At 33.6% G+C, this 250000-nt stretch overlaps 1 protein-coding gene across 1 annotated transcript; it reads left to right on the forward strand.

Moving 5' to 3' along the window:
- The first annotated feature begins 33764 nt into the window (after nt 1-33764).
- Nucleotides 33765-169772, forward strand: LOC113519569 (5-hydroxytryptamine receptor). Its single transcript, XM_052901791.1, has 6 exons — nt 33765-34070; nt 114417-114487; nt 130878-131063; nt 160627-160760; nt 166969-167078; nt 168531-169772. The coding sequence occupies exons 2-6, from the start codon at nt 114442-114444 to the stop codon at nt 169450-169452; spliced, it is 1398 nt and encodes a 465-aa protein (XP_052757751.1). The 5' UTR covers nt 33765-34070; nt 114417-114441; the 3' UTR covers nt 169453-169772.
- Nucleotides 169773-250000: the final 80228 nt, after the last annotated feature.

Genomic DNA, 250000 nt, shown 5'->3' on the forward strand with positions numbered 1-250000 from the left:
TAAAGTACTAATGTACCACCATAATAATAAAAAAAAAAGCTACAATTTATTTACTAAGTGTAATTCAATAACTAAAAATACCGTTTCCACGTAACGTACATATGGGCGGATGTTTTCAAAGTATTTGTAGCGAAAGCTTTTCCACCTGGAAATAAATTTCACCAAGAGCTGCAGTACTGTAAACACGGAGAACTGAACTTTCATAACAGCGTATACTTTACTAACCACAAAGTACTGGGCGGTTAATGTAAATATTTTATATAAAAAAAAGTAGGTTCGAACTTCTACGGTTTTACTACAAAAAATATTAAAAAAATATTTTAAACACTGTTTATCTAAAGAGTTTTAACAAAACTCCATGTAAGTGTTTAAATATTCTTTAGTCAATGTATTAATGTTTTATTTTTTAACATAGATTTTCACTTCAAAAAACACATGTTACACACGATTTTGTACTAAAAGATGTTATATATATATATATATATATATATGCGATAATGGAATGGTAACCCCACCCGCGTTATTGGTATACACCGGCGAGGCACCAGTGAGGGATGATAGGTGAAGATGAAGCAGGTCAGTTAGCCCATCGTGACGAATTCAACAAGAATTGTTCACGATGGTTTCCAGGGACCACGTGGAGGTCGACCTGATAGGATGTATTGTTAACAATAGGTACATTAGACCCCATTACTAACAATCCCTTCCCCTCCCCCCTATATCTATTTTTTTTTGATGAGTGAAAATGGAATGGTTACCCCGCCTGCGCTAACGGGATACGCTGGCGGAGCACCAGTGAAGGGTGATAGATGAGAATGAAAACAGGCCAGTTAGCCCATCATGATGAATTCATCAGGAATTAACCATGATAGTTTCCAGGGGGAACCGCGATGTTATGACAACCACTTCAGACATATTAAGGAGGTCGACCTGGTTGGGTATATTGCTAGCAATAGGATTCTCAGTCTCCATTACTAACAATCCCTTTCCCCCTGCTGTCCTTCCCCCTATATCTATTTAGGATATGGAACAAGGACAGGAAGAAGCTCTTAAACTACAGTACCAATTTTGATAAAGTTTCTATAAAAAAAAATTGTAAGTATATTCTTTCAGATAAAAAAAAAATCCAAAACGGTTTGTAACTTACGGAGTTATAAGGTAAAACATAACAACCGAATTACGAACCTCCTTATCTTTGAAGTCAGTTGAACAGTACCTCAATGTAAAATAAATAAAAACAAATCCTTCAATAAATCAAGGATGACTTACATTAATGGAGTAAGTCCATTAAATACAGTTAATTATATACGTATAACAAAATGTGGTTCCACCATCCTAATGGACACTCGGCTTTAGAATAATTATAACCGGTTATTACCGGTTATTACTGGCTGTTACTGGTTCAGAGCGGACAATGGCGGCGGATGCTCTACTGGTGCCACATGTGCGCAGCATAAACTACAATCGGAAGCGATAGCGTATAGCGTTTCCTTTTTTTATTGTACAGAATAAAATTAATTAATTAATTTTGAGTAAGTACTTACTGTTTACTCGGGATTATTAAACGATTAAATTATTTAAATATAAAGATATAATAATTTCAATTCGTGTGTATATTTGTGTATGTATGTGTGCGTGTGTCTCTCTCTCTGTGTGTATCTGTCTGTGTTGTGTGTGTGTGTGTGTGTGTGTGTGTGTGTGTGTGTGTGTGTGTGTGTGTGTGTGTGTGTGTGTGTGTGTGTGTGTGTGTATATGTTTTACGCGATGTTCAAGAAAATTCAGAACCGATTTTAACAATTCTTTTTACAAAACATACGGTTTACTTTTTTGTCAATTCTATATACATTATGTCACGATTAAAGATGCTGTTTTTTCATATCAATATAATAGCTAATATACACTTAATTACGGTTTAGGAAATGCACAAATACATACACACAGATAAAAAAAAGAAATAGAGAGACATGCACGCAAGCACGCATGCACGCACGCACGCATGCTCGCGTACTATTAACGCACGACACGCACACGCACACGCACAAACACACGCATATGCACACCGATACACACATTCAATATTTTATTATTACTATCCGTGCGAAGCCGAGACAGGTCACTAATTATTTAACAAGAATAATATCAGAATTATATAATGTAAACAAATCTAGTACAACGTTTTAGTTAACTTACACCGCGGCAAAATTTTATTCTCGTACAGCAGCCGTCGTCGGTACGCTCGTGATAGTTATGAACCGAGATGGAAAATTGAAATTTTCAAATGAAAGAATTTATTCCTACATATCGAGTATTTTTTTTTTGTTCGTAGCATACGTTGTTGGGGTTGACAACCCTCTCTCCCCCAGTACGGGGAGGCCTGTGTTCAGCAGTGGACAGTTTTTTTTTATACAACTTAGAATGGCAAACAAGCTGACGGTCCACCTGATGGAAAGTAGTAACCGTCGCCTATAGTCATGAGCAGTATCATGGACATAACAGAGTATACTGTTTCGCCCATGATACCCCCCATGCGTTGCCATTCCTGAGGAGTCAGGTGTTATTCCTCTGTACCCTGTAAATTCACGCCATATCCCACCCTTCAAACCGAAACACAGCCATGCAACAGCTGATATGATAATGATGATACGTTGTTCGCATTTAACATTATACAGGAAAATATAACATACTTCGATCATAATGGATGCAGTATTTTAAGTGTCTATTTTTTGTTCCAGACCTAAATTGAGGTGCAAAGAGGTTATTTGTGATGGAGTCTAATAGCTCCTTTAACAATATAGGGTATATCAAGTTCCCCTGAAGTTGTAGGGCAACCTCCACACGGTTTCCGTGAAAGCCACCCTAAAATCATCACAATGAATCAGATGTCCCGTGTGGTTCCGATATAGAATAGGCCACCTCTTCCTTTCCCGTAGATGTCGTAAGAGACTACTAAGGGAGAGCAAGGGATGGGCAGCAGCGTCCCTCTTAAAACAACTCTAAAACCCTGACTGCGGTTGCCAATCCGCACTACCAAGCATGGCATCTACTTCCAAAACCCCTCTATGAGGAGGGTCAGCAGTGAACAGTTGTGATGATGATATGATGAGTTAGTTGACTTGGTTGCAGCTTCACTTATCCTAAGAAATCACCAACCTTACAATAAAGCAGGCGACGTTATCATTCCATTTTCATTTCATAAAAAACTCCTACAGTAAGCGAAAAAAGTGTACTTGTTGATAAAGCTAAAAAAGTGATTAAATGAATGGCTGGTATTTATCACTTGCACGAAAATGTATACAAATATTATTATCATATCAGCCATTAACTGTCCACTGCTGAACATAGGCCACCCCTATAATTTGCCATAAGGAACTGTCCCAAGCCACCTGCACCCACTGACTTCCTGCAATGCACTTAAGTTCGTTACCCCATCTTGTCCTCACTAGATGGAGCGACGCAAAATTATATGACGAGGATTTATGACGCAAGAACCCCCAAGCATAGCTCTCTCCATATCTCGCTAAGCAACATGAAGATTTTGCACACAGACAACCCTGTAGAAGTACGTTTCGGTTCCATAGATCATCACTGGCAACTCGCACTGGTTAAAGATCTTCGTCTTCAAGCTTTAAGATATTTTAGATGAGAAGATATGACCTAATTTTCCGAGCACAGTTGACCTCTTGGGCGAAGTTGGACTTACCGAGTCTGACAAGTTGTCCCAGATATACATACTTGTAGACAACTTCGAGTTTAGTGTTTTCAATCATAATCGATATAAATATGACCTGAACATTAGACATTATTTTACTCTTGCCCATTTTAGGTGAATATTAAAGAGGTACTAATTTAGCGCCATTATCGGGTTTCAATGCCAAGCATGACAACTACTGGTGAAACTTCACTTTTGGGAAAAGCCTATATTCAGTATTGAACTGTTAACGATTGTTGTAATAATAGTCAGAGGGCCTACCATGAAGTATTTTCCGAAATTTCGGGGACGAACGAAACAGAAATTTGATGTTAAAATTACATAATACATGCTGTTTAAAATTATTAAAAATGTTAAAATATCGTTCCTTTGGACTATTAGAATAGGATTTATGATGAACGAAATATTAAGCTGCATTTACTGGGTCGCTTTTGATACGAACAAAAACACGAAATTGAGCCAGAAATTTCGGAATTTCATTTCATGGTAGACCACCAGGTTTCAATTTCGGAGCGCTTGTAACGTTTTCTTTTGTATCTAATATCATTATTATAGAAGCCGCACGACGTCAAACTTCGTAGTTTCTATACCAGTCAATACTTTGACATTTCACAGCGTAATACATACAAAATTTTAATTAATCTAAGTTTAAATTCGGAACGCGAGTCAATATTATTTCGATTCAAACGCTCTATTCTAACTGAAATTTGCACAACAGATGTGCTGAATACTTCGTACTTGAAGTATAAAGTGTTCTTCTATTTGTGTTTGTATTATCTGCATGATAGAACTCAAAATGGAGTGAAAATTTTCTGAATGACTCGACTCCACTCGACCGGTCTGCATGGTCAATTCGCTGTGATTAAACACGTCTCGCTATTGTGTTTTGGACTTTATTCCGGACCGTTAAGGTCCTTGTCAACTGTTTACATCTCAGATATGTTTTGATCAACAAATCGTAATTTATCAGAGCCGGGTCGGTTTGTCAGAGGACCTTTGGGAGACGACGAATTTTCTCACCTCCATATTGGGTAATTAATGGGCCATTCGTTTTACCATTAACAAGTATATTGTGGTAGGTATATGTAATGGTATACGACTAGTTAATTTATATGGGTATTTAATTTATTACCCGACTACAAAAAGGAAGATAATGGTTTTCGCATGTACACTTTATATGGCTTTTAACTCAACATGCAGAGCAAATAATTTGTGGGACATTTATTTTTGTGAATGAGAAGCTACACAGTATAAAAAAATATAAATATACTACGTGGCCATAAACTGTCAAAAATTTACGATTTTTATAATAATTATAGTATGACCATCCTGAACAAACACAGGAACACCATGTTTCATGAATACAACCAACGGAAAAGAGACATTTCAAACTCGATAGTTGGCCCCACTATGCCGGCTCACCAACTGCTCCTTCACGCTACGTTTGAAGGATCCCAGTATAATTTATTTTAGAGAAATATTAGGGTTTTATGTGACTTTGTGCCCTATTAATTCTTTGTTCGTTTTTCTATACAACTATGTATAATAAGCTATGACGCTTTTATTCGCAACTTCAATTATGGTACAGGGAACCCTTTATTACTAAGATAAAAATTAAGCTATGTCCTTCATTACCAGAGAGTTTCAGAGATGTTTTCTCCCGCGAACACTCAGGTTATGGAATGAGCTTCCTGCCGAGGTTTTCCCGAGAGACTACAGCATGGGATTCTTCAAAAGGGGGTAAAGAGGTTTCTTCAGGGTCGGCAACGCGCGCGTAATATCTCTGGTATTGCAGGCGTTCATAGGCTACGGTAACCGCTTACCATCAGGTGGGCCGTATGCTTGTTTGCCACCTCAGTGGTATAAAAAAAAAGGGAGACTTTGTACAAAAGTCGATTGCTTGGGTACCTCTGTCCCATTCGTGTTTCAACCGTGAAGCAGTCGTGTTTGCATGGCTGTATTTCGGTTTGAAGGATGGGATATGGCGTGAATTTACTGGGTAGAGGAATAACACCTGAATCCTCAGGAATAGCAACGCATGGGGGTTATCATGGGCGAAACAGTATCTGTTATGTCCATGGTACTGCTCATGTCTATAGGCGACGGTTACCACTTTCCATCAGGTGGGTATATACATACGCATACATATACGCATACGCATACATATATACACAGTAAGGAATCGAATACAATTTGATACAATGAAACAATTTGTTACTTATGCAATCAAGTACAAGAATGAGACATATTAACTTTGATCGTTACAAAGCTAATTGTGTTGGAATTAATTCAACTAGTTATTTTTATTATGATTATATGTTATGCAGCATTGTATTTACATGTATTTGTTCTTTATTTATTTTTTTTAAATTATAACTGAAAACTACAAAATTCAGTCAAAAGGTAGACGTAATAGTTGAATGTAAGGGTACCATGGACATAAAAGAGTATACTGTTTCGCCCATGATACCCCCCATGCGTTGCCATTCCTGAGAACTCAGGTGTTATTCTTCTATACCTTGTAAATTCACACCATATCCCACCCTTCAAACCGAAACACAGCCATGCAAACACAAATGCTTTACGGTTGAAACACGAATAGGACAGAGGTACCCAAGCAAACGACTTTTGTACAAAGTCTCCCTCTGGTATAACATTCACTGTCCTATAACAATCTAAAGAACTTTTTCTGCTCTGCCAAAGAACAATTCCACATTAAACAGATTCAAACTCTGCCCATCGTGATTGTACAAGCAGAATCGACAATATGAATATTTTAAACGATAAGAGGTTACATTTTACAAGTTTCACCAGTAGGAATATTTCCTAAGTACGTACCAATAAAAATTGAAATGAAGGGGTCAGATATAAACCGGTTGGGAACTTTAACGCGATAAAACGTTATAAAGTGATTAAAACTTAAGAGATTTGTCTTCACAACTTTGAAATTTTAAAGGGCTGGCGATATATTTAAAGGACTTGAAATATGTTTTAAAGGAGACTTAACAGTTTGAAGTTGAGTCGTTCTGCAGTTGGATTTAATAAAGGCTTCTCTTATTTCAATTTTTACATTGTTTCAAAATGTTATTAAGAGTTACAGATATTACTTTTTTTCAATTCTTTAAGACTTCTATCTTCTTCAGGTATGTATATCAGCCCTATCAAGCCCTTAACTGATTTCTCTGATATGTTTTTTTAAAGATTTTTTAATATTAATAATTATTATTAATTATTCAGGCACCATAAGGTCCAGTTTGTTAATTATAACTTTGCTTAACCTATGTTAGTAAATAAGCGGCCATAATGCTCTTGCATTGATAACCTGTGTAACTGATTTACAATCTCTTACAGAGAAAAGAGAGAGAATAACAAGAAGTTAGAAGAGGCAAAATACTGGGCCATCTTATACGACACGACGATTTTTTTAAAAGCATTGTAGAAGAAAAAATAGAGGGCAAAAGAGAAAGAGCAATATCGAGGAATAACTACTTGGGACAGATAAAAGAAACACTAGGTGTCATATCGTATAGAAAGGTCAAGGATATGGCCTGGGATAGAGCTAGCTGGAAGAAGATGCATGAATTAGTTACACAGACAAGAGGAAACTCTTAAATGAAAAGAAGAAAAGAAGAACAGAAAAAAAAAAACAAATAGACAAATAAACTAACATGCTTTACGATATATTATTATTATTATATACTAATTTGAACCCGCGTCTTCGTCCACGCGACCGACATATGTTTACAGACCGGAATAAAAAATAGCCTATATTCTTCTTTATCTCATATAGTATGTGTATACTAAATTTCATAGTGATTGGTTAAACTGTTAAGACGCTGTAAGGTAACAAACAAACTTATTTTCACATTTATGATATTAGTAAGGATTGTTATAAAAGTACTGCGGTATATATATATATATATATATATATATATATATATATATATATATATATATATATATATATATATATATATATATATATATGTTATAAATATGAAAATGAATAATAATTTTATTAAATGATGATCTCTCATATATAAATAATCATATATGATATAATTAGCTATGTGGAAACTTAAATCTAGTTCCTTTTTTGTTTGAAAAAATTTTCATTACATTGTACACCGCTTTACGCGTTGGCATTTATGCTCCTTTCCACTTTGGGTGTTGCTGGAAGAGAACTCTTTTAGAGTTAAGCTCGCCTTTGTACATTTGCCTGTCATATTTTTATGTATTATCAGTGTGTAATAAAGAATAAATAAATAAATAAATTATAAAATATGAAAAAATTTCCAACTCATTTTAACCTCTGAGCTATATTCAATAACCCGCAACGTAGTGATATACCAATTCCTTCATTGTTTAGTTAAAAAATGAACACTATACTAAACCTGCCAATATATAACGTATTAAAATATTTTACCTTAGGAAAGAATGGAATAAAAAGAGAACGCAGCGTCTTGGCATCTCATAAAACCAGCTCACCACCAAACCAGTATTTATGTTACCTTTACAGAAATCGGGTTTTTTACATGAGGGACCCGTAAGCCGCCGTTCATTCGAAGCTCTGAGGTCTCGTAAAATCTAAGACTTCACGATTTATTAGAATTTGTAAGGAAATGGGTGCGAAAAACATAAAGACCGGTGTTATTAATGATAGAAAAAAGAATAATGAATCGATTTGATAATATATCTTCAAAAAGGAGAGAGATATATACATAATGGGGTCTAATATCCCCATTACTAGCAACTTGCCTAGTCTGTCAATCTTAACACGGTTTCCCTAGGAAGGATAGAATCCTCATTATCAGCATCTTCCTTTTTTTTATACAACTTAGAATGCCAAACAAGCTGACGGTCCACCTGAGGGAAAGTGGTAACCGTCGCCTATAGACATGAGCAGTACCATGGACATAACAGAGTATACTGTTTCGCCCATGATACCCCCCATGCGTTGCCATTCCTGAGAACTCAGGTGTTATTCCTCTGTACCCTGTAAATTCACGCCATATCCCACCCTTCAAATCGAAACACAGCCATGCAAACACAGCTGCTTCACGGTTGAAACACGAATGGGACAGAGGTACCCAAGCAATCGACTTTTGTACAAAGTCTCCCTATGGTCCTAAGTCCTACTCTTAATCCAGTATTTGAAATCGGCATAAAATACTCATAACTTTATTCATATTACCAAAAATTTTGGCTTTTGACTTTTAGATCGGCCACCTATCAGACATCAACCCTATTTAGAAAATCCTGGAAATCATCATGATTATATCATCATCATGATGATAAATTTGTCAAGATAAGAAAGACCAATCTGATACTTCATTCTAGAAAATAGTTTTTCAACTAAGTACCTAGAAGATTTTGCGTTCAAATACTAGGTAAACAGAAACACGAAGGAGGTTTTAATATTACAGTCACTTGCCTTTTTCTCTTTGGAAAAGAATCACAAGCCGTCACTTGTGTCTATCCCAATATTGTTCTCAAACTTATACATCTAACTCAACAGTTTCAGGTATCTAAATTACTGTAACTTTATGACTAATAAAGTTAATTAATTGACAGTGACCTTGACACTGTGGCGGTTGTGATGTTATGTGACATACCTAACAACTGTCGTGGATTCTATCTCCGGAGAATAGGATAATTTGTATCATTATTTGTCTGAACGTTTTTTATATATAATACAAATGTGTATTTACAAAAAAAAATAAGTTTTATTTCAGTGTTCTAGTACAAATTAAACAATTTCCGTTCGTAGGAAACTAGATGGCGTTGATATATATTATATATATATATATATATATATATATATATATATATATATATATATATATATATATATATATATATATATATATATATATATATATATATATACATACAGATTGAAATAAATTTTGATAGTCCAAATGGTTTTGTAAAAAATGTCTATAAATGTATAAAATGAGTTGATGTTGCTGGATCTGGTTATGGAGATGGTTGTTTTTAGTTGTTAAGCGTATACATATATATGTGCTTATAAAAAACTGTTAGGTATACTTAGTTTTAAACTCTATGATTGTATAAATAAATACTTACACTATCTTGTGGGAACAATTTTTGGTGAACCTCTAAATAAATAAATTAATTAAAAATATCCTACGAAAAATACTTCTGGTAGCGATTTTCTCTAAAGTACTAGGATAACAGAACTATGCAAGAGGTAATAATTATGTCTCCTTTGGGTTTAAAAAGGCCGAACTTTTTTCATGTTCATACATCTCTTTGTACAAATCGCCGGTTTTTAGTACTATATATTATATTTACTATATATTTTTAGTCGACGAAGTTAAAATAAATAATGATTGGAAATAAACGATAAAACGAATAGCCATTGTGCACCATGAAAGCAATACAATAAAAGCAAATAACAATACGATACAATACAATCGCCGACAGCTGCTCATCTGTCAAACTATGCATATAAATCTATCGGACTAATCTATTTGGCGTTCTCCAGTTACGTCTATTTCACTCACTCCGAAAAATACTTTTATTTATTTATTTATTTACACTTTATTGCACCAAGTAAAAAGAGAAATAACAAATACAGTGATACAAAAGGCGGCCTTATCGCTAAGCTATCTCTTTCAGGCAATCTTCGGGTAGAGGACATTGAGAAAGAGACAATTTCTTCCTTTTTCTAAGTTGTTTTTGATTGTGTTCCACAAACAAAAACAAAACTAGTTATTGTGATTTAGAAACTGAACTACAGAATTTATTTTGAAAAAAACTCTACAGCTATGTCCGCAAAAAAAAAATTGTAACTATGTCCTTTCAGATAACAAAAGAATGTTCTAAATCGGTTTACGACTGACGAAGTTGTGAGGTAACAAATATAAAAAAAAAATACAACCGAATTGAAAAAAATCTTTTTCAACTAAATTAATAAATATAATTACAGATTAAACCCATAGAACTTTCAAAGAATTAAATGTAGTTTATCCTTAATAGAAAGTTAATTATATTAGAAGACATATACATTAGTAAGATAAAAAAATAAACTATTACAATTAGTGGTATTTACCTTTACATTAACCTTATCATCAACAACAATAACCCTGTAAAAATTAGCTCGAAATAAAATATTCCACGTTTAAATACTGTTATTTATCTTGAATAAATCTTTAAAATCACATACGAAATACTTTATTATAGTAACACACAAAAAAACGAACAACAGGTTTCAAAGTACAAAATTTCTTAAGACCAAAAATGCACAGAGTAGTGCATAACAAAAACACAGATAAATAAGATAAAGCTATCTGCCACTGTACAGATACCATAGATTAAAAATGAATGCAACAATATTTAATAAACAATATACAACAAATACTTTATTCAAATATAATTTCAAATACATATAAAATTTAAATATGTTTTCGCTCCAGTAACAATAAAGAGAGAATTCAATTTTGATTATTGGCAATCATAGATCTAAAAGATATTTGTTTTATTATGCCTAATATAAATAATTATAGAATAAAATAGAAATGGTAAGGTAATAAAGAATATTAAAATTTAAATTCGCCCCCTTTTAGGGGCGAGTAGGCACCCTATTGTCTTTTTCGATTTATTACTATTAAAGAGAAGAAATATTTGATTTGATCGACGAAAATAATATTCTGTAAAATATCAATTATAATATATTTTAATTATAATATATTATTATCTATATTTTGAACTGTACTATATGCCAGAGGGAGACTTAGTGACTGTACTATTTACCAGACTTTGTACAAAAGTCGTTTGCTTGGATACCTCTGTCCCATTCGTATTTCAATCGTAAAACAGTTGTGTTTGCATGGCTGTGTTTCGGTTTGAAGGGTGGGATATGGCAGTTAATTTACAGGGTACAGAGGAATAACATCTGAGTCCTTAGAAATGACAACGCATGGGGGGTATCATGGGCGGAACAGTATACTCTGTTATATGTATATATATGTAATAGTACAATAACAACCATAGAAAAGACATAGCTATGAAGCTAAGTATATGTATAACTACTAAATGTGTCCATGAAATTGGAAATGCTTCCATACAAATTATCAAGGGTGCAATGGTTCCGAGCTGATTTTGCTCTCATCACACCATAATCATACCATAAAATCCACTACTGGGCGCATAAGCACCATCGTCATAGATAGATATTAGTCTAATATTACCATACGATATTGGCCAGATGTCATAATATAGGATACTGCTTTGTTCCAATCGCTTTGAATGGCCTCTTATGTTATCCTGGGACTGAAACAGTGATGTGCCGGAACGATCTAATATATTTTCTCGAATACGGATATGTATTATTAGTATATATCGGTATAGGTATCCGATACCGTATCCGTATCTGCATACGGATATGATATCGGATACCTTTATTTTTTAACGATTTAAGATATTTTTATTAATATTTTTGTATTACTGTTCTCATAACTTATTACAAAAAATAAACGGTATTGGAAAAAAAAACATACGAAAACCATGCATCCAAATAATTTTCAAGAAAAGAGCATATTCATTTTGAAAAGACTGGTAGCACTCATACCATTCCTCTGGTGTTGTAGATGCATAGGCGACTATAGTCGTTTACCATTAATTGAACTGTATGCTCCTTTGCTCAATGTTACAATAAAAAAAACTAAGTCAAATATGAAAGATATCATCATTATTATATCAGCCGTTAACTATCTACAGCTGATCATAGGCATCTGCTTTGGGGGGTTTTTTCAGTAGTTGCCACACTTGGCAAACGTGTTGGCAAAAGCAGTTAGGCTTTAGTGATGTTTTAAGAAGGACTTTGCTGCCCATTTCCCGATTATGAGGTTCCTTTAGTCGCCCCTTACGACATCCATGGGAAAGAAAGCGAAGACCCATTCTATACCGGGACTACACGACTATGTACTAAACATTTCAATTTAAGAAATCTAAATTAATTTAAATAGAATTTAATACTATTTCATAGCTATCTGTATTTAGAATTTCATATACATAATGAAATTTAATACATAATACAAAAGATCCGTTTCAGATCCGCTTAAAAATAATGGATATGAATACAGATCTTTCTTCTCACTAGAATATCTCACAGATACAAAAACAGATATCAGGTACATCACTATAAAGACAATCATGGCATATGTTTAGTCAAAATACACTGTGTGTTACATACAAGCAAAGGTCCGAAGATATACAATTTAATAGCCAATACAATTTCTCATACAAAAGGTACAACATCTTTCGTCTCAATGGTGTAGCAATTCACAATCGATGCTTTGTGAAAGACTGTATAGTCTGTTATGTCCATGGTATTGTTAATAACATGTCCATTCAGCGTACCACTTCAAGCTCTATAACATATCTCAGTAACACGAGTTATGTGAGAGTGTAAGAAAGTATTGCATACCTCTGCGGGGTGCTGCATGTTATTCGTATGTACCTACTTATATATATAACTTTTTATTGTACCATGTAGCAAGCGAATAAATATGATTTTATTTGATTTAATTTGATATGGTTATAGCCCATATTTACAAGGTGAAAAGGGATTGTTAGCATTAGAGTTTGACAACCACATTGCTAGCAATATGCCCTATTAGGTCGACCTCCACGTGGTTCCTCCTGGAAACCATCGTGAACAATTCTTGTTGAATTCGTCACGATGGGCAAACTGACCTGCTTCATCATCACCTATTATCCTTCACTGGTGTCCCGCCGGTGTATACCGGTGTATAGTGTGGGTGGATTACCATTCTGTTATCACCAATTAAAAAAAATAGGCCATATTTACAGACTTTAAAGAGAGGGAAACTTTGTACAAAAGTCGTTTGTTTCGGTACCTCTGTCCCATACGTGTTTCAACCGTAAAACAGTTGTGTTTGCATGGCTGTGTTTCGGCTTGAAGGGTGGGATATGGCATGAATTTACTGGGTACAGAGGAATAACATCTGAGTCCTCAGGAATGGCAACGCATGGGGGGTATCATGGGCGAAACAGTATGCTCTGTTATGTCCATGGTACTGCTCATGTCTATAGGCGACGGTTACCATTTTCCATCAAGTGGGCCGTCAGCTTGTTTGCCATTCTAAGTTGTATAAAAAAATTATATGATGACATCATATTTGATATCATCTTATCATATCTGTTATTAACTGTCCATTGCTAAACATAGGCTTTCGCAATAAAAGTAGATTTTTCGAGTAATTGCCAGATGAGTTGGCAAGCGCAGTTAGGCTTTAGTGATGTTTTAAATGGAATTCTGTTACCCATCATTCGACCATTAAGTTCTCTAAATACACAGCGAATTACACATATGATATATTTTATTATAATCTATATATTACATATTTATTTATTTATTCATTAGTACAAATATGTGTACATGGCGGACTTAATGCTAAAAGCACTCTCTCCCAGTCAACCATAGGGAAGTGTCAGAATACTCGAATGCGGTACTAGTAATTATTGATATACATACATACTAAAATTACATATATAAACGAATAAATATATATGAATAACAAATATACTTACACATATATGACATATACTATATTATACACGAAATTGAGAATAATATAAAGCACTTACTGCTAGGATAAAGAAAAAAGTGAACGTGAATGTTTTTTTTTTTTTTTGTAAAACGATTTAGTCGGTAGTCTCTTAATGGCATATATTACATATCTATCTGTGGTCCTCGCATAGATTAGTCCACCCCATCTTTTCTCCTAGGTGCCGTAAGAGGCAATCAAAAAGGGATGGACAGCGTCATTAGACATTTGGAATAGTTTGACATATTGTTGGCCTACATGTGTTACAATGGAAATAATAAAAAAAAAACTATATTTTCTTTATTAAAAAATTCCAAAATTGACCTTTTTTAACAAAGAACTTTGTCCAAAAAGTATCATATGAAAAGGCTTTCATTCCAGATTTTAAGACTGATTTTTATTTATTTTTATGCTGTTATTTTAGTTTTTCAGTTTAATCGAAAATGTAAGAGAAAAATCATCCCCCCTATATCGTATAGTGGAGGGTCGTACTACATTCCGTTTGCCTATATCAGATCACCATTCGAGGAACTTCCTTCCCTTAAATTTCATAATTATTCTGTATAGCATAAAACACGTCCACAATAACAGGAGCCGCCCAATCAACGGTCACGTCCGCTTATCCGTTTATCCGTGGACACTTAATTTATTGTGTTGTTTTCCTGACGTCGTTTGCTACTGGTTATTGGATCTGGTAAATAATAATTTACCTTAGACGCTACACTTCAAGGTACAATATAGTTCACTAATAAATTTATACATTACTCCATTTTGCAACATTAATGAAATTAATAGATTTAGTTCCGCAAAAAAATATCTTCAATCGTGACTAAAATAAAATTGATCTCGCTTATTTTCTTTGTTATTTTTTTTACTAGCTTTTACCGGCGACTTCGTCTGCATGACCGGTGTTGATAGATAGATACTCTTTATTGTTTCCTCCAAAAGATTTCAACAGTAAATGGTGTAATTTCGCGACAAAAAGTAGTCTATATCCTTCTTTATTCCATATAGTACTTGAATATAAAATTTCATAGTCATAGGATAAGCCATTATGGCGATATAACGTAACAAACAAACAAACTCACTTTTACATTCACAATATTAGTAAGGATTAGTAATTCTTATTTTAAAATGCGTAAAAAAAATATTAGATGACGTAAATATTTGAATTCAGAACGCAGAATTGTATCTCTAAATGTGAGGAAATGTAAATAGGACAAGAGAGACTTTGCTTCACGAAATGATCTCAGTTATTTTCATTGTTATTTTCTTATTTTTAAACACATAAAACGCACCGATGGACGTAAAATATTTGAATTTAGAACTGAGAATTTAGAAAATGTTTCTCAAAAAATGCGGAAATGTGAATGCGACTCTTTCAGCATTGGGAAGAAAGAATATGGCGCTATAGTCATAGAATTTGAAATGTCCACGGTCACATGGAAATTCCAAATTTTAATCATGAAAAACCGTTAAAAGCAATAATAAATAGATGTGAGTACGTTTACACTATTTAAACAATAATATTAATAAAACTCATAACCTATATTAACACAAAAATCTTATGTGCCCAATACAAACGAAAATATAATCTAACGCTGCAATAATAAAGTTGAACACATTATTCCGATAATATTTTTACCGTGTCTTGAATATTAAATTAGCCCGGGCATCAGTTGGGCCAGTGGCTTGTTACAATATTGTTCAGTTTCCAGTCGAGTGGCATACATGATTGTGTTAGTCACTAAGCACTGAAAATAATTTTATTTGTACTATATTTCTAATAATATTTTAATTGCCCAAGTTAATTTTTTTCACTTTAATGAGCACAATAATTAATCTAGTTGGAAGCTCGTATAATAATTCCGTAGGTATTTGATCTTAGTATTTAAAGAGTCTCAAAGTACAAGCCAGAGGGAGACTTTGTACAAAAGTCGATTGCTTAGGTACCTCTGTACCATTCGTGTTTCAACCGTGAAGCAGTTGTGTTTGCATAGCTATGTTTCAGTTTGAAGGGTGGGATATGGCAGTGAATTTACTGGGTACAGAGGAATAACACCTGAGTCCTCAAGAATGGCAACGCATGGGGGGTATCATGGGCGAGACAGTATACTCTGTTATGTCCGTGGTACTGCTCATGTCTATAGGCGACGGTTACCACTTTCCATCAGGTGGACCGTCAGCTTGTTTGCCATTCTAAGTTGTATAAAAAAAAGCCTTCAATAAAGACGAAAAAACCAGTAAATCAAACTCATTATATATTATTAATTGTGATAAATTCTGTCGATAGTCGATAACAAATTTTGAGTCCCTAGTAGTAATACTGCACATCCCTCAGTTCGTAAAGTTCTAAATTACTTATTATTCTTCGATGTCTGTCTATTTAAAAAAAAAATCACTCTCTAAGAGTCTCTCTTAGAAAAATACTAATATTGTGTAGATACTTTTATTTCAATTCAAATGTAGAAATCGGACTTAGTTTGTCCAGTCTTTTCCGCACTTGACCTCTCAAATGGGCCGTTGTGTCTTACGACTAATCTGATTAGCTGGACTCTGAGTAGGAAAGCAGTTTTTTTTTCTTACTTCGACAGAAAGCTTGCGTAACTTGCGTAATAGCAAAAATATATCTTAACAATTGTACAACGCCTAGATTACTCAATTCCGTTATATTCCTATAACTACTAGTAGAGTATTAATTATAAATATTTTATTATTATTACTATTTTATCTATTTACTAGCTTTTACCCACGACTTCATCCACGTGATCGAGAAATAGCGTATATCTATATATAATGTCATCAAAAGACACTTACACATACTTATACACTGAACGATTATTCAAATGTCGAATGGGGTAGCCTCTTCTCAACAGATAGACAGACTAAAAAAATGAAGATTTATAAATGCTTGTAAAAAAGTATATTTGAATAAAGATGATTTAAATAGTCTGTTTATTATTTATTACCAGAGGGAAACTTTGTACAAAAATCGATTGCTTGGGTACCTCTATCCCATTCGTGTTTCTACCGTGAAGCAGTTGTGTTTGCATGGGTGTGTTTCAATTTGAAGAGTGAGATAAGACAGTGAATTTACAGGGTACAGAGGAATAACACCTGAGTACTCAGGAATGGCAACGCAACGTATCATGGGCGAAACAGTAAACTCTGTGATGTCCATAGCACTGCTCATATCTATAGGCGACGGTTACCACTTTCCATCAGGTGGGCCGTCAGCTTGTTTGTCATTTTAAGTACCAAACCAAATTTCATAGTTAAGCCATTAAAGCACTACAAATAAACAAATAAACTCATTTACTAATATTATAATAATCCTAATATCTTAATTATAAAATGTTTACTAGTGTTAGTTTAGCATAGCGGAGAAAATTTACCATATATATGATACGTTTCTTTTTAATTTAATACAAATTACGACTTGCGCGAGTACTAAATCATTGTAAACACGCCATGATGATACATTCGCGTGCGTATTCTTATATCACACGGCACGGTTCGGTATAATGAAAGCTCCTTTGGCAAATTTGTAAGCGACCCGCCGTAATAACGCTTTTTACCGCCTCCGATGTTCCAAACACATTACTCTTATAAAATCTTGACTTGTGATTTACTGCTGTAAAAATGGGAAAGTAGATTGTGATTTAGTAGCTTGAGCGAGTATGAAAGTTATTATACAATATTGTAAATAATATAACAATTGTGACACTGTCACAGGTTTAACGTTCCATCGCTGTTGTTGTGAATGAGGAAGTAAATTCTGTATGTTTTTTTTTTTGACAATGCTCGAAGCCAGTGTTGCCAGATTGGGTATTTTGTTTTTTCGCAATTTTCACAAAATTTTGAAAACATGAAATTTTTGGAGATTGAATTGGAGAATAAAATGAGCTTTGATAACCACACATCAGTATTTAAATACATTAAACTATACCAAAAAAAACTTAGAGAAGAGCGCGTTTTTCTTGCATCGTTTCTTTCGTAGTAAAAACTGACTCGAACTTCAGATTGAGTAAAATTTCAGAAAATCGTATCGATCTGGAGAAAAAGATATATAATAAACATTATGGTAAAATTGAAACATCGCATCTGGCAACCCTGCTCGAAGTTTATTTATTGTTCTGCGTGATAAAATCACGCAACACTTATATCGATAGAAGAACTAAAGTGATCGATTGATTCGAAAAAGATTCGTAAGCTGAAGTAGCAATAAGACGGAGTATTGCTCGATATATATATATATATATATATATATATATATATATATATGACGTAGGAAAAAGTTTTCGAATGGCAACCCCACATACACAAATGTAGTGTAAGGCGAGCTACTTTATTATCTATTACTAATTATCGTCACCTATAGTCATAAATAATGCATTTTTTTATTATTTCAGCCGTTAACTCTCCGCTGCTGAACATACGCCTTCCTCATAAAGGGTGTTTTGCCAATAGTTGCCACGCTTGGCGAGCGGATCGACAACTGCAGTTAGGCTTAGGACGCTGCTGCCCATCCCTCCACCATAAGCTCTCTTAATCGCCTCTTACGACACCCACGGTAAAGGAAAGGGTGGTTTATTCTATGCCGGGATCTACATGGCGAGACAATGAACACTGTAAATGGTACCTGGTAATGGTCTTATGAATTGTTGAAGATTTTTCAATTCATTGGTTGGTAATGGAACGGTGCAACCGTCTATGCTAAAGATATACATATATACTGTGTTTCTGTTTGAACGGTGGGATACGGCGTGAATTTACTGGGTACAGAGGAATAACACCTGAGTCCTCAGGAATGGCAACGCATGGGGGGTATCATGGGCGAATCAGTATACTCTGTTATGTCCATGGTACTGCTCATGTCTATAGGCGACGGTTACCACTTTCCATCAGGTGGGCCGTCAGCTTGTTTGCCATTCTAAGTTGTATAAAAAAAAATGTATACAACAACAGGGCATCAGTGTAGGATGAAATCGTGATGATAAAATCAGATTCACCATCAACTTACAATTTTATTACATTAGTCTTCTTTTCATTTAAGAGTTTCCTCTTGTCGGTGCAACTAATTCATGCATCTTCCTCCAGCCAGTTCTATCCCAGGCCATATCCTTTATCTCCCTATACGACATGACACCTAGTGTTTCCTTTATCTGTCCCATGTAGTATTACATTAGTAAGTAATAGTAAAACTTCTATTCATATTGTTTAAGAAACTCGAATGCATTTTAAAATATTTCAAATATGGATGTTGCGTTCTTTATTTTCGTTTAAATTAGTTGCGTTCTTTTTGTTCGACATAATTCGAAATGACGTAAGTCGAAAACTGTCTGTATTTTATATTGTATTTCTAAATTATTATAGCCGACCTCTATTTTCAAATGCAATTTATCTACTTGCATACATAATTGAATAATATTATTTCACGCGAACACTGCACAAACGGCACCCATATAGAGTCCGTTAAATAAACACGATTATACTGCGGTTTAGAATCTAAATACAAATGTATTGTTTTAATGGAAAAAAAGAACTTAATTACTTTAAATGTAATTCGCTGCATTGATATTTTATTAATGAACTAGTCTTTAGCTATTCACAATTTGACGCAAATAATATCAGAAAGGATATTACAAACTAATAGATAACCTCTGTTATTTATTATTATATTATTATTTATATAGAATATTTGCCAATAAATATGTATTTATTTATTTATATATTTAATATAAAAATCCACATTTCTTAAAAAATAATTTACATACTAAGATTATTATTTATATAAAATATTTGCCAATAAATATGTATTTATTTATTTATATATTTAATATAAAAATCCACATTTCTTAAAAAATAATTTACATGCTAATATTATTATTTATATAAAATATTTGCCAATAAATATGTATTTATTTATTTATATATTTAATATAAAAATCCACATTTCTTAAAAAAATAATTTACATGCTACATCTCTTATAAACACAGCCAATAAAGGATTTTAATTATATAAACGAAAATTATAAGTCTAACTCATTCTATGCTGTGTGGTCCCTACATAGAATGGGCTACTTCTTCCTATCCCGTAGGTGTCGTAAGAAGCGACTAAGGGAACTTAATTCTCGAGGGATGGGGAGTAGTAACCCTTTCAAATCATCACCGTACCTAACTGCGGTTGCCAACCTGCCTGCCAAGTAACTACTACAAAATACAAAATAGAAAAATTAAAAATTCCTTTAATTTCAGTTTAACTATATTTCATTTAAATGTAAATTAATTAGATCAGAGGGAGACTTTGTACAAAAGTCGTTTTTTTCTCTGTAACTTCAATTTATATGTAGTTGTACAGTATAGCACATAGACTGAATAAATTATCATAGCAGGTTTCATGCAAACGTATGCAAAGGCATTAAAAAAGTGTCTAATTAATATATTTTTTTTATACAACTTAGAATGGCAAACAAGTTGACGGCCTACCTGATGGAAAGTGGTTACCGTCGCCTATAGACATGAGCAGTTCTATGAACATAACAGACTATACTATTTCGCCCATGATACCTTCCATGCGTTGCCATTCCTGTGGACTCAGGTGTTATTCCTCTGTACCTTGTAAATTCATACCATATCCCACCCTTCAAACCGAAACACAGCCATGCAAACACAACTGCTTTTCGGTTAAATCACGAATGGGACAGAGGTATCCAAGCAATCGACTTTTATACAAAGTCTTCCTCTGGTAAACGTAATGTAATTCTAAAAAAAGATATAAACGAATCTTTGGATTCATCTTTCCTTTGTAAGTTGGTTAAAAAAACAAATCTAAGTATAGCAATCCTTTGCAGCGAAACGTTATTTGAACAGTATTGTTATAAACCGTCAAAACAAAAGAAACCGGATGACGTCAATGAACATTTAGTCAGAATAAAAATATTCAAAAATAAACCTTATTTCATTGCTATAATAAGTTCTTTATTAAAAGGCAGGATATTGTAAGCTAACGAAGCGATATTAAAAAATCCGGATAAGTATTGGTTGGGAAAGCATTGTTTATAATCTTCTTTTAATACATATCTAAGACTAGCTGCATTCTGCGAGTTTTCTTAGTTGAATTAAAATAAAGGTATCCTATATATATATAGGATACCATAAATATATACACCTTTAAATATATATAAAGGTGTATATATTAGGTGTCGTAAGTAATGTAAGAAGTGACTAAGGAAACTTAATGGTTGAGAAATGAGAGAAAAGCCTAACTGCAGTTGCCAATCCGCCTGCCAAGCGTAGCAATTTCTGGCAAAACTCCCTTTATGGGGGAGACTTCTGTTCATCAGTAGACCATTACAACTGATATGATGATGATGACGATGATGTATTCTTAGGAATTTACTATTAATACTAAAAAAACTAACATATATTTATATCATTAAATTCTGAAGGTAAAAAACAATTACGGTATTATATTTTCATACACCTTCATTACCAGAGAGAGACTTTGTAAAAAAGTCGATTGCTTGGGTACTTCTGTCCCATTCGTGTTTCAACCGTGAAGCAGTTGTGTTTGCATGGCTGTGTTTCGATTTGAAGGGTGGGATATAACGTGAATTTTCAGGGTATAGAGGACACACCTGAGTCCTCAGGAATGGCAACGCATGGGAGGTATCATGGGCGAAACAGTATACTCTGTTATGTCTATAGTACTGCTCATGTCTATAGGCGATGGTTACTACTTTCCATCAGGTGGGCCGTTAGCTTGCTTGCCATTCTAAGTAGTATAAAAAAATACCTATATGAATATTAAAGAAGATTTACATTTAAATTCAACTAAATACAAAGCACATTGTAATGCAAGACAAATTTTGAATGTAATAATACAATGAAATTTATCTGTAACCATAATCGTAGCAATAAGTTCTACAGCATATTTTCGTAGCTGCCATGCTACGGAGATGCTACGAGATTCGTAGCACGTGCATACAAATAACTTGCGAATGAAAACTAAAAACAAAACTCATAAAACTTCTTATGTTTCTTTCAAAGAAAACTTTGTAGATATTATTATAGTTTCTTAAGATAAATAAATGTACTTAATATATATAAATATGCAGACTGAAGCTTATAATAGTTATTTAAAATTACAGGTTTAAAATTAACTCGTTTTTTTCCTAATAATTATGATATATTATATAAATTAGTCCATGTAAAAGTATTATTTGTGTAAAACAAGCTTTTGTTCATTGTATTGAATAAAATTAATAAATTTTATTATTAAAAAAAGTAAAAATCTTTTATATACGTCATAAAATCCACTTATTAAAGAGTTATTAAGTCAGAAACCCCACGACAATTTGTACATTATCAAAAACATAAATATAAAGATAAAATAAAGTTAATAATAAATAAATAATAAAAGAAATTAAAATTATAGAATAATTAAATTAAGAACAAATATATTATTAAATTAATAAATTATATTATTATTAATATATTAATAATATTATAAATATTATTGTGCAAAAAAACTATATAGATGAATAAACAGTTATCAGCAAACAAAAAGTAATAATAAAAGAATGAAGAAAAGTTGACAGATTAATTATACAAGAAACTCTTACTTTCAAAATTTTGATAATTCAAATTTTGTATTCTACAAAATTATACATATTTTGGTTTTTATTTCACAAGTCATAATAACTTTTTTAATAATAGACATAAATACAGGGAAAACTCACAACGATAGTTTAATTTTAAATCAATAAAATGTACAAGTTTACAGAACCCAGTCTCCTATCTACGCAGCTCGTAGCCCGCGGATACGACGTAGACTTGGTCTACGGGAATAACTTTTAATATTACAAAGAGCTACGGTCGTTGCTACGAGTTTAACATTTTCAAATAGAATTCATTATTATTCTTCTAATTGTGGTGTTATGACTCATCTTACAATATCAATACATATAATAAAAACATAACTGATCGCTGTCTGTACATGGAAGGTATATAAGAAAAACTATTATAAAGAGACTTCATGAACGCAATAGAACCCAAAATAATTAGTTTTAAAGTATTTGTCTGTACGTGCTCGCTAATTTCAGAAACGGCTTAACCAATTTGAATGCGGTTCGCACTAATGCGTTGCGGTTTGCTCCCATAAGGGCAAACACAGTATAGGACACACTGTATTGATCTTTCTTCCTTTTCAGCAGTGGATATTCAACAGTTAATACGATATTTTAAATAATTTTGTAAAAAAATATAAAATGAAATATCTAATGTCCTAAACTATCCTCTAACACATTCCTTTATATTTTTATGATAAAATATGAAATACATTCTCTCCGACTGTTAGGAATATGTTAACAATATTTGTACTATGATATTCATATGTTTATTTTATATAATAAGATTAATCCTTATATATATAATTTTATATGAAAGTATGTTTGTTTATTTTAAACATTTATCGTTTATATACTAAGTACTTAGTGTATTAAAGGCTCGACCAATTAATGTAAAATTTGGTACACATATATAGGAAAGAAAAAGACTATATGATGACTAGACCAGACTATAGACTCGAATATGTTAACAATATTTGTACTATGATATTCATATGTTTATTTTATATAAAAAGACTGATCCTTATATATATAATTTTATATGGAAGTATGTTTGTTTATTTTAAACGGTAAGACCATCTATACACTAAATAGTTAGTGTATTAAAGGCTCGACCAATTGATGTGAAATTTGGTACACATATATAGGAAAGAAAAGGACTATATTATAACTAGACTAGACTATAGCCTAGAATATGTTAACAATATTTGTACTATGATGTTCATATGTTTATTATATATAAAAAGATTGATCCTTATACATATAATTTTATATGAACATATGTTTGTTTATTTTAAACACATAACGTTTATACACTAAGTACTTAATGTATTAAAGGCTCGACTAATCGTCGTGAAATTTGGTACACATATTTTATATAGGAAAGAAAAGGGCATAAGCTACATTTTGACCGGAGTCGTGTGGGCAAAGATGCGAGAAAAGCCTAGTTATTATTATAATATAATATCTACTCGTACGTCTGTAGGCAACGGTTACCGGTTTCTATTAGATTATTAACTAACTAAAATTGATGGGGCCAATCAATATATTGGCTCTTCAAGTACTCAGTAGTGGCTTCCTCAAATTCATCATATATCTTCCTATATTTATTTATTTATTTAAACTTTAATGCACAGTAAAATTCTATGTACATTTGGCGGACTTAACACCGGACGGTGTTCTCTACCAATCAACCATTGGGCAAACCGAGAAATACGTAGACGGTGCATTTTTGAATATAGAAAAAAATAAAGCAGTACTAGATAAATTCATATAATATAAACATACACATATATATATATATATATATATATATATATATATATATAATAAAATATATATAATAAAAAAACATAAAATATTACTATATAAAACTATTAAATAAAACAACTGCAATAGAAGAGCCAATAGTAATCTATGACTCAAACAGAGTAACCAGCAGGAGAAGCTTAAGCTATATTGTATACGTATAATGATAATAATAAATGGCATTTCATCATCATCATCATCATCATATCAACCCTTAATTGGCCACTGCTGAACATAAGCCTTCCCTTGGAGGGTATTACCAATAATTGCCACGATTTTTAGACAGATTGGCAACCGCAGTTATGCTTTGAAGATGTTTTAAGAGAGACACTGCTGTTCATCCCTCTACCTTCCTTAGTCGCCTCTTATGACACCCACGGGAAAGGAAGAGATAGCCTATTCTATGCTGGGATCACACAGACTTCATCGAAAGTGTATTTTATAATATTTCCGCAAATTACAATAATTTTACAAATTATTAATGTTATATAAAAAAATAATAAATAATAATTTATTATTAATATTATATAATTATTAATTATTATTATTATTCTTTTAGGTAAAATAGAAAACAATTTCAGTAAATATAAATAAGATACCGTTGAGTTTCTTACAGGCTCTTCTCAACAGGCAACAGATAACGAAACTTGAAGTAGATAAAAAAAATACTATAATAAATGCTTGTGAACAAGTACGATTTGAATTTGTATTTCCCGTGGGTATCGTAAGAAGTGACTAAGAGAACTTAATGATCAACGAATGAGTAGCAGCGTTTCTCGTATTATTTCTTCGTCAATATAAATAAGATACTTTACATGTGCTGTTAAATAACAATTACTCTTTTCAACCGACTTCAAACAGAAGGAAGGACTTAATTAGATTACAATTTTTTTTATATTTATTACCTCAGAACTTTGTTATTTATAAACCAATTTAGAAAATTCTTCATTTATCTGAAAGTAAATGTTATCAGATTTATTTATTTATTTATTCTTTATTGCACAATAAAACTTTGTATAAAATGGCGAGCTTAATACCATATGGTATTTTTTACCAGCTAACTATTAGGTAAAAATAGAAAGCGTATGAGGAGCAGATGTGGTGAAAAATATGTGACATAATTAATCTCGTAGAAATTTTGTCAAAATTAGTCAAATAGTTTAGTTTTTAAACCGAAATAACTGTTTTACCACAATCGAGTCAGTGTTTTAAATCTACATGTAACATTAACTAGATTGCTAGTAAATATTAATTCTTTTTTTTTATACAACTTAGAATGGCAAACAACCTGACGGCCCACCTGATGGAAAGTGGTAATCGTCGCCTATAGACATGAGCAGTACCATGGACATAACAGAGTATACTGTCTCGCCCATGATACCCCCCATGCGTTGCCATTCCTGAGAACTCAGGTGTTATTCCTCTGTACCCTGTAAATTCACGCCATATCCCACCCTTAAAATCAAAACACAGCCATGCAAACACAACTGCTTCACGGTAGAAACACGAATGGGACAGAGGTAACCAAGCAATCGACTTTTGTACAAAGTCTCCTTCTGGTGGTATTTTTGTGGAAATTAATCTATAAATCAAAATGAATATTTTTTGATTAATTTTTTTTCTGTGGAGCATAATCACCTTGTTTAAACCATCGATTTATATAAACTTCAACATTTAATTTTCCCTTTTACTAATTACATTTGAAGTACACTTCCATAATTAATGAATACTTGATTAACGTGAAGAAAGTGTTTGCAAAATTTCAAGTCTCACGATCAAGCCGTTTGAGTTATAAGTTGATAAATCGACTAACTGGTTGATTAATCATACGGTCCCCCCTTCGACACATTGTGTACTTCGCCGGACAAATAGATTAAAGCTTTAAAATGTTTATAATACCGTGTTTCTATTTGAGGGAGACTGTACAAAAGGTTTGCTTGGGTACCTCTGTCCCATTCGTGTTTTAACCGTAAAGCAGTTGTGTTTGCATGGCTGTGTTTCAGTTTGAGGGGAAGGCAGTGAATTTACAGGGTACAGAGGAATAACATCTGAGTCTTCAGGAATGGCAACGCATGGGGGTATCATGGGCGAAACAGTATACTCTGTTATGTCTATGGTACTGCTCATGTCTATAGGTGATGGTTGCCACTTTCTATCAGGTTGACCGTCAGATTGATTGCCATTCTAAATTGAATAAAAAAAAAAAGAAATGTGACAATTAGACAAGATTATTTGTGGAAAACGAGGTTACATTATTTATGATCCAGTGAAATCGATATTTTTATGAAGTTTATTCATTTAATTATATACTTTTGTACATTCACTTATAGTATGGATATTAGGTTATAGCAAAAACGTACACAGACGAACTTATATCTTAAAAGGATTTCTTCCAATCAACGTTGAGAACTCGAAAGGAGAAAGTATTATGGTACAAAAATAATAGGATAAATAATAAATTATTAATAGCTAAACAGTTAGTAACAGTTTATGGATAAATAAAATTATATATATATATATATATATATATATATATATATATATATATATATATATATATATATATATATATATATATATATATATACCCGTTACCATCAGACGGGCCGTATGCTTGTTCACCTCCAAAATAGTATAAAAAAACCTTTCGATTTTAAAAATAATCTAAATTATTTATATTTATCAAAAGGGTTACCAATTTTTTCTACTTTATTTTTTTTTTCTTATTGTTTTAAGAGTCACAATTAGCAACGAATTATAGAATATTTCGATTTAAAAAAAAAATCGTTATATTTATCAAAAAGATTACCAATTTTTTTCTATTTTATTTCATTTTTTTATTATCGTTTTAACAGTCATAATTAGCAACGAATTTGAGATTTTTAAAAACCGAATACAGTAAAATGTTATTGTATTATAAATGGAAGCTGTTATTTATATCTTCATTGATTCTCTGCCTTTATTCCAATTATTTGAGGTCACCATAATACGTTTTCCTTTGCCATTCGCCTTTGAACTGTGTCTTTCAGTAATAAAAAACTTTCCATTCACTCATTCCTTTTTCAAACTACAAATCTCACATACAATATACAAATACAATTCTGTACAACGCACACTCTCGTATAAATGCGTATAATAAATTTTCAATAGCATTGCACGCTCGATGTGAACAGAGAATTCAATGTGTCATCCTCAGAACGTCGTAAGAGGCGATAAGGGAACAAAGCACTATACATCAGTACAAGTGAAGGAGAACACATAATAAAATCCCATACCGTATCCCCTGACCAGCGTGGTGAAAGTAGGCCAATAATTTTCAAATAAAATCATAATTATTTCTATCTATCCTATTTAAGAGCTGCGCTCTTGTCGGTGGAGCTCTTGCCACTCACTACGATTTTCAGTGAGTCTCTTCACCTCTTGATACGACACGACACCAACTCCTTCTTTGATCTGCCTGATGTAACTATGTCTCGGTCTCCCTCTCCCCCTTCTTCCTTCTATCTTACCTTCTATTATAATGTTCATAAGTTCGTCGTGTCGTATCAAGTGTCCCAACATTTTTCCCCTTCTGTCCTCAATAGTTCTAATAATTTGTCTTTTTTCCTTAACACTAAGCAGGACCTCCTGATTATTAATTCGATCCCTCCAGCTAATTTTCTCCATCCTTCTCCAACATCACATTTCATATTTATTTCATAATTATTTGTACACGAAAATTTTATAACATTTAAAATGGAATACGAACTGACAGTGGAATATATATGTTGCTGTAGTATATGGAAAAATATAATATATGGAAAATGGTAATCGTCCCATACATGAATAGCACCATAGATACCACAGAATCTACTCCTCACGCATAATCATTCCTTGAGACTATGGTGTTAAGCCTCCGTACAGTGTAATCTCATCCTTCAATTTGAAACACAACCATAAAACAATCAACATCATATCGGCCGTTAACTATCCACTAATGAACATAAGCCTCCCCCTTGAGGGGTTTTGGCATTAGTTGCCACGCTTGGCAGACGGATTAGCAACCGCAGTTAGGCTTTGGAGATGTTTTAAGAAAGACGCTACTGTCCACCCTTTGTCCTCTCTTAATCGCCACTTACAACAACCACGAAAAAGGAAGGAGTGGCCTATTCTATGCCGGGACCACAGGGCGTATTATGTAAACACTTATTACATAAACGAACGTGTAATTTTAATTTCAATATATTATGAGATTAAATAAAAATAAATATTAATCTTCGTTTATTATATAAATAAGAAAATAAATTTAATCTTATTTTTAATTTAATAAACTGCCACTTATTATGAAATTTAATAAAACATTTCCATTAAGTTCTTGTAAATGTGTAAACAACAACAACATCATTTCACTTAATAATATACATAAATACGTAGTAAATTTAAGTATTGTTAAAATTAATATATATTAAAATACTGGCCTTTGTCCGTGACTTCATGACGTGGATATGATACCGAGATAAAAAGTACCCTGATGATAATATTCTTATTCTTTACGTAGTACTGACAACCTCCAACTCATAATTCCTACTCATTCTTCCTCTTTCTACTCCAAATCCTTTTCCGTGCAAGCAGTTCGTTTGTGGAACTCACTCCCTACCTCTATACGGTGCGCTCAATCGTTGCCCATTTTTAAAAACTTAGTTAAATCCCACTACCTATCCTTATAATCACTTAGTCCTACGTATTTCCAGTTTTATGTGTGTTATATATATGTGCATTAGTATGGTATATTTGTATGTATTTATGCGTATATATGTATGTATATATATTTATGTATATATATATATATATATATATATATATATATATATATATATTTATTTGAATGTATGTATGTATTTATTTATGTATGTGTATATGACTATGCTGTCACAGATATTTTTTACAAATCTACTTTTTTTAACGCGCCACCTACCTATTTATGCTTTAATTCCTTCTACCCAAAGATCATCTGGAAGACATTGCTTAGCAATAAGACCGCTTTTTGTACTACACTATACGAATTGAAAATTGTTTAACAAATCATGTTATGTTGGTGCAATAAAGTGTTAAATAAATAAAAATAATATGATGGAGATATTATCATCATGGTATATGGATGGTTGGATAGATTGTTATATGTGATAGTTGGATGGATGGATATGGATGGAGATCCTACATACATCCTACATCTCAGCCATTATCTGTTCACTGCTGAGCATAGTCCTCCCTGTCAAATTGCTATAAAGAACGGTCCTTTTTTATATACTACTTAGAATAGCAAACAAGTTGACGGCTCACCTGATGGAAAGTGGCTATAGACATGAGCAGTACCATGGACATAACAGAGTATACTGTTTCGCCCATGATAATACCCCCCATGCTTTGCCATTCCTGAGGACTCAGATAATACTACCTACATCCACTAACAACCTGCAATACATTTAAAATGTCACTCTTTCTAGTGGGGGGGTCGTCCTACACTGCCTTACTTACATAGTACTCGTATGTGTTTACTAAAATACATTATTATTGATTTTTCCTTTAAAGTGACAGAAAGTGACAAACAAACAAACTCACTTTTTCATTTCTAATCACAATATATATTTTATAATAAATAATAAAAAATATATATTTGTCGATATACAATATTGAATTGATTACATTGTTTTTTTCAAATAAATAAATTTCAATGTATAATATAAATGTTATTTAATTAATTAATTGTATAAAATTATTATATCATTATTATTTTAAAAATGGAATGTTTTATTTTATTTTGTACAGACTAGACGGTCCGTATCATAGCTATAAGTATCAAGAGTTGTCCACGGTCAGTCGAGTGGTTCAATCCGATTTTATCACGTAACTACACAGTTGTTCGTTACGCTTTGAATATAATTTCGATGATTTAATTGTAAACTCAAACGAAAACTATTTATAATTTAATTAAATTATTTATTATATCAATTATTTATATTTGCAATATATATATATATATATATATATAAACTGAAATGAAAATATTTTTGTGTATGGATTATTTAATACATTAAAAATGTTAAAGATAGAATAGATTGTTATCAATATATAAACGGAAATATGTCTCTGTCTGTCTGTGTACGCATTACATAAAATAAAATATATTATCTTCTATTGTTCAATGATTAACAATGATTATTAATGACTGAAATCATGACATAAACATGCATATTTTTCTAATTTTAATATCAGAACAACCGTATTGACTTACGTGCATTTTAATTGAAAAAATTGAACTTGTTTCGGGATAGTTTTTAATTGCTGGAATTAATTTTTATATTTAATAAATATATCTCACTTAATCACGCTAAAATGGTTAAAACAATTTAAAATGACACAAGATACATTGCATGTGTCCTAATAACGTATTCTTAGGCATAAAGAAAGAGATACTTGTAGGAGATTTTTATTATTTTCGACTTCAAATTTTTACAAAAAAAAAGTAGTAATAGAACTATGGGTTATAACTAGTATTCGATAATGAAACTTATTATAGAAGAGTTTTCTAACAATGATAAAATAATATAAATGGAGATACCATTTTAGTTTGAATTAAAACTAATTATTTATTAATTAGACTAAACCGTCTTTTTAAAAAAAGCGTTCACGCTCACTTTTTATCATTATCCGAGCAATAAGTGCTTTATATTATTCCCAAATTCGTGTATAATATAGTATATATCATATATGTGTAAGTATATTTGTTATTCATATATATTTATTCGTTTATATATGTAATTTTAGTATGTATGTATATCAATAATTAGTAGTACCGCATTCGAGTATTCTGACACTTCTCTATGGTTGACTGGGTGAGAATGCTTTTAGCATTAAGTCCGCCATGTACACATATTTGTACTAATGAATAAATAAATAAATAAAATGAAACGTAAAAGCAAAAACATAAAGACAAATTTATGACTATAATTAATAAATTGTTTACACAAATATTTCCAGACTATTCTTATTTTTTTAATTAACACTTTATTATTGTGCCGTGTGGTCCAGGCATAGAATAGGCCATCCCCTCCTTTCCCGTGAATATCGTATGAGGCGACTAAGGGAGCTTAATGATCGAAGGACAAGCAGCAGCGAAAACATGATCAAAGCCTAATTGCGGTTGTCAACCCGCCTACCAAGTGCTGTAACTACTGCCAAATTCCCTAATAAGGGATGGCCTATGTTCAACAGTAGACAGCTAATGGCCGATATAATAAAAAAAAAACTTTATTATTAATAAATTGCTCTGTCTACTATTAAAAATGAACTCTCTCATTTAGATAAGAATGGTCTTATTTATAAAAATGTCAAACGTCTAGAAATCCTAATACAGCAATTAATAAGAACGTTTCCTTTCTTTCTCTCTATCAAGATAAATTCTTAATTTGAAATATTTAAATTAAAAATGGAACGTTACAATGTTAACCAACGTTTCCCTTTTTCCACCAAAATACATGTCGCAAAATATGTTGTGTTTGTGACATAATTTGCGGCCAGTATTTTGGTGGGAACACTTGTCATGACGTCTGTACAGACAATTGTCATATTTTATATATGTATCACAATATTTATGAAGTTGATATAAATATCCTACTAATATTATAAATGCGAAAGTTTGTAACGTTAGATGGACAAACGGATTTCTGCGACCATTTTTTATTCTTTCACGTAAAAATTTACTAAACGGATTTAATTGAAATTTGCTATACAGATAAGTTTATCCATCCTATATTAGGACATAGAATATTTCATGTATTGATTTACGTAAGCAAAGCCGCAGGATATAGCTAGTATTTAATATATACGAGACGGTACAAAAATTTTTCAGAATATAAATAAAATAGTAACCTCTCTTGCTCTGCTGATTTACACTGACAAAGTACCAGTGAATGATGATAAATGAAGATAAAGTTAGGTTGCTTGGTCCATCGTGAAATATTCATCAAAAACTAATGAATGAACGAAACTATTGTTTCCTTCAAAGAATGATACAAAAATATAAAGATTATCAATATATATTAGTTATTACCAGAGGGAGACTTTGTACAAAAGTCGTTTGCTTGGATACCACTGTCCCATCCATGTTTCAACTGTAAAGCAGTTGTGTTTGCATAACTGTGTTTCGGTTTGAAGGGTGAGATATGGTGTGAATTTACAGGATACAGAGGAATAAAACCTGATTCCTCAGAAATGGCAACGCATGGGGGGTCATGGGCGAAACAGTATACTCTATTATGTCCATGGTACTGCTCATGTTTATAGGTGACGGTTACCACTTTCCATCAGGTGGGCCGTCAGCTTGTTTGCCATTCTTATGCCATTGTAGTTTATACAACTTATGTATATATATATATATATATATATATATATATATATATATATATATATATATATATATATATATATATATATATATATATATAACAGTGATGGTAATAATCTGGGGTTAGTTTGCCATCTCCTCTCCTTAAGAGGAGAGATGTGAAAAACTTTTCACTCCCGAGTACTAAGTATTAGAGAAAATACTTCATTCTACTTTCACAACTGAAATGGCAACTGCAATTCCTTTTGATTCCAGTTTTACAACGTTACAGCTTTTCAAAATAAATAAAAAAAGTACTCCTATATTTGACCCGAAATAGAAACTTATCACTGAGTTAAATTCCCTTAAAACTCTTCAGTAATTGCCGCTGTCATATACACAGACGGACGTATAAAAATTCTTTATATATTTTTATTTATTTAATAGTGTCATTCGATTATACATATATATATATATATATATATATATATATATATGTATATATATATATATATATATATTTGTACAGCATTCTAAAGAACAACTTGAACTAAACGTCCTCTCAGATGGCAATTTTTCGCACAAACTCTCTCACAGAGAAACAGCATCAACAGTTTTGCGCGCGCCTCAACCCAACCCACCCCAGTTCACCCCTGGCAGCCGAGCCGCTCGCACGTCCCCCAATCCCCAAATGTATACACCGATGAGTACCCATTCGTAATACGAGAATTGAAATTTAAAACACATACATTTGAATTAAAAATTATTATTTCAGTTTAAAAAAAGATCACTTTCGAAATTTAATTTTTTTTTCTAAGTGGCCAGTGGTACAGTTTATGTTCTTGAAGACAAATGATGTGGTATATGACAGAAGTGGGGTAGTGATATATAGCTGATATTATTGTGATGATGATAAAATGATCATCAGACACACAAGACGACTTTGAACGTGATTCTGCCAGGTATGTGTTTATTTAAACATATTCTAATATATGTAAAGCGTTTTAAATATATTAAAATTTCTCATTTATATAAGTACAAAAATTGAAGAAAAAAAATACAAGTCTAATGTCTAAACATAATATATTTTTCTAGTTAAATAAATAGTTTTAAAATCAACTGAACCGAAATGACTTAATGATTTAATATAAATTATATATGACATTAAAAAAATATATTAACAGTCCAATAAAATAAATAATTAACTTTTGAAAAAGCAGACCAAATCCAAATGTTTAATATAAATCTATAAAACCATTTACATTATTCAGTTAATTTAATTTTAATTAAATTTTTACAGTCGAACGATGATTCGTTAAAAATGTTATTTTGCAACTCAAAGAGTTTTTGGTGCGTAATACATATTAACTAGCTTTTTTCTCGACTTTATGTGTGTGGCTGTGTTGATAACCTAATTCTTTCTCCATCCCAGAAAGGCGCTACGCATATACCAAATTTCATAATGATTGATCGAGCCATTAAGGCGATAAGGGGTAACAGACAAACTCACTTTCGTATTGACAATTTAAAGATTAGTCTACTTTTATATTTGCATAAACTTGATTGTGATTTATATAAAAAAAATATGGAAAATTTAATCAATTTAAAAATCGCATACGTACAAAGTATTGACTTTCTGCCTGAAATGTCGAAACTGTGCACGTATTATAGAAATAATTAATGAGACCGGGAAAAGGTAACGAAACGAGGGCCTGGCCCAATATGCTTCCGAAAAGAAACATTTAATAAGTACTCTGCAATTTAAGATATGGCTTCGCAAAAAAAGTCCGATTTTAATCATAACAAAATTGGGAGTTAGTTACGCGGACAACTTAACTATCATATCAACTGTTAACTATCCAATGCTGAACGTAGAATTCTCCATCTTTATGGGGTATTTTGCTAATAGTTCCCACGATTAGCTGGCGGGTTAGCGACCGCAGTTAAGTTTTATTATTTTAAGAGGGATGCTGCTGCCTTCGACCATTGAGTTCACTTAGTCGCCTCTTACGACATCCACGAAAAAGGAAGGGATAAGAAAGGGGTGGTCCGTTCTATGCTGGGACCATATAGTTAGAAAACTTAATGGGTAATAAAAAATCTGAAATAGAAAATCGAAAAAAGTTAATACGTTTATCGTGCGATAAAACAATAAAATAAATTAATAATAATATACTATAACCATTATAATTAATAATAATATTTATTGGATCCAAAAAGACATGTAACAATCATACATTTCGTTCGAAGACTTCACACACAGAAAATACAGATGACAACTTGCTCTTTTTGGAAATTATGTAAAAAATAATATTTACGAAGTCGATCTCACCGGAGAGTCTTGATAATGACGTCTGTCCCCTTTCAAAAATATAAAAAAAAATACTTGTGTTAAAAAAAAATTATTTTATCTAGCGCTCAATTAATAATTTAAATAATTCTTGTACTGTGTTACCACACACCGTCTGTATTGATAGAAATTTATTTGTTAAAATTAACTTTTTTTAAGAAAAAAAAAGCAGCAGTTGAGTTTCTCGAGCGTACTTCTCAGCTGAAATTACATTACGAACTGGACGGTGGAATCATAAATTAAAAATGCTTATAAGTAAGTTTATTTGAATAAAAATTATTCTTTTTCTTATGCAAATACTATAAGAATAAGGACTTTTATTCTTATGGTAATACTGTGTAGAGAGAGCTCGAGCGAGAAAAGCTATAGGAAACATTTAAAACTAAGTGTATTTTGAAAAATGAACAGTGACTTTAAACGTGAATATTTGCTTATACACCAATAAGGTGACAAGTCGAAGATACGCTACGTCATAAGATGCTGATGATAACATCATCATCATCATCATCATCATCATCATATTAGCCATTAACTGTCCACTGCTGAACATAAGCTTCCCCCATTAAGGAGGGTTTTGCCTGTAGTTGCCATGCTTTGCAGGCGGGTTTACAACCGTAGTTAGGCTTTGGTAACATTTTAAAAAGGACGTTGGTGCTTATCCCTTGACCATTAAGTTGTCTTAGTTGCCTCTTACGACATCTAAGAGAAAGGAAGGAGTGGCTTATTCTATGCCGGGACCACACGACTTACTAATATAATAAAATTGTAATAAGATGCTGCTGGTACGTGGGAGATATTAAAGAAAAAAAATATATAATAATTTACCAGAGGGACCTCTTTCCCCCAATAAAAGTCGTGTGATCCCGGTATAGAAAAGGCCACGTTATCCTTTCTTTAGGTAATAGAGAATATATAGAAGCGAATAAATAGGTATTCCAGGGGGACACTTTGTACAAAAGTCGATTGCTTGGGTACCTCTGTCCCATTCGTTTTTCAACCGTGAAGCAGTTGTGTTTGCATGGCTGTGTTTCGGTTTGAAAGGTGGGATATGGCGTGAATTTACTGTGTACAGAGGAATAACATCTGAGTCCTCAAGAATGGCAACACATGGGGGGTATCATGGGCGAAACAGTATACTCTGTTATGTCCATGGTACTGCTCATGTATATAGGCGACGGTTACCACTTTCCATCAGGCGGGCCGTCAGCTTGTTTGCCATTCTAAGTTGTATAAAAAAAAAGAATTAATATTTACTACTAGATTGCTAGTTAAATTTACATGTAGATTTAAAACACTGACTCGATTGTGGTAAAACAGTTATTTTGGTTTAAAAACTAAACTATTTGACTAATTTTGACAAAATTTCTATAAGGTCATCATAATGTCACAAACTTACACATAAAAAAAATTCCAAGGGTGAATTAATAATAATTCATTTTATTTTTTATTTTTCTTCTCTACACTCCAAATCGATTTATCAAACCGAAACAAAGTAACCGAATCTCTTCTTACAATGTAATCGTTATCTAAAAGTGGAAGAAGCTTCGAAGTCGTTAAAAATAATTCCACATCAAAGGGCCGTCAATTAAAATAATTAAAGATCAAGGAAAGTGTAAAACTTGAACGTGAAATTGTAAAAATAATTCTCGGCATTCCATTGAAACTACTGGAGTTTTATTAAAGTGCAAGCTTTAAGAAATTTTGCAGCTTCAAGAAGGAGTTATAAGGGAAAAAAATAAGCGAATTTTGTATAATTTTTGTCTGCTTTTCAAACACATAGTACTGTTCAAGTGTATAAATGACAGTTACTTTTCAAAATTAAACTGTCATTCCTAAGGACCATAGTCTGCTATATGCCTGTGTACTCTGAAATAATTTTTTTTTAATAAGTGAAAATAGTATGGTAGCCCCGCCTGCGCTAACGGGATACGCTGAGCTGATACTGGGAGCACCAGTGAAGGATGATAGACGAGAATGAAAACATGCCAGTTAGCCCATCATGATGAATTCATCAGGAATTAACCATACCAGTTTCCAGGGAAAACCGCGAGAAGATCGACCTGGTTGGGTATATTGCTAGCAATGGGATTCTCAGTCTCCATTACTAACAATCTCTTTCCCTCCGTGTACTCTGTAATTTCACTGCCATATCCCACCCTTCAAACCGAAACACAGCCATGCAAACAACTGCTTCACACACTACAAAAACATAGATGGAACAGAAATACTCATGCAGACGTCCTTTGTATAAAGTCTGGGAGACTGTGTTGAAATAAATTCCACTGTGTTCGATTGACCGCAAGAGATATCTTTTGGAGAAAAGTTCAGATTTGCTTACATTATTTTTATTAATTAATTTAGTTAGTATATTACTGAGTAAATTCCTATTTAAATAATAAATGCGAATGTTTGTAACGATAGTTGGATATTTGTTACTCTCGCAAAAACTACTGAATGAATTCGAATGAAATTTAGTACACAGGTAGGTTACATCTTAACTTAGCACATAGGATACTTGATAAAGTTATTCACGCGGGAGAAGCTATGGGACACAGGTAACAAAAAATATATGGAATATAAATAGAACTGTATCAAATTAAAATAATAATAATAATAATTTATTTATTTGTTAGAAATGTGGATATAATAATGGTCTTAAATATAATAGATCTACACATTTCGCCTTATCTAAAGGCATGCAAATTTAGTATTATAATTTAGTGGCTTACGTATATTAATAGCCTACAAGGATCAATCCATAAATATTGGCAGCCGCACACATACTAATGGTAGCAGACTAAATAAATACAAATACAAACTAAACAAAAACAAATACATAACAAGTCAATAATATAACAAATGTCATACAATACAAATGAATTACACATTTACATACATTCATTCTTGTCTATGATATTATGAAATAACAAATTTTAAAATTAGAACTATCGATCGAAACCAATCCTCAATATTTGATACAATCTAGGAGTAATAACATTATATAAATATAATATATAAATATAATATCACATATTATAGATTGTCCACAAATGCTTCAATTATTTTACTTTCGAATTCCCTCTAGAATACTTCAGAAACAGATAACTTTTTTACGTCCTCCGTTGAGAAGAATAGACTTAGAAGCCAACACGCCTGTACCCATACTATGTAGTATACTAAACGCCCACAACAATCTGATTAATAACAATTTCGAACCTATTAACAAAAATACAACCTATAGAGAAATGTAGGATAAGAACTTATTAAAGAACATTTTAGACATACGTTCTTAAACTGTTTATTTTTGGGATACTTTTTATTATTAATAATAGAACATGTGGTGTTCGCATGTAAAAGACTTTTACATTAAACAAAGTTACTTTCCTGTTACTGATTAAGTAGCATTTAAAATCTTAAAAGTTTATTTTTTTTATATTACTGTTCCATCAGGAGACGGATGATGTTGCCAATATAACCTTGACATTAGAAGAGACATTACAGTTTTATTGGTAATGCGATAAGATTTCCTTTTCCGTGTTCGTTGGAAAAGTTATTAGTGGGCCTTATTAAAAAAAACGATGGAAAATGTACAATATTTATTATAATATAATATTTATTATTAAGATTGCCTAGAAAAGATCGCTTTTAGCGATAAGATAGTCCATTGTTTTCTCAGTGTAATATTTTCTTGTAATTATTTGTATCTATAATAAGTTTACCATTGTAATGTTTTGGAGGAAACAATAAAGAATATCTATCTATTATAAAAGTATCATCATCTGCCTTTAACTGTCCACTGCTGAACATAAGCCTCCCCATGGGGGGTTTTGCCATTAGTTGCCACGCCTAGCAGTCGGCTTAGCAACCACAGTTAGGCTTTAGAGACGTTTTAAGAGGGGCACTGCAGCCCATCCCTCGGCCTCCCTCTGTCACCTCTTACTACGCCCACGGGAAAGAAAGTGGTGGCCTATTCTACGCCGGGACCACACAGGAAAAAGTGTAAGTTGAAATAAATAAATTATAACAGATTGTAACACATTATTCGAAATGACAATATGGAACTTAACACATACTAAATACGAGTCGAGTTACAAGACGATGACATTCTCTAACAAAGTTGAAACGAGATAAAATTTTATCGGTGGCGCCTATGAACATTGGAAACGTCGTTACCATACGATTGCCGCATATGTACGTAACTGGAATAAATGTAGCCATTTATTGATTCAAGCGTTCCTGATAGACACAATCGCGCTGTAATAAAACGGGACGAGTCTAATGTTACGGTTTCTTCATTCTATATGACTAGAGATTATTTAAATGCAAACAAATCACTAATGATTTCAATATCATCATCATCTTATCAGTAACTGTTCATTGTTGGACATATCCATTCTCCATAAGGGGCGTTTCGCCCTAATGCAAACACAACTCCTTCACGGAAGATACACGAATGGGACAGAGGTACCTAAACAGAATAAGTCTGTTATTCTTATTACATTATTTGAATATCGACTTTAAAATCCCACAGCATTACCTTGTACATTAAAAAATACTTGACTGAAAGAGACAGGATCTCCAGTTATGTTTACAGAATATTCCTTAGCCTCGGGGGAAATGAAAATAGACTGTTGGAAAGTGTTGGAATTTCTTATATAACTATAAGCAAAGAAAACGGGCCTGGGGCCCAACTTAGAGAGAGCGAAGGATTATCTTGATTTAAAACAAACTGCAAAAACAATAAACTCATTTTGTTCTAAAAAGAAAAACGTTAAAAATACAGGATGAATCAAGCCTTCATGCATGAGACGAGCGAATGGAAGAATAACTTGAGACAAATTTCCAAAATAACAGAAAAAAATAGTAAAAAAAAATGAAACGATTTTTCTAACTCGACTTTAAAAATAAAACAACATAAGGTAGAAATACAGTTATCAATCTGACTACCAAACGTAACATCTACGCACAAAACTCCCCTGTAGGGGGAGGTCTGTGGTCAGCAGTGGACCGTTAAGGGCTGATATGATGAGCTTTATTTGGGGAAGAAAGGTACGCGTGAGGCGACCTCATTCGAGCAAACGCAGTGTAGGACAACCCCCCCCCCCTCTCCCACTAGATAGAGTGACGAACTCAGATGCATTGCAGGGAGTCAGTGGAGGTAAGTGGCTCAGGACCGTTCCCTATCTGTCCACTGGTGGACATAGCTTTCCCCCATAGACTGCCATAAAGAACGGTCCTAAGCCTCCTGGATTCACTGACCCCTGCAATGTTCTCGATTCGTTTGTTCTTTTTTATATTTTAATATTTTATTATCTCGTAACTTCGCCATTTATAAACCGATTTGGAAAATTATTTTTTTATCTGTAAGAATATACTTTTATATAAATCCCGTAGAAACTTTATCAAAATCGCTTAAATAATTCCCGCTTTAGTTTCACATAAGACAGAATATGTTTTCACAATGATTGCCCACTAAATCAACATAGATATTTTCTCAATATTGATTCAGTAATTATTTTTTAAATACAATTCAATTATGTGCTTTCTTAAAACAAAATCTTAAATTAAATAATCACATATTTATTATTCTTTCGCCCAATTTGGAATGCAATTTTAGCTTTTAATCGTTTTCACCTTTGAAAGGGACCATTCCCTAACTTGAATACATGAAAGGTCTGTAAGTAAACGAGATTTTATTGGCTTCAGTGTTCCTACTTATTTTCAAGTCAAATATACGTGGAACGAATTGAGCCAAAGCAAATATTTAATATACAATGTTAGCGGTAAATTATATTTTTAACCGACTTTAGAAACATTGAAGTTCTTAATAAGGTTGTATTTTTTTTTTATAATTGTAACCTAAGAGGTTACAATTATAAAAGAGGAAGAGGAGGGGAACTTCGTTAGTTGTAAACCAGTTTGGAAAATTATTTTTTTTTATCTGAAAATATATACTTATAGATTAGTCCCACCCTTCAAACCGAAACGCACAACATTAGATACAAAAGTCGTTTGTTTGGGTACCTCCGTCCCATTCGTGTTTCTACCGTGAAGCAGTTGTGTTTGCATGGCTGTGATTCGGTTTGAAGGGTGGATGGGTGGGGTATGGCAGGAAATTTACAGGGTACAGAGAAATAACACCTGTGTCCTCAGGAATGGCAACGCATTGGCGATAGCATGGGTGAAACAGTATACTCTGTTATGTCTATGGTACTGCTCATGTCTATAAGCGACGGTTACCACTTTCCATCAGGTGGGCCGACAGCTTGTTTGCCATTCTAAGATGCATAAAAAAAAGTTAACGTACCAAAAATATTCACGTCGCCTGATATTCAAAGTAAAAATTGATCATAACTAAATTGTAGGTACAGATAGGTCGGGGAAACGATTATCATAAAAAAAATATCGGAGATACGTCAAATCGCAATGAAATCTTTCCATTTCGTTTATTACCGGTCCTTGGGATATCGTTTAATGCCAGATTAATACACTTTCACGTTAACATCAGATTCGTTAGACTGATTCGAAATCGAATCAAAAGTTAACGATGATTTTTTTGCACTTAACTATACATATAACAGTATACAGTTTATATGCATTAATAAGTTTATATTTTTATTTAAATAAATAAATACACAAATAAATAAATATACAGATTAATAAATAAATACGCGAAGTTATGTTTCAAAATTTTTAATTAAGTCACTGTAACTACTAATGAACTGTCAGTTTTCTCATATTGGGTTTGCTGGAAGAAATCTCTATTGGAGATAAGCTCGCCTTTGTGCACTGTTATGTTTGTTTTTACATTTTAATAACCTTTTGTGTACAATAAAGAATAAGTAGTCGTTACCTATTTTGTCATTATCATCACGTCATCTATTCACATTCATAACTCCACTGAGCTAAGGATCAACCTACAACACGTTCGTCATTACTAAGTCGTCTTTGAGAACCTTTCTTTCCCATCGATTGTTGATACTTCGAGCTATGTGGATAACCTATTGGCTCTTGAACAAACTAAAAATAAGTTGTTCCGTATTACTATGTATTTAAAACTTTTCTTAAAATAATAATAATTAAAAAATTATAACACCGTTAAAGATCTGTAAAGCACACCGTAACAAGAACGTTCATTCTCGTTCATTGTACGTTCCGTTACAGCAAATATTGGCCACATTACAAATATTTCTTACGTATTTATATATATAAATATATAAATTTGGGATGGAGAAGGCCATAAGCTACATTTGATCTCAGCCACTACGAAGCCGTAGAAAAAAAACGATTAAAAAATAAACATAACTTGTACATTTCAAATCGTACTGGCCAGTATCTGTTTTTTTTTTTATTAGTATTTTATATGATGGCCAGTATGTATTTTTTTATTGCTATTATTCTATTCTTTTTACAAACATTTAAATGAGATACAATTTTATTCCATTATCTCAGTGTAACAGAACAAACAACATACGCTATTTGCATGTTATAATGGTTCACGCTAAACGATTGGATAGCAATGAGTATGAAACATGTCCAAACCTTGTTATGACGTCAAGTTGTCATACACAAATAGGGTTGCTACTGTCTCGAAACATATAAATCAAACTGAACAACATAAATTATATTAATTGGTTTTGATTTTACCACGATTAATCCAAAATAAACATAATTGTAGATATTTTGTGTATTGTTTTTAATTAGTTTTTACCTGCGACGTCGCCTGTAAAAATGTGCTATATTGATTAACTGAGATAAATATTAATCTATGCATGGAGCCCGGTTATGCTTATCTAATTTTATGACGATTAGTTCAGCCATTAAAGCGCCCAGAGGTAACAAACAAATAAATTGACTTTCATATTTATAAATTTTATCCTTTGAAACGAAGAAGCATGGGTACTTCTGCTGTAAATACGAGTGAGACAGAGGTACCCTAGCAGACGACTTCTGTACAAAACCAAAAATAAAAATGTTTTTGTAAAATCAATTTAAGATCGTTCATATTTTTGCTTGCCGAAGTGTGGCAACATTGTAATTGTCTGTTAATTTTCAAAAAGCATTTTCCATCTTTCGAATTTTCTGACGGATTATTTAAAAAGTGCTCTGCTGGCGAACTAAAACGTTGATCATAGAATACTTTTCATATAAATCTATCAAGAAAAATTATGCATCTACCTTCATATTTAGCTTCAGAATTTTTTAAATACATTTTCCTATCAAAATCCAATTTTTCAATAACACCTTAATAAGAATCATCGTCATCATATCAGCTGTCAATTTTACACTGCTAAACATAGATCTTCCCCTATTGGGGAAGTTTGCCAGTAATTGCTACGCTTGGCAAGTGGGTTGGCAACCGCAATTAGGCTTTGATAAAGTTTAAAAACCAACACTACTGCAAAACCCCCAATCATTCAGTTCCTTTAGTCACTATTTACGATACCCACGGGGGAAAGGGGTAGCCCATTCTATACCGGGACCACACAGCGAATATATATTGATAAGAATATTAATACATCATTAATGTATTAGCACCCTGTGTGGTCCCGACATAGGCCACCCTTTCCTTTCCCGTGGGTGTCGTAAGAGGCGACTAAGGGAGGGCGAGGGATGGGCAGCAGCGTCCCTCTTTTCTGTTAAAACGTCTCCAAAGCCTAACAGCGATCGCCAATCCGCCTGCCAAGCATGGAAACTCCTGGCAACTAGGGAGGGTTATGAGGGAGGCTAATATTCAGCAGTGGACAGTTTTTTTTTTATTTGATGGGTGAAAATGGTATGGTAACCCCGACAACGCTTACGGGATACGCTTGCGGAGCACCAGTGAAGGGTGATCGATGAGAATGAAAACAGGCCAGTTAACCCATTATGGTGAATTTATCAAGAATTAACCATGATAATTTCCAATGGGAACCGCGAGGAGGTCGACCTGGTTAGGTGTATTGCTAGCAATAGGATTCTCAGTCTCCATTATTAACAATCCCTTACCCCCCAGCAGTGGACAGTTAAAGACTGATATGATGATGATGATGAATGTATTAAATGGCTAGCAGAGAACTATTAGAGAGAAAGAGTTTGTTAGTAGGGGTCTAGCTAACCCATTGCTAGCAATACACCCTATCAGGTCGACCTCCACGCGGTTCCTCTCAAAACCATCGTGGTTAATTCTAATGGGCTAACTGACCTGCTTTCATCGTCACCTATCATCCCTTACTGGTGCCCCGACAGCATATACCAATTGTGCGGGCAGAATTACCATTTGATTATCACCCATTAAAAAAAAAAGCAGAGAACTATTTATATAAATCAGTTGAAAACATTGACGTTTTCGTTATTTTTTAAAATTGACAGATAATCCCGACTATGTCACAAGTTCGGTGAGCTGAAGTTATGAACGCACTTAATGTCGAGAGAATGAAATATTTCAGCCAGCACCCTAGTGACTATTTCTCTCTTACACTGTCCTAATTTTAGAATACCGTCCCGTCCATTTCTCGTTATATCTTCAACAATTGCATTCTTGTTTCGTGCCGTAATCTTTGATTACGCTATTTCTTTATTTTCTCCACCTCCGAGGGGCAGTGTTAAGTCATTTTGTGTAAATGAAGTCCAGAGTTCGATTCCCGATAGGAACAATTTAGGAAACAAATTATTCTTTATATCAGCTCTTAGTTCTTAGTGGATAATAATGCAATGAAATCCCTGCCTACGCTATCGGTATACGCTGGTGCAACATCAGTGATTGGTGAATAAGTAAACATGAAACCAGATCAGTTAGCTCATTGTGACGGATTCAACAAGAATTAATCACTATAGTTACCAAAGGGAGGCATGGAGGTCAACCTGACAGGATATATTGCTAGCAATGGGGATAAACGTCATCATTACTGGCAATCCCTCTCTCCCTTCTCTAAATTGACTCAGGTCCGGGTATAGTAAGTTGAGCTTTTTAATTGTCGTAATTTATTTACTCATAACACAAAGAATCCTAGCTTGAGAACTAGGCAATAATACTTGATGTGATTATATGACACTTACTCAGTTATAATTATTTACTTGTGATCACGTGGGTTCAACCGCGTGATCACAAGTAAATAAATCGAGATATTGTAAAATCTCGATTATCCGAACATCGATTATCCAAATATTCGATTATCCGGACTTATTTCTCACACTTCTAATTACCGATTTAGAAATAGTATTATGTATTTATTGGATAAATACGCATTACGTAATACATTATATAGGCATTATCTTTATAGCTCGTATTTTTTTATTTATCGTGTTCTCTAAAAAGATATTAAAATTTAATTATTAATTATTGTTTGATATAACTTTGATATAAATTATCCGGATTTTCGATTGTACGGAATATTCCTGGTTTTATTTGATTCGAATAATCTAGATTATACTGTATGTCCATTGACCAAATAAAAAGTAGTCTATGTTCTCCATCTTATATAATCCATACAGATCAAATTTTATAGCGATGGGCTAAGCACTAAGAAGTCACATGACATTTATAATATTAGTAAGGTAGGAAAAAGGATTGTTAGTAATGAGGATTAATAGCCCCATTGCTAGTAAGCCCTGTCAGGTTGGCCTCCACGCGGTTCCCTCTGGAAACCATTGTGACTAATACTTGTTGCAATCGTCACAATAGGCTACTAGACCTGCTTTCATGCTCATCTATCATCCCTCACTGCTGCCCCGCCAGTGTATACCAATAGCGCGGGCCACCATTCTATTATCATCCATTAAAAAAATATTAGTAAGATTTTATTTGTGCAAAATGGTAACGCATGAGAGGTATTATTAGCGACACAGTATACTCTGTTATATCCATGGTACTGCTCACGTCTATTGGCGACGGTTACTTTCCATCAACTGGGCTGTCAGCTAGTTTGGCATTCTATGTTGCATAAAAAAAAAAACACAATTTAAGATAAATATAGGAACAAAAGCTGGCAGCTTCTGTTACAAACTCAATAAGCAAGCTACAGTATTTTTCTTTAGAAAGCGTTACGGTTATTCTCGCTTTAAAACGAACTTTACCGAAGAAGAGGCTTCGCTCCAAAGTGGATGTAGTCTACAAAAACAAAACGGTTAAAATAAGGTTTATATTAAACGAACAATACAAGAATAACTTATAAAAAATGTTCATGAGTAAAGTTCAGTACTAAAAGAATGAACTTAATAATTCCTAGACGTAATAGGCGAATAGAAGGAAATAAGATCCAAACGTGTAAAGCATTCAAAAACAACGAGTCCTTAATTAATATTATAAACTAGCTGTATTCTGCTGTTTTACTCGCGTGAATAAATATATAAATAAATCCTGTATGTTAAGTTAGAATATAACCTATCCATCTACCAAGATTAATTCAAATCCTTTTAGCTGTTAAAGTATTACCATATATAAGATTTAGTAACAAACATTCAAATATCTTCACAAACTGAGATTTTTTACATTTAAAATTTTTGATGGAAAGCGAAAGGATGTTGTCTAATTTATAATCTTACTTCTTTGTATTTCTTGAAATTTTAACGACTCTTTTAGAGTGAAAAACGATAGACAGTTTTTATCCCGGTCAATCGATATAATCCCGGTCAAGCGGGCAAAGTCGTGGAAAAACACTAGTAATCCGATAAAATCTAGCTTCAGTGTACCCCGTAATCTAAACATTTGACTTCTGAGTCACAATCACGGAGTCTTACATTGAAATAACCATTTACGATCGGATCTTAAGATAATCCCGGAGAAGTCCAAATAACGCGTAATGTGGGTCGATTTGTACTTTCTGCCGAACTTGCTGCGAAATTTAATTAAACCAACCTTTATAACACGAATCTTAGAAGATAACCTGTACTGTGGCGTGATTTTACTGGGTACAGAGGAATAACACCTGTGTCCTCAGGAATGGCAACGCATGGGGGGTATCATGGGCGAAACAGTATACTCTGTTATGTCCATCGTACTGCTCATATCTATAGACGACGGTTACCACTTTCCATCAGGTGGGCTGTCAGCTTGTTTGTCATTCTAAGTTGTATAAAAAAAAAAACTTTAACCTTTATTGAATAATACTAAATAAAAATTCATTTAGAAAAATAAAACTCAAATAAATCATTACTAAAGTACAAAATAGTAACACTAAAATAGTTTCCTCATTAGAACTTGTCGTGAATATAATGAAACTAAGGTTTTTTTGCCACTTAGAATGCCAAACAAGCTGACGGCCCACCTGATGGAAAGTGGTAACCGTCGCCTACAGACATTAGCAGTACCATGGACATAACAGAGTATACTGTTTCGCCCATGATACCCCCCATTCGAAGCTGGGGCGAAGAGTGAGTTTACAATAATTATACTTGTTCAAGAGAAGAACAATTTAAAATGAAGTCCTATGCCAAGCCATGCGGCCAGTGTATTAATAGTAGGCTTAAGCTTTATGCAAGAGATTCATCCCCAATATTGGAATTTTAATAAGAATTAAAGTTTAAACAATCAATTACATGCAACTTAGAATGTCAAACAAGAAATAGTAACCACTACCTATAGACATGAATAGTACCATGTGTATAACAGATTATACTGTGCCACCCATAATACCCTCCATGCGTTGCCATTCCTGAGGACTCAGGTGTTATTCCTCTGTACCCTGTAAATTCATTGCCATATCCCACCCTTCAAACCGAAACACAGCCATGCAAACACAACTGTTTCACACTAGAAACACGAATGGGCCAGAGGTGCCGAAGCAAACGACTTTTGTACAAAGTCTCCCTCTGGTAATATTTTTTGATTAACGGTTAGAAGTCAATATTGTCCTTTTTGTGGAATGAAATCGATACATGACGATTTTGCCCCATCACTAGTACTGTTGATTAGAGACAAGTATGCATATAAATAGGTACGAGTGGCTTGACCATAACCACAGCGCAGCGCTAAATTAGTGGTGGTTTGTACAGTAACAACTATATATCATATAACAGAATAGAATAGAAAATATTTATACCAGAGGGAGACTTCGTTCAAAAGTCGTTTGTTTGGATACCTCTGTCCTATTAATTAGTGTTTCTACCGTGAAGCAGTTTTGTTTGCATGGCTGTGTTTCGGTTTGAAGGTTAGGATATGGCAGTGAATTTATAGGGTACAGAGGCATATCACCTTAGTCCTCAGTAATGGCAACGTATGGGAGGTATTGTGGGTGGCACAGTATAATCTGCTATACACATGGTACTTTTCATGTCTAAAGGTAGTGGTTACCATTTTTTTTTTTGGCATTCTAAGTTGCATGTAATTGATTGTTTAAACTTTAATTCTTATTAAAATCCCAGTATTAGGATTGGATCTCTTGCTTAAAGTTTTAATCTTCTATTATAACACTGGCCGCTTGGCTTGGCATAGGACTTTATTTCGAAATGTTCTTCTCTTAAACAAGTTATAATTATATTATTGTATACTTGTATACTTACTCTTCGCCCCAGCTTCGTACCCGTACGAACTAATGACGAGAATGAGACCAAGTTTTCCCTCTCACTCACTTTTTCATAATTTGAACGATTAGTTTCAAGACCATCTGGAACCCTTAGTCTCAAGAACATAAAAGTGAAAACCATATTCATTTATTCATTTTGGTGCAGAAGTTTTTGCGTGATGCTGGTACAAACATATCTGCATAGACAGGCAGGCAGGTGGATAAAATTTTTAAAATATATCATTTGCTTCTACCGCTTCTATTAAAACTCTTTACACTATTTTACAATATTTTTTTTTTTTTATAATAGTAAAATTCAATCGGATCGCTAGTAAATTATAATTGAAATAAAAAAAAGCATCAGAAATAAAACAAACTCCTTTTTCAACCACTTTTATATAAATGGACAACGGGAATTTAAAACTTCCGGGTGAAGCCTAAACAATTGTCGGAAACGACCAACATAGTAGACGGGTTCATTAAATTTTCATTGTCCATTTATATGTAAAATATATAAAGATAACGAGACTAAATGTTTATTAATTAATTAATTTATTTATTTATTCATTTATTTGTTTATTTATATGTTTTTGTACATTAACTTTTAATAATAATTATTATAATTAAACAACTTAAAAAAGGAAGGAGTTTCTCAAATCGATTATAGTTTTTAAAGTGTTTTTTTTTTTACCTCTTAACTCCGTCATTTATAAATCGATTTGTAAATCTCTTTTCATATTAAAAGAATTCAGATTGGTCTCTTAGAGATTTTATCAGAAACGCTTCAGTTGTTTATAAGTATATAAAGCATATCATGTACTAGGTTTTACCAGAGGGAGTAATTATTCCCCAATATGTATATTAAGAATGAATGTACAAAAGCATAAATAAATTAATTAATGGAATTTAATTATTTTTTTTTATTTCACAGGTTTTGAAATCTTTTTTATGCAACTTAAAATGGCAAACAAGCAAATGGCCCACCTGATGGAAAGTGGTAACCGTCGCCTATAGACATGAGCAGTAGCATGGACATAACAGAGTATACTGTTTCGCCCACGATACATCCCATGCGTTGCCATTCCTGTGGACTTAGGTGTTATTCGTCTGTACCCTGTAAATTCACTGCCGTATGCCACCTTTCAAACTGAAACACAGCCATGCAAACACAACTACTTCACGTTAGAAACACGAATGGGACAGAGGTGCCCAAGCAAACGGCGTTTGTACAAAGTCTCCCACTGATGAATCGTTATCTTAATATACAACAAATATTAGATACGAATCCAGTCAAGTATACAAAGGTGACATGGTAGGTACAAGGTTAGAATTTTACGATCCTATATAAAATCCATTTGCTCCAGATTGTGTCGCTCATACTTATTATACTAGAAATATGCCGAGGGGTTGACGCCAGCCGCGACACAGTCATTATTTTTTATTCCACCGCCTGATTTTAATAAAGTATTCAGTACATTTCAGCTAATTTCATCTTGATATATAAAAGTCACGGTACATATTCATTCATACATTCCACCCGTTAATTGTACACTGCTGTAAGCCTTCCCCATAAGGGGAGTTTTGTTAATAGTTGCCACGCTTGGCAAGCAAGTTGGCAACCGCAATTAGGGGGAATGGGATTGTTAGCAATAGAGTTTGATAGCCTCTTTACTAGCAATATGCCCTATTAGGTCGACCTACACGTGGTTCTGGTTGGAAACCATCGTGAACAAGTCCTGTTGATTCGTCACGATGGGCTAACTGACCTACTTCATCCTCACCTATCATCCTTCACTGGTGCCTTGATGGTGTATACCGATAGCGTAGGTGGGGTTACCATTCCATTATCACCCATTAAAAAAAACCGCAGTTAGACATTTAGAAATGTTTTAAGAGGGACGTTGCTACGTATACTTCGATCATTAAGTTCCCTTAGTCGCCTTTTACAACACCCAAGAGAAAGAAAGGGGTAGCCTGTTCTATGGCACGATCATACGGCCACATGTCACATATAGATACATATAAATCAGGTCGCTCGATCATCGTAAGCGCTCGATTGATTTTCATGAAGTTTTACAAATGCATATTGTTTTCTTCAACTTGAAAAGTAGGACAGTTTTTTTTTCAATAACTTTTGTTTATATTTTTTACACCACTAAGGTGGTAAACAAGCACACAGCCCAACTGATGGTAGGCGGTTACTCTCACGCAAATAGCAGTATTTTAGAACAGACTCGGAAAACATCTTTGTTCAAATAAACAAATAGAAATAGAGATTTACAAGTTCTTTTTAATAGACAGCTTTTATGATCTACTGCTATATTCAGAATGTTGTCATTTGCTGAGAAATACCTCTTTATTTATTACTAGCTGTTGCCCGCGACGTCGTCCGCGTTTCCGTCGTTTTTCGTAAAACAAGTAACCTATGTCCTTCCTCACAGTTCATTGGTTTTGATGTAACAGACACATTTCCCTTCACTGCTCTGCTCCTATTGATCGTAGCGTGATGAAAAGTATACTATAACCTGCCCAGGAGTATGAAGAATAATTGTATCAAGTTTCGTTAAAATCCGTTTGTTTGTATTTGTTTCTATAACGAACATACAGACAGACAGACAAAAATTTTACTGAATACTTTTTTGGCATCAGTATCGATCACTAATCACCCCCTGATAGTTATTTTGGAAATATATTTCATGTACAGAATTGACCTCTCTACAGACTTATTATAAGCATAGAAGATGTATCAGATTATCATGGTAAATTATTAAATTATGATACTTGTAATACTAAAAGGTTTTCAATTTATAAATGTATTTTAAATGTAAAATTATATTGGCATGATCGTTTCTTTCTGGTAAACTATTTATTTAGTTATTTATTATTCACTTGAAACATAAAATACAAGGTTCTATATATAAAAAAGAAGGTTTTACATATATAAAAAACATAAGTACATGTTTCATGTACTCACATGTTTAAATATTGAAGCTTTAATACTAATTTTAATCCCATTCGTGTTTCCACCGTAAAGCAGTTGTGTTTGCATGGCTGTGTTTCGGTTTAAAGGGTGGGATATAGCGTGAATTAACAGGGAATTTACAGGGTACAGAGGAATAAAACCTAAGTCCTCAGGAATGGCAACGCATGGGGGGGTATCATGGGCGAAACAGTAAATACATACCATGGACATAACAGATTATGTCCATGTTACTGCTCATGTCTATAGGCGGCGGTTACCATTTTCCATCAGGTGGACCGTCAGCTTGTTTGCCATTCTATGTTGTATAAAAAAAAAACCTTAAATTTGTTACACTAATTTAAGGTTTTTTTTAGATCAAAATAAATAATTTTGTCAGAACTGAAGTAGATTTTTTTTGCAGGACACGATCATTAATTATATGTAGCAATTTATCCACCATTCTTATTCATATATTCATAATATAGTAAGTATGTAAACGAGTTGGTTTGTAAGGAAGTGTCGATGTAAAAATAAAGAAGAGCATGCAACGATGGTTCGAGCGTGTGGGCAGAATGTTAGATGAGGGAACGAGGAAACGGATAATGTAAAAATACATGTACGTATTCGAGCAACGATGCAGACCTTAACGGACCTTATTATAGTATATAGCTTGTGTACTATAAGGAAGAAGTTAAGTGTCAGAAATATAGTGTGCGGAAATAAACGAATTGTAAGGGTGTGACGAATTATTACAATTGTATATTGGTTACCAAAAAACACGCACACACAACTCACGCACACACGCACGCACGCGCACACACACACACACTATAGTATATATATTTATATATACAATACATAGGGAGACTATGTACAAAAGTCGATTGCTTGGGTACCTCTGTCCCATTCATGTTTCTACCGTGAAGCAGTTGTTTGCATGGCTGTGTTTCGGTTGAATTTCCACAAAAAAAAACTTACAAATTATATCAACGAGAGCAAATGACGTGACAAATATGAAAAAGAACATGACAATAAAAAGAGACAAAACAAGAATTTAAAAAAATTAGACAGAATTTGTGAAGTTTTTTTTAAGTATATTTTTTTATATATAAGTTTAAGCTTTTTTAATTTATTACAATTAACTCCAAATATTGAGTGATAGCTTAATAATAATATTATCTCGTAATTAACATTTTAGATTCCTAGCAGAGCACTTTTTGAATAATCAATCAGAAATAAAAAAAAATTATAATTGTTTTTGAAAAGTGACAAATAATTGCCAGGTTTTTTTATGGGTGAAAATGGTATGGTAACGATAACTCCGCCTGCGCTAATGGGTTACGCTGGTGGAGCGCCAGTGAAGGGTGATAGATGAGAATCAAAACAGGCCAATTGGGCTAATCATGATAAATTCATCAGGAATTAACAATGATAGTTTCCAGGGGGAACCGCGAGAAGGTCGACTTGGTTTGGTATATTGCTAGCAATGGGATTCTCAGTCTCCTTTACTAACGATCCCTTTCCCCCACTTATTAACTACTACACGAGGTGTAAATAAAGCATTCCCTTTTCCTAATACAGCGTGTTCCATTATGGCAATAACTATTAAATTTTAACTGAGCTTTAGCGTTAAATTGTCAAAACACCCGTTATCGGTATGTGAGAAACACTCACCAGCGTTTATGACGTCATAAAGTCGTTTCCAGGGGGAACCGCGAGGAGGTCGACCTGGTTGGGTATATTGCTAGCAATGGGATTCTCAGTCTCCATTACTAACAATCCCTTCCCCCCCTAATTGCCAGGATGAAACGCTTTATTATAGACTCTCTCAAATTGGAAACCAATCAGAGTAACTGTACTGTAACCTTATATAATTCAATATCTCTGTTATGAAAAATATATAAATTGTTCAGTACAAAACAATAATCCGTGGATATTTTTTTGTATAGCCGTTGAAAAGAGCTTGCGTCGCTTGTACATTTATTTGCTGATCCAGTGTGTATGGGAATATACCGGGGCTATTTATAAGGGTTGTATTACCCTTTGGGTCTCGCCGCTTCCTGAGTAACTCTCGGACTCATATTTGGGTCACAAACTTGTATTTATTTCGAATTTCTTCGTTGTTATTATTTTTGTGAGGATTTAGCGAATTTTGGTGAAGATATATATAACTTTATTTGGGATGATTTTGTTACTGCATATATTTTACAGGGAGGTTGTGTTAAGCTGACAGCTTTTCGTGTTCATTTTGTGATACTGTCACCTGTGTGGATTTTATATAGCATGTATAAGTATATGTATATATGTGTATAAGTATATGTATATATGTGTATAAGTATATGTATATATGTGTATAAGTATATGTATATATATATATATATATATATATATATATATATATATATATATATATATATATATATATCGCCATCACTAGAATTAACTAATAAATTGTATTTAGTTAATTCTAGTGTGTAGTGTAGTACAATTATTTGGTAACTAGCTTCTGTCCACAACTTGGTTCGTGTAAATTATGGAAGTAGAGAACTTTTGAACTTTTGAATGGTGTATCAAGATAAAACATATACCAGTTTTTAAGTTAGATCTCTTAGAATATAATTGTAAAAACCGCATCCAATTTCGTGCAGTAGTTTTTACGTGATCCCGAAACAAACATATAGATCGAACCCTGAAGTCTTAGGAGAGATTTTGCCTCACTCTGCGTGTTCTACCGCTTATACAACGGATTGTGCTCAGAGGAATTATTCAATATGATGCCTACGGCCACTTTCTATCATCGTACGGCTCGCCATCGACAGGGAGTTCACCGTCATACCTTACAGCCTAAATGGTCCCGTACAACGCGGTTTCAGAGATGCTTTCTCCCACGAACACTCAGGTTATGGAATGAGCTCCCTGCCGAGGTTTTCCCAAGAGACTACAGCATGGGTTTCTTCAAAAGGGGGGTAAAGAGGTTTCTTCAGGGTCGGCAACGCGCGCGTAATTCCTCTGGTATTGCAGGCGTTCATAGGCTACGGTAACCGCTTACCATCAAGTAGGCCGTATGCTAGTTTGCCACCTCAGTGGTATAAAAAAGAAGACAAATAGAAAATTTATAGTTTTGGCTTCCATTACTCTTCTTAAAACCCTTCCCCACATTTTCTTTTTTAAGTATCTTCCATGTTCAGACATCGTCTGCTTACAATTTTATTATATTAGTAAATATACTGATTAAAACGCTCGGTAAATAATATATCACAATTGAAATCAATAATTTATAAGTAGATAATTAAACCATTTATCCTCACTGATATATTATTCGTAAATATGAAATGTGTTTGTTTGTTACCTCAAAGTGCTTTAAAAGCTTAATCAATCACTGTAAAATTCGGTATACATGTCCTTTTTTTTTGATGGGTGATAATGGAATGGTAACCCCGCCTGCACTATCAGTATACACTAGCGGAGCGCCAGTGAGAGATGATAGGCGAGGATGAAAAGGCAGGTGAGTTAGCCCATCGTGACGATTTTAACGATAAATTAGTCACGGTGGTTTCCAGGGGGAATTGCGTGGAGGTGACCTGATAGGGTATATTGATAGCAATGAGGACTAACCTCCCTATTACTAACCCTCCCCCCCCCCCGTATATAAGTAATGTATGAGATGAAGAAGGATATTATGTAGGCTACTATTTATCCCGGTTAATATACATATTCCGGTCACGCAAACGAAGTCGAGGGTAAAAGCATAGTGCATAATAAACAGGAGGTCGGTGTCGTTGTTTTATACAACCCTCTAAGAAGGAAACCGCGACATAATTACAAAAATATGACTCACATAAATTTCGTCCAAAGAAACTCCACCCGAAGGTTTCCGCTCGTCATCTTACAAAAGATAAACGACGCTGGTGACATGTGTGGGATACCAGCTTTTGTTTGCTCTGTGGACGGATCGTTAATTGTAACTTTTAGGGTTCCGGACATCGCAAAGTATAGATTGAACCCTAACATGAAGTCTAGATATTAATAATAAATATAATAATATAATATAAATATAATAATACGAACTTTTCGAGAATAATAAGTAAAAAGTAAAAATAATAATAGATATATAATAGTATAAATTAATGAAAAATATATAATAAATAAGAATAAATCTTCATCATATCAGCCGTTAACTGTCCACTGCCAAACATAGGTCTCCCCATAAGAAGGGTTTAACCAGTAGTTGCCACATTTGGCAGGCGAGTTGGCATGACACCATCCATGACACCTAAGGGAAAAGAGGGTAGCCTATATATATATACTATTATATATATTATGTGTTTATTATATATATTAATTTATATATAATGTATATATTAATTGTATTTTATATATTTTATAACCGCAGTATGTTTGAATAACTCAATGTTTAAGCAGCCCATTTCTCTATCATTAAGTTCCCTTACATGACACCATCCATGACACCTAAGGGAAAAGAGGGTAGCCTATATAAATATATACTGAGAGGCTACCTTAAAAGACCCAATGGCTTACCTTAAAATGAAAGGCACCAAGAAAATTAGACAGATTCGCTTTCAAAGTCACTTTATTATGGCTTTTGCCCTACCATTAAACTTGGGTCTAGCTACGGCCCTGTCTAGGACATATTCTTTTATACGAACTACGTCCTGACAATTACAAATGCAACAAAAGAAATTACCCAAATAATTACAACCTGAAATTACGACTTTACCCTACAAATATTTATTTTAAAATAGGTGATAATGAAATGGTAACTCCGCCTGCGCTAACGGTATACGCTGGCGGGGCACCAATGATGGATGATAGGTGACAATGAAAGCAGGTCAGTTAGCCCATCGTGATGAATTTCACTAGAATTAACCACGATGGTTTGCAGGGGGTACCGCGTGGAGGTCGACGTGATTGGGTGTATTGCTAGCAATAGTTAGAACCCATTACTAACAATTCCTTTCCCCCTACCCTACTAATATTAGAAATGTGAAAGTGAATTTATTTGTGTCTTGGTGCTTTAACGGTTCAACATCACAGAATTTGACGTACTGTTTAGATCAAAAAAGGACATAGGCTACTTTTTATCCTCGTCAGTAAACGCACGTGAACGAAGTCGTAGGTAAAGTTTAATATAAACAAACTATGGTTAAATATACATAGCTAAAATGGATTTTATAATACTACATTAAGGTTTATAATCGTAATACTCAGATAAGAACATTAAGTTTGCAAGTCAATTGAATAGAAAATGATGACCTATTTTCATTGTAACTGGCACCTAATCAACGTCTTTAAGGCGCTTCCGGTTGTTCTAGAACATTTAAATTTGGCACGAACACATATCTAGCAAAAGAAAAGAAAAAAAGAAATCATCTGTTCCTTTTTTTATTTACGACCCGTTAAACACGTACCAGTATTTCCATAACTGGCGAGCGATCAAAACGTTTAATATGAATGAACATAAAGCGCAAGCAAAGGAAAATAATCTTAAAATTCAAGTCATTTTATTTTCATTTTGATTTTTATGATACTTAGAATGACAAATCCACTAATGGACCAGCTGGGAGAAAATCGTAATAGTCGCCTATAGACATGAACAGCACCTCACTTCACGTCATACATCTATTATTCTTGAGAACTTTAGTATAGCTAATTAGTCAACTAGAATTATTTTAATTCATTTCGCTAAATCAACTAGTCGAGTTATCTCGACTAAAATACACGTAGTTATTACATTAGAATTGTTTTATTTAATTTCATTATCATTAGTTGACAGTTGCATGCATATTTTAATTAAACAAAATGATTCTATTTTAATATCATAACTACCGATTTAACTCAGTTGTATTTTTAGTCGAGAAATGAACTAGACGAGCTTTCTCGACTAAAATCACATAAGTCAAACCAGTAGTTATTACATGAAAATAGAATTATTTTCTTTAATTCCGTTACTATTTTTTATAGTCGTACGCATATATTAATTCAACAAAATAATTCTAATTTAATGTCATCACTATTGGATTGACTCAATTGTATTTTAGTCAAGAAATAAAGTAGTCGAGATTTCTCGACTAAAATACATGCAAGTTAAACCGGTAGCTATCATATTAAAATATAATATGTACTTACATAACAGTTAATAATAAAATAATTCTAATAGATAAACCAATGACATGGACTTCCCCAAAATAACACCTAATTCAGTAAAACGCTTTAGTATTATGCCCATATATCCTGTAACTTGTGTGTGTGTGTGGCCATGTGGTCTCGGCATCGAATAAACCAACCCTTCGTTTCCCGTGGGAGAGAGTGCGAGGGATGGACAGCAGCGGCCCTCTTTAAACATCTCTAAAGCCTAACTGCGGTTACCAGTCCGCCTGCAAAGCGCGGCAATTATTAGCAAAACCCCCCAAAGGGAGGCTTATGTTCAGCAGTGGACAGTTAAAGGCTGATATGATGATGATGATCCTATAACTTCTCTGTCATACCCCACTTTCTAAAACAATACAAAGCTGCTTCTCGACAAAATCATTGGTGGGCCAGAAGTATCCATACAAGCAACAGAGAAATACAAAAGTGCAGTCGTCTGATTGGGTATATCAGTTTCATCAGGATTTTTGCTACTGAAAATCTACTCTTGCATAGTGGCGTTTATAGGAAAATATAGAAGTACAATTACAGAGTACAGGAAATTTTCCTCAGGAACAACAGTGCATGAGAGATGCAATGTACACTGTCTTGTACAGGGTGTTCAGTTCCTTGCTGGTCACTGGTTTTATTGTAGTTAAATTATGCAAGAACTTGTACCAGAAGAATAAAATTAAAATAAAAATACCATGTATATACGTGCATGTATATTGATGAAGTAATAGAGAAGAACAAAAGACATTCCATAAAACAGAAGAAAAACAAAAAAGTATTTTACAATTATAAAATAGTTTGCATTATTATATTTTTGTTCGTATTGAACACAGGACTTTGTTGACGTCCATAATCGATGACTACTACTTCCTATCAGATAAACTTATATTACAAACCTATTTCCCATTTTAAGTTGCTTAAAAATATTTATATCACCACGGAACCCTCAAACCACATATGTCTCTCGCACTTATCCAGTTTTTTTGTCCGACGCACTTAACATCAGCAGTTACAAACCGATTAATCTTTCTTGTCCTGGAGCAGTATCTTGCAATTCTTCAGATCAAGTATTAATGTAATGACGCGGCGAATGTCCATCGAAAAACCAGATAAACGTATTTTTTTTTTCACGCAACTTAGCATGTCAAACAAACTGACCCTGTTTTGCATGGCTGTGTTTCGGTTTTAAATATTGTGGTTTGTGGAATATGGCAGTGAATTTACAGTGTTCAGAGGAATAACACCTGAGTCCTCAGGAATAGCAACGCATGCCCTCATGGGCGAAACAGTATACTCTGTTATGTCCATGGTACTGCTTTTGTCTATAGGCGACGGTTACCCCTTTCCATCAGGTGGACCGTCAGCTTGTTTGCCATTCTAAATTGTATAAAGAAAAACTGCTTCACGGCAGAAACACGAATGGGACAGAGGTGCGAAAGCAAACGACTTCTGTACAAAGTCTCCCTCTGGCTTACTCCAAAAATCTTGTTCTCGATTGACATAGCGCCAAATCAGTCTTTAACTTTCCACTGCTGTACTTATGTATAGCCTCGCTATAAGAAGGTTTTTACCAAAAGTTGCCACGCTTGACAGGTGTGGTTGCCAACCACAAGGTTTTAGTGATGTTTAAAGAGGTACGCTGCTGCTCATCTCTCAATCATTAACTTCTCTTAATCGCCTCTTACAACACCTACTGAAAAAACTTTTCTTTGGTCCATGCTATGCCCGGACCACACGGCTATTATATACTGGATAACCACATGATTATTATATATTGGATGTTACATAATTCAACCTTTAACTGTCTACTGCTGAACATAGGGGGGAAAAGGATTGTCAGTAATGAAGATTGAGAACCTCATTGCTAGCAATATACCGAACTAGTTCGACCTCCTCGCGGTTCTCCCTGGAAACTATCATGGTTAATTCCTGATGAATTCATCACGATGGGCTAACTGGCCTGTTTTCATTTTCATCTATCACCCTTCACTGGTGCTCCGTCAGCGTATCCCGTTAGCGCAGGCGGGGTTACCATACCATTTTCACCGTAGTACCACAGTAGTCACCACAGTAGTTGCCACACTTGGCAGGCAGGTTGGCATCCGTAGTTAGGCTTTAGAGATGTTTTAAGAGGGACGCTGCTGTCCATCCCTCGCCTTCTCTTAGTCGATTCTTATGACGCCCACTGGAAAGAAAGGGGTAGCCTATTCTACACTGGGACCACACAGCGATATATTGGATAACTGATATTTAATGTATCCATTACTGTATTATACCAATATATAGATATTACAACTACAATATATAAATTTTGCATTACTCGCTTCTATTGAAAACCACAAAGTTTGGCAAGAGATCGCCATATTGAGATTCTTAGTAAAACCGACCCTTTAAATAGATTCATGGATATTTATGCGCCCCATTAGTAACATTCCACCTTAATTCACCCCGTACCTACCTACCCCGTACCGCCATTTTTCCTTATCAACCGCCACCTCTTTCCACACCTTTGCTACAAATATCATAATTTACAAAGTCCATCCATCTTTCCCTTTGTCTCTCTTTTTACTTTTTTGCGTTTTATCCACGTACATTTATTCGAACAACAATGACACCGTAAAATGTGTAATGACAGCTGTCACCTATTGGATACTGTATTATAATTGTAAAAAATTCAGCCTTATGTTTACTACAGTAAGATTTATATTGTAATATTATCTCAATCACGATTTGCTTGACTAGAATATTTTTACTGATAGGTATAAAAAATATACTTCTACACGCCCTACGTGTACATACGAGTATGTATATAAAATTTCACTGTGATTGGTTAAGGCGTTATTAGGTAACAAACAAACTCACTTTCGCATTTCTGATATCAGTAAGGATTGGCAGCTTTATCGTACGAATATTCAATTTATTTGTTTACATTTTGCTGATGATATTGAATATTATATTTTTAACCGATTTCATTAAAAGTAAGGAAATCTCAATTCGGTTGTATTTTTTTATCTATTACCTCAGAAATCTGTCATTTATAAACCGATTTTTTTTTATTTAAAAAAATTATATCAAAATCGGTTTGTTAGTTTTGCTACAGAATCGATTTTTTTCTTATAAAATAATTAATTTTGTTTTTCTTGAATATTGCAAAATGAATTAATAGGATGTGGTTAGTATTGTCGTATATTTCATTTAATTAACAAATGACATCCATCTGACAATATTAATAGATAAAAATAATCTTCACTACATAGTATATAATAAAAACAAAGTCGCTGTCGCTGTCTGTCCGTCTCTATGTATGCTTAAATCTTTAAAACTACACAATATACTTTGAAACGGTTTGTTTTTAATAGATAGAGTGATTCAAGAGGAAGATTTATATGTATAATACATGCATAATATTGTAGAGAAACACTGATAAATTTAGAGGTTTCTAATGTGATGTCGTAAATAAACACATTTTTTGCGCTTACATTGCAAACGCTGGCTGAACCCCACGTGATAAATCAAAATAATGTACTACAGTATTGTACACCTTAAAAAGGTCAACAAAAAAGTTCGCGATGGTATATGTCTATCTCTTAAGGATAACCCACAATAACCATTTTTTATCCTTTACATTTTACGGAAAAAAAATGGCTTATTTACGAAGCGATTTTAAGCAATACAGCATTAATTTTTATCAAATGTACTTAAATACATTGTCCATTTAATATAGATCAATATGGCCCTTTACAGCATATAATTTAAATGAATATTTCCGAAGATATTACAGATTCAGGGACATAGCGGTGCGGTATTGCACCCGTGCGAAGCCGGGGCGGGTCGCTAGTATATGTTATACTAAATAACAAACAGAGGAAATGAAAAAATAGTGGGGCGAAAAATTAACCCAGTATGTACAGTGCAATTATTAAACCTTTTAATAAATTAACTATTTTCTTATTAATATGAGTCAATACAGAACAAAATCTATATTTAGAATGACATATAACCTAATAAGAGATTAAATATTTGACCACTCAGTATATCGTCATATTCGTAGAATACTGACGGATCTTTATATGTAATATTTGTCAGATCCGTCAGTATTCTACGACTGTGACGATATATAAAGGAATAGTCCTAAAGTAGCCTTACAATTTTGATAGCTGTTTTCTAAAAAGCTTTTTACTAATTGATACTTTATTTTAATATATAAATTATTTATAATATTTGTGTATATTAATATAATTATATATTTTATTGATCATATATGTGATCTTAATGAATTCTCTAATAAACATTTAACCTTCTTCGTATAAGCGAAAACAAATAACAAAACAAACAAACCCCTAGAGACTCTTCGACGCTGGGTAAATAAATGATAGATACATTCACTAACACACGCTAAGGGGAAGTAGATGGATTTCAGGGTGAAGGCGAGAGGCGATGGCTTTGTGTTGTAACCTCATTAGGGTAAACTGAGTTTATATTAGTTTGGTTAATTTATGAACAATATAACTATTTTTGCCGATACCTAACTTCCCACTTTAGAGAAAACACATTCAGTAACTGAAGTTGGTATACGTATAGAAATTATATAATTCGAGCATCGAGTCTAAATAACGGATCAACTTTTTGTCAGCTAATTGTCAAATTAGCTGATTCGGTTTTTTATCAGTGTTCTATTACGTACATACATAATATATCTTAACGTATCTATATTTAATAAATAAAATTAGTTTTTACGTATTAAAAATATGCAAAAATTATAAAACAATAAATATATAATATACACTTTCCATCATCATACGGTTCCCCATCGACAAAGAGTCCACCCTCATACCCTACAGCCTAAATGGCCACGTACAACGCGGTTTCAGAGATATTTTCTCCCACGAACACTCAGGTGATGGAATGAGCTCCCTGCCGAGGTTTGCTCAAAAGACTACAGCATGGGATTCTTCAAAAGGGGGGTAAAGAGGTTTCTTCAGAGTCGGTAACGCGCGTAATACCTCTGGTATTGCAGGCGTTCATAGGCTACGGTAACCGCTTACCATCAGGTGGGCCGTATGCTTGTCCGCCACCTCAATGGTATAAAAAAAATATAAAAGTTAGAAAAGAAAAATTCGTAACTATTTATTACGCAAAATTATATGGCCCACTTTTCTCGAAGCATCTGTATGAAGACACTATGTATATAATCTAAGGTATAAACATGTCTGTTAAAATACAATTATATATTTTAAGTAATTTTAAATAAGATCTAACAATACCAAATAATTCAAATAACTTTTTAAATAAGATACAAAATAAATTAAATTAATTCAATTAAACTCTCCTACGAACGCTTAAAACATACGAGTATAATAAACTCCCTGTCAAGGTTCGTCCAAGAAACTACAGCATGGGGTTCTTCAAAAAAGAGATATAGAGATTTCTTCAGAGTCAACGACGCGTGTGTAATAGTTCTGGTATTGCAGGTCTTCATAGGCTGAGGTAACCACTTACCATCAGGTGGGCTATATCCTTATTTGCCATCTCAGTGGAATAAAAAAAGATAGTTTATTCTCGATGATTTACCACTCTCTCGTATTTGTTATTTCAATTGATATTTACGTAGTTCTCTTTATAATATACATTTTGACTCATTTATCATCCGCCGTATGAAAGCTGATAAATGATATTACTCTATATTTTGTTGTTAAAGACTTTTCTTCGCAGAAACTTTTCTCCCACCAAAAAAGTAAAATGTGATAACGTAATAATAACAAAGTACACGTTTGTGACACTTCTTTTTAAATAGCAATTTCAATTGTAGGTTCCTCGATTGATTTCTCGATTAATGATGTATCATCATCATCAAATCAGCCATTAACTGGTCATTACTGAATATAGACCTCCCCCTATTGGGAGAGGGGGATTTGTCAGTAGTTGCCACGCTTGACATACGGTGCTGTCTATCTCTCGATCATAAGTTCTTTTAGTCACCTTTTACAACACCCATGGGATAGAAGGGGACGATTATTAATTATTTTTGTATTATTTTTAAATGTCCAATTTTAGATAGATAGATAGATAGATACTTTTATTGTTTCCTTCAAAAGATTACAATAGTAAACTTATTATGAATATAAATAATTACAATAAATAATCACAATTAGAAAACAATGGGCGACATTATCGCTAAGAGCGATCTCTTCCAGGCAACCTTTGGATGGAGAGGAGTAATTATAAACAATTTGGTGGGAGGCACGATAAAAAATTAATTTTAATTACCAATTTTAAATTAATTAAAATTGCCATTTTTAATTAAACTACATGTTGAGATATTTTATTAAATATTTCAAGTAAAAAAAAACAGTAAAAACACTTATACCTCGCTGAAGATCTTTATAAAAACAACACTGTATGCATTACGATGCGAGCCGCACATTGTTGACTAAGGTTGCCCCTAAAATTTTTCCATTACAATTAATGTCAGTAATTGATAAAGCCGTTTTGTAACTTTTAGAAGTAATATGAATAAACTATACAGTTGATAACAATCTATACAGTTGATTTCGAATAGAATTATTTCCGTATCACTTCAACGGATTAATGTAAAAGGTCAAGGCAAGGTCTTAATTTAACGTTCTGGAGTTATATTAGAATATAAGGTGAAGGCTAAATTGTTAACATCCCTTTAAGTATTTCATTTTATACAACTTAGAATGGCAAACAAGCTGATAGCCCACCTGATAGAAAGTGGTAACCGTCGCCTCGCGTCGGACATACCAGAGTACACTGTTTCGCCCACGATAGCCCCCATGCGATACCATTCCTGAGGACGCAGGTGTTATTCCTCTGTACCCAGTAAATTCACGCCATATCCCACCCTTCAAACCGAAACACAGCCATGCAAACACAACTGCTTCACGGTTCAAACACGAATAGGACAGAGTTCCACAAGCAAACGAATTTTGTACAAAGTCTCCTTCTGGTAAAAAACATATATTCGAAAATGTCCAATAACACTATTGAACGTTTATAACCGAGCTTTGTTCATAAATATTCAATAAGCCTCAATAACTAAAATAGATTTATTGGTGGATTTACATTATTATGTTGCAAACTTGGCGAGTTCTACAGACCACAGACGGTCAGCTGTAGACAGCTGTCAAAAATATTACGTGATTTTTAAAAATCTTGATATATATTTATCTACTCCTAGTATTATATTTTTATAATAACAATTAGAAAAAATATAATAATTGCTATTTTAATTAAATTAATATGAAAATTTTCATTTTTTATGATCTAAAATATAAATCAGTAGAAAATTTACGATTAATTATGATATATTACTTTTTTATAATATGATATGCACACCCATCCTAAATGCGTGTTCAATCAACATTGTATTTGTTTGACATACATATACATGTTTATATATATATATATATATATATATAAAAGTAATATATCATAATTAATCGTAAATTTTCTACTGATTTATATTTTAGATCATAAAAAATGAAAATTTTCATTTATATGCGTAAAATAATATAATATTTTAATTTATTATTACTTATTTGGAGGGTAAAATGCTGTTATAGTAGGCATTAGTCTATTATAGCTTTATAGAACCACTATTTGACGTTTTCGCCTTATTTGCTTCCTTACTATAGTATGTTTATGAATAAAAGTTTTTACTATTACGAGTTTATGACAGATTTATAGTTCATCTATATGTGACGTCACTATGAAAGACTTGTTGCAAAGTTATCATGCATTTATGAATAAAGCTTTTAATAAATATTACATATTATGTTATAGATACATATATATTATATATATCTATAATATAATTTATAGAGGGCTTATAAAGGGTTGGCAATTTCTATGAAATGAAATGAAATGAGATTTATTGTGATGAATGTGGTAACTGGGAATAATATTATACAATTTGGCACGCCATATATGAATAAGACAGAAGAAGAAATATATATATATATATATATATATATATATATATATATATATATATATATATATATATATATATATATATATAATATTTAAAACTTTTTGTTTAGTATTCTGGAAACAATGACTAAAAACGTAAACAGCAATACTCTTTAAGAAATACTCTTTTCGCTTGTATTTATTCTATATGTTATAATTAAGGTCTAGACAAGTAAGTAAATATCTCTACCCAGTGGGTGCCTACTGATTAACAGAATTGCCAAGGTCAGCCCAGGTGGAGATAGCATGATATCCTAGATACATTTAAAAGGGACGTTTGAGGAAAGGAGGTTTGAGGAACAAAACAATAAGTTTTAGAAAAAGGTAGGAAGTCCTTTGCTCACCAGTGGGACATCTTTAGTTAATAATAAATAGATAGATAATAAACATATTATTGCTACTTCTCAACCGATTTCACAATACTGAAGGTATTACGTTTTTTTTCTTTTTCTAGTCTGCTAATTGGCAATCTGTTCCTTATAGAACAATAATCCAATCTGCTGTTTATATGTCAGGTTTAAATCTTGTTAACAAATGATAAGGCCAATCCATTAACCAGCTCTCAGTCTCTGTCTGTAAATCTTTCTTACTTTCTAATATTACTAAAAAAAATTAATAATTCTTTTTTCAATCGTCACGATTCGCTTCAGAATCCTTCTTACAATATTAATTTTACCATATTACATTCCACAGTGTTCAAATAACGTAAGAAGTAATTACCACTGTTGATTGATGATGGAAACTGTTACGCCATGCTCGGTGAAACCCGAAATAGATGCAGCGCTCTTCGATCTTACAATGCCCTTAACATCTTATTCATGAGCAATGGAGCTTGCATGAAATTACAAACTCGCGTATCCTTTTCCCCGCGCGCCGTTAATTTTCACCAAAAGGGCTCCTCTATTATTATCAGAACAAAGGGCGGTCGTTCCCTGTAATATAAATTCAGATGTCTTCAAATTGACGGCACATTACGGTTACGTTCACATACTGAGAACATTGACGTATGAAACGTTCGAGATGTACATAAGTAAGGGAAAACAAAAAAAAAGCGGTAACAAAAATATTGTTTATTCGACCTAATTATTAGAGATGAAACGGATAACGGATATCCGGAGACTATCCGGTATCCGGTTTATCCGGTCGTTAATATATATCATCCTGCCGGATACCGGATATTAAAAACTATTATAATTCCCTGAAATCAACTTTATATATGGATCTTTTCATGGCAATTAATAATGTAATCATTACTGTCCTTACTAATAGTAGTAGGAAATAAATAATAAATGTAAAAGTGAGTTTGTTTGTTTATTTGTTACATTATAGCACCTCAACAACTTAACTAATCAGTATTAGATTTTAGTATACACGTATTATATGGGATGGAGGATGGTCTATATTCTCTTTCAATCCTGATCACGCTGACGAAATCCCGGAAAAAAGCTATTGCTTTATAATTATAATTTCCTCTATTTAAAGATATATATATATATATATATATATATATATATATATATATATATATCTGCTGATCTGATTGAAAGTGGGCCGACATTTCTTGTTGGCCATTCTCAGTATTAATATGAACAGCACCATTCACATCACATAGTACTCTGCGACAACCCTCCACCACAATACCCCTCATATATCACCATTCCCAACGACTTTTGTGTTAAGCCTCCGTACCCTGTAATTTCACTGGCATACCCCACCATTCAAACTGAAACAGCCAATACGCAATATTATTATATAGCGTAGTGTTCGCAAACACAACTGCTTCAAAGTAGAAACAAGAATGGGATAAAGACACCCACGCAGACGGGTTTTGTGCAAGGTCTCCCTCTGATATTTATGAGATCTCAATATTTCGATAGTATATTCCTTTTTAAAAGGCCGGCAGCACACCTGCAATGCCGCTGGTGTTGTGGGTGATCATGGGCGGCGGTAATCACTTACCATCAGGTGAGCCGCATGCTCGTTTGTCCCCTGCGTTGTAAAAAAAAAAAAAGTTCGACGAGTTAACTTCGTATCAATCAACTCGTGATCACAAATACTTAAATGCATTATATATTAATATTATTTCAGCCGTTAACTGTCCACCGCTGAACATAAGCCTTCCCCATGAAGGGAGTTTTGGGCGAATAGTCAACCGCAGTTAGGCTTCTCTGGATATTTTAAGAGAGACGCTGCTGCCCATCCCTCCACCATAAGCTCTTTAGTCGCCTCTTACGACACTCACGGAAAAAGAACGGTCCATTCTATGTCGGCAACTACACGGTGATAATATACTCATTAATTATACTCATTTACTCATTAATTATATGCCATTAAATATACTCATTAAAAAAAATATGTAAATTTAAACAACCATGCGTTTTCAAGGCACTTCCTTCCACGCATAATAACAGTTTGAAATCAACTTAGCAGCAGTATTTCCGAACCGATACGACGTCATGACGAAAAGAGCATATTCCTTTTTAAAAGGATGGCAGCACACCTGTAATACCTCTGGGGTTGCCAGTGCTCATGGATGGTAGTCACTTACCATCAGTTAAGCCACATGCTCGTTTACTCCTGTGTTATACAAAAAAAAGTATGTTTAGAACAGTATTTCTCACCAATTTCTTGCAGTATCGTGGAAAAAATGCGATTTAAAAGCACCTGTAAATAAATGTATAAAAAATAAATATTATTTTTATAATAATCTCACCTTTCGAATCGTATAAAAAAGATGGACGTTGAGGAAAAAATTCCTTGAATATTAACAACAAACAAAAATGTTCTCCGAAAAAGAATCGAGTTCAAAAGAATCACGCCATAGCCATATAAACATAAGAGATATAACTTCAAATGAATCGCGGGACAAATTTTACTCTGAAAAAAGTGAGTACTTTAATCGTAATGAATTTCTTTTTTAATGCAACTCTGCCATTCTGGCAAACGAGATAACGGCGCAGCTGATGGAAAGTGGAAGCGGCACCTATAGACATGGACAGTACCATGGATATAACAGAGTATACTGTATTGCCCATGATATACTTCATGCGTGGTCATTCTATAGACTAAAGTATTATGCTTCTGTATTCTCTATGTAATTTCATTGCCATATCCCACCCATCAAACCGAAATACAGCCATGTAAATACAACTGCTTGATGGTAGAGAGACGAATGGGATAGAGATACCCAAGCAGACGACTTTTGTACAAAATTTCCTTCTGATAAAGTAAATTTTGAACAATAAAAAAATCCCACAATTTAAAGCTAATATAACATACCTGTATATGTACCAATGTTTTGTAGATACATTGTAGATACATGATACATACACCCATAGGTGTTTTAAAGGCGATTAAGAGAAGTCAATGACCGAGTGATGGCAGCAGCGTCCCTCTTTAAACATCACTAAAGCCTAACTTCGGTTGCTAGTCCGCCTGCCAAGCATGGTAACTACTGGCAAAACCCCCCTATAGGGGGAGGCCTATGTTCAGCAGTGGTTAACGGCTAATATGATTATGATAAACATGTGTCTACAAACAGATTTAGCTGAAACAAGAAGTGTTTTGCTCCGCAAAGAGAAAAGCCAGCATCAGCTAGTCTACCATGAAATGAAATTCCGAAATTTCGGACTCATTTTCGTGTTTTTGTTTATATCAATATCGGACCAATAAATAGAGTTTAACATTTCGTTCGTCATACATCCTATCGTAAAAGTCCAAAGAAACAATATTTTAACATTTTTAATATTTCCAAACGGCATGTATTATGTAATTTTAACATCAAATTTCTGTTTCGTTTGGCTCCAGAATTTCGGAAAATATTTAATTTCATTTCATTCAATTAAAATAAGACCTACGTTAAAGAGAACTCTATCAAGTACAAACAGAATAACTAAAATCGGTACATAATTCAGCACTTAATTGTGCATTAACCAAATTATTAAATAATTTAAGATTGCATTCCACTAAAGATACCAATTAATCGTGACACAATCAGTTTTTTTTTTTTATTTAAAAACTAAACTAGTCCAATGATCTTGATAAAATTCCTATGGGGTTAATCTTAAAATATATAAATTCAGATAAAAAAAATGTTCAAGATCGGTTTATGACGAAGTTATGAGGTAACAAACATTTAAAAAAAAAAACTCAATTTATAAAGTATAGCCAAACATTTTTTGGATTCAGTTGAGAAATAAGGTTGCCTAGAAGAGATCGCTTTTAGCGATAAGGTCGCTCATTGTTTTCTCATTGTGATTATTTCTTGTAATTGTTTATATTTATAATAAGTTTACTATTGTAATCTTTTGTAGGAAACAATAAAGAGTATCTATCTATAGATTAATTAAAGAACATTCTCATTTTTCACTCACATTTCTCAAGCGAATTTATCGCTTAAAAATAAACCATAATAAACTATATTAATATTCTTCAGAGAATATTCGCATCCTTATAAAATATGATTCTTGTTACTGACAGCTTTGTTCGTGCAAACCCATACGTCCCTTTTCCGTGGGAATTACCAAAAATCCTATCTTAACATAATGCATGGTCACCTCCAATATAATATAAGGAAGCCTTGAGCAAAATGTCCACGTGTGTCACGTGTCCCTTGCTGACCCTTAAGAAACCTTATTACGCCCTTTTTGAAGAACCCCATGATGCAATCTTTAGGGAAAACCTCGTTAGGGAACTCATTTGACAATTTAAGTGCACGCGGGAGGATATTTTCCTAAATAAATTCACAACTACGCATGACCATTTAGGTTGTAGGATGTGAGAATGAATACCTGTCGATAGTTGATAGTACATTAATAAAAGGTATAAGGATCATGAGAAATATTTGTTCATCATCATCATCATCATAGTTGCCAAGCTTAGCAGGCGGATTGGCAACAGCAGTTAGACTTTGGAGATATTTTAAGAGGGACGCTGCCGACTATCATTTGCCCTTCCTTAGTCGCCTCTTACGACACCCACGGAAAAGAAAGGTGATGATCTATGCCAGGACCACACGGCAAATATTCGTTATATTGGCAAGTTCAATTCATAGACCAGACAGGCCTTAAATAATATAAACATTTACTCTCTATTTCAACATTTTAGATAAGAGATTTTTTTATACAACTTAGAATGGCAAAGAATCTGACGGTCCACCTGATGAAAAGTGGTAACCGTTGCCTATAGACATGAGCAGTACCATGGACATAACAGAGTATACTGTTTCGCCCATGATACTCCCTATGCGTTGCCATTCCTGAGGACTCAGGTGTTATTCCTCCGTACCCAGTAAATTCACGCCATATCCCACCCTTCAAACCGAAACACAGCCATGCAAACATAACTGCTTTACGGTTGAAACATGAATGGGACAAAGGTACGCAAGCAATCGACTTTTATACAAAGTCTCCCTCTGGTGAATAAGAGATAATTACCCAAAAGACGTAAATCACGTTATTAGTTTTACATTAAAACCCTAAATACAATATTTCATTGGCATTGTTTAACAGAAATTTTCAATCCCTATTCCGTCATTTTAAGGGACGAATCTTCAGATATCCTTTCTTATACATCATCTTCTGTGCACAAAGTATGTACTGTGCAAATTTGATATTTATAACTTGAGCAGGTTTGTCTTAGCGATGACAAGACAATCAGTCAAAGCTTATCTTATATATAAAATTCTCGTGTCACGGTGTTTGTCACCAAACTCTTCCGAAACGGCTTTACCGATTTTTATGAAATTTTGTGTGCATATTCGGAAGATCTGAGAATTGGCCAACATCTATTTTTCATACCCCCCAATGATAAGGGTGACCCTCCCTAAATTTTTTTTTTATTTATTTGACAAATTTTTCCATTTTTTATTTTACTATGATTTAGCATTGAAAAATATATACAACCTCAAATTTTCACAGTTTTACGATCAACTCCTGTTTTTTAATCGCGATTTTTATATGCTGCAATAGGGTTGCAAGATGGCAATCCAATACAATAATTGTAGTAGGATAAATTTTTATGTATAGTTCTAAAAATAATGTATATGGTAAAACAACGTTTGCCGAGTCAGCTAGTCTCTTTATAATATTAATATAGATTTGCACTGGAAAGTAATGTCATGTTTTATATTCCGAAGGTAGAACTCAGTCATGCGGCCACCTGTTACAGATATTGGCAAGTGACCGTAAAACTGGAATGAAGTTATCGATCAATATCCGATAGTTTCAGCTCGAACGACTCGATTGAATGTCACCTTTATTGCAATAGTTTACAGTTAATTTATTAATTATTCAAGATATTAAATTCACGGATCCTTTGCGGTACGATGTTATTTAAATAAAAACTTTTAATAAAATACCTTTTTACTTAAAATTTCTTTTTTTTTTATCAAACGATTTCATATCAAAAAGATGGAGGACTCTATTCAGTGGTATTCTTCTAAGATTATTACCTCATAACTTCGTTAGTTATAAACTTATTTAGAAAATTCTTTTTTTTTATCTGAAAAGATATAGTTTTAGATTGGTTGGAAATCGGATCAGTAGTTGAGTTTTTAAATCAAAGTAACTGTATTTTTTAATCAAAATAATGGTATTGCCAGAATTGAAAACGGTTTTTTTATTGGATATATATATATATATATATATATATATATATATATATATATATATATATATATATATATATATATATATATATATATATATATATATATATATATAATGTTTAATTATTACTATCATATGTCATTCTGTATTTTAATTCTATACTTATTTCCTTAAATTTAACTTCGGGATTGTTCAATTACATTCGGGCTAAGTGTAGCTCGCGATATTGCCGGGAAATATGCTTTTGAATCCCGTTTTCATGAACACATTCCTACAGAGTCCGAAACTAGTCGAGCAACCCCGAAATTAAATACACGAGTAAAGCTGATAGGAATAAAATATAAAATATTTTTTTTTAATTTTTACATGACTTCGAATAACTTAAAATACAACTAAAATAGATCAGTCATGAAAATCCATCAATCGGTTACATTGCTAAGTAATAAAGATATTTCACCAAATAAGTGAAAATTTTGGCAATGAGTGATATTATTGTACTCGTAAATGATGGATGTGTGTATTCTGAGAAATAATTACATTCAAGTCTAGTTGAAGTATAACAATTCTACACTCCTTACAATATAGCATGCTGCAAGTGACAGGAGCTAAAACCATAAAAATAAAATTTGGGTCATCTATTCAATGCTAAAATGCACAATTTTAATGAAACATAACGTGAATTTGAATAATTTCCGCGCATTATTTGAGAAAAGTACTATACAAGCCTTGGCCGCAACTAGGCATTGATGGACTCACGTATGTGTGCCTCGGGTTCCCCTCGGCCCACATTCACACGTTCGTCCATCAATATCTCTCTTACCGGCCGCTGCAGTAATGTACTATATTTCGATAAATCAAGAATAGTGAAAAACCCTTATTCCTATCCACGTGTATAAGTACGTTTTAATCTAGGTTTCAATAAATAAATACACCCATTAAATGTACCAGATTACATTGTCTATTATTATTTTATTCAATATATATTCCTGAGCTTATATACATAGGTTATAAATCATAATATCGCGTTGTGACACACAAATAATAAAATAACAACTCCATCTAGTGGTCAATCTGAGGAGTACTTCTGTTGTTTCCATAGTTACGTACATGCGGATTATACAAATAGTAAACATAAATTGTCAAAATTTCAGCTGTCATACGGCCCCATGCCAACGTACAAGCTGTTATTTACTTTTTTTTTTTCAATGTAATGAATTAAATAGCATAATTCTATAAATCAAATATCGAACTGAATTCACGCATAGAAACGTGCCCACCACTACACCACAATCGTGACGGAGGAATGTTTATTATACCGAAGTCCAATGCTTGTTTGAAAGGGTCTCTCCCGCCAACAAAAACACATACCCTCCAAATTGCTTCCCTGCCTTGTTTATTTGTGGAAGCAATTTAATATAATACATAGCCATCACTCATGGAGGACAGTCGACTACAATATTATGTGTATATATTTCACACCCTTGTCACATTAACTATGCTTCACTGGAACTATAATTTAGTTTTTAAACGACTTCCGAAAGAATGATGTCTTCATCTAATTTTTAGAGTTCTGTACCAAAAAGGTACAAAGAAACCCTTACGGTGCAATTTTTTCTATCCTTCTCTCCATTCGTCCGATTGTCTGTCAAACCATTACATCTCAGCAATTACTAATGCTATTAACTTGGTATTTAAAATAATTTTACATTACATATTGTACATAATGTAATGATAATAATTTGAAAATAAAATCTTATTTCCTATACTAGCTATCAAAACGAATACTCAAAATTTCAAAATTGACCTACTAGTCCAAATAGGACTTCATTTGAACATTTAAAAACTGATTTTTATTTATTTTTAATTCTGCATAGCTTTTTTAGCTGTGATCGAAAATTTATAACAACCTTTCCGCTTTTATCTCCGAAGTTTGTGAAGCAAAAAATCTAAAATAATTGTAATTAATAAAGATACATACAAATATTACAAAATAAATAAAACGATGTGTCTAACTAGCACTAATATAAAAAAAAAAAAAAACCTCCAAAAATAAACTTAGTTGTGCAGTACAATTTTTAACCACAATAATTGTGTGACTACAATTATAACTTAAAATAAGAAATTAAAATTGTATTATAAATAAAAATAACTATTAAGTGTCTATTTCGTTTAAGAAATGCAATATAAATCATTTTATATTTTCTCACGGAACCATCGGCGCGTGAGTTGAACTCGCACTGGACCGGGTTTTTTTTTGTGAATATGTTGCGCGTTAAGTTTGCACGATTACACCGCCATCTCTGAACCGATCTTCACAATTATGTGTAAAATCAATAAAATTTATTCTCGTGTCCCATTTTAGCATTTGTAACGATGACGCTGCAGATTTTCAATACAAAAATTGGTTTGTTTAAAATAAAAATTTATTATTATGTATTATTTTCTTACCTATCCCAATAATGAAGTACCGAGGGGAAAGGGATTGTTAGTAATGAAGTCTAACAGCCCCAAGGCTAGCAATATACCCATTTAAGGTCGCGGTTCCCCTTGAAATCCATCATGGTTATTTCTTGTCGAATTCATTACGGTGGGCCAACTGACCTACATTCATTGTCACCTATCATCTTCCACTGGTACCCCGTCGGTGTTTACCGATAGCACGGGCAGAGTTGCCTTTCCATTTTCATCCATTAAAAAAAATTAAGTACCGTTCGTGATTCAGTGATCGCACCAAATTTGAGTTGTAGAGAATCTTACTTACATTAATACTGCCTTTTGTACCATATTTTATTTTGGTCAATAAAGTTATTTAAATAAATCATCATCATCATCATTAACCGCTATTGAACCCAAGCTTCCCCCTTAAGGGGGTTTTGTCAGCAGTTGCTACGTTTTGCAAACGTGTTGATAACCGCAGTAAGGCTTTAGAGATGTTTTAAGAGGGACGCTGCTGCCCATCCCTCGCACAACCTTTAGGGGTCTCTTACGACACCTATAGGAAAGGAAGGGGCGGCCTATTCTATGCCGGGATCACACGGCCAATTAATTTAAATAAATAAGTAAATAAAATGCATACATAAACACACAATATTGACAATGTGGAGTATCTAGTAATAAGGCATAGTATATTTATATCTACGAAGCATCTAATCCTTTATTGCTGCATTCACGAAAAATCACTTTTTTGCAAAAAAAAATACAATATACGAGTATACCTAAATATTAATAAATGCGAAAATTTATAACGATGAATAGAAATTTGTTACTCTTTCATGCAAAAGTTACTGAACGGGTTTGAAAGAGATTTATTACATAGATAGGTTATTGCCTAACTTATCACATTTGTGTAATATATTTTTCAAAACTTGTGTTTATTTTTAATTCTTTGTCTCTGTACATACATATATAACGGAAAATAACGATGTTATCGTGTTTGCCAGTTCCGACAAATATTTCGTCTTAGACGCTGTACCGCAAAGCGCCATATTCCCTCTGAAGAAGACTTCAGGATGAAGTCGAAACAATTGTCGGAAACAGTAAACACTGTGAGTTCATTAATTTCCCGTTATATGTATATGTAGATATCATATTTATGTAATAATTCACGCTAGCGAAGCCACAAGTTACAACTAGCTAGTAATAATACAAATAGAGTACACAGAATTTTCGGGTGATCACATGTTTGGGTATTTCAGGCATATTATCAGTACTTCTATAGTCTGGAATTTCTTTATAGCACGAAATATTATATAAACTGTTGCTCGCAACTTTGCACGCGTGGTGTCGTGTTTACCCTTTAAGTTGAATTTTTAAAAACATTTTATTTTCGAAAGCTCGCGTTATAAAAGAAAGTTGTTTCAAATTTCATATTTCTTGACTTTGTAGTTTTGGCTGCGTGTTGATCGTGTGTCAGAATAAACGATTTTATAAGTGTGAATAAATTTACTCATTATATCACTCATCATATTGCTGATTATAAACACGAACATGTCTAATATTATAAATACATTCTTAAGGTCCGGAGTTAAAAGAACAAATTTTGTATTATATATAGTACAAAGGAACTTGATACAACGGAACGAGAAATAACATGCTCCTAAATCCCCGAATTTCTCTGTTCATTAATGTTTTTTAAGAATTAGTGGGTTTTTGTAAGTCTTGTTGGTGAATCACTTACCAGTAATAATAATTTTAAACAAATCTCTTTATTGCTTGATATGACACTATATTAACTTTTTTATTGAATGATATCCAACATTTTCTCCTTTCTAATTTCAATTTTTTTTTTATATTGTCTCTTTTCCTTAACTTTAAGAAGGCTCTCTTCATGACATTTAACATTCTGGTTGATTTATTAATCCAACTGAATTAAATTAGAAATTGTCTAGCATAATCTAACATGTACAATGGCAATTTTATAAACTTACTGTTTGTTATTTCCGACAATTAAAAATCATTTAAAATTAAATTTAAATCTTTTTTATTGTAAAGAAAGTACGAATATATACGTGTCAAATATTTAACACACCTATTTCGTGGTGGCGATTAAAAAAAAACACATTCTGTATATAGTACAAAGGAACTCGAAACAACGGAAAGCGAAACAACATGCTCCGAAATCCTCGAACGTCAGTAACGATCCAAAAACCTTCAAGTATTTTAGTAATTATATTAATACAACTAAATTAAATTATGTTTATTATAAAAAAGATACATTTAGATATATACGTGTCAAACATTTAACACACCTCTTTTGTGCTGAGGGTTAAAAGAACACATTTTGTATATAGTACAAAGGAACTCGAAACAACGGAAAGCGAAACAACATGCTTCAAAACCCCCGAACGTCAGTAACGATCCAAAAACCTTCAAGTATTTTAGTAATTATATTAATACAACTAAATTAAATTATGTTTATTATAAAAAAGATACATTTAGATATATACCTGTCAAACATTTAACACACCTCTTTTGTGCTGAGGGTTAAAAGAACACATTTTGTATATAGTACAAAGGAACTCTAAACAACGGAAAGCGAAACAACATGCTCCAAAACCCCCGAACGTCAGTAACGATCCAAAAACCTTCAAGTATTTTAGTAATTATATTAATACAACTAAATTAAATTATGTTTATTATAAAAAAGATACATTTAGATATATACGTGTTAAACATTTAACACACCTCTTTTGTGCTGAGGGTTAAAAGAACACATTTTGTATATAGTACAAAGGAACTCGAAACAACGGAAAGCAAAACAACATGCTTCGAAATCCCTGAACGTCAGTAACGATTCAAAAACCTTCAAGTATTTAGTAATTATATTAATACAACTAAATTAAATTATGTTTATTACAAAAAAGATACATTTAGATATATACGTGTCAAACATTTGACACACCTCTTTTGTGCTGAGGGTTAAAAGAACACATTTTGTATATAGTACAAAGGAACTCGAGACAACGGAAAGACCAATAACATGCTCCGAAATCTCCGAATATCTGTGACGAGCCGAAAATCCCTGTGTATTCCACAGCTCTGAACAATACACGATTTAAATTGCAAAGCGCCCGTTTTCTTTCTATAGAGTTCCCGTCAAACGCCCAAGGATACGGCGTTATTGTAAATTGTTTGGTGTATATCTTAGTTGAGTAGAGTTTTGTCGAATTGATACAATGTGCTCATTTTGCACATGGATTGTTTGAGATCGACAGGCTTTGGAAACATGCCGTTTGTTTTTCAACTTCACATAAAGAAGATTGCATATTCCCTTTTTCGATTATCAAACGAGAAATTCTTTGGAAGAAAGTTCTTGGAACCAATTAACAACTGGGCTTCGGATCTTTAAAAGATGTATTATTAAAATACCATTACCTCGATAGCGAAACGGTTTTTTTAATAGATAATAATGGGATGATAATCCTGCCTGCGCTAATGGAATACGCTGACGGGGCACCAGTGATAGGTGGGAATGAAAAGACAGGTTAGTTAGCCCATCGTGATGAATTCACCTAGAATTCAACACGATGGTTTCCAGGGGGAAATCACGTGGAGGTCGACCTGGTTAGGCATATTGCTAGCAATGCGACTGGTAATAAGCAATACTAACAATCCCCTCCCCCCTAGCGAGACAATTTGGTATAGTATATTTTTTTAAGTGCTGCTTCTTTTGCTCCGGTGTATTTTTTTTTTACTTTATCGTACGACATTCTAATGATTAAAAAAGGAGATGAGTTGAATATTTACTTCGGCATCACATAGATGGAAAGAATTTTTAATAACGAGAACTAACAGCCCTATTGTTATCGGATCGGCACGTGGTCATCCCTGAAAACCATCGTGGTTTATTCTTGATGAATTCACCAAGTAACCTTCTTTCACCTTGACCACTTTTTTTTATGGGTGAACCTCGCCTGCGCTAACGGAATACGCTGGCGGAGCACCAGTGAAGGGTGATAGATGAGAATGAAAACAGGCCAGTTAGCCCATCATGATGAATTCATCAGGAATTAACCATGATATTTTCCAGGGAGAACCGCGTGGAGGTCGACCTGGTTGGGTATATTGCTAGCAATGGGATTTTCAGTCTCCATTACTAACAATCCCTTTCCCCCCACCTTGACCACTTACCCTTCACTAGAGCCAAGCCAGCAGCAGAAAATAAAGAAATAAGGATACCAGTCCCTTTTCATCAATTAAGAAAGATCACCACCACTGCATAAAAAAATTAAATTCGCCTGTAAATTGTATTTTTTTAATCATGTTTTTTTTTTATACAACTTAGAATGGCAAACAAGCTGACGGCCCAGCTGATGTAAAGCAACCGTCGCCTATAGACATGAACAGTACCATGGACATAACAGAGAATACTGTTTCGCCCATGATACCCCCCATGTGTTGCCTTTCCTGAGGACTCAGGTGTTATTCCTCCATACCCAGTAAATTCACGCTATATCCCACCCTTCAAACTGAAACACAGCCATGCAAACACAACTGTTTCACGGTTGAAACACGAATGGGACAGAGGTACCCAAGCAATCGACTTTTGTACAAAGTCTTCCTCTGGTATTATACTGCAATATGCTGTTGGTGTTCCTATAAATAAATATATAAATAAATAACTAAATAAATAAATGTCCATGGTACTACACATCTTGCCATTCCCTGAACACTGAACCGTTATTCCACCGTACCGTTTAATTCGAACAATACGCACGCGAAACCCAAAGATTATACAAGTCATTACTTTAAACAGTACCATATGCCGTATCATTAGTCGCAAGCGCGTGTAATGTCCCGCCTCGCTGCGAACAACACGCGATTTAAATTGCTAAACTCAATGTTGCCAGGTTTCATTTTTCATTTCTGCCATTAGCTGCCACTTCTGAGCATTGGCCTTTCCCATAAGGGGAGTTTAACCAGTAATTGTCACGCTTGGCAGACGAATTGGTAGCCGCAGTTAGACTTTTAGAGATGTTTTAAGAGGGACGCTACTGCTCATCCCTCTACAATTAGGTTCCTTTAGTCGCCGCTTACGACACCCACAAGAAAGGAAGAGATGGCTCAGCAATTTTGAGTAAAAAAAATCTGTTCGTTAAATTTAGGAAAAATTAAATTGTTTGTGAAATATTTGGAGAAAAATGAAACTTAAATAGTATTTTACTTTTTTGTTACTTGTAAACCGTACGGCAATATATATGTAAAGAGAATAAAATATACCAATAAAGGCAGTAATACGAATGGTAAGAGATGTCAAATAAAAAGGAATATTTATTTTTAGAATAGAATAATCTTTATTCAAATAGACTTATTTACGAATGAAGCACCTTATATCAACTTTTTTTTAATTCTACTAATATAGTACTTTTCGTCGCGTTATTTGTAATTATAAGGCAAAACGTAGTAAAAATCGACACTAGTATGTGATTAGGTAATAGTGAATTTAAAATACGGGCAATACTGAACGAAATCGTATCGATTTATAACAAATAATTCGTATTGAGGTTAAAATGAAAAATAGTATCTGGCAACCCTAGACCGCTCTTTCTCTCAATAAAATACGGATCAATCGCCTAAGGATATAGCGACGTTCGAATCTTTTTTTTTTTTTTCTTGCTATATATTAAGTATAATAAGTTTAGTCAATATTGACGACTAGTATATTTCTCATCTTTTGAGTCGACGACAAAGTCGTAATAACAATTATTTGACGATCTCAACTAGACATGAAAATTATTGGTATATTAAATTTATTACCGTTTAATGTATATAAAAACATATCACCGAAAGTGATATTTGCACATTCTGCCAGTAGTTTTTTTTTTAATGGATGATAATGGAATGGTAACCCCACCCGCGCTATCGGTATACACTGGCCGGGCACCAGTGAAGGATGATAGATGAGGATGAACTATGTTAGTTAGCTCATCGTGACGAATTCAACAAGAATTGTTCACGATGGTTTCCAGGGGGAACCACGTGGAGGTCGACCTAATAAGGCATATTGCTAGCAATGGAGTTTGACAACCCCTTTCCCCTCCCCTGCCAATAGTTGCCATGCTTGGCAAGCGAGTCGGCTTTTGGTAATACTTTAAAACGGGCACTACTACCATATTGCCACATTTTATTTATAGCGTAGACAAAGACCGATACGACAACATAACCTTCAAGAAAAGAGTATATTCCTTTTTAAAAGGCCGGCAGCACACCTGCAATGCCGCTGGTGTTGTGGGTGATCATGGGCGGCGGTAGTCACTTACCATCAGGTGAGCCGCATGCTCGTTTGCCCCCTGTGTTGTAAAAAAAAAAAAAAAAAAACAAAGTTGCCATTTAATTATCATTTAAAAAAAAAACTTCTTTTCACGTCAAACTGACCGTTGTTGACAAATATGTTCCTTAGATAAAGAACAAATCGTTATATCGGTGGCATCTAGAAAACAAGCATTCTTTACGAGACTCCATAAAGCCTTTTAATGACACATAAAATTTTGAAGGCTGGCAATTGTTAAGTGCCGCTGGAGGATTTCACTCTGAATTACCAAGCTCAGTTCGTCCCAGTTCGTTTCTGTCTGATATTCAATTGATTTTGATTGGGACTCAGCATTTAATAGAATATATGATTGCAAATTGTATTTTACCGCGTTATTTTTTTTATACAACTTAGAATGGCAAACAACCTGACGGCCCACCTGATGGAAAATGGTAACCGTCGCCTATAGACATGAGCAGTACTTCGGACATAACAGAGTATACTGTTTCGCCCATGATACCCCCCATGCATTGCCATTCCTGTGGACTCAAATGTTATTCCTCTGTACCCTGTAAATTCACGCCATATCCCACCCTTCAAACCGAAACACAGCCAAGCAAACACAACTGCTTCACGGTTGAAATACGAATGGAACAGAGGTACCCAAGCAAACGACTTTTGTACAAAGTCTCCCTGTGGTAAAAATTTATTATTAGTTATTAAGTTAGGTTATTATTAGTATACTGTAATGTAAACAACATTCATTTTAAAAAAATAAACAATGTTATGTTTTATGTCACTTGATTCCTGATAAGCCATTCCTGATGACCCTTCCTTTTCTATGTGAATCGTAAGAGGCGAGTAAGGAGTTTACCAGAGAGAGACTTTGTACAAAAGTCGATTGCTTGGATACCTCTGTCCCATTCGTATTTCTACCGTGAAGCAGTTGAGTTTGCATGGCTGTGTTTCGATTTGAAGGGTGGGATATGGCGTGAATTTACAGGGTACAGAGGAATAACATTTGAGTTCACAGGAATGGCAATGCATGGGGGGTATCATGGGCGAAACAGTATACTCTGTTATGTCCATAGTACTGCTCATATCTATAGGCGACGGTTACCATTTTCCATCAGGTGGGCCGTCAGCTTGTTTGCCATTCTAATTTGTATAAAAAAAAGAAAACATAATAATCCCTTTTAAAACATTACCAACTGTGGTTGCCAATACGCCTACCAAGCGTGGCAACTACTGTATTAAGACGCCCAAATAGAGGCCAATTTTCAGCAGTGGACAGTTAACTGATGTATTATGGTATATCACTTGAATACTCTTAGTGATGTTATAAACACAAAAGCTAGTTTATTTGTTGATCTTTTCAGCCATCTTCATGTTGATTGGCCGAAATAAAAAATAGCCTACGTCCTTCACTCTCTCATATAGAATCTATATACCAAATTTGACGAAACTAAGACGAAATAACGGTTTAAAAGTACTTGTAAATAAGTCTATTTGAATAAAGATGACTTGAATTTGAATAAGCTGTTAAGGTATTTATTGGGTGGAGATAGAATGGTAATTTCGCCTGCGCTATCGGTATATATACTGACGGGGCACCAGTGAGATATACTATGTAAAGATGAATACAGGTCAGTTGGCCCGCCATGACGTATTCGACAAGAATTACCAGAGGGAGACTTTGTACAAAAGTCGATTGCTTGGGTACCTCGGTCCCATTCATGTTTCAACCGTGATGCAGTTGTGTTTGCATGGCTGTGTTTCGGTTTGAAGAGTGGGATGTGGCGTGAATTTACAGGGTACAGAGTAATAATACCTAAGTCCTCAGGAATGGCAACGCATGTAGGGTATCATGGGCGAAACAGTATTTTCTGTTATGTCCATGGCTCATATCTATAGGCGACGGTTACCACTTTCCACCAGGTGGGCCGTTTGCTTGTTTGCCATTATAAGTTGTATAAAAAAAAAGAAAATTTAACTACGATAATTTCTAGGGAGAACTGTGTGAAGATCGACCTGATAAGGAACACTGCTAGCAATGAGGCTATTAAACATCATTATTAACATTTCCCCTAAACTGTTAAGGCATCAAGAGGTAACAAACAAACTCACTTTCATATTTATAACAGGGGGCAAACGAGCATGCGGCTCACCTGATGGCAAGTGACTACCGCCACCCATGGTCACCCACAACACCAGCGGCATTGCAGGTGTGCTGCCGGCTTTTTAAAAAGGAATATACTCTTTTCTTGAAGGTTATGTTGTCGTATCGGTTCGGAAATACTGCTGCTGAAAGTTGATTCCAAAGAATGGTTGTGCATGGAAGAAAGTGCCTTGAAAAACGCTCGGTGGTAGACCGCCACTCGTCCAGATGATTGGGATGAAACTTTAGTTTGTGGCGGGTTGTACGGTGGTGAAAATCAGCAGCAGGTATCAATCCGAACAATTCCTCAGAACACTCCCCATGATAAATTCGATAGAAGATGCACAGAGATGCAACATCTCTGCACAGTTTCAGAAGGTCAAGTTGGACAGTAAGGCGTTGACTATACTTATACTGTAATACAATTGGTAGAATATTACATATTATTCAAATAACAATGAACTGTGCAAAACTGATAGTGAATCATCTGTGGAGATGTATAAAGTATAAGTTGTTTTTATTGATTACAAGCCTGTTAGAGTACATTGCCTGGTTTTCATTTAATCTAATCTCCAAAGAATAAAACAGAATCAATAAAATTATTTAATAATAAAAAAAAACAATTAATAGTAAATGTTAGAGTTTTAATACTGGCTGTTGACACTGAAGTTTTTTAGAACAATGTATTATTGTTAAGTTGGTTCTATGTCAGATTTTTATAAGACATGTCTTGTATATTTTTCACTAAACTTATTATTTTATATCTCAAATACATATATGTTTTATAACTGCATTCTGCTATTTACAACAGTGAATCCCTCACAGGTACCCCGCTAGTGTATACCGTTAGCGCTGGCGGAATCACCACTCCATTGTCAACCATTAAAAAAAAAACTATTAATAGTAACGTTAAATCACAGCACATACTTAAATTTTATATATATATTTTTTTAACCTTGAAGGCAATACGAAGTTAGCACTCTGAAAAGAAAAATAAAAAATATATCTCCCGCCATTTTGTTTATATCAGTACTAGATTGTTTTTTATACAACTTAGAATGACAAACAAGTTGACTACCCACCTGATGGAAAGTGGTAACCGTCGCCTATAGACATAAGCAGTACCATGGACATAACAGAGTATACTGTTTCGTCCATGATTCGAATGAGTCGTTTATAAATCAACAAACAATATCAGCCATTTTATGATTTAAAAAAATATAGAATATTTAATTAAGTCTGATGAAATATTAAGTCACAATTGTATGATGATGAAGTAAGTATTTGTGGACCCTCACGATGGATCTCTGGTCCCTTTCATTTTCGGGTTGTCATAACAGGGGATTAGAGGAGACTGAAAACGTCAGTTATTATTAAAGTAGTCAAACAAATTTATTTTCAATCCTAATATGTCTTATAAATGTGAAAGGGAGTTGGTTCGTTTGTTTGTTACATTATAGCGCCTTAACGTATTAATTTGTCACTATATTTGATATAAATATACTGTATGTGATGAAGAAGGATATAAGTTACTTTTTATTATTACTTTTCTATAAGAGGCGACTAAGGGAATTTGGCAGCAGCGTCTCTCTTAAAATATCATCAAAGCCTAACCGCAGTTGCTAATCCTCCTGCCAAGTCTGGCAACTACTGGCAACCCCCCCCTCCTCTTTTTATAACCTATGGTTAACTTCAGCAGTAGACAGATAACGGTTGACATGATGATATACTATTTCTAAATATAAATAATAGGGGGAAAGGGATTGTTAGTAATGGAGACTGAGAATCCCATTGCTAGCAATATACCCAACCAGGTCGACCTCCTCGCGGTTCCCCCTGGAAACTATCATGGTTAATTCCTTATGAATTCATCATGATGGTCTAACTGGCCTGTTTTCATTCTCATCTGTCACCCTTCACTGGTACTCCGCCAGCGTATCCCATTAGCGCAGGCGGGGTTACCATACCATTTTCACCCATCAAAAAAAAATATAAATAATATATGTATTTATATATAAAAATAGTAGGTATATATGCATTTTGGTATACTATATTAAGTCTTTAGAAACATTCAAGCAACGTTCAATAGACCGCCTATATCTATAAATATAAACTGACAGTATAAAATAAATATGGCAACTAAACTGCCAAAATCTTACAAAAAAAAAAATATTTGAATTTAGAATACTATGATAGTAAACTTTAAAAATACAACAGACAAATATGCAGTGAATGTCAACCTTTTAATTAAATAATGTAGGATATATAGCTGAACTCTTCATTAGTAGAATGTACTAATACAGGTACATTTTATTGTTTTAATTAAAACTATTCGTAAACACAGTTTCTTTGTACAGCTTCAATCTGCTAACTGGTGCAGTGCATAAAACGAGCTATAACGTTTATTCAAAATAATAAACTAGATATAACAGAAATGAACAAGGTGAAATGAAGTCACTTGCATATTTTTAAAGGAGTATTCTAGCAGTATTGAATAATCTTCCCAAAGAATCACAGATCGAAATACGATAAAAATACGGAGCATCCAGCTGTTAAGCTAACAAGAAAGACTACAATTTTTGTCATCATTGAAACCATCATATTTTGGAATCAAGTCTATTTGAAAATACTTCCAAAAATACGCTTTTATATTGTAACTGTGTACCTTGTGACTGTGACCATTTTAAAATGATATTATTTATTTTATCGTTACCTACTCTTCAAGATCTTCCATTTGATATCTATTTTGACAAGGTTGACAAAATATACACCACCCGCCATTTTGTAATGGCAGCCGTTTTAAAAATATGACAGTATTAAATATTTTATATTATATTATCATTAGAATCAAAGGTAAATAATATGTCAACAAAATCGGTTAGAAGTTGAATAAAAGCTTATAAAAATTACTTTTACCACACTCTCATAAAATGGTGGCAATGATTTAGATCCAGTCCAATAAATAGCAGTTAAATACTTTCAAATTGATATTACAAAAATCTACATAAAATGTAAAACAGAATTGCCACATTGAATCTTAGAAACGAACAATCAAGGCGCATAATTTAAAAATCGAACGAAACGAAACTATTCATTTACGGTGAAAGAAGAAAAAAGATACGGCCGTGCGCCACCGCTCTTTATAGTCTGTGGAGGGAGTATGACCTAGAAACTTACTAGGGATGCACTTTTTGCATTCCGTGAGGCCGCTCGCTGACTTTTATTGCGCTCATTAGTCCCACTTTATATTCTCCGTCAGTTTTACTCTTAATATGCACTGCATAGATTCACATTTCAATCTACATTCGATTTATAATCTGACATTTAAATTAAATTTTTATTCTCTATCTATGAGATAAATGGCGGGAATTATTCCCATTTCATTATAATCGTATATCTTGTTATCTTTCTCTCTCATCTTCACTTCTCTCTCTATCTCTCATTTACATTGTTGTCTTTATTAATTACAGCAATTTTAATAAAGCTTTTATGTATAGTAATAATCTAAAATCCACTTCTTTATTTGAGAAACTTGATAATATGGCTGTTTAATACGTTGCCTTTGTGTCACCTTCAGACAGTTGCGAGCCCAATCCCCGCACAATACAAACATGTTTTCTATGCATAATCCTACTAAAATTATAAATGTGAAAATTTATATACATGTATGAATATTTGATATTCCATTTTGGTTTACAGATATTCTATCCTATTTACATACATTAATGGTAAAAGCAAATAAAATAATAGAATTGTGGTTGAAACTATTTTTATTATAGTATAATTGACTTTAAATATTTTTGAGTGGTAATTTTTTTTTATTGTTAGAGAGGTAAACAAGCTGAGAATCCACCTAATGGAAAAGGACCACCATCACTCATATTATATTGTGTCGACCTAACGCTGTATATTGGGGGGAAAGGGATTGTTAGGAATGGAGATTGATACCCCTATTGTTAGCAATATACCCTATTAGGTCGACCTCCACGTGGTTCCCCCTGGAAACCATCGTGAACAATTCTTATTGAATTCGTCACGATGGGCTAACTGACTTGCTTCATCCTCATCTATCATCCTTCACTGATACCTCGCCGGTGTATACCGATAGCGCGGGTAGGATTACCATTCCATTATCACTTATTAAAAAAAAACGGGGTATATTGCTAGCAATGGAACTGGTAGTCCACATTACTTACAAAAACTCCGAGCAGGATATATTGACTAGTCGAAATAGGTAGCCTGTCCATCTCAATCCTAAATACTATGTGTAAACCAAGTTTCATGAAGATTAGTTTAGCCAAATGTTAATTGTCCACAGCGAAACAGGCCTCCCCCTATTGGGAGGTTTTGCCAGAGGTTGCCATGCTTGGCAGGCGGGTTGGCAACTGCAGTTAGGTCTTGGTAATGTTTTAAGCGGGACACTACTGCCCATTCCTTAACAATTAAATTCTCATAGTCGCTTCTTATGACACCCACGAGAAAAGAAGGGGTGGCCTATTCTATGCCGGGACCACACGGCAACAGGTATATTAGAAAAGTCAAACGTCAAGGCGAGTCTGATTTTTTTAATGGGTGATTATGAAATGGTAACCCCGCTTGCGTTATCAGTATACGCTGGCAGGGCACCAGTGAGGGATGATAGATGACGATGAAAGCAGGTCAGCTAGCCCATCGTGACGAATTCCACTAGATATAACCACGATGGTTTCCAGGGGGAACAGCGTAGAGGTCGACCTGATAGGGTGTATTGCTAGCAATGGGTTCATTAGACCCCATTACTAACAATCTCTTTCCCCCTTAGATGAGTTTGTTTGTAACTCTCAACCTAACGACCAATCAAATGTTATAAAACATAACATATTATGTACATAAATACTCGAGATGGGGAAGTCACTTATATTTCAGAGATTCGGATGACATCGTAACCACACTTGGTCTATACTAAATATTAACTGCGCTGGTGAGGAAGGGAGGGCAGCACCAATAAATAAATATTATTGGAGACTTACTACTCCGTAGTTTATTTCCTTCACAATACGTATACAAGACTAGCCGTTTCCCGCGGCATTGCCCGCTTTTATATAGTTGCCGTTTATCATTCCCATTGGAACTATTCATGAATCCGGTCTTATATTGTATTATATGTTTAAATGATAATTACGTACCTAATACCTTTATAAAGTTTCAGCCAATTCAACTGATCGGTTATTTTATAGCATTTTATATATGATTCCATAGATTAATATAACTTTTTTATTTATGAACCGATTGAAATAAAACAAACACTAAATGTTAAGTGGAGCAACCCGCAACTTACTAGTGAAAACTGCATTCAAATCGATTAAGCCGTTTCTGGGATAAGCGTATAGATAAACGTACAGACAAAAGATACAAATTCAAAAAACAATTGTTTTGGGTTTTATTGCGATCGTAAAGTCCTTCTATAATAGTTTTTCTTATATGTCCTGCATGTACGGACAGCGACCAGTTACGATTTTATTATACGTTTTGATGACAAAAAAGTAAAAAATAAAAGATTTATAAAAAGACATATTCAAAATAAAAAAATAGAATAAATAAAAAGGTAAACTTATTTAAAAGGAGGTCTGGCACCAACATTTATATTACAAAGAGGGAAGATTAAATTGTTTGTAATGGATAAACTCAAAAATGAATTAAACGATATAAAAAAAAATATCTGTAGAAAGCTATATTATCAGCTAATAGCATAGGCTATATATATATATATATATATATATATATATATATATATATATATATATATATATATCTTATTGCATTCCATAATATACTTAGTAGATAACATCAATTATGGATCCTGTTGGGCACAGCAAGTAGGAGAGAGGATATAAGTATTAGTGTGTATCTATTCATATCGTAATTGTTATTAGTATTATATAGTTATTTAATATATTCTGTAGTTTATAATTATTCATATTCATATATACATATATTATTTTCGAAAATTCTATCTATCCATGCGAAGTCAGGCCGGGTCACTAGTCTAAAATAATATTTATCAAGTGCCCATAAATAATTTCAGAATTAATTTCTCAAATTACGAGAGGTTCCGACACGCGATGTCAGCAACAGCCATAGAGAGGACGCCACTGAACCAGTGAATATGTTTAATTAAAGTGATTATTTTTTTTAATTAACATGCTTAATTAAATATTATCATAGCAATTTAATAACATGACTGTAATTACATACAAAGCAGATGTGTTTTGACACAAAATTCAAAGTAACATTTTTTAATTATATGCATTTAAACGAGTGACAGCGGTAGGCTCGCCTCTAGCCACGTCAGTTTTTAATATGCTCGATGAAATGTGGGTATAACGTAATGTTACGTTCACCACAACGACTATAGTCGACAATATAGTCGACAACCAGAGGGAAACTTTGTACAAAAGTCGTTTGCTTGGGTACCTCTGTCCCATTCGTGTTTTAACCGTAAAACAGTTGTGTTTGCATGGCTGTGTTTCGGTTTGAAGCGTGAGATATGGCGTGAATTTACAGGGTACAGAGTAATAACACCTGAGTCCTCAGGAATGGTACCGCAAAAAAAATTATGCAACTTAGAATGGCAAACAAGCTGACGGCCCACCTGATGGACAGTAGTGATCGTCACCTATAGACATGATATTGCAATCTAATCTCAAACGGAGATTTTGCTAATAATTGCCATGCCCGGCTGGCTGGATGGGTATCGCAATTAGTCTTGTAAGGTAGTGTTTTAAGAGAGACGCTGCTGCCCATCCCTCGCCCGTTAAGTTCTCTTAGTGGCCTTTCTTTCGTGAGTTTCGCGAGTGCGCACGCGCACGCGCACACGCACGCGCACACGCACACGCACACACACACACACACAATCACAATGTAATCTATGACCTGCTTATAGGTAACGGTTACCGCTTTCCATCAAATGGGCTGTCAGCTTATTTGTCTATGTCAGTCGTATAAAATTAACTGAATATTCTAAATCACAATGCTTATAAATTTAGCCAACATATTTCACACTTCAATCTGGTATACAGTATCTAATCAAGCTGCTTTGATAGCGTGAGACACAAGTACCCTTGCAGACGGTCTCATACAAAGTCTGTAGTAATACTATTTGCTGTAAAGCTGCTGCAGCGCTCTATAAAGCTATAAGTTATCTTACGAGTTGGGTCAATTTATCGCACATCCATTCCGATGGCGTATTCACTGAATAGGAAAGATCTAACTGAGCTTTGCTGCAAATCTACTGAAGATGTTATCTCAGAGGTAACCTGTCGATATCAATCGTGTTTGGATTTCCAACTTGGCTTTGGCCAAGTGATAAAGTCTAAACTTTAATAAAATCATTTATATATAACACAGTGTGTACATACGTATTTGTTAAATTAAAGTAGTGAGTGGGCAATGGTAATGCTAAACAAGAAACTAAACAAAAGATACAATATGAATACATATATATTATACATATGTACATATTTATAAATATAAACCTACATAAATAATATATATAGTTACTTTACGTCATTGCCATGTACAAGAATAAATGCGAACAGATAAATAAATACATAACTTCTAAAATAAAAACATGTTATTGGGACATTTCTTTTGAATAAATTGCATTGCAAGTCATGAATATGAATTTCTGAACGAAATATAAACACAATCAAGAAATTCCATGCACTTGACAGTTGTTTAGCGAATCGCGAAACGTCAATCAAAAGTGACATTAACGTTCCACCATGTTTGATTTCGCATTACAAATGTTGAATTCTGTATTCATTTTATGGCAGAAAACAAAAAAAAAATTGTAAAAAAAAACAATGCATGAATCTCAAATTTATAATATTTTCGATCAGCTTTTTTTTTATAGTATACACTGACTGCATCCAACTGCATCGATTTTTGATAAAACTTTTTTTAGTGCACAAATAAATCAGTGTCATATTTTCCAGAAATATTTTTGAGCCTAATACATGCGAGCAGGGGGGAAAGGGATTGTTAGTAATGGAGACTGAGAATCCCATTGCGAGCAATATACCCAATCAGGTCGACCTCCTCGCGGTTCCCTCTGGAAACCATCATGGTTAATTCCTGATGAATTCATCATGATGGGCTAACTGGCCTGTTTTCATTCTCATCTATCGCCCTTCACTGGTGCTCCGCCAGCGTATCCCGTTAGCGCAGGCGGGGTTATCATACCATTTTCATCCACCAAAAAAAAAAATACCTACATGGGAGCAACACCGTGGCATACAGCTAGTTAGTATAACAGTAAGCATTGTCATAGAAGATAATGACCTTATTTCGTCACAAGGAAACATGAACACATTGTGAGGAAATATTCTTTAGATGAGATTTCTGATCAAAGGGAGCATATTAATTTCCTTTCCTAGACAAATATAATATACTAGAATCCTCTAGCAAGTTTAATATAAAGTTGAAATATGGCGCTCTCGTATAATTTTAATGCGAAAATTAGAGGGAAAATTAACATTGTTAAAATGTTATCGTCATTATGATCATATCAGTCATCCACTGCTGAACATAGCCCCCCCCCCCCCCCCATAGACTGCCATAAAAAACGGTCTTCAAAAAGAAAGACTAAATTAATACTTCGGTGGCTTCTTTGCTTACAAGGCACAGGTTACCCTAATTTGTAAGCTAGGTCAAAAAACATGTAACTGTGTTACCCTGTATTTGTTAATAAAGTTTATATAATAATATTATTAGTATAATTCTATACCGATTTTGGTGTTCCTTTTTGCAACAGATTTCGTTCACTATCGCATTATTCCCATACATTTTTTTTCACATTTCTAGTCCCTGTTTTTGTTTTTTGTGAAACAAAACTTTTATTTATTTAAATCAATTAAAAATACTCCATTATTAGATGGAATTAACAAACCAGAGACTGAGAAGAGAGGCTCGATATGAAACACTATACCAAACCGTCTGGCCGGCATCATAATAATATACTAATGTCCTCCTCTTATGAACCTGTTCCCATAGTCGGATATCAGTGTTATGTTATGAATGTTTGTTAGTATACATCAGATCCTCTTCCATCATAACTCCGAAATAAAAAATACTATATATCATATGAACTTCTTAAAAAACTAAGCGGGTAACATTGGAAATTATATTCAACGAGTAAGAGAATAAGGTTCATATCCCCAAAACGTAAGTACGTGGTTTGAACGTAAACAAATAACACAGCCCGCCAAAATTGGCAATAAACGTTCCTGTCATCGATACATCACGACACTTTCAGCTTTCAATATTTCAGTCACGCGTCAGAATGTATAAAAACCGTGTGCTGTTAATGTTCTAAAATAAATTTATTTATTTCACACCCTATTTACTGGTATCATATTTTCTTGGCCGTAAAATTTGTTATATTAAATCATTGGAACGATAAACATCCAAGATACACATAGCCATATAAAAGTGACACTTACATTTGCGTACTAATGTTACACTTAAAACTGTCACAAAATAGGAAAAATAACTATTTCTTAAACATGCTTGAAAATGTGAGAATTATTTTGACAATCTTCTTCGAGATAAATCAAAATTGCCGTACTGGCCAGATACATGCAGGCAGCGGCCGGCAAAAGTTGTATGAAAATCCATATCTGTCGTGTTTTGCGGCCAGATAAATTACTATGTAAACTTATATCTGTCCTGTAATCTAAAAATGGAATGACCTTTTACTTCGAAATATGGCTACCAAGGATGTAACTAATACAAGGTTTTATTTAAATTTCAAACTGTCTTGCAAATAGAAAGCTGTTTATTGAAAAAAAAAACAAAGGAAAATCATGGCGCGTGAAAAATTATTATTGTTCGTTATTCGTCATTGAATTTAAAATGTAAAATTGTGTTTTTTATTTCCGCGCATTGTTTGAGAAAAGTACTATACAAGCCTTGACCACAACTAGGCATTGATGAACTCACGTATGTGTGACTCGGCTACGCCTCAGCCCACATTTGCACGTTCGTCCATCAATGCCTCAGTTGCTGGCCGCTGAAGTTATGTACTATAACAACTGTATTTTCGTTTGAAGGATGAGATGTAGCAGTGAAATTTTAATAGAACCTTTATATTGCAACGACATAAATAAAAAAAATACAATGTAAGAAGATATTAAGAAGGAAATGAATGCAGTACTGCAAATATAGCAGTACTTTATGGTACAAAAGATGGACTTAAAACTAATACAGCATTCTCTTCCAGGCAATCTTCAGCAATACAGAAATGGAATTATGCGGTGAAAAAATTGTAAATTGTTGTAGATAAACAGTTACAGACATATTTATATTGATTTACAAATTATATAGCACAATGAAGATTTAATACACATTATGATCGTTTAAATATTCTTACATGAATAAAATATACACATATACTTTTTTTTTAATCTCTGCACCGCCATTTGCTCTCTCTGTTTGGCATGACAGTTGACTGGTAGAGAATGCCATCAGGCATTAAGTCCGCCCTGTAGACATTTTCCAATGTGTGCAAAAGTAAAAGTAAATACATAAATATTAATACGATAGTATACTATAATACCAAAAAAGCAACGATAGAGGTCAAAAGTAATGATGATAAAAAACGATGATGATGAACTGCTATCACAGCTTCTTCATAAAAGAATTGTAAACATTTGTTTAAAGCAAATGTATAACATTTTTTTTAAATGCAAACATTATATTTAAAAAAAAAACAAGTTAGTTATAAACATGATTAGAAAAAAGTGCAAAGTTTTATTAAACTGTGCGCTTATTAATGCCGTTTTTTAATAACTAATTGTGTATCTAGGGTTTTTCATATACCGATGTAAACAAGTATAAATTTACTTCCATCTGCTATATTAAAAGGTCACATTGTACCCCTTGTGTATATTGAAGCAGAATTATAATATAATGACATGCAAACAATCTACACAAATGTTTTAACTTAAACAATGCATTTGAACTAAAATGCGAGAAGGCAAAGTTGTTATTTTGTAGAGTAAATATCAATATGGAGCCACGAAGTCCGCGTATTGTACTGTTGATATTTACTCTTACTTTATTGCTTACGTAGCACTATATTAGATTATCGATACAAATATGAAAGTGGGAGTACATAATTATATATATAATGTAAGTGCAAATCTCAAATTGGCAAGAGATCTAGCAAGGATTAGATTATATATATTTAATAACTAACTTTTCCTCACAACTTCTTCTTAGTGGCTGGGATTGAATTGAACATCCTGCTTGACTAAAATAAAAAGTAGCCTGTGTTCTATTAAAAAAAAAAACGATGTACAATATTGTGACAATTTTTAAGCAAACTAGACAAAATTAAATTAATTACATTATATTTAATCGTATAAATACACATATACATAAATATATACCTACATTTGATAGTGTAATGAATTCTTATAGCAGGCAACACTTTATGTAATCTTACTTCTTTTATTTTTATATTTACTCGAGTTTCTTTCAATTACATTAAACGCAAAATACGTAACACACTTCTTATACAACACACTTCAGTGAGACTCTTTAAACAAAAAGTAACTTTCCGCAAACGTAATAAAGTTCATTCTAGATTGCCGATCTAATAAAATTCTCGTGATCGAACCGCTTGTTTCTTAGCTCCACATGTGACCCAAGATAACACAGTAAGCGTACGGCCACGGATTCTGTCCCATGAGGATCGAATATTCAAATAGATCTAAAAGAGCAAAGGCTTTACGAAATGGAATATTATTAAATATGTAACATGAAAGCTTTATTAATTATTATTGATACAGATTAATAAATCCCATTGGGACAGAATAGGTAAGTCTCTGCTGTTTATAGAGTTTATAGCTGAAATTTATAGAGACGCGCTATAGAGATACCATAGCTGTATCTTAGGCAAGGGAAAATACCCATGGGGTTATAGTAGCAGTCTGGCATAACCCACCTGTTCCTATGACAGGAATGGGTATTTATTATCAATGAGGTTTTCAAATGAAAGATAGGTAACTACATAAAAACGTTATAGAAAATATATTTAGAACTAGCACAATTTAGAGGTTTCAGAACCACTGTTACGAGAAATACAATTTACTATTCTTGAGAAGTATAACGTGTGTCATAATAAAATAATTTGTTTGCCCGATTGACTGATGTACACGAATACATCAATTAATCGATCGACCGATCAATCGTTTAATCAAACGAACGATAAATCAATCAGGCATATAGTATCCCGCTTCTGTCAATCGACCAACCAATTAAATTGATCGATCGGTCAATCAACTAATCAAACAATCGATCGATAATTAAATCAATCAATGAATTATTGCCTATATTCCGCTGCTAGGTTTTTTTGATGAGTGAAAATGGTATAGTAACCCCGCCTGCGCTAACGGGATACGCCGGCGGAGCACCAGTAAAGGGTGATAGATGAGAATGAAAACAGGCCAGTTAGGCCGTCACGATGAAGTCATCAGGAATTAACCATGATAGTTTCCAGGGAGAACCGCGAGGAGGTCGACCTGGTTGGGTATATTGCTAGCAATAGGATTCTCAGTCTCCATTACTAACAATCCCTTTCCCCCTCCGCTGCTAGGTAAAGACCTCTCGCAACTGCTTTCACCTCGCATGGTCACTGGTCAAGCCATACTTGTGATGAAGAGAAAATATTGACCAGTTCTATAAGACACGATTATAGAGACACAAAAAATACAAACGAATTTAAAGCCGTCGTCCTCTTAAATGTCTCTTAAAATTCTAAGATTTATTTATATTTATATTAAGGCATTCCAAAATTAAACAATGAATTGATCAACGTTTAACATAATAGAATAGACCCGACCACGCAACTTGGAGGCACTCAAAATAATTGTGTCCAAATTGGTAAAATCAAGAAAACAAACATCAAGCACTCCTGGGACGGGATTCAGGTTCCCGAATAGGTTTATCCATTTACTTGTAACGGGAACGGCACTCAAAATAATTGTCCACAATTCCGCAAATGAAGGGAATTGAGAGCTTGTAATGTCAATGGACACCGGTCCGTTGACATTACACACAGATCTCACACACTTACACTATCCAGAGTTACACATATAGTGCAAATGTGTAACTCTAGTGATAGTGTAAATATATTTTGATTGAAGCACAGCGTATCTGTTTTGAGTGCTTGAAACTGATAGAAATTAACTTCTGACTACCCTTCTTCTAAATAGCGAATACAACGAACGCACACAATGTATTTGATCTATATTTCTTCCTTTTTTTTATTCTTTTTTTTTAGTGGTATTTCGCGGCTCACTTTTGGCCACAACAGAATATCAGTGTTTTTCTTTTTTTAGGGCAAAGCAAAAAGCTGAGTTGTGGCCATTTTTTATTACTGTGACACACGCATGAAGAAAAAAAATTTTTACTAATTTTATGCATTCTGATTTTTAATTTTTTTTTTTTTAATTTTTTGTACATGTATCTTTTTTTATCTTTTTTCACTTTGCATTTGTGTCTTTTGCTGTTTGTGTGCTGTAAGTAATACAAATAAATTATCTATCTATCTATCTATCTATTTGTATAAGTATATACTGTGGTACTGACTACACTCTGTAGTAATGTCAATATCGTCAACCGTGCATGGAACTAAGAATGGTTTTTTGCTATAGAATATTTTTCATTTAAAATTCATAAAATATTTTTTTTTGTACAACTTAGAACGGCAAACAAGCTGATGGCCCACCTGATGGAAAGTGGTAACCGTCGCCTATATACATGAGCAGTACCATGGACATAACAGAGTATACTGTTTCGCAAAACAAACTTCAACGCATAACATCAAATATATATTACATCAACGCTTCAAATTATTATCTATTTTATTTACCCTAGTTAAATCGCTGCAAATACTAGGTGTATTTATTCATCATCATCATCATCATCATCATCATCATCTGTTCATCATTAAATGCAAGCGCACATCATTAACATAATACGTGGTACGTACAATGCGTTGCCATTCCTGAGGACTCAGGTGTTATTCCTCCGTACCCAGTAAATTCACGCCATATCCCATCCTTAAAAAAAAGACGAAATATCTTGAATCTCTCGTGCTAACTTAACAGGCGGACACGCCGCACCATGTTAGCAAAGAGGGTCAAATTATTTTTGTAATTTATTAACAAATTTATTATTGTAATCTATTGGAGAAAATAATAAAGAGTGTCTATCTATCTATCTATCTATAACTCTTATTCTTTTAAGGAAACTGCCTTGTTTTACAGATTATGTTAGATCTGTAATCTGTAACTATAATTATTCTTATTACAAAAACTTAAAAACATGCATAGATTTCGATTTTCCTCATATACTACATATAAATAATAGTAAGATTCTATCTCTCTCTAGATAGCCTCGACTGATTGAAATAAATTTGACAAAGAAATACTCAATTGTGACAAAATTAATATTGTTATTATTTATTAATATTCAACAAAATTACTTGTAATGTCGACTCTTAAATGAATTCTCAGACGAATATGAATTACCCACTATAATTGATGTCTTTCACCGACCAAATAATGCTTACGTTATTTAAGAGACGCCACTATCCTTTTATCGATGATATTAGAAAATGAATCTATGCATCCACTTAAGTATCAACACAACAAAATAAATCATTCATAGTGTTATAGAATTACTTATAATATGCCTCATATATTACCGTACTAGATTTTTTTATACAACTTAGAATGGCAAACAAGCTGACGGCCCACCTGATGGAAAGTGGTAACCGTCGCCTACAGACATAAGTAGTACCATGGACATAACAGAGTATACTGTTTCGCCCATGATACACCCCATGCGTTACCATTTCTGAGGACTCGGGTGTTATTCCTCTGTACCCAGTAAATTCACGCCATATCCCACCCTTCAAAACGACAATTCTAATAATACAATTACAATAAATATAAAAGAACGTCTAACGTTTATTTTATACCCATAGTATCGAATAAGCATGAGTTATATCGGTAATGCTTCGATATCTGTATATTGAGTCCCTCTAGATATTAATGACGGAATTAATGACGGAAAAAAGTAAAAAAAAAAGTTATCCATTTTCATATCGCCCATACTAGTCAGATATTATATATTTTTATTTCGATCGCGACTTCGTTTCGATATTATACATTGGATAATCAATATTTAATACTTATATCTGGTATTTTGCTAATATATAGATATGGCAATTATATATTACCCATCACTAGCACTAAAGATAATCTGTTTCAATTAATTAAAACTGCAGTCGTTTTGAATATTGTTAAAATTATTTTATGATATAACGTTAATAAGTTTTTAATTGCATCAATTTTATCTCTATATCCATCAGATATTGATGTAGCTTTTAAAATAATGAAAGCAATGATGTGCCGTGGCACAGATAATAAAATTCTGGCTATGGATTCCGTTGTTTTCGAAAATATCAATATTTGGGATGACAATCGTTAAATATTCTATTGAGTAGGGTCTCATAAACCCTATGGGATATCATACATTTTCAATAGCAACATCTCATGCAAAACAAATATAACACATACTAGCTTTTACCCGACGTTTCGCGTGGAATCCTTTTCTCCAATCGCGTGGGAATTTCGGAAAACCCTTTTCAATGCTCATTAACGGTATATAAGGAACCCTCGTCCAAAATGTCATGTCTCTAGACCCGGCAATGACTATACAATGATTAAATATTTTAAATATTTCCATAATGATTTATTTAATTGTAATCTTAGTCTTTATATTTTAACCGACTTCGAAAAGGAGATTCTCAATTCGGTTGTATTTTTTTATGGTTGTCACCTCATAACTCCCTCATCTTAAAACCGATTTGGATTTTTTTTTTTTATATGAAAGAGTATATTTATATTTTATTAAGAACTCTTGAAAAGGGTAAATAAGAAGAGAACATTAATAAAAACAATAGAGAATAGAAGAAGCAAAATGCTGAACCACCTTATACGACATGACGATTTATTAAAGAGTAAACTAGAAGAAAATATAGAGAGAAAAAGAGGAAGTACAAAAAACTACATTGGACAGATAAAGGAAATACTAGGTGTCATGTCGTATAGGGAGGTCAAAAATATGACCTGGAAGAAAATGCATGAATTAATTACACCGACTAGAGACTCTTAAATGAAAAGAGAAGAAAATTTCCGGATAAAAACTAAAATTTACGAATATACAGACTTTTACAATAACATATCTCGTATATATATATATATATATATATATATATATATATATATATATATATATTTTTATACTAAATTATTAAGTACCAGAGGGAGACTTTGTACAAAAGTCGATTGCTTGGGTACCTCTGTCCCATTCGTGTTTCTACTGTAAAGCAGTTGTTTGCATACCTGTGTTTCGGTTTGAAGGGTGGGATATGGCGTGAATTTACAGGGTACAGAGGAATAACATCTGAGTCCTCAGGAATGGTATCGTATGGGGGCTATCATGGGCGTAACAGTATACTCTGTTGAGTCCATGGTACTGCTCATGTCTATAGGCGACGGTTACCACTTTCCATCAGGTGGGCCGTCAGCTTGTTTGCCATTCTAAGCTGTATAAAAAAAAGTGCACTTTTAAAATAATATTCTATGAATGAAACTGAACATATTTCCTAAAGAAACATGTGTCGAAAAAAGGAACAATATTTTGATTCGCTCATACTAAAATAACACGTCCACTATCAAATTAATATCAGAGGCCCTGAGTATTATGGCGTGTCTGCATATAGGCGACAATTGCTACTTTCCATCAAGTGGTTTGGGCGTGAAATTATAGGTTACAGAAGCATAACATCATACACCGAGAGGGGGAAGGGATTGTTAATAATGCAGTCTACCAGTCCCATTGCTAGCAATATTTTATGTATTATATTTTTATTTTTTTTATTTTTTGTATATTTATGTCTGTTGTTGTTTATGTGCTGTAAGTAATGTAAATAAATTATCTATCTATCTATCAATATGCATTGTCAGATTTACCACCACACTACACTTACACCACACCCACCTACCTGGAAACCATCACGCTAAATTCCAGGTGTATTCATCACGATGGTCTAACTGGCCTGTCTTTTCATTCTCACCTACTGTCCCTCACTGGTGCCTCGATAGTATATACCGTTAACGCAGGTGGTATTACCATTCCATTATCATCTATTAAAAAAAAACATCATACACCTGGAATGTCAACACACACAATAATGGCGATGGTAATGAGCCATTTAAGATGCCTAAGAATAAACAAACAAACTCACAGATATCATCAGCATCATTGCCTTGCCTTCAACCTTAGAATGGAGAGAAATAATTAACATTGTGACTGGTCAAGGCGTAAAGGAAAAATAATAAGACTGAAAAAGGGGGGAAACAGAGGCTAAAGATCAATTTAAACGCAGTATAAATAATAATAAATTCTTATAATAAACTTATTCTATATCATTATCATATCAGCTTTTAGCTGTCCACTGCTGAACATAAGTCCTTAGGGGATTTCGCCATTAGTTGCCACGCTTGGCAGACGGATTGGCAACCGCAGTTAGGCTTTAGAGATGTTTTAAGAGGGACGCTGCTGCCCATCCTTCGCTCTGCCTAAGTCGCCTATTACAACACCCACGGAAAGGAAGGGATGGCCTATTCTATGCCGGGATCACACGGCGACACTTACTATATATATATATATATATATATATATATATATAATACTTATTAGATTTTGGTGCAACTTTTAAACTTTCCCGTATGATATTGTTAAGAAATCATAGGAATAATCATGGAAGTTAAAATATTAACAAAATTTTCAATCTCATTTTAATTTTATTAAGCAAAAATAACAATACTGTACAATAAATACTGTTTTTAGAAGATCCCCGAATCCAATATTTTAGACGAATATTGCTTAGAAAATTGTTTTCAACGAGTTTTTGACGGTCCAATCTCTCTTAGGAAATTGTTACGACAAATTTTATGGCATCATTTTTGAAATAGCTATACCCTACGACATAAAACGTGATTGGAATTTTTTTTTCTTTATGTAAATATGGCCTTTTTTATTAATTTACTAGCTATGTCCTGTGGCTTTGCCTGCATGTATCAGTAAGTACATAAAGTGTTATATGTACTAAGTTAGGACATTTTTACCCGTGTATTAAATTTCATTCAAATCCATTCAGTAGTTTTTGCGTGAAAGAGTAACAAATATCTATCCATTATTACAAACTTTCGCATTTATAATATTAATAGGATTCAATCTTAGATTATATAGATAGAGCGTCTCCATAGAAATGCTTCGAGAAAAGCGGGTCAAATTTTTCATATAATTTTGCGCAATAAATTATGATTCTTTTATTTAGTATTTTTTGTATCTTTTAAAATGAGTAATTACTCATTTTATGTATTAAATAATTAAATATAGATACATCCAGATACATTATGTGCGTAAGTACGTAATAGAACACTAATAAAAAACGAGTTAGCTAATTTGACAACTAGCTGACAAAAAGTTGAGCCGTTTTTTAGACTCAATGCTCTATCTAAGGATTCAATGTTACAAGAAATAATGTAAGATCAATTGTATCAAGACATAAAGAGAGATCGTATTTTGATTTAAAAACTAAACTACTCAACTAATTTTAATAAAATTTCTATACGATTAGTCTGTACGTAAATTCTTGCAGATAATTTTTTTTTTAAATCGATCTATCAATGACAGAGATCTGAGGTAAGAAACATAAAAAAATACCATAACCAAATTGAGAACATACTTCTTTTTTGAAATCGGTTGAAAATAATAGTCATACTGTTGTAACAAGATTTATATTTATTTACATCGAATAACAATACATGTCTTTATTTCAAAATCTTACAATTTTATTTGTTTTTTTTTTCATATATTATTATGTCTTTACCAGTTCTAAACCAATATTGATAATAATTTTCGCAATAAACAGTTTACTCCCGTGTTGAAACTATATTAATTTAAATCACTATTCTTTAAATGTTTTCTATGGAAACTTTATAAGTAACGGTAATTACCTTGAGTAACAATTTATTTATTAATTTATTTAGACATATCAACAATACAAGTACATTTACAGCATCTGTGCATCTTCTACTTCTTAATCTTCCTTTCCCGTAAATGTCGTAAAAGGCGACTAAAGGAAGACAAGGGATGGGCAGCGTTGCTCTTGAAATATCTCCAAAGCCTAACTGCAGTTGCCAATCCACCTACCTAGAATGGCAACTACTGGCAGAACCCCCCCAAGGGAGAGGCTTATATTCAGCAGTGGACAGTCAAAAGCTGATATGATGACGATTAATAAAACCCCAAAAAACAACAATAATCATTACTCTAATTTCCTTTCGAATTCCTTAAAAAATGTAACAAATTCTCGACGTAAGTAAACTCTAATATTAATATGAAATACGCTAACATTTCACACAACGGCGTCCTTGCATCGATAACTTTCAATGCATAAGTCAGCTTGTTAGCGCAGCTCAATGCTGACTGTGCGGGTGTCAAGTCAATTTTCCTTTAATATTTCATGGCCTTTACCACAAACATATTTTGTCTGTGATATTTATTTTACTCGGACGTCATAGAAAAGAGGCGCCATCTATATATAATTTTGAATATCTATCTATTTGAATATTTAAATATTTATTTGCAATAAACATGGTAAATATACATATAAAAATACATATTAATTTGTAAGACTCGTTGAAATGAAATTAAAGGGAAATAATATAAAGCAAATATGACAACATTACATGTTGTTGTCATATTTGAAGAAGAACCGACAACTGATGAGAAAGAAAGATTCTTTAGTGGCAACCCCGTACGGACAAATGTAGTGTAGGACGACCCCCTACTAGATGGAGTGACCACTACAAATGCTTTGCAGAAAGAGAGTGGATACAGGTGGCTCAAGACTGTTCCTTATGGCAGTCTATGGGAGAGGCGTCCAACAGTGGACAGATAATGGCTGAAATAATGATGATGATGACAACAATGACAGATTATTACCTATTAAAGGTAACTAAAAAAAATTTCAAAGCCATTTCTTGTAACTATGTCACATCCATTATTTAGTAACTATGTCAGATAATCTTGTTTGTGACATTGTCATGTCCACCATGTTTGTGTCTTTATCACATCCACTTATTAGAGAATTTGTCAGTAAAACCTGTTTATGGCATTGTCATAACCATATTAGGATGTGACATCCACATTTTTTTTTCTAACATTAGTGTTACTTTGTCACTTACATTTATTTTTGCTTTTTACGTTGTATGGTTTATAAGAGACGAGAACTAACGCGATCTTTTAAATTAACTATGATAATTTAGCTTTGTTATCTCGACATTCTACCCAGGTTACACTAGCCATGGTCACGAGTAGACTGATGCAGGTTATCTCTTATGAATCATAAACCTTCATTTATTTTGTAATCAATTATTGGATATAATACTCATGAGTCAATACGCATGTTTAAATAAATTCAAGTTCTCTTCACGGTATAGATATTCACTGAGATACGATCAATCTATGCGCTAAATCTGAATCAAATCTATTCATAATTAAGTAACAAACATACAAAGTTTTAATTGAAATTTCACCCCTTTGAAGGGTAATTTTCTAAACTTTCTATAGCTTTTGCATCCGTACCCAACTAACTAAATATATCTTTGTGTTTGGATCCTTTAGACAACTACTTTCAAATGAAAATAGTTTTCTTCCAGTTGGTGACCACATAGTCGTCTCTTCTGTAACATATGTATATATAGTTATGTTTGACTTACAAGTACATCTGCATTCTATTTAATGACCTGTTTATTAAATTAATTAGTACTGTTATAAAACTTGTGTTACCCATACATTGAAACTGATTCTAAAGGAATTGGAACTTCTCAAAATGTATCTCTTAATATTAACAAACTAACAAACATTATATTAACAACTTGAATTTTTTATTCTATACATAAATTTTGAGAAATAACGCTTCTGAATAAAGCGAATCTGTGGTCAAGTTATGAACAAAATTTGAGTCCAAATTTTGTTGTTATCCAGTTTAATTTTTTTAATATCTATGTTTATTTATTATTAGCTGACTTGATCATCAGTCATACTCGCAAAAGAATGCTTCTTGTAATGTACTAATCTGCCCATATTATTCACTGCTTACTCCTGATTGTAAAATTTTATTTTGAATAATATACTATATACGAGTATAAATAAAACTTAATGCCAATTATAGTCGATGTGCTCATACAAATATAAAGTCATCTAATAAATAAATAAATTGAAAAAAGTGACTACTGTTTTTCCGGATTTCACTCAGCAAATAACAATATTCCGAACTTAGTAAAGATTCATCGAAGATAACGATTAAAAAGAGCTTATAATTAAGTTTAAATAAAAATTATTATAATACTGTTATCATTGATTCAATATGGCGCCTTGAACTGTCAAAAACATTAAAAATTTAACAATTGTGTCTTTGCAACTGTCACGCCCACTCACTATTGGATAAGATTACTAATAATTGAAATTTGTTCTAGGCAGACTGGATCTAAACTGACTAAGCTAAAAATATACAGACTGGAATAAAAAAACGGGTCATTTTAAAACCGTTAATCTCTGTCTACGCTTTTAGATCACGAACTTAATAAGCCTACTAACTTTGTTGGCACAATGCCCGTGGTTCGTGTGGAATTTGCGTCTATTTTCATTTTGTAATATTGAATTATAGATAGTAATAATCGCCAATAGAGATTAATGAAAAAATTGAATGATTCTCATATTGTAACTATTATTACAAACCCATGACACTACCTTTAAAATATACCACTTTAATAGAAGTGTCATTGATCTTATAAATAGATGTATAGATACTCTTTATTGATCCCTACAAAAGATTACAGTAATGAACTTTGTAAAAATACTACAAGTAAATAATAATAATTACAAGAAAAAGCTACTAACCAATGACACTACCATTAAAATATGCCACTTTAATGAAGGTGTCATTGATCTTATAAATAGATATATAGATACACTTTATTGCTTCCTTAAAAGATAACAGAATTAAACTTTGTAAAAATACTAATAATTACAAGAAAAGGCTATTAACCAATGACACTACCATTAAAATATGTCAATTTAATAGTAGTGTCATTGATCTTATAAATAGATATATAGATACACTTTATTGTTCCCTCTAAAAAATTATTAAAAAATACAAACAATTACAAAAAAAAGGTCATACTGAGTAAAACAATGGGCGGCTTTATTGCTAAATGCGATCTTTTCCAAGCAACCTTTGGATGGAGAGGAGTAATTATAAACAGTTTGATCGAGGGCGCGATAAAATCCTATCCTTTTATTTATTACTATAGTTGCTTATTTATTTATTTATTTAACTTAGAAAACCATATAATGTTTCGCCTAAGGCTTTATAAAGCATCCCTGGGGTATACGAAATGTTGTTTTGTAATTTAACAAGGAGAATTTGAAAAGAGTGGTACTGAGTTTACCTCATACTGTGTTTATGTTTAGACCATTTCATTCAATTATCGACTATGAATCTAAGATAAATTTGTTTAGTTTCTGTTCTATTAGTGAAGACTTATACAGATAGGTCGATAGAACTTTGGAGTGGAGGGAAAGATGCAACTAGCTGCAATTGATATTTTTTTTAAATATAGAACAAACTTGGTTACATAAGTTTAGCTCAGAGCAATAGTTTAACGGCCTTTAGACGTGATGTAAATTTTCGTTATTAATTTCTAAAAATTGTTAACGTTATGTTTGCCTGAAAGAGCAAAAGAACTTGAACGAGCCCTGGCACGATGACTTTCACATTTATCCGTGAATACCAACACGAGAGAAGTATATTTCAGTCACGGAATCTATTAGATAGATAGGTACTTTCTGATTTCAATACATTTACATTTTCTTGTAGCTAATAGATATTGGGTCTTACGATTTAAACGAGCGCTTTTTAATCCCAAAGCCTGTGTGCTGCAAATACTAAATAGATAGTAAACATATCGAAATACTTATTTTAATACGTTATTAATTTAAATAAAATTTTAATCAGACGTTATTTACGTCAGCTTATAATATCGACATATATTAAATATGTAACGTATTGTTATTGATTGGTTTTTTTTAACATAATATTATAATTTTGTTATTATTACTTGAATAAATAGTTGGTGTAATGTTAAATCACTTATATGTATGTATTAAATGTAATGTATCTTGTACCCAATAATAATTTTGCATGCTTTAGACTCTAAGGCGAACATTTGTACTTCACAATGGATCAATATCTGTAAAAAAACAATGTTCTGGCAAATAAAGAAATCTAATCTAATAGACTAGTAATGCAGACTTTAATTTGCATGTTTTTTTTTTATACAACTTAGAATGTCAAACAAGCTGACGGCCCACCTGATGGAAAGTGGTAACCGTCGCCTATAGACATGAGCAGTACCATGGACATAACAGAGTATACTGTTTCGCCCATGATACCCCCCATGCGTTGCCATTCCTGAGGACTCAGGTGTTATTCCTCTGTACCCTGTAAATTCACGCCATATCCCACCCTTCAAACCGAAACACAGCCATGCAAACACAACTGCTTTACGGTTGAAACACGAATGGGACAGAGGTACCCAAGCAATCGACTTTTGTACAAAGTCTCCCTCTGGTACGCATGTATCACAAATAAATAATCTTGAATCGATAAAAAATTAATAAACACGTATAGAATACTTATAGGGCAGGGTAAATTCAGTAATTGCCCGAGGCGGCTAAAATTAGAGGTGACTATGAAGGGACAAATTAAAACTGAACATATTAAATACATATTTGTCTTACTAATTCAATATTTTTTTTAATGGATGATAATGGTATGGTAACCCCACCCGCGCTATCGGTATACACCGGCGGGGCACCAGTGAAGGATGATAGGTGAAGAAATGAAGTAGGTCAGTTAGCCCATCGTGACGAATTCAACAAGAATTGTTCACGATGGTTTCCAGGAGGTACCACGTGGAGGTAGACCTAATAAGGCATATTGCTAGCAATGGGGCTGTCAAACTCCATTACTAACAATCCCTTTCCCCCAATTCAATATATTTTTTTTACATTTTCTAGTAGCTAATAGATATTGAGTCTTAGACTTGAACCAGCGCTTTTTAATCCCAAAGTCTGTATGATACAAATACTAAACAGGTGGTAAACATATCTAAATGAGTATTTTAATATCTTACTAATATAATAAAACTGTAACTAGACTATGTTTGCACATGGGAGATATTTAAAATTGTGCCAAAAGGTGCTAAAATATTTTTTTTAGAAATGTTGTCCGTTTTTGTTTGTTACGGCATTACGCAAAAAGTACCTACTGGACTAAATTGGATGTGTTTTTCAAAATGTGTCTGTATATATAAACGTTCAACATCGCACAGAAGATACTGTACCTAACTGGATGCAGTTACCAACTACTGGCAAAACCCCTCAAGGAGGATGCTTATGTTCAGCAGTGGACAGTTAAAGGCCGACATGATGATGATGATGATAAGATGATTAAGAGTAATTTATAATTATATATATAATATATATTAATACATAAGAATATTGGACGCCTAAGAATCGCCTGAAATTTCGTTTTTCAGACACGTTTAGATACTAATTACCAGATTTTCAACTAAATTACAAAAGCAGTTCGAACTAAGCTTTATTGCTCAACTGTTTTACATAAAGAACCTTGTCTGTCTGCGAGCAAATGCAAATTAAAAAACGGTAATATATTAGATAGATACCCTTTATTGTTTCTTCCAAAAGATTACAACTGTAAACTTATTATAGATATAAGCAATTACAAGAAATAATCACAATGAGAAAACAATGGGCGACCTTATCGCTAAAAGCGATCACTTCCAGGCAACCTTTGGATGGAGAGGAGTAATAATAAACATATAATATATAATATATCATGTAATTTTCCAAAGATGTTCTCCTCTAGGTATAGGCAGCGTCCCACTTAAAACACCCCCCAGGCTTGCGGTTACCAATCCGCCTGCCAAGCGTGGCAACTACTAGAAAAACCCCTAAAGGGGAGGGCTTATGTTCAGCAGTAGACAGTTAAATGATATGGCTGATAGAATTCTCCTCTAGTGATCTGTCCATTACTAGAATCAGGCTAAAACGGGTAAGCGACTCCAACCTCCAAAGCCACTGCAGTTTCTGCCCGTAATTCCATCCTCTACAATTATGGTATTTTGGCCAATGTCCACAACGATTTATGGAGGAAAGAGAAAACTCCCTTTTCTTCATTCATTTGTTAATTTTTTTTATCCACTCTCAACGTCTCCCTCTTTTCCACCTAATCCTTTCCTCCATGCCATAGGTAGTGGATACCACCAACAAGTGCATTCCTAAGAAAGGTTGATGTCAAGCAGGCGGCTAGTCATGTAACTCAAAGCCAAAATCTAGTGTAATATAAATAAAGTTATATTATGCCGGTCTCAAATAATGAAGATAAAGACAGAGAGAAAATGAAGATTTTGTATAAAACTCTAAACTTCATATCATTATTGCTAAAACAATATATCTTATATATAAAAATCTTATATCTCTTTTTGTGGGTGAACTCCTCCGAAACGGTTTGACCGATTTTTATGATTTTTTGAATATATATTCAGTATGAGAATAGGTCGTAAAGTATATTTCAGACCGCTTGGTAATTAGGATGTTCCTATTCAGAAGAAATTATTTATATTACAGAACATCGTTTGCCAAGTCAACTAGTATGTGTATATGCCTTGATCAAGTGGTAAGATAAGAAAGGAAATAAAAAAATATAGTCACATATCGATAAATATATTTGACGTCACTATTAAAATAATTTTGAATTTAGAACATGTAAAACATCACATGTATCACCTGTGTGAGTGTGGGAGAAATATAAAATAAAATATAAAAAATGCAAAGAGATAATTTTAAATTTGGAACATGTACAACCACACAGTACATATCTGTGTGAGTGTGCGAGGTGTGAAATAGTGATGAGCCGCGGAAAACCCGATTCGATATACTGATTCGGCGTCTACTCGATAAAGCGCCTAAATATTTTACGCTACCGCTCGCTATTGGAATCCAACCGACGAATAATAGCGGTACATTAATCTCACACGAGTTATATATTGGCGAATTTCGTAAACCCTATTCTCTTCTATGATGTATTCGCATCGATTTTACGTGAGATTAAATGTAAATATATTTTATATGACAATTTTTGAATCCAATTTTGTTGTTTTTATACTACTATGTTATTAGTTATTATTGCAACTTTATTTATGTGACCGAAATAAGTTAATCATTTGAAATAAAAATTAATCTATACTTACAATAAATCTGTAGAGAGGTCAATTCTGTACATGAAATATATTTCCAAAATAACTATCAGCGGGTGATTAGTGATCGATTCTGATACCAAAAATGCATTCAGTAAAATTTTTGTCTGTCTGTCTGTATGTTCGTTATAGAAACAAAAACTACTCGACGGATTTTAACGAAACTCGGTACATTATTCTACATACTCCTGGGCACGTTATAGTATACTTTTCATCATGCTACGATCAACAGGAGCAGAGCAATGAAGGGAAATGTCCGTCGCATGTGCAGCTTTAATGGGCACTTTTTAAAATGTAAAAATGTCCACCCGTGCGAAGTCGGAACGGGCCACTAGTGTCAAATAAATAATAGTAACTTCCTTCAACGCCGTGTGGTCCAGGCATAGAATGAATCACTTCTTTCTTTCCCATAAATATCATAACAGGCGATAAGGGACAGAATTTTAACGGTCGAGGAATAGGCAGCAGCGTCCCTCTTAAAACTGCAGTTAGGTTTTGGTGATCAAAACCTAACTGCAGTTGCCAATCCACTTGCCAAGCGTGGCTGCTACTGGCAAAATCCTCCAAGAAGGAGGCCAGTATTATATAGTGGACGGTTAATGGCTGATATGATGATAATAATGATGAATGTCATTCATCCCAAATACAACCTGTATGCCAAATTTCATGACGATTGTTAAAGCCATTAAAACCCCATGGAGCAACACAATATTTATTATAAAGAAGGACATAGATTTCTTTTTACCTCAGTCAATCAATATATTTTTTTTTTTACCACAGGGAGATTTTGTACAAAATTCATTTGCTTGGGCACCTCTGTCCCATTCGTGTTTCTACCGTGAAGCAGTTGTTTGCATGGCTGTGTCTAAGTTTGAAGGGTGGGATATGGCAGTGAATTTACAGGGTACAGAGGAGTTAAACCTGAGTCCTCAGGAATAGCAACGCATAGGAGTTATCATTGGCGAAACATTATACTCTGTTATGTCCATGGTACTGCTCATGTCGACGGTTACCACTCTCCATCAGGTGGGCCGTCAGCTTATTTGCCATTCTATGTGGCTTAAAAAAAATGTATCTTGGTCACACGATCGAAATGATGGAGTGATTTAAGGCAAGTGTTTTAAAATACATATTTGAATACTTATGTTCATTCAAAAAAGCATTTTTCGTTGTATTTTTAAATTTCCATACAAAATAATATAATACGGTCCGTATCATAAATTTGAAGCTTTCCTGTATTCATCTGTGCCACGATAGCTCCCGAACAGGGTCGAAAACGGTTAATGAACCGATACGAATGCGGCTTTTTCGATAAGCGAATTGTTTTTCAATATTTTTGAACCGCACACGCATACTTGATCCCAAAAGATTCGCGATACGCAAATACATTTTCCTTATCTAAAAAACAACCCGTGCTTATCACAAAATTGGTAAAGTCGGGTAAAAAAAAAATATATTATAATAATCCTTATTACAATAGAATAGAATATTGTTTCGAAGAAAATTTATTTTGAAGCAATTTTGTAGTCATTTTTTATAATTTTACCCAATCCAATTAGGAATGAAATTTCAGTTGAGAAGAATAAACAAGAATCTCAGTTGTCGCTTTCTAGGGTTCTGTATCAAAAAAATACTAATGAACCCTTATACTGTGACTTCGTCCATATTTCTGTCTGTCCGTCACAGCGCTATATCTCAACAACTATTATTATTATCGATGTAAAATTTGGAATAGTATCACAAATCATCATATTGTAATAAAACTAAATAAAAAAATATTTTCTTTTTTAGAATATGAAAATTAAAATAAAAGTAATTTTATGTCGTATATACGAATATTGATGTACAGAACCCTTGGTGTGTGAACACAAACTGCCAAATGTTTCAAAATCATATAAATTTATATAATAAAAATGAAATTGAAACTAAGAAAAAAAGTCGTTTAAAGTAAACTGATTCCTACAATATTCGTTCACGAGTATGACGAACTACTCAGTCATCATTTTATTCAACTACAAGTATATTATAATAATTATTAACATATTTTAAAGTAATCATATTACTTAAAATTATATTTTATATAAATTGTAATGATTTAACTGATGTTTCTAAGCTAATCTTAATGGTCATCATCGCCATATCAGGCGTTAACTGTCCACTGCTGAACATAAACCTACCCCCTGGGGGGTTTTGCTAGTAGTTGCCATGCTTGGTAGGCGGATTGGCAACCGCAGTTAGGCTTTATAGATCTTTTAAGAGGGACGCTGCTGCTCATCCTTTGCCTTCCCTTAGTCGCCTCTTACGACACCCACGGGAAAGGAAGGGGTGGCCTATTCTATGCCTTGTATTCTCTATCTATGTTTATGCGTAATCCCAATAGTAACAGAAAAAAAAATTTAATGGTAAAAATACATATATAGACTAAATATAATGTAAGATAATGCAAAATAGACAAAAAATATTTTAGGGAATGGATACAATTTTTTTTTATGCAACTTAGAATGGCAAACAAACTGACGGCCCACCTGATGGAAAGTGGTAACCGTCGCCTATAGGATGAGCAGTACTATAAACATAACGAGTATACTGTTTCGCCCATGATACCGCCCATACGTTGCCATTCCTGAGGACTCGGGTATTATTACTCTGTACCCTACAAATTCACTGCCATATCCCACCCTTCGAACCGAAACACAGCCATGCAAACACAACTGCTTCACGGTAGAAACTCAAGAGGTGCCCAAGCAAACGACTTTTGTACAAAGTCTCCCATATTAATTGAATGATAAAATTCCTTGATAGTGATATGCCAAAAGGAACGTACATTGTATATTAATAAAAGCTAATCCTGAAGTCACACATTGTAAATACATATTCACACAGTAATCCCATTATAATATTATTATTCGACGTCGTTATTCTACTTTGTTATGGATATACTTACCCAACATTAAGTTATCCCATCAAAAACATTAAAATATGAAAAATGTATGCTTACTCGTACGTCGCAACTTTGCCAACATAATTTATGAGAACCTCACAGCCAAGTTTATAATTTTCATAACATTGACTAGTCTAGTATGTTATAAATATTTCACACACAATCAGTTGCCATTCAAAAGCAAGTTAACGTTTTATAAATTAAAAAAATTATACGATCAAAATTAAAGTTATAAAATATACGTATGTATATATAATTAATGAGGGATCTCGGCGGAGATTACAATGCTACAAAGAAAATAAAATAATTTTAACAGTAAATAAATGTTGATATTAGCATTTATTACATTATATTAAAGTGTCATTTTAATAAGTCAGTAAGCTACACGCGCATTCTATAGAAGGCAGTAGGCTATACACGCATTCCATAGAACGCGGTCGACTACACACGCATTTCACGAAATGCAGTCGACTACGTGCGCTTTCTGTAAAACGAACGAACGCTCGAATCACTGCACTACGCATCAATTCTTCAACGTTTACAATTGATTTAAATCTTATATTCCTAAGAAACAAAACTACTTTTTCCATATATCATACATATACAAAAAATTTTAACTTATTTACCGTAATCCTTTATAAATAAAAACTATAATATTTCTTGATATTTTTAAAATATATATTCCTTAATGTATTTATTTTTATTTATTTTTTGGAAAACGTACAGCTGAATTACAGTCAATACATAATCAAATTTATATCTATGTTAATCCATGAATCGTTTTCACATTCGCATAATAACACAATTGATCGGTTTTTATATATGCAAAATATATAAATACATACATACACACACATATACATACATACATATATACACACACACACATACATACACACATAACATGTATGTATGTATAGATTACATAAGTACCTACATTACATTGGCCATTTTTTCAGAGGTATCTTACAAATACGAACTAGTTCATTTATCATAGCGTGTGAAAAGGTTAATGTGTCGGATCACCTTCGCTTAGACCTTTTTAAACTCAAGGGAGCGTTCGATGCTCCCGTTAAAACTTTTCATTGATAATGTTTATTTAATATAGATACAAACTTTACAAACTCAATGACCTTTTTTATAAGATAAAATTGAATGGAAGACCTCCGCCTGCGTTATTGACATACATAAAATATCTTACCAACTATAAATGATATTATCATTATCATACCAGCCTTTAACTGTTCACTGCTGAACATAAGCCTCACCCTTGGGGAGTTTTGTCAGTAGTGATATATGATGATGACGACAATGATTGTACGTTCTAAGTTTTTAAAGAGTTACACATTTTTATATATGTATTTTTTTCAGGAGGGCGAGCGACAACGGTGCTAACATGAATGCTACCCAAATACTCACACGCGGGCTCAACCAAACTAACAGTGAGTACTGTTAATTATCAGATACCTAGACCGACCCGACCCGGATTTACACGGGTAAATAAATAGATCTCTATTTTTTTTAATAAAATACAACGCATTTTTCTTTTTTTTTATGCTACAAAGATAGCAAACAAGCATACAGCATGTCCTATAGTGAAAGGTCACTGTAGCCTATGGACGCCTGCAACACTAGAGGTGTCACTTGCGCGTTGCCGATCCTAAAGAAACCATAATTTATATAATACTTTTTGAAGAACCCCATACTGTAGTTTTTAGGGTAAACCTCGGCAGTTAATTTAACTTTCTATGGGTATAAGAATTTTGAAAATCAATTAAGTATTTTTTGAATTATTCCATTACAAATATTTATAAATATAAAATGTTAAAAGGTTTCATAAATATTTATATTTATAAACCTACCTAACTAACTTTATAACCTTTTTCCTCTAACAATAAATTAGATAAAAAGTATTGTTTTAAAAATATATTTTAAGTGACATTCAGAAAGAAGTTCTGATAATCTAATGTTGTTAATCGAAATCAATTTAAAAATATATCTCTCTTCAATTAATAAGGTTTACTTCTATGACCTTTTTTATTATTGTGACGATTAAAGCTACTCTTTATAAAAAAAAGAGAGAGCGAAAAAAGTTCTTTCGTGATTATAAAAAATGTGATTGATAAAATCGATTATGTCGCCAATTCTGAACCGATTTTAATAGACTTATATATTATATTTGGATAATTAATAAGGTTTACTATAATGTCCATTTAGTTTCGTGACGATTAAAGAATTTTTTTTACGAATGAGAGAGCAAATAAAGTTCTTTCGTGATTATGAAAATTGTAATTGACGAAATAGATTTTTTTGAGACCCATGATAGGTGACGATGAAAGCAGTTCAGTTAGCCCATTGTGATGAATTCAACTAGAATTAACCACGATGGTTGCTAGGAGGAACAGCGTGGAAGTCGACCTGATAGGGTGTATTGCTAGCAATGGGTCAGTTAGACCCCATTACTAACGATCCCTTTCCCCCTGACGAAAATGATTATATCGCCAATTTAATTAATAGATATTAATACTATGTTGGTCTCATACGAATTTTGTGACGATACAAGCTACGTTGCCGTTTTTTTATTGCGGAGTAGAAAACTGTGTATTTTTTTTTACCTTTATCATTTTTAGATAAATCAGTCCCTGTATTGGTTTCACAGTTAATATTTTATCTACTTTGCCTACCCACGAAAAGCGAGGAATGAATAAGCATCAATAATTTACCGAGATGTCAAAATCTAATTTTAGTTCAACTAATATAAAAAAAATAAGTTCGTTTGTTAAAAAAAAAAAAAACAAGTAGTAAACAAACTCACGTTCTAACGAGTGCCTTTAACTTAGCCCTTTTTCGGCACATCACCTATTTAGTCGACATACGTCCGTCTAAGGCGGCCCCTACCCACATCTCCGCTCATCCGTGCTCGATATATCACTTTGGTAATTCTTCTTTCATCCATCCATTCCAAATGAGCAACTCAACATTTCTTTCACACACGTCTTCCTAGTCACTCTATCTTACGATATTACTATTTAAAAGTTATTTGTCACAATTATGCCGAATTTGAATATAATATAGTGTAGACGAATGTATTAGATATTTATTTTAAATTATATTAATTTCTTAAACATTTTGTTTCAAAATGTGTACCTACATTTATTAATAACAGACTAAGTACTTTAAAAATAATAAAATTAAAATTGTTATTATACCAAATTTTTCGATAAATTATTCTTGTAGTATGTATAAAATATTAATGTATATAATGTAATTATGTATACTATGAAAACATATTGTCCTACAGTAACATATTATATATATATATTAAATATTATAAATAACTAGCGGCAAGGTACGTGCTTCGCTACGTATAAAGTGATATAATAAAAAACAATCATTTTAACATCAATATCGCTGACAATTTGCTTTAATCGAAGTACGTCTAAAATTAAATGACCGCATGAATGACACAACAACATGCTTGTACTGTTAACACTGAAAAAAGTTTCAATTTGACAGCACAATCTCCATCTTAAAAAAGTTTGAATTTAACACAAAAGTCCCCATTAACAAAATGATCCGCCATTTATTGAATTAATTTGTTACAAAAAATAACATATGATAAATAAAGAACCGCTCGACCGATTTTGTGCAAACTTCACATAAACCATCTACTAAATAGTCCGAACAATGTCTAAACATTCGGTTTGGATAGATGAGCCCGTTCTTGAGTTATAAAATTACAACGAAAAATGGCATTAATTTTTATATATACTCGTACAGATAATATAGTTTTTCTGCATTTGACAAATGCATAGTGCGTTTAATCAGCGTCATGTTTAAAAGTTCATAGCATTAATCTGAGTGACACCATTTTACTAGTTTTCTTTATGTTTATTTTTATTGATATTTTTTATTATCATCAATAGTATAGGTCCTCTACGTGCGTTTTTCAAAGCACTTTCTTCCACGCACAACCACTATTTGGAATCAACTTCCAGCAGCAGTATTCCCGAACCGATACGACATCATAACCTTCAAGTAAAGAGCATATTCCTTTTATAAAGGCCGGCAGCACACCTGCAATGCCGTTAGTGTTGTGGGTGATCGATCATAAGCGGCGGTAGTCACTTACCATCAGATGAGCGGCGTGCTCGTTTGCCTCCTGTGTTGTAAAAAATAATCAAGAATAGAGAGTTAAAATGTTAAAGTGTTTAAATGTTTAAGCACTAAATATTTATTTTACTGAACTTACGTTTTTAATAATTATTTTGCGACATGTGCGTGGACTGAATAACGGTCGGATAATAATGACTAATATGGAAGATCGTAGAACTTCTATTAATAATAATAGTAATCAATTTTCAAATGTTAGTAGCCAAGTGTATAGTAATGGAAGCGGAATTAAACAAAATAATTGCAATCGAGTCACCATAAATAAATACTTTGTTTGAAAAAAAAAAACATAGTATATAGAAGAAAAGTCCTCATGAATATATCCCGAATAGAATAATCATATCCTGACGCAACTTCGCATAAAAGATAGGCTCTCGACAGTCTGCTATCGGAGGATTCTTGGATACTTCGGTCATGTTGCTCGACGACAGTCCGACAATCTGGACAAACTAATGGTTGTAGGCAAGATAGAGGGGAAAAGACCACGCGGACGATCGCCAAATCGATGGTCGGACCAAGTAACCGCCGTTACGGGACTAACAATTGCAGATGCCCTGCGAGAAGCTGAAGGCCGTGCAAAATGGAATAACATCATAAGAGAGGCAACAGACACCTTTCAAAGACACGACCTTCAGTAATGAAGAGGACGAAGAGAGAGAGAGAATAGTCACAGGTATTTATTGATTATTTCCTCTGTGACAGTCGTAACTGCATTTCGCAAAGCACATTAAAATCCAACATGGCAGAGAGAAAATCACCGTCACTCAGTTTAATTTAGTTTATTATATCGATGTTTTCCAATACTGGAGAATTATTTTTTATACCTATTTTTTATACTAGCGGCCCGTCCCAGCGTCGTACGGGTGGACATTTTTACATTTTAAAAATTGGCCATTGACACGCGACGGAAAATTAAAACTGGAGTAACTTCTCCCGTTTTCCCAATATTTTCCTTCACTAGTCTGCTCCTATTGATCGTAGCGTGATGAAAAGTATACTATAACCTGTCCAGGAGTATGAAGAATAATTGTACCAAGTTTCGTTAAAATCCGTCGAGTAGTCTCTCTAATATAGGCTAAAGAATATTTAACTCATACTATACCTGCCCCTGTATAACGGTTGCCAAGTCGATGCTCTCAAAAAGACAATTGGAAAAAATGGCAACTTGCCAGCAACCGATTGAAAGAAGCATGTTAGCGGTCAAAAGAAAACAGCGGAAAAGAATTTTAGAACTGAGCAAACCTTTAACGTTGTGGTTTAAAATTTTTCTTTCGAAATATACTGTAACTAACTTCAACAAGTAGATGTTTTTTTGTTTCGCAAAAAAAGTTACTTCAATTGTGAATCGGCAATTGTGGACCGATTTTGATAATTTCTTTTGCAATCGGGCTTACATTTGTACATTCTTTTTTAATATAAATATCAGAAAAAGAAGAAAAATTTAGGGTTATAGCCCTTACAGGTAGAGAGAGAGGAAGAGATTTTTAATAATGTGGACTACCAGTCTCATTGCTAGCAATTTACCGTAACAAGTCGACCTCCACGGGGTCCCCCCTGAAAACCATCGTGCTGAATTCCAAGTGTATTCATCATGATGGGCTAACTGACCTGCCTTTTTCATTCTCACCTATCATCCCTCACTGGTGCCCCGCCAGCGCATAACATTAGCGCAAACGGAGTTACTTTTCCATTAACATCCATAAAAAAAATATTTATTCTTTATGTATATTTCTATATACATTATAAAAAGAAATTTGGTACAAAAATAATCACTTCAATATTTGGGTCATAATTTATGACGATTCATCTTGTCCGTTTTGTCAACGAAAAAAGGACCAAAAAGTGGACATTTTTTAATTACTAAATAACAAAAGGACAGAAAATAAGTGCAACAAATTTAGTAGCTTCTAATTAATAAACCCTATTATTCTATTACCGTGTGAACTCGGCCTAGAATGAGCCACCTCTTCCTTTCCCGTGGGTGTCGTAAAAGGCGACTAAGAGAACTAAATAGTCGAGAGATAGACAGCAGCAGCAGTCCCTATTAAAACATCACTAATGGCAGACCCTCCCCCCCCCCCCCCAAATACTTATTAATTCTTACTAATAATAAAAATGTGAAAGTGATTTTATTTGTTTATCTTATAGTGCGTTAAGGGCATAATCAATAACTATAGAATTTTGATATATACGTAACATATGGGATATAAAAGACTATTAGCGACTTTTTATCCATTATAGAAATGTAGAACCTACCCCATACTGTAATCTCAAGGGAAAACCCCGGCACGTTTCTTTTCACGAATACAAACAAAAACAGTTTACAAAATATCTCCGTCGGGTCTCTTGACGCAAATATATTTAAAAAAAAAAACTGTAAATTTAACAGAAACTTCTTCATGTTTTCCGCCCGGGGAAGTGTCCTTCATTATAACGTTCCGTTTCACTACACTTTTATTCATTTTCATTCGAACAATTTCCTGGCTCACTAGTGCTAATTAAATTTTCCTAACAAGAAAGACACTCGTAGCGACAATTCTTACCAATAGACGTTTAGGCTCTTTTCAACCGACTTCAAAAGGGGGAGAAGGGATTATTAATAATAGGGGTTAGTAGCTCCATTGCTAGCAATACACCCTGTCAGGTCGACATCTTCGCGGTTTACCTAGAAACTATCGTGTTCTATTCCAGGTGTATTCATCACGATGAGGTAACTGATCTGCCTTTTCACTCTCACCTATCATCCCTTACTGGTGCCGTTAACGCAGGCGAAGTTACCATTACATTAACATACATTAAAAAAACGATTTAAAAATATATATACTCTCAATTCCAATATATTTTTTTTATATTTATTGCCACATAATTCTGTCAATTGTAAATCGGTTTGTTAAAAAATTGTATATATATTATAATACCAGCTATACCCCGCGACCCATACGAATCAGTTTTAATTAGTACATACTAAGTTTGGATATAACCTAACCGTGTACCAAATTTGATTCAAATTCGTTGAGTTTTTGCGCGAAATAGTAACAAACATCCATTCTTATAAACTTATAATATTAATATAAATAAATAGATAAGATATTATGTTAATAAAACCAGTCCTTACTAATATTATGGTTTGTTTGTTTCCCTTTTGATACTTTTATAACTTAATCATTATTTTATTGAACTAGGTGTTATTTTGCGGAAATCCATATCAATAGTTATTTGATCAGAATTATTTTGTTTAATTCCATACACATAATAATGATAGTGGAATTAAACAAAATAATTTCGAACAAATAACTAGTCACTTAACCAATTACTATATAATTTCATGTATTATTATTTCGTTCATGTACTACATATTAATGGTAGGAGAATTAAACAAAATAATTCTAATCAAATAACCAATCACTTGAACAATTGCTATAAAATTTTATGTACATGTACCTACTATATGGGATAGACAAATATATAAACTACTTTGTATCCCGGTAAAAGAACTTACACCGCTCACGAGGACGAAGTTGGTGAAGTAATAAAAATAGACTCTGTATCTACTATTTCAAGTGGCTCTAAAATATTCAGGCAGAAAAGGTTTCACGGCGTATTTGGAAGGAACGATACTATACACATGTCTAGAATACAAACTGCCTATAAATCTGTATTGATATCCCTGAGGAGTACATTTCAATCAAGTTACTTATTTTTCCATTTATATTATACGAGTTGTCGACTAAGGTATTTTTATATAACAACAATATTTCACCCAAAATTTTATCCGCGTTACTAGGTCATGTTTTTTTTACTTAAAATGGCAAATAAGCTGACGGACCGACTAATGGAAAGTTAAACAGTAACATAGATATAACAGAGTATACTGTGATGCTTTTCATGTTTTGCCATTCCTGAGGACGAAAGTGTTATGCTTCCTGTAATCCATAACTGATTTACACCAGAAACACGATTGGTACAGGGATACCCAAGCAGATTACATATTCACTGACAGATAAAAATAGCTTTATCGTTCCTTCTCTATTTTATACAAACAAATTTACAAGTTATAAATTTCATTAGTAAAGATTTTAATCTAAGAAAAGTACCTACCTATATATTACCCTGCAAAATAAGACTGCGTAAACACATACACACTAATAAAAGACGAGACGTTTGAGGAATTTGCACTAGCTTTGCTCGTAAAGTGGAATGGAGCGTCAACGTCAGTGGGTAGAATGGTGTACAAAATTGTAAACAATTACAAACAAAAAAAAAACTAGATAAATTAAAGTTATTTTGTCATATAATAATATTATAATTGTAAATATTTGAAATTAAAAAGAACAAATTGAAATGTTCCTTATTTTGGGAGTGACTTAAAAATAATTAGCCCATCATCAACCAATCAGATCAATTTAATTTCATTTCAATGCTTGTTTTGACTAGCTAATCCTTTTCCTAAATATCCATACTGAAAATTCTAAAATTTAAATTTATTTTTCAAAATAACATTTAATTTCATGACATTATCAAAATAAAATACTACATAAACATTAAAAAAACAAACACCTAAGAGATAAATTTAATAATATAACACCTCAGAATCGACCCAAATGTCTTTAAGTTGGTCAGTTGTGGTCAATAAATGGTGGCTAGTAAATTGTCCCCTCCGCTTACATTTCATTAAAAATTAACGCATTTCCTCAATTAGGTTTGACCTTTCTGAGTTTAATGCATAAAGTTAAAGTAACAAGTTCAAAGTAAATACTATTATTTAGACAAACTCGATGATATAGCCACTTGGGTCAGGAGGGGGGAGGGGGGGAGAAGGAATTGTTAGTAATGACAACTAACAGCCTCATTATTATTAACACATAGACCCTGTCAGTTCGATCTCGACGGTGGTCATCATCATAATCATCATTTTACCCAACTAAACGAACTTAACTAACTAATCTTAACTATCCACTGCTGAACATAAAAAGCCTTCCCCATATGGGAAGTTTTACCAGTAGTTGCCACGCTTGGCAGGCAAGTTGGCAATCTTAGTCAAGCGTTTAGAGATTTTTTAAAAGAGACACTGCTGCCCATCCCTTTACCATTAAGTTCTCTTAGTTGCCTCTTATGACACCCATAGGAGAGGAAGAGGTGGTCTATGCTACGACCACAAAGCCACTCCTGGACAATTCCTACTGAATTTACTATCATCATTACCTGTTAGCCCACTAACGTATACTAATAGCGCAAATGGAATTAACATTTCCTCGTCACCCATTAAAAAAATAACCCTCAAATACCAATAGTTGCGATTGGTTAAACTGACTAAGAACTAATAACTAAACAAACTCACTTACATATGTGTATATAATATTCAGTCGCAGTATCATGCTTTTTAAAGCTAAGTTCATTCTCATTTATTCGTTCTCATTTTGCAATGCCTTCAGACACCAAAACCATAATATCAAGCGTCGAAAACATTTTCAAACTAAAAGAGGTTTACAGTAAATTTGCAAGCGACGAGCTTTGCACGTGATATGAATACAGAACAATACTAGTCCTTTTGATACGCTCGGTGGAAGATTCAATCCAGTGATTTGTTTGATAGCACCGTGTCCCGGCGTGACTTGATTGCGACGAGTGTTGCGGTGAATGTGAGGGTATTGTTATCTAAGATTGATAAAGGTATGTTGATATAGTTTGAATATTGATAGGGTAAGGTATTTATAAATATATGAATATATAAATAAAATAATAAAAATATCAGCACATCACATCATATCATATCATACTATATCACATCATTATCATATATCACATTACATTACAACATTTATAAAATAACACTAGTCCTTTCGATACGCTCGGTGGAAGATTCAATCCAATGATTTGTTTGATAGTCCCATGTCCCGGCGTGACTTGATTGCGACGAGTGTTGTGGTGAATGTGGGGGTGTTGTTATCTAAGATTGATAAAGGTATGTTGACATAGTATGAATATTGAGGTATTTATTTATTTATTTAAGGAACAGCAACAGCATATTGCATTATAACATATAGGTATAACAAACATTAAATATAATACAATATTAAAAAAAATATCACTTTAACATAATTAATTATACAGTGTAAGAAAATTAAGTAAATAATAAAAATAAACAGGAGCAATATCAGAAAATAAGATTAATGTTATTTATTATTTAAATATTTAGATAATAAGAATATAGAAAAAAAATTAAAAAATATCATCATATCACTTTATTATATGTCATATCACACCATATCACAGTATTATCATATATCACATTACATCACAACATTATCTGTATCTTGGGCAGGAATATAGAACGCGTGAAGGAAGCTAAAAATTTAGGTGTTATATTTGATGAACTTTTTCATATTTTTGTGGTTAAAATTGTTTCACATAAAAATTTTATCTTCGCCATTTGTTATCGGTTAAAGTTTGGCATTTTCCATTTGGATTTTTAATAATGGTGACCATTATTTTCGTTGATAAATAAAGTTAAAACCATTTTAGGTTTTCTTTCAACATTTCTCCTCGGATATCAAATTAGTTGAATAACTCTATGAATATATAATCCCGGCGACAATTACATTTTACTGTTTTATTTTTAATTTTTATCTTTATCTAACCCTTTGCCTTCTATCTTTTCTGTTTTATTCTAGATCAGTGCGACCACCACTGTTCAATGTCATAAAACTTCTTTATTTATGGACACGAAAAGAGTTTTATCAGGCCACGAAATGTTGAAATAATATCCCACCGCCTATCAATAACCATCTTTACATTTTAGGAAAAATATTTCTATAGTATAACAAAAAGATTCAGTGCAATATAAATTTACATTTTTATTCTTCTCCGTCATTTTTGTTAATACAACAATATATGCATACTCATATACACATATGTATTATTTATGACAGTTTATCTTTTTAGTATATTATAAGGATTTGAATTATTATTATGATTATATGATAAGATTTTTTTATATTGTTTATACTGTGTTTAAATTGATTCTTCTTCTTCCATTTTTTCTCTCAGATTTTTATTTAAACTTTTCTGTCACACCTTTAACAGACACAATTTTTGTTTTAGTTCTCTCCATCCGGAAGTTTGTCTGGGAGGGACTCGATTGGCACTCTGAAGTTCTCTTTAATATGCTTTTATGTAACTAGTTGTATTTGTATAATTTAGGTATTCATTTTGTTTTTCATTGAACTGATGAAATTCCATATCTTTTAAATAGCAAGTCGATGAACGCACACTATGTATTTGATCTATATTCTTTCTTTTTTATTATTTTTTTTAGTGGTATTTCGCGGCTCACTTTTGGCCACAACAGAATATCAGTGTTTTGCTCTTTTCGGCAGTTCGCACGAAAAAGCTGAGTTGTGGCCATTTTGCATTACTGTGGCACACGCATGAAGAAAAAAAAATTTATTATGCATTCTGTTTTGTTTTTGATTTTTTTTTTTTAATCTTTTGTACATGTATCTTTTTTATCTTTTTTCACATTGCTTTTGTGTCTTTTGTTTGTGTGCTGTAAGTTATGCAAATAAATTATCTATCTATCTATCTATCTAACATTTGTAAAATAACACTATCAATACGCCTAGAGGAAAATTCCAACAAGTGATTTGTTTGATAGTACCATGTCCTACTGTTACTTTATTTTCCATGTGTATCATCATTGAGAAAATGTTTTATTTTTAAATGTTCAAATACTGTAGCACATCACATCATATCAATTTTTAAAAAGTTGATAAAGCAACATTTATTAAATAAGCAAAAATTTGATTAGGCCTGGTAGCGACTGTTTTTAACCAATAATTACTGTTGAATTATTATTTATATATTAAATATTATGTTTAATTAATTAATGAAATATATTATTTATGCATCATCTATATAAGTATGTATCTATATAATATAATTTCACCTTTTGCTATTAAATTGGTTACACAGGTTATCATATATCACTTCATTACAGCTGAAAAATTTGTAAAAGTAACACTGTAGCCTTTTTCCATACGACACACTTGGTGAAAACATATCTCCAATATTCATTTTTTTGTTTTATATGTTGTTTTATATTTGAAAAAATGTAAATAATCAAATTGTATCATTTTATTCATTAATTTACGTGTGTTAAATGGCTCAAATAAAGTGTTTATCTATCTATCTATCTATCTATCTATCACACATATCACACACAATATAAAAATAAAAACACGCCATCACACTTAATATAAAAATAAATAATACATTACATAAGATGCGTCATTGCATGCGTCCTGTTAGTATAGAAGAAGAAGGCTTAAATTTTTTATTATCTTTCGACTCGTGTTTTTTTTAGTGAAAATATTTAGTTTCACTAGCAGAATACTTCTTTTAAGGGTAAAAGGATTCCAACGATTTTTATTTCAACCCACATAAAAATATACTTTGAACACATCGACCCTTCATTTTTAGCTTTCGCTACTGGAAAAAATGCGTGTCTGCGGTATGCGATCAGCGCCCACCTTCCAACAATATCATCCTTCGTTACTCTGCACAAGTAGATATAGTTTATTTTAATAGGTAGCGCGGTGAGCCGCATCGTTAGTTCTCTAATATGGTTCACAATGACGGCTAACTCATCCGTCATACTCGTGACTTGTAAAATATGCTGCAATTGATTATAGTTTTTATCTGTTTGAAGTTTGTTGTAGTCATTGTATCCATTCACATTTTATTTGTTTTAAACTAAATTTTTATTAAAAAAAAAAAAGCAACAGCTCAGTTTCTTGCTCGTTCTTTTGCGCTAAACTGCGAACTAGGCGGTAGATTTATAAAAAAAATAGCATTTCAATAATACAGTTAAGTTTACTGGAATAAAAATTAATTGTATTTGTTTATTTAATAGAAATTAATTAAAAGGTATGGTGTGTGGTCCCGGCATAGAATGGGTCACTCTTCTCTTCCCGTGGGTGTCGTAAGAGTCTACTAAGAGAGCTTAATAGTAGAGGGACAGGCAGGAGCGTCCGTCTTAAAACATCACTAAAAGTCTAACTGTGGTTGCTAATCCGCCTACCAAGCATGGCAACTACTGACAAAATTTTCCTTACGGAGAAGGCTTATGTTCGAATACACTTAGGTAGTGTAAATAACAGACTTAACACCATATGGCGTTATTCACCAGTCGACCGTAGACAAGAATAAAAGAAAATGTAATTAATTACGATTTAATGACTTATTTTAATTGATAATTGATTTTGACTATTGGACATCAGCAATTTTTTTTATGCCCCAAAAATGACAAATAATTATTTAGCCCATCTGATGGTAAACGGTTACTATAGTCCAAGAACGCCTGCAACACTAGGGGTGTCACGTACACGTAAGTCCTATTGAAAAAAAAAACGTAATTTCTTTACCATTTACTCGCATTGATTGTGAATCTGTGGTAAAGATGTGTAAATGTCTGTTTTTAGACATTCGAAATGGAATAAAATGCAATCGATTTTATATAAGCCCGTAAACGTAGTACGTTTGAAAAACAGAACGGAACATTGGCTGTGACATCATCGTAAATTCAATATGGCAGGTGCTAAAATATCTTTTCTTATATCGTCTTTTTTATACTACCCTAAAGTGGATATATAAAGTGGAAGAAATAAAGAAGGTAGCCTACGGGTAAAATGTAATGTGCTTTTCTCTGTTGACCTAAAGATTCTTACTGATTTATTGTTGTTAAACTTTTTGTCAGTAGACATTATGTTTTATTTATTTTTTTATTTATTTATTTACACATACACTAAACAAACCTTTCATTTAAATGATATTATTAGTTAAATACAATTGCTCTTAAGAAAAATAATATAAATTATACATATTACATCTGACAAAATAACATAATAACGAAGATTACACAATTATATAATAACATTACTATTTTATTTTTAATTTTTTAGATTTATTTTAATAGAATAACTACCGGTTTAACTTAAGTGTAATTGGATCGAGAAAATTCGACTAGTTATCGAGACCATCCTAGCCTTAGTATTTGACTCTGCGACGTGAGCACGTGTCTGAAAAATAAACACAATTTAAACATAAACCGAGAGTTATTACATTAAAATACATTTTTTTATTTATACAACTTAGAATGACAAACAAGCTGACGGCCCACCTGATGAAAAGTGGTAACCATCGCCTATAGACATAAGTACCAGAGAGTATACTGTTTCGCCCATGATACTCCCCATACGTTGCCATTCCTGAGAATCAGGTGTTATTCCTCTGTGCCCAGTAAATTCACGCCATATACCACCCTTCAAACCGAAACACAGCCATGCAAACACAAATGCTTCACGGTTGAAACATGTCATGTTGTACATATCTGTTAAAAACACAGTCGCGAATTTATAATTGTGATAACGAGCGCTTTCACTGCTCATTAAAAAATAAATTCTAATTTAATTGTCACAGAAGCAAGCCGGTTATGTACATTGCAAAATTCCAACTGCAGCCTCAAGCCTTGCAAATTGAGGAAAGTTTTTTAATTACATCTACGTTTGTGTAAGTTACAGCCAAGGATACTTGTACGGCTAGAACTGGGACCGCAGCGGCCATATTGTTTAATTTAGAAAACGTCTCTTTCTCCGGACAGAATTGAGTTTTTAATTTTTTTTATGCAATTTAAAAATGCACACAAGCTGACGACTCGTCTTATGGAAAGAGATAACCGTCGCGTATAGACAAAAACAGTAACAATAGATATTAATTCACTATGATTCATATTCTTAAATGCGACGTCACCTGTAGAATCTAGTTCAAGAGAACCTAATGAAAATATAAACAATAAATAATTGTTCCGACCATAAGATAGTCTGCTGATATCCATTACTTAGTATTAAATAAAAATCAATTCAACTCAATCATTTATTGCTATTTCATGTTTTTTTTTTTTGATGGGTGAAAATGGTATGGTAACCCCGCCTGCGCTAACGGGATACGCTTGCACCAGTGAAGGGTGATAGATGAGAATGAAAACAGGCCAGTTAGCCCATCATGATGAATTCATCAGGAATTAACCATGATAGTTTCCAGGGAGAACCGCGAGGAGGTCGTCCTGGTTGGGTATATTGCTAGCAATGGGATTCTCAGTCTCCATTACTAACAATCCCTTTCCCCCCGCTATTTCATGTTGTGACAATATAGGTGTTAAGTTAATAAAGGTAAGGAATCAACATGAACCCTGGAAGGACACAGCAATGTCATTAATAAATATTTCATAAAGCACGTAACTACATTTTTATATTATACTAGCTGACCCCGTAAACGTTGTTTTACCACTTATTGCGAAATATAAAAATCGCGATTAAAATACAGGGGTTGATCGTAAAACGATGAAAATTTAAAGTTGTGTGTATTTTTCAATGCTAAATTATAATAAAATAAAAATGGAAAAATTTGTTAATAAAATAAAAAAAAATTGTGGAAGGTCACCCTTATCATTGAGGGGTATGAAAAATAGATGTTGGCCGATTCTCAGACCTACCCAATATGCACACAAAATTTCATAAAAATCGGTAAAGCCGTTTCGGAGGAGTTTGGTAACAAACACCGTGACACGAGAATTTTATATATAAGATATATGTACAGTCGATTAACAAAATAAATAAAACATCATTACATTAAAACAAATAGGTACAAATACAATTAAATTTGCTCATTAAAAAATCAATTAATTGAGTATATTTTTTGTTCATCATTATCATACCAGCCATTAACTGTTCGCTGATGAACGTAGGTCACTACCATGAAGTAGGTTTTGCCAGTAGTTGCCACGCTTGGCAGGCGGGTTGGCAACCGCAGTAAGGCTTTAATGACGTTTTAAGAGGGACACTGCTGCCCATCCCTCGACCAATAAATTCTCTTAGTCGCCTCTTACGACTCCCGCGGGAAAGGAAGGGGTGGCCTATTCTATGCCGAAACCACACGGCTAAGAGGCGACTAAGGGAATTTAGGTTACGGAATGGGCAGCAACATCTCTCTTAAATCATAACTGCGGTTGCCAAACCGCCTGCCACGTATGGCAACTACTGACAAAACTATGGAAAAGGCCTATATTTAACAGTGAATAAATAACGGCTGAGATAAAAATAACGAATAAAATAATAGAGAACAAACCTGATATCGTGGTGATGGATCGGACACTCTCGAGGGTGTTTTTGGTGGACGTCACCATACCGCATGACGAGAACCTCGTGAAAGCCGAAATCGAGAAAAGAGAAAATAGCTCGACCTGACTCACGAGGTGACCGAAATGTGGGGGGTGACGTCCACCGAAATCATTAGTCTTATCCCAACCAGTCTGGAACAACATCTCAGACGGTTGGGATTCCGAGGCGGCTCACTCCCGGGAAAAATGCAGAAAGCGATGCTCTTAGATTCTGCCCGCATTGTACGCCGGTTTCTCTCCCTGGGGCCCTGAACCCCGGCCTACTGTGCTTCTGCCGGGGGTTAGTTGCCATCTCCTCTCCTTAAGAGGGGAGATGAGAATTTTTGTAAAGTTTAAAAAATAATAATAATAATGTCGATTTATTAAACAAAATTTAACAAAAAATCTTCCTCTAAAATAAACTTCACATATTTAGCTCTACATTTACACACATGTAAAGTTTAATTGTAACGTAGAACGGAGCTGTGAAAAATATAAAAATAGACAATTTTGGGCCTCAATCGTACCCCACTCACAGTGAGTCGTCGGTGCTGACAGTTCGTCCAACTTTCGACGCGAACTTCCTCCTGCTTGCGTCAAACTATTGACATTTCTGTGTCAAATATTTATCGAGTGACGCCAGACCCTCGTTGTCATATGGACGAAATGGAATTTTGGATGGTCCATACAATACTTGATGCTATTATTCGAAATATATTTGTTTACTATCTCAAGTTTGTTTCTTGAAGTAAATAAATATATTTTGTACTATATTTATCCGCGTGTGTTTTGCGAGTAATACATAGTAACCTATTTTTTCTCTACACACACACACACACACACACACACATATATATATATATATATATATATATATATATATATATATATATATATATATATATATATATACATGTACATACTTGTTTTGATTTAGAGAATTTAATAAGTAATATACATATATTATGTCGTAGAATTTCTACTACTAATATAATGTATAATATAAATGTTGGTAGTCGTAGGTATATATATAAGTTGCATACTAATGGTAGAGGAATTAAACAAAATAATTCTAATCAAATAACCAGTAATATTTATTACTATTATATCAGCCGTTAAATGTCCACTGCTGAACATTGGCCTTGTGGGCATTATGGGAGGCATAAGGGGGGTTTTGTCAGTGGTTGCCACGCTTGACAGACGGCTTGGCAACCACAGTTAAGTTTTGGTGATGTTTTAAAAGGGACGCTGCTCGGCCATCCCTCGGCCAGTTCCCTTAATTGATTCTTATGACACCCATATGAATATACCCATAAAGAAAGGGATGACGAGACCACACGGCAACCAGTGATATGAACTTTCACAAAAGCACAGCAAAATAACAGCTAGTTCAGTAAAAGATTTATTTAGAAAGGTTTGATTTATATTATTGTTTTTATCTTTACCAGATGAAGTCGCCTACCCACCGACGGAGTGGTTCGACGAGAACTGCTCATGGGTGGACGCGGTATCGTGGGGCTGCAACACCACCGTCAACGCAACCACTAACTCCACCTCCAGTGACGTCACGTCGCTCGTCCTCATGGCGGTCACGTCGGTCGTATTGGCGCTCATCATCTTAGCTACTATCGTCGGTGAGTTTTTTTTAATAGGTGAATATGGTAACCCCGCCTGCGTATCGGTATATGCTGGCGGGGCACCAGTGAGGGACGATAGGTGAAAATGAAAAGGTCAGTTGGCTTATCGTGATGAATACACCCGAAATTCAGCACAATGGTATCCACAAGAGCCATGTGGAGACTGACTTAATAAGATATATTACTAGCAATGGAACTGGCCATCATATCAGCCTTTAACTGTCCACTGCTCGCCATGCTTAGCAGGCGGATTGGCAACCTCAATTAAACTTTGAGGATGTAAGAAGAAAACAACTGTCCGTCCCTCGCCTTCCCTTTGTTGCCTCTTAAGACAACCATGCAAAAGGAAAGGGTGGCCTATTCCATACCGGGAGACTGGAACCAAGAATCTGGTAGTCCGCATTATTGCAAATCCCTGCCCTTCCTCCCTCCCCCTCGTCGGTGAGTTAGTCTCTGTACTCGCTTCGTAATCGATTTTCTTTTTATGGAACACAGTCCTAAATCATTAATCTACTACTAATCTTTTAGAGAAAACAATAAAGAATATCTATCTACTATAAAAACTACTTATATTATCCAATAAAATAGATTGAATCTGACTGTATGGGTATAACTTGACAAATATCACGATGTCATAAAATAACGATCACTATAAAGTCGAATATGTAACTGATCGATTTATTAATTCGATTATCCATAGCGATACTAATCTACTAATCTTCTGAAGGAAACAATGAAGAGTATCTATCTACTATAAAAACTGCTTATACTATCTTAATAAAATAGATTGAATCTGACAGTATCGGTATAGCTTGACAAATATCACGATGTCACAAGATAACGATCATTCTAAAGTCGAATATGTAACTGATCGATTACTTATTCATTCGATTATCAATAGCGATATTAATCTACTAATCTTTTAGAAGAAACAACAAAGAGTATCTATCTACTATAAAAACTATTTATACTGTCCAATAAAATAGATTGAATCCGACAGTATCGGTATAGCTTGACAAATATCACGATGTTACAAGATAACGATCACTATAAAGTCCAATACGTAACTGATCGAGTGCTTATCGTATTCGACTATCGATAGCGAATGGATTTTTGTCGTATGTTAAGTATAAAACTTGGGGTTCTATTTTTGTAGAATAAATGGCATTTGTTAAGGAATTAGAGAAATGGGCAGAGAGAATGTTTTATTTAAATCATTTATAATTAGTATATTTATATACACTTTAAACCAAAATAGACCCATTATTGAGATATTTTTAAATAATTCCAAATAAAAAAAAAAACAAACGATAATCTTTCAAAACAACTTAAAATTCTTAGTGACAGTATCATTAAAATTTTTAAACCTTAATGGTAAAAAAATAAATTTGAAATTTTTGAAAAAAAAAGCAAAGCACAAAATACGTCTTAATAACACAGTACAGTAATAGTACAGTATGACTCACGATAGTTATTATCCAATAAAACATTTAGCGCTAAATTTATGAGCGTTGCTCTATGATTAACATTTCAGTCTGTATTACTTTTTATGTTCTTATTTTTAATGTTATGTATTTGCTGTAGATATAAATATATGAATTATCTATTTTTGATAATAACAAACCGAATATAACAACTTCGGTATGAACGATATATATATATATATATATTGTTTCGTACAAATAATTAATAACAGTGACAGTAAGTAACAGAAGTTATTACGAGTATAAACAGTGTGATCAAAGGCATGACGAAAATTCTGTAATTTTTAAATACATATGGTGACATATAATACATCCAATATATATTGATAAATGATATTTCTTTCTGTATATATATATATATATATATATATATATATATATGTTGACCGTGTGGTTATAGAATAGGCCACCCTTTCCATGGGTATCTTCGACTAAGAGAAGACGAAGGATGGGCAACAGCGTCCCCTTTAAAACATCTCTAAAGTCTAACTGCGGTTGCTAATCCGCCCGCCAAGCGTGGCAACTACTAGCACTGGGGGAGGCTTATGAACATAAGCCTCCCCCTTGGGAGGTTTAAAGGCTGATGTGATATGATGATATGTGTATGTACTTGTTTTATACCTTTGATCGTATACACTGCATTGAAACATTGAAAAGTCAAATAAGTTTTGGCAAATAAAATTGATACGTTGTGTTTCATAGAAAACGTGTGTAGATTGGTTTTTCGGCTTATGTCGTGTAAAACAGACATACGGAAATTTCTATCCAGTATTCTGATGAAAGTAACAAAATGTCAATACGGGTTTAGCTTTACTAGAATTGCTCTCGCCTCGCGTTGTCATCATATTTCATCTTTTGTGCCGCAAATTCACTCTGACATCGTATTGTATTTTTTGTAATATTTTGTTTATTATTATTATTATATCAGCCGTTAACTGTACACTGCTGAACATAGCGAATAGGACAATTATTGGCAACTCCCCCCCCTCATGGGGAGAAGGTTGCCACGTTTAGCAAGCGGGTTGGCAACCGCAGTTAAGTTTTGAAGATGTTTTAAAACGGACGCTGCTGCCCATGCCTCGTCCTCCCTTAGTCGCCTCTTACGACACCCACACGAAAGGAATAGGTAGCCTATTCTATGCCGGGACCACACAGCCCCCGGGACTACACGGCCCTTATGTTAGTGACATAATTACGGATAAGATTAAGCCACTAACAATATGGGTCATTGTAGTCTCTAATAAAGATATAATAAATAACTAAAATATCGGGAAATAACAGAAAAGATGAAATATTAAGAAACATTTTTTTCTATGAGTTGCATTAATAAAAAGAGTTTTTTTCTATGCATCTTAGAATGGCAAACAAGCTGACGGCCCACTTGATGGAAAGTGGTAACCGTCGCCTATAGACATGAGCAGTACCATGGACAAAACCGAGGACAAAATCATGGGCGAAACAGTATACTGTTTCGCCCATGATACCCCCATGCGTTGCCATTCCTGAGAACTCGGATGTTATTCCTCTGTACCAGAGGAATTGTGACTACGCAGAAAAAAGGAACAAAAAATCCATTTACTTCTACAATTTTCTTTTATCTAAATTTTTTTTTATTGTTGATGTCCTATATATAATAGCGGTTAATAGCTTAATGGGATATAATTAAAAAAAAAAGTAATAAATCGTACACACATTTCCTATTCCATATTTCTGTGACACAACATCGTCTTTTTTGTAATCAAACAAATATGGACGCGTCTCCATCCTGGCCGCTATCCAAATTGGTACTTTCAAATGTAGGTTATCCATACCGTATGTATAAGTTCTAGACAGTCAGAAAAATGGACTGATGTTTTTTTCTTTCTGACTAAACAAATTGCTTTTATCTCCAAGTCAAGTTCAACAGACGTAGTCAGGTAATAAAATTAATGTACATGCACGTGGCACACTAAATACATATGTAAATACATATCTATATATAAATGAATATATATATATTTTTTTTTAAATATTAAATGAATGATAATGGAATGATAACCCCACCCCACCTGCGCTGACGGCATACGCAATGGTTTCCAACGGGAACCACGTGGAGTTCGACCTGCTTACAACCGGACTGGTAGTCCGCATTACTAACAATTCATTCCCCACTCCCTACCTATAAGAATTATGACCCTCCATTTTGCTTCTTTTTTTTCTGCTGTTTATTATTATAAAAGAATGTACAAAAGTACTTAAATAAATTTAAAAAAAATACATTGTATTGTTCAATCTCATTTAAACAGTTGAACCATAACATCAACACGTAAATAAAGCTGCAGGTTACAATTAGTATTATAATAATAAAAAAATAAAACAAAATCTTCAATACATATAAATCAAAATTACAAAAATCTTTTTGTATGCGAAGTATGAACGCTGGGCAGAAGTCGCTCACACTGAGAGCCGACTTTAATAGGAAAGTGTTTCACAATACATCAATGACAGCAATTGAGTGACAGTTAATTAAAAAAAAATTACAATCTAAATTAGAAGACGGATCCTTTTTTTCTGCTCGCGTCTCATGTTGGAGTTGTGTTTCCATAATGGTAGACGCAATCAATCTTAATTTTATTCTTTCTTTTATTTTATTTATTACCAGAGGGAGACTGTACAAAAGTCGTTTGCTTGCCCACCTCTGTTCCATTTGTGTTTCTACCGTGAAGAAGTTGTGTTTGCATGGCTGTGTTTCGGTCTGAAGGGTGGGATATAGCAGTGACTTTATAGGGTACAGTTAACAAAACACAACACCTGAGTCCTCAGGAATGACAATGGATGAGGTGTATCATGGGTGAAACAGTATACTCTGTTATGTCCATTGTACTGTTCATATCTATAGGCGACGGTTACTACTTTCCATCAGGTGGGCCGTCAGTTTGTTTGCCATTATAAGTTGCATAAAAGAAAAATTTAAGAAGAAAAGAAATAATTCTATTTATTTATCTTTTAGTCAACATGTTTATAAATGTTTCTCAAATATCTCTTTTTTCAATGGACTTCCAAACGAAGTAAGTTCTCAATTCAGTTGAATTTTTTATATATATTTGTTACCTTATAAATCTGTCAGTTATATACCGATTTGGAAAATCACATTTTTATATGAAAGAATATATTTATTTATTTATTCGTCAGTATAGATATGTGTATATGGCGGAGTTAATGCTAGAAGCATTCTCTCCCAGTCAACCATAGAGTATATAATCCTATAGTTGATATATGACATATAACCCTATGGTATATTGATACTTACAGATGTGTCCAATAGAAATTTTGTCAAAATTAGATCAGTAGTTTAGTTTTCAAAACAAACTAATTGTTTTTACCACCAAAGACTGGTCGTGTTTTTTTTTTTTTTTTGTCAAAAACAATCTTAATTATTTTAACACTCGTACGGACTGTGGTATTAAACTTCTTTAAGTCATTTGTTTTGAGGAAAATGTTCAGTTAGAACATTCTAGTAATTGATTTCCACATCAACCTGTGTGCTCAAAGATTTTGATGGATAATAAAGTATAATAATATTCTTATCGCCTTATAATCAGAGCAAGATTTTTTGGAAAAGTCGTTTGAAAAATGTCTCTGTCCCATTCAGGTATTGGAATGCGATCTGTTATATTGTCATTAGGACTTTGCTTTTAAAAAAAGAAATTAATTATTTGCAGTAGAAAATATTTAATAGTGAAATAATATAATTGATTATTTGAAGCGACCGTCCAAGATGGAGTCTGAATCCGAACTGCCTTTGCGCTCCAACCGAGTCACCCAGCTGCAACTAAGTATTGCAGCCCTCAGCATTTTTTGTTACATTTTAGGAATGTAACAGATCGAATTGGGATGTATCCTGTAAGGGCATGGAAACAAGGAAATAAAATAAATAAATAAGTGTATCTAATGCCAAACAGCTATACTTATAATTTTGACAGTAGATGCCACGCCTGGCAGGTGGATTAGCAACCGCAGTTAGGCTTTGATAGTGTTTTAAAAAAAAAGCCGCTGCCCATCCCTAAAGGCAAATATATACAGTGTGTGTGCACGGAATAAATAATAAGTTACATAAATAAACTTGAAGAGTAATAGGAACACCCCATATAAGTAATATGTTTGTGGCAATGAATTACGCATCGCTCACTCACCACGGTATTTATAATTTCTGCGCATAATGAAAATCTACCCTCGCGGCTATAATACTCTGGCATCGCATCACTATATCATTATATTTATACGTTATATATATATTTTACCAGAGGGAGACTTTGTACAAAAGTCATTTGCTTGGGTACCTCTGTCCCATTCGTGTTTCAACCGTAAAGCAGTTATGTTTGCATGGCTGTGTTTCGGTTTGAAGGGTGGGATATGGCGTGAATTTACAGGGTACAGAGAAATAACACCCGAGTCCTCAGGAATGGCAACGCATGGGGGGTATCATGGGCGAAACATTATACTCTATTATGTCCATGGCACTGCTCATGTCTATAGGCGACGGTTACTACTTTCCATCAGATGGGCCGTCAGCTTGTTTGCCATTCTAAGTTACATAAAAAAAAATATGATGTAGTCAAAACTCTTAACCAGTTTAAAGTACTATTGACTAGCAAAATCAATTAAAAGTACTTTTAACCGTATGCTTTAATGACTAAAATAACAGTTAAAAGTACCTAATCTAACCGCAAATTTGCAGTCAAAAGTACTAATAACCAATAATTTTTATTTAAAACCACTTTTGACCAACCTGTTCAGTCAATAAGAAACGATATAGATATATATATATCGTTTCCGACATTTCTTTTGACTTCATTCGAAAGTCTTCTTCAAGGGGAGTTCTCCCTATGTACAGCGTGACGTAATGTCATGCGCAAAAAAAAAACCTTTATAAACCTTCTGTTGCACATATACATATATAGACATTGTACTAATACTTACAACGAAACAGTAAAACTCAAATAGATCGATTAAATCAATAAATATGTGAATATCCAACCGATCTCTACGATGTATCATCTTAAAATCGAGATTAAAATTAATACACCACAGTATCGCAACTAACAGTAGAGCTCTCGATTTACGTAAACCGAGTGGAGAGCGAAATCTGTTGTTAGTAGGTCAAGTGGCTTACAACACCAAGCGTAGGTCGCCACAGACAGAATAATAGGGATGAAGAGAACTCTTACTTATGTCATAATAATATTTACTGACCGAACTGAAGCGTCTCTAGAAGAAAAAGTTTCTTGAATGATATATAATGATAAACGATAAAATAAAGTCCTTGATAATAATCTGTACATACACAGAATATCTACATTAGATATTTTGCGTATAATTTTTTTTTTATACCACTGAGTTGGCAAACAAGCATACGGCCCACCTGATGGTAAGCGGTCACCGTAGCCTATGAACGCCTGCAATAATAAATCTAATATTATCAAGAGGAAAGGTTTTATTTTTCGTTTGCTATGATTAAACTGAAAAAGTACTTAAACGATTTAAAAAGAATTATTCGTCTATAGAAAGCTATATCATCAGCGAGTAGTATGGGTTATATTTTATTTCAAAAAGCCATGCCAAGCCGGAGCGGCTCACTAGCCTAATTATATATTTGTAACTAGTGGCCCGTCCCGGCGTCGCATGGGTGGACATTTTTATATTTTAAAAATTGGCCATTAAAGCTGCATACGCGACGGAAGCTTAAAAATGGAGTAACTTTCCCCGTTTTCCCAACATTTCCCTTCACTGCTCTACTCCTATTAATTGTAGCGTGATGAAAAGTATACTATAACCTGCCCAGGAGTATGAAGAATAATTGTACCAAGTTTCGTTAAAATCCGTCGAGTAGTTTTTGTTTCTATAACGAACATACAGACAGACAGACAAAAATTTTACTGATTGTATTTTTAGCATCAGTATCGATCACCTGCGTGAAGCTGAAGACCGTGCACAATGGAACAACATCGTAAGAGAGGCAACGGACACCTTTCAAGGACACGACCTTCAGTAATGAAGAGGACGAAGAGAGAGAGAGAGATAGATCGATCACTAATCACCCCCTGATAGTTATTTTGGAAATATATTTCATGTACAGAATTGACCTCTCTACAGATTTATTATAAGTATAGATTAATCAACATAATCATATGAGCTCTGAACTGTCGACTGCTAAACATAAGCCTTCCCCTATTGGGGCGGTTTTGCCAGTAGTTGCCACGCTTCGCAAGCGGATTAGCAACAGTAAGCTTTGGAGATATTTTAAGAAGGACGCTGTTACCCATCCCTCGCCCTCCTTAGTCGTCTCTTACGACACCCACGGGAAACGAAGCGATGGCCTATTCTACATATGTGATTATTCTATTATATATAAATGCTGTGAATACCTATAATAGGCATGTGCATTAATATTGTATTATATTTAATGTTTGTTATACCTATATGTTTTTTTTTTAATGGATGAAAATGGAATGGTCACCCCACCTGCGCTATCGGGATACGCTGGCGGGGCACCAGTGAGGGATGATTGGTGAGGATGAAAAGGCAGGTCAGTTGGCCCATCGTAATGAATTCATCAAAAATTAATCACGATGGTTTCCAGAGGGAACCGCGAGGAGGTTGACCTGGTTGGGTATATTGCTAGCAATGTGATTCTCAGTCTCCATTACTAACAATCCCTCTCCCCCTGGGGTTATACCTATATGTTATAATGCAATATGCTGTTGGTGTTCCTTAAATAAATAAATAAATAAATTTATATATATTTATAATTGAATTCATTTTTTCGAATGATAGTCTACTATTAATCATATTATAAATGCGAAAGTGTAAAGATGAATGGATGGATGGATATTTTGTTATTATTTCACGTAAAAACTACTAATAAAATTTGTATAAAATTTGGCATACAAGTAGGTTATATCTTATAGTAACTCAGCACAAAGGATACTTTATTTACTGATTCATGTAGGCAAAGTTGCTGGATATAGCTAGTATTTAATAAATTAATCAAAACAGTTGGTTGCTATTTAGCTAAACGGCCAACCACAGAAATTACCACACCCTGCAAATTTTGCTTGATCGTTTACAAAAACTGCCATGAGTTTGTAACATTAAATCATTTTTTTTTTTTAATAAATACTCATTAATAATTTGTCCTGGCAACTAAGAAAAAATATAAAGTATTTCACGATATTGGAATAAATTTTCAGTTAAATATCCTTTATTTCTCATAATTTTAATATTTCGTTTGTTAATTGAAGAGTTGTTTTTTTTAATTTGCAAAGTAAAATGTTTTTATTCCTAATACGAGTAGAATATTTAACTGAATTAATTCTCTATTCCCAATCGATACGAGAACGAAAACAAAACTGTTAAAGTTTACTCAGCTATTTCCACATATACGCCACCTACTTGAGTTCAACCTACATGTCTAATAGAAGATTCTAATACGAACTTGTTACTCAAGAAGCTATCTTCCCAGCGCTTATCAGTTCTTCAAACTACGCTCACACTATTGCCTCTTCAAACTACCGCGTAATAGAACTATATTGCATTAGTTCTGTTAAAGATTCATCATTTCAGAATATATACATTTATCTTTTAGACCAGTGTTTCTCAACCTTGTCTGCGCCACGCCCCACTTGAACATTTCGAAAATTTTTATGCCCTCATACATAATTTTTCCCAACAAAGTTTACTTCACGACTCATATTGCCCAGTTGATATTTTGGTAATGTCAAACGAAATTATACCTAATAAAAATGCTGTAAGCATTTTTTTTTATTTAGTTTTTTTTTTTGTTAAGTTTGGCACCGATATCTACTCGCATTTAAATAGCCCGGAACAAGAGGGTTAAAATAGCTTCGAGTCCATTTTTAATTCCCCCTCCCCTTAACTATCAAATTGCCCCCCTGTGGGGCGTGGGCTCCACGTTAGAAAACATCGTCTTAGACTATATATATGGATAGAATGTCTACACATAAATGCCAAAAACATGTCAACTTTTTTTACAATATATGCATGCATATAATGTACAGTCCAGTATGTACAGTTAATATAAATTTCTCCCACATATTTAGTTGTGGGAAAAAATTATAAGGTTAAATTGAAAAATAAAAGCATTACAAAATCTTTGGAATATATTTAAAGATTCGTATATATGCTTATCTTTACTGAATCATCATTAAAGCCATTTACTGTCCACTACTGAATATAAACCGTCCTTATAAGTGAAGTTTTGCCAGTAATTGCCACGTTTGACAGGCGGGTTGACAACCGCAGTTAGGCTTTTAGAAATGTTTTAAGAAAGACGCTGCTGCCCATCCCTCTATCGTTTAGTTTCCTTAATCGCCTCTTACGACACCCACGGAAAAGGAATTCTATGCCGGAACCACAAGGCCACGTGAATCAATATAGAAAGCTTATTCTATATACTTTAGGATACAGACTAACTAGGTGCCAAATTTTAAATGAATCCGTGCAGGCGTTTAAGCGTAAATGAGTAACAAACAGCCAAATATCTTTATAATAAAGATATTTATCTCAGGACTTCACTCACGTAATTCAGTATATAAACTGTATGTTAAGTTAGGATATACCTTATACATATACCAAATTTTATTCAAATTCATTCAGAAGCTTTTGCGTGAAAAAGTAATAAACATTCATCTCAACAAACTTCGCATTTATATAGGGAATCAGGATACTATGAAAACCTAACTCAATCTGTAAGTTGGAGAGAAGATCATTAGATTTTATTACAGTAGAAATAGAAAACTCTTAATTGCCAGAGAATATTATTTATTGTATTTTTTTAATAAAGAAAAACTAACAGTTAAAAAAATTCATTATAAAAAAACGATAAAGACAAAAAGCTAATTTCATATTTTTACAAAAAAAAATTAAATTTGACAAAATATATATGACATCGCTAAAATGTATATAATAATAAATACATAGGTATAACCTTATCATTTCTTTTACTAGACGAAAGGGCCTGCTTAGCTTATACAGTGAGATAGCCATTAGTAATATGGATACCGATCCGATATCTATATATTGGGTTTTTCTCGACATTGATAACTGAAAAAGGGGTCATAACCCATTTCGATATCGCCCATATCGGTCGGTTATCTAAAAGTCAATGACATTTTTTGGATAACAGACTTTTAACATATTCCTTATTAGACCAGTATATTGTATACTCGCATATATATATATATATATATATATATATATATATATATATATATATATATATATAAAGCATTAACAATATAATGAAGCGGTTTCAGCGATAAAGCCAATGGACGACTGCTAAGTTATTAATAGACGATCACACACAACATCAACCAGTCACAAGAGTCGCTCATCACGACATCGCGAGAACGCCAATCGTTATGATTGGCAGAAGAAAATTACATGACCTTTCAGGTTTCAAATTGTAACTTACAAAACAAAGCTTCAACGCATTACATCAAATTTATATTACATCAACGCTTCAAAATTATTATTTTTTTATTTACCCTAGTTAAACCGCTTCAAATACTAGGTGTATTCAGCATCATCATCAAAACGCAAACGCATATCATTGACATATATATATATATATAATAGATATCGTAAATAAAATATATAGATATTACTATATATTATACAATGAACGTAACTGTATAATGTACACAGTCTGGCTTTCAGCCCGTTCCCTGGTTGTGGGTATGACTCGTTTTTTTAATCAAAACATCAAGTACGTTTAAAATACGCGTCCCTATTTCAGCCATTTAAAAGACTTCCACTTGATAGTTCCGCATAAAAGCGAAGCCCCGCATTCTCACAATCTTGAGGTTTAAATTAATATGCACCGCGTTGTTTACGTAATTTATTATGAAATATTAAAGTTGGGAACTTTTGAAAATTAGTTACTCCTTCTTGGCTTATTGGCTATCTTAGATTATATAGATGGAGTGCCTCTATACGAATACTTCGACAAAAGCAGGTCAACTTTTGTTATCCATTTTGTGCGTGAACACGAACATTAATTAAAACAATAGAGAATAGAAGAGGCAAAATGCAGGGCCATCTTATACGGCATGCCGATTTTTTAAAGAGCATAGTAGAAGGAAAAATAGAGGGCAAAAGAGGAAGAGGAAGAACGAGGAATAACTACATGGGACAGATAAAAGAAACACTAGGTGTCATGTCGTATAGAAAGATTAAGGATATGGCCTGGGATAGAACTGGCTGGAGGAAGATGCATGAATTAGTTGCACCGACAAGAGGAAACTTAAATGAAAAGAAGTGTGCGTGATTAGAAATATTGTAGGAGAAATATATGGGTATATTATAGGGATAACTTGAAAAATAAAAACGGTACAGAGTTTTAACGGTACCAATATAATTGAAATAACAAAGTAAACAGTGTGTAATTATTCATAAGGATACTACTCTTTACAGATTACTTTAATTCATAACTGAATATAGACCTAAAATGTTTCGTTTTTGAATAATTGAGAGTGGCCGCCATTTTAATTAATATACATGTTCTAATTAAAATTCCACATTCCATTATGGCGGTCATGTTAATCTGTGAGCAATGTATACCTATGTATATTTATATTATATAAAAAAATCTAATTCCATATTCAAATTTAAACAATCGGTTCATATCTAAGAAATGTTTAATGGCAACACTAAAAAATTGCCGCATTTTGTTATTAAAAAGAAATCAAAAGTTAAAATCAGTCAACCAGATTTCACATTGGCTGACAAAATTATGACCGGTTTTCGAAATTCGATATCTTTCGATATATTCGAATGCTTTATCTATATAATGTAAACTGACTATATTTTCCACGTCGATATCGTGACCCAGTACCATATGATGATATTGTAGACGTGCATAGAAATTTAAGTGACTCCGTGCTTTTTGTTCTTTTGTTATATCGTGACAAATAAACCGTATCATATCGTGTCGGGTTATGGTGCATTATGGCAACACTAAACAATAATAAATAAATACCATTGGATATATTACACAACGCCATCTAGTCCCAAACTTAGTAAAGCTTATTTTATAGCTACTAGAAAACTAATACAAACTACAACTAGCATTTATCATTGCACTCTTCGCGAAACAGTATACTCTATTATTTCCATGGACTGCTCATGTCTATAGACGACGGTTACCACTTTCCATCAGGTGGGCCGTCAGCTTGTTTGCCATTCTAAGTTGTATAAAAAAAAAGTTGCATAAAAAAAGCAGTATTTTGATATAAAAACTTAATTACTAAACGAATATGTGAGTATGGATACTAGTATAGTATTATATTATCTGTGGTATGGATATACTTTCAGATAAAAACATAATTCCAAATCGGTTTACACCTACCGCATTTTGAGGTAACAAACATAAAACTGAAAAACAACCGAATTGAGAATCTCATTCATTTTGAAGACACTTGAAAAAATCAGTGAAACAAATATAAATCAAATCCGAATCTTAAAGTCGACTGCAGAGACCAGAAATTGACTTTGTACAGAACTTTTTAAAAGGCACAGAAGTACTCGCATACGATGTATAGAAAAAAAAAGACTATTATCGAAATACATAGATGTAAATAATGATATTTATACCGCGGAGAAAAATAAGTGGTCCTTCCAAGTTTCCGTGTTAAAACTTCCAGTGAACTTTTAAATAGGAACTAGCTTTCATAGAACTTCGCACGGTTCCAGTTTATCATGCAATGTGGATGTTTGACCTGAATATCAGACCAACATAATAAAATTGTAACTGGGTGATATCTGTACATAGAAAATATTTAAAATTGCATATAATAAGTCTTATTAAAGAGCATTAGAAATTAAAACAATAGTTTTTTTTTACATTTTTAGCTGTCTTTCTGTCTACATATTTGTTCCTGTAAAATATGAGAAGAATATGAGAGTCAGAAAACCAATATATGCAAATACAATAAGTTTTTAGAAATTTTGTCTGTCTGTAAGTTTGACCATGTCGTCCCAGCATTGAATATTATACGTGAAAATGCTCTCCGAGAGGACTAGATCATTATTAGTAATTAATTATTAACATAGTTTTTAAGTACACTTACTAACAAGAATGGATCCCAGTTATATAAAAATAAATAAATAAAAATAAAATTGAATAGGCCACCTCTTTCTATCCCGTGGGTGCCGTAAGAGGCGACTAAGAAAGGGTGAAGGATGAGCAGCAGCGTCTATCTTAAAACATCTCTAAAACCTACCTGCGGTTGCCAATCTGCCAGCTAAGCGTGGCAACTACTAACACCACCACCCCCCCCCCTTCCCAAGAGAGAGGCTTTTGTTCAGCAGTGGACAGTTAAAGGCTGATATGATGATGATGATATATTATAAAAATATTTATTCATTTATAAAAAATAGAATATGTAAAATGCTGAGCCACCTTATACGACATGATGATTTTTTAAAGAGCATTTTTTAAAGAGTGACGGAATTCCTATACAAGAGGGTACTTGGTAGGCGCAATTTAGACGCAATATTTGAGTCATTAGGTGTCATGTCGTATAGGGAGGTCAAAGATATGCCCCGGAACAGAGTTGGCTGGAAGAGAATGCATTAATTAGTTGCCCCGACAAGTGAAAATTCTTAAATAAAAAAAAGATCCCTTAAAGTAAATTGTTAATAATGTTACGATTATAATGAACCTTTTTTTATACTTATCAAAATCTCGAATTGTTACACTTCCTTATCAAAATATTTATTGTAAGTACGCATTATTTTGTTTTTATTTCACGTGTGTACTTAAATGTTTTTTTTTTTTTACTTCCTTCCTATACAGAAAATCTAAAAGAATTTGTTATTTTGTTATATTTTCCTGTAATCAATACAGAATGCTTCATTTAAAGGATTCATTGTACATTGCCGTACAAACTTTTATGGACGATGTTTATTTCGTACATTTGTTAGTAAATAAAAGATAAAAGACCAATAGGATATTATGTATTATAAAAATAACCATCAAAGGCAAGGCTTAAAAATGCTTTATACTTTTTTTTTTTTTCATAGTCGGTTTGAATAACTATTGTATGGATAAGAAGGCCATATTTTAATCAAATATTTACATTTAATTTGTACTTTGTATTTTATTCGTCATTATGTTTTTTTTTTTTTATTGTTTTCATTCCTCTTGTTTATTCGTATTTTTTTTTGTTAACTCCTATTTTTGTTGCTTTGTGTACAGCGCCTTGATAGCCGCTTGCGCCAGTATAGATAATACTGTTGCTACTTGTGAAAACTTATTAGTGGCTTATTTTGTGACCCTAAACTGTATCTATTAGCTCTAGTGTAGCCCTGATTTTCCTATGAATAAATAAATAATTATTATTATATCGTCAAAGGATGATGACAGCATCCGTCACAGAACATCACCAAAGCCTAACTGCAGTTGCCAACCTGCCTACCAAAGGTTGGCAAATTGGCAAATTTATAAGGAAAAGACTGATAAAGGCTAATATGATATGATGAACATTAAGTTAGCTGTTAACAGCCCACTGCTGAATATAGGCCTCCGTTGGAAAGTTTTGGCAGTAGTTGCCACACTTGGTAAGCAGGTTGGTAACTACTGGCATAAGTAACCTTTTGGGCGAGGCCTGTAGACAACAATCAGCAGTGAACAATAGACGACTGAAATGATGATGATGATGCCATGCAAGATTTAACGAAGGGAGACTTTGTACAAAAGTCGTTTGCTCGGGTACCTCTGTGCCATTCGTGTTTCTACCGTGAAGCACTTGTGTTTACATGGCTGTGTTTCGGTTTGAAAGGTGGGATATGGCAGTGAATTTACAGGGTACAGAGGAATAACACCCGAGTCCTCAGGAATGGCAATGCATGAAGTATCATGGACGAAACAGTATACTCTATACTCAGTATACTACTCTAAGTTGCATAAAAAAACCGCTTGGCAGGTGGATTATCAACCCCAGTTAGGCTTTGTAGATCTTTTAAAAAGGCGCTGCCCATCCCTCGAACATTAACTTCAATTAGCCGTCTCTTACGATACCCACGAAATAGAAAGAGGTGGCCCGTTCTATGCCAAAACGACACGACAAAGCTTCTCACATATGTAACTTTTGACTGTGAGTAAATGTATATACAACTTCAAGTTAACTAGCCTCAGTAAACAAACTTGCTCTCCAACAGTTTAATTGGGTGCCTTTAATCGTTAGTAGATCGAGTTTATATCTGTTACACTTAATTGGATTATATTGATTACGATACGTCAGTTCAGTACTTTAAATATGAGATTATGGTATATCCAAATACGATGTCTCAAATCAAAGAATGAAGATAATCTTACTACGGTCAAATTTTAACTGGACAATATCTGTATATGAGAAATATTTAACAAAAATTTGTATTAGGGGTCTTAATAAGAGCAATAGAAGGCAAAACAATAAATATTTTACTAAACTAGCTTGAGAAAGTTTCTTTTTTATACCACTAAGGTGGCAAAGAAGCATATTGCTGATGATAAGCGGTTCGTATCGGCCTTTAACTGTCCACCGCTGAACATAAGCCTCTCCTTTGGGAGGGGGGGGGGGAGTTATCCAATAGTTGCCACGCTTGGCAGGCGGATTGGCAACCGCAGTTAAGCTTCAGATATGTTTTAAGAGAAATGCTGCTGCCCATCCCTCGCCATCCCTTAGTCGCCTCTTACGACACCTATGGGAAAGGAAGGGCCTATTCTGTACTAGGACCAATGGTCATACTGTAAGCGGTTACCGTAGCCTATATATGCTCACAATACCAGGGATATTACGCGCGTGTTGCCGACCCTAAAGAAACCTCTTTACCACTTTTTTGAAAAACCTCATCCTGTATATGCCTCATGTGATCTCTTGGGAAAACCTGGAGAGTGAGCTAATTCCATAACGTGAATGCTCGTGGGAGAAACCATCTTTTGTAACCGTATTATTCGCAATCGTACAGGCTTTAAGGTATAGGGGTAAACTGCCTGTCGTTGGCGAGCTGTACAATGATCCATATCACTGGTTACATGATTAGAATTATTTTGTTTAATTCCGCTACCGTTAGAATGTGTGTGACTGCCACCACCCGAAGATTGACCGTCACTATTACTACCAGAAGTTCCACAACAGTCAATCAACCTTTGAGTATTGACAGTCACACACATGCTAATGATAGCGGAATTAAACAAAATAATCCTAATCAGATAACTAAAATAATATTTTTTGTTAAATGTTGTCTATGTTTGTCTATATGTTTGTTCTCGCATCACACAAGAATTACCGCACTAAATTAAATGTGTAACTTAAAATCTAGGTTTTATTTTGATACGCCATCTAGAATTTACTACTTCTGAAATAAACACGTACAATGTAACGGGCTAAAAACTAATTATAAAGTATTTATTATATATTCAATATATTTTATATAAAATTATAATTAATTTTTTTATAAAATAATTATACAATTTTGCAAGCAATACCAAACGTCAATTAAAAAAGTAACAGCATTGATAACGTTCTCAAAATAAACACTTTTAAACAATTATTAAATTGATTTAACAATTTGGGAAGGTATCGCGTAACATACGAAAAATCTATCAACCGACTGTCTTAAGAACGTTCTTAATTTCATTAACATTAAATTGAGTACCTTTTTCTTAAGTAGGTAAAAATATACAATATTACTTTTTTTTTGCGCACATTAAAATCTGTATCTGTATATACTTGATGGTATTCTCTACCAGTCATCTGTTAGACATAACTAGCTTTTAACCGCGACATCGACCACGTGACGGGGATAAAAAGTAGCCATTTATCCATTTAGAATACAATAGAATAGAATATGTTTATTGCCCGAAAAAAACACATAGTTACAACAGAAAATACATATATAAACAGAAATCATATATATAAGAAGTGTCTCACATTAGGCAAAACGAACTGGCTCAGCTGATGCTGTAAGTGTCCCAGTGCAATGTTAACCAAAAATAAAAATAAAACATACAAACCGATACAACTGCCATTGCATGTTACTAGAACCTGCCCTTTATCCTTTCCCATCCCATATAATACGAGTATTAACTACATAATGTTTAATTAGATTGTTAAAGAGCTAAGAGGTAACAAAGAAACTCATTTTTACATTTATAAGTAAAAATATAAAAAGTAGAAGAACACAAGAACGCTTTATAGAAGTGTAATCAAAGAAACAATACAAAAATTCAAATAAAAAGAAATATAAAAAAAGGGCTAAAATATGTGACTGCCAGCAACAAACACAATAAGGTGGCCCTTATTGCTGAGAACTGTTTTTTCAAGAAAACCTCAGGCTAAGGGATTTTATTTGTCGAACAAGTAGGAAAGCAAATGTAAACAAAATAATACTTACTAATATTACAAATGTAACTGTGTAATTCCAGGGGAAAAGGGATTGTTAGCAATGGAGTTTGACAGCCCCATTGTTAGCAATATGCCCTATTAGGTCGACCTCCACGTGGTTCCCACTGGAAACCATCGTGAACAATTCTTATTGAATTCGTCACGATGGACTAACTGACCTGCTTCATCCTCACCTATCATCCTTCACTGGTGCGCCGCCGGTGTATACCGATAGCGCGGGTAGGGTTACCATTACATTATCACCTACTAAAAAAAAACTGTAGTTCCCGGCATAGAATAGTCCATCCTTTACCGTGGGTATTATCAGAGGCGACTAAGGGAGCTTTATAGTCGAGGGATGGGCAGCAGAGTTCCTCTTAAAACATCGCCAAAAGCCAAACTACAGTTGTCAAACCACCTGCCAAGCGTGGCAACTACTGGCAACACTCCCCTTATGGGAGAAGCTATGTTCAACAGTGGACAGTTAATGGCTGATAAAACAAAAAAATGTTATAAATGTAAAAGTTGTGTTACCTTTATGCTGCTACATACCTATAGCTACTTTCTATCCCGATAGCGGCCGAAGTAGCGGGAAAAGGCTAGTAATTAAATAAAGAAAATTATTTACGACCGTATTTTAAAGGTGGAAATATTTTTAAAGTAAAAACATCTTTTCCGAAAATCTTGTTTGCTACTTTTCCTTTGTTTACATTGAAAAGACAATTTACCAACTTTTTTGAAAATACTTATAGGGGTGTTTAAAAAAATAAGCAATTTCCAGTTGAACACAGATAAGGGTCAGAGGAATTATAACTAGGCCAATAAATTGTCAAACTGTGGCATAATTGTTAACTTTTCTGGTTTAAAAGAACGGAGACGAGATTAATTTTAAACGGAAATAATTAAAAATTATTTTCCAAAAAAAAAGGCCTTAATTATGACAAAACCAGCTATCTTGGCCTAAAAATGAAACTATTGAAACGATTATAATAAAATTTATACGAGACCAATCTGTAAGTATATCTTTTCCGATAAAAAAAAATATTTTTTTAAATCAATTTACTTACTATTTGAATTTTATAGTATGTAATTTGAAAAATTAAGTAAAAATTATTTTACTCTATATGTCAATCGCTTTTGATATTTTCATTTTTTAATTGTATTTTTTACTTTCGTATTGATTTTATATTTAACTAAGGATCCGCCCCGGCGACGCACGGATACCATTTATCACAAGACATTGAATCTACTAAATACAAAGGTTTAATTAATATAGACCTTAGATTAATGATTGGTTTCGACGTAACGCGGCGGAGACCAATTATTTAATGTACATATAAACTTCTGTTTAAAATAAAAGTAAATAAAAACAAAACAAACGGTGGACAAGGAAAGCACAATACACCCATCTCCCTCGCGCCCCGTTATTGGTCCTTCGCGCCAGAAGGTAGGGATCAACGCTTCACCTAATGACTTGGAACGCTTTACTTTTATCGGTTTTTCTGCTAGTTATAGTAGTTATCCCTGTCGGAAGAATGTTCTTTTCCTAGTTTTTCCCGTGAATCTTTCCGTTTTTCTTTCTAAATGGCATGGAGCGATAGTTCGGTGATTACGAGGGACAGGATTCGTTTTTTTTTCTCCGCGAAACATATAAACGTTTGGATTGAACGTTGATGGTGGTTTTTCGGAATGTTTATAGCACAAACGGTTTTTACAAGCTTTTAACTTGGTTTCGTATGTTTTTCCAATCAAAATTGGCAGTCTATTTTTTAACCACTCTATGGCGTCCGATTTTGCTGAAATTTGGCATACTTATGTAAATACGATTACAATATAATATTACGGTACCATCGAGCTAGTCTGATGATGAAGATGAAAGACAAAAGATGGTCATAATAACATGTAAATTATGCAAGGAAAAACCTTTGTGTTTAGACTCGTTTAATTTGGCTTGACACAAACTATAATCGTGTGTGATACACAGCGTCTGATGATGAATTCTAAAAGCTATAGCAGCTTATATTTAAAATATTTTTTAATACATTTTATATATTAAAAAATGATAACCGTCACCTATAGACATGAACAGTATATGTAATGTAACAGACATTTATAAAGAACTAAAGTGACCGATTTACCCAAAGAATAAGCAAACTGAAGTGGCAATAGGCTGGTCACATAGCTCGAAAAACAGACAAATGATGGGAGAAAACAGATTCTTGAGTAGCGATATAAACAAACTCAGTATAGGACAATCTCCCATTAGATAGTGATGACCTCAAATTTATTGCAGGGAGTCAGTGGATGCAGGTGGCTCAGGACCGTTCTTTACGGCAGTCTATAGGAGAGGCCTATGTCCAACAGTGGACAAATAATGATTGAGATGACAATGAGCCAATTGACTTGATTTTATTCTCATCTATGAGTGTTACCATTATATATGTAATTAAGGTCACCATTCCGTTGCCACAACACAAATAAAAACAATTGTACAATTTTGTGGTCGTCACACAACATGAATTATTTTGTACACAAAAGTAATAATTAATTCAATTCTACAACACTCGGTAATATCAATACGTATTGAAAATGTTATTGTTCTCCCCGGAGGCTCGGTTGCCATAATGAAAACCACAATGGTATCGTAGCGGCCATTCGTTGTATCCGTTCGTACTCTCATTGAACGATGGCAATACTAAATTCGTTTAGCGTTATGTCATCAGGTTACTTCCAGCTGACTTCAAAAAGAAGTTCACAATTCGATTGTATTTTTCTTTTGTGTTCTTTGCCTCATTACTCCGCCAGTTGTAAACCGGTTTGGAAAATTCTTTTTTTTTATTACGTTACGTACGTAATACGTAACGTTTAATTGGAATTCTATCAAAATCGGATCAATAGTTTTCAAAAGCGTTCACGATTGAGTCGCTTTTCCTTTGGTGCAATATATTTGTTAGAAGCGGATTACAGGTCAAGATTTTCTGTAGGTACCTAGGATTTGTAAAGTGGTTATTTATTCATTAATTTAAACATTCATTCATTCGTTAATTCACTCATTCTTTCATTTATTCCTTCTGAAAAGAGTGAACGAGAAAAGAACATTAATTAAAATAATAGAGAATAGAAGAGGCAAAATGCTGGGCGACCTTATACGACATGACGATTTTTTAAGAACATAGTAGAAAGAAAATAGAGGGCAAAAGAGGAAGAGCAAGACCGAGGAATAACTAAATGAGACAGATAAAAGAAACACTAGGTGTCATGTCGTATAGGGAGGTCAAGGATATGGCCTGGGATAGAGCTGGCTGGAGGAAGATGCATGAATTAGTTGCACCGACAAAACTCTTAAATGAAAAGAGATTATTCACCATCATCATTTCAGTCATTATCCGTCCACTGCTGGACATAGGCCTCCCACATAAACCGCCATAAAGAACGGCCCTGAGCCATCTGCATCCATTGACTGCCTGTAATGTACTTGAGGTCGTCACTATATCTTGTGACAGGTCGTCCTACACTACGTTTGCCCGTACGGAGTCGCCACTCAAGAACATTTCTTCCCCATAGGTTGTAGGTTCTTCGAGCTATGTGACCTGCCCATTCACTTCAACTTGCATATCCTTCGGGTTATGTCGGTTACTTTGGTTCTATTTCAGATATCCTCATTTCAAATTCTATCACGCTAAGAAACTCCGAGCATAATCCTATCTATAACCCACTGAGTAAACTGAAGCTTTTCATCATCAATCATGTAGGACCATGTTTCGGTTCCATAAGTCATCACTGGCAACGCGCACTGCTTAAAAACTTTCTTCTTTTAACTTTGAGGTATTTTGGATGTAAAGACGTAGTTTCGTCGGATACATAATAATTTATTGTTTTTTTTTTTTTTATGATGGGTGAAAATGGTATGGTAACTCCGCCTGCGCTAACGGGATACGCTGACGGAGCACCAGTGAAGGGTGATAGATGAGAATGAAAACAGGCCAGTTAGCCCACCATGATGAATTCATAAGAAATTAACCATGATAGTTTCCAGGGAGAACCGCGAGGAGGTCGACCTGGCTGGGTATATTGCTAGCATAATAATTATTGTTACATTTTAAAAAAATCTATTTAAAGTAGATCTTAATACAAATACCTATAAAAAGCGCATACCACATTCGAAATTTGAATTACGTACTTGAACAACTAAGAATAATCAAAATATCAAATAAATCGTCATAGTCGTAGAATACCGACGGATCTTTATATGTAATATTCGTCAGATCCGTCAGTATTCTACGACTGTGACGAAATGTCCGTTACATAAGAAAAATGTCACGATATAACAATAGCGTTCATTGTTATGCCATGAACATGGAGTGTGCAATTTCACTGTAATAATACAATATTGTATCTATTCAGTACAATTTGTATGTTAAGCTCGTGTCTCGCGGGATTGAACTATTACTATGTGGGCTTATGTCGTCTCAGTACTATAAATAGCTCGTAATATCTGTCAATGAAATACTTGAAGTGTTCTCCTCGATATGTAATATTAGTTTTTACCCGTGACTTCTTCTGCGTGGTCGGATCATGTTGACTGACCGGAATAAAAAGTGACCTATATATCCTTCTTCATTCTCTATAATATGTCTAGAACAATTTTTTTTTTAAATGAATGGTAATGGAATGGTAACCCCACCCGCGCTATCGGTATACACCGGCGGGGCACCAGTGAAGAATGAAGGTGAGGATGAAGTAGGTCAGTTAGCCCATCGTAACGAATTCAACAAGAGATGTTCACGATGGTTTCCAGGGGGAACCACGTGGAGGTCGACCTAATAAGATATAATAGCTAGCAATAGGGCTGTCAAACTCCATTGCTAACAATCCTTTTCCCCCCCATTCAGAACAAATTTCATAGTGATTGGTTAAGACATTTAGGAGATAAAAAATAACAAACAAATAAATTTTCACATTTATAATATTAATAGGGATAATAAATATATACACAAATTTAATTTCAAGCTAACTTTTCATCCACTATTTCGTACGCATGGATTTCAGAAGTAGGACCACGGAAGATAGATGGCGTGTCGATATAAACAACATATGCGAGATTTTAAATTAGATCTTTAAGAACACGATTGTGAAAATTACATCCAATTTGGTGTAGTAGTTTTTGCGTGATTTAAACGATAAATAATCATCATCGTCATCATCTTCCAGCCGTTATTCCAATTATTTGGAGTCAACATTTATACCTATATCATGTGATATGTATCCAGCCTGCCTGTCGTCAACCCTCCTTGGGAATGCATTTCTTGGTATACGCCATCTACCATATGGAGAGAAGACCCAAAAAAAGAGAGAATCATTAAGAGTGAATAAAAGGGATGTTGGTAAAAAAAGAATGCAGGTTTTATAGGGAAAAGGGAAAAGGGGCACCGCAGTTGCATACCCATACGCCCTTACTCTAGAACAGGACAGATCACTTGAGAAGAACGTCCCTGGGAACTAACTAAACAATAAATACTTATCAATATTGTAATATCGATAGCATATAATACCGGGATAGGTATCCAAGTTACTGTAGACTCCATCGATATTCTGAACTCCTGGGAAATCTATAAAATTAACGTCTATTGTTCTCAACATATTTTATTAAGCGTGACTTCGTATTTTCGCTGTGGAAATTATTACAAAAGGACGAGTTATGTTACTTACTGTGATATTTCATAAATAAAATTTAATAATAATAATATAATGACACTAAACTTACAAGATGCGCTACATCACACCATTACAAACACATACACATACATACATAGCTATTAAGCATTAACGTAATATATATTTATGTATAAATGTATGTGTGTATGTATATATAATGTATAATAGTATAAATTAAAAAGCAAATATATGTGTATATAGGCATGTGTATCTGCATATTTGCATACACACATGCAATAAAGAGTTTGGGGGTCTCAGCTTCCTTTTATATAAAGTTTTTGGTATGGGTTGTCTGAGAAAACTGGCAAATTAGCCAAGCAGAAGTATAATAATAATATAAAATAGCAAGTTTCATAGTTAAATATTGCTGATGTCATGTTTCACCTTTAAGTTGAAATTTTCAATAATCCTTTTATAATGGATGCTCGATAATGTCAGTATACACATTATAATATTTACGTCCGATGTATATACGAGTATATATAAAGGCTTGGAGGTTGACCGGATAGGGCATAATACTACTAGTGAGCCACTAGTCCCAATTTACTAATAATTCCTTCTTCTCCCATACAGAGGCCTACCATGAAATCATGAAATGTTTTCCTAAATTTCGAGGTCGGACGAAATACAAATTTGTTAATTAATTACATAATATATCCTATTTAAAAATGTTAAAATTACGTTCCATTATACTTTTATGGTAGGATTAATGACGAATGAAATGTTAAACTCCATTTATGGGGTCGATTTCTGTATGAAAAAAAAAATCACGAAATGGAGTCCAAAAATTCGAAATATTATTTCATTGTAGACACCCTGATATTTAGATCAGATGCTTGAATAAAAATCAGTAATTAAGTAACCTATACAAGTTATTATTATGTTAATAGGAAATAGGGGCAATAGACTTCCATCTTTACATTTCCGAGGACTTAGCCAAAGGCGAGGATCGAGAATGCGGTTTCACTATACGCTGAGTGAGTTAGTTACGGCTTATTTAAATTTTGCTTACGTAAGCGATAAAATTATATTTCGCCGTGTACCCCAGTAGATCCGTATTTGAACCACGTAAGCGAATTTAATATTCCATCGGTATCAATAAACGGTTGTTAAATTATTATAGATTTTATGAAACAATATTCGGTGTAATCATATAAATAACTGCTACTTTTAAATATTATCACAGTTATTAATAAATAACAGGTGTGATTTTCGCTCCTAATGATTTAATATCCCATTGACTACTCGCGTTTGCTATTAAAAATCAAATGCGAATATGATTTTTACGATCAGTGTGCTAAAGCCTCTATTCGCTCGTTTTTACGATCCAGCGGGTTGTCTGCTGCAATTTCATTTCACTATTAATAGAGCGCATCCGATGGCTCACGGGTGCAGCGAAAATTTGTGATTTTACATAATGCTATTTTAAAATAGTGTCATGATTTTTCATATGATATGCTATTTTACACACACACACATATATTTATTATTTCAATATTGACTAGTGTTAACTCTCTACTGCTGAACATAAGTTTTCCCTGCAAAGGGAGTTTTGCCAATAGTTGCCACGCTTGGCAAGCGGGTTAGCAATCGCAGTTAGGCCTTTGAGGACGTTTTAAGAGGGATGCTGTTACCCATCATTTGCCATATATGTATATATATTATATATACTTGTAAAATATTACAAGATTAGTTCAATAACAATTATTTTCCAAAAATAAAGAAGCTAATTTTGAAAGTAGTTGCCAAATATGGTATAAATTATTTAATAATTTTTAAAATTCTCACACAAAAAAATTAAGGTTTTTTTTATTTAACTTGCGAATAGTAAGATCTTTATACAAAACAAACTAAACAGGAAATTGCTTAGTCACATAACTAATAGGTAGGAAACTATAACTGGGATGAAACGATAAATCGACCGACTATATATTGTACATATATTCATAGATAAATTTAGAATACAATACAGCAATACAGATTACAATACAGCATACTGCATATAAACTAAGCGTAGGCGATATAAATCATATCGGTGTAACGGTCCAATATCCAATATCTAGATATGGAACGGAACGCAAATTGTGTATTGGATTTTGCTATAGTACTGACTGACATCTATGATTGAAACACTTTACAGGAGATAACTCAATACAATGATATCAATATATATAACTATATATATAGCTGCGTACTATATGTTGTATATCTGATTCCAAGGAATACACTAGCGCTTGAATCTGAAACCTTAAAAATAACAATAGCCTGAGATCCCCTCGCTGACTTTTGGAGGTTTTTTTTATACCACAAAGCTGGCAAACAAGCATACAGTCCGTCTGTCAGTCAACGATCACTGTAGTCTGTGCACGCCTTTAACACTAGGGATGTCACGTGCGCGTTGTCGACCCTGAAAAAACCTTAATATGCGCTTTTTGAAAATACTATAGGGAAAACCTAAGCTTATTTCACAGCTTGAGCATTCGCTCGACCGTTTAGGTTTAAGTGTGTGAGGATGAATTCCCTATCAATGGCGAGTGATGCGATGATAAAAGGTGGCTGTAGGCATAATTTCAAACAACTCCTCAGGTACAAGGTTTTTTAATTAAACTTGGTTTATATTATTCATTCTTATTAAGATTATTGTCGATCGAGACAAGTAGATGTTAAAATAAACATATTATCAATCGACTTCGAAAAAGAACGAGGTTCCCAACTCGGCTGTATCTTTCTTTATGTCTCCACTCTACCTCACATAGTTGCCATTTAAAAATCTTTTTATAAATTAGAAATGTTTGAAACTAATAGAATGTACCCGGTTTGCCTGCTTTTAATAGCATATATATATATATATATATATATATATATATATATATATATATACATACAAGCCGGACAAGTTTAAGACTTATTATTACATTATTGTGTTATTTATAATGAAAAATACTCGACCACAAAAGTTATGAAAGGAACATCTTGTCGAAGTTTTTCCAAGAGTAGTTCCTTTTTGAAGTTCTCCTATTGGAACAACCAAGAGACTATAGTATGGAGTTCTTCAAAAAGGGATAAAGAGGTTTCTTCAAGGTCGCCAACGCGTCTAATGTCCCTAGTATTGCAGACGTTCATAGGCTACGGTAACCGCTTACTATCAGGTGGATCGTGGGTTTGTTTGCCATCTTAGTGGTATAAAACAAAATAAAACATGTCAAAATACAAATTTTCCAAACTGTGCACAAAGTTTTCTATTATTATTTTATTTTCCGAATTTTACGTTCCATTCCCTAGATTCAGCATAATACATTGTAAGTATTTACTTTTAGGTACGGTACTACGTTTGTCAGCAAAAAAACCTCGCCTGTGAATTTCATTACATCATTACAGCCATTTTCCAGAACCCTTATTATATTCTCGTATTATATAATAGAATACTTTTATTACAAAATATCCTTAATATGTGGTGTAATGCGACATCAAAGAACTAAGCCCTCGACCCTTATTCTTACGGCCTTCTTAACAGCCCGGATAGCGTATACAAAAGGAGGGTTCACAAGTCTTGTTAATTAAAAATAACTCAATAAAACTTCTCAATTCAAGCCTTTTCTTCCTTTAAAAGACTATTTAAAAAGTTTAACGTATTACAAGTTAAGGATTCTTAATATTTTCAAATAGTATTTAAAGAATATCAAAATATGCATTTTGAAATTATGAAAAGTGCTCATATTAAACAGGGTGGAAAGGTATTTATTTATGCTTTTGTAGATACACTTTTAATATAGATATTAGGTTATAACAATAGGCGGACTTATCCTTTAAAAAGATTTCTTTGAGACAAACTTGAGAACCGGAAAGTAGAAAGTTATAGAAAGTATATAAAGCATAACATATATAGTGCAAAAATAATATGACAAATTATATATTAATAACTATATAATTAGTAACAGTCTAACGGTTAACCTATAATTAATAAAATTGTAATAACTATTAAACATATCGTCATAGTCGTAGAATACTGACGGATCTGACAAAGATTACATATAAAGATCCGTCAGTATTCTACGACTATGACGATATAAGTAACTCAACTGTTAATTGTACTGTAAAATCTTTTAATTTGAACTTTGAAGACATGAACATTTAGATGAGGAATTCAAAGTCCTACTAGGCTTTGCACTGTAAAAGATTTTGTAACTAATGGGACTTGTAAATAGGTAATGATAGAAATCCAATGTATGGTATTTTAGACAACGCAGTGATTGTTAGTAATGGGGACTAACAGCCTTACTACTAGCAATATACCCTGAGGTCGATATCCTGTCAGGTAAACATACTTTGTCAGATCGACATTCACGCAGTTTCCCCTTATCTTATTTTATTTTTCGCATATGGGGTCAGCTAACCTGATTCACGTGGACCCATATGGATCTTTTATGCTTCCCCCTGCTTTATACCATCATTTCATAGATCCTATGTGTTACCCTAACGATATCCCGCGGTTTAAGATATCTGTAGTCCCCTGGCTCTGGATAAGCCGTTCCCAGTAGACTCATACACAACCAACGCAATGCCAACGAATCGCAGTTGTACATCAAGTGTTCCATGGATTTCAATTTCTTACCACACAGTATGCACAGTGTGTCCGAGAATAGACCCATCTTGTATAGTATATGTCTTACTGGTATATGTCCAGTCAAGGCACCCATAATGAGTCTTGCCTATGCCTTGCCTTGTCTGCAACCGCTATAGATGAGTTTATCCCATCCCCCAGTTTCCCCTGGATACCGGATACTGGATGTGATTATTTTTTGTTAAATCCGGTGATACCTACGTATCACCGGTCACTGGTGTCCCGCCATCGTATACCGATAGCGCAGGTGGGGTTACCATTCCACTATCATCCATTAAGAAGACATTGCCACACGTCGATAAACTAAACTATAAACGCTGTTATTAAGCAATTTATGTACTACGACGGGTTAAGTTCTAAGCACAATACAGCTTAGTCTTAATCCATAATGAGCTTATATTCTAACTAAATGCAATTAAACTTCCGTCGAGTAATAGAGCTTCTTGTAATTTTAGAGTAAGGATACAATAGTATACTGTGTTATGTCCATGGTACTGCTCATGTCTATAGGCGATGGTTACCACTTACTATCAGGTGGGCCGTCAGTTTGTTTGCCATTCTAAGTGGCATAAAAAAAGAAATAAAAAAACGTGTCAATATTCCTTACTACTAGGGAAATAAAGTGTATGTAACTAGCTCTTTCCCGCGGCGTGGCTTAACAAACTCAATTGATGGCTAGACATAGGGATTACTACTAGCACTAGATGAATTATGATGAATTTTGGTACAGAGATAGATGGACTCTGGAGATGGTCATAGGCTACTTTTTCTCTTGATCAGTAAAAATATTTCGGTCATACGGACGAAGTCGCGGGTAAAAACTAAAATTTTTAAACGTGAATTTGCCATTGCTGAACCTAAGCCTTCCCCATAAGGGGAGTTATGCCAGTAGTTGCCACGTTTGGTAGATGAGTTCACAACCGCTATTAGGCTTTAAATAATGTTTTAAGAGGGACACTACTGCCCATCCCTGGACTATTAAGTTCCCTTAGTCACGCCTTATGATATCCACGGATAAAAAAGGGATGGCCTACTCTATGTATATACGGTTTCTTTTAATATATATATATATATATATATATATATATATATATATATATATATATATATATATATATATTATTCATTGCACTAAAACATACAGTAACAACAATAAGTTAATAACAATGTTAGCAAAGGCGAACTTATCTCTAAAAAAGATCTCTTCCAGTCAACCTAACACAGTGGTATAGGAAGTAGTGAGTGGGCAGTATTTATATATATAGTAATTAAATATATTATATTTTTTTTAAATATACAATTTCTTTTCCCAGGTAATGTGTTCGTGATCGCTGCTATAATAATCGAGAGAAACCTGCAGAATGTCGCCAATTACCTGGTGGCGTCGCTCGCGGTCGCAGATCTTATGGTGGCCTGCCTTGTCATGCCACTCGGAGCTGTCTACGAGGTATGAACATATCCTATGATCCTCATTTCCTAAGGCATAAAGGTATAACCACATCTGAGGGGAGAAGAAAAGATTGTTTTTTTTTTTTTTTATACAACTTAGAATGACAAACAAGCTGACGGCCTACCTGATGGAAAGTGGTAACCGTCGCCTATAGACATGAGCAGTACCATGGACATAACAGAGTATACTGTTTCGCCCATGATACCCCCCATGCGTTGCGTTGTAGAGATTAGCAACCCCATTACTAGCGATAAACCCTATCAGGTCGACCTCCCATGGTGCCCCTCAGAAATCATCGTGCTGAAATCCAGGTGCATCATCATTACGATGAACTAACTAGCCTGCCTTTTCATCCTCATCTATCATCCTTCACTGGTGCCCCGCCAACGCAGGCGGGGTTACCATTTCAGTATCATCCATAAAAGAAAATCTTCACAAACGTTCATATTTACAACATTAATAGAATGATTAAACTATAATTTGAAAATTAAAAAAGTATATTTTTATGCCACTTGTTATAGGAAATAAATAAACTAATAGCTCATCTCATGGGTATAGATAGTGGTAACCGTTGCCAATAAACATGAACAGCATCATATGCGTCACAGGATATGGTCAATAATTTTCCCTTAGTATTAAATTGACTCCTCTGGATACGACTGAAAGTTGGTTTGACCCGTATTTTTCTCCTTTGCGCTTATGCCCCGGATATGTCCAAGCCACCAAAGGTCAGAGAGGATTTCTGGGATAGTGTAAGAGAGATTATGACTAAATGTAAGGAGAATGAAAGAATTATTTTGATAGGTGATTTTAATGGCTGGGTGGGAATCCGTCGCGATGGATATGAAAGGAATTTAGGAATGTTTGGAGATAAAAGAGTGAATGAAAATGGTGAAAGTTTATTAGAAGTATGCCTGGAGAGAAATCTGGTGGTGACTAATACTTTGTTTAGTCACAAACTGATTCATATGTATACATGGCAAAGGCAAACTGAGAGAAGTATGATTGATTTTGTAATTGTGGATGAACGATTGAGAGCGAAAGTGAAGGATACAAGAGTCTATCGTGGTACGAATGTCGGAACCGATCACTTTTTGGTGATATCGAGAATAGGTGGCTTATTCAATAAATGGCGACATCGTCCACGTGTTCGTATGTCAGAAATAGAAAGAGTAAGAGTAGAGAGACTGACAGAAGAACAGGTTCGAAATCAGTATCAAGAAAGATTGAATGAAAGATTTAGAGAGCTACTGAAGAAAGATAACTATGAGATAGAAGAATTTTGGAAGGAATTTAAATGCGGAGTCTTTGATATAGCTACTCAAATTTGTGGTGTAAGTAAGAGGAAGGATGTTAAGATATATATATATATATATATATATATATATATATATAAAGAAAAATATATGGATTTATATATATATATATATATATATATATATTGAAAAAATTGCAAAAGAGAAGTATGATGTAATGAAAAAGAAAGTTAAAGAATTAGTAAGCAAAAAGAAAGAGGAATGTAAGGATGAGTACGAAAGGAAATTCTCTAGAAATTTTCGAGCTAATCAAAAGCTTTTCTGGCATTTAGTTCGAACAGCTAGAGGTAAAAAGAGAGATCCGAAAATGGGCGTGATAAGGGATATGGATGGTAATGTTATCACGGAACAAAAGGAAGTCTTAGATCATTGGAAGAGATATTTTGAAAGTTTATTTGAACGTGGAAGTGAAAGAAAGAATGTTGAAAATGAAATAATGGACGAAGAAGTTGACAGTGAAAGTGATATAAGTATGGATGAAGTAATGAATGCAATGAAGATTATGAAATTTGGTAAAGCAGCGGGATTCGATAGAATATCTGCCGAAATGCTTAAAGAAGGTGGAGAAATCATTGTAAACCTGCTGTGTCTGCTGTTCAATAAATGTTGGCGGTCCGGTTGTGTTCCAGGTGACTGGAGCAAAGCTGTTATTGTGCCACTATATAAAGGCAGCGGGTCACAGCAGGAGTTCAAAAATTTCCGCGGAATAAGCCTTCTTAGTGTTGTAGGCAAATTGTATGCTAGGATTTTGATTAAAAGAGTGATGAATGAGACGGAAAGTAAAATTTGGGATGTGCAAGCAGGGTTTCGAAAGGGTATGGGATGTACGGATCAAGTCTTTTCCTTAAGGTGCATAACAGAGAAAACCTTAGCTCAACATCAGAAGGTTTTCTGCGCCTTCATTGACCTTGAAAAGGCTTATGATAGAGTGGAGAGGAATGAACTGTGGTCAACACTGGCAATGTATGGGGTGAGCAGCCATTTGATACGGGCATTCAAATCTTTATATAAGGATTCAAATGCCTGTGTCAGAATAAATGGAGTCTATACGGACTGGTTTGGCATTGAACGCGGTGTTAGACAGGGCTGTGTAGCGTCTCCTTGGCTGTTCAACCTATTTATGGACAGTTGCTTGACCGATTTGAAAGGATCTAATTGTGGATTCAGGATGAATGAGTCTCTGTTTAAGACTCTTTTATACGCCGACGACCAAGTGCTTTTTGCATCGTCGGAGTATGAATTACAACAAATGGTGACTATAATGAATGAAGCGTATGCAAGAAAAGGTATGAAAATAAATGCGAAGAAGACGAAGGTAATGGTTTTTGAGAGGAATGAAAGTTTAACGGCATGCCAGATTATGATAGGAGATGAAAAAGTAGAGCAAGTGAGTGAGTTTCTATATTTAGGTTCTTTGTTTACGAGGGATGGGAAGTGTGACAGAGATATTGAGAGGAGAGTAAAAGCGGGAAACAGTGTTAACGGTGCACTGCTCTCGATTATGTCAAGTAAAAATGTATCGAGCAAAGCTCGCCTTGCTATAATTCAAGGAGTACTGACACCAACACTCATGTATGGAAGCGAATCGTGGGTATGGCAGAAGAAGCATGAAAGTAAGATAAATGCTGTACAGATGAGAGCTTTGAGAAGTATGTGTGGTATTACTTTAAAAGATAGAGTAAGAAACAGTGTGATTAGAGAGAAGTGTGGACTGAAAGACGATGTAATGACAAAAATTGAAAAAGGAATGTTGCGTTGGTTTGGTCATTTGGAGAGGATGGATGAAAGAAGAATTACGAAAGAGATTTATCGATCAAGAATGAATGGAGATGTCGGTAGGGGCCGCCCTAGACGGACGTATGTCGACCAAATAGGCGACGTGCTGAAGAAGGGCCAAATTAAAAGTACCCGTAACCGACGAGCGTGTATGACAAGATTGATGAATGTGGAAGAAGCGAAAGAGGTTTGTTTGAATCGAAGCATTTGGCGTTCCATTGTTTCTGCCTACCCTAATGGGAGACAGGCGTGACAGATATGTATGTATGTAAATTGACGTGCGTGCAAATTAAATTATGCACTTTTTCAAATATTTTTTAACGAATCCTCTAATTAAAATTCAAGTCCCGCAACGCAATACATATACATTTTATTCAATTTGTCAGTTGGTTACCCTTCGTGAATGTTTAAAAACGGACGACAATTTGCCTGGACCGTAGTCAGGGGTGGCACAGGGCCAATACGAAATCTAGACTGGTAAAATCTTAACTTATATATCTATTTTATATCTTCAGGTGGGGATATAAAACAGACCTCTAAACAGACACGACTCTTTTCCCATTTGTGGTATAGTCAGAGACAATCGTTAATAATTAATGTAACTACGAACGAATCATTTAAAATCTTTTTATACGGATATTTTTTTTTTTTATATACAACTTAGAATGACAAACAAGCTGACAGCCCATTTAATGGACAGTGGTAACCGTCGCCTATAGACATGAGCAGTACCATGGACATAACAGAGTATACTGTTTCGCCCATGATACCTCCCATGCGTTGCCATTCCTGAGGATTCAGATGTTATTCCTCTGTACGATGTAAATTCACGCCATATCCCACTCTTCAAACCGAAACACAGCCATGCAAACACAATTGCTTCACGATAAAAACACGAATGGGACAGAGGTACCCAAGTAAACGACTTTTGTACAAAGTCTCCCTCTGGTAAACTCCCTTATTTAAATTTTATTGATCAATAAAATGTAGTACAAAAAGTAGATTTAATGCTATAGGCATTTCCTTTTCTTTCGACATTCTAAGTTGTATAAAAAAAAAGTCAATAAGCATATGTAATTTCTCGTTTTTTTATGATTCAAAAGATTTATCCATAATATAAATGTCTGAATGTCTACTAAAAAGTCATCCAGCCCCCCTAAGTCCGGCACTGGTCAGTATCGCGTAGTCTGTACAAAGGTATAATGAACAGATATATCTGAATGAAAAATACATCGCCCTACGAGAGATGTAGCTTTTTATTTTTAATAACATTAACTGAGAGATTTATGTATGTACTCCGTTATGAATTAGTCTTTTGTGTCGAGTGATTTTTTATAATATTTATTTATTTTACACTTAATAAAGTACCGCAATTTATTTGAAAAGTGTAAAATAAATAAATATTTATTTATTTATTTTACAATGGTGCAATAGCACCATTTATAAAATAGTAAATACATTTAATTGTAATTAGGTAATAATAATACAATTTAAATTTAATAATAATACACACAGAAATTGTGATCTAGCTAATGGCACATATTATGACTAGGAAATGCTGTTTCTTATGATAGATTTAGATTTAGATTTGTCTATTTGCGAGAACATTGTTTTTTACAGATATTGATCTATTAGGTGAAGTACAAATGTTCGCCTTATATTCTAAAGCTTGCAAAATTATTATTGGGTACAAGATACATTACATTTAATACATACATATAAGTGCTAATTAATAATGGAGTACAAATTATGTATGTCATTCTGTAAATGTCCAGACCACTTTCATATAGAATTGGTATTTTAACTAATTATAAACTTACCCCCTTATTTCTAATAACGTCAATTCCTAAAAATTTCTTTAAAATTATTTTGGCTATTAAACTGCTATTGCTATTTTCTGTCTCTCTTTCTCTCTCTTTTTGTGTTAAATTCCCAATATTTTTTTATATGACTAAGAATGGCAAACAAGCTGACGATCCATTTGATGAAAAGTGGTAACCGTCGCCTATAGAAGAGCAGTACTATGGACATAACAAAGTATACTATTTCGCCCATGAAACCCCCATGCGTTGACATTCCTGAGGACTCAGGTGTTATTACTCTGTACCCTGTAAATACACTGCAAAAATCCCACCCTTCAAACCGAAACATAGCCATGCAAACACACTGCTTTATGGTAGAAACACGAATGGGACAGGGGTGCCCAAGCAAACGACTTTTGTACAAAATCCCCCTCTGGTAGTTGTCGATGTACTTCAAATACATTACAAGCTAATTACTCATTGTATCGCCTACGAGTATGACGTACAATTAACTACTCACTAAAAAAGTGACAAAGAAGTATAATATTTAATATAGGTTTGTAAAAAAGTTTAGTTACTACGCATTACTAGTCGTTTCCCGCGGCGTTGCCAGCTTCTAACTATGTAATTCCCGTATATCATTCCCATTTAAACTTTACATGAATCCGGTCTTACATTGTATTGTATACTTAAATGATAATTATAATACGTATCTAATATCTTCACAAAGTTTCAGCCAATTCAACTAATCGGTTATTTTATAGCATTTTATATGTGATTCTAATATATTCTTTATTGCACTAAAACATACAGTAACAACAATAAGTTAATAACAATGTTAGCAAAGGCGAACTTATCTCTAAAAGAGATCTCTTCCAGTCAACCTAACACAGTGGCATAGGAAGTAGTGAGTGGGCAGTAATAGTGCTAAACAGAAATTAAAATAAATATTTACATAAAAAATAATACACATATATATATATATATATATATATATATATATATATATATTCTATAGATTAATAGAAATAAACAACACTAAATGTTAAGTGGAGCAAATCGAAACGCATTAGTGAAAACCGCATTCAAATTGGTTAAGCCGTTTCTGAGATTAGCGTGCCCAAATAAACATACATACACACAAACAGACATACAAACAAAAATTCTAAAAATCATTGTTTTGAGTTCTATTGTGTTTATAAAGCCCATATAATACTTTTTCTAATATATCTTCCATGTACAGACAGCAACCAGGTACGATTTTATTATATGTATTGATTGATATATTAATTCTTTTTATTTCTCCTCCAGGTCAGCCAAGGCTGGATCCTGGGGCCGGAACTATGTGATATGTGGACTTCCAGCGATGTTCTTTGCAGCTCCGCTTCTATCCTGCACCTTGTTGCTATTGCTACGGACAGGTAAACATTTACCTTTATTGGAATTTTTTTTTGTACCACTAAGGTGGCAAAAGCATACGGCCCACCTGATGGTAAGCGGTTACCGTAGCCTATGAAATTGTCCTCTTTTTTTACAGCTATGGAAAGGCATTTTAACACAATGTAGCAATCGAGTCGCCTCATTACACGTATGTTTCACGTTAACCTGGACTTTAGAAATTTATCTATGATAGGCGTAACTTAAAACTACCCCTGGTATACTCGTTGAGCACTAAGTTCCCGGGCTGACTCGAAAAATTGATGAGAATTGATGAAAAAGATGGGGTTCTACAAAAGGGGGGTATAGAGGTTTCTTCAGGGTCGGCTACGCGCGCGTAATACCCCTGGTATTGCAGGCATTCATAGGCTACGGTAACCGCTTACCATCAGGTGGGCCGTATGCTTGTTTGCCATCTCAATCGTATAAAAAAAAAATTAACTACGTTCATTACTTGACCATATAAGATCTAATTTGCCGCGTGGTCCCGGTATATAATAGGCCACCCCTTTCCAATCCCGTGGGTGTCGTAAGAGGCGACTAAGGGAGGGCGAGAGATGAGCAGCAGCGTCTCTCTTAAAACATCTCCAAAGCCTAACTACGGTTGCCAATCCACCTGCCAAACGTGGCAACTACTGGCAAATCCCTCCATTAGAAAGGCTATGTTCAGCAGTGGACAGTTAAAAGCTGATATGATGATGATGATGATATGATCTAATAGCAACCATTAGGGGGGAAAGGGATTGTTAGTGATGGAGACTGAGAATCCCATTGCTAGCATTATACCCAACCAGGTAGACCTCCTCGCGGTTCCCCCTGGAAACTATCATGGTTAATTCCTGATGAATTCATCATGATGGGCTAACTGGCCTGTTTTCATTCTCATCTATCACCCTTCACTGGTGCTCCGCCAGCGTATTCCGTTACCATTCTATTTTCACCCATCAAAAAAAAATAGCAACCAATAAGAAAATATCAGTAATAAACATTTTCACTAATAGATAATAAATATATTAGTAGTATTTTTAATATTTACCCCTGAGAATCAAATAAAAAAAATGTATATTGATTAAAAACCATAGGGATACTTTGTACAAAAGTCGTTTGCGTGAGTACCTCTGTCCCATTCGTGTTTCTACTGTGAAGCAGCTGTGTTTGCATGACTGTGTTTCCGTTTGAAGGGTGGGATATGGCGTGAATTTACAGGGTACAGAGGAATACCACCTCAGTCCTCAGGAATGGCAACGCATGGGGGGTATCATGGGTGGAACAGTATACTCTGTTATGTCCATGGTACTTCTCATGTCTATAGGCGACGGTTACCACTTTCCATCAGGTGGGCCGTCAGCTCGTTTGCCATTTTAAGTTGTATAAAAAAATTCTACCATCTACAGAAGAAGAAAAAAAGGTCTAAATATACTTTCTTTTATTTGCAGGTACTGGGCTGTGACAAACGTTGATTATATCCATATGCGCAATGAGAAGCGAATCTTTACGATGATTGTGCTGGTCTGGGGAGCGGCGCTTGTAGTCTCGTTAGCCCCACAACTGGGCTGGAAGGATCCAGACTACCTCGCCAGGATAACGCAACAGCAGAAGTGCCTCGTGAGCCAGGACCTCGCGTACCAAATCTTCGCAACTTGCTCCACATTCTACGTTCCACTGGCTGTTATCCTAATACTGTACTGGAAGATATTCCAAACGGCGAGAAGACGTATTAGACGGCGAAGGGAGCCGCCTCCGCCGCGTCCCACGTCCGCTGACGGAGCGCCCCCTTCAGGGCGTCCAGTGCAATCAGCGAGGGACAGGAGGTTCGTGAAGAAACGGTTCCTCAACCTGAAGAAATGCAATCAACGAACCCGCGCGGAGACTTTAGCTGCCGCACTGTTGCTGACAGAAGGACAAAGCACTTCCACAGTGGATACGCTGGACGACGAGCCTCGTACCACGGCTTTCACCATAAACGAGAAAGTGCCACCGCCAGTTTCTCCAGAGAAGTCTTCCTCGACCGTTACGAATGGATCGAAACCGGAGCGTTCCATCATTCCCGCTCCCACGCAGAGAGAAAAGAAGGAATCTTTAGAAGCAAAGAGAGAGAGGAAGGCAGCGAAGACGCTAGCAATCATCACGGGAGCGTTTGTGTTCTGCTGGCTCCCATTCTTCATTATGGCCCTGGTGATGCCAATTTGCCAAACTTGTGTGATTAGTGATTACCTGGCCAGTTTCTTTCTGTGGCTCGGCTATTTCAATTCGACGCTAAACCCAGTCATCTACACTATATTCAGCCCCGACTTCCGCCAGGCGTTCGCTCGAATACTTTTCGGGACTCACCGGCGCGGGCGGAATAAAAAGTTCTAACGAAAATGTCCCTATTATGTATATAACTGAGTCCAATACAGAGACTCCCAGAGACTATGTTACTTCACTAATTGTATTATATTTCAATGCTTTCCTGTATGTTATACATACTACAGTTTGTAGTGAGTGTAAATACGTTTAGCTGAGATTTGTAAATACTATAAAGATATATATATATAATAGATGATGTTGACAATTGTTTTTTTTACGCGTTATAGTATTATGCAGCCGCGTGGGAGTCGCTCGAGAGTCCAGGGCGACTCCGCCGCCAGCTCTTATGTTGTTTCCGGTGACATTACGAAATAAATATTTAAATTATATCAAAAGACGTTCTTTTATTTACTTATTCTATATATATCAAGAAAAATCAATCCGTTCGTGTACTCACAACACATAAATACATTAGCCCCAAGACTTTATTTCTTATTGCATTCCATAATGTAGTTGGCAAATATTGAAGCAGATCTAACTATAAGCCTTATTCGGTACAGCAATAAGGAGAGAGGACTACCTTTTATGCTTTATAAAAATAGCTAATGAATTTAAAATTATATTTTTTATGCAATTTAAAATGGTAAACAAGCTGATGGTCCACCTAATGGAAAGTAGTAACCGTCGCCTATAGACATGAGCAGTACCATGGACATAACAGAGTATACTGTTTCGCCCATGATACCCCCCATGCGTTCCCATTCCTGAGGACTCAGGTGTAATTCCTCTGTACCCTGTAAATTCACTGCCATATACCACTCTTCAAACCGAAACACAGTCATTCAAACACAACTGCTTCACAGTAGAAACACGAATGGGTATAAGGTACCCAAGTAAACGACTTTTGTACAAAGTCTTTCTCTGGTAAACTGACCAGCAGCCGAAACCACCTGTTATATAAACCTGCTGTGTGGTTTTAGCGTTGAATGAGCCACCCTTTCCTTTCCTGTAGGTGTCATAAAAGGTAATTAAGGCCGGCAGCACACCCACAATGCCTGCGATGTTGTGGGTGATCATGAACGGCGGTAATCACTTACCATCAGGTGAGCCGCATACTCCTTTGACCCGTCTGTTATAAAGAAACCTAATCGTAGAGATATGGGTAACAACATCCCTATTAAAATATCACCGAAGCCTTACTGCAGTTGCCAACACGTCTACGAAGCATGGCGACTATTAGCAATACCCTCCTCATGGTGAAGGTTCAGCAGTGGACAGTTAAGGGCTGGTATAATAATAATAATTTACTACTAAGCTACTATAACATGAATTATTATGTTTGTTTTCTTTACTAATACTGTACTTATCCGTGTACAAAACTTTATTCAACACTCTTCAGTACTTTTTGCGTGAATTTACTGGATACAGAGGAATAACACCTGAGTTCTCAGGAATGGCAACGCATGAGGGGTATCATGGGCGAAACAGTATACTCTGTTATGTCCATGGTACTGCTCATGTCTATAGGCGACGGTTACCACTTTCCATCAGGTGGACCAACAGCTTGTTTGCCATTCTAAGTTGTATAAAGAAAAGAGTAACAAAATTCTATAATTTTCTCCATATATGTAGATACATACATGTCACCCATCTAATAAACGTACCATAAACGTTGCTTAACCTCATTGATCGAGATCAAGCAAATAGACTACATAAACTATGAACACCTAGCTCAACAACTATTATACCAGTATGATCCTAAACATTTCTAAACTCGCTGAAGAATTTCACGAATCAACATACTCGTATTACCTATGTTAATTCATTTAAATTACTCCAGCATATTCCCAACTTTAGGGAAATTCCCGAAGTTTCATATTACAGGCTGATATTAACATACCTACTTCGTATAATATCGGCCTGTATAATGCGAATATGTTCGCAAAAATTTATACAAGTTAAGCTATTTACATAATTATTATATTAATTCTGTTTATAATTGATTGAGTTGTCAAAGAGTTAAATAATTAAGAAGTATAAGGAACCTACCCAGAGGAGACTTTGTACAAAAGTCGATTGCTTGAGTACCTCTGTCCCATTCGTGTTTCTACGGTGAAGCAGCTGTGTTTGCATGGCTGTGTTTCCGTTTGAAGGGTGGGATATGGCGTGAATTTACAGGGTACAGAGGAATACCACCTCAGTCCTCAGGAATGGCAACGCATGGGGGGTATCATGGGTGGAACAGTATACTCTGTTATGTCCATGGTACTGCTCATGTCTATAAGCGACGGTTACCAGTTTCCATCAGGTGGGCCGTCAGCTTGTTTGCCATTCTAAGTTGTATAAAAAAAAACTTAGATATATATTGATGAATATGAAAAAGAATCTGTGCAACCATTTAGAAGCATCAACACAATAAAATAAATGAATATTTATAGTATTTATTTTTCTTAGTATTCAGAGATTTTTTTACAATTCATTTAATAACCGATAGGGTTCACTCCCGTGTTTATTTCACATAAATTTTGATATTATCAAAAGTTACTTTTTCTTTTCTGTGCAAAATTTTGTATCTAGCAAAAAGCGCCATACATCCCCTGAAAAAAACATCTAGATGAAATCCAAACAACTGTCGGAAACAACAAACATAGTAATTTCATTAAATTCCCATTATGCACATCGTCTTAAAAAGGAACACAGGTTATTAAAAAAAAAATTATTTAATAGCCAGCTTTAAAAAAAGTCAGTTCTCAATTCGTCTTATCTTCGCTAAATCTGAAATAAATTTATGACTCTTATTTTTAATCGAATGGGATTACGTTAATCCTATATCAATTATGCCAAGATTGATGACTGTTTTTTATGTAACAATTTTCAATTTCCGTTTTTTATTGTAAGAATTGTGTGTGTGTGTGTGTGTGTATGTGTGTGTGTTTGTGTGTGTGTAGGTTTATTATTATTTATATACTTTTATTATTTACATATATAGGTGGTAGTAGTAGGTACAATACTAATTCTAAACTTGATGTAATCATACAATATAAAAATTCATAGCTTATACACAACCTTGACAAAATGATAACGAGTCAATAACCGTAATTATTGTTTTCGTTTTATTTATGTAATTTTCTATACGCAATATACACATATAGGTGCTTATTGTAACGTCATGTTCATGTAAAAAGTTATGACCTATATCTGGTTAGTTGATTGGAATTATTTTGTTTAATTCCGCTACCGTAAGTATGTGTGCGACTGCCAACATTTAAAAATTTATTACTATTAGTGAAAGTTCAATGACCTTTCATTTACAAATTTCTCGATAAGCAATGATAAAATTTCTAGATATGGACTTACGCAAAATAGCCTACTTCAGTAAAATGAATGACCGATATTTTTTTTTGGTAAATTGTGTTTTTTGGAAATTATATTTAAATCTGTATATATATATATATATATATATATATATATATATATATATATATATATATATATATCTATATATATATATATATATATATATATATATATATATATATATATATATATAATTGCTAGCTTCAATTTATTGACCCTTTTTTTGAATTATTTGAATATTAATAATGATTAACAATCCCCCCCCCCGTAATTAGGTTTAGGTGATGTTTTAAGAGAGACGGTACTGCCTACAAATATCGCTCGACTATTAAGTTCCCTTAAACGCCCACGGAAAAGGAAGGGGTGACCCTTTCTATGCCAGGACCACACGGCAATACATTAAAATACTTACAGTTATATTAAAATACATATTTGTAACAAAGTATTCTATTTCAATATGTATTCTAAAAAAAACGTCCCCGTCAATGTAAGTCGAAACTCAGTCAATATGACCAAATGACACGCTTCGGGGCCAAATAATAAAACAAGTTTGTCAATAATCCTTACCTCCATTATGAAAGAATGGGCGTGCGTTTTATACATTTTTTCTCTATGTACCGACAGCTTTAGAAAATGAACGGAAGCGACACGTTGTAAAGATTTAGCGATTACTTAAGCGGAAGTTTTCTCTTTAAAGAAAATGTTAAACAAAATATGGTTATTTTTGTTTGTACGACAAAAATACAATGAGAAAAGAACTTTACAAAAACAATAGAGAATAGAAGAGGCAAAAAGCTGCGCCACCTTATATGGCATGACGACTTTTTTAAGAGCATAAAAAAATAGAGGACAAAATAAGAAATTAAATTAAATTACTCGCCGATTAAAAAATTTTACCTCAAGTTATCTCTAATCACAAAATTATCAACAAAAACCACAAGTCTCGATTCTAGCGACATCTGGTAGGTCGTGTCTAATTTTGTTTAATGACCAACCACCTTAATACAACCTACTTGCTGTAGGGGGAAAAAGGATTGTTTAGTTATGAAATTTAACAGCCCCAATTTGCTAGCAATACACCCTATCAGGTCGACCTCCATGCGGTTCTCCCTAGAAACCATAGGGGTAATCTTTGTTCAATTGGTCACTATGGGCCAATTCACCTGCCTTCATACTCATCTGTCACCCTTCACTGGTACCCCGCCAGCGTATACCGATAGCACAGGCGGGGCTACTATTCCATATTCACTCATTAAAAAAAAACCTACTCGCTGTAGCTTATACAATATATTCTCGTCCGAAGAGCCCATCTGTTGTCACTACCGTCGACGAATGGGGAAAAAAATAAATTGTGGCGGCAACTCGGCCCCTCGTAGTCCTGCGTAATAACGTGTGACAACTGATTTTACTGTCCCAACTTTGTTCGATTTTTATCCTTGTTGACGTCAAATTATGTTAACCGGCATGACGTGAAAAGGAAAAATTATCAGTAATAGGGGAAGGTGGTCCCCATTATTATCAACGTACCCTATCAGCTCGATCTGCACGTGGCCGTCTCTGAAAAATATCGAAATTAATTCCTGGTGAATTCGTCACGTTGATTGAAATGTCCAAAAGAATCTATTAGACTCGATAACGCCAGTAACTCCATGAGATAATAATAGTAATAATATACTTTTTTTTTTAAATAAATTTCATTACAAGGATTTTTTATGGGGGGAAAGGGATTGTTAGTAATGGGGTCTAAATGCCCCATTGCTAGTAATATACAATATCAGGTCAACCTCCACGTGGTTCCCACTAGAAACCATCGTGGCTAATTCTAGTTTAATTCATCACGATGGGCTAACTGACCTGCTTTCATCGTCACCTATCATCCCTCACTGGTGCCCCACCAGCGTATACGGTTAGCGTAGGCGGAGTTACCATTCCATTAACATCCATTAAAAAAATAAATAAACAAAAGCAATTTTTATAGACATTTTTTATGATTCTACCGCCCATTTAGAATGCAATTTCAGCTGAGAAGAACGACCTAGAAACTCAACTGTTGCTGTTTTTAACAAAGTTAGAATAAAACAGAGACAAGCACTTTTTTTTCTCATGTGAACGCTGAACGTAGCAACTCTATTGATAGATTCGTACTTTCGTCTAGGTAATCCAATTTCAGTATAAAATATTTGCATATTTTCTGAAACAACTTTAAAACTATATATTTTAAAATAAAATTATATATATATATAATTTTTTTTTCAAATTTCTCACAATAATTCTTTTTATATATGTCACACGATATAATTTGCGAAACTGTATTTTTAAATAATACGTCAAGATACATTGTATCCGTATGTATATAGAATACTAATAAAAAAAAACGAGTCAGCTAATTTGGCAAATAGCTGACAAAAAGTTGGCCCGTTTTGAAAGCTCGATGCTCTATCTATATAATCTAAGAGTTTAGCATACAGTCCTTTACACACAGAAGATAGATGATCTAAACTGAAGACTAAGAATGAGTCGCGGATAAAAATTGAGACAAATGATTTGAATTTCAAACGCGACGCGTGAAGAATGGATTTTATACTTTTTTTTTATGCAACTTAGAATGGCAAACAAGCTGACGACCTCCCATGCATTGCCATTCTAAGAATATTCCAGAACTAAGGTATCATTCCTCTGTACCCTGTAAATACACTGCCATATTCCACCCTTCAAACCGAAACATAGCCATGCAAACACACTGCTTCATGGTAGAAACACGAATGGGACAGAGGTTTACCAGAGGGAGACTTTGTACAAAAGTCGATTGCTTGGGTACCTCTGTCCCATTCGTGTTTCCACCGTGAAGCAATTGTGTTTGCATAGCTGTGTTTCGGTTTAAAGGGTGGGATATGGCGTGAATTTACTGGGTACAGAGGAGTAACACCTGAGTCCTCAGGAATAGCAACGCATGGGGGTATCATGGGCGTAACAGTATACTCTATTATGTCCATGGTACTTGGTCATGTCTATAGGTGACGGTTACCACTTTCCATCAGGTGGGTCGTCAGCTTGTTTGCCATTCTAAGTAGTATAAAAAAAAGGTATCCAAGCAAACGACTTTTGTACAGAATCCCCCTCTGGTAGCTGTCGATGTACTTCAAATACATTACAAGCTAATTACTCATTGTATCGCCTACGAGTATGACGTATAATTAACTACTCGCTTGCGACTTGTATATAATGACGCGTTGTCTAATACAAGCATTCATTATCATAACATCAAATAGCATGTGATATATATATATTTAGTTTATCATATAACATATCTGCATTGTTGAACAAACTAAATAATTACTTACATTCTACTAACAAATCGGAACACGAAAGTACATACATATTTTAGTAAAATTATTATTTTTCTTTTTTTTTTATACTACTTATAATAGCAAACAAGCTGACAGCCCACCTGATAGAAAGTGGTAACCGTTGCCTATAGACATTAGCAGTACCATGGACATAACATAGTTTATTTTTTCACACTTGTTTGCCATTCTAAATTTAAAAAAAATTAATATAATATTTTAACAACTATTAAATATGATTTTGATATTTTTATAATATTTCTATATCTATTTGCAATTCTGTAATAAATTACAAGTAATTTCCAATTATTAGTATTATTATGTAATCATAAATAAAAATGTATATATATTTTTGATTAAACAAATAAATATAAAAATTATAACTATATTAATTTATTTCGCAAAATTAAAGAGCTAGATAATTTAAACGTGACAAATTTGATATCTAACTAACTAAATATGTATATCAGCAAATACTATCAATTGCAAATTAAATTACCAATCATAAATATATTTTGCTCCACAAAAAACTTTCAATTATAAGCAAGCATGCACACACACACACACACGCACGCACGTATCCACGCACATACACACGCGCACAGGAACGTACGCACGTACGTATGCTTGCATATACGCAGTTATATTATAGGTACCATGGTCGGCACAATATACATAGTTTATCACATTCGTGGTGTTGCATGTACTCGTATATATTTATAGAAAACAGTCACCACTCTCCATGGTTTCGTACCCACAAAATCCTTGTTAATCTCGTCTTAATTACCTAAGGATTACATTTCATCTTTGCCAAAATGAAAGGGCCCCTCGTACGCATCTTTGAAATCTCTTAATGACTACAACACAGTTTGGTACAGTCGCTAACATAATCTTTGTTATAGTTTTCTCTGCAACTTCATTCGTGAAATCGAATTATTGAGTGACTAGAAATAAAGATAGACTGCATCTCTATGCATCTTTCATAAGCAATGCGCACGTGACACCCCTAGTGTAGCAGGCATCCATAGGCTAGAGTGACCGTTTACCATCAAACGTATGTATATACATATATATATATATATATATATATATATATATATATATATATATATATATATATATATATATATATATATATATATATATATATATATATATATTCATATATTTGCGGAGCAAAATATATACTTTATACCTTACAAAAAGGTGGCAAACAAGTATTTTTCTGTTCAAATGTAAAAATTTGAGAAATTGTTCATTGATTGAAAAATACGATTCTGCTCCTATGCACACAAAATTTCATAAAAACAAACTAAAGTTCCAACGAGAATTTTATATATTGATATATAAACCGATATAAATAATTCTAATAATATGAAAACATAAAAAAATAAAATACAAACAATATTTTATTATTTTCAGCCTGTACCATGGAAGTCTTTTTTTTATGCAACTTAAAATGGCAAACAAGCTGACGGTCTGCTTGATGGAAAGTGATAACCGTCGTCTATAGACATTAGCATTAACATAATAAAGATGAACATACTGTTTCGCCCATACGTTGCCATTCCTAAGGACTCAGGTGTTATACCTCTGCACCCTGCAAACATATCCCACCATTCAAACTGAAACAGAGTCATGCAAACACAACTGCTTCAAGGTTGAAACAAGAATAGGACAGAGGTACCCAAGTAAACGACTTTTGTACAAAGTCTCCTTCTGGTAAAAGTCACAGTATATTTTGTAATGTCCATGGTTATGTTCCATCAGGTGGGCCATCACCATGTTTGCTATTGTTTGTTATTTCAGTTAAAATAACATGTATCATTAACATTTATCTTGTAACATTAAAGTGGCTCTCAATTAGACAGCTTCATGAGACACATGTCCTAGCGGTCCTATATAATGTCCTTAATGATCCCAATTCTCCTTCCTACCTTCGTTCTCGGTTCCAATTGTTACCTCCTCCTTTCAGACCTAGACGTCTTTGTCTGAACCAGTCCAGGGTACTGAAGCTTCCCGGCTGTAAAACCCATTTTATGGGTAATTCATTTGCATATCGTGCTGTATAGCTGTGGAATAAACTTCCCGTGAGTATTCAAAATAGCCCGTCTAGCTGTTCCTTCAAAAAAGATTAAAATCATTCTATCTTTCCAATTTAATTTAAATATAAAAAAAATATTAGAGGACTGTCATCATTGTGTTCTCTTGTATTTGATATTTATATGTTGTATTTAATGTATGTATATATATGTATATGTGTGTGTATGTATTTATGTGTATATATGTATGCATATGTGTATATATAATGATTTATAATTTATGTAAATATTAATTTTTTTTTTCTGTTTTTAATTCCCACTCACCACTTCCTATGCCACTGTTAGGTTGACTGGAAGAAATCTCTTTTAGAGATAAGTTCGCCTTTGCGTTCGCAAAAAATGTTTATATGTCTTAACATGTAAAAATATTTTTACATATACATATAAATATTTTTACATGTTAAGACATATAAACATTTTTTGCAACCCCCTACCCTCCGCAGTTCCAAACCTGTATGTATTTTATTATACAAAATTATATAATATTTATATAATTTTATTTTACAAATATCAAATCCGTACAATTTGTTATTTTTTAGCCTACCTACAATTAGTCCTTTAATGAACATTTTCTTAATAAAAATATCTTTTAGCACGTTATTTATTTACAGTTTGGCTACCTTCCAATTCCTCCTTGTAGAGGCTTAGCGACCCCACAGAGGAACGTGACCTATACTATGAAAAACACTAGTTTAATGAATCAAGTTATATATTTTCTTAAGTATAAATAATTAAATAGTTATTTTTCAATAAGAGAACTGTACGTAGGTCAAATTTTCATTGATGGTATAATAACATATTTTCACAGCGACCTCTTACAGTCGCTCAAAAAAATTACCGCCTTGGAAATCTTGCAAGCCTACCATTTTTTTGTTACGTCTGACGCGGACGCCCTCACATCGAGCATTTAAGCGTAAAAGCATCTGTTACACTGGACGTTTTACATATACATGTTTTTTTTTGTTATCGTCACATGTTTTATACCTTTTTTAGTATTTGACCCCCGACATTAGCACTCGAGAACCCCTACTGAATCTATTGTATTTACATGATTCGATTAAGCGATTCTAATATAAGTTATGTTAAAAAAAAAAACATTGACTTGAATGGTGATAAAACCATTTATTTTAATTTAAGAACTAAATAAACCGATTTTAATAAAAAATAATAGGACCAATTTGAAAATTCATATTTTGAGATAAGAATTTTTTTTTCAAAATTGGTTTTTAAATGACAAAGTTATGAGGTAGTAAACATAAAATATACCACTAAGGATAAAGACAGATATGAGTTTAGTTGCTAATTTCTAACTTTTTTGATTAAATCTTAATAACAATCATAAATATTTGTTATTTTTATATATTATACTAGCTATATACCGTAGCTATATACACGAGAATTAGTACATAAAGTATTATATGTGCTAAGTATATAGGATATAACTTACTCGTGTATTTAATTTCATTCAAATCCATTCATTAATCTTTGCATGAAAGGAATAACAAACATCCATTCATCCTTACGAACTTTTGCATTTATAACATTAAAAGGATAGGATTAAGTACATATTATATTACTTAATTGGATTCTCACTCACGTCACAAAATATAAGACAAAGTAATCCAGAGAAAGCTTAATTAAAACTACACAATTTTCCAAGATTAAATCCCAGTATGTTAGCTGAGAAGGAGCAGGTGATATTAATTAAATTTGAAATACACTGAAATCAATGTAGAATTTCTGATCTTCTCACAAGTGATAGTAAACTTCCTTACTAATATTATAAATGTGGAAGTGAGTTTGTTCGGTACGTATTAGCGCCTTAACAACTCGACCAATCATTATAAAATTTAGTATACATATACTGTATAAGATGAAGAAGAACGGACTACTTTTTTTGGACGAAGTCGCAAGTAAAAGTAAATATTACAAAAAAAACTATAATATACTAAATAGCACCATTCTTTTCTTTATTCCACTAAGGTGGTAAATGCATACGACCCACCTGATGGTAGGAAGCAGCCTCTAAACGCCTTCAATACCAGAGGCATTGCGCGCAAGCTGGTATCTTGGTGTTCCCGCCAATAACTGACAGGAATATTACGTGTAGGGCCGGATTCAATACAGCTTATATCGAATAATTAAAAATATTATATTATATATATATATATATATATATATATATATATATATATATATATATATATATATATATATATATATATATATATATATATATATATATATATATATATATATATATATATATATATATCGTAATTCTTTATCTAAAATATTTAAATTGATTTTGCGCTAATAAAACTTATCGTTTCAGAACGCTTAAAAGTGACTGTCTGAGTGGTGACAATTTCACGTTGGCGTTGTAATTAAAAAATAATAAATAAAGTTTTTTTTTTTTTCATAATGTATGTAAATATGTATATAATGATTTCCATAAGTTTCCTTTCTTTCTTTCTATATAATCCTTCCCTACCCCTGTCCTTAGCTGAATTCACCCTGTATTTCTCTCCTAAATATGACCATAGCTTTAATTATACAACTAATGTATTCATGTATGTATATTTATATAATCATAATGTGCAGTAGTTCTCCATTGTATGTGTTGTAATTTTTTTTCACCGCATAATAAAATTTCTGTTTAGCCAAAGGTTGACTGGCAGAGAATGCTATATAGTATTAAGTCCTTTGTACCAGACATTTTTTTGTAATGTGGTCAATAAAGAATAAATAAATAAATAAAAGATACAATACAATAAATCGATTTTTATTAATCACTATCGCTCCAAATAAATCCCATACATCATTTTTTTTTTAATATATTCCATGTACAGACATTGTCCAGTTATAATTTCATTACATTAATAAGATTTCAATTGAACAAGTGAAAATAGCTTGGAACTTGGAAACTCTTAGGATCCCTCATCAATTTATTCCCACTTTGTACGTAGACATATTAAGACTAGTGGGTTAACTGAGTCGAGACCCACGTTGGGCGTCAGTTATATCTTTAGTGACAGAAATCTGTCTTGTCGCTGCGTGTTTAACATCTAGTAAAAAAATTTTTGCATTGTAACATATGAATGAATGAATTTTATTGCAAAAAATGTCGTACAATAAGATCATATGGTAATATTACAATGATTTCACACATTTGGTCATTACTGACGTGCAACAGTTGATCATGGCTGGAAAGAAGCCATATAGTATATTTAAAAAAAGAAAAAGTATTATTTGAATTTTTGCATACGATTCTTGTATCTCTTCACGAAATGAATATAAAAAAAACACTAGTGGAACTATAAAAATGGTATCATTTTGGAGTACGTCGTCTAACAATCATTACAAAAGTTATGACAAAATAATTGTTTAATATGTAATTATGTAAATGCTTATGTAAAATTTTTAAACGTTAATTGTAATACAGAAAAATCAATCTCATTTTTATTTTATTCTAATTTTACATCTGGAATCAACAGCTTATATCTAGAATAATTAAAAATATTATATTATATATATATATATATATATATATATATATATATATATATATATATATATATATATATAGTGCTCTGTTAGTGGGCGGTCTTTACCCAAGGGAAACCTAATCATCGATGTCGAAGAAGAGCTACTAAAATCTGTTAATCCTATATACGAATAAACACATCTATGACGAGCATTTTTTTGATTCGAAAAAAAAAAGCATCAGCTTCAACGTTCCAACTTAAATATGGGATATAAGCGGTTACATACTTTAGTCACTTCGAAAAACTTTGGCAGAAAGCATATGTTGTTGTACATCTTTAAACAAAATAATTTATATTAATATAATCTTTATGAGCAATAAAGTATTAACAAATAAATCATTTCAGCGGATATTAATCACATCACTCAATCAATCACGGATATATATATACCGTTTGTGTGTATACAAATAATAATACATAAATATATGAATATCGCTACGTAAACTCACAACCTTCATAATAGCCTCAGGCAGACTACAAATCTTCACTTATTACGGTTCCGACATACTTTCCTTCCGCACCATTAGGTGGAATACTTCGATTAATGTGCCTATGTAGTTTTTCTGAGTAAATAAATATATTAAGGATAACGCCTCATCAGCGTTAATGGTCCGTTCGTATGTATGCCGTGCTTGTTAACTCTAAGTATGAGTATACCCGTATAAATAAATACCAATAAAACAAGCTCTACTTAGATTGTCACTAGATGGCGGTTTATGATAAAAATAAAAAAATTACATATGTAAAAGAATTTTCAAGTAAACGTTATTATAAACATTTTTAAATAGTCATTTTTTGGGGGGAAAGGGATTGTTAGTAATGGAGACTGAGAATCCCATTGCTAGCAATATACCCAACCAGATAGACCTCCTCGCGGTTCTCCCTGGAAACTATCATGGATAATTCCTGATGAATTCATCATGACGGGCTAACTGGCCTGTTTTCATTCTCATCTATCACCCTTCACTGGTACTCCGCCAGCGTATCCCGTTAGCGCAGGCGGGGTTACCATACCATTTTCACCCATCAAAAAAAATAGTCATTTTTTATGAATCTACCACCCAGTTTCAGAAAGCAAAAAACTCAGCCCTTGCTTTCTTTTCAAACAAAAGTTGAGTTAACAACAAAAAAATGTGAATGAACAAAATGATTATCACAAACTTCATGTTGATAAAAAAAAACTACAACCAATCACAGTATTCTTGAACAGACCAGTTCTTACTAGAAGAACACAGCGATGGCTGGCTCATCCGTCATAACCGTTCACGAGTATGACGGAATAGCCAGCCTTTGTTGTGTTCAACCATATTATAAGCAACCTATCTACCCTCCCACCATACCACATTCATCATCAATTTTAAGATCTTCAATAACAACGATATTACTGTAGGAGTTAAGTAAACCCTACCAATTCAAAATGCAGCAACTAAGCAACTCTACCTCCATTAAATTATACGGTACAGAGGCAAAACATCAACGTATCATGGGCGTCACAGTGTCTGTAATGTCCATGGCCGTATTATCCTTTTATCTGTGCCATGTCTATGTTTATGTCAGTTTATGTCTATAGGCGACGGTTATGACTTTCCATCAGCTGGGCCATCAGTTTGTTTACTGTTACTGGTTAGTTGATTACAATTATTTTGTTTAATTCCGCTAACATCAGAATGCATTCGACTGACAACACACGAAGATTGACTACTATTATTATTGCCAAAAGTTCTACATTAGCCATTATATTATCCATCATTCCGACCGCTATTCAGTCCACACATGTTTTGCTTAGACTAAATAACAATAATAATAGTAATCAATCTTCGAGTGTTGTCAGTCGAATGCATTCTGATGTTAGCGGAATTAAACAAAATAATTGTAATCAATTACAACACATACTAATGGTAGCGGAATTAAACAAAATAATTCTAATCGACTAACCAATCATATGGATTTCCACAGAATAACACCTACTTTAATAAAATGTTTACCATTAATTCATTTATTTGGAAAACTCTCAGAATTGAAACCAATAAAATGAATCCATACGAACTGTACAGAGAATTAATGAAAATAGAAATGAGTAATGTACACATGTATTATTTAGACTGTTTAATAAACTAAGCCAACTCCCACACGTATGTATGTCAAACTTATTGCCCTAAACATAAAACATACAAAGTCGACCCCCGGCTCCAGTCGCTTATTGCCTCGTAAAAGTAGAACGTAAACACAAGCTGATCTATAAAATTAATAGTTGTTAGGTATACTTTACTACGACAGTAGGTTTATGTCTTTTTTTTTTATATATTAGGGACTATTGAGTTTGATTTATTTATTTATTTACTCTTCAGTACAAGATGTGTGTACAAAGCAGACGTAATGCTAAAAGCATTCTTTATTATTCAACTTTAAGAAAGTGTTTTTTTTTAAAGGATAATAATGATATGGTAACCCCACCCACGCTATCGGTATACACCGGCGGGGCACCAGTGAAGGATGATAGGTGAGGATGAAGTAGGTCAGTTAGCCCATCGTGACGAATTCAACAAGAATTGTTCACGATGGTTTCAGGGGAACCACATGGAGGTCGACCTAATAAGGCATATTGCTAGCAATGGGGCTGTCAAACTCCATTGCTAACAGTCCCTTTTCCCCCTTAAGAAAATGTTAGAATGATCAAATGCAATACTAGTATTAATTGATATATGTACATACATACTAAAATTTACATAGATATACAAACAAATATATGTAAATAACAAATAATATCATCATATCAGCCTTTAACTGTCCACTGCTGAACATAAGCCCCCCTTAGGGGGTTTTTCACGTAGTTGCCACGCTCGACAGGCGGATTGGCAGTTAGGCTTTAGAGATGTTTTAAGTGGAATGCTGCTGCCCATCTCTCGTCCTACCTTAGTTGACTCTTGCGACACTCGCGGGAAGGAAGGGGTCGCCTATTCAATGCTAGGATTACATGAGAAAAATAACAAATATATTTACAAATATATAATATATACTATGTTACATACTAAGATAAGAATAGTAAATAATACTTACTGCTCAGATAAAGTATAAAAGTGAGCATAAGCTTTTTATTTAATGATAAAACACGGGAGGAAGGGATTGTTAGTAGTGGGGACAAGCGTCCCAATTGCTAACAATATACCCTATAAGATCGGCCTTTACGAGGTCCCTCCTGGTTAATACCTCCTGGTTAATGGCCTGCTTTATCTTCATCTATCATCCTTCACCGGTACTCCATCAGTAAATTGCAGGATGAATTGATACAATGAGGATTATTCATCATTTCAGCCATTATTCGTTCACAGCTGGACACAAGCACTCGCATACCCGCTAGGAATAGCGAAGCCGCCAGGGACCGGGGGCCGTTTCTTTACAGTGTTTACCTGTGGTGATAGATGAGAATAAAAACAGGCCAGTTAGCCCATCATGATGAATTCATCAGGAATTAACCATGATAGTTTCCAGGGAGAACCGCGAGGAGGTCGACCTGGTTGGGTATATTGCTAGCAATGGGATTCTCAGTCTTCATTACTAACAATCCCTTTCCCCCCATGATGTGGGTTATTAGTGATGTATAATTCAACTGATTAACAATTGATAAGAAACTGACTTGCAACTAACTTAAAACTAACAATACTTATATTATTATACTATTAGCTTATGTACTAAATACAAACAAAGGAAATTAAGATAGATATAGTGGGGCGACACATTAACCCAGCACGTACACTGCTAAATTAGCAATTATTAAACTTCTTAGTAAACAAACTACGAGTATTACTTCTGAACTCTATGTATGACTCTATGTATAATACCAATAGCGCGGGGGGAAAGGGATTGTGGTTCCCCCTGGAAACCATCATGAACAATTCTTGTTGAATTCATCACGATGGGCTAACTGACCTGCTTCATCCTCTTCTATCATCCTTCACTGGTGCCCCACCGGTGTATACCGATAGCGCGGGTGGGGTTACTATTCCATTATCATCCATTAAAAAAATACCAATAGCGCGGGGGAAAGGGATTGTTAGTAATGGAGACTAAAAATCCCACTGCTAGCAATATACCCAATCAGGTCGACCTCCTCGCGGTTCCCCCTGGAAACTATCATGGTTAATTCCTGATGAATTCATCATGATGGGCTAACTGACCTGTTTTCATTCTCATCAATCACCCTTCACTGGTGCTCCGCCAGCGTATCCCGTCAGCGCAGGCGGAGTTACCATTCCATTTTTACCCATCAAAACAAAATACCAATAGCGCGGGGAAAAGGCATTGTTAGTCCGCATTGCTATCGATATACTCTATTAGATCAACCTCCACGCGGTTCCCCCAGGAACTATTACGAGTAATTTATCGTTGAATTCGTCACGATGGGCTAGCTGACCTGCCTTTTCATCCTCACCTATCACCTCTCACTGTTACCCCGCCAGTGTATACCGATAGCGCAGGTGAGGTTACCATGCAATTTTCACCCACAAAAAAAATACCAATAGCGCGGAGGGAAAGGCATTGTTAGTAATGTGGTCTAATAGCCACATTGCTAGCAATATACTCTCTTAGGTCGACCTCTACGCGGTTCCTCCTGGAAACCATCATGGTTAATTCTTGTCGAGTTCATTATGGTAGGCTAACTGACCTGCATTCATTCTCACCTATCATCTTCCACTAGTGCCTCGTCGGTGTATACCGATAGCGCGGGCGAAGTAACCATTCCATTTTCACCCATTAAAAAAATACCAATAGCGCAGACTAGGCTACCAATAAATTTTCATTCCATTAAAAAAAGCGATGAAGCTCTTTATCCTATAATATAGGATTTCCGGGGTTACAGAACCTTGAACACATCAAATTTCGCATAAAACGCATACACCCTTATTCATAAAAACGTCAAATCTATCATAAACCTATTTTAGTTGAAATTGTTTCATCTCCTTCTTTCGTATTCAATTCCCGATTTAAAAGAAAGTGACAAAACTATATAATAATTAATGTACATTTATAGAAGGTTATAGTTTTTTTATGAGTCCCTTATTCATATTATTCCTTATTTAGATTAGGTTATATAAAGTTATTCCTTAGTCAGGTATTGGTTAGTGAATCGCCATAGAGCAACTAATCGTTGAAAATAGAACATCCTCTTTTAGATGAACACATTCATAGACTATACTATCTCGTACTATTATAAAAAAAAAAGAAAACTTCATATTACACAAGTGCATTTTTTGCCAAGTTACCAGCACCTAAAGTTTTGTCCTAGATAAATGATAGTTATATTGAATTGCTTCCGTAATTATTTAAAATTATATATTTAAAACGATTTTATATATTTATGAATGAATGAATCAAAACATTTTATTGTTCCCCTCAAAGAATCCTAATATCCTTATTGCATCAAAAGTCAGCCAAGTGATTACAAAGTAAATTAATCTCAATTTGATTGCATCAAAACTCAGCCAACTGATTATAAAGTAGATTAATCTAAATTTGATTGCATCAAAACTTAGCCAACTGATTATAAAGTAAATTAATATCAATTCGATTCCATCAAAACTCAGACAACTCATTATAAAGTGAATTAATCTCAATTAAATTGTAAATTCTCAAATAATTAACGTCGATTCGATTGCGTCAAAAGTCAGCCAACTGATTATAAATTGTTTGTTTACTAAATTTATTTCTGATCAATGGGCTGACTTTGACAATAACGAATTATATTAACTTGTGATATATCACAGGCGCAAACCACAACATAAACCATGCTATTAGCCCGTCACGTCTACTGAACCCATAAATCACGGGTCAACAGGTGCGAGATGTCTTGAGTATAAGTGCTTATATCTATATATAATATTACCACAGTAAAAAGGAATCTTGTGGCATCACTATGCATTATTATCTTGTTGATTCTAGTATAAACTATTTTTAAAACTTACGTTTATTTTTTTATATATTTAAATATAACTAAATAACTAGATAGATAGATACTCTTTATTGTTTCCTCCAAGAGATTACAACAGTAAACTTATTTTATATATAAACAATTACAAGAAATAATCACAATGATAAAACAATGGGCGACCTTATCACTAAGAGCGATCTCTTCTAGGCAACCTTTGAATGGAGAGGAGTAATTATAAATAGTTTGATTGGAGGCACGCCGAAGATCCTATTATTTTTAAATATGGAGATGTAGATATTATATAAGAGTCATCAGCTTTGGTATCTCCGTCCCACAACTGTTTCTACCGTAAAGCAACATTGCTTACAAGACCATGTTTCAGTTTAAGGAGTGGGCTATGACATTGAAATCATAATTTACGAAGGAATGACCCATACATAGTCTTTAAGTAAACAGTCAATTTAATTGTCATTTTAAGTGCATTAAAAAAATCATTTCTGTTGCTATGATGACCTCAATTGCATTACTGAGAGTCAGTGGATGCAGGTGGCTCAGAATCGTTCCTTATGGCAGTCTATGGGGGAGGCCTATGTCGAGGAGTGGATAGATACGGGCTGAGACGATGATGATGGTATAGTAAGGAATAAAAATTTTATATAAGGATTGGCTTTAGTCTTTCCACACACACCATGCATACATACAAACACATAAATTACTGAACGCAATATCTCTCAATAGCTGACACAAACAACTTTATTGCTTACAATTAGACACGAATTCCCAAATCGTCCGGGACTCAAATTGTTATAAATAATAGAAGTGTCTCACCCTACTAATTCCTATACAAACATACAAATATATTTGTCTTTAACCGTTTTCTTTGGTGGATTTAATTAATCTAGCGTCTAACGGACGGTATATAAGGTCGAACCCTTTTATATTGCAAGAAAGGTGATGTCTAGAGAGACATAGCAAGGTTCTAGAGCAAATTAATTCAGTTTAAAGCTATATTCACTTGAAAGATTTAATTATACCTTTAATATATGACTAGTTTGAAGAAATCTAATTAAAATATATATGTTTCTTGTTATTATTTCAGGCATTAACTGTCCACTGTTGAACATAAGCCTTCCCCATAAGGGGATTTCGCTAGTAGTGGCCATGCTTGGGGTGGCATATTCTATGTTGGGACCATAAAATAACCCCACCCCGCCACCCCTTCCTTTCTCTAGGTAAAACCTCGCCAAGCCACCCCTTCCTTTCCAGTGGGTGTCATAAGAAGCGACTAAAGGAGAGCGAGGGACGGGCAGCAGCGTCCCTCTTAAAACATCTGTAAAAAACTAACTGCGGTTGCCAACCCGCCTGTCAAGCGTGGCAACTACTGGCAAATTTTCCAGGAGTGGACAATAACTTTGTCATTTTATAATATTACATATTATATTATTACATATTTTTTTTTTTTTAATATCTTTCAGATACAGTATAAATATTTTCTAGTTAGTTATTTTTTTATAACATATTAGTAAGATGGCTGTGTAGTCCCGGTATAGAATGGGCCACCCCTATCTTTCTCGTTGGAGTCCTAAGAGATGACTAAGGAAATTTTATGGTCGAGAGCAGCAGTGTCCGTCTTAATATATTACCAAAGCCTAACTGCGGTTATCAACCCGCCTGTCACGCGTGGCAACCACTTGCAACTTAAAAAAAAGGGAGGTCTATGTTCACCAGCAGACAGTTAACAGATATGATGATGATGAAGATTCTAAGATGATTGAAAGACTGGAAGAGCGCACTATTTAGCGATAAAACTGCTTTTTGTTGCCCCTTTATGATGTCTCTATAATTAAATTAATTATTATTTTTTTATGTACGTACTAGCTGTTGCCAGCGACTTTGTCCGCGTTTCCGTCGTTTTTCGTAAAATATGTAGCCTATTTCCTTCCTCACGGTTCCAGTGGTTTTGATATAACAAACATTTCCCTTCACTGCTCTGCTCCTATTGATCGTAGTGTGATGAAAAGTATACTATAACCTGCCCAGGAATATGAAAAATATTTGTACCAAGTTTCGTTAAAATCCGTCGAGTAGTTTTTGTTTCTATAACGAACATACAAACAGACAGACAAAAATTTTACTGATTGCATTTTTGGCATCAGTATCGATCACTAATCACCCCCTGATAGTTATTTTGGAAATATATTTCATGTACAGAATTGACTTCTCTACAGATTTATTATAAGTATAGATTACTAATTTTTAAATATAACCAGTATCATTCATGAAGAATTTATCATTCGTTTATCCAATCACGTGAAAGAAGTCGCGGGTACAAACTATGTAGTTGGTATATAAACACTACCTATTTCGAAAACAAACAGAACTGCAAACGTCACTTCAAATAATGAATCGAATATTGGCTTGTACGGTGACAAATTATACAAGACGGTTCCTCCATCGCTTTCACAACGGGAATATAAACTTTATTACAAATTAGAAGAGCTCATTTTAAAGTGAAGGTGTTCCGGTTTCATAATAAAGCACTTCTGCCTCGCTGCCCACAATAGTAAAAATTTATGTCTGTACGCAGATATAAATGAGAATAGATGACGTAAGTGCCCACCTCACTTTATGTAAAAACTAAGCATGCCATTATTAAACTACTCGCTGTGATACAAAAACTATTTATTTATTGATACCGCCTTTCGCAAGACAACCCCTTTTAAAAATATTTTTTATTTATTTATTTATTCTTTATTGACCATATTACAAAAAATGTCTGGTACAAAAGGCGGACGTAATACTGTAATAGCATTCTCTCCCAGTCAACCTTTGACAAAACAGAAATTTTATTATGCGGTAAAAAATTACAACACTTACAATGGAGAACTACTGCACATTATGATTATATAAATATACATACATGAATACATTAAATAAATATTACATAAATATACAAAAATGTCATATTACAATTCTTTACACGATTTACAAAGTAGACGTGTGTATGTGCGTATGTTACGCGAGATGTTTAAATAGTATTTCTAATTTTATTTTAATGATTATTTTAACACTTAATATACATTATTAAGTATTAAAACAATCATCAATCAACGTAAAAAAGGGTTTCGTATAAACGTAACAATGTTTATATCTTAAAATATGATTTTGATATTTAAACTCAAATATTTTAAATCTACTCATTTAGAACATCAATTACGTCATCATTCAGTGAATTTATTTTGTATTTAAATAAGATTTTTATTTTTGCAACTTTAAGGGTCGGCAACACGCACGTAATACCCCTAGTACTGCAAGCGTCTATAGGCTACGGTAACCGCTTACCATCAGGTGGGCCGTATGCTTGTTCGCCACCTCACTGGTATAAAAAACTTACAATGGCAAACAAGCTGTCAGCCAGCTGGTGGAAACTGGTAACCGTCGCCTATCGACATGAATAGTATCATGGACATAACAGAATATACTGGGTCGCCTATGATACCTTTCATGCATTGCCATTCCAGAGGACTAAAATATGCCTCTGTACCCTATAATTTCATTGTTATATTCTACTCTTCAAATCGAAACACAGCCCTGCAAAAACAACTGCTTCATAGCAGAATCACGAATGGAACAAAGGTATCCAAGCAGACGACTTTTGTACAAAGTCTCCCTCTGGTGACTGGTAAGGTAAAGAATGGTAGTATTATAATTTGTTTCAATAGAACTTGATCCAAGTTAATGAATCAAGTTTTGTTGGAATTATTATAGAAAAGTTAACTAAATAATAAGGATTGTGTCCCAAACAAAACCGATTTCAATTGTGACAAAAATTGAATAACTGAACCGATTTTGATTAAATTTCTATGGGACCAATCTGTATATATATATATCCTTTTAGATTAAATAAGAATTCCCCAAATCGATTTAAAACTGACGGAGTTATAAGCTAAAAAATATAAAAAAAAATATATACGGGTTGGAAACCTTCTTTTTTGAAGTTGGTTTGTAAAATAAGTAACAAATCGAAACATTCAATCAATAAATTTTTCGTGACTACTATTGAATTTCAATAAATTGTCTTTTTTTTTAAAGGATGGTAATGGCATGGTAACCCCGCCTGCGCTAACGGTATACGCTGGCGGGACACCAGTGGGGGATGATAGGTGAGAATGAAAAGACAGGTCAATTAGCCCATCGTGATGAATATACCTGGAATTCAGCACGATGGTTTCCAGGAGGGACCATGGAGAGGTCGACCTAATAGAGCCTGTTACTAGCAATGGGACTGATAGTCCGCATTACTAACAATCCCTTTCCTCCCCCCAGCAAATTGTCTTATAGCCGGATCAGTTATTCATTTGTTAAAATTTGCTTTAAATTACATTGAAATGCTGTACACAGCCTCCGTATGGACCCAGGATAGAATAGGCCACCCCTTCCTTTCCCATGGGTGATGTAAGAGGCGACTAAGGAACGATGAGGAAAAGACAGGAACGTCCCTCTTAAAACATCTCCAAAGCCTCACTACGGTTGCCAATCCGTCCGCAAAGCATAGCAACTACTATCAAACCCCCAAAGAGGAGGCTTATGTTCAGCAATGAACAGTTAAAAGCTGATATGATGATGAAGACTGAATATACAATATATTTCTTCTGACACACACGACTGAAGTCACTATTTTTACAATGTTTCGAAACATTGTAAAAATAGTAACTTCAGTTCATTCCTTTACATTATTATTGTAAAAAAACTATCAAAACTTTACAATAAACAAAATATTAATTAAAAATGGCTCCATAAGGAAAGAACAGGATTAATACGTGGTTTTATTTTATAAAATTTCCCGAAATAATATTATCCACCTAATAACCTGCGGAGATAAATTAACTTTCTTCTCGGGCTATCCAGAAGATTTTGGTCCTTCGATACAAAACAAAATCTTTCTCTTTACGACACTAATTTTATATAGAAATTATTATTTATTAAGTATCTGAGTTAACTCTTTTGCGTCTACTTGAGACCAAAAATTAATACTTACGTCATCTATATAAACCCATATCTATGGTCAGCACACTTTCCTTATACGAGTAACTCGCGCAGAATGCATTCCGTGTGAGTGTATGGAACGATTGTAAAATAACATACACTTAGTTTATAGACACTAAAGCACTCAGCTGCCACGGATTTATTGTAGTGCATTAGGTAATAACAAGTTCCACGAGCCACCGAACTCCACGAGTGATTTTCCTGCGACACTTCGAGAATTGTTTAAAAAAATATTAAAAAATGGCTTTTCGTTCGCTACTTCGTACATGTGGATATCAGAAATAGAAAAACTTATGTTATATTTATTTTATTTGTTTATTATAGATAACTAGATCTATAGACAATCAAGATGACGTATCAAACATATACCAAATTTTTTACCTTTTTTACATTTTTAAACTTTGTACCAAATAACACTCAAATCTGTCCAGCAATTTAATATATGATAGAATAAAAAATCCTTTTAAATTTTAACGTCTATACTAATATAATAAAGCGGAGAAAATTGTTTGTTTGTACGCGCAAATCTCTTAAACTGACGGTCGGATTTGTAAAATTCTTTTTCGTTTGATAACCCATTGCATGAGGAACGTTATCTATGTAGGTTATTCATAATCATGAAATGATCATGGGCAAAGCGACGTAGTACAGCTAGTTTGCAATTTTAGTAAAATACAGCACAGAAATGCAATAAATATAATAATAAGGCTAAAGCTTAAGCTTAAAAGTTTATGATAGCACAATAATTATAAAGAGGAGACTACGTACATATCATACGTTCAACCGTGAAGCAGTTGTGTTTGCATGGCTGTGTTTCGGTTTGAAGGGGGGGATATGGCGTGAATTTACAGGGTACAGAGGAATAACACCTGAGTCCTCAGAAATGGCAACGCATGGGGGTATCATGGGCGAAACAGTATACTCTGTTATGTCCACGGTACTGCTCATGTCTGTAGGCGACGGTTACCATTTTCCATCAGGTGGGCCGTCAGCTTGTTTGCCATTCAAAGTTGTATAAAAAAAGAAAAAAATATATCTAATGCGAACAAAATTATTACGAAACTAACATGAAAACAAATCCTGTCAAATAAAAAATGTGTAGATTCTTGCTCAAATAAAAATTGAAGAGTACACCAATTTCAGCATCTTCCTGCCCTTATCCCAATTATTTGGGGTCAACGTAATATGATTTTGTTCACATTACACAAGACTTTAGCTTTTGATAATAAAAATAAATAGAGGAAATAGGTATATACAAAGAGGCAGATCCGAATACACCTCGAATTACAAAGATCTTTGCGAAGTCTGTGAAACTACATTGATGTGACGAACTTAAAAGAGGCAAATTTGTACGTCAATGTAATTCTTTGAATGAAAAAGTATCCACTTTTCAGGCAGACGTTTCGACGCTTTTGTAATTCTATCTTCTTAATATAATATTACTAGCTGACCCCGTAAACGTTGTTTTACCACTTATTGCGAAATATAAAAATCGCAATTAAAATACAGGGGTTGATCGTAAAACGATGAAAATTTAAAGTTGTATGTATTTTTCAATGCTAAATTATAATAAAATAAAAATAAAAAAAAAAATTATCAAAAAAATAAAAAAAAAATTTTGGGGTGGGTCGCTCTTATCATTGACGGGTATGAAAAATAATTGTTGGCCGATTCTCAGACCTACCCAATATGCACACAAAATTTCATAAATATCGGTAAAGCCGTTTCGGAGGAGTTTGGTAACAAACACCGTGACACGAGAATTTTATATATAAGATTATGAAGAATCTATAAGTATATAGTATACATATTATATAGAATTATAATTAGGTGATGTTTTAATTAATTATTAATTTTATTAATATTATACAAAAAATATATCCACAAAAAACTGTACCTATGTTTAGGCAAATAAAATATACATTGATTGAAGGGTCTTAATAAGAGCAACGGAACTCAAAATAATTAAAAAAAAATATAAAATTTTTTTGTCTGTCTATATCTTTGTTCTAATACCACGCAAAATATTTAAAATTTATCTTAAAAAAAATTAACAATTTCTTTTCATAACTTTCTGTTCAAGAAACTATCTAAAAATTCATTTCAATCGAGAACTCCTCCTTTTTGAAGTCGGTTGATAATAATTAGCAATTGTAATGGAAATAAGTTTCCATCCCTAACTAAGCCACGGTAATACAATGATTAAACGGTACGTAACTACAAGTAACTTTTGAATCGTTCGACTAGACTCAACAGTTTTGTTAAATTCGAGTTTGAACAGTGTATAGCAGATGGCAACAGAAGCAAGCGCTCCCAACTTCGCTTATGTCGTTAAAATTGATCAATTTGGAAGTGTTTACTGATTATCTTTACTGATGATAATTTTGTGTCATAACTCGGAGAGGGAAGGGGATGTAAAGAAAACAGAATTGTAACTTAGTCTGTGCTGGTACCAATGAGAGATAATAGATGAGTATTAAACCAAGTCAATTGACCCATGGTGACTAATTCGACAAGAATCAACCATTATAGGGGAATCGCGTGAAGTTTGTTCTGATAGAGCAATAGTACTGCTAGTCCCCAAAGTACTGCTAGTCCCCCCCCTCCCGTCTTTAGTAATAATACCTTGGCACATCGACGTCTACGCGATTCTCCCAGGAAATCATGGTGGTAAATTCTTGATATATTGATCGAGATGGGTCAACTGTTCTAACTTTGTCCTCACCTATCATCTCTCGCTGGTACTACAGCAGCATAAAGCATATATATATATATGTGCTTTATCTTCATTTGCAGCTTTATATTTCTTCTACAACTCTGGATTTTGTATGACCCATTTAATTTTTTTCAATGTATTAGAGTATGTATTATATCGTGACGATACAATCATGCTGCGCCGTGCCATGCTTATGTAAACATAACAATGTCGACAATGTAAGATCAATAATTTCTATTTTTAGCAACAACTTTGTCTATGTAACCCAGATATATTGGGGGGAAAGGGATTATTAGTAATGGAGACTGAGAATCCCATTGCTAGCAATATACCCAATCAGGTCGACCTCCTCGCGGTTCTCCCTGGAAACTATAATGGTTAATTCCTGATGAATTCATCATGATGGGCTAACTGGCCTGTTTTCATTCTCATCTATCACCCTTCACTGGTACTCCGCCCGCGTATCCCGTTAGCGCAGGCGGGGTTACCATACCATTATCACCCATATAAAAAAAAAAACAGATATATTGATTAAATTGGTAAAAGTAGTCTATATCTTTCTCCATTCCAAGCACTACGTGTATATACCGAACTTCATGATGATTGGTTGAGCCGATAAAGTGCAATAAAAAAACATAAACTCACTTCGAAATTCATAATATAAGTGAGAAAATTGTAAGACGTTTCTATTAATAAATAGTATACCACGTTAAAAATACGAAACAAAAACTATTGACTGAGCAGTTTATGTATAGCTACGCAATGCCCGGATTAACAAAACTTTTGATCAAACTTGTTATTCCAGAGAACAAGGTCGGCAAGACTGATTAGTCTCTATTGTATACAATAAAGCAACAGGAAGTAGGGGGAATATATTATTCAGTAAACTCATTTTAACAGACTGCAATATTATTGATAATAAAGTATCAATTATATATATATATATATATATATATATATATATATATATATATATATATATATATATATATTATCGGACGATCGCAACGCGCCTCATCGAGTTTACTGGTGACCCAAGAGCTGGTAGCTACTTTGCCCAAAAGATAAGTTTGGCAATCCAAAGAGGTAATGCTGCCAGTATCTTGAGTACGCTGCCTCGGTGTGGTGCGTTGGGGGATTACTTATAATTAGTATTAGTATTTAAGGAATTTTATATTAACTTTAATTTATTGTTGTATTGTACATAGCCTCTTAATTAATCGAACACTAAGCAAACTAATATTTGTTGCTTTAAAATATACTAAATAACATTGAAAAGGTAGGTATTTAATAAATTTAAACGAAATAAACTAGTGTAAGGCGTTGACAAAATATTAGTGTATTCTTATTAATTTTATTTAATTTCTTATTAATGTCATTATATTTAAAAATATAGTGAAAGATAAAAAAAAAATGTATCTTTTTATCTTTCACTATATTTTTTTTAACTTAAGAAATGAAGAATTTTTAATAACGTGAACTAAATACAATATAGCAGTAAATACCTGGTCATATCGACATCCACGAGGTCTCCACTGCAAACCGTCTTGGTTATGCAATTTATTGACCTGATATCATCCCACCTATCGGCCCTCTAGCAGTTCTAGCACCCTGCCCGCATAACCAATAACTTATGGGAATTACCGTTCCATTTTCATCCATCAAACAATACCCGCATATTAGTCATCTGTCCTCAATCACAATTCTTTTTCTCATTACTAAATCTCGTTTCGTACATATAAAATCATTTGTTCTAACTGGTCTGTCAGTAGACAGCGAAAACTGCAGTCTAGAAAGCTAAAATTTGGAACATGAATTTATTTCATTACGTGAACATCTCTACTAAGAAAGGATTTTTAGAAAATTTCAATTTAAATGGGTAACACGACGCTAAGAATGCCAAACTCGCGGACAACAATTTGTATTGTATATTTCTCACTTAAAATGTTATTGTTTATTCTATATTAATGTGTGAGTATTGGCGACCGGCCGATGCAAACTCTTTAGACGTTATTATACTTTTTTATATACATTTACTTTTAGAATATTCTTATTATTTGTAATTTCAATTTTATATTTTTTGACACATATTGTTGTTCTGTTCCTTGTTCGCTGTTCAATACATTTATTTCGCTACTAAATTCCGTGTCTACATCATTTCATCACCTCATCACAGTCCACCGCTCCGTAATAGTGAGTTTAATTAAATTCCTTTCTTCTTCATATTATGACTACTTTTCAACCGACTACAAAACGAAGGAGGTTCTAAATTCAGTTATATTTTGTTTATGTTTGTTACCTTATAACTCCGACAGTTGTAAACCGATTTGGAAGATTCTTTCTTTACTAACAGAATGTTTTAAAAAATATATCAAAATCGATACAGTAGCATAGTTTTAAAATCAATATAACTGGTTTTGCCAAAATTGAAGCCGATTTTTTTTCGTGGAACATAATTTATATATAATATTTTACTAGCTGTATTTCATGACATTGCCCTTGAGAATTAGTATAATATACTGTATGTGTTAATCTAATCTGTGTACGTAAATTTTATTCAACTTAAATGCAAATTTGTAAAAATTTGTTATAAATATTGGTATATTTTTGTTACTCATACTTACAAATTTGTATTTATATTTATGTCCTGTATTGTATTGTAAAATCTTTATTTTACTATATTTTACATTCATAAATTAATAAAAAATAACAGGATTAGCTTATGATTTAATATGTACATACGAGTAGATATGTTTTAGTTTTAGATTATTACACACAATTAGTGCTCTTTTTTTTATACAACTTAGAATGGCAAACAAGCTGACGACCCATCTGATGGAAAATGGTAACCGTCGCCTATAGACATGAGCAGTACCATGGACATAACAGAGTATACTGTTTCGCCCATGATACCCCCCCATGCGTTGCCATTCCTGAGAACTAAGGTGTTATTCCTCTGTACCCTGTAAATTCACGCCATATCCCACCCTTCAAACTGAAACACAGCCATGCAAACACAACTGCTTCACGGTTGAAACACGAATGGGACAGAGGTACCCAAGCAATCGACTTTTGTACAAAGTCTCCCTCTGGTAAACTGCTCACAATATTTGTAACTATCTTTGTAATTTACGAGTGCAATAATGTAATAAATGGCTGCTTTTAACTTGTAGAATGCCAGCCATCACGTTTGATAGTAATTACAATTACATGAGTTTAGTAAGTTTTCAAAGAGAATCCTCAAAGTTGTAACATTAATTAAACTAATTAACTATCGAAAAGCCACGTGTCATGAAAACAAAGGTTCAACACTTCGCTCATTCTATAGTTTAACGTACAATATATATTATTGTGTATCATATCTAAAATTCATTTCAAATGATCAAAGATTCCGTTACACATGCTCGTGATGATGCTGTATTGGGCGCTTTCATAAATTTATCGGAGTACGACACGACCTCGTAAAATCTTACTAACGATATAATGGAATTAACCATATCAGATACGATATCGTATGATTTTATCGTCACGATATAATAAACGCTTGTATAATTTATCGTACAAGACATGATATCGTATGATTTTATCGTCTCAATATAATAGATACTTGTATAATTTACCATACCAAACATGATATCGTATGATTTTATCGTCACAATATAGTGGACGCTTGTATAATTTATCGTACCAGACACTATTTCATTCGATTTTGCCAGTCTGATGTCGATGCTGGAAAGACAAAGTACATAAAGATCCACTTTGGACGCTTTAATATATACTATTAAATTCTGTTTAATTTTACGTCGAATAGTTTATTTAATAAATTAATCACAGCAGTGTCGATTTAGTCAAGTTACAAAATGTTCAACCACAGAAATTTCTTTTATTTACACTTCATGACTTTTGATTTTTCTTTTTATTTTTTAATGATATATATAATTAATGCAAAAATACGAAAATTAACTATTTTATCTTATAACTTTATTATATTATATATTTTCTAAATATTCATTTTACCTTTTCATTTCGTTTTAATCTATTTTTTTTCTCTACTATAAAATTTACTAAATGATTCTTAATACATTTTTTCTTTCTAGCTTCGATATAAAGACGTTTTTATAATTTATCGTATCATAATACACTGTCGTACGATTTTCCCGAGATGAAAGAAAAATATGCAAATCTATGGTATGTTTTTAATTTGCTGCAAAGATATATATACGATATTATAAAAGTTTAAAAACCTTCCATGTTACATATTGCTCACCTTATACTATATCGTAACACTAAAATCGTACAACATCATGCCGCGCTACGGTAAATTATAAAAGCCAGCCCCAGTGTGTTATGTATCGACACAAAGCATTTACAATAATTGTATTATTCGATACAAATGATTGACTGTATATTCAAACTCAAAGACAGCTGAATATGTTCGACAAAACTGGCTTTCTTATTATAATACTAGCTGCAGCCAGCGGTGTTGCCTTAGTTAATTAGAAGTTAATTGTTACGAAATGTATTGATACAACAACATTTATACCATTTTATTTTATGGCCATATCGTATACTCTTTATTACTATATACACTTTTACGATAGATACTCTTTATTGTTTCCTCCAAAAGATTACAGTAGTAAACTTATTATAAATAGATACAAACAATTTCAAGAAACGATCACACTGAAAAAATAATGGGCGGTTTTACCGCTAAAAGCGATCTCTTCCAGGCAACCTTTAGATGGAGATAAGTTAATATAAACTATAGCAATATAGTTATAAAAACAGTTATTTATATATATGTAATTTTATATGTGATTTATGTATATATATATATATATATATATATATATATATATATATGTTCATTTATCTTAAAATGTATCTATAATATATCTGTTGTTATTTTACAATTTGATTTCATTTACAAATTGATTTTGACCGATGCACTGCCATTTACTCTCTTTGTTTAGCGTTACGGTCGACTTGTAGAGAACGCTATCAGGCATTCTCTACCACATATTTTATTGTGTGCAAAAGTATAAATAAATAATTGTGTTTAGTAAATACGCTACATTGTAGCTCAGCTTTGTTACACCACTAAATGGCATTTTTATCCGTCACGCTCGATTTAAAGGAACGTGTAGAACTTGCGATGTAGGAGAACAAAGCGACTGCAGCGCGTTAGATATTAAACAGATACATTACTGTCTTTCGAGAATGTTCTGCCCGTAGCTCTCTTTGTAGTGTCACGTTATATACAAAGCATGAACAACATTTTATTTGCGTACTGTCACGTATTATCAACACACGTTGCGGGGACGTGGCACGTGACATTCGTTTATACATGTAAAGGTGTTTATGTCATGTAGATATTTATATGTAGACACATGCAGATTAAGCGTCATGTGTCAACATGCAGATTTTGTTCCACAAAAAAATAAACCGACTTCGACCGTGGCAAAACCAGTTATTTTAATTTAAAAACCAATCTACTGAACCGATTTGAATAAAATTTATATGAGACCCATTTGAACGTTTGTCTTTTTAGATAAAAATTATTCCAAATCAGTTTATAAATGTGAGAGAGCTGAGATAACAAACAAAGAGAATATAAACGAATTGAGAACCTGCTCGTTTCTTTGAAGTCGGTTGAATGAATGAATGAACGAATAAATAAATCAATAACTGAAGAAATTAATGAATTAAATTTATTTCTAAAAATGGTTTGAAAAACAAAGTGGAAGGAGACTTCTAAAAACAAGTGCTCCCTTTATCTAATTTGTTTTGTTTCTATATTGTAATTCTATATTGTATATGTGCAAAACATCTTGGATTTTAAGACTGACAAAACTACCGATTTTTGTCTCAGAACAAAAACCATTTGTTGCAGCAAAATCTACATATAATATTGTTTTATATATGTCCAAGACTAATGGATATAAATTTTGTTGGACAGTCTCATGTTTGAAGGAATAGTACATTTCAATAAACTTGTTGAATAGATAACATTATTGTCATAAAAAATTATCACAAATATATTTTTAATTAAATCAAATGACTAGACGTAGTTCATTCAATAAATGAGTTTTTGTTATATTTTTATATGATTTATTATAATATTATTTTATATGTAAAAATTAGTTATCCATTTGTTGTACATCATCTTTATACAAACAAATATATGCCAATCATTTGGTGTCAAACGTAACAAAATTTTTTCTATTATTTTATACAAATTAAAGATATATATTTTTACCTTTTACAAATACTAACACATTCATACACGTACACACACACATACACGCTTGTTTACACAGATATATGCACACACATAAAAATACTCTTGTTGTATTTCCTGACATTTTATAAATTTCATTATGGATAGTACACGTTAAAAGTAATAAACGAAATAGACAATTCTGATACAATACAAGTAGTTGAATGTACTTCAGAGAACTTTTTTAAAACAAATGCTGAGTTAAAAATACTGATTTTATGATAATATCACAGAATATTAGAAGCCCTTATTCTACTCAAATTTCTATGACTTGAAGAACATTTAACTAATTTGTTTAGCATAGATATATTAATCTCTGGGAAATAGACTATAATTATGTATATTTATAAACACATCCAAAAATTAATAATATATATTATTATAGATCAAACAATTACCAATCATTTAAATAAAGCTGGAGTAGTTGCATATATTAAAAATACACATGTTGCAAAAGTTGATGGAGATAAAATAAACAGTTTGATCGTGTTTGAAAATTCTCTCATTTTTAAATATAATAATAATTTTTATTTCGAACTTTTTTGGTCCATTAAATATATATTAGTAACAATATTCTTAAAATTCATTACACTAACATAAGCAGTGATTATAATAACATAGAGACATAAATATAAATTTGTATATTAATGAGTTGATAAAATCAATTGACTTTGTACGAAAGTCGTTTAAATTATCTAACCTTTCGTGTTTCCGCCGTGAAACAGTTGTGTTTACATGGACTGTACACAACCTGAAAGGTGAAAAAAATATTGAAATTAAATAAAACTTAACTGTGTATATAAATGGCTAACATTGGATTGTTGATATCAATGGACAACACAGTATACTCTGTTATATTCATGTCTATATGTGACGGGTACCACTTTTCATCAGATGGGCCGTCAGACAAAAATGTCGATTTCAACCGTCTTTAAAAAAGGCAAAGTTTGCAATTCGATTGATTTTTTTGATAAAAATAAATAACAAAAAAGCAATAGCTTAATTAATAAAATTCAACAATTTATTATTAATAACACTAACATAATTACAATTCCTGTAAAAAATAGAATCCTTAAACCTTGGATGACAGTAGGATTAGTGCGTTGTATTAGGAATCGTAATAACATGCAAAAAAAAAAATTGAATGAAATATTAAAAATAACATTTTTTTTAATCTGATTAAAAATTTTAAACAAAATATCAGCGAGAAAAACTGCATTTTAAATACAAAATAACTGGTTATGATTGAAATAGATTTTTTTTATTTTTTGTATAACAAAATATACTTATTTTGCTTAGCAAAATATGGTGTTATCGTGTAAATTAAAACAGTCAGCTATTACAAAACTGAAAAAAAATATATAAAAAAATAACTGAGAAAGTATGTACTTTCAGATACTTTTTTAAGCGACTTAAAAAAGAAGAAAAGTCTCAATTTATTTGTAATTTTTTAAGTTTGTTACCTGATAACTTTGTCAGTTTTATTCGTGAACCGATTTGAAGAATTCTTCCTTTAATATTTATCCCATCTTACATAAAAATTCTTGTTACGGATCTTTTGTACTTCCCCCTGCCTTATACCATCATTTCATAGATCCTATTTTCTAACGATATGTGCGGTATATGATATCAAACCCTGTTCTGGATAAGCCGTTCCCAGTAGACTCATACGCATACTTGACAACGAATCGCAGTTGCACATCAAGTGTTCCATGGATTCCGATTTCTCCCCGCACAGTCTGCACAGTGTGTCCGATGACAGACCCATCTTGTGTAGTATATGCCTTCTCATAGAAATTTTCTCAAAATCATATAAGAACTTCGGATTTTAAATCAAAATAAATTTTTCTGCCACGATTGAAGTCTGTTTTTGTTTGTGAAACAAAATGAACTTGTTTTGTTAAGCAGAAGATGTAGTGTCATGGCGTCGCTTATAACACCTAAATTTTTTTAAAAAATAATTAACCGCCTGCGTTAACAAATTATATAACTGAGAGATACAGATATAGGATGATCGCAGTCAATTCCATCTTGACGAATTCTACTGAGGACGCAGTTTCACGATAGTTTCAAAAACCAGGGAGGTCGACCTGAACGGGTATATTAAGTGTTTAATGTTTTCCTTGATATCAAAAAAGCCTTTGACACTGTTTCCGTTTACAAACTTCTGTACAGACTTGATGGTAGGTGGCGACAAATCGAAAAATGCTTTCAAAAACACACTTTTCATTGTGCACCAAGTGGAAAATATTTTCCTATTCAAATTTAAACCAATCGATTGACCGTGTAAATTGATTGCAAACCATTTATTTTTCCGTGTGCATACACTGTTTCTTATATATATTAATACGTTTATGTAACATGACAATTTCGTTGAGGCCATTAGTTATTTCATGTTTGATGACACAGCTGTTTTCAAAGGAGAGGTAATGGAACAAGTAAAGTTACATACTGAGAGCTGATGCTAAAATTTGATGGAAAGTATAATCGTCGCCTATAAACATAAACATTAAATCTAACTACATCTGTTTTACTTCTATGTGTACACAACCACAAAATAGATTTAATATAATGTGCAAAGCGAGCGGGGATGCCGAAACTATCAAAATGTGTAAATTGTTCTTGCGCTACAATTAATAAGGTTTAATACCAAATACATGGGAGTAATTATCGATCAGCGTTTATCTTGACCGCACCAACACTCTGAAATAATTATAAATAGAACTTCGAAAGTTATTTGGATATTTAAAATGCTACGTTCATATACAAAAATATTGACACAGCGAATTTATGTCTCCTTGGCTCAATCTATCCTTGTTTTTAGCAATTTAATGGATGTCACAAAAATAAATATTTTAAACTAGAAAATATATTAGATTTATATATAAGGTGATATAGTTTAAACCTTTTTTCATCAGGTGTAAAAAAGATACATAAACACAGTTTAATAAGATTTCTGACAGTAAGAAAATTTTATAACTTCGATAATCAATTTAATAAAAATAAAACGTTAACATATAATTAAAAGAATAAAAATAAAGAAAACACAATAATAGCTGATACAATCTGATTATTGAAAATCTACCCTTCGGTGACAAAAGACATTACAGAAAGAATCATCAAAAATATATAAAAAAAAAAAGAACTCGAGTCGTGTTATATATTCACTCAATTATCATAAAAAAAAATAACTGGGATATAGATCCAAAAGTTACGATGAAATAGAAAATATAGTCTGGAATTAAAAACTATCCATTAAGTGTAAATAAAAAGTACAAAAGTAAAAAAAAAAAAATAATGGAGAACACAAACTCCATTTATTATATATATTGACTGTGACACACAAAGTCACACATACACACACACACACACAAAATACGCACACACACAGTCCATATACCTTTAGGCACACACGCACGTATATCGCACACACACACATTTGCACACACACGTTTACACGCACACACACGTACTTACGCACACACACTACACACAAAATCCAATTATATGGTCGTTTATTATCATAAATAGATTCAATGTTCTAATTTTTTTGGAAAATACTTTTTGAATATTATTGTATAAAAGTAAAACAAAGTAAAATTTTTAATGCTGATTAAGAAAAAAAGACTAAAGTGATTGTAATGATTATGAAATTTAATTATTGCCATTGATGAGAGAGAGGGTTATTTCTCCTGTAAACAAGCAATTTTTGCTTAACATTGTTTGGATGACCAAACCCTGTAATGTAACTAACTACCTTTGTATAAAGAAATAAATTTATTTATTATTATTATTATTATATATTATACGATTTCTCATTGAATGCTGAATTGACGACAACATTCGATTTGTTATTATAATGATCAAAACTACCGTTTTTTTACGGAACAAAAACTGCTTGTTGCCAGATTAAATTCTTACTATAATATTGATTTTATATATGTCCAAATATTTCAATATACCATGTACAAAGAAACGTCTCATCGTTTGTCAAGTGATATATGTGAATGTAATATCTTGTTAATACATTATTAATTGTGTTAAAATTATCATGAAATATGGTTTTATTAAATTATTGTTTAAATAGTAACATTCATTCAATTAATTTATTATAAACTTTAATATGATTTTGTTGACGTCAACAGATAATAACAATTGTGTGTGTATTATTATCCATAATATTTAATTATGTTAATATTATAGGTGTCCCAATCATTAATTCCTAATGGTAATAAAATTATCAAATGATTCTCTGTTAATAATTACTCTTAACTAGGTATGGTTTTTAGTATAAAATTTACTGTATGACACCGAAGTCTAGGTATTTTACTCATATTTAGAGAATGCATTTAAGTTTTGTATGTGTGTTGTTTGTTCATGTTATATTGGAGACAAGTTCAGACAGGGTTAATAAAAGTGAATATTTACGTTATATTTAATATACATGTTTTGAATATTTTATGGGAATAGTATGGAGATATACAAGTAGTAAAATATAATATTAGTATTTTATAAATTTAATTATTGAGTTATATGTTTAAGTCGGACTGTATTCAAGGAGATATGAACCTATTAATATCAAGTTAGGACAATTACTTTAAATAGAATAAACAAACACTAACACTGATTATTTACATATCTTTAATATATTACATTCTGTTAAAATCAAATAGATAGCATATTTAAAATCTTCCCACACAAGATTATAATGTTCTTGATAATTAGTATTGTATGTATATATTATTGCAAATACAATTGAATAACAATGTTAAACTTCTAATCTTCTGTTCATTCTTGAATTTGAAAGCAACCTTTGGATGGATATGAATATAAAACAGTTTGATCGGGATACTATTAATTATTTCTCTCATGATTTTAAATATAATAATAATTTTTATTTCGGACTTGATTATGATGATTTTATAATATATATTAAACAATATACAAATAAACAAACTTGCGTATTTGTAACGTTGACAGCAGTGACTAGATAATAACATTGAGATGTAATACATACAATAATGTCATTCAATACGTCATTAATGTGACAGATGTCAAACAAAAGGAGATTATACGTTATGATTCTATATCTAGGTCTATAGAAAATTTATATGTTTTCAGTTATTTTATAATAACAGTTGTGAAATATTGTGAAGTCTATTTATATGAGAAATTTCAATTAAATGATATGATAATTATTTAAAGACCTAATTTCTTTGGAATTTAATCGGATAATGATTTAAACATGGACAACACTTGTTTATCTGTTATATTCATGTCTAGTATGTGAGGTTTTCATCAAGACACGTAAAAAAATGTAGATATAGTATAACTATAAAAAAGGCACAGTTCGCAATTCGATTGTTTTTTTTTTGTTGTCAATAAACAACAAAAAAGCAATAGTCTTAATTTAAAAATTGAACTGATAATTTTTTTTTAACAAAATTTTTATCAAACAAATCAGGACTTATGTCCTTCCTAGATCCTATATATACTGGTTATGCTACGACTTTAATGTTTTTATTATGATAACAACCAATTAGGACTTATTCTTTATAAAGCTACAAATATTTAATGTGTATTATTAAAACACTCAGATATTACGAAACTGAAAAAAAATATACAAAAAAATAACTGAAAAAGGATGTACTTTCAGATACTTTTTTAAGCGACTTAAAGAAAGGTCTCAATTTATTTGTAATTTTTTAAGTTTGTTAACCTGATAACTTTTAAAGACTTTTATTCTTTAGATATATCTCTCTGAATAAATAATTTTAATTCACAATCTTGGTTTTTCGCATAATATTATATATAATTGACCGATTATAGTTCATTCAATAGCACTCATCTTTTGTAGCTCTCGACCTATGGGTTGGACCCTAACGATATCCCTCTGGTTTAAATATCTATAGTCCCTTGGCTCTGGATATTCCGTTCTCAGTAGAATAATATTAAATTGCCAACAATGCTATGTTATGACATCAATGTTCAACATTATTCCGATTTCTCCCCAATTCCAGGTCTGCACAGTGTGTCCGATATCACACAAATCTTCATCTCTATCGGACTGTCTCACAAATGATCTCTAAATCATTAAAGAACTTCGGATTTTCCCAATCAAAATAAATTTTTCTGCCACGATTGAAGTCTGGTTTTGTTTGTGGAACAAAATCAACTTGCTTTGTTAATCAGAAGATGTAGTGTCATCGCGTCGCTTATAACACTGCTAAGTTTTTTTTAATGGGTGATAATAGTATGGTAAACTCACCTGCGCTATCGGTATACACTGGCAGGGCACCAATGAGAGATGACAGATTAGGATGAAAGCAAGTCAATTAGCCCATCTTGACTGTAATTCAACTAAATTATCCACGATGGTTTGGTTTGGACCACGTGGAGAATCTGACATTCCCTTATTACCATCAGAGTGCATTAATAAATAGTAATACCCCATTTTTGGAGGAAGAGTTATAGATAGTTGGAAAGTCTTCCACTGGTGGTCGTGTGAGGGGCCCGACATTTTTTTATTATTACAGTTCGAAATTTGCTTTAAAAAACAAACTTTTCATTGTGAATTATGGTATAAATATTTTCTTAATCAAGATTTAAACCAATCGATTGATTTAAATTGATCATATACCAATTAAAGAATTTTTCCGTGTGCACACACAAGTACATTGACTGATCACACATTTATTTATCGCCGATTCAAGCGTGTATCTCGATAAATTTCAATATTAAGTGTTTATTCGGGGTTTAATGTTTTATGCGATGTTTGGGGTGTATAAGCAATATAGATGGGGTTATATGGTGTTCGAGCATTTTTAGGGCAAGTTTTCATGCCCCATTTTGATGGAAAGTATTTCATCAGATATAAACCCGTACACATAGGCTTTGTAGGTTTTCCATGTTATTTCTTCATATATGTTATTATATAAGACGTGACACATAGACAAAGCGAGGGGGAGCATCACAAGTGGATGTTTTTTTAAGGAATGGAAATAGTATTTTTTTTTATTAAGAGACGATAATGGAATAGTAAATCCGCCTACGTTAACGGTATACGCTGACGGGGCACCAGTGAGGGATGATAGATGAGGATTATCAGGCAAGTCAATTAGCCCATCGTGATGAATACACCTAGAATTCAACATGATGGTTTCCAGATGAAATCCACGTGGAGTTCGACCTGATAGAATATATTGCTAGCAATGGAACTGGTAGCCCGCGTTACTACTACTAACAATCCCTCCCCCCCCCCCCCGCGGAAATGGTTATTTTAACCCCGCCTGCTCTGCCAGTATATATTAAAGGCACCAGTTATTAATAATAAGTGAGAATGGGGAGATCAATTAGCCGATTGTAACCAACGTAACAATTGGCGAAAAATTACCCGCGATGGTTACCAAAAGGGACCGCTTAGTCAACCTCCAGCTCAGATGAACATTTAAAAAAAAATATCAAGAGATTGTTTTGTAAAATAATGTACCTACATATAAAAGTCGATTGATGGGTACCTCTGTCCCATTCGTGTTTCAACCGTGAAGCAGTTGTGTTTGCAAGCTATGTTTCCGTTGAAGGGCAAGGGATATCATTTTCACCCATCAAAAAAAAAAGGTGAGAATGATGACAGATCAATTAGCCGATTGTAACGAACGTAACAATTGGGCAAAATTTACCCGCGATGATTACCAAAAGGGACCGCTTCAATCAACCTCCAGCTCGGATGAACATTAAAAAAATTATCAACAGATTGTTTTGTAAAATAATGTACCTACATATAAAAATATGTTTAATATATGGTACAGAGACTTCATAAAGTACATTAAGAAAATACTAATTTTAACGTCGAACATTGTCAAAAGACTCGGCCTTTATTCGTCTATCCACTAGACATTTCTATGGAGGGAAAAATCAAAAATAAAATCCCGGCAAAGCCGCGCTATGATTCTAACGGACTTCTTTTTTATAATCAAAATTATTCGTTCATTTTTTCAAAGGCAATATTTCATAAGAACATGAAAGCGAAAAAATGGACTATTTAATTCAGCGCACACACTTTACAAAGTGTAATGTTTATTCGTTTGTCCATTTTTTTACAACAACGCGCCGTTAATAGATTTGCGAATTAAGTATTAAGTCACACCTCGTGGTCCTAGATAGATAGATAGATAGATAGATAATTTTATTTGCATTACTTACAGCACACAAATTACATACATACACAAAAAAAAAGCGAGATAACATAAATGGCAAAAAAATACATAAAACCAAATGCAACTTTCGTTTGTGAGTGTGCCATAGCAATACAAAATGGCCACAACTAAGTTTATTGCTTCGCCCTCAAAAGAGCAAAGCACTGATATTCTGTTGCGACCAAAGGGAATAGGGTAACAATAAAATAATACTACCAGATTATCCGTACAATAAAAAAAAAAAGATTAATATACAGTAAACAGACAGATATGACAGTTCACTAGCAGACAAATGGGACATGGAGATCACTTGCAGGAATGTCTAATTTTTGCCTCTCAATTAAGAATTTTTGGAAATTAATTTTGAAGCTGGACTTAGTGGCGATCAGTCTTATGGGAGGTTGTATATTGTTCCAACATTTTGTGGCTTGATATCGGAAGCTACCATTAAAAGCTGCTGTTTTATGGGGATTACAAGCTAGAAAAACGTGACTCTCTAGTACTGTGATTATGTAATCTGGTGAATTTAAGTTTAGAAAAGAGGTACTCGGGTCTATGAAACTTCAACACATCAAAAATTTCATCGTAGCTTCATACATACTCGTATAATACAATACACGTTCCATAGGTCATCACTGGCACCACGCACTGGTTAAAGACTTTCTACTTCACACTTTGAGGTATTATGGATGAGAAATGGTGTACTTTTCTGAAGTTGCCCAGGCGAGTTGGATTCGTCGATTGACCTCTCGATCAAAGTTGGACTGCATACTGACGTCCAGGATGTCATTTGTATAGTATCAGGTGACTTGAGCTCTTTGTTGTTGTGTTGAAAGCATGTATTCAGTTCTAATTTTTTTTTTATTTAATGGCATCATGTGTCTATCTATATATATTAGCTTTCACACAGCTTCGCCCGTGATGTTGAATATATCGGATATCTCGGATTTTTTTACAAGTTTTTTTATTTTTGACCTTTTTGCTCCTTCACGACAGAATAAAAAAATGGTACTGACTACTATCTAGCTGGCATCACAACTTTACTTTGCCCACATGAGTCAGATACAAAGTATTCTGTGTTAAGTTATGATATAACCAACCCATGTATAAAATTTCACTCAAATCAGTTCAAACGTGATTAAATGACAAATATACAAACGTTTTTGCAAAATCTCGCTTTTATATAATAATATTAAAAGGATTATTTTATTTCAGACGACAACATTCAATTAATAATTAATATAATAATTACAAAGGACATGCATAAATAAACATAAATCTGAAATTGCTACGGGACTTGTCATTGCGATGTGACAGGAAAATAATGAGTGACAACCGGGCTCAGGAACAAATGCTGTTTATAGAAAAAATGTGCAAGCGAACTTCGACTTTATTACTATAACAGTAAAGAATCAAAGCTCGTTAAAGTATACTGTGCAGGTGCAATATATAATATTGTCAAATTATATATAAGTTGACAAGTTTCACGATTGTCGGGTTCAGTATTTTAATAAATGCAAAACTTTTTATTCATGGCCCTCATCCGCGGAATCGAGTCGTTTTTTCTTTTGTTTACATTTTCACGCACCGTTAGGGATTGCAAATGTCAAATATTATATATAGAATCACTTGATGTACGACGTAGCTTTACCCGGCTGAATTTGGATATTAACTATTCTGTGTGTTAAGCCAGAATATAGTGCGTTTGTGTACCAAATCTCATTCAAATTTATTGAAACGTTTAAGCGTTGTTTTTTTTTATTCGAATTGAGTCACAGACATCTAAAAGTCCAAACGTTAACGTTTATTTTATTTTAGAATTTTTAATTTCGTAAACATAAAATAGTTTAAAGTTTAAAATCACATTATCCGTCCAATATTACTTGATTATTACTACTATCATTGATTACAAGATTGACACAAAATGGGCCACCCCTTTCTTACCTCAAGGGATGGGCAGCAGTATTCCTCTTAAAACATCATAACCCGCCTGCCAAAAATGGCAACTACGGGCAATACCTCTCTTATGAGGAAGGCCTATGTTCAGCAGTGGACAGTTAATGGCTTATGGAGTGGGAATGGGAATGGAAGTTATAATCCTCACTAATATTATAAATGTGGAAGTAAGTTTATTATAACCTTAACGGGTTAACCAATCACTATGAAATTTGATGTACATATATGGAATATGGAATAAAGCAAAATATAGATTACTTTTTACCTCGATCAATAAACTTATTCCGGTCACGTGAACGAAGTCGCAGGTAAAAGCTTGTAAGTACTATTGTAAATATATAAGGCGACTTAATAATTTGCAGCACAAAACGGTATTATTTGATTTTACCGCCACGATATAATAGAAAAGTTAAATGTATGTATTGTTGTTAAATGTATTGTATGGAGACGCTTTTGAATTTTCTTTCACTTCGACTGTATCATCGTGGAAATTGTAAAAGAAATTCAATTAAAAAAGTGTTATAATAAGTAGGGATATATATTTATATATACATACATACATACATATATACATTAGTACATGTATCACATCTCTATATTTTAGAAATAATAGATTTTCTTCGTGTCTCCGATTCAAACTGTATATAATTACTCCTCTCCATCCAAATGTTGGCTGAAAGAAATCGCCCATTGTTTTCTCATTGTGACTATTTCTTGTAATTGTTTATATTTATAATAAGTTTACTATTGTAATCTTTTGGAGGAAACAATAAAGTATATTTATCTATCTATAAAAGTTTCTTGTATTTACATTATTATTTACCTGTACCTTTCCCGCACTAGATTACCCGCCAATTAATTATTTTCTCTCTGACTACACTGGGTTGGCTAGAAGAGATCTCTTTCAGAGATAAGCCCTCCATTGCTAACAAGTTGTTAAACTTATCGCTATATGTATTATTTAACTGCAATAAAGAATATATAAAAAGCACTTGTTTTACTTGTCAATATAACAAACTCTTAGCGCCATTAATAACGATGTAGTCCATAAAATATTGTGATTTTTCATAATTATTATTTTACACTTTCTGGCCCTACAGACGTTGTAACATCCAAATTTTATTTTTCTATATTTAAAACGTTATTTTGATTTTTATAAAATTCCTATTGAAATTTGTATGTATATCATTTCAGATAAAAAAAAAAGAATACAAACAAATATACAGACAGATAGAACTTCTAAAAATTAATGCTTGGTAATGAGAGCAAGAGAAAAAGAGGAAGAGGAAGACCGAGGAATAACTACATGGGACAGATAAAAGAAACACTAGATGTCATGTCGTATAGAGAGGTTAGGAATATGGCCTGGGATAGAGCTGGCTGGAAGAAGATGCATGAATTAGTTGCACCGACAAGAGGAAACTCTTAAATGGAAAAGAAAATAATGAGAGCAACAAGTTACTCAGCGGGCTATGGAGAGGGCTATGCTCGGAGTCTCTGCGTGATAGAATCCGAAACGAGAATATTCACTAAAGAAACAAAATAACCGACATAGCCCAAAGGATAAGCAAGCTGAAGTGGCAATGGGCTGGTCACATAGCTCGAAGAACCGACAACCGTTGGGGTAGAAAGGTTGTTGAGTGACGATCGCGTACGGGTAAATGCAGTGTAGGACGATCCCCCATTAGGTGGAGTGACGACCTGAAATGCATTGCAGAGAGTCAATGGATGCAGGTGGCTCAGGAACGTCCTTTATGGCAGTCCATAGGGGAGGTTTATGTCCAGCAGTGGACGGATAATGGCTGAAATGATGATGATGAATGATGAATGAGAGCAACAAAATGCTCTCATTAAGACACCTCATATCAGTTTTTCGTTCATCTAGTTACAATTTTATTACTGACTTCCCATCATTATTACATTTTCCAATAAATGATTGAGAATAATTATAATAGAAACATTATTGAAACAATGGCAACATATTATAGAAATATTATTGAATATATATACTAATGAATGAATAAATAAATCAAAATTATTTATTTATTTATTTATCCATTAGTACATATATGTGTACATGGCGGACTTAATTCTCTGCTAAAAGAAGTGTCTCTCCAAATCAACTAATAATTATTGATATAAATACATACTAATAATATATTGAAAAAATATATATAAATACTAAAATTACATATATATATATATATATATATATATATATATATATATATATATATATATATATATATATATATATATATATATATATATAAAACATACTACAACAAAAACATACTTATATATATAAAATATACTATATTATACACGAACTGAGAATAATATAAAGTTATTAAAATATAATATCAATAAAATTCAATTCCCGCCCGTTTCGAAAAATTTTCCAATCAAAACTTTTTTGTCTTTTTGAGGAAACGACTACGAGAGTGCAAATGAATGGGTAACCCGGCTTAAGATAATATGCATAAAAGAGGAACGGACGTATAATGGCTGATAAAGATCAATAGAATAGGAAAACAAACTTTGCCGGTCCCGAGTGTGACGGACAAAAGCAAGGCACTGATGAACGTAACTTTTTATATGACGCCAAAAAGTTTCCGCCTCTACCGGTACAATTAGGAATTTGGACTCAACGTAATTAATGTCACGTTAAAATTAGCCGTGTGATCCCGGCATAAAATAGGCCACCCCATCCTTTCTCGTGTGTATCGTAACAGGGTTAGGAAGGACAGCAGCGTCCCTCTTAATACATCTCCAAAGCCTAACTGCGGTTGCCAATCCGCCTGCCAAGTATGGCAACTGCTAGCAAAAGCCCCCAAGGGGGAAGCTTATGTTCAGCAGTAGACAGTTAAGGACTGAAACGTTGATAACTCGCCATGTGTGCCCCGGCATAGAATAGGCCACCCCAATTTTTCCTGTGGATGTCATAAGAGATTAAGGAAGGGCAGCAGCGTCCCTCTTAATACATCTCCAAAGCCTAACTGCGGTTGCCAATCCGCCTGCCAAGTATGGCAACTGCTGGCAAAAGCCCCGAAGAGAGAGGTTTATGTTGAGCAGTAGACAGTTAAAGGCTGATATGTTGATGATCCAACGTAATAATAAATGGGGTCTCCTATCGCCTCTTAAAGACTTACGTGATTATTCCCCTAGGATCTTTGCAGTGTTTAAACAATCAGATACATGTATTGTATTGCACCACCCCAAGAAACTTCAACCGTGAAGCAGCTGTGTTTGCATGGCGTGAATTTACTGGGTACAGAGGAATAACACCTGAGTCCTCAGGAATGGCAACGCATGGGGGGTATCATGGGCGAAACAGTATCTCTATTATGTCCATGGTACTGCTCATGTCTATAGGCGACGGTTACCACTTTCCATCAGGTGGGCCGTCAGCTTGTTTGCCATTGTAAGTTGTATAAAAAAAAGACTACGAATACAGCATGGGGTTCTTCAAAAGGGTGATAAAGAGGTTTCTACAAGGTGTAATACCCCTGGTACTGCAGACGTTCATAGGCTACGGTAACCACTTACCATCAGATGGGCCGTATGTTTGTTTGCCACCTCAGTGGTATAAAAAAAACTTCGTTTCAACATGTTCACAGTCTACCCGGCGATACGCAAACACCATGTGTCCCATGGGAGTATAATGGAGGTCGTGTGTCGATCCTGTTAAAACTTCACCCCACCCATAATGACGGGTCAGAATTGTTAATGTTTACATAATAAATCTACACCATTTAACAATGTCCTGAGTGCTTAATAAATTAAAAAGTTAAATGCTCATCAGCTAATCCTTACTAATATTTCAAATGTGAAAGTGAGTTTGTTTATTTGTTTGTTACCTTATAGCGCCTTAACGGCTTAACCAATCGCCATGAAATTTAGTATACACGTATTATATGGGATGGAGAAGGATATAAGATACTTATTATCGTAGTAAGTAAACATAGCCCGGTCACAAGGACGAAGTTGCGGGTAAAAACTAGTAACTAATGAATTTGACTTTAAACAGCCGTGATTTTCGCTGCGTTTTCACCATTATTTTGCCAATATACCATTCAACGGCAGAATTGCATATATTAGTATTATGTATGTCTTGAGCTGAACAATTGTTTCAAGCAAATGCGTTCCCTAGTATGACGTACGAATCATCATAAACTCAACACTGTGTCGATAGCTATAGATAGTAAATCCGTCTTTTAGGTGGAAAGATTATTAGTAATACCAGTCCCGTTGCTAGCAATATATCCTGGCAGGTCAACCTTCACGTAGTCTCCCCTGGAAACCATCGTGTTAACTTCCAAATGAATATTCAATTATACAATTCCCAATGATGGGCTAACTAGCCTTTCATTCTTACCTATCATCTCTCGCTGGTGCCCCACCAGGGTATACCGTTAGCACATCCCCGGAGTGGTAGGGTGAGCACGCCATCCACCCTATCTTGAGAGAGGAAACCTGCTCTTACCATCTGGGGGCGGGTTGCTACCGTCGGAGATGTGGTGAGCGAAACCATGTCTCCGACATATGGCACCTCGAGGGTATATCGTCTGGTTTATTTGGTGGGTACACCCCCACCTTACAGGGGCATTTCCACAGTATCCATTCACCTCCCACAAGGTGTATGGGTTTGCATAAAGCATTTTTCAGACGTTAAAAACAAAAGGGTATACCGTTAGCACAGGCGTGGTTACAATTACATTATCATCCATTAAACTCTGTTATATCCATGGTACTTCATGTCCAGGGCAGAGCAGTGTTTGAAATACATTTTTACTTGCTATTAAAATAAGCAATTTAGAAATACAAATACATATTTGGTATTTCTATTTCAATTACTTCCTGAAAAGGTAATTAGTAGTAACGCTAAGGTATTTTGTAATAAGTATTCCAAATACTTTTTTTTTATACCACTGAGGTAGCAAACAAGCATACGGTCCACCTAATGGTAAGTGATTACCGTAGCCTATGAACGCCTGCAATACCAGAGGTATTACGCGTGCGTTGCTGACCCTGAAGAAACTTCTGTACCCCCCTTTTGAAGAAAGCCATGCTGTAGTCTCTTGGGAAAACCTCGGCAGGGAGCTCATTCCACAACCTGAGTGTTTGTGAGAGGAAACATTTCTGAAAGCGCGCAGTACATTTGAACATAAATACATTTAAGCTTTAATTAGTGTTTATGGCTTAAGGTCATAAATAATAATAATAAATAATACATTTAGCCTTGATTTAATGATCTTATTATTTAATGATCTAATTAACTAATTCTTCAAAAAATTAAGCGTCCAGAAAAGGATATTCTCTTTTACTAATTAAAACATTACTACTATTTTTTTTTATTTATTTTATTTATATTAATTAATTTATTTATTTAACTCTATTTAAGTCAAAACAATTGTCGGAATCGACAAACGCAGTAAGTTCGTAAAATTCCCGTTTTGCATGTATATTGGCATATTTAACTCTGTATTGCACCTAATATATATAAATATGAAATGACAATTAGAAAACTCAATTAAGATATATCACTGACAGTATTTTGTAATTTGTATTTTAACTACAGTTAAAATACTGTATTTTGTATTTTATATTTCAAATACATAACTTAAAAATATTTAATGTATTTACAATAGACGCTGGCTAAAAAAGAAGAAAGTACTAATTCGATTGTATTTTTGTATGCTTGTAACCTCATAACTCCGTCATTTATAAACCAATTTGTATTCTAAAAAAATATACTTATAGATTGGACTCATAGAAATTTTATCAAAATCGGTTCAGTGGTTTAATTTTTTGAGCAAAATGACTAGTTTTGACACAATTAAAGTCGGTTTTTTTTTTAGAAAACACAGTCTTTAATTATAATTAAAGCCAAGCATGTACTTTGCCAAACTTTGTTCATGTCTTTAAGCAACGATTTTAATTTGATGATAATGGAATGATAACCTCGCCTGCGCTTACAAACAAGAACGACTTCTTGTTTGTAAGTTGCATAAAAAAGCTTTACCAATAAAACAAACACTCTTAAAAACATGGTAATACTTCCATTTTCATCCCATATGTAAACGCACCTTAACGTAATCAGAGGTAGATATCAAATCGATTTGCACACGCGTCAAACACCAATTGGTAACACCCGGAGGCATCGAGCATCGATTGACAACGAAACGAGATATCGAGAGCGATCGTGTGGCCAAAGATTGAAATGAATCGATTAAAATCGCATGAGTACATTGTTAGATACTGATCAATAGAGTGGATAACTTTCTCACGTGGAATGTTTCGTTTTATAGTGATGGGAATTGCGGTGTTCGGAAACTCTGAAAGGTTCGAATAGATTTCAATATTCAATACGTATGAGGAAATACATATTCTATCAGGTTTCGTCTCTATCAGCAGTAGTTTTGTGTGAGGCGTCTATGTAGATAACTAGATACCGCACTCTTATCTGAACTGATATTATGAAAAACAATAATGTTTTCTGTATCTATATACATTGGTAATATTATAAAGAGGAAAATATGATTGTTTATTTGTAATGAATAAAATCCGGGGGAAAAGGGATTGTTAGTAATGTAGACTGAGAATCCCATTGCTAGCAATATACCCAATAAGGTCGACCTCCTCGCGGTTTCCTTCCCAGTCCCTTCCCCCATAAGTTCTCATTACTAACAATCTTCCTCTCTCGTCATCACGACAAACCTATATACAAGCATTAGCATTCAACGTGGATCTGCTTATTTACCACTTACAAACTATAAAATAACTAACAGTCTTAATTTTGTTCATTGAACAAGACGTGACAAAGTCGACGAAAAGATTTTTAGCACTGACCCGGAGTAACCCTTGCGGGTGACTTTTTATCGGGGTGAGTGACATTCCAGCTATACAGGGTGTACAAAACGGAGACGTGCCTCGTATATTTATATAAATATTTTCGAAATTATAATAGATATGTTTTATACAAGCTGGAATCGAAATCGCTATCAGTACCGATACGTAAAGCTAACCGTCTTTTGTTGGGGGGAAAGTGATTGTTAGTAATGGGGTCTAATAGACACATTGCTAGCAGTATCAGGTCGACATCAACGCGGTTCATTCTGGAAACCGTCGTGGTCAATTCTAGTGGAATTCGTCACGATGGGCTAACTGACCTGCCTTTTCATCCTCACTCTCATCCATCCTGGATTCTATTCTGGTATAAAAAAAAAAAAAAAAAAAAAAAAAAAAAAAAAAAAAAAAAAAAAAAAAAAAGCTCTGCCAGCGTATCCTTATAGCACAAACGGAGTTACCATTCCATTATCACCCATTAAAAAAACCATCTTTTGTTTATTGGTTTGTCTCTTCTTTGCATGTTATTTATTGGCTTAACCAAACGCTATGAAATTTGTTGTACAATATGAGACGGAGAAAGGCATAGGCTATTTATCTATACTCCACTCACACATAAGCGTCAGGGGTGTCCTCCTTTAGAAATCAGTCAGATTCTAGAATAAGGGCATACGAGTATGCGACCCCGGTCGGGAGGCCACTGCAGTGTCCCAGTCCTTTTCGTATAAGTTCCTATCCACATAAGTCCCTTATTCCTCTTATTTACCAATTTCATTTACACATTTCCCACGTTCCCTTCCCTTTTTTCCTCAATCCTATCCTCCATGTCGTAAGTGGCGGAAACCACCAACAAATGTATTCCCAAAGAGGATTGACGTCAGGCAGGCGGCCGGTCGTAAAACTAAGTCAAGTCTTTTTGTGATATAGATAAAAAACATATTACGCCAAACTCCAAATAATAATAATTGGGATAACGGTAGGAAGATGATGACTCCACTTACACGAAAGAAGTCGCGGATGAACGCTAGTAGTGTATAATTTACAAAATATATATATAATAGTTTTGTTATAATCAAGAATATATTGTACATAGAGAGACTTTGTATCTATATCTTCTTTAAAGGCCAACAAATATTTTAATTTCAGTTTTGAACCAAGTGTCTAATTCTAAAATTTCAAGTGCTTAACTTCTGAACAGCCGAAATTTCATATAAACTTTCAAACCTGTTTTATCCCCTTAGGGATTGAAATTTCGAAATTTCTTTCTTATTGTTCACCTACGCTATATAGAAAACCTACCTCAAAATTTCAAGATTTCTGCAGCTGTGCAATGATATATGGGACAGTCAATCAACATCCTCTTTTAAATATACAGATTTGAATTTATTTCACGGAAATCATAATTATAACAAAATTAATTCATTTTATCATTTGGCGTCGTATTACTTTCACATTAAGTCGTTTGAAATGTCACTCATTATGAAACGAAGTTTGTCAGATCGGAATACGAGATTATATTGTAACGATCCGTAAGTAGCTAGCTGATCGTCTCCATTCATCTTGATATACGATGTGACTTGGATTCTATTACTGAACTCGAACATTGCTCACAAATATTGAATACGTCTCCTTTACTACATCCATTGCTAGCTTCGAATGCCACAAAGATTCTTGAAGCTGTTATGATGCAGCAATGATAATAATGCCTATAATTATTGTAACGGAGTTATATGAAGTTCACAATATCTGTGGTAAGAAGTGATCGATCGACAGCCGGATATTGTAGTTTAGTACTAAACTGAAATACCTGCATCTTCTTGTCATTGTCAGTGTTGCCAGCTTACTGATTAAAATGGCAAATAATTCAATACAACATATTTGGTTTAGAAATATTTGTAGGTAGCAGAATCTTAGTGAAAAGAACCGTTGTCGATGACTATAGCATTATAAACTGTATAAAAATGTTGGCAGATGTTAAAAAAGAGATGATTTTTTTTTTTATAAGATACTATAATCACACTCAATAATCAGACAACGTTGATACGAGATTTGACGTTGACAGATGACTGACGGCGGATATTGATTCATGACTGACGTCTCACGTCGTAGTTTTCTCTTAAAGTGCTCTAAAAGTAACATCATATGTTGTCAGAGACATTTTCACCTTGAACATAAATTTCTTTTCAGAAGACATCAATTGCTTTAGTTACTTTTAGTTATAGAAAAATTCAAGTATTATTGACCTTATTCCACAAAAAAAATGACCTTATACGTGTCAGGACCAGTTATTTTGATTAAAAAATGCTAAACCGATTGTGATGCAATTTTTATGGGACCGATTTGAAAGTATATCCTTTCAGATTAGTCTCATAGAGAAGAAAAGGTTTATAAATATAGAAGTTCTGAGGTAACAAACATGAAAAAGCTGCAACCGAATTGAAGAACTCCTTTTTTTGGAGTCAATTAATAATAAAATACTACGTATGATTAATCCCTACCTGCTAATATTTTAATATACTAGTATTAAAATATATACATACATACATGTCTGTTACGTATGTCTCCCATTATGGTGGACAGAAATAATAGAATGCCTAATGCTTCGATTCAAACAAATCTCTTCGCTTCCTCTATATTCATCAATCTTTTCCTACACGCTCCCCGATTACGAGTACTTTTAATTTGGCCCTTCTTCAGTACGTTGCCTATTTGGTCCAGATACATCCATCTAGGACAGCCCCTACCGACATTACCATTCATTGCTCGATAAATCTCTTTCGTAATCCTTCTTTCAACCATCCTTTCCAAATGGCCAAACCAACGCAACATTCCCATTTTTTGTCACTACATCGTCTTTCAGTCCACTCTTCTCTCTAATAACACTATTTCTTACTCTTTCATTAGAAATGTAATTAAATTTCTTAATTATTAGTTTACTAACTGTAATTAACGGGTTTGCGGAAACAAACTAATAAATAAAAGTTTACTATACGCTATTCGACTGCAGAACCCCAAAACCAATGTTTCCCACCGAGTAACAGTAGTGACCTAAATCCAATAGATTTGTTCACCACAATTATTACAAAGATATGCCTGCTCCGGATCTGATAATAATATTACGGAATGGGATCGGACGGTTTTCCATTTAAAAACCAATTTTATCGACAATAGTGGCTGCCATTTATCGGGCACGCTCTCTTGGTTTATCGAGTGACGTTTACTTTGATTCTGCTATCCTAGTACAGTCGTGTTTAATGGAAGTGATTTTTTATACTATAAAAGCTGTCAACAAGCTGACGGCGCAACTGATGGAAAGTTGTAAGCGCCATCTATATACTATATAATATGAGTGTAGATGCGAACAAGCCCATGAATCTCGCATAATACATGCATGATATCACCGGGTTCCTTAGGGGACGCCTATGACACCTTACACGTGCTGCAGATTTTCAACACAAGTAGAGCTACATCAAGCAGCAAACAATTTGTGTACTAACTGCTTACGGCTTAATATATAATATTACATGGATAAACTCTATACTTTTGTATGAACACCAATAAAATATTGATTTTTTTATCTATGTGTGCGTAAATAGAGTTACCATAATGTTCATTTCTTACTCAGTATATGGGAGAAATTGATTATAGATATTAAAATATTAAATTAAAAAATAAAAACGATATAAAAATTCAATACAAACATATTTGATTAAACAAGATAAACAGTTCGTAATGAAATTTATTTTTCCTAATTAGTTTTATTTATATCTATATATGTGGACATAAAATATGTTTTCGTTCTTAAATAATTGAAAATGGCCATTTTAATTAATATATGTATACTATTTTGTAAGCAATACGTACATACACAAATTTATTAATAAATATATATACATCTTAGATATATATAATACATATAGATTTTATAAAAAAAATATTCTCAATTCAAATTAAAAAAATCGACCAGATCTGGGAAATTTTTAATCTAATTACTTGACACTGAAAAAACTGCGTGTTGTTTCAATATAAAAAAAATATGAATCAACTATTAACTTAATACACTTTCAATCGCTTTTGACACTGCATAGTGTCTATATAATCCAAGTGTATAATTAACCAGTATTTATTAATTTGCTCAGAACATTACATTGCCAGTTAATTATGTTCTATTATCTACCGTTATTGAGTTAACTGGTAATTAATTAACGTGTATACTGTAATTATCTAAATTTGCTAAAGTTCAATTAAATAATAATAAAAAAAATTATGGTTAAAGTTTTTCAGACAACCCTTATCTGTAATATCCCGGTAAATTAATATGTTCCGATCACAAAGACGAAATTGCGAGTTTATACTAGTTTTAAAATAAAATTACAAACAATTATCGCGCCAAATTGTTCCCGATGGAGATCAGTTTTCAATGAGATACGCTACCTACCTATTAAAATTTTATTTGAAATATGAACGAAATTTTGAAATTGGAACGTTCATATTTACAAAATAATCCTGTTTGTAAATTAGATTGTAACTGGCCAGTGTCCTATACCTATATAACTTTTTTCCGCAAAACTTTCTATGTGACCCAGTAAATAGAAATTACTTATCAATCTGAGAAATTGTTATCCATTAATAAGTTATTGGAAAGCCTATATGTATAAGATTATATCTTTATATATTTTCGTAATACGCAGAATAACCAAATGTCCACAAATGCCTTCCCAGAATTCTCCAGAAAAGTTAACGTAGAAATATCAAAGCATGGCCGACATTCACTTTGTTTATAAGCCCGCCTTCGTCAAATCGCTCAATGTAACAATAACGGTCCCTTTGCTACTAAAATTATATTATCTACCTTTCTTCTTGACACAAAAGGCATGTTTAAGTAGAGAAAACAGTGAAATCCATGCCGTTGTAAAATACTTTAATATATTAACGGCAGTGTTGCCAGATTGGATATTTTTTACAATATTCTGGGTAAAAAATTATTGTCTAACTGTATCTATTTGTATTTATTCCGACATCACCTAAAAACTACTGAACTAAATAAAATGCGATTTTCACAGTTGTATTCTAACTTAAAATTTGCTGTAAGTTTTATATTAATATGGCATCCAGGAGTGATCTATCCCGTTGGTTTTCCTACTTCAGAAATCCACGCGTACGGAGTAGCGAGCAAAAAGCTAGCAATAAATAAATATCCTCACGACTATAATTTGTCAACAATGTCGTGGTAGTGAACGTAATACTCGACGTGACCACATTTCGCCAAGCATATTTGAATTTAACGTGGCAGCAGGCGAACCTAGCACCGTCATTCGGTTTTATTTGGTTTAAAATAAGCTAACATTACATACAACAATTTAAATGTAAATTGCATTAGTCATAAAACGCCATGTTGTAGTTTTTTGGTATTGATTGTTATCATTTAATACCTATAGACCATTGACAATGTCCATTTCTTGAAGTTAATAAAAAATTGATTTACACATACCTTTTTTTATGCAATATAGAATGCCAAAGAAGCTGACGGCCAACCTGATGGAAAGTGGTAGCCGTCGCCTATAAACATGAGCAGTATCATGGACATAACAGAGTATACTGTTTCGCACATAATACCCCCCATGCTTTGCCATTCCTGAGGACTCAGGTGTTATTCCTCTGTACCCTGTAAATTCACTGCCATATCTCACCCTTCAAACCGAAACACAGCCATGCACACACAACTGCTTTACGGTCGAAACACGAATGGGACTGAGGTACCCAAGCAAATGACTTTTATACAAAGTCTCCCATCTGGTAAATATGAGTACACATACCATATGGGATGGATAAAGACATTGAGTACCATTTTTCTCAATCAGTGAATGTATCCCGATCACGCAGATGATGCCACAGCTAAAACCTAATAAAAAAATATAAATACTCGATCGCATTTTCATTTAATTCTAATAAGTAAAGTGAGTAAATTAATTTCACTTCATTTCAAATATACTAATGCGTCTACATGCAAAATAACACCGTCATTCTATTCACTTTACATAATTAAGTGAGAAGGATTTCAAGTTTCCAGACAGTTCCCATAAAAGCGAATAAAGTAACCCAGCCAAATATTCCCTCCGTCGGAATCGAATTCAAAGTCCTGTTAATGATCTACTCACGGTCAAATAGACTATTTTAAGCTTGCAACGGTGAATTATTAGAAAAACTTAATTTGCATAATATCTCTAGTTTTATTTAGTAACACTTGCAGGTAAATTATTAATTCACTCTTACGCCACCTACCCACTTCTATCTGTTCTCCTTTAACCAAAGGTTGTCTGTAAGAGATTGCCTTAGCTATTAAGAGTTCCTTTTGTACCTTTATGTGTATATATTTTAATCTTTATTTTATATTACTGTATTTCACTTGAACTGTTCAATTGTAACTGTATATTTTTTTATATTTTTTGATGCAATAAAGAGTTTAATAAATAAATAAATTGCTCGAGGGACTGTTTTTTATCTGCAAACATATATTTTCTTATAATTCTTTTAATCACTCTTATTTAACTTTAAACAATGCTATCTAAAATAGATGGAGTAACGACCTGAAGTTCATTGCAGGGAGTCAGTGGCTGCAGGTGGCTCAGGACCGTTCTTTATGGCAGTCTATGGGAGAGGCTTATGTCCAGCAGTGGACGAATAATGGCTGAAATGATGATGATGATGAATGCTATCTAACACTAACATAGTCGTATTTCACTTTCCATCAGGTGAGCTGACAACTTGTTAGCTATTCTAAGTTGCATAAAAAAATAAAACCTATTATTAAAAGCCTAAGGTAAATATTCCTTAGAAACATTTCGAAAGTCAAAAATAAATAAATCCGTCTCTATGAGGGCCCGCGATCTGTATGAGGAAAGTTGTTACCGTATTCTGTAGGTATACATATTATGTCACACCCAAACCGAAAATAATAGCGTCTCGTAAACTCAAATAACATTCTTCCTTCCCGCAGTCCTTGTGACATAATTGTGACGTGCGCAATATATATATAAAAGGTATATCAAATATATATAAAAAAAGACAAACAAAACGAATACCATGTGTTCACTTTTTATCATCACAAACATCATTTATTCCTTAAATTAATACTTGACTATAGTAATCATCTTGCACAGCATTTATGTATTTTTTATTTTATTTTTTTCTATTGTCAGTTTTAGATATGTATTCGGGTTTACCACATTACTATGTAAATATAAGTAAAAGGCCGGGTCGTACTTTTCACAGCTGCTTTAATTGTCTCAAACATGGCCGTCTCTGATAGGGCACAATTTGATTAGTATGTTTCTTTACTAATCCTAAAGTTATACAGTCTTTTACTAAATATATATACAACAGTCAGTTAAATATGTCTGTTAAAAGTAATCCCCAATCCGAATAGCAATTTCCATATCATCATATAGTAGTTGCCACGCTTAGCAGGCGGATTGGCAACCGCTGTTAGGCTTTGGAGAAGTTTTAAAGCGGATGCTGCTGCCCATCCCTCGCCCTCTCTTAGTCGCCTCTTACGACACCCACGGGAAAGGAAGGGGTGACCTATTTTATACCGGGAAATATACATCTCTTATAAAGGGCCAAACTCCCTTGAATATCATCAATATACGTGTATTATGATTTATAAACTCTTTAATAAATTACCCAAAATTCTCCATACTTTTTTTTATACAACTTAGAATGGCAAACAAGCTGACGACCCACCTGATGGAAAGTGGTAACCGTCGCCTATAGACATGAGCAGTACCATGGACATAACAGAGTATACTGTTTCGCCCATGATACCCCCCCCCCCCCCCCATGCGTTGCCATTCCTGAGGACTCCGGTGTTATTCCTCTGTACCCAGTAAATTCACGCCATATCCCACCCTTCAAACCGAAACACAGTCATGCAAACACAACTGCTTCACGGTTGAAACATAAATGGGACAGAGTTACCCAAGCAATCGACTTTTGTACAAAGTCTCCCTCTGGTATTATTCTTGCCCTAAACATTTCTACAACAATTCTATTTCTCCAAGACAAAAATTTTATTAACAATTGCGGATAAATGCCCAATGTAGCAACACTGTTCTTGCGGTTTTCATTATAGGAATCCAGCACAGTAGAGATGGCGGTAATTTTCCTCAAGCACCAAAATGTACTTGCCATTTAAAACTAACCGAAGTTACAGAAGTTACAGAAATTGAAGTTAAATTCACAAGCGAGTGCATGGTATTTGTAAATGTTCGTGATCCAACCAAAGGTTGGACTAAAACTATGTTCAAATGGCGTGAAGCTGCAATTATCTCGTATGGAATGCCATCACTTGCTTTTATAGAAACCTCTAGAATAACCTAAGTTGCATTTTATTAGCGAACTAGCTGTATCATGTGGCTTCATTTGTGGTCATATAAGAGCTGTCAAATACAAATAGAGAGGAAAAGAAGAATTTATCAAACCAAATTGGTATTACAGAATTTATAAACAAATTTTTCCGTTTTATTATACTATACATATATACTATAACCGCCAAACTATTATATTACATTTAATTTGACTATCATATAGATACACTATATATACATAAATATACATACTACATAAATATAGACGCTCAGAACGAAAGTGATAGGTGCTCAAACATAAATATAAATAAATATCTACCTACTTCATTATTTTCAAGCAAACACTAAAAAAGGTGAAGTTTTCAATTCAGTTACATATGTATTACACAATACCTTTCTCAACTGTAAACCAATTTTGATGATTCTACCATTGCTTACCTCTGTCTCAGTCAATTAAACGTTTTCTCCTTTGCTGTCCGTGTTCCGTGTTTTATATATATATATATATATATATATATATATATATATATATATATATATATATATATATATATATATATATAGAACTAAATTCTAATCTAAAACTGATTTAAAAAAAAACCTGACAAATGTAAATTGAAAATTTTATTTTTTTTTTATTTTATACAATAAAGCAAAAACGGAATTTGTAATTCGGAGACGTTTAAACATAACTTCAAGACAAATAACCGTACAGAGGTTGTGGAATCTTACATAAATTATTATGTACTTACAAAAGCTAATGAGAATCTATCAAATGTAACACAAGTTGCGGGGACGGGAGCACTGTATTCGGCCGCATCTTACATAAATAATTTAAGAGGTAACTACAAATTAAATATGTATACAGAATGAGAACGATTAGTGGGTTAAGTCCATTACTTTGTTTTAGAAGATAATACAAAATTCACCGTCATACGCTCAATGAAATGTAGACTTGGTGAACGTAATCTTCACCACAAAGGCAACAGTCAACGAATGCCTCCGACTACCCCTTTTAGAGATTATAGTCATGATTATATTTATTTATTAATTCAAAATTTAAAAAGGATTTATTTCTTTCGTCATTTAATTCTATTATTATAGTAAATGTGATGGATGAATAGATAGATGGATGTTTGTTAGACTTTCACGCAAAAACTACTGAACAGAGGGAGGAAAGGGATTGTTAGTAATGGAGACTGAGAATCCCATTGCTAGCAATATACCCTACCAGGTCGACCTCCTCGCGGTTCTCCCTGGAAACTATCATGGTTAATTCCTGATGAATTCATCACGATGGGCTAACTGGCCTGTTTTCATTCTCATCTATCACCCTTCACCGGTGCTCCGCCAGCGTATCCCGTTACCATACCATTTTCACCCATCAAAAAAAAATTACTGAACGGACTTGAATGAAATTTAGTACACTGGTAGGTTATATCCTAAATTTGCACATAATGTACTTTATGTACTGATCCACGTGGCAGGATACATCATCGTCATCATCATAGATATTAACTGTCAACTGTTAAACATACTCATAAACCTTCTCTATTGGGAGGTTTTGCCAGTAGTTGTCACGCTTGGCAAGCGGGTTAATAACCGCAGTTAGGCCTTGATTACGTTTTAAGAGGATCAGTGCTACCCATCCCTCTACAATTAAGATCTCTTAGTTGCTTCTTATAACAACCACGATAAAATGAGGGTGACTTATTCTATGCCTGGATCACACGTCGATACAGCTTGTAAATATATAAAATGACCCCACTACTATTATAAATATAAAAGTTAATGAAACATCCATCCAGTTTGTTAACCTTTCATTAAAAAACTAATGAAGGCATTGAAATGAAACTTGGGATATGAATATATATAATTTCAATATAGTTGCCAGAAACAAATAAAATCAATGTTAGTTTCCAGCAAATGCCACGAATTGAAAGAGTTAATCTCTTTGAAGAATACCTGTTAATACCTGGTTTACATTATAATCCACTGGCACTGCCACCGACGCTTGGTTTTCCCAAGGTTTCCTATTAGCAGTGACCGCAGCACCCTCGGTTTTACGATACGAAATTAATAGACCATACCTAGAACAGGACCCTCCTTGGGACCAGTCAAACAGAATACCTAATACCAGTTTGAAGAAGCAACAGATACGACAAACGTAAATAACCTTTATCACGCATGCAATAAGGCAGACAATGACACCTACCGGTCTGAGCTAATTGACTCCACCCAACACTGTTTGTTTAAAGTGTACCGAGAAGGAATTCGATCACACTGGATGTGGTAATTTTAGTCAGTGATTGAAACTGTATATTTGTTTCTTTTAAAAGCTTCTGAGAACCGTGCAAACGTCGAGCGTTCCAAAAGTGTGCGCAGTAGCGCCCAAAAGGGCCGTGAAATTAACTCTTCTTTAACTACATAAAGTCTTAAAATCGTCCATATTGGTAGCGGCGTTGTGAATGGGCTATTGGAGTTCCCAAAATATGATTGAAATTAATAATGATATACATATTGCCTTACTGTTCAACTTGACCCACTGAAACTGCGCAGAGATGTTGCGTCTCTGTGCATCTTCTACCGAATATATCATGGGGAGTGTTCTGAGAAATTGTTCGGATTGATACCTGCTGCTGATTTTCACCACCGTACAACCCGCCACAAACTAAAGTTTTATCCTAATCATCTGAACGAGTAGCGGTCTTCCACCGTGCGTTCTCTAAGGCACTTTCTTCCACGCACAATCATTCTTTGGAATCAACTTCCAGCAGCAGTATTTCCGAACCGATACGACAACATAACCTTCAAGAAAAGAGTATATTCGTTTTTAAAAGGCCGGCAGCGCACCTGCAATGCCGCTGGTGTTGTGGGTGATCATGGGCGGCGGTAGTCACTTACCATCAGGTGAGCCGCATGCTTGTTTGCCCCCTGTGTTGTAAAAAAAAACAAGAACATTCAAAGTTTAATCATCACGCTAAGTGTTATACTATGTAATATTATGTAATACTTTATTGATACTGTAAGTGTCGTTATAAATTTTTCAGCAAGAGTGGACTTATTGAGATAAGTTACTGTATTGGGTTGGCTGGAAGAGATCTCTTGCCTCTACTAGAGATCAACGGCAAGTACGGCAGGTCAGTCCAGAGATTTCCGGTCGAGGCAAGAGATCTCTTCCAGCCAACCCAATACAGTGACAAAGGATGTAGTTAGCGGACAGAAAAAATACACGAATACTGTATGAAAGACAAATACTACCTATACATCATATACATACTTCAGGTACAAATAATAGAGAGTACAAAAAAAAATATATACTACCTACACAATAAATTTTAATCTATCACAATTAATTTACACTTCAATGGTACTAAGCAGGCTTTGCAAAACGGTTAATACATCAGTGCTAATACGAGATAGGTGCCTAGTTTATCTTAACAGCTTGTGTATATGCAATAAATAAACAAACAAGTGGACGGGATCAATAGATGGGCTGACCGGTATAAATATTCATAACAGGGTTACATTTAAATAATCTTTTACCGTTCAGCGTCAAAGAATTGTCTTCGGGGGCGACTTTACGTGAATTAAAACTCGTCAAAGTTGTAAATTATTAATGCTACTTCCAGCGGAAGAACTGTTTTATCCTCTCGACTTTTAATATTATATTGCTATTCGGTCCTCGACTTTGTCCATTCCAAAACGGTTTCCTTTCATCCCCGAAGGTATTTTCAAATATCTTTCCTTATATACACATTTCCGTATCTTCATTCTGTCTACTTGGCAAGTTTCTTTCTCAAGTTACTACAAGAAAGAAAGAAGAATAAATTTTTTAAAAAACATTTAATAAGTAATAATAAGTATCTACTTAAATTTTGATATGCTTTACTTAATTGTGACAAAACCATTTATTTTCATTTAAAAACTTAACTACTAAAGCCATTATTATAAAATTTCTATAAAACTGACCTGTAAGTATATCCTTTCAGATAAAAGAAGAATTTTCCAAATTTATTCAGAACTGACGGAGTTATGTGGTAACAAACATAAAAAGTAATACAACTAAATCGGGAACCTCCTTCATTATGAAGTATTTGAGTAAAATTTAATGGCAAAATGTCAAATGTATGTATGACTTATTTCCAGCGAATTCATCATATATATGCAACAATTTAGTCTGAAAGTTTTGTTTAATTATTTTCTCAACAAAATAATAAAATAATTATAAATAAAAAGTAAATTCAAACAACATGATTAATATTGAAATTTCTACAACAAAATTTGAGAATGAAATCAAAAAACCCTTTGAGTATTAACAACAATAACAAAGATAGCAAATCTCTAATGATTTTGCATTTGTTATTTCTACAAAATTCCAAACAAATAACAAAGCTCAAAACTCTAAAACAATGACACAAAGTGGGAACCACTGGAACCGCAGAAGTTTGCCAAAATAATTATTGTTTCTCGGGGGAACTCGTGACCCACGCAGATTTTGTACCTCTATCAAAATCAATAAATACCTACCTACTTTGTACATCACATTACTTCATATCCGTTATTCTATTATCTATTTATTATTATAAATGAGAAATTTATGAGGATGTATGTATGGATGTATGGATGCTATTGATTGTTATGGATTGTTATCTTTCCACACAAAATGAAAGTGAAACGAACTGAACGGATTTGAATAAAATTACGTATTTATATAGAATATAAATATAAGATACTTTCTTAGGATGTTTAATTTATCTTTAGTTTGTTATGATTATAATCACGCGGACGAAATCGCGATATAAACTTAAATATCACACTCCCCTCCGCTACCCTCCCTCGCCTTTTTTTATACAACTTAGAATGGCAAACAAGCTGACGGCCCACCTGATGAAAGCGGTAACCGTCGCCTATAGAGATGAACAATTCCATGAACATAACAGAATATACTGTTTCGCCCATAATACCCCCCATGCGTTGCCATTCCTGAGGACTCAGGTGTAATTCCTCTGTACCCAGTAATTTCACGCCATATCCCACCCTTCAAACCGAAACACAGCCATGCAAACACAACAGCTTTAACCCCATACAAGAGTTACATTGTTATTTCTTTCAACGCCTATTATTAACATATTTTCTTTACTTAACTATAAATAGCGTAATTAAATAAAAGTGTATAAAACATTGAATATAACATTTAATGTGTGGTCCCGGCATAGAATGGGCCACCCCTTCCTTTCCCGTGGATGTCGTAAGAGGCGGCTATTTAATAGTCGAGGAATGGACAGCAGCGTCCCTTTTAGCACATCATCAAAATCTAACTGTGGTTGTCAACCCGCCTGCCTAGCGTGGCAACTACAGGCAAAACCCCCCAATAAGAGAAGGCCTACGTTTAGAAATGGACAGTTAACGGCTGTAATAAAAAAAAAATAAGTGAAAAAATATATAAATGCTATTCAAGATGATTACTGTAGTCAAGTTTTATATTATCTGTACTATAATTCACGAGCTAGCGTATATTAAATTGACACGTTTTTGCTAGTGACGTGCCGAGTCAGGCTATTTTGGTATTCGACATTTTTGGTACTCGTTAAAAAAAGAATCCAATCCTGACTCTAGTCCGAGAACTAAGACAAATAGTAGAGTTTTAAGTGTATTAAAAGTAGGCCTGGATACTAAGACAAATACTAGAGTCAAAGGCGTATTAAAAGGAGGCCTAAATAAGTTATGTCCATCTCATAATAGATTAAGGTCTACCCCAGAACACGAGTAGACCTTTTAGCAGAGACATGTAAGAAAGTATAAAGAATAGTGTTTATCTCTAACAATTTTCAATTTTTTGCCAAAGGTATAGCAATCTCTTTTAGTCAGAGAATGCTATTATATATAGTATTAAGTCCGCCTTTTATTCCAGACGTTTTTTTGTAATATGGTCAATAAAGAAAAAATAAATAAAAAATATAAAATGTACCTCTATAAGGGACGAGAGAGACCCCTGGAAAATAATCTTAAATACACTAGTGACTAGAATGTTTATGGCTATTTGAATATTTCATAAGACTCGAGTAATTATTCAATTGATTTCTGAAGCCTAATTTAAATCCTAATTATCGCTTCTTTGGTTCCCGTTGATTATCCTGTTTTATAGCTTAGAAATGGTTAATGACAACCCAAAAAGTCATTTAATAATTTCTCCCTTGTACCTAAAATTTATATATAGAAACTGAAGTTGAACACGTGTCTAGGATTCCAATACTAGAAGTACTCGAATCCTGTATCAAAATAAGGTATATTCGAATTCTGTATATTGAATACCCGGATGGCTAAGTACCTATTGGATATTCGAGTTACTACTCGAGTTGTCTCAACTCGGCACATCACTACGTGTTTCAATTGTTCCCTCTCGACCGCCCTTCATGGTCCTAGTATTTCTAAGATTCCTATTATAACTCGTATACAATAGTCACCAATCGTCCTGATTTCCTTTGTCGCCCACAATGTTTGATGTATGTGAAGTGAAGTGCCCTTAGCACTAGATCTTCTCACTGTAGTAAGTACTTGAAAATAGTGAAAGTACATAAATATATAAATCATTTTTTTGTCATATTTGCCATGGGGTCATAACATAGAATGGGCCACCCCTTTATTTTCCATGGGTGTCGTAAGATGCGACTAAGGAAACTCAATGGTCCAGGGATGAGCAGCAACGTCCCTCTTAAAACATCACCAAAAACCTAACTTCCAAGCATAGTAACTATTGGCAAATCCCCCCTTATGGGAGAGGCCTATGATCAGCACTGGACAGTTAATTAAGATTAATTAAGTTATATATATATAGGATAATATGATACTTGACTACAGTAATCATCTTGAATAGCATTTATATATTTTTTCACTTTTTTTTTTTATTACAGCCGTTAACTGTCCATTTCTAAACGTAGGCCTTCTCTTATTGAATTTGATAGACTGTCCTCTATTTATTTAATTTAAATCAATACTGTTAAATAGTTTAACATTCCCGCACTTTGTTTATGATAATTTTTGTTTTTTAAAAAAAAAATTATACAACATAAAAATATTTTTATGTTAACTTCAAATAATGACAAACAAAAAGTATTCGTACATTCATTCTTTTTTAAATGAAATTCTGTATAAATCATTTATTCAATCGAATTTTTCATATGCCTACAATGCCAAGGTCATTTTAAATACATAGGTATAGATATTAGACGTTTTAGTTGCACTCGTGACAAGTATAGACGTGTTTAGTTACAAAAATGGGTCGTAAAGCAAAAGAAACGAGTGAAGAGGAGAGTAAAAATAATTATTAATTTGCATAATCAATGCAAATCATTTGTGAAATTGCAAAATTTGTCAATAGACCACGTTCAACCATACAGACTGTAATTGATCGGTTTTCTATTACTAAAACACTAAAAAACAAACCCAGAGGTGGGGCGTCCATCAAAAATCACGCCTCGATTGGATCGGAAAATTTTAAATTGTGTAAAAAAAAATCCAAAAATTAGTGCCCCTCGAGTGTTATAAGAAATTAATAATATCAATGATTGCCATATTTCTGTCAGTACCGTTCGGAACGTATTACGTAGTAACGATTATCATGGAAGAACTGCGCGTAAAAAGTATTGGGTAAATGATATTAATAGAAAAAAAGATTAGAATTCGCAAAAAAATATATTAATGAAAAAATCATTTTTGGCAAACTGTTATTTATATATATATATATATATATATATATATATATATATATATATATATATATAGAAAATTTATGTCCAACGGTAAAACACGGTGGTGGGTCAGTATTTGTATGGGGTTGCATGAGTGTTTTTGGGGTGGGAAAACTTGCATTTATTGATGGAATTAGGGATCACAAAGCGTATATTAATATTTTATCGTCTCTCTAGTGCAGCTCAAATGGGTTTTAACAATTGGATATTTTTACAAGATAATGACCCTAAACATAAAGCATGGAATACTAAAGCATGGATCCTGTTTAACGCTCCAAAATACCTAGAGATTCCTCCTCAATCACCTGATATTAATATTATAGAGCATGTGTGGGATTATCTCGATAATAAAATTCGAAATCGACCAATTTCGAGTAAAGAAACACTAAAAATTGCGCTTCGCGAAGAATGGGCATTGATACCGTCTTCTTATATTTTCAAACTAGTTGATTCGATGCCGCAGAGACTCCAATCTATCATCAATGCTAACGGTGGTCCAACAAAGTATTAATATTTTTTTAATATTCATTTACTTACAAATTTTATAAGTGTACGAATACTTTTTGTTTGTCATTATTTGCATAGTTAACGTAAAAATATTTTTATGTTGTATAATTTAATTTATTAAAAAACAAAAATTATCATAAATAAAGTGCGGGAATGTTAAAATATTTAATAGTATTGATTTAAATTAGATAAATTATATATATATATATATATATATATATATATATATATATATATATATATATATATATATATATATATATATATTAAACATTTGTATTTTGATAACTAAAAAGTAATTAAAAATTTTCAAAGAGCAACATATGAAGCAGATGTAAAGTTTGTTTTGTTTTTGCAAATTCACAGATAATTACCACGTTATCACAGTTCGGTATAAATACTTTAATATTAGCATATTTTGATAAACCATCGTGACCTTATATTTTACTAACTACACGCCCCAGCAATATAATATTTTTTGTAAGAAGTACATATAAATCTTTCTAAAAAGTAATCTCTAAAGGGAACCAGCATCAAAAATTATTCCATTCTTTAAAAGAAGTAAACGAAGATACTTTGAATTATACTATTTAAGATAATAAGACAACAGTACCTTAAGAATGCTACTTCAAATGAAGGTCGAAACAAAAAATAATTAATAACCAATTTATGTATGTAAAGCTCCGTTAAGATTTTCCTTCATGTTTTATTCAACAACGATAAGACCTACGTTTTGCGATATTACAACTTCTCTGTGACTTTTTTTTATTGTTTTTTCTATTTGTACTGTTGCCATGCAATTAATGAATGAAGCTAATAATGAATAATCACTACCTTTCCCGTGGGTGTCGTAAGAGGCCATTAAGGGATCTTAATGGTGGAGGCCAACCCAGCAGAGGTGGGAGGAAAGGGATTGTTAGTAATGGAGACTGAGAATCCCATTGCTATCAATATACCCAACCAGGTCGACCTCCTCGCGGTTCCCCCTGGAAACTATCATGGTCAATTCCTGATGAATTCATCATGATGGGCTAACTGGCCTGTTTTCATTCTCATCTATCACTCTTCACTGGTGCTCCGCCAGCGTATCCTGTTAGTGCAGGCGGCGTTACCATACCATTTTCACTCATCAAAAAAAAAACCCAGCAGAGGTTCTATTAAAACATCAACAAAAGTCAACTACAACAGTCAATTGTTTTACTTGTGTTGTTGTTACAGTTGCCAAACATGGCAACTACTGACAGATCCATCATTTACAAACAATTTTGCAAATCTGTTTGTAAATGACGGAGTTTTAAGGTAACAAACATAAAAAAACAACCAAATCGAGAATATCCTCTTTTTTAAAGTCGATTGACAAATTAAAGAGAAAATTATGCACTTTTTATAAATACATACATATTATGCATAGAAAGAAACTAAGATATAAGAATATATATGAATATAGATATTTCATACAAATTCTTCCATTTAAGCGTGATTCAGTAACAAACATACAAATAGTTTCGTTTGTAAACTTTCATGTTTATAACATTTTTTATTTTTAATTCTACTTTATTATACAAAAAAATTACATTGTTATACTTAATTTATTTTCAATAAAGCCGTACAACAGGCGAGCTTAACTCTGTAAGAGTTCTCTTCCAGCAAACCCTGAGTGGAAAGGAGCTTTAAATTACCAGCGGGCAGTATGCGTACAACAAAAAAGGAGACAGTATGGTTGTTTCTATTAAAAAATAAAAATTATGCTTACCTAAATAAAAACAAACTTATACACTTACATTTTTACACACATTATTTATTGCACACAAATCTGTATATAATAATACATATATTTAAAATATTATCTCTACATAAACAAAATATGTGCATATACATAGACATAATAAGTGTATGAGAACAGAAAAGCAAATTAAAAAAACAGACAAAGATACGAGAAAATTACTTTAATTATTTGTATCGGCTTTACTCACGTTTTACATTCTCGGATGCCCGACTGCGCGACTGGAACAGAAACAGCACGCTGGTCGCGCTGTGCTGCAGCCGTGAACCGCACTCACAAATAAGGGCTCCTATTGAGTTCAAAACTAGTAAACACATAAACAATTACAATATAGCATGAGTCACGATAGTTAATATTCTAATGTAATTAGGGAAAAGTGGACACTTTTTTTTATACTACTTTGGTGGCAAACAATAATATGGTCTGTCTTCATGGTAAACGGGATTACCGTAACCTATGTACGCCTGACACCAGGGATGTCACGTGCGCGTTACCCACCCTTAAGAAACCATAATACGCCTTTTTTGAAAAACCCCATGCTGTAGTCTCATAAAATGACGAGTGTTACCTTCAGCACAACGGTGACAGTCGACAAATGCCTCTGACTACAACAAGGAAATAAAGGCGTGAGGGCGGAGGAGGAGAAAGAGATTAGTAATTGTGCCTAACTAACCCATTGCTAGCAATACAGGGTGTAAATCAGATCGACCGCCAAGCGGTTCCCCATGGAAACCATCGTGATTAATTTTAATGGAATTCGTCACGATGAGCTAACTAACCTGCTTTCATCGCAACCTATCATCCCTCACTGGTGCCACGCCAGCATATACCATTAGCGTAGGCGGGGTTACTATTCCATAATCATCCATTAAAAAAAATAGCGTGAGTACTTTTTATTTTGTGTAACTGCCTACCTATAATGTTTGTACTACTGTAATTTCGTTACTCTACGTTTAATTTAGATTGTAAGTATTAGCGATGTCATGTGCATTAGTGTAAATCCTCTTTTTATTTGTTAAAACCTGTAAATGACTTTCTGTCTTTATTATGAAATTTTCTAGCTGTTGGTTTTTCCTTAATAAAAAAAATTAAGAAATAAATATATCTTCCTTTTAATATTATAAATGTGAAAGTGGCTTAATTCATGGCCTCTTAGCATTGTAACGATTCAACCAATAAAGTTTGACATACGAATACGTAGTGTGAGGCAATCGCCGCGAGATGGAGTAACTATTTCAAAAGTGTCGCAGAAAGTCGTTGAATAAAAGTGACACAGGTACATATTTGGTGACAAGATTTAAAGATGAACTGTATAATTTGTATGCATGTGTTTTACAATTAACGATGAATAGATTTTATTAATGATAATGATATTGAAATTAGACATAATATTGAAATTAGGTAAAAATCCATACGTTTTTTATCCTGCATCCAGACGAAATCCACACAGTTTGTTACTTACTCTAGTTTTACATGCGACCTGCTATTTCGAGCTTTCATATCAGTACATTAGAAATAAGTTGCTAATGGAGTTATAGTAGAGGCAATTCAGTTATTAGCCATAATAGACCCTTAGCCCTCATCTTTGGAAGCCCTTGACCGTGGAACTTGATTAAGGTGCGTGCCCCAAGTGGGAGAATCAAAGTATATTTATACAACACTTGGTCAAATGGAGAGGTTACGATATGGGTGAAACATAAGCCCACACTCGCTTTCACAATAAGGGTTTCAATTAAATTTGCATTTGACGCTATTACGCAAATTTTCATTACCAAGATAATTTTGTAGATATAATTAAATAATCTTATCTAAAAAGTGGCAAAGGTCGTGAGTTCAAATCCAGCTGACATCGAAAGCTTTGTGTGTATTTTATTGATCCGAATGCTTAGAATGACAAACAAACTGACAACGTTAACCAACGGATAGTGGTTACTGCTATTTCTGTGCACTATAGTCTTCATATCTTCACACTTTATTGCCATATCCGACCCTTCAAACCGAAATATAGCCATGCAAGCATAGCTGCTTCATGGCAGAAACACGAATGGAAAAGAGTTGCAAGGTACCTCTTAGACTACCTACTTGTCTACCTGCTAGTCTTCCTTGAGTCTTACTGACCAACACTTCGAAATGAGGAAAGAATTTATAATATTAACTACGCGGTTGCGATCGTGAAAATCATCTATTCAGAAATAGAGGGCTTCAAATTTATTTAAATATAAAGATTTGACTTAAAATTCGTTTTTAATTCGATTTATAACGTTTAACAAAAAAAAATAATTGGAGACTACATTTTAAGTAGATAGGCCATAGAGAAAAAAATTTGCGTTGGGGAAAGACTAAGGAATCTTTGCGAAGAGACGTCTTTCACTGCCTTATGACCGCTGTCAAAAATGACGTGTATTTTTTTGCATAGATAAAGTAAAGCGCGGACATTATGATAAGGTCAACTGACTTAACTTTATTCTCTCCTAACATAAAAACTAGTAGCTCATGTAAAGTTAATATTCCATTTTCATTTATTTAAAAAATCATATAATTTTTACTTAGATACATACAAAACATTTATGTTTACAACACAAGATTCGAAGTCAAATCATTTGATTCCCAAATCGAGTAGAAAGAGGCCGCTCTCTGTAATTGGCCGAGTGTATTCTGGCCAATTTAAGACCCCTCGCCATCGACTCTGAGTCAGGTGATGCATAATTGAAGTGCGGAGTGATTCTCTGATTGGTTTGATTGGTCTGACTTTCGTTTATTCCTAGCTGTACGCCAGTCTGGTATCCTATTTTTTTCTTACATAAATATCTACACATTACCTCTCAAAAAGTCTTCACAAACATAGCAAAAAAAATAGATTTTTCGTGGATAGTTTACGTTTTAGAATGCAAAATTACGTATAAACACTTAAATTTTGCTTCGAAAAATGTTTGCTCAGTAAATATAAAAGATATGAGACCAAAGTGGGAGCAAACTCTATTGATTTCAAAAAGAATCGAGAAAATAGATAAAGAATTAATGTAATCACATAATCGTAAAAATGTGATTCAGAGTCAGATTCAGAGTGATTAAAAACCTCCTTTAAACATTCACTTAAAAATTGAAAATATTTTCTATTATTTTGAAGGATACTGAGTATGAAAAATCAATTCCTCATCTGATGGAAGTGGAAACCATCGCTTATAGACATGAACAGCACTATGCTGCAACGCAAAATCCACTGAGATACACATGGTACCACTCATGCGTTGCCATTTCTGAGGAGTAAGTTAGGCCATGTGATCCCAGCCACCATTTCTTTTCCGTGAGTGTCGTTAGAAATGACTAAAGAAACTTAATGGTCGAGAGATGGGGAGCAGCGTCCCTCTTTAAATATTACCAAAGCCTAACTGCGGTTACTAAATCGCCTACCAAGCGTGGGAACTACTGCCAAAATTCCCCAATAAAGGCGAGGCCTATATTCAACAGTGGATTATTAACAGCTGATATAATGATAATGATATGCCTCCATATATATTTTTTATTTTTATTTATACATCTTAGAATGGCAAACAAGCTGACGGGCCATCATGACCTGATGGAAAGTGGTAATCGTCGCCTATAGACATGAGCAGTACCATGGACATAACAGAGTATACATACTGTTTTGCCCGTGATACCCACCATGCGTTGCCATTCCTGAGGACTCAGGTGTTATTCCTCTGTACCCAGTAAATTCACGCCATGTCCCAGACTTCAAACCGAAACACAGCCATGCAAACACAACTGCTTCACAGTTGAAACACGAACGGGACAGAGGATGTAAATTCTTTTTCTTCCCTTCTTACCCTCTAATTTAATTACAATATCGCTTCAAACCGAAAACGGCCATGCAAATACGGCTGCTTTACTGAAGGAATAAGAATGGAACAGAGGTATCCATGCAAACAACTTGAATCTCCCATTGGTAGAGGCTCCAACTTCATGAGTGTTGAAACATAATAAAAAAGTTGTTTTCTCTATGGACGAGGTTCTTAATTCGATTGTATTTTTTTTTTATTAGGCCTATATTTTTTAATGATTTTGTGTTTCGGGTCTCTGTGTGTGTACAGTTTGTGACTGTATACAGAACACTTATCACGAATCAAGCTATTGTTGTCTAAAGTTACCTCTTTTAGGCTTTATCGAATTTCCGGTAAGTAAGTAGATTGGCGGGAAAGCTCCCCGCTTCTAAAATGGCTATTGTTCGCGAATCGTAGTTAATTCATTTTCTTGGACCACAGTTTAAAATATGCAGCGTACCGAACTGTGAAGGTAAACCTGGCAAATGTTTCTAGGAAATTATAAATATGAAAATAATTTGAACATAAAATTTCAATTACAAAATAGACGTTTCGAATAATGTATAATAGACAATTCGAATAATGTATTAAGCGCTCAACATTTTACTGCAGGTATTTATTTTGTATAACATAATATCTTCACTGACTGCATTCAAAATGAATGTAAGGAAATGACATTATCAATAAAAAAAATATCAAAACTTATATCGATGTGTCAATCGTAAACAATAAATCCTAATTATTGATTTTTTTATATATATAAAAAAGCAGTTATTTATTTTAGTTATCTACTCTATACCAGTTTTAATTCTAAACCGTTCAGGAATTAATGTCAAATATCTAATTACAATGAACGACTAAATGAGTATACTTTATTTGCATTATACAATATAAGGAATGAGACAATAAATATAATAATACAATGCATAGGGGCTATCATGGCGAAACAGTATACTCTAATATGTCCATGGTACTGCTCATGTCTATATGCGACGGCTACCACTTTCCATCAGGTGAGCCGTCAGTTTGTTTGCCATTATAAGTTGCATAAAAAAAAACAATTTTATAAATAAGGCGTTCTTATTGATCTTTAAATTAATTTTTACAAATGTTCACTAAGATATAAAGTAAAAATAGGTAGGCAAGTTAAGAAAATTAATTAAAATTAATTAGTCTTCTTACAGCGTATAAGTAACAAACAAATAAACTCACTTTCTTTTTTCAACCGACTTCAAAAAGAAGGAGATTTTCAATTCGGTTGTATTCTTTTTCTACGTTTATCACCTCATAACACCATCGATGTAAACCGATTTGAAAAATTATTATTTTTTATCCAAAAGGTTTAATTACAAAATGGTGACATAGACAATTTATTACAATCGACTTAGTACATCAGTTTTTAGATCAAAATAACTCGTTTATTGACAATTCGAGTTTTTTTTTATTTTTTATGGGATACAATCTTTAATTACGTAACACTAGTAAGGACTTAGCCCACTGGCAGTCTATACACTGCGCGTGTATACCCATTAATTTGATTGCCAATGTTATTTCTTGCGACGCACTGGTTTTGGCTGAATAATCTTCAAACATGTCTTTGCAAACAGTGTACGAGCTGGCCTGATTAGACTGATCACTAATTAGGCAAACTCGTTAATCTATTACTCACGAAGTAATAGATGTAAATACATTTGATTTTAGATATATCGGTAGGCATGGGAATTACTGCTACATTCAATTCGATATCATATAGTGAAATTGTTCGGTTTATTCACAGTTATATCACCTGTTATAATTCACAAAAAGTGATTTTCGATCGCCGTCGCTGCTATTCGATATTGATAGTTTAATTTGAAAAAATATTCTTATGATAAGAGCGAGCGAATAGAGACTTTAAAGTAGAGTGATGAAAACAAAACAAAGAAAACAAACTATCATAAAATAAATAATTATATAAATACATAAATAAAGAATGCCAATTTTTTCAATGAAGAAAAATCAGATAGAGAAAAAATAATCTTTCACTCGTCGTTTGAAAGCATCAATGGATTTTGTACTTCTAATAACAACAGGTAATGAATTCCATAACCTAATGCTAGAAACAGTGAAAGAATTGTGATAAAATTTTGTGGAATGAGAAGGTGTCATAAGGGAAAGGTTTTCGGAAGAACGTAATGTTAAAGTATGGGTAGAGGAGATGGTTATTATGTGTTTTAATGTGAAATTAAGCACTGAATAAATATTTCTTTCTTTCTTTCTTCTTCCTTAAATAGTTTTTTTATTTGCGTTGTGTTTTCACACTATCTAACCCAATAAATGTCTCGACCTATTTTAATATATATTTTTTTATATCAAGACCTTTTTGCGAATTTGTGAAAACCTATTGAAAATATACACGGGTATCTATATATTCAGACACTGAAAATTAACATACATACACACAAAGTACTTGAGAGTTGCTTGTAAAGAAACAATTTGCTCACCGACGCTTGTTTCGACAACAAAAGCAAGAGTCAGGTATGTAATTAGAACGTAATTATAATGCGAGTACTGAATATGAATAGGGTTGCCGCTTAATTAATGTAATTAATTTATTTAACAAAACAATAATAATATTTTGAATAACACGGGGTAGCATAGGAGTCACAACAATCAAAATTAATTTGATTACGTCATTATTGTAAGATCATAATTTAAGATTTTGTTCTTAAAAAAGAACACCCATTTCAATTGTAGCAAAATTAATTATTTCGACTTAATAATCAAAGTGTTGAACCGATTTTGATGAAATTTCTATGGAACCAATCTGAAAATATATTTATCCAGATTAAAAAAAAATCCGTATCGATTTATGAACGATCGATATTTTTATTATCATTGTTACCTTATAAGATAAACAAATATAAAAAATACAATAACATTAAGAACTTCCTCTTTTTTTTAAATAGGTTGAAAAGTTTTAGAAATATATTATAGATTTCACAGTGCCCCGCATTCACCGGCATTTTCCATCGAATGGATTTCAGCTTGGACATTTCTAACTGCGAATTGAATTTACAATTAGATACAATATGTAGTGGCAAGTCGAGGATTGGATTTCTCGAAATAAATTCGAGAAATTCAAACCTCGAACTGCGCACTTAGATACGTTACATGTATAAACCGCTGTGCAAAATTTCACATTTTTAAACCTAGCAGAAGTTTTAATATGCGATGTTCTATCGATTAGTCGTTATTTAATTTAATATACATTAACAAAATACATTTGAGAAGCCGTAATGCGTGAAACGGAATACCTTTCCTAAAAAAAGACAGTTCGAAATATGAAAAGTTTTCTTTTTTTATTTTACAATTAAATAAAGAGGTCCGTTACATGATATCACATAAAAGGTTGTCCTCTAGGGAGAAGGGATCGTTAATAACTGGAGCTAGCGACTCCATTATATCTGTACAAATATTATAAATAGGAAAGATTTGAATGTTTGTTTGTATTGGATAAAATCTGGAACTACTGTATACTCGTACTACTGTAGAAAGTTATATTATCAGACAATACCATACACTATATGTTACTTTCAAAAATTTTATCTGCCCATGCAAAGTCAGGCCGAATCGCTAGTTACCAAGATATACCCAACAGGTCGACATCCTCGTGATTCCCCCTAGAAACCACCGTTGTCAATTTTTCGTGAATTAGTCACAAAGGGCCAACTGACCTGCTTCCATTCTCATCTATTATCCCTTACTGATGCCCCGCCCGTGTATACCGATAGCGCAGAGAAGAAGGCCTACCAAGAAATGTTTTCCGAAATTTCGGGTCCGAACGAAACACATATTTGATGTTAAAATTACATGATACATACCGTTTAAAAATATTAAAAATGCTAAAGTATCGTTCCTTTGGACTTTTATGGTATGATTTATGACAAACGAAACGTTAAACTCCATTTACTGGGTCGATTTCGGTATGACAAAAACACGAAATTAAGTCTGAAAATTCGGAATTTCATTTCATGGTAGACACCAAGGTTACAGTTTCATTATCGGTTATTAAAAAAAAAGTAGTCGTCTTAATATTATTGCAGAAAAAAAATTACGTTATATGTAGTTATATCAAATATTAAAGCCACGTAAATATTTTTTTTTTCTTTAAATGTATGGTAGTAGAATAGTAACTTCGACTGCATTAACGATATACGCTGGCGGAACACCAGTGAGAAATAACAGGTGAGAATAAAAAGACAGGTCATTTAGCTCATCGTGATGAATACACCTGGATTTCAGAACAATAGTCTACGGAAGGGACCACTTGGAGGTCGACTTGACAGGGTATATTGCTAAAAATAGGACTGGTAGTCCACATTACTATCAATTCCTCTAAAATAGATCATTATTGCTAACGAGTCCATGAGCTAGAAAGAGATAGCGGTCTGTCACACGCTGTCTTCTCCTTTCTCATATCAGCAATATTTCCGAACCGATACCACATCATAACCTTAAAAAAAAAGCATATTCCTTTTTAAAAAGCCGGCAGCTCACCTACGATGCCTCTAGTGTTGCGGGTGATCGTGAGCGGCGATAGTCACTTACCATCAGATGAAATGCATGCTCGTTTGCCCCCTGTTGTATATAATAAAATTTAGAGATAAGTTCACCTTTGCTAACATTGTTATTAACTTATTATTGGTACTGTATGTTTTAGTGCAATAAAGAATATATATATATATATATATATATATATATATATATATATATATATATATATATATATATATATATATATAATACGCGCTAACCGAAACTATTCTATCGATCGATTCGTTTCTACCTTATCTAAGACGGCAAACATCTTTATTAAACTTCGAGTTTCGACTAACATCATAATATTTTTCTTTACTAAATACATTTTTGCCAGCCCTAAAGACAGGACGCTATTTCGCCGGCCGTGCTCGGATGATGGATGGCGACCCGAGTGGAGGCTTCATCAAACAATATTGCAATTATTTATGTCTAATTCGAGAATAATTGACGGTTACAATTGGAAATTTCCAGATATACGTGCAAAGTTATTGTATTGGTATTCAGCTATAATTGGTGCTCGTATAGGACGGACTAATGTTAGTATCGAATAATTAATATTCATAATTGTTTATGAACGGCCTTATTTCTGACAATGCAGCTAAAACTAGAATTATTAATAGGTTTTTTTTTAATGAATGACAATGAAATAGAGTCTGCCCGTACTAAGGCTATACACCGGCGGGGCACTAGTGAGAAATGTTAAGTGAAGATGAAAAAATAGTCAGCCCAACGTGATGAATACACCTAGAATGGGGGGAAAGGGATTGTTAGTAATGGAGACTGAGAATCCCATTGCTAGCAATATACCCAACCAGGTCGACCTCCTCGCGGTTCTCCCTGATAACTATCATGGTTAATTCCTGATGAATTCATCATGATAGTCTAACTGACCTGTTTTCATTCTCATCTATCTCCCTTCACTGGTGCTCCGCCAGCGTATCCCGTTAGCGCAGGCGGGGTTACCATACTATTTTCACTAATCAAAAAATAATAATACACCTAGAATTCAGTACGATGGTTTTCAGGAGGGACCACGCGAAGATCGACCTGCTGGTTGAGTATATTGTTAGCAATTTGTGTCGTTACCTCCATTACTAACAATAGATAGATGGCTTCTGGGAGAAGAACAAAAAAACAATGCTGGCTTCTATGAACAAAAAATTTATAAAGAAATAAACCAAATATACGAATAAAATATATTCCAATTCAAAAAATAAAATAATATTCGAACGTCTGTTTTTTTTATGCTTTTTGATGATAACTATACGCCAGAATAAGAGTTTTTAATAATGATCATCGTCATCATTTGAGCCATTATTCGTCCACTGCTGGAAATAAGCATCCCCCATAGACTGCCATAAAGAATATAATGAGATAAATCAAATTGTCATTTTACGCCAGATTTCTGAACATTGCAATGAACGTATTCATCACCCATAAATAAAAAATGATTTTCGCGACCTAACGATTATAATTTTGAATCCCCAAATACAGGCATTAAATAAAAACGTATTAATTTGTTGAAGATGGCACCACAGGCTTAAAAAACTTCTCATTGAAAAAATTCTTAAACTGTCGTTAAAGTTTAAAAGTCCTTCGATCAAAGTCCTAACCGAAGTTGTATTTTGCGTCTTAATCATTTTTAAACGACTTCAACAAAAAAAACTTTTCAATTTAATTCAGTACAAAGCTAATTTACTTACAAACACACAATTCCGCGTTCTTTATTCAAATTATAATCTGAGATTCAAATATTTTCAATCTAATATGATTATGAAATTTTGTTGTCAAAACTTTTCGGTGCGAAACGAAATTTAGACTTAACTATACGTAGATACTTATTCCGGGTTCTGAATTCAAATTATCATATCAGCTTTTACCTGTCCACTGTTAAATATATGCTTCCTCCATAGACTACTACAAGGAACAGTCCTAAGTCACATGCTTCCATTGACTTCCTGTAATGTATTTGAGGTCGCTATATTTAGTGAAGGGTCATTCTACGTTTGCCTGTACAGGATCTCCACTCAAGAATCTTTTTTCCCCATCGGTAATCGGTTCTTTGGTGCTTGCTATGTGGCCAACCTATTGCCAATTTAGCTTGCTTACCCTTCGAGCTATGTCAGTTACTTTGGTTCTTCTGCGGATATCCTCATTTCGGATTCTATCACGCAAAGAAACTCCTAGTATAGCCTTCTCCATAGCTCGCTGAGTAACTTGAAGCTTTTGCATACATACGAGCAACCGTGTAGGACCATATTTCGGTTCCGTGAATCATCCCTGGCAATACGCAATGAATTCAAATGTTTTCAATTATATTTACGAAATATCTCGTTATATGTCGGTCTATTTTGTCCCGATTGAACTTCGGTCTATTACGAATTAAGACATTTTTTTTTATACACAGGGGGCAAACGAGCATGCGGCTCACCTGATGGTAAGTGACTACCGCCGCCCATGATCACCCACAACACCAGCGGCATTTCAGGTGTGCTGCCGGCCTTTTAAAAAGGAATATACTATTTTCTTGAAGGTTATGTTGTCGTATCGGTTCGGAAATACTGCTGCTGGAAGTTGATTCAAAGAATGGTTGTGCGTGGAAGAAAGTGCCTTGAAAAACGCACGGTGGAAGGCCGCCACTCGTCCAGATGATTGGGATGAAACTTTAGTTTGTGGCGGGTTGTACAGTGGAGAAAATCAAATATAAATGTATATGCATTTTTGATTGAAGCCATTAATGTAAAAGCAGCTTTTAAACGGACTGCACATAAATGCAGAACTTCTATTTAAAGTTTTTATTAATAAAAATTATTAGGTAATTCCCATAGAGCCGTATATTAAATGAAAAAGCCATACGCAAAAAGAGAAAAGGAACGTTCAAAGTTAGGTAGTTTAAAGGGTTGTTTTATAAATGAACTACTCTGTATTCATGCTCAATATAATTCACAGGAACCCCAGATGCAAACTTGCACAATTGTATGTGCATGAACAAATTTACACAGTATTACAAGACGGCAACCGGTACGTACTCGCGCACGTTAATTTTGTACAATTTAGTCCCTGTACAGATTCTCTACAGAAAGTGAGAACTTCGCAGATATTTTTGTATTATATTAAAAAGTCTTTGAGATATCTTATATTCGCATATGAGGTCAGCTAAGCCATTGCACGTCGACCCATCAGAATCTTTTGTGGTTCTTCTGCCTTATACCATCATTTCGTAGATCCTATATGTTTAGTATTATATTATCTGTGCCTTAACGATATCCGCGGTTTAAGATAAAGTAGTTAGACTTTGGCAACATTTTAAGAAGGACGCTATTGCCCAACCCTTGATATACTTATAATGCTATTGTATTAATAATATTAGGCAGGAAATAAACAAGTCTTGCTACTATTCAATATAATAATCCGTTAAGATGTAGAATAAGAGCTTTGAACAGCTGCGAATTTCTCAATCGTGAAAGATGTAAGCAGCTACATGGGATTGTTCATAGTCGACTATGACAACAACAGATACAACTACGAGTACTAATCTCCAACATTTACAACAAAAATCAGTGTTTAGAGTATCGCTAGAAAATAACAAAAACTATACATCCAACACTTTGGGGAAAAAATAACACAAATACCACTATTTACTCGTATTTTATTGTTTAGTAAAGATCTGTTGTCAAGATGACTTTTATTTGATGGGTGAAAATGGAATGGTAACTCCGCCTGCGCTAACGGGATACGCTGGCGGAGCACCAGTGAAGGATGATAGATGAGAATGAAAACGGGCCAGTTAGCCCATAATGATAAATTCATAAGAAATTAACCATGATAGTTTCCAGGAAGATCCGCGAGGAGGTCGACCTGGTTGGGTATATTGCTAGCAATGGGATTCTCAGTCTCCATCACTAACAATCCCTTTCCCCCCTCAAGATGATATTATAAGTCATATTGTTGTTGCTTTATAATATTATTCGACTTAGCTGATGTATTATAATGTCGTAAAGGAATAATATGAAAGGTTCAAGATATATATACATAAACAGTGACACTTTGTTATTTTATATATTATATATTTATTTATATAATATATATAAAAATAAAAAAATATATATAAAAATGTGCAACTTGAAATAATAAAGAAACTGCGGCCCATCTGATGCAAAATAAAAAAAATTATTAGTACATTCATTCCCAGAGGAACAGACTAATGGCAGAAACCATGCTGTCAAGTCTTAAATGTAAAAAGTTTGTCCGGAATTTTATATTCTCAAATAATTTCTGGAATTACCATGGAAAGTAATAATTGACGTCTATGAATATCATAGAATAAACCGTAATGTCTGTGGGACACCTAATTAATTATAAACTTTCCCGTGGTACTTTAAATACCGTGGTATTTTAAATACATAGATAAATAGTAACTACATACCTGCTTTTTATTACCAACGTTTGGACGTGAATAGACCACGTCGTGGTCTCTACAGGACTGCAA

Source organism: Galleria mellonella, unplaced genomic scaffold, assembly GCF_026898425.1.
Source record: "Galleria mellonella isolate WM207_F2 unplaced genomic scaffold, CSIRO_AGI_GalMel_v1 utg80, whole genome shotgun sequence".
Lineage (NCBI taxonomy): Eukaryota > Metazoa > Arthropoda > Insecta > Lepidoptera > Pyralidae > Galleria > Galleria mellonella.

Bases quoted from the DNA above. Each gene is read 5' to 3' on its own strand.
- LOC113519569 (XM_052901791.1), top strand. From the start codon at position 114,442: ATGAATGCTACCCAAATACTCACACGCGGGCTCAACCAAACTAACA. The intron at 114,488-130,877 runs GTGAGTACTGTT...TATCTTTACCAG, and splicing joins CGGGCTCAACCAAACTAACA to ATGAAGTCGCCTACCCACCG. The intron at 131,064-160,626 runs GTGAGTTTTTTT...TTCTTTTCCCAG, and splicing joins CATCTTAGCTACTATCGTCG to GTAATGTGTTCGTGATCGCT.